Genomic DNA, 288358 nt, shown 5'->3' with positions numbered 1-288358 from the left:
AGTCCGGTCTGCCCATCGGATGGACTTCACGTATTAAGGGCATCACTCTGACCAGGCATCTGGGGGCTGCACTAAGCTACCAAAGGGGCACATGGCACCAGCTAAGACTGATGCACCGAGACACTGGCTTATTCTGTCAGGGGAAGAGAGAGAAAGGGAATTATTTCAACTGTGTATTGGCCGAATTAAACACCATTCGAACAGGCAGCCCAGAGATCTACAAATATGCTTGCTTTCCTAAATTCATCACAAGGTTTAAAATCTCTCAGTCAAGGGTGAGACGCAAATAGGGGTGGTCTGTTAACTCTGGGATCACATCTTATCCCAACCCCTATTTCAGAGCTGCCAGGTTGCTTTCTGGGCTGCAGCCTGGTTTTGTGGCCAGGCCTGAGGCCTTCCCTGGGAGAGCACCACCCAGGTCTGCTTGGAGAAAGTTCTAAGTTGTAAGTAACTGCCAACACCGGGGAGCCAGCACCCGAGGGGCCTGGGGCTGCAGGCGGCTGAGCAGTTCCGCCCTGAGGGAGCTGTTGGCAGATGCAGATGCCCCTAGGGTCAGAAGTTCCCCCTCCACATGACAGACCCCCTTCCAGTCCCCCGGACCTCCACAAACAGGAGCCAACCCGAGGATGCCAGCGGAAGAAGAAGGCCTGGCTCAGCTCATGGAACAGAAGGGTTCCATTCATTCCCAGACTTTGAGAAAGGTTTCTGGCATTAGAGGATTGACTCGGAAAGGAAAGGACTTGTTGGATTTCTTGCCTCCTATGTTGGTCCTGTGAACAGAGGAGGCCGGCTAAGTGGTGTTTGGGTCAGGGCCTCCTGGATGAGGACAGTGGGTCAGCAGCTGGTGAGGCCCGTCCGCAGTGCAGAAACCGGTCATGAGGACAAAGACGGTTGTTTCCACCCTGTGACGGATAGTGCCTCAAACAAAGTCAGTGAAAACAGCTACAAGCAAATGCAGACATTGACCCCCTGGGTTCTTTACATGATCCCCAAGAACCTCTAGACTGACCCGCTTCTCTGTCCCGAGTTCAAAATCCCAGCGTGGTCAGGGGAGGAGAGGGGAGGGGTGAGGATGGATTAAAACTGTCCCCTTGACAGACATGTATTCAGTCTCTTCCCTTCCCTGGAGAGCCTTAGTGACCAAAAGCCAATTGGGTCCCCCTTCCTCTCGCCCAACCAGAGCTCTCAGGGAATAAAAATAAGCTGAGTCCAATTCACTTTTAAATTACCTGGAGAAAAAAGGAGGAAAGACAAATGGCCTTTGACCCACTGCTCCTGGGAGACGCCAGGAGGGTGGCAAAGTCCCTGCAAAGTTGATTCCCCCCAAGACACGAGGACAAAGACGGGCTGCATTGTGCTGAGTAGCAGGGCAGGGCTATTTTTATCCCCTCCACATAATCTGATTTCCAGTTGGCATGTTTTCAGACAGAACTTTCCTATTAAAATGTGCCACAACTGTGACTGAAAGGAAAGCTTGTTGTGCTCAGAAAACTCTTTACAAAAGGCTCTCTTACCACGATGCCCGCGTGACTGTGTCCTGACTGCGCTTTTGAGGATCGATTTTTTCACTAATATCCAGCCTGACTGGACACATGTGGCCAGTGCTTTACGAGGGATGAGAAATTACTGCAGAGGAAGGATGGCGACAGAAAGATACCATCCCTGCCCTGCCTTTTTCTTCCCGGGCCAAGCAAGCACTCTGGATTTGGGACCTCGGACACAGCCCCCAAAACTCAAGGCTCTGACCACATACTTGAAAGAGGTTTAAAGAAAATGTTGGTGTTTGGATGAGGCCCAACTGGGCAAACAACTCTTGTTTCCTAACCTGGAGAACAAGCTTCCTGCTAAAAGGTACAGAGGGAAGGAGATTAACATAGTGATGAAGCAAAACGATGAAGTGAAACCAAATATGCGCTGATCTCATCGGAGGTCCCCAGCCTCAGCTCCTCTGGGCCAGAGGAGAGTGCACCCCCCAGCCAGGTAACCGCGCTGTGCACCAGGTACAGGTGAGAGGGCTGATGTCTGGGAGGGGAGCCCGGCTCCCAAGGTAGAAAGACTCACAGCGGTGCGGCTTCGTCTTTGCCTCTGTAAAAGCATCACTGCGCTCCATCTCTATTTTTAGAGCTCAGCATTTAAAAGGTCAAGTGCTTTCTAAAGTGTTTATTTTTCTCTCCGGTGTTTGTGCCCTGATTGAAGTGCCAGCCTTGTGTTACCTCCTAACCCTCACACCAAACTCGCTCTACTCCCCGCAGCTTACTTTTTACCTGAATTGCCAACAAAGTTTGAAATTAGCAGCGTTTGGGGTTTTGATTTTTTTTCTTAATCTGGCTCCAACCTTGACCCCTGGAACCACAAAACATGGTGGCCACTCAGGAAAAGTACAGTGCCTTCCCTGGGGCAGCGGTGGGCAGAGTGCACCCCCTGCCACGGAAGGTCTTCACAGATGGGTCCAAGTGCGCCCCACATGTATGCAACCTGACCCCCAAGGGTTCAGTCTCCCAGGCACACCTAAGTCCTTGCAGGAAGTTTGGAGCTGTGTCCAGGGGCCACCCTTGATTCCTGAGCCTGTCCACAGAGAGCTGTCGGGCCACATCTGTCCCGGCTACCACCTGTCACCTCTTGCCCTGGGCTTCTCCATCCATCACTCAGTGTCACAGAACTCTCTGAGCTCCTCCCAGGATCGCCCAAGGCATGGATGAAGCCCCCACTTAATTCCCCAAAGCACAGTGAATACGGGGCTGCAGGGTTCTGTGCAACCTCAGCCAGGGTGCCTAGGTGGCAGACGGAATCCCTACCCCAGGAGGGAAGCTGCAGCTGCTCTGCAGACCCCCTTCTCCTCTAGTCCAGAGGCTGTGCTTCGGGCCACCAGCCAGCAGTGTCCCGGTCCAGCCATCTCCCATAGAACTCCCTTTTTACCGGTCCACTATCCAGTGTCCAGGCCTCCCTTCCCTCCTGGGGCCTCATTTCTGGTGACAACACAGTCAGGGCAACTCCTCCGGGAGCGGGGCCGAGGCACTGTGGGATTCCCAGCACCACTCTGCAGGTCCAGATGATCCTGTCTGAGGATCTGGAGCTTGAGATTTCAGGGTTCCATGCCCACCAGGGCCCTCGGCCCCAAACCTCGAGGAGAAGGAGAAAAGAGAAACAGGGCAGAAATCTCCTCTAGCAAAGCCCTTGAATTCTTGGACCAGAAAGACAAAACACTTCTCCCAAAGGACAGAAACATGCTTCTCACCCTGAACACACAAAACCAGTGTGCACAGGGAAGTAGCATCTTTCAGGTCCAGTGGAAAATGTGTGTTTGGGTCATTTCCTCAACTCTCCAGAGCAAGGGCAAGATCCACCCTCCAAGACAAGCCCCAGATCTCTCCCTAGGATAAGGCAGGGCAGTTTCAAGTGGAAAATCATAGTAAACAAATAAAGCATGTGTCCTCACGTCCAGCCCTCGGGGATTGGAGATCCTGATGTCCGGCTCTTAGCAGGATGCACACGGTCTACTTTGTGTGTCCGCGTCTCCATCTGCGAAGCACCACAGTTCATCCGGCTCCCTCAACTCATGAGAAAATGCATCAAAAGGAGAAAAGAAAGGCAGCACAGCTAGAACCAGAACACAGAGTTCTTTAGTGGTTCTCACCATGGAGCCGTGTCCAAAATAAAAATAAATTGAAGCCGAGGTACATTCTCTTCCCCTGGAACATCCACTCCTTTTCCCCCTCAATCTCAGTGTCCCCTCCCCTCCTCTCTCCTCTGGGTGCTGCCTCTCTGCCCAGGCCCCTCTCCGCCTTCTGCCTGCACTTTGCTGCCCAGGGCCTGTTCCAGCCCAGCCTGGTGCTACCTGCCCTCTGTGCCGTCCAATCCCCTGCTGAGACCACAGGGCAGCTGTAGGTTGATGGGTGAGCTTTGGAGGTGACCATTACACTGTGGTGAGGGCCTCACATGAGACCACAAGATCCAACAAGGACATTCAACCAGCCCAGCACGCTTACTCCCCTTTCCTGCAGAGTTAGCTCTTCCACTCACCAAAGCTGACCTTTCCTTTGACACACACACACACCCACCCTCCCCCATAACTTCTTCGGGAAGAAAAAAAAGCAAGCAGGCAGTGACTCCCTTGCCACCTCTCCAGTCTCTGACCTGCTTGTTTTTGGATCTGCGGATTAAAGCCCTGCTCCTTGCCCAGAGCACACCTCCGCAGGTGCTGGACGCACCCCTCCACCTTCTCAGGAACTTCGCTTTTTTCCCAGAAACATTATTTTTCCCTCTCTACCAGATACTTCCAACAGCAAGAAAACATGTTCTAATACATCAGTCTTAAATGTTTTTCTTGACTACACATCCTCCTCCATCAATAGTCTCATTTCCCTGTTTCCCATCACAAATCGCAGAATGCTGTCTATAGATGCCATCTGCACTTTCTCTGCCTTCTAGTTTCTGCGGGGCCCCCTCCCACCTTATGCGTCCCCCTCCACCCCCTGGAATTGCTGGTCAAGTTCACTGAGAACCTCCCGTGACTTTCAGTTAGACAAAGACGGAGGCTGCTCTCTGAGTTGCCCCATCTCTCAGGAGCATTAGAGCCTGTCTTGACCCCAGGATAACATGCTCTCCTGTCCTCCTGCATCAGTCTTGTGCCCTCCTCCTCCTCGCCGCCCATCTTTCCAGGCTTTGTGTGGCTTCCCGTGAATGCCATCCAGGTCCTTGTCTTAAATGTCATCTAAGGCTCAACAACTCCAGACTCCAGCCTCTCCACTGAACACCATACACAAACTTAACTGCCTTCTTGATTTCCTTGAAGATCCAACCAGAGTCCCATACTTTGTGTGGCCAAAAGGAGTCTTAACTCTCCCCAAGCTTCCAAATGCTCCCTCCTAATTGTTCCATCTTGGTCAGTGGCTCAAGCACTCATCCTCAACCCAGCTCCTTCCCTCTCCCTCCACATAGACTCAAATCTCACATTGTTCTGTTGGTTCTACATTTTTATTTCAAAATGCACCTCACATCCACCCTCCACCCTGCCCAGGCCTCCATCATCTCCAGCCAGGCCTGTGGCAGCCTTCCCAGTATCTACTGCTTTTCCATCTCCAGTCCCATCTCCCTGCAGCACATGTTGCCAAGGTGGCGGGTCTTCCTGGGCTGCTGAGGTCTCTGCAGCTTCCATCTGGCTCTCCTGGATGCTCCCTCACTCAGTCAGGACCCTGCCTCTCAAAACCTAGCCACCACACTGTGAGCAGCCCAAGCCACATGGGGGTCCTCATGATGAAGTTCTGGTCCACCGTCCCACTCAGCCAGCCTTTGAGGCATCCCTGCCTGCAAGTCATTGGCACCACTCATTTTGAGGTGGTTCCTTAGGCAGCATTAAAAATTGGAACACTGCATCACACCCATAGAAACAGGAGGCGATCAAAAGGGGATATTCAGGTAATAAAATAGGGAAATTAAAAATATATACAGAAATGAAAAAGTCAATAGAGGATTGAAAGAATATGTGGAGCAACCCTCCCGGAAAGCAGACCAGAAGAGCAGATGTGGGAAACAACAGAGAACAGCTGAGACAGTGAGCAGGTCAGACCCAACAACCAAATGACAGGTAGTCCAGAAAGAAAACAGAGAAAACCCAGGGGAAGAAATTGTCAATGAACCGATTCAAGGAAATGTGTTCCCAGGCAGGCAGCGCCCACTGAAATCCCAGCACATGAGATAGAAGACACTCATAACTGGAGCAGGTCATGGGGAGATTACAGCACAGGGGAAGATCCTAAATGCTACCAGGGGCTTCTTGATACCACAGTGGAAGCTTGGTGACAAAGGAGCAATGCTTTTGAGGCTCTAGGGGGAAATTATTTTCAACCCAGAATATTACATGTAGCCAAACTATCGTTTTGAATGAAGACATTTTCAGATACAGTGATTTGCCAAATATATGGTTACCAAAGGGGAAAGGTGAGGTGGGGGGAGGGATAAAATAGGATTTTGAGAGTAACATATACATACTACTATATATAAAATAGATAAACAACAAGAACCTACTGTGTAGTACAGGGAACTATACTCAATATTTTGTAATAACCTATGTGGGAAAAGAATCTGATAAAGAATATATATACAGATACAGTGTTTTACTTCAAAGGGACTTTTCTCAAGAGCCTATTGAAGCAGGAACACCACAAAAATGAGAGGAAACCAACAAACGAGGAGAACATGACATCTAGGAAAGTGGGGATTTACCACAGGAGAGATGCAAACACAACCCCTAAACTGACAACAAAACAAGGCCATAGGATGACACGGGGCAACAGGTCTGGATGCTAACCAGGCCAGATGGAGCCACAGGAAGAAGAGGGTTTTCGAGAAACAGATGAGAGGGTTTGAACATAGTGAAAAAAATTACTAGCCTAGTGGAAAATTCAAAAATGAATGAACAATAAGCACATAGAAATTAAACAATTTTTAAAATAGAATGAGGCAATTATTTATTCCTGGGCAATTCAAAAGTTATACAAGGAAGGGAATGTAGTCATCGCATGCCACCTGTGAACAATAATTTACATAATTACAGTCATGTCAAAATACATGATTGATGCTGTCAGAATTATTTTGTCATTCTGTTAGGAGCTTAATCATCACTTTTCAAAGTAGTCGACCCATAGATAATATCTGAAACCCAAAAGTCAAGAAATAGTAGTATCAGAAATATGGAGAAATATAAGGGCAAATACCAACTGAAGCAGTAAAAAGAAAAAGGTTAACTCCGGGGAGTGAGGCTCAGGGATGGAGATGTGGACAGGAAACTGCTTTTCAAACTGGGGAAATTTTTAAACACAATTAAATTAACAATTGAAAAATGAGTCAGGGCATTATAGCAGGGAAGCCCCTGCATGGAGTTTTGAAGGAAGGAGACAAGCAAAATGAATTGGTAGATGGTAGGGCATAGGGAAATTGCATGTGGACCATATGTATTTGTTATATATTTGTTATCTTCCAAAAGCATTTCATCTCGTCAGTTCAGAAACATAGTTCTCAAACAGAGAGTGGTGACACTCCAGGGCTCCAGGGCTCTCCTATGGAATCTGAGAAGCCAGGCCAGCCTGTGGGGCTCTGAGCAGTTCTAGTGGTCACAGTAGAAAATGATGAGCTATATTTACCCAAAGTGGTCATGCCAACCATTTCCAAATGCCCACCCAGTCCCTAAGAGCTGCCAAGAATCCTGTACCCGCCTCACTCACATCTCTGCTCATTAACACTGGACCTAATCATTTACATCCGGTTACTTAGCTCTTCATGGTTAATTTCTAAAACATGATGATTCCATATCATTATAATATACAATCACATTTCATTTCTATTAACTGGCCAAGATACATGAACTATGTAATTTAGCAATCTAATACTAATACTTCTCATAAACTGAAAGACAACAGTATAACCTGCAATAACGTCACTCCTGAAAAACTTTGACCATCATCTTTTACAGACCCCTGTTTGTTCTGGAGTGATTTTATGTTTGCAGAAGAGTTGCAAAGATGGTACAGAGAGTTCCCGTGCACCCTTCACCCAGCTTTCCCTATTGGGAAAATCTCACATAACCATAATGCACTTGTCAAAACTAAGAGAGAAATAACTATTAACTAAACTCCAAACTTCATTCTGAGTTCATTAGTTATTTCCACTAATATTCTTTCTCTGTTCCAGGATGCAGTCGAGGATACCACTTTGCATTTGCAATCATCTCTTCCTAATTTTTAAATTTTTAGTTACAAAGCATCAAATGACTGGCTCTATCTTTAATTTTAGCAAGGATCTGGTAAACCTGTCATGCAGTAAAAACAAGACAGGGAAGTAAAATAGGAATGCTTTAAATATCTGAAAACAAATATTATTTATGGAGTTCTACCTACACATTCCTTCCCCAGACCCTGCAGGAGTTGGGAGAAATGGTGTGTTGCTTACCCCTCTGCTGCAGAAGGGTAAGCAACACATCTGTCACTTGTCCCTCATCTACCCCTGCACTAGTCAGGATTCTCCAGAGAAACAGAGCCACCCAGATGTGTGTACATAGAAAGAGAGAGGTTTATGATAAGGAATTGGCTCATGCAATTATGGAGACTAGAGAGTCCAAAATCTGCATGGTGGTCAGCAGACAGGAGACCCAAGGAAGAACCAATGCTGCAGTTAAAGTCCAAAGGCCATCTGCTGGCAGACTCCCTTCTTCCTTTGGGGAGTTCAGTCTTTTGTTCTAGTCAGTCCTTCAGCTGATTAGATGAGGCCCACCCACATTATGGAGGACAATCTGCTTTACCGGCAGTCCACCAACTTAAGTGTTAATCTCATCCAAAAAACACCTTCATAGAACATCCAGAATATACGAGCACATTGACCAAATTAGCATGTAAAATTAACCATCATAACCCCTTTCCCTCTTTTTCCCCTGTGGTGTCCCACAAAAGATTCTGGAAAAGTGGGCGTAAGTTTAACACTGGCCTGCAAGAATTGCCTGGTGAAAATGCACTGGTTTTCACTCTACATGGGAGAGTCCATATGCATGTAAATACAGCATCTTGCTATTTGTTTTGAGCAAGAAGTTCTGGGGATATAAGAACATGTGGAATAAAAATAGGGTTCTGTTGTGTGTTCTTCTAGAAAGAGATTTAAGAAGTGGCTCTGGCTCTGACCCTGGGGAATTCCCAGCAGCCTGCTTTGACAATCCCAGATCTATCACTGGTGGCAGGAAATTGAACAAAATTAAAAGTCTATAAACATACAGGACAGGCTTTTTTGGAAAAGCTAGTCCATTTCCAGGATAGCTTTCCAAAGGAAAGAACAGTGAACAGAAAATTAGACACTCGGTCATCACAGATCCCAGTGATCCTGTTAATGGGAAAGAAACACAAGTGCAGCCTGCCCGTGACGGTCAAACAGTGCAGAGGTACCGCTGGAGGAGACCCTCCGAGGCCACATCACCTGCCACCTGCCAAAGCAGGGGGCAAGTGCAGGAGGGAAGCGAGTTGTACGCTCAAGAAGAAGAATGAACCTAACATGATTTCCGCACAGAGGTAAACCTCCAAACTGATGAGGGCAATGGAACAGAAGCACAGGTGAACACAGAGCATCGCAACGTCAATTCAGGCAACCATGATCCACGCGGTTACCCATAGTGTCCTGGAACTTGATTTCTGGACCCAAAATCTACACTGAGATTCCTGACATAGTTCTTAAAATTCCCTCTTATTTCCAGTAAGTTTAATCCTAAAGCCAGAGAGTAGATACCCTTTGGATTTTGAAACATTTAGGAGGAGTATAAGCAGGAATTTGCAGAGCAGGTAAAAAAAAGAAAACGGGTAGAGCCAGCACTCTCCAGCATTTTTGTATAAGGGGACTGCTCCTAAGGAAGATTTAACCTCTGCCCCCGCCCCTGGTAGAAATGCCCTTTGAATTGGGCAGATGCAGATGTTCAGGTCTATTGCAAACATGCTGCAGAGGCTTTGAGGTTATACATGACTTTCAGGAGGATCCAATGGGTTGGAGAGAGATCAAGGTTGGTGGCCTTGCAGACCACCACTCATCACTGACCACAGGTGATGTCTGGGAAGACCCTGCTCCACCGAGGACTGACATTACTGTCACAGCCTGATCATTCTGAGGTTATTTCAGTAGCCACTCATTAAATGCCCCCCATAGAGATGCACTGTGTTGGATGGCAGTGCTCTGAAACAAGGTAGCTGCCCTACAAATGAAACCCTATGATATCATGATGGAGGGTACCTGACATTATGTGCAGATCAGATCAACAGAAGGAGTGAGTCCTAATGTAGACTATGGACTTGAGTTAATAGTAAGGTATCAACATTGGCTTATTGATGATAACAAATGGACCACACTAATGCAAGATATTAATAATAGGGGAAACTGGGTATGTGGAATCCTATATGCTATCTGAGCAATTATTCTGTAAATCTAAAATTCTGCTTAAAAGAATTAATTAATTAAAGAATCTGCTGATTACAAAAAAAAAAGAGGGAGGAAGAATACATATGTATACACAGAGCCCATGTGTAAACAGAATATTTCCAGAAAGTTTCTGGGTGGCTGGGAGCAGAGCTGGAAAAGAGACTTAATTATCCATCTTTTCATTCTTTTTGAATTGTGTTACCAAGTGCATGCATTACCTCTTCAGTAAGAAATATGATTTTAAAAATTTTTTTAAAGAAATAAAGGAGCTAAAATAAAACTGTCCTATTACTTAAGTAGAGGAAAAGTGCTGGGAAGACAGAGAAGCAGAAGCAGATGAAACTAACTGAAGAAACAGATAAGCCATGGACCCATACTTTAGAGGTGTCTGGTTGGTTTCTGTTTTTATTTTTGCCCAAATTTTGGTAGATTCCAGATGAAAGTGCAGATATCCGACCTCTGAGCAACAATACAGTGGTCATATTGTAACAACTGGGTCAAACAGGATCAGTGGCTGGAGCCACAGAGTGGCTACCCCTTTAGATGTAGCAATGGGGTCCAGTTTGCCACCTGTCTCCCCATTGTCTTATACTGAGTCTCTTCTCTCACCTACAGAAACTTTTGAGCCTCTGTAAGCATGCACATGTCCAGCCCCTGGAGGCGGCTGGTTCTGTTGGTCAACCAGCTCTTCCCTTGTCATGGAACCTGCCCATTCTGGTTAGGGAAGACCTCCCGCCATGCTGGATGGTGACCCAACAGGAGTGATACCAACAGAGGTAAAGCCCCTGTGCTGCTCCCAAGGCTTGACCCAACCCAGGGATTTCTAAACACACCTAAAAGATAAAAGATGAAAGAAAACTATTAACAAAGAACGCAGGTTAACAGCCCAGGGTTTGGGGTGGAAGCCAGGAGAGTCAAGGACTGATTATTGTGTTGTTGTTGTTGCTATCATTTTGTTTTTACAAGGAAAAATATCCTATATATCCATGCATGGAGCATTTTATTTTATGGCAACAAGGGGCCAAAGGTACCAGTTTTGCTCTTTAGCAGTTCCTTTAAATGTTATAAAACATGTCACCTTGTGGATTCATTAGCTGTTTCTTTTCCTCATCAGATTGAAATATAGCAAAGACTCTAATAATATTCTAAATTCCTGGCAAAGAGCTTCAGGTCCATCAGGAACAACTAAATGTCCTCTTCTCAAAGCCTCCTTGAAATGTCAAGTGCTCTTGTGACTTTATGGAAGTGGCACAAAAGTGACGTTTCAAGCTTTGAGGACTTATTTCACTCCCAAGTGAAGGATGCAGCCAGGCAAATGCTCTTTCACCTTGTTGTGCTTCCAGCTCTGTCTCGAGTTCTTTCTGAGTGTCACTGAGTATCTCTTTCTTAGGGTGCCTCTCTGTTTCTCTCCATTTAGTACAAGGAGTATATTCATTTAGCTTCCAATTTTACTAGTGGAACTGAATTTACTGCAGCCTGAGCCAGAGATGCTAAAGTTAGTCACAATGTTCAGTGGGATGCTTCTATGGTCCCACTGGCGTTGGGGTTTGGGGAAAGAAGACAGACCCAGTGAGGTGTACACGCCTCGCATGACAGCCTAAAGCCCTGGTGTCCATGAGAATCACCTGGGCTGTTTATTACATGGAAGGTGCCCTCCTAGATCTGTGGCATCAGATGATCTGGGTGTGGGAACCAGGAATATGCCATGATTCCAGGCAGGTGAGCCACCAACTACTGTTAGAGAAACACAAGCCCAGCAGAGAACTGGAATTATTCCACCCTGCAGCCTGTATCAAAGGAGTGGTGGGTCACCTGGGATGAGAGCTGGAAATCAAGGGCTTCTGCATTTCTGTTCCACCAAAGGTTCTGGAATCTATATGGCCATCTATGGCAGTCTGACATGGAAAATATCAAAAAAGTCAGAATATAGGACCATACGGAATTTGTTGCATTCACAATAATTACTTAGACTAGAAATGGGAAAGGATCTTGAGAGGCAGCATGTCCTTCATCCTCCCTGATGAGTTAACATGTGGAGATCACACACTGGAACTTCCCAGTTGTGACAGTACCAGCAGGGTCACTTCTGCAGCCACCTCCAGTCACCACATCTCTCTGGCTCCCTGCACAGCTGCCTACCACACACGGAAGCTGCCCAGTCTGCATGCCGGGAATGGTCCAGGGCCAATCCTCAGCCAAAGAAGGATGGGACTGGTAGACGAGTGCCCCAGCTTTCCTGTCCCTCGCTGGGGCCATCATGAGGCACTTTCATCAGGGCTCATCAGAGGGTCCCCATCACTGCAGCAGTCACCTAATCATTAATCCCATTAAGAAAGGCTTTTCCTTCTCCCTTTTCCCTTTCCTTCACTTGTGCTTCCAGGGGGTCACCACCCAAAGAACTTGTAACTGAGCAGGACCCTATGGGGCCTTCCTGGGACAGACCCCTCCTCCATATCGTCTGCTTTAGCTCCTCTCTGAAGTACCTAGATAACAGTATGTGATGCATATTTCCTGAGTTGTTTTACCACCAAATAGAAAAAAACAACTACTTGATGATCATGAGCACATAGCCCCAGACCTACTGGCACCTAAGGATTGATAATGTTAACCCCTGTGACACCTCACCATCAACCAATCAGAGAATTGTGCAGGAGCTGACTACATACCCTGGGATGCCCCTCCCTCAGCTGGCCTTGAAAAAGGCTTTGCTGAAACCCATGAGGGAGTTCAGGTGTTTTGAGCGCTAGCTGCCCTGTACTTCTTGTTTGGTGCATTGCAATAAACACTGAGCATTCCTCCACCACAACCCGAATGGCTTTACTGGGTGCGGCAAGCACAACCAAGTTGGGTTCAATCTTGTACCCAAGTTCTTATCTCAGATTCGGCTTGTGCAGAAAGCAAAATTTAAGCTTCTAGTTAAGGAAGATTCTTCATCCTCTGCTTCCTATGAATTTCTTGGTTGTGTTTTGTTTTTAAGAATTAAGGAGAGACAAGCAAATAAAAGTTATCACATGAGAATGGGCTAAATCCATGTGAACAGATAAATTTTAAAGTATTCCAAATATAGACTAGCAGAAAAACATACCAATAATAGGAAAGCAGATTCAGAGGGGTGGCAACTGGTTCTGACCCTATTGACTGTGAAGCTAAAATTCCAATTTTTAGTCTGCAAAAGTGACAGACCCAGCACAATTCAGAACAAAGAGATGATGTCTGAAATCAAAGAAGCAAAAAGAAATACACTTGATGCCAGTGCAGATAATATGGGGTAACCAATGATGTGCTCATGGCCATAGGAGCGAAGCATAATTTTGGTTATTAGGAATTATATTCTAGGTATAAAAATGTGATCGAGACAGTCATAGTTACACACTGAAAATCACACATTACTTAAATTTTACACTTCCTACAGATATTAGCTCAAGATGGATCACAAACTCAAATGCAAAACTTAAAACTATGAAACTTAGAAAAAAAGGTAGGAGAAAATCTTCAGGGTCTTGGACTAAGCAAATAGGTCTTAGCCATGACACCAAAAGTATCATCTGTGAAAGGAAAAAGTTGATGAGCTGGACTTCATCAAAATTAAAAATTTTACTCTACAAAATATCTTGCAGAGAGGATGAAAAGACAAGCTAGAGATTTGAGAAAAAATAGTTGCAAACCATCCATCCATCCATCTATCCAACTAAGGACTTGTATCTAGAATATATGAAGAGCTCTCAAAACTCCACGATAAAGAAAAACAATCCAGTTAGAAAATGGGTAAAAGATATGAGACATTTCACCAGAGAATATGCTGATGACAAATAAACACAAAAAAAGATGTTCAACATTATTAGCCATTATGGAAGTGCAAATTGAATCATGATTGCTTCATACCTATCAGAATGGCTAAAACAGAAAATAGTGATGACACCAAATGTTCGATAGGCTCAGAGAAACTGTATCCCTCATACATTGTTGGTGAGAATGAATGGAAAATGGCACAGCCGCCCTGGAAAACAGTTTGGCAGTTACATACAAAACTAAACATGAAATTAGCATACAACCCAGCAATTGTATACATGGGCATTTATCCCAGAGAAATGGAAACAGGTCCACAAAAAAACCTGTACACAAATATTCACAGCAGATTTATTTGTAATAATCAAAAACTGGAAATGACCCAAACGTCCATCAAGGGTGTATAGTTGAACTGTGGTCCATCCATACAGTTTACCACTCAGCAATAAACAGGAAGGAACTATTGATCCATGTAAGAACTTGGATGAATCTCCAGGAAATTATGCTGAATGAAAAAAGCCAATCCCAAAAGGTTACATACTGTATGATTCCATTTACATAATATTATTGAAATGACAAAATCATAGAGGTAGAGAACAGACTAGTGAATGCCAGGAGTTAAAAGGGTGGGGTGGGGAGGAAGGGAAGTGGGTGTGGCTATAAAAGGGCAACATGAGGGATCCAGGTGGTGATGGAAGTGTCCTGTATCTTTACTGCATCAACATCAACATCCCGGCTGTGATATTGTACTATAGGTTTGCAAGATGTTACCATTGGGGAAACGGGGTGAAAGGTATATGGGATCTCTCTGTATTATTTCTTACAGCTGCATGTGAATTTACAAAGTGAAAACAACTTCAAAGAGCAGAACAAAACACAAAGAAAGTGTCATGAATTGAAAGAATTCCAACATCATGTTCAAACATAAAGGCAAAATTTTACTGAATGTTAATACACATTAAGTAACAGGAGAAAAAAATTTTTTAATGATTTTAGAAGCCAGGGGTTCAGTGAATAATGGCTACTTAATAGTCACAAACATCATTTTTAAGTATTAGAAAGGTTTTAATATTCATCCGCAAAACGTAAAGAAACATTTTCAAAGCCTGGAACTGTTTCTACTATTGAGTTCTACATGGATCTCTTCATTCGCCACTACATGAGGAACTGAGCCAAAACCATCTCAAGCAATAAACGGTGCTCTGGTTGCCAAGAACATTACTAATTCACACTATTTAAGCCATTTCACCAATAGCTCTTGTTTTATAGCATCCCATAAAGTTTTGACCCATTCACACACTTGAGAGTTTGCAAGCCTCTTCCTTCCTCCTTTTGATATCACTTCAAAGTCTGTATCTGCTTGTCCCCTTTTTCCTTGTGAGTCCTTTAAGTGGATTTTCCATACTGTATCTCAAGGTTGTGACTGGCTGGATAAGTCTCCTGGTTAAGTCACAGCTGGCCAATGTAATCAATCGAAGCTCATCCCAGACTAACATGGCCAGTTACTTTAATAACCCTCTAGGACACACTAGACCACATGTCGGCAGTCTACAACTTAAATTCTTCCTTGTTCATCCAACCTGGGATGAACCAGGGATCTTTTCTTCTGATCTAGATATAGTGTTCTTTAAAATATTAGAAGAAGTGGCAAATTTCATGCCATTAACAAAGCATGCTAATACAACTGTAAGATATAATTTCTCATGTCCAGAAGTTTTAATAGTGGACAATTAAACAAATTTTGCATTTTTGTAGTTGGGTTTGATGACACATTGAGCATCAGAGGGACTTAGGTCCCTAGTAATAGTCATATATCCATATATATTAGTTACTATCTCACAGATTACCCCACAACTTAGCGACTGAAAGCAACAATAAACATGTATTACCTCACAGTTTTTGTGGATCAGGAATTCAGGAATGTCTTACCTAGGAGGTACTCTCTCAGGGTCCTTGATGTGGACCAAAGCCAATGCGCAAAGGCAGTCAGGCAGGAGGAATTCCCTCTTACTCAGGGGAGCTCAGTGATTTTTGTGATACTCAGGCCTTCAACTGATTGGATGAGGCTCACCCACATTAGGGAGGACAATCTGCTTTACCCAGTCTATGGATTCAAATGTAAATCTTGTCCAAAAACACCCTCACAGAAAACATCCAGAATCATGTTTGACCAAGTATCTGGGCACCCTATGGCACAGTTAAGTTAACGAATAAAATTAACCATCTCACCACTGTTTCTCTATTAATATGTTGACATTAATTATGACAATACTCTCCCCTCCTAAGTATCTTACTTGCCCACCCCCCGCCCACCCATCCATGGTAATGTATGAGTTCTCAAAGGCATCACTACCCTGCTCATGATCACCTCCGATGCTTTTCCTTCCCCTGTCTCCACACCTCAAGTTTCCTTCCCACCACCACCCACCCAAACATCCAGCCCTAACTCCTTGGTTTTGGTGAAATATTTAATATTGTAAATATTTTAAATAGCAGATTATCATTATGCTTTCTCTTCTGGAATGAATGTTCTGTCTCAAGAATCCTTAGTTAACATTCACATGCTCATTTTCCAGTGATTCATGGTTTTCACTTTGATGTCATATCGCTAGCGCAAGACATTGTTCACAAGGGCCCAGAACTCTTCATCTTCTCTAGCTTGATTCAAGAGTTTTCTCTATATTATCCTCAGATAATGTACATGGTTATATTTCCAAGGCCCTATATAGCCAAAATGACAATACTTCGTTATGGAATATGAATTCCATTTTTCTCAATATAATTTATTTGGATAATAGAGGCTTTTTCCTTAATTATTATCTTCTATCTTCCAATGTTTTTGATGCAACATCTAATGCTAAATTTATTATTTTTTTCTTATATATAACATGCTTTTTAATTTTTTTCTGAATGCTTATAGGTTTTCTTCACTTTATCAGGAAATTCTCTGGAATATGTTCAAAGACTTGTCTTGTTTTGTTCATTGGGCTTGAGACTCAGAGAGACCATTGACTATGCAAAGTCACATGTTTCTTCAGCAATGGGTGGTCTTCTTGCTCTAGCTCCTTAGTTACTACTTGTCAATCTGTCCCCTTTCTTCATTCCAGATTCCTACTATTTATGTTAGTCATCCTGGTTCAGGTGCCTCTTATCTCCTCACTCATAATTTCTCACTGGCTCTCTGTCTGGCTCTGTTTTGTGAGAGGTTCATTCCACTCCATCTTTCAAACCAGAGGTACATTCAGGACTCAGTAAAGGTGAACCTTTTTTGATTCATCTACTGAAGTCTTAAATCAGAATTCATGCATTTTATTTTCATAAAGTCCTCTTTTCAAAGAGATGATGTGACCTCGTCTCTTTGAAAGGTCTCCTGCTATTCTCACTAAAGTTCTCAAGTTATTCCATCAGTTCTGCCTCAAGATAAACCATTCATCTTCATTGACTTCCCTGACTTCCCTCTGGAGTCCTGAACCACCCCCCCAAGTGAATTGTTATTCCCTTTGCCCACTCAAAGTTGTCACATGCCTTCAGGTTAGGTGGTAGGGAGCCCCAGATCAGAGGTGGCCTTGCTGTTTTAACAGCCAGAAGGGGTTATGCTCCAAACTGGGATTGGAGAGAGGGCTTTTCAAGTGTAGGGAGACCACTCTCCCAGCAGCACATTTCAGCTCACAATTAAGACCCTTTGCCAAATTCAGGGCCAACCTATTCTGGTATCCCCTTGAAGGACCTCACGCATACAACCTTCCTCTCAGAGGGCCCCCTGGCTCTCCCTGGCTCCTCAGACTGCATAGGAAGTGGGACCCAGTTCCTGCTGACACCTCTGTCCTCCTGGCCCAGACTTCCCAGCAGGCCACCTCTGTTCCTGTTCCAACACACCTGCTAGCACATCTTTGGATCACAGTTCAGAGCTGTAGCAGTGAGGGGTGAGTTTAGTGTATGGATGGGGGTTGCAGCTGTAGGAACTTGGTGAAGGAGTGAACCAATGAACAAGCACTTTGGGATCACAGTATTTATTTATTTGAGAGGAAATGGACCACTATCTCTCTTTTTATAAGGTGCTTGTGCATTTACCAGGAGCGTGCATGGGACAGAAGGTGCAGCTTACACCTGAGTCAGGGCCATCTCAGAAGCAACTCCAGAGATCCCAACTGGCTTCGGAGAGTTGAGAAGGGCAGTGTATTGGTCAGCGCAGGCTGCTGTGACAAAAACAACAGACATTTATTTCTCATAGTTCTGGAGGCCGAAATCTGAGATCCCAGTGTCAGCAGGGCTGGTTCCCTCTGAGGTCTCTCTCCTTGGCTTGTAGACAGCTATCTTCTCCCTGTGTCTTCACATGGTCTTTGCTCTGTGTGTGTCTGGGTCCTAATAACCTCTTTTTATAAGGACACCAGGTAGCTTGGATTGGGGCCCACCCTAATGACCTCATTTTAACTTAATTCACACTTTGAAAGCTTTATCTCAAATATAGTCAATATTCTGAGATATTGAGGGTTAGGAATATGAATTTTGGAGGATACAACTCAGCCCATAACAGGTGGTTGCCTCCCTCTGTTCTCCACTCCCTTGGGTTCTGGAAAGACCTTCTAAAATCCTCCTTCCTTTATGTCTCACTCCAGGCACTTTATTGTTTTCCATTCATGGACCCAACCTCTCTGGTCTATGTTTCAGGATGTTCTACCGTCCTATATCCTTTGCTACCACCAAACAGTCACACCTGTAGCCTGGAGAGCCTTCCCCGACCTTGGGTCACTCTGTGATTGAAGGACCATCTGGGGCTGGTATCTGTCTCCACTGTTTCAGAGACTGATTAATCTTGTGCTTCCCATGTGATTCCAGGCTGTGGACCCTCTGACACGCAGGAACCTCAGGGCAGACCACCCACCCCGAGTGCCTGTTTCCCCCACAAATCTATGCTGACCACGGGGAACATCACAAGGAAATCCCCAACTCAAGCCAGATATGAGCTGCAGCATTATCAATATTCGTGCTGGCTGTATTCAGACAAGAGACTCTCAGGCAGACCCATGGACTAAACCACTTTCAGGCTGAAAACTCCAGCTTTGGATCAGCACCGGGATTCAGCATGGATGTTACTGCACCTGGGGCCACTTCATCAGAAACCCATTGCAAAGATGCCTTCATGACCAACAAGAGTAACTATAGACCAGGGCCTCCATCCCCAGCCAGAACTGCTGGCCACTTTCACTGAGGTTGGCAGACCGTTTCTGGAGGATCCAGAGAGCACTTGCTAGAGCTATCTAGTTCTTTAGAGGCAGTATAGGCTAGTATCGAAAACACACAATCTGGACTTTGCCTAGCTTTGAATGCTGACTCTCCCGGGTACTGGCTGTGTGACCTTGGGTACTTGAACTCTCTGGGCCTCAGTTTACTCTTTTGTGAAGTAGGAACAATAATAATACTTACCCTCTAAGGTAATTGGGAGGATTAAATGTAGCTATCTTTAGAAAGCATTTAAAGAGTGTCTAGTATGTAGTAAGTGTTCTACAAGTGTTTCCTGAAATTATTATTATGGTGCTTTTACCACCATTTAATACATACCTTGTGGAGTTGATCACTTGCCTCTAAACTATGCCCAGTCTTACGTTGCACTGTGGCCAATGCGGGCTGCCACTGCTGCTGTTTTAGCTGAACCACTCCTGGTGGAGGCCCTGACATCCAGTGATTCTCTTCTCTAACTCTGACGTGACCCCCATCCCACCAACTCTCCCCACTGCGTGCTTTGCTCAGGATGGAGTCTCACACACACAGCTGGACCTCTGCAGACACTCACAGACATGCCGACCAGCCCAGGTCTCCCCACTTTCCCAGGGAAGGGGGCACGGTACTCAAACAAATTGCAAGAATAGTATTTGAAGTGTCACTGAGAGGCTAGGGTGTGAAACAGAATGTTCCGATCTTACCTAGCTGAGGGTGTCCCATAGACTGGTCTGGAAGTACATCTCTAACATTTGTCAAGCTACCTGGAAACTGGTTTGAACAGTCAGTGTGTGTATTTAAGTTGATTTCATTCTAGACACTTCATTACGGCAGCTGATAATCTCTTTTTAAAGGAAGCTTTCCTCTGAGGATTTTTAAGACACCTTATATCCATTAAAAACTCCTCCTGCACTACACCCCAGTATGGTATTTGCACGTGCCTGTTTTCGTGTGCACCCTTGATGATGGCAGACAGAAATAGCAGAGAAGATTAAAATGCACATACATCTCTGGGATGGGGAGTCTTGATTTCTTCCTCCACCAAACTGTTATCTGGCAGCCAAGTCAGATTTAAGTCAGTTTCATTACGTCCCCCCATTTCTATAAGCAAATTAGAGAAATTAGACAGCCTCCACTCCGACCCCAGCCTGAGTGAGAGGGCAGACCCAGGCTGGCAGCCTCAGGCCAGGTCCATCCAGAGAGGCTGGTACATCCCAGAAAATCTCCCCAGTCCCACTGGCTTTCAACTTCACCTGCAACATTCAGAAAAATGGAGATCGAACCACGTGACTCTGTTTTGTGGCAAGAAATTACACCAACTAGGCCAAGTAAATAGAAGAGCCGAGGCACCCACACACTCCCAAGAATGACATGTGTGACCCAGACACCCTTAAAGAGCTAGGATGACAGAAAGAAACCTCACAATTCAGATGAAAAACCTGACAGTAGACAAGTTTAAAAGGCATTCTCTAATAATCCAGAATATGGGAGAGAAGGAGGGCCATTAAAATGCTCTCTGCTCCCTTGGATCATCTCAGCTGCTCTTTCCATAAGCAGAAAGAAAAGGTCTTTGAAAAGGCAATGATTTGCTTAGAAAACATTCATTTAAAATGTCTTGCAATTATTGACACTCTCATTAGATCTTGGCAGGAGCACAATATCGTGTCCCATGTGTGCCTGCCACGAGAAGAATCTCATTGGTTCGGAGGGAAAATAAAATGAAAGTCCAAGGGCACGATGCTTGAAATGCTGGTGATGGGAAGTTGACCGTCCCAGGATTAAGGAAGCTGGTATCTGTGTTGTCATCTACCTCCCAGCCCGCATCACCTCTCTCTCTCTTTCTCTCTCTCTCTCTCTCTCTCTCACACACACACACACACACACACACACACACACACACACACACTTGAGCTCAGCTGGGCAGCCATCCAAATGATTCATATTAAATTCTAGCTATATTCAGCACAAAAGTCATCTAACATCAGAGGATCAAAGTTACATCAACTAACAAGCACTGGGGAATTGATAAGCAGCTAAAATTAGGTCATTGCATAGCAGCGGCTTTTGATGGATGAAGTGAAATTTAGCCGCAGGTTTGCTATTTAAAGATCTGTTACAGCATCCTTTCCTGTAGCCACAATGAACATACAGCAAAGTATCAGGCCTCTGATGAAACATTTAATCATCACTGTTCGCTCCACTGTCTGTGGCAGAGATTTACACGTTCCTTAAGAGCATAGTCAGCTCTCAGCCTGGGCCGCATAAATGAATGCATTTTAATTCCCACATCCAGAGCTTAACAGAGGCTATTTCTTCCTTCTCGGAGTAAATTCTGTAAAGTTATTTTAATCACTGTTTAAAAAAAAAAAAAAGAAGGAAGAAACAACAGGTCCAAAATGGAGTCACTTGTGCTAAGACCCATGTCAGCAAACTGAGATTTAATACTTATGACTAAATGCAGTTTCAGCTTCTCCCAGGAATGTAACCTTTAACCAGTCAATCTGGGATTACCTGGTCAGCACTAGTGAGGTGACCTGCCCAACAGACCCCTTCTGTCCCCCATAGAAAGGTGACTTTGCCTGAAACAATCTACTCTTTGCTAGAAGTTTCCTCTTCCTGCCCCCTTCTACCTATAAAAACCTCATTTTGTTCAGGTCCTGAGAGCTCCTTTCTGTTCACTGAATGGGATGCTGCCTGATTCATGAATCATTGAATAAAGTCACTAAGATCTTTAAATTTCCTCAGTTGAATTTTTCTTTAACATCATTTTTAAAAGCATTCCATCCAACACTCCAAATCCTGACCCAGCTCAGTGTTTCAAAATTCTTCATCTACTTAAAACAAACACAACTCTTGATTGCCAAATGTATTTTTCAACTTGTCCCAGTTTCCTCATTTCTTTGTTTTTCTTTTTCCTTCCATTTTAGAAACATAAACCCTTCCAAAATGGCTCATTTCCCTCTCGTCTTTGGTTTGTTTCTATTTCTGGATGCATAGGATTGGGGATCCTGTTTAGTCAGATCTCAGTTAGCTGCGGCTGAGGCCCCAGCCTGTATGGCAGTCACTGGTTTTAGTTCTGCAACCCCAAGGCCACACCTGCAGCCAGAAGGGCCTCGGGTCAGTGTGTCCTCTCCAGGCAGCACTGGGTCAGGGGGCTGACTGCCCATCTAGCCCCTACCGTCCCCCAGGTCTAAGGGGGCTGTGAGAGAGCCAGGCACACCCAATACCACCAATGGCACCAAGGGATTGTTGATCCTCCCCAGGTACTGGACTCAAAGAGAAGGGCAGCAGTCGCAAACACATCTGAGAAAGGAGAGAGGCTTCTGTGGACAAAGGCAAGTGCAGGGGGGTAGACTGGGCCCCTTTGGAAAGGCCTGGAGGACAGGCCACCCTTGCCATAGGAGATAGGCTCCAGCCAGGCTTGGCAGGGCTCTGGCGGCTGCCCGGGCCCCAGGAGAGGCAGGGTATGGGGAAGGCTTGGGAAGGGAGCACACATCTGTGATGGCCCTGCAGTGGCCCATACAGCCAGAATTCCTTGGCACACTCAGGGAGGGGCTGCCCCTGGGATCCCTGGGCTGGAGGACAGAACTGGGAGCCATCAGAAAGCAGTGGTCAAGTAGGGGCCCTCCTGGACCCACCCCAGTCACCGCTTCCGCGGTTCCTCCCAAGAGGGACACCCAGGATTCTCAAGCCTGCCCCTCCTGTCTGATAACCAGTCACCACGGCAGTGATTATCTTGTCATCACAGAAATGTCACGATGCCTGGCAATGACTTTTCATAGGCTAATTCTACACCTTATGCTTCCCATTCTAGCCAAACTGTTGTGCTGGCTTTGTTGGGAAGATAAACTCAATCACTGGGAGGCTGTTCCCATTGTATTAACGGGGTTCTCTAAATGGAGTGGCTTCTGTAATCCTACAGGCATTCATCAGAGAGCCCACTGGAGGCGGCAGGAGCGGGGTGTGCCATCACCCCCAGTTTGCGGTTTCTTGTGATGTGGCGGGGATGGGGTGGAGCTGTAGGGCCCAGACAGTGTGGGGGAGCACTCTTGGGAGGCCGGGCTGACACGGGGTAGGGGTGGGGAGGTCATGGGGTTGGAGTGGGGAGGGCTTCCTCAAGGTCAAATGAGAGAAGCAACACAAAAGACTTGATTTCAACCTCAAAGTGGTTGTTCTTGTCTGTTTCCGCACTCTCCTTACAGAGCCACCCAGTGTGTCTGTCTTAGTTTGGGTTCTTCCAGGTAACATTCCAGGGCAGGCAGTGTATTTGGGGGTGGGGGTTATTCCCAGAGCACTGTGGGGTGTGAGGGGGACAGGAAGTGAGATGGGACAGAGAAGGCAGCAAGAATGTTGTCGTCACCGTGATAAGTGAGCCCAGGCCCACTCAGGACCCTGGGATGCCAGTGTGGAGCTCGAGGTGAGGTCCCTGGAGTGTGTGAAAGCTGCTCCCCTGGGCCACTGGTAGAGGCTGCTGGGTGCAGGAGGACCATTAACCTGCAGGCGTCCTGCCCTGCTGAACAGTCAGGCAAAGCGGCCCAAAGGCCAGAAACAGCCCAGCTGGGAGATGCAGGGATGGAGGATGGGAGTTAAGGGGCGTGCACATCCTGGTGGGAGTGGGGATATGAGAGGGTCATGCTGGCAGCACTGGCTACAACATCCAAGACTTCATTTTCAGGAATGTTATTTTTTTTTTATTTTTTATTTTTGGCCATGCCATGTGGCATGTGGGATCTTAGTTCCCTGACAAGGGATCGAACCCGGGCCCCCTGCGTTGGAAGTACATAGTCTTAACCACTGGACCACCAGAGATGTCCCCCAGGAGTGCTATTTTTAAGGCTTAGATTTGAACCCTGTGTCAGAAGAGATGGGAGCCAAAAACCTGATTAGAGTCAGGAGCTGTTTTCAGGGGTTAATTCAAAGGGACACTTCTATTCATGGTCACAATCCCAACCATATGTACCTTTACACATGGTAGGTGCTAAGATCACCCTGTGGGTGATGATGTGCCCTGGGTGGGTGCAGGCCCTTCAACCAGAGGGCCTATTTCCTGAGGCCAGTAAATTACACCCTATCAATTATACCAGGTGTCATTATTAATCACCTTTATCTATGTAATTTAGACTATTAGCCGACTGTATTTTCTGAAGAAGGCCACACCTGTAGGTACAACCATCCCACCAGCTCTTCTTACAATGTGACAATAGCCTCCTCTCAAGTGGTGTGGTCTATATTCCCTCCTATTACGGGTTGAACTGTGTTCCTCCAAAATTCATATGTTGAGGTCCTAACCCTCAGAACCTCAGAATGTAAACTTTTTTGGAGGTAGGGCCTTTAAAGGGGTGAGTAAGGTAAAATGAGGCCATTCGGTTGGGTCCTAATCCAATGTGGTCACTGGTGTCCTTATAAGAAGAGGAGATTAGGATACAGACATACAAAGAGGGAAGACCATGTAAGGACACAGGGAGAAGACAGCTATCTCCAAGCCAAGAAAAGAGGTCTCAGGAGAAACCAACCCTGCTCACACCTTGATCTTAGACTTCCAGGCTTCAGAACTGTGAGACAATTAATGTCTGTTGGTTAAGCCAAGCCACTCAGTCTGTGGTATTTGTTATGGTAGCCTGAGCCAATTACTACGTGTCCCCTTGAGCCTGGGCAGACTTTGTAACTGCCTGACCAACAGAATGCAGTGGAAGTGACACTGTGTGACTTCCGAAACTAGATCAGAAAAAAGCAGTAGGGCTTCCATCGGGCTTTCTGTCTCTCCTGGATGCTTGCTCTCAGAACTCAGCCACCACGCAGTGAGGGGGCCCCAGCTAGCCTACATGAGGAGACCACATGGGAAAGAACTGAGGCCCCAGATGGCAGCTGGCACCAACCATCAGACACGTGTGAATGAGGCTTCAGGTGATCCCAGACCCCAAGCTCAGAGTCATTCAGTTGAGGTCCCAGACAGAGTGGAACAGACACAAGCCGCACCTTCTGTGCCTTGTCTGAATTCCCACCCCACCAAATCCATGAGCATAGTAAAAGTTGTTTCACACCACTATATTATGGGCTCACTTGTTACATACTCAAGGTAACTGAAGCTGGCAAAAACAGGAGATACTGCAATTTTCATTTTGACAAAGAGAAAAATGAGATGAAGAGAAACTCAGATTCACATAGCTAGAAAATGGCAAAGTAACTTGGGTGAGTAATTTTGCTGTAAATGTAGAGTCATCAAGTGTGCATTTCAGGGAAGGAAACATGCTAAGCCATTGGGGCACAGAGATGGCCTTGAGGACACCCCTCCCTGCATGTGCCCCTAGGATGTCCACCTGCCATGAGCATTTTCCTCCAAAGGCTTTGTAAGTAAATCTGTTGCATAAATTCCTAAAGTGGCATATTTATTTAAAACTGTTAGATCATGCCACATCTCCCTGCAAAGAGATGGCAAGAATCAACATACCACTAACAGTGTCTGACTCCTGTGCCAGTTCAGTCTTGGCAACATTATTGGGTTTCTGATAATTGGAGAAGATTTTAGTCCTGTTATAATTACCTTTAAAACATTATATAATATACTTAAATGAGTATGGGTTGAATTATAATTTTGAAGCCTTATCATTTGTCCTCACGTTGTGAAAGGCAAGGAAAGCAGGATAATTATACCAGTTTCCTTTTCTTTCTCTCTCTCTCTCATCATCTCCAAATTCTTGCTAATTATATAATTATCTCTGAATGGTCATGCTAGAGCATTTGCATTCTGCTCCCACACACGTCCAGCTTGCCTGAATTCCATGCTCATGACCACTTCTTTGCTTCCAGCTTCTCAATTTGGTGGCTTGCTTGGGGTCCACCTCAAGCTCCTTGTCAGCAGGGCTCCTGGTGAGACATTTCCTGATTCCTTGTTTGCTTTCTCTTTTCTTACTTCTATCTAGTTGACACTCTTCATATCATCACCTCTTCCCTTCAGGTTTTTTTTCTTTGAGAGCTTGTTTCACAGTGGCCATATATTTTCTAGTCTTTGAATTTCATGGAGAAACATGGGTTGGCTATGTTCTTTGGCTTTTAACACAATTCTGTGTGTGTGTTCCTCACACATCTTTATCATCTCCTTCCATTTTCCACCCTTGCTCAGGTTCTTTGCTGGTTCTTTTTTGATCATTAACAGTCCTCATTTGTGGTGTCATTCATGGTAGACCATTGTATCAGTTGAAGCTGAGGAATGGCGTTGGGGAAGGGACCAGTGGAGTGAAGCTTGGATTTGGGTCTTTGTGCCAAACACCACACCCTGGGGGCTGTCTTTACTCAGGAAGAGCTGGGGTTACCAATTCAAAAGATGTAAAGCCCTGCACCCTTGGCCTGCCCATGGCAGGTTCTGCCCCTGCCTCTGGCTGAGCAACCTACCGTGCAGACAACATTTGCCTCTCTTTCTGTCAGTCATTCTAGAGTCTGATAACAAAGGAAGCCTGGAGTTGACCAATTGACTCAAAGAGTTGACCAGGAAGCAGGTGGAAATCCTTCTTCCAGTGGGGCGATCTGAGTAGACTACAAACACGCACTATATTTTCTTTCATACGTGCCACAAATGCTTTCCATGATTTTGTGTCATTCCTTCGCCTGTTGCTAGAATGGCTTTGCTGAATGCTCTCCTGGGGAAAATCACTTAATTGTTTCAATTTTGCCAATTATCTACTTAAGGGTCACTGTTTGCTTCCTATGATATAGCAGCTTAACTAATTAAAAAGATTAACCTTGGGTGGAAATATAGCCTGAATTTATGCAAATTATATGAAACAGTGACATGCATGGAGGGATAAAGGAGAGCCTAAGGGACTTCTGGTCTGTGGAAGGCTGACAGCTCTTGAAAGCAACCTCCAGAGCTATTCTACTGGGACCAACGCTAGCTAATGTCCAGGTCCAGGGCAGTGTTCTGGCTCTGATTTCATGTGACCACCCCCTGGGGCATCTGGAACCCCAAATGGATCACAGCAAGACCTCAGGGGTGGGGCCACTGCTGGAACTTTCAACAGCTCCCCAGGGGGATTCCAGCGAGTGAATGAAGCTGAGAACCCCTGAATTGGACCAGAGTATGTAGCCTTTGTTTGTACTTTTTCCTGAAGTGAATTTAGAAGCAAATTCAGTTAGAGTCAAACACACTTGTCCCCTTCCAATCACAGGTGTTAATAAATAGTAACAAATCAGAGGAGAAAAGAATCTTATTTGGGAAGAGTCCTTAAAAGCTTCCTTTTTCTCTGCAGCCTCAGTGGTCCTCAACCTCAGCTTCTTCTGGACTTACTCTCAGGGCATTAAGAAATATGCATGCCCAGGACCTTCCCCCAGAGGTCCCGATTTAAGAGGTTTAGATGTGGTCTGGACCTTCCCCAGGGACTCCTACTCCCCATCCCCCAACTTCCTCTTGACCCAAGTGTGCAGGGGCGCCTCCAGGTTCCAAGTTGGTTCTAATAGCCCCATGGTTCCTTGGGCTATTTAGGATGGTCAGAACCAAGTGCACACAAGGACTGTTCAAAATTCAAATGTATCCATTCATTCAAATAGTCACTGAGGTCTTACTACATGCCCTGTACCGTAAGCTAGTTGGGGCAGAGCTGTGGGCAACAAAGACAAGTTCCCTGCCCCCCAGTCCTTATTCTCTTCTCTTCTCTTCTATATGACTATATTATAGTGCTCCCTGTATTCCTATAAACAAAATAATTGAAAATGATAAGACAAGTTATGAGTGAAGCAGAGTGTTGGGCATGCTCATTGCTACTGGGGTGTCACAGCTTCTAAGCCCTCTCAATAGTCAGAGCTAGAAGATAAATATACATACACTCACATAAATACCTATTTTTATTTATCTATCTGTATACGTATTAAAAACCAAGAGTTAGTGCCAACATCTCCGATTCCCATCCAACACCCCCCGAGAGGCTTTCTTGCCTTGTAGTTGCAATTCCTCCAGGACAGCTCCCCTTACTTCACAGAGCTATCTCCAGCATCCTCTGGTGTAGTGACCCACTGTGCTGGGCTCACTTTCTGGGGTAACCTGACCCTGTCTCCTCCCATTTGGGTTTGTACCTGATCCACTTGGACACCTGTGCCAGCACCTCTCTTCAGTAGGGGCCTGTCCTGCAAGGTCAGTTTGAGAGCTCAGAGGAGCTAGGCTGCCCAAGCCCTTTGGATCTTCCTTTTTTTTCCATTGAGATTAAATATGCACAACATAAAATTCACCATTTTAACCATTTTAAAATGTACAATTCAGTGGGTTTTAGTCTATTTACAATGTCGGGCAACAATTACCACTATCTAATTTCAGAATCTTTTCATCACCCCAAAAGGAAACCCTCTACCCAGCAAGCAGCCTCTTTGGTCCTGCTGGTAGAGCACACACCTCGGGTGATCTCAGGTAGGCCCATGCACTCATATGATAGTATCTGCTGTTCTCAATGCCTGACCACATTCTCCAGGGACCACTTTCTAGACTATTTGGATTCCCCTATTTTGGATCCTTAGATCCTTCCCCTCTCTTTCCTCCTTATTCCACCCACACAGATGCCAATGCCGTGGTCTCTGGTTGTTGGTGGTTTACCACTGCCCACTTGTTTGGGGGACTCGTGAGGATACCTTGTCAGCTGGTTTTGTTGCCCATGTTGTCCATGGAATTTGGGGTTTGCTATCTGGTTGTTCTCTTTTGAGTGTGTGTTGGTGGGGGCTGGAGAAGAGTCCTGAAGAGAGCAGAGCCAGCCTCTAAGAATTGTTTGATGAATCACCTCTCTGAGTTTCCTACCACCCCTGAGCCACAGGGGTTTGGATTTCACCTGGCGCCTCTCCTGGGAAATGATTTAAGTCATTACGAAAAGGTCAAGTTGTTTTCAGAAAACTGTTTTAAGACGAGAAGGGAAGTATAATATGGCTTATGTTCCTAAAATGCTCAATTTTTAAATGCAATTTAATGCTACCTAGAACTTTAATCTATATGCAGCTATTCAGTCTCCAATGACCTGAATAAGTGTATGTATGTGTCTGTAGCTGAAATGCAGGGTTTGAGGGTTGAGTTTTAAGGCTGTTATTTATCAAATATTTTCTGTCACGAGTTCTTTCTTCCTTTGACCGTGCTAGCAGGCAGATCACATCCCATGTTTGTAAAAGGGTGTTTGTGTTTGAACGAGAGGCATCACACACTTGGTCCTAAGTCATAGACTAACACTGGGTGAGCACAGACTAGGGCTCAGGGCAGGAGCAAGCAGTTCCCTGCCTCTGCTGCTAGGACTACGAGATCACATAGAAAATGCAAGAACTAATGCTCCTCTTGTATTTAGTGTTTTGTCTTGTTTTGTTTTGTTAAGATTTCCCTGCTTCTCTTTCCTGGTGACACTGCATCTTACCTGCCCTTGGCCAGTCCTTCCATCAACCATTCTGGTGATGAGGTTTGCTAGCTCAGTTACATTATGCCACATTCCCAAAAGAGCTTTCTGAGTACAGATGGATTGGCTCTGAGCATCAGATTGTCAAGCCTCACGTCACCCTCAAATTCTCAGGTAACCTACATTCTTCCTGCATTTCTGAAACATTATTGGGCAAAGAGCTCAGAGCTCCATTTGTCACCAGGTACAAGCCTTTGCAAATGTGACAGCTCTAAAATTACATCAAGAGCTGGTCAAGGGGTCTGCCCACTGTACCCAAGCACAGACTAAACCAAGGATATCCGCACCTCAGAAAAGCTCCACTTAGAAACACAGGAGTAAGAACAATACAGAGAATGAGGTAAAGCACTCTCAAAAACAATGAGATATTTTACAGTAAAATATTTGTGGTGAATGAATATAAAGAGAAACCTATATCAGAGATTGAAGGGAACAGCTCAGAGAGGCAAATAGACAAGTCACTCCCCATTAGGATGCAAAGAGGTAGAGAAAGAATAGGGTTCGCCTGTGAAATCTTCTTGTGATTTCACAAAAATTTGCTGCCTGGACACATTTTGCCTGTTCATAGAAAATCAGAGATCTGAGCAGGCAACTATTTAGGGTATGGAATATACTGAAATCTACATCAGGATGGATGGATATGGACAGATGGATGGACTGATAGACAGGATGAGTGGATGGATGGATGGGGAGACAGATGGGTAGATGGATGGAAGGATTGTTTTGTGTTAAAACAGATATAGCAAAATGTTAACTGCACAATCTGAGTTGTAAGAATATTGGTGGTCCCTATACAATTCTTTTAACTTTTCTATATGTTTGAAAATTTTTATAATAAAATGTCAGAGAGAAAACCTGTGGCTGAGTGTCCCTCATGGGTTCGTTTCTTGACAGACCCAAGGACTCGTGAAAAAGTAAAACTCCTGAACCTCACCAGGCCCACATCTGAGTTTCTGGGAATGAGGCCTAGGAGACTGTATTTCCAAAGCTCTCCTGGGGGGTTCTTGTCAACCTGGGGTTTTAAAAGCACCATAGAGAAGTCACCTTGGGGAAAGTTCATCACAACGTAACCAGGCACAGCTCTACTTCTCGCCACATGAGCCCACAGCAACTGCATCGAACAGTGGCTGCAGGTCTGACACTCTGACCGCAAGGCTGGAATCCAGATCACCAGGCTCCAGAGCAGTAGAACCACTGTCATACTGTCTTAACTCCTGGGGGTATTTCTGGAGTCACTTCTCACATAAATGACTTGCTCTCACATCTTCATCTCAGGAATCAGGAAAGCCAGAATCAGATGCGGTTCCAACAGCATTCCCTGGAAAGGAAATGGGAAGGAGGCTGAGGGGGGAGCCAAGAACACCAGAGGGAAAATGAAGGGGGTGGTGCCCGCAAGCCACAGAAGGACGGGGTGGCAGGCCATGGGGGGCCTGCAGTGAGGCTAGCAGAGGAGGACATGGAGTCCTTGCAGGCCTCATCAATGACGGGACAGTGGTCCTGGTGGAGAAGGCCCACGGAAACACAGGCAGCTCTTGAGAGAAGTCCAACCGATGACCAAGGGAGGGAGAGGTGGCAGATGCAGGGATGTGCGGGGTCAAGGGAGGACACTTCAAGTTCAAGTTGCAAAGACACAAGTGGAATGGCAGCTGGGGTGGGGTTGGGTGAATCCCCAAGAGAGAGAATCATCAGCAGTGGAGAAGGTGGGAGATGTGGGGTCCAGAGATTAGGCAACGTGGGGACCATGGTGCAGACAGCAGGTCTGGGAAGTTGACACGAGGAGTTTCCCCCGTACGTGAACGTAGCCCTACATTCATGGTCTGTCTGCTCAGATCCCATGGGACACAGGTTCTGACCTCATGATTCTACAGATGTTGTGAGGAAGGCGGGATTCAGCCCCATGTTTGGAAGACTAGGGGGCTGAGGGGGTTAAGGATTTGGGCACAATCATGCAGCACTGACCAGGGGCAGCCCAGGTCTGACCCTGCCAGCCCCAAAGGCACGTCTGTGGGACTCATAGATGGACCATTGGACTTGACATGCAATCTTGCCATGTGGCAGCTGTGTGACTTTGGGTCGGTCACCTCAACTTCTCTGGGCCTCAGTTTCCTCCCCTGATAGGGTTAACAGGAAGAACCAACCAGAGGACACAAGCCTGTGTGCTTTCACTTCAACAAATATTGATTCATCCATTTCACTTCAACAAATAAGAACTGAGGGTCTCGAGGGCTGTGCCGAGTGTCTGGCATGGAGCCACCTATCCCACAAACCTAGACAGCCTGGTCCCTGCCATGAAGACTGTGGCTTAGAGGGGGAAAGACATGCACTCACAACCTGTGGTCCAATGAGGGCCAGTGGCCAAGGGCCACCCAGGGTGGTCCCAAGATCAGAAGGAACCAAATGATCCGCCTGAAGACGGGGGCGTTAGGAAAGGGATTCTTTCGGTTATCTATATCTACAACAAAGCACCCCAACACTTAGTGGTTTAACCTATGGGTTATTTATTTGTGATACCGATGATTGTTTTCTTATTCTCTCTCACTGTCCTGGAGTTTGATTGCAGTCAGCGCGGCAGTTCTTGGGCAGATGCAACCACTTGGTGGCTGAGTCTGGGCTCACCCAAGGATCCCTCAGGCACCCATCTGTGGTGAATGTGGGCTGTCAGCCGGTCTTCCTCTGGGGCGATTGCCTGGAGCACTGCACCTGGCCTCACCGTGTGCCCTGGGCTCCCTCAGAGCATGGTGGCTGGATTCCAAGAGCAAGCATCCCAAGAGACAAGAAGGAGATGCTACCTAACGTTTCATGCCCTCACCTCGGCAGCAACGTAGGTCATTTCCAGTGTCTCTACGTTTTGTCCAGTCATTAAGACCAGCCCAGATTCAAGGGGACAGACAGAGCCCACCACTCCAGAGAAGGAGTGTCCACACCATATAACAAAAAGAGCACTGGGATGGGAGGGGTGTGACAGCCATTCTTGGAAAACACAACCTCCCCCAGGGAGGGTGGCAGGGCAGGTGTTCCCTGAAGATGACCCTGGTCAGCATTGGAAGGATGAGTAGGTGTCTCCATGGAGAAGGAGCCACACCAGCCCGGTCAGGGCAGCTGAACAGCAGGTGTGTTGAGGAAGCTGACAGAGCCCAAAGGGCTGGGAGGGGAGGAGAGGAGACACATGTGGCCATGGACACTTTGCAAATGGAGGCAGTCAAGGCTCGCTGCACTGGAGCACATGTCATGTCTGCATGTCCATCTCCCTGGGGACATCGCTGGGACAGGACCCCAACACTCCAGCCCAGTCCACATGCAGCCACCTGCCACACGGGGCTTTGAGCGTTGAGAAGTGGCCACTCGGACCTGAGATGTGCTCTGAGGGTAATATGCATCCCGGATTTGGAACACTTAGTACAAAAAGGCATGTAAAATATTTCATGAATGATCTTTTATATCGATGACATGATAAAATGATAATAGTTTATATATATCGGGTTAAAAATAATATTTATTAAAATTAATTTCATTTGTTTCTTTTTTTAGCATGGCTACTAAAAAAATGGCTCATTTCTGTTGGGCAAAGCTGCTCAGTCATCAGAACACCAAGCTGTCACCTCCCTGTGCATTTGCTCATGGTGGTTCCCCTGCCCAGGCATCCCCCTCCCCACTCCCAGTCACTGCAAATCCTGCTTCCTTCCACGCTGCCTTCCAGAAGTCCTGCCAGGCTTCTCCCCAACGCCAAAATTGAGCCTTGCCAAGCTTTGTCTTCAGACCACCTTACTCCTGTTTGGGGCCTGATGGATCTCCTTAAATTGATCCCTGCCTCAGGTTTATATACAATAAGAACATTGTTTAATGGGCTAAAATGAAGTTAATAAGAACTCTGGTTTCCACTGGCCTCTTTCTCAGGAGAACTCAAATTCTGTGGCAACGATCAACACTGCAACAGATAAATACAGGGCTTCAGCAGAGCCTCCTGCACTCATAAACACTGGTAATTCAGGCCCTGGGCAGTGGTAAAGCAGCTGCACGCAGTACATTTCTTATTCCAAAGTCTTGGAAAATAAGAGGAAAACAGTTCAGAGAGAGAGTACCATCAACCTCTCAGCAGAGAGACCACAACTTGCCCGATTACCAGAATGAATACAAATTGTTGTCTCTCATACCTGCAACCTACAATTCCAACATCAAATGTGTAAGGACTTGCCCCATGATTTCTTTTCAAAATACATCCATCATCTGGAACCATATTTCTTTTCCTGGGTTGGTTTTCAACGGGGGAATGTACGTTTCTAGCACTGGTAGAAAGGGTTAGTTTTCTGATCCTTTCGTGGTCCACAGTGTTATTTTCCCCCTAATTAACATTTATGCAGACATTTCTCCTACTAGCTCTCAGCCTAGAAATGATTTATTTTTGGAAAGCTCAAAAATATATTCATTCAGACTTTTTCTCCCCCCTAGTAAGGAATGCAATAGAGGAGAAAGACAATTGGATGCCCTTGGCTCACTCAAAAACTTTAAGAATTTAAACCATCTCCACCAGGCATGGAAAGTGCTCGTTGATGAGGAGCGTGATAAGCAAGAAAAGATCTAAATACACAAAACATGTCCACAGAGGGCCCGAGGGGGCTGTATGACATATACATACAGACACTCAAACATAGACTTCAGCAAAAATAGATACTCTGTCCAAATACAGCTAGCCAATAAATATATGTGGGATCACAGCCACCACTATTTTGAAACTCATAATGGGCCTGCATCTAACAAGCAGTTCAGGTGGAGGTACGGGAGCCAGGGAAGACGGCTGGCTGTGACTCAGGAGCTGCTGGTGTTGCTGACAAAGAATCCCCCGGGCCGGTGCTAAGGGACTCGCATTACCTCATTCAGTCCCTGCCATTTCTGGGAGGTGAGAGTTATGACAGTTAGATTAGCAGCAGTGGCAGGACTGGGATCTAGACCTGTGTCATCCAGCCCTGAGCACGTGCTCTCACCATTGAGCAGACCTCCCCTCAAAAAAAAACAAAGGACATCATTCATTCATTCATTTATTCATTTGTTTTCTTTGCAAATATTCACTGACCACATGCTGGAAAAATTCCTTATTGGTCCCTGATTTAAAAAAATTAGTAACTGTGGACCCAATTTGTGGCTTCCTTGGAAGACAAAGTGTGTAGAGGAAGGTTCCTAACATGTAGTCAACACCCCACTTCCCTGCAGACACTGAGAACCCTCCCACCTCCTTTCCCTCTCTCTAGAACTGAGGAGCTACCTGGTCCAGGGAAAGATTATTCACTGTATGAACAGCAGCAGGGCATTGAGGTCACCAAGACAGGTTTCCACAAAGCACAACGCCAACTTTTCCTGCAGAGAATAACACCAAAGTGCCAAATCATTGAGCAGGAAAGTTAAGTACCAGCGGTAAAAACAAGAAGAAGAAGAAATGACATTGGCTGAAGATTCACTTTGTCAAGCTCCGGGCTGAGCACGGTTCATTTTCTGAACTTTACATCATAGGGACTATCATCTTTTCCCTGTGTTATGCTGAGGAAATTAGGGCTTTGAGAGTTAACACACAAGGTCTTTCAGATCGGGGTCCACACGCAGCATCAGGGCTGAATACGATTCTGTACCAGGCAGCTGGTCCAGGTGCCTCAGGGAAGAGGTCAAAGGATGCTGATGCCCCCGTACAACCTGAATCTTGGAATGGCCCCATTACTTCTCCCACAGGCAATGACCCACTTATTTCAATGCATATTCAATGCCTGAAATTTCACAATCAAAAAAAAGGGTAAAATCATCAGCCTATTAAGATTAATCTTAACAACGGGAATCCTAGAACACAACAATCAAAACTCATTTATGTTGTTTGCATGTGAGTATTATGTGTTTTCTCCTGCCTGCAGCCACTGCCTTCCCAGAAGTCCTAGCACAGGGCTTTGCCTGGAGAGAGCGGGAGTATTGACACCTCAGTACCTGCCCCCTTCCAGGAAACTGAGGGGTCACTTCTCACTGGTCCCGATTTTGAAAGAAGAGGATGGGGAGGGGTTAAGTCCTAAAGTGGTACCAAGAGAGACCATTTCTAAACATCATCTGCAGGTGATGTCCCTAATGGGGGTGGGACATCTTACCACTTGGGCAGTATCTACATGTATGAATCAAGAGGAACTTCTGCCCATGTAATAAGACTGTCTACAAAGCTTTGAGGACAGAGACAGGCAAGAAGGAAATGTGCAGCGGACATTAGCTGTGGCTATTACAGCATCCTTCAATCCCTCATCTGGGCAGGAAGTGAGCATGTACTGACTTGCCCAGTGGACCAGGCCCTGGGACTCAGGTCCAGAGGGGCTTGGGGGACCTGCCGGGTGCACACCACTTCCTGGAGATCCTGCTCCACTGGGAACTTTGCTCAAGGATTCACTGTGGGGCATGGATTCACTCTTAGCATAGAATGGACCCAGGCATCTCTGCCCAGTCCCGGGGGCTGCCCAGCACTGAACCTCTTGTGCCTTTGGGGGTCCTTTAGGACACCTTTGGAAGACATCCTCGGGGGAACCAAGGGGTAGAAGGACAGCTTTCTTCACCTGCAGGAGATTCAGGACTACAACTGAAACCACAGGAGAGAACTGAAGTCTGAGTTTTCTAGTAAGTCTGTTCTGTGCAACCCAACTTTTCATTCTGTACTTCACACCAGTTAGGGATTTCTTCTCAGAAAACAGGAGGTGAGGAAAGGGGGTAACACCCAATGAGCCCAGTCATCTTTACTGTGAGTTGGCCAGTCCCTTCCAAAGGGTGTAAAGAAGTGAGAGTGTGGTTTGCTGTGAGAATTCGAGAGGAAGGGAGGAACGTGTAAAGTACTGAGAAGACTTTTACTAAGAGTGTGATGGAGCGTCGAGCCTGGGGCAGCACGCAGAAACCCACGGCGAGAGGTGGCTTCCGGCTCCCTGAGGGCTGAGGCCAGGACACGGGTCCACTTGAAGCCGATTCCAGGCTGCAAATGGCCTCTCCTGGGATTCATGGGTCCAGAGAAGGGCCTTGCTCCCGGCATGTGTGAGAAGGGCAGGGATGGGGAGGTGTCACCTTCCAGAGGACGGAGGGCACTCCACCTTCCCAAAGACAGCCCTTGTTGGGGTCCTGCTTTGCGACTTGCCATTCTGTGACACTGGCCGCACATGGACACAGAGGTTTATGTTCCCCTCCCAGGAGGAAATGTGACTGTGGTGCTGCCTATCTGAAATCCATCTAAAGGGCTCAGTTCACATCAAAACACCCCAGACCCAAGACAAGAAGACAAGTCTTCGACCAATCTCACTTTCCTGTTCCTGAATCCACCTTCCTCCTATTCCGTGGCTGGAATGAGGGTAGTTTAGCCACTGCACTGAAGATCTCCGAAGGACCCAAGTGTCCTTCTCGCTCCTCAGGAGGCATGGGGATGCCCACGCCAGCCTCAGCTTCCTTTTAAAATGGCTAGTCCAAGTTACACGTGAGGGAGGGTGCCTCCCAAACTGCAAAACCCTGTGGAGAAACCAGGACCCTGGTCGGGGAGGGGAGTGCAAAACCCTCTCTACCCGAAGCTGGCAGCCCTGCAAGGGCTGTTGCTTCTAATTTAAATTCTCATTTCTTATTCTATTTTGAGATCCTCTCTGGGATTTTAGGAATGTTGAGACGTGCCAGTTGTAAAGCTCTGAGTACAGAACGGTCACGCTGGCTGGGGGCAGGCGCTCGCAAATGGAAACAAATCACTTGTCAGGAGCAGCCTTCAGGCTCAGCGGGTCTGGGAGGGACCCGCTGGTCGAAGAGATGGCCTGGATGCAGGCTGTGGAGAGAAAGAGGCTTTGAGGCTCCCTTGTAACTCTATAATGCAGAGGAAAGTCAGCCTTTACATGAGGTTAAGTTCCCGGGGAGTGATGGTAAACAGAACGGGCAACCCCTTAAGTGGAAATAAAGAGGTCTGGGTGTTGCCACAAAGCTACAAAATGAAGCTTAGCTCGGAGAAGTAGATTCCGTTTGGGAAAGAGCAAATTTGTCTGCGGGCTCAAGGGCAGCTTAAGAGGGCTCCTTTAACCAGGAAAGAAGGGAAGCAGGAGAGGAAAGGAGAAGGAGAGAGGGCGGTGGGGAGACTGAGTGATGGAGTACGGCCGAGCCGCGGGAGCAAAATGTCACCCTGAGATTTTACAGCATTCAACGTCTGCCCCCAGCACGACCTCTTGCAGCTCAGCGCTGCAGACGTCAATAGGAAAACACTCTGAACTTACTACTAAGGATTTTTCACACATTTAAAGATGTTTTGCATATTTTTTTCTAACCGCCCCCCCTCCGCCCCCCAGGCTCTGTAGTATGTTTCTGCATTGTTTGTAACCTCTTAGCTTGTGCAAAGAGCATTTCAAACTCTAGGGACCCTGACAGGCATTCCTTAGTTTGATTTTTGGCGGGGGGCGGTGGGGAAGTGGGGGGGCAAGAATCATCAAATGAAAACTGGATGGCGAAACAAAGAAAATACCATCTTGTGTTTTCTTGGTTTAAAAACAAGCAATAAAGGCTGATTTGATATGCTGACAAGGTTCCAGGTTTACTTGGTCAAAAACCAAACCAAAGAGAGGCGTGAACTGAAGTCACATCCGCTCTCCCGCTGCTGTGAGGTGACCCGCGTTATCAGCCTGGTCTCCCGCGTCTGCGTCTATCTCATCTTGCTGTTTGCTCCACAACTCTTGACAGGATGGAGATGATGGGAAAACTTTCACATCCACGAGGCCCACCAGAACTCCCTCGGGCTAGTAGAAAGCCGGTTTCTCTTCAAAAGCTTTGCATGTTGATGAGACAATGACTCAGGACAACGTGATTGGATTTAACTCGCTTAAAGATAAAGTTCCTGAAGAGTTTCAAATTGTAGTCTGGCATCCTCTACATATTAAAAGTTACTGATTTGTGTCTGTTCAGAGCTATGAATTTCCATGTCGCTACTCTTTTTTCTTTAGAGAGAAAGTTCTAAATATTTAAAGGCTAAAGTGACCAGGAAGTTCATAAATGCTCGATCAAAAATAATTTCATTCCATTCCAAAATTAGAAGCGGAGAAAATCAAGAGAATCAACACAAGTTGTTAAAATGAGTATTCAGGTTGGATCAAGTCTTTGTTTGTTTGTTTCAAATTTATTTTATTGATTCTTGATATGCCCTAAGTGGAGGTGACTCATATTTTTCCCCCCACCAGAGCTTAGGTGATAAAGTCATCCTGGAGGTGGGATGACTTTCTCAGAATTCCTCTCACCACAAGGGATGGTGAGGAAGGGTCTGGTCCTCTAGGTCTCTTCCGGATTGGAATGCAAACTGCCATTCTGGGAATGTTAATTGCGTGGCTGATAATTTCATTCTTTTGCTTGTGGAAGAAGCATTCAGGAAATGTGCCTCAGGCCTATTTAGTTTGTTGAAAAACTAAGAATGTCACATATAGGGTTTGGCCACCTACTTGGCACTAGGAACTTAATATAGCATTGTTATTTTTCTATGGAGTCAGAATGCTAAATTTGATCGCTGAATAGTTCTTGGATATGTTCCAGAAAGAAGCATCCGTATTCGATGCCCAGCAGCTCTCTAAAGGAACAACAAAAGTAGGATATTTTTCATTTTCTAGAAGGCATAGAATTTTGGCTAAGGGACTTTTTAAAAACAACTATTAATAGATTCTCACGCCCAAGATTTAAAAACATACTAGTGTCCTGAACAAATTTAAAAGGCACTGTGCCTGGCCCATCCCTCTGCTGATGGCGTTGGGCTGGGCATTGGCATATATAGATGCATTGGCTTTAAACGTAATGTTCCTCTTCATGCTTTCTTCACTTTGCCATATGTCTTGGTGTTCACTACATGTATGTACGTATCTTTTTCCTTAAGTGTGTGGAATACAATTTACTTAACATTTCTCCCGTTGATGAACATTTAGACTGTTTTCAATCCAATGGCCAAAAAAAAAAAAACCCAAACAAATTCTCATTTGAATTTGCAATTCTCTGAGACTAGGTATTTTTATATATGTTTATTAGCCACCTGTATTTCACTGTCTGTGAATCACCTATTTATCCTGTGTGTGTTTCTATTTCATTGTTTGCATTATTATATTATGGTTTCATAGGCACTCTTTATATATTCTGGATACTAATTCTTTGTTTACTAAATATTTTCTTCCTATCTGTCACTTGTCTTCTCCAAATGTTTCAGAACAGTTCTTCTGCACTTCCTTTTAAACATAAAGTTGAGATTCAGCTTGTCAATTTCAACCAAAAAAAAAAAAGAAACTTACTGGGATGGGAAGAACTAAAATCTTTATAATATTAATATGTCTTTTCCAAAGAATGGTATGCCTGACCAGGTATTCAAAATTTTTTATGTTCTTCTTTAAGGTTCAACTGTAGATTTCTGATAGATGGCCTCTAAGGGTTAAGCAAATATTTTCTATCAAGTTAATGAGGACTGTTTACTTAATTAAGAAAGAGTGTTAAATATTTTAAAATATTTTTTACATCCATTGAGAGAATATACGGTTTTCTCCATGTCCACTAAGGGGATAAATCATATCAATAGATTTTCTGATATTGAACCATCCTTACATTCCAGGTATACACCCTAATTTTTCATGATATTTAACTTCTTTAATACTCAATTAGAACCTGTGAACAAGTATTTTATTTAGGATTTTCACATATAGATTCATAAGTGAAGTGTATCTGTGAGGTTTCTTTTGTATTGTCTCTACAGTTTTAGATAAAGATTATACTAGCTTCCTACAATGAGTTGGGATGCGTTTCTCATTCTCCATTTACTGGAAAAATAAACATAAGATGGAGATTGTTCCTTGCAAGTTTGGTAAAACCCACATGTACCATCTGAGTCTGGGGCTTTTTTTTTTTTTTTGGCAAGAGGGTGTCTTAGTCCATTCAGACTGCTGTAACAAAATGCCACAGACTGGGTGGCTTAAAAACAACAGAAATTTATTTCTCACAGCTCTAGAGGCTGAAAGTCTGAGATCAGGGTGCCAGCGTGGTGAGGTGAGGGCTCTCTTCCAGGTCACAGTCTTCTCAGTGTATCCTCACATGGCAAAAGGGGTGAAAGAGCTCTGTGGATTTCTTTTATAAAGGCACTAACCCCATTTATGGGGCTCCACCTAATGACCTAATCACCTCCCAAAGGCCTGCCTACTAATACCATCATATTGAGCATTAGGATTCCAACACGAATCTTGGGAGGGCACAAACATTCAGACCTTAGCATGTGGTGCTTTTGAAAGGAGGTTCTCATAATAATCCAAGTAGTCTAGTAGGCTACTTTCTTTTATACGTTCTCCTGCTTCCATGATTTAAAGTGAATACTTACTACATGTCAGTAGTGTTTTTTTTTTCCCAAATTTGCTTATGACAAGTGTACCTGTTGCAATAATATTATTTAATTTAGTATTATATAAACCAATGGAAAAAGTGCAAAAAAAAGAGTTTTCATTTTTACGAAGAATAAATTAAAGCTTTAGGAGGACTAGATAGAGATGAACCACTAAGATAAATGGTTCAGATTTAAATGTGCTAATACAACTAGAAGTGATGGGTGGAGGCAGAAATACCAAACATCATATCCTTGCTACTCAAAGTGTGGTCCATGGACCAGTAGCAGCAGCGTCACCTGGAATCCCATTAAAAATGCTGACTCTCAGGCCCATTCCAGACATAACTGTCATGCTTGGCATTTGAACAAGATCCTGAAGAGATGCACAGATACGGTAAAGAAACTCTAATGTCAAAGGATTCCACAATCAGATTACATTCACTGTCTTAACATTCTTCCTCTGTATTTTAAAAATTGAAACTGGAAATTGTTGACAGTGAATTATAGGTGTGGTTTATGTAAGAAAGATGATGTCTATTTCCACTCAGCAGACCCATTTTCAAAGAAAAGGCTGTGACCCTACATTAAAAGATTGGTAAGTGAATATATGTTCTTATGTTTTCAATTAAAATAAAATATTTGTGGTTTGACAATGTTTAATGATTCCTCCCATTAGCACATTTTTTTCACTTAGCCAACTGACTACAGGTCTGGACTGTGATGGATAAAAGGGTTTCTACGATAATTTATGTCTTCTTAGATTATCGTGACTTTCATCTAGAGTTTCAAAAATGTTGGCATAGAGTTTTATTCAATTATAATCTTTTTCTTATGGATACTTTTCCATTTCTATTTATATGTATCTTGTTTTTGCTGTTTTGGGGTTTTTTAGTTGTTTGTTTTGTTTTTGTTTTTCCTTGTTCAGAGTGGCCAGAGATCTATTTAAATTATCTTTTATTTTCAAAGCACTATCTTTCATAGTTTTTTGTTTGACTTTATAATTCTTTTTCTGTCTCTCCTATTTTCTAATGCCAGGATTGAAACCTGGAAATTTTCCTCTGACAATTGCTTTGTCCGTATTCTTCAAGATGTGGTATTTTCATGGACATTCACTTCTAAATCCATAGCTTATAGATTTAGTTTTTATTTTCTCTTTATTTAAAGGGTATTTTTAAATCTAAAAAGAGAACCATTTTGCCAGTCTTTTGATTTCAATGCCTAATTTTTTTTTATTTTTTCTTTTTATCTTTAGCAGCTTGTTCAGATAATGTGGCCTATGTAACTTTTGTATTCTGGAATTTATTGAGATGTTCTTTGTGTTCTACTTTAACAACAATTTTTGTGAATGTTCCATTTGTGTTTGAAAAGAAGGTATGATCTCTATTGGCATAAAAGCAATGTGTCTGAGTGCGTAGATTTATATACAGAGCTAATCAAGCTTGTTAATAAGGCTGTTCCAATCTTCTATTTTTCTCTACCAGAGCAAACACAGTTAACTGTTCACCCAGCCATTACACTCCAACTCTATTTGCCCACATGCCCTGATTTTTTTTGGGGGGGGTGGATAATAATATGCCCAGGCTAGGAGATGAGTCATGACTAAGTCTAAGCTAGCATTCCTCAACAGAGGCTTTGCTGACATCTTTGCTCCTGCTTTGGATGCTAGTGTAAGAACATAAGTTCTAGAACAGTGGCAGACATTTTGTGGCCATCAGGCAACTTTACACATTATACAAGTCCCTTTGCTCACCACTCCTTGTATAGTGTTCATGTTTCTCTTGTGTTTATTTTTATTTGTTCTGGTGTATGTTTCTTTTTTAAAGAATCCCTCATAGATGGTTTATGGGTGGTCTATTTCCTGAGTCCTTGGTGCCTAACAATGTCTATTGTTTGCCTTCTGTTTCACATTATATTGACCTTGGGCATGAGCTCCCTAAACCCTCCTGCCCTCACAGCATCTTCTGTATTTGTTTTGCTTCAATTTTGTTTTTCCCTAGGATCTGATACTGTCTGCCCATATATGTCTTTCAGAATTATTCCAAAGCTCTCCTGCACTCATGGCACTCTTTTGTTTTCCTGTACTATTAAGAATCTGTTCTTTTAAAAATTTCTTTTTTATCATTTTGTGGGAATTGAGGCTGAAATGAGGGTAGATGTGTGAACTCAGTCAGTCATCATAATTCAGTATCAAAATTTTGTCACAGAAAAATCAATAATTCATTTTTTAGAAATTTGTAGGGAAATAATGGTCTCCAAATGATACCACCATTTGGGCTCAGGGATATACTGATGGCAGTTCTGTGTTGTTTTGGGTTTTTTTTCTCCCCCTCAGCTATGTTTTACATGCCTTGTTCTGTGGACTCTCTTCTGGTAACATCGAAAATGTATGCTTTCTTCTAAGCAGATCCTCAGCCTAAACAAAGGAGAAAAACACAAACACACATCACACCTGAGAATGGGCCAGGCTTGGTGCCTAGAAGCTCTTCAATACAGATTTGCACGGCAGTCCACTGGACAACCTGTCCCAATTCCCAGGCAATATTATCTTCAAGGAAAAATTTGATCTCACAGGTACATTCCAGGCAGCTCTTGTTCAAAGAAGAGACTATTTTGAAAGTAAATGATAGAGCTACCATGTAACTCAGGGGAGTGAGACCTGTTTCCTGGCTCTAAGCAGAAAGCCCCAGACTCTAAGGTCAGGGCTTAGAAGCAGCCTCACTAAGCAGGCTAGTGGCTCGGAGCCCACGTCCCCACTCCCTGTGTGACTCAGAGCACACCGTGGAGCCTCTCCAGACCTCGTGGCCATAACAGTGAGACGATGAAGTAGTAGTCTACTTCATGGAGCCACTGTGATGACTAAATTACACACACAGCACTCAGAGCTGTGACTGCAATCACTGCCTGTCCTTGTGACCAGCCTCAAATTTCAAGCTAAAGCCTAGAAGCTTCTACCTTCAGCATGTGCCAGGATCAATAGGAGCCCTTATGTCAATTTAAGTCTTAAAATGCAGCTGTTTACAGGTACACAAAACACACGTACACACTCCTAAAACTACATAACGGTATGTGTGTGTCCATGTCTTAGGTGTACCTATGCTTATATACAGGCATTTGTGCTTGTACATGTGTATGTTCATGTCATACATGTATATGTGCTCATATGTGTTTGTATGTGTGCATAGATGTGTGTACATGTATGCATATGTATGTAAACGTGTATAAGGGCATATATGTCTGTGCGTGTTTATGTACATTTGGAGGGAGTGTCTCCTTCCTACAGCCCAATCTATGTCTCATGAAGTTTCTTGCTTTACAATAATCACTATAACTCTTTGTCAAGTGTAGCTATGTTGATGCTCACTCGCAGTGTCCAAAGGGATGTTCCCGCTGTCTTTACCGGGTTTGCATTAGAATAAATATTACATTTGTGGGACTGTTTAGAATGTGCTTATCTCTCAAGAGACTCTGCAACACGATCTTGAAACACTTAAGTCTGACATATGTGTATCATATTTAAATAAAATACAGAGACAACTCCATTATGTGAATGACAGCAGGGGAATGGGAGGCACAGATGATCATTTCTTCTAAAAGAAAAACATTTATTCCTAAAATATTTGTGGATCAGTTTCCTAAATTGCTTTATAATTTATAGAGGACGTTGTCCTTTAAACGTCTTCCATAATATTAATGTCCTCCTAAAGCCATAATCAACTTTCTTTCCATCTATTTCATCAATTTTCCAAGTTGGCATGAGTTAGATACTCTCCCCTAAGCTCTTCCCTCTCCCCAAATTATTACAATTATGATCTAATATTCAGTGCTCTGTGTAATTGAAGAAGCTGAACATAGAAAGTCAGACAGAAATTTGAGTATTAGCTTTATCATCTATATAGTGACACAAGCTTTCTCAGCAAAGCAGGCATTATTTTAATTGTAAGTGCAACCCAGATCATCATACAAAGCAGGCAGGTGTATGTGAGATGTCATAGTCTTGTCACTATTTTAATGAAGCTGTCCACCTCCTGTGCATATGTATAACTCAATGCCAGTAGAAGGTATTGTCTTACTCTGTTTGGGCTGCTGTAACAAAACCCCGAAGACTGAGTGTTTATCGACAACAGAAATGTATTTCTCACAGTTCTGGAGGCTGGAAATCTCAGATCAGGCAGAGAGAAGCAAGCTCTCTCATGAGTCTTATAAGGGCAGTAATCCCATGGGGTGGGGGGAGCCCCACCCTCCCGAATGACCTCGGCTAATCCTAATTTTCTCCCAAAGGCCCCACCTCCCAATCATCTTTACATTGGGGGGGTACAGTTTCAATATGTGAATTTGGGGGACACAACCATTCAGCCCACAACAGGTTCTAGGTTCAAAGAGCAGAGTTCACTCAAGCCACCTCAAGTAGGTTTGGATGTATGACAACGTTAGTGGGATAGCTTCCAGAAGCAAGCTGCCTAACCTAGCCTGGCAAGGGAGCTGCTGACCCCTCTACAGTAAGAGCCAGAGCACACTGCCCCATCTGGAAGCCCTGACTAAGGCTGCCAGCTCCCAGACATGCTGCACTTGCCATTGTCTGCAGCTACAAGACAGACAGCACCCTGCCCATGACCCCAGGGAGCCAGTGCCAGATAAGGTGACCTTCACCAAGATTGCCACAGAAACCAAACTCTTCCCTGCTGGCCAGCAAAAATGGCAGCCCACTTCACTTCTGCTTCCAATGCTGTGAGAGAGCCTCTGGACCCCCAGGTGCATGGGCACCTAGGGAATGCAGGTGTTAGCCTCCTAGCCTCTGTCCTCCATGGGAGGATGGAGTGGAGGTCAATGTGGATCCATCCTACTCACCTTTGCTGAATTCTGGAAGCCACACAGAAGTGCTGCCCTCCAGGAGACCACCCATTCCTACGTGGATGCCACTGTAACTTCCAGGAGGGAGTGCTCAATCGAGAGAATCTAGAATCACGGTGCCCATGCACTAGCCGCTGGCCACATGCGACCATGTGCACCTAAATGGGGATGTGTTCCAGGTGTTACAATACACGCTGGACCCCAAAGACTTAGTACAAAACAAAGAATGTAAAACATCTAGTTAATAACATTTACATTGATTACGTGTTGAAATGATCATATTTACATGGTAACTGGGGTTAAATAAAATATATTCTTAAAATCAATTTTACATCTGTGGATGAGTGGATGAAGAAAATATAGTATATCTAGACAATGGAATATTAAAGAGAATTAAAGGGAATATCCCATTCCCTTTAAAAGGATGGGAGTTCTGGCACATGTTCCAACTTGGATGTACCTTGAGGACAATATGCTAATGAAAGAAGCCAGAAACAAAAGGACAAACACTGTATGATTCCACTTAGATGAGGCACCTGGAGTAGTCAAATTCATAGAGACAGAAAGTAGAATAGAGGTTAATAGTTAAAGAGGGGAAGATGAATGAGGTACAGAGTTTCAGTTGGGAAAGATGAAGAAAAGTTCTTCAGATGGATGGTGGTGTTGGTTGCACAACAGTGTGAATATTTAACAGCACAGAGCTATACATTTAAAAATGACTAAATGGTAAATTTTGTGTTATTTTTTTTACCACAACAAAAATAATCAATTTCACCTGTTTCTTTTTTTACTTGTATATTTTTTACTAGCATATTTATATATTTAAATTAAATTTTATATATTATTTACATATATATTAAGATTTTATAAATATTCTACTAGAACATTTAAAATTATCTATGTAGCTTGCTTATTTCCACTGGACAGCCTGGGCCATCCAGGCTAAGACATCCAGCACACGTTTCCTTAATCAAATGACCAAGGTTAACATCACCAATAATAACACATGGTGACATCATGTACCCCTGACACGCTGCCCAGAGGACAAGATATCACCTTTCTAACGAATCATAAGGAAACATCACACAAATCGAAACTGAAGGACATCCTACAAAATAACTGGCCAGTGCTCTTCAAAAGTGTCAGGGCATGAAAGACAAGGAAACACTGAGGAACCGTCGCAGATTGGAGGGAATGAAGGAGAAAGAGCTAAATGCAATGTGGGGAATGAGAAGATCTGAATAGTCTGTAGTTTAGTTCACAGCACTGTGCCATGTTCTTTCTTAATCTTGATCATGGTTATGTAAGATGTTAACATTCGAAGAAACTGGGTAAAGAATATACAGTTACCCTGAACTATTTTTGCTACATTTCTGTAAGTCTGAAATTATATCAAATTTTAAAAGTTAATACAAATAAAGTCACCCATGTCAGATGCATTCAGGTAAGCTCTCTCCTTACCTGCACAAAGCCTGAATCTTCATTCTCTCCATCCCCTCCTCACACCCCAGGCTTCCTGGGGAATCCAGCCCAAGGCACTGAACTGAGACTTTTTCTTTGTTTGAGGGGTGCATAGAGAGGTTGTTACTGGATTATGTTCAGTGATAAAAGTAGTGTGTGTTTATTGTTAACAAGTCAAAGAAAGAGCATGAATAAGGGAAATGGCAACAAATAATTCATTTCCCCCAACACTTCATTCCCACCCCAGAGGCAACCAGGTAGCAACTGGCTGGCAGCATGTCTGCCTGTCTCCACGCTCATCAAACAAGGGTACACACATTTCTGTGGTTTTCTTTCCTACCTTTACAAAGGGATAAAATCATCTCATAAGTGTTACTCTGAAACTTGCTTTTTTTACTTAACAGTTCATCACAGGTATTTCTTAGAGATATATAATTGGACCTAATATTTAAAGAGCTACATAATATTCCAACATTCTATATTATGATTGTACTATAGTTTCGTCAGCCATTTTCCTATTGATGGATTCATATTATTTCCAATTTTTTTGCCACGTAAACAGTAACTATAGCCTTATCTATTGGTACTCTTCTTTTTGAAGAATAGGCTCTGAAAGAAAGGGCTGGCTAAGACAAAGGACATAAACATTTTTTCTTTAAAATTTATCTTTTACTGAGGTAACATTGGTTTATAACATTATATAAGTTTCATGTGTACCACATTATATTTCTACTTCTGTAAACTCTACACCGTACACACCACGAAAAATTTATTTTCCATCTATCACCACACAGTTGATCCCCTTTACCCATTTCACCTACCACCCCACCCCTTCCCCTCTGGTAACCACTTCTCTGTTCTCCTATCTACATGCTTGTCATCTATTTTGTTTGTCGGTTTGTTTGTTTTCTATATTCTACAAATGAGTGAAATCATACAGTGTATGTCTTTCTCTGTCTGACTTATTTCACTTAGCATAATACCCTCAAGGTCCATCCAAGTTGTTACAAGTGCCAAGATTTCATCTTTTTATGGCTTAATAGTATTCCACTATATATATATATATATATATATATATATATATATATATATATATATATATATATATATATATATAGTATCTATCAATATCTGTCTATTTTTCTCACACCTTTTTTATCCATTCATTCATCAATGAGCACTTAGGATGTTTTCACATCTTGGGTGTTGTAAATAATACCATGATGAACATGGGGTGCATATACCTTTTCAGATTAGTGTTTTCATATTTTTTGGGTAAACACCCAAAAGTGGGATAGTGGCATCATAGGTAGTTCTATTCTTAATTTTTTGAGGAAACTTCATACTCTTTTCCACAGTCATTGCACCAATTTACATTCCCACCAAGAGTGTATGAGGGTTCCCTTTTCTCTCCATCCTCACCAACACTTGTTATTTCTTGCCTTTTTGATAATAGCCATTCTAACAGGTGTGAGGTGATATCTCAGTGTGGTTTTCATTTTCATTTTCCTAATAATTAGTGATGTTGAACATCTTTTTCATGGGCTTGTTGTTCATCTGTACATCTTCTTTGGGAAAATGTCTATTCAGCCCTTCTACCTACTTTTTAATCTGCTTGTTTGTTTATTTATTGTAGAGTTGTATGAGTTTTTATATATTTTAGATATTAACCCCTTCTTGGAAATATCATTTGCAAATATACTCTCCCATTTGGTAAGTTGACTTTTTGTTCTGTTGATGGTTTCCTTTGCTGTGAAGAATCTTTTTAATTTGATGTAGTCCCATTTGTTTATTTTTGCTTTTTTTTCCCTTGCCTGAGGACACATATTCTAAAAGATGTTGCTAAGATCGATGTCAAAGAACATACTGCCTATGTTTTCTTCTAGAAGCTTTATGATTTCAGGCCTTACATTCAAGCCCTTAATGTAAAATTTGAGTTGATTTTTGTGTACAGTGTGAGATAGTGGTCTATTTTTTTACATGTGGCTGTCTAGTTTTCCCAACATTTATTGAGACTACCCTTTCACCATTGTATATTCTTTGCCTCTTTGTCCATATATGCATGGGTTTATTTCTGGGTTCTCAATTCTGTTCTGTTGATCTATGTATCTGTTTTTCTGCCAATACCATGTTGTTTTGAATACTATGGCTTTGTAATATAGTTTGAGATCAAGGAGTGTGATACCTCCAGGTTTGTTGTTTTTTTTTCTCAGGATTGCTTTGACTATTCTGGGTCTTCTGTGATTCTGTATAAATTTTAGAATTTTTTGTTCTATTTTTCTGAAAAATGTCTTTGACATTTTGATAGGGATTGTATCTCATCTTTATCTGTTTTCTCTCACTGCCTTGTTCTGAGTACAGCCAAGGAGTCTGGAGCTAAGAGTGGTGTTTGTGCACCAGTTTGTGACTATAGGATTCTAACAGAAACCTTGTTAGAAATGCACAGAAAATGAACTAAAACCAACCCTGAGAATGAGTATCAGAAAGGTATCTCCTCTGATTGAAAAACAAAATGCACAAAGAATGGATAAAAAAGATGTGGTATATATATATATATATATATATATATATATATATATATATATATATATAGTGGAATATTACTCAACCATTAAAAAAGAATGAAATAATGCTGTTTGCAGCAACATGGATGGACTTAGAGATGATCATACTAAGTGAAGTCAGACACAGAAAGACAAATACCATATGATATCACTTTTAAGTGGAATCTAAAAAAAATACAAATGAACGTATTTACAAAACAGAAATAGACTCACAGACATAGAAAACAAACTTATGGTTACCAAAGGAGATGGTGGGGTGGTTGGGTAGGAGAGATAAATTAGGAATTTGGGATTAACATATACACACTACTATATATAAAATGGGTAAATAACAAGGATCTACTGTACAGCACAGAGAACTATACTCAATATCTTGTAATAACCTATAATGGAAAAGAATATGAAAAAGAATATATAAATAATATATATATATATATATATACACACACACATATATATATCTGAATCACTTTGCTGTACACTTGAAACTAACAAAACTTTGTAAATTAACTATACTTCAATTTTAAACTATTGATATGAAGACAAAAAGCAAATAAAAAAGAAAGAAAAACAAAATGCATAGACTTCAGAACATGGATTTTAGTGACATTGATTTGGTGGCTCAGACGACCTTTTTGGACTCCTACTTGCTTTTGGATAATTAATTTTATTCCTAAGTGAATCCTGGGTGAGTAAATCATTTACTCTTTGCTTAAAGAGTACTGGTTCATTGCCATATCTTTGAAGTTCTAAAATTACTTGTAAAGTTTATATTTATTCCTTTTTTCAGAAGACCTTTTCCTGGACCCCTCTAACACTTTTCCAGATGCATCTCTTTCTGGCCCTCCATTAATTGTCAGCAGATCCCAGCTATTTTTTTCAAGGGCTAGGTTTTTTTTTCCTATATGTCTACTTATTTTTTTATTCAAAAATTACCAAGCGCTGGAAAATCACGTGGGGGTAGGAGGGAAGCATCATTATGTTAACCACGATTTTCAATTTTCTTTTCTGAATTTTTCTCAATTTTAATTTTTTTAATGAGCATTGATTGTTTATATGATAAAAAAGTAATAGAAATAATGCTCTGGTCATGGCTCCCAGGGTCAGTTTTAATTTTGATTCCTGTATAGTGTAAATATTTGGCGTTTGCTCATATATCACTCCTCTAAAGTGTTCAGATCTTCGTTTATTCCAGACTCTAGGGAGCTTTAAGAAATGGAGCAGAGCTTAGTTGACAGTAGGACAAGTTACGCAGCAGGGTTGCCACTCAGAGCAGGAAGCAAGCAAGTACTGAATTGAGTCCCACTCTGCTCTGTGTCCGCTGAAACACAGACAGAAACTGTGGACCAACAGTTTTGAGAAGATATGTACATGCTGACGTGTGAAGGGCAAAGGAGAAGATACATGAAACGTGCTTATGGAGAAATTCAGTGCCCTTATTAAGGTAACACACTGAGCCTCTGATCAAGTACACCTGGAAGCTGTCTTAAAAGATGCTGAGAAAATGCTCTCACACTGGAAATGGGCTTTCTTCTGATACCCTAGGTCTGGAGCTGAGCTAATGATCATGGTCTCCATTCCTGGCATTACACAGGCCAATTATTTACCTGTTGACTCTCAATCCTTTCCATCCTCTGTGCTCGCCTCTGTAGCTAAAGGGATGGAAGTCTGCAGACGACCTGCCCTGGACACCTGCCAGCTGGCTTCCTGATGAACCGTTGGTGGGAGATCAAAAGGAAAGGGGAAACAAAAGGCCCTTTTGTTCTGCTCCTGGCAAAACTTTTATATGGGTTGAATAGTGTCCCCCTCAAAATTCATGTCCACCCAGAACCTGTGAATATGACCTTATTTGGAAATAGGGTCTTCAGATGTAATCAAGTTAAGATGAGGTCATGCTCAACTAGGGTGGGTCGTAAATCCACTATGACTGGTGTCCTTATATGAAGAGGGAAATTTGGACATAGAACCACAGAGAGACACCATGTGACTATGGAGACACAGATTGGAGTGATGCCAAGGATTGCCGGCAACAACCACAGGCTGGAAGAGGCAAGGAAGGATCCTTCCCTAGAGCCTTCAGAGGGTGCATGGCCCTGCCGACAGCTTGATTTCTGACTTCTGGCCTCCAGAACTGTGGGAGAAGAAATGTCTGAAGTTTTAAGTCACCCTGTTTGTGGTACTTTGTTCTGGCAGCCTCGGGAAACTCAGCCTCTCACAGCAGCATGGCTCAAAGCAGGACTCCAGCCGTAACTACGGGTGGCTGCACTCAACAGCGCTGGGAAGGTTTCAACAGCAGCTGCTGGACTGTAGGCCCTTGGGCACCTGAGCAATAGTGGTAGAGGTTCAAGACAGCCTGTAGCCCATCAGTGACCAGCGCAGCAGGGGGGTCTTGGGGACACCCTTCCTTACAGGTGATAACTGAAGTTCAAACAGCTAAGCAAGTCAGCAAGAGCCTCCAGGTAGGTAGAGCAGAAGTGTGATGTAAAGTCCACACTCTCACCACCTTGCCATGCTGCCTCTAAAAACACCGGATGCAAATGTAGTCTCACCCACAGTATAGACCTCCAACAGTCACTCACATCTCAGAAACCCTTGGTGTAGCTAAAAGGTTAGTACATGCTTGTTACCATTTAGTCAGTCAACAATTGATGGAGCATTTATGAAGTGACAGACATTTTGCTAGATGCTTGGGCCATAAAGATGAATCATTTCAGTTTCTGCTTTTGAGATGCTCATGGGTGAATTTAGTTAGTAATTGCAGGTACTATGCTAGCCCCTAGGATCAAACCAAGCAGGTAGGGATCAATGCTGGTCATCAAGTATATCCCCAGCTCTTACTCTGGAGCACATGCTAGGATGGCACTTCTTGATCCCTCCTGACCACTCTCCTTGGCGATGGCAGCATTGAAACAGTAGCCGTCCCATCAGCCTAGGTGACCAAGTGGCTGGTCACAATGAACAAAGTTCCCCATTAACCTATGGTAGACATGCAGCATGAGCCATCTGAAGTGACTAAGACTTTGGGGCTACTTGTCACCGTAACATAACCAGAGTATTTGACAGGCCCAACAAGTGAGATCAGTATCTGCTTTTTAGAGGCTTATGGCCTGTGAAGGAAAATGTACTCCTTTATTCAACGGGAGTCAGTAGACATTGCAGTCACTGGCATAGAAGTCTGCTGGAGAGAATGGGATAGCATTTCAGGATCAGTCAGGAAACTTCTAGAGGAAGGTCCCACTCAGTGGAGCTGAAGAAGAGGCAGACACATGAACCACCAACTGCAATACAAGGTGATGGGTGCCAGAACAGAAGGACAGGCAGAGGGCTGTACTGCCACAGATGGAGCGTGACGCTGTCCGAGGGGCAAGGAAAAGTCTCCTGGGGACCAGCGTTGGAACTGGGTCTCAACAAGCAAGCCATGAAGTTGAGGCAAAGGGGAAAGGACACTGCACTGTGCCTTTTAACTGAAATCTCTCCACTGTCTAGCATGGCGCCTGTAACGTAGAAAGTGCTCACTAAAGTTTTGCTGGCTGAACACATGGATGGAGTGTAGGCAGATTTCAGAGAGAAGAGAGACGTGTGTGAAGAGTTGGGGCCAAGAATGTGTGTGGCTGTTCAGGGAAAGAGCGAGCTTCATCTACAGACCTCTCAAACTCAGACCATTCTTTAGTGTGTTCTGGGCACCACCCAGGAGTCAGGAGGTGAGGTTATTTCCTCCTTGACCCTCACCCTCCCTCTGATCAGTGTGGGCACTCCAGAGAAGCAGAGCTAATAGGAGATCTATATCTGCGTCTATATCGGCATCTATTTCTATATCATCTATATCTATATATAGATATAGAGAGCCATATAGAGACATACATATATATATATATATGTATGTATGTTTGTATGTATATGTATGTAAAGAGATTTATTTCAAAGAATGAGTTCACAGGCTCCTGATGGCTGGCAACTCTTCATTCTGTAGGGCAGGCCAGAGGCTGGGAACTCAGGCAGGAGCTGACACTGCAGTCTTGAAACAGAATTTCTTCTTCTTTGGGAAACCTCAGTTTTTACGGCCTTCACTGGATTGGATGAGGCACACCCACATATCAAGGGCAATCTCCTTAAAGTCAACTGACGGTTGATGCCAACTGCATCTACGCAATACCTCCACAGCAGAACCTAGATTGGTATTTGATTGAACAGATGGTACTTTAGCCAAGTTGACACAGGAAACTACCCACACACCCTCCAGACCATTTCTCCTGCTTCCTCCCTAAAACCCCGGCTCCTTGGACAACCACGCCACCCCTTCCCTTGCTGCCCACACGTGACTAATGCCTCCTCGGCCGTTCATAGCAAGACTTCTGCTCCTGGCTCACTACCCTCCTCTCCATGCATGCTCTCGCCATTATCCTCAGATGGGCCACAGTGGTGCTGGTTGAGTCACCCAGGTGCCAGTTGAGTCAGCTGTCCAGTCCACAGTCGCCTGTTTCCAGTCTCCTTCCCCCACCACAGAGGAGACCATGGAATCAGACTAAACTTTTTGTTCCTGGACGCTTCCCATCAGCTATTTATCAGTGCACATATACAAGCCACAGGTGGTGAGCTAAGATATCCTAGGATCTCTAACTTGATCAGCCTCAAAAGCCTAACCACTCACACTTCAGAAGCCAAACCAACAATAAACACGGTCCCAATACAATGACTACACTCCTGAACCGCCTAAACCCCAAAAGGGGAACTCTTGGGATATGCCTGAGCTTATACTATTATGAAATGGAATCCTAACAAAATATTTATCTTTGGAGAACTTAGTTTGGGTATTTGCCTCTGGGGTGAGACTCACCAGGCTAAACCCTGAATCCACCACAGGATGAATATTTTTGGCAAAAAATTTAGAGTTGATTTTCAGGCCCTTGCCCATTTGGAGGGCTGGGACACAAGTCAGTAGGTAAGTTATTCTCTCATTTTATAGGAGCCAAAATATCCAGCATTAATAGACACAGCTGTATACAGCTGGATCTAGATCTACTTATATCCAGTCATCCATCCACCCATCTTCCATCCATCCATCCATCTATGCACAAACATGTCCTCTGGCTCCAGTGCTGTCTTACTTGCTTGCCAATAAAAATAAGGTCTTCATATTTTACCTTGTTGACACACCACATAAAAATTATCTTCTACTCAGCAATACAAATAAAACCCCACACTTGCCCTAAGCCTTGAGGCAGTCCCCACCCCTCAAACTCAGAATTGTTAGAGGTATCTGAAAGCCTTTCTGTCACTCTTCCCAGTCCAGACTTGTTTGGCCCAACTCAGAGGAAGACTGGGGCCCTAAATCACCTCCAGAAGACACCAGCTGCTCATCTCTCCCCACTCCAGAGGCTTTGGCAGCACCTTGCTGCTGTCGCAGAGCCAGCCCTGCTTTTCAAAATACACAGAAAGGCAGGTTCTTGAGTCACATATCTCCACAGACCACAGCCAAGTGCAAAGTAGTGTTTCACTTCTGCTGCAAGTTCTGCTGCTGTAGATCACGCATGTGCTGGGTACTGGACGCACAGTATAGGCCCCCCGACAGTTTCCAGTGTATGGAACCAAATGTCTATTATGTTCTGAGAAGTAAACGCTTTGGGGGTCAACGTGACAGCGCGCAGTTAGGAGTGTGACTGAAGACGGGCACTCCCGGCAGAGAGAACAGTGCAGGCAAAGACCTGGCAGAAATAGCAGCAGCATGATTTCAGGCTGGTGGGAGAGGCCAAGCATGGCAGGCCCGGCGTGAGGGACAGAAAGGAGAGGCTGTCAGCAGGCCAGGCCAGGCCAGCCTAACACATTAGGACCCTGAGGCCTCTGAAGGTTTCCAGTCCTAGGAGCAGCAGGCCTTCTTTTGCATTTTATTTTCCCCCCAACATTTTATTGTTATATAATTTCAAATATACAGAAAAGTTGAAAAATAGTACCCAGAGACTATGCGAGCATAGATTCAATAACTGCTTACATTTTCCTGCATCTATTTTTGTGGGCATTGGGGGTGGGGGGGGTATCTGTTTGTTTGTTTGTTTACTGAGTCATTTGCAAGTAAGCAGCAGACGTCGTGGCCATTTACCTCTTTTTTTAAATCTATTTTATTAAAGTACAATTGATTTACAATGCTGTGTTAATTTCTGCTGTACAGCAAATTGATTCAGTTATACATATATATGCATTCTTTTTCATATTCTTTTCCATTATGGTTTATCACAGGATGTTGAATATAGTTTCCTGTGCTATACAATAGGACCTTGTTGTCTATCCATTCTATATGTAATAGTTTGCATCTGCTAATCCCAAACTCCCAGGCCATCCCTTCCTCACCCCCACCCCCCAACCTTGGCAGCCATAAGTCTGTTCTTTATTCATGACCATTTACTTTAAACGCCTAACACGTGTCACAGAAGAATAAGGACCTTCTCCCACCTTAGCACTCCCCGCTAACATTATGCTGCCCAGTCCATGTTCAAACTTCCCCAGCTGTCCTCAGAACGGGCTTTAGTGTTAAAGAGATGTGTTTCCAGGATGCCATCTAAGTTCACCCGCTGCCTTTGGAGGTCGAGACTCCCTCGCAATCTAGAACCACACTCTTGTCCTAATACATTGACTTCCTGAAGAGTCCAGGTCACTGGAACATTGAAGGATGCACCACATTCTGTCCCACATTCTGGATATTTCTCATCATTTTCCCGTGGTGCCATTCGGTTTGTTTCTTTATTCTTTGTATTTCTTATAAACTGAAAGTTAGTCTGGAGCCTTCATGAGATTCAAATTAAACATTTTTGTCCAGACCACTTCATAGACGACACCGGAGCCTTTGTGTCACTTCATTCCAGAGGCACACAATGCTGGTGCCCCTCAGTGATGCTAACTTGATCAGATGGGCAAAGAGAGGCCCCAAGACCCCTGTGCAGTCGAGGAGCGTGCCCTTGTAAGTTACAGCAGTCATGGTTGTGATTCTTTGGCACTGAGTGACCATCTGATCCACCGCGTCACTTTCACAAATGGTACAAGCACCCACTGACAAACCAGACTTGCCTTGAGGATGAGAATTCTGCAGCGTGGCTGGAGGATGAGATGGGGGGGGCAAGGAAGCCAGTGTGGCAGCCCGGCATCCTCCCCCAGAGATATGATGTTGGTCCAGGCTGGGGTGGGGCTGGGCAGAGAGAAGAGGATGCATTCCATGAGGGACACCAAAGAGGTGAAAGAATGAGATCTGGTGAGGGCTCAGTGGAGATGGAGAGATCTAGGTTTGGGTGCGAGCAACTTGATGGATATTGTGGACTTCTTGCCAAGTGGGAGAAGGCAGGAGGGGAAACAGGATGGCCAGAAAGAGGTGGCGCTCAGATGCAGACCCCTGTGGGGCATCCAAGGGACATGCGTGAGGCTGCTGGACGCATGGGGCTGGCCTCCCGAGAAAGGCGGGACTGGGGGACTCCGGGGACTCAGCCCACTGGCCAGGATGAGCAGGGCCAAAAGCGGAGCTGGGAAGGGGAAGACAGCCCAGGAGGAAGCCCTGAGCACAACATGGAAGGAGAGGGTCAGAAGTCCAAGCTCGCCCATTCTAGGAACTAGGGGGAGAGCACCCGGGAGAGAGAAGATATCAGAGAAAATGAGAGAAGAGAGCATCTCAAGGTACACAAAGCTGTAACACTATCTCCTTTAGAAACAGATATTTTGATACAATACGATAGAGATGATGATGGAGAAAGCAGAAAATGTTAAGGCAAAAAACTTACCATTAGGCAGTCTATTGTTTTTAATTTACTTCATTTGTCCCCAGTTTTATTGAGATATAATTGACATACATCACTGTAGAAGTTTAAGATGTACAACATAATGTTTTGGCTTACATATATTGTGAAATGATTACCATAATAAATTTATTTAGTATCCATCACCTCATAAAGGTACAAGAAAAAGAAAAAAAAAGGAAAAAAATGTTTTGTCCTTGTGATAAGAACACTCAGGATCTACTCTTTTTTTTTTTTTTACTTTATTTATTTATTTATTTTTGGCTGTGTTGGGTCTTCGTTTCCGTGCGAGGGCTTTCTCTAGTTGCGGCGAGCGGGGGCCACTCTTCATCGCGGTGCGCGGGCCTCTCACTATCGCGGCCTCTCTTGTTGCGGAGCACTGGCTCCAGACGCGCAGGCTCAGTAATTGTGGCTCACGGGCCCAGTTGCTCCGCGGCATGTGGGATCCTCCCAGACCAGGGCTCGAACCCGTGTCCCCTGCATTTGCAGGTAGACTCTCAACCACTGCGCCACCAGGGAAGCCCAGGATCTACTCTTTTAACTACTTTCCTACATATCACACAGCAGTGTTAGCTATATTCATTATGTTGTGCATTACATCCCTAGTGCTTATCTTATAACTAGAAGTTTGTACCTTTCCACCATCTTTCTTCAGTTCTCTCTCCCCCTACCCTCTGCTTCTGGTAACCACAGATCTGATTTCTTTTTCTGAGTTTGGGGTTTTGGGGCTTTTTTTCTTTTAGATTTCACATATAAGTGAAATCATACAGTATTTGTCTTTCTCTGTCTGACTTATTTCACTTAGCATAATGCTTTCAAGGTCCATCCATGTTGTTGCATATGGCAAGATTTCTTTTTTTATGACTGATTAATATTCCATTGTATATATATATATATATATATATATATATATATATATATATACCACAACTTCTCTATCCATTCATCCACTGATGGACATTTAGGTTGTTTCCACATCTTGGCTATTGTAAATAATGCTGCTGTGAACGTGGGGGTGCAGATATCTTAAGTTACTGTTTTTGTTTCCTTTGGATATATTCCCAGAAGTGGAATTGCTGGATCATATAGTAGTTCTATTTTTAATTTTCTGAGGTCCCTCCATACTCTTTTCCACAGTGGCTGCACCGATTTACAACCCCACCAACAGTGCACAAGGGTTCCCTTTTCTCCACATCCTCACCAGCATTTGTTATCTCTTGTCTTTCTAATCATGGCCATTCTAACAAACAAGAGGTGTTATCTCATTGTGGTTTTGATTTGCATTTCCGTAATGACTAGTGAAAATGTCTGTTCAGTTCATTTGCCCATTTTTTTTAAAGTCAATCACAGCCCACAACTTAATTTCATGGCCCATTAGTGGATCCCAAATCCACATTTTGAAAAACACCACTGTGATAAGTCCCCAGACCATCAGTAAAGTCAGTTTCCCTCCTGAAGCTCTCCCATGAACACCACCCTCCCACTTGGGTAAATCTGAAGAAACAGGTTGAGTCCTCTGGGTGGGTCAGGTGGGCACAGGGAGGAAAGATGCAGAAAATGAGAGACCATAAGAGGGGGTGCCCACAGGGGTGGGAGGGCGATCCAGGAAAGGGGGCGTGTCCAGGCTGACCCCCTAGGTCTCGGGACCCTTTCGTGCTGTTGTTTCACCTGAGATCACCAGTCATCCTATTATCGCGTTCACCAGTGTTCCCCAAGTATGGCAAGCCCCTTCTCCGAGTCACCCTGAGAGCCTGTCCTCACTCCAAGTCCTGGAGTTGGACAGCAGGGACCCTCCCGTCCACTAGAGCTCGACTCCCTTCTCTACCTCCACCTGGCTCAGCCATCTGCCCAAACCTCCTTAGATAAAAAGCAAAACAGGAGTTCATGTACTCCCTAACCCCGGGCAAATGGGCCTTCTTACCATATTTTTTAGCTACAAGGAAGGTATAATGGCTCCTTTGCAAGACAAAGGTGATCCTTCTGCCTTTCTGGTTGGTTGGTTGGTTGGTTTTTAAAAAGGCTTGCTGTTGATCTATAAGAAAGCTTTGGGAAATTAAGAGCAGCATGGAATTTAGATGCTGGCCTGATCTTTAATGCATCACACACACACACACACACACACACACACACACACACACTACATGGAAATGACAGCCAGCAACTTGGGAACCACTTCAGAAACTCTTCTGTGAGGCACAAAGTGCTCACCAGGCAAGAGATGAATCGTTAAGCATCAGAAATGATCACTTAGGATTTTCAGTTATACTTTCTTGCGTTCCATGAAGGTAAATGTGTTTTAATAAGTTCACGTGTGAATGTACTCATGGGGCATCCAGGATGTTTCAGTAAAATACCTAGGATCTGCCTTTCCTTTTTTTCCTTCTCTTTCTCTCTCTCTCTCTTTTTCTCCTTTGTGCTAGTGTTCTTTCAGGAAGGAGCATTTGATCCAACTAGGAGAACTAGGGAGGACTTCCTGGAGGAAGGGGCATTTAGGTTGGGATTTGGAGAATCATCTGCAAATGTGGGAAGTGACTGGAGGCTTGGACTAAACTTGGGAAAGCAGAAGGGTCCAGGCTCCTTGAGGAATACTGAAGAGTCCAGGGCAGCAGCAGCGTGCACTAGAAGGGTGGGAAGGCAAGTAAAGTGGGGATACAGAGGGCCTGGAGCACCAACCTCAGATGGAGCCTATGTTCAGGTGGTGAGGAGCAGTTAGGGATTTATCCAAAAGGGAGCGACATGATCCAGTATGTTATAAAACCAAGCACATAGATGGCCCTGCAGTGAGGGTGGGGGGACAGCTGGAGGCTAGTCACGTGAGGCTTGGGAAACAGTGCAGGCAAGAGTCAGGGGCCTCCCCCACGAGCCTAGAGACACTTAGCCCTCTAACAGCTGCTCCTTGGACACCTTATTATCCACACGCTAGCCCGGGGCACTGAGTAACAGAGGTGAACCAGGAGGAGGCAGAACACAAGCGAGGTCCATCTGGACCCCCAACAAAATGCGATTGTCAGGGCGGCCCAGATGGCTGCAATCTCTGAGCGTTAACTGTCACCTAGGGTTTCTATTTCCCGTATCCAAGTACAAAAGTAATCAGCTAGAGGAAGGGGCAGAGATGATAGCATTCTCACCATGAAACTGGGTGATCTAAGGTTCTTCCACTTGGTAGTGTAGCGCTTAACAGTCATCAAGCCCTGGAGTTTTCATTCTAGTAACTCACAGTAAGCAACACACACCACAGGCTTAGAGAATGGTCATTCAACAGGTGACTTCTGTTCCTTGGTTTAAATGTGAGGCTTGCACATACCAATGTTTCTTTACAATCAGTCACCAAGGGGGACCCTTGCATCTCCCTGCCCCTGGGGAAGTGTGCCCCCAGGGATGCCCAGGGACCCTGCCCCCTGCAGTAACCACCCCCCCCATGAAGGCGGGCTGTGCCAGAGCCCGGCCCAGGCCAAAGAAGTTTCATCGGTGTCTTCTTTCGTGTTCTCAGGAGTCCTGGGTGACCGTGTAAGAGAGGAGGCAGCAAACTACGGCCCCCGCTAAAACTGCCCCCCAACGTGTTTTTGTAAATAAGGTTTTATTGTAACAAAGCCATGCCCATGCATTTATGCATTGTCTGTAGCTGCTTCTGCTACAGAGTACTGATGACAGAGGCCATGTGTCCACAAGACCTAAAATATTTACTATCTGGCCCTCTACAGAAAATTTGCCAAACCTTGATTTAAGAAGTCCACCTGGGACTTCGCTGGTGGCACAGTGGTTAAGAATCTACCTGCCAATGCAGGGGACACAGGTTCAATCCCTGGTCCAGGAAGATCCCACATGCCACGGAGCAACTAAGCCTGTGCACCACAACTACTGAAGTCCACGCGCCTAGAGCCCATGTTCCACAACAAGAGAAGCCACCGCAATAAGAAGCCCGCGCACCGCAACGAAGAGTAGCCCCCGCTCGCTGCAACTAGAGAAAGCCCATGTGCAGCAATGAAGGCCCAATGCAGCCAAAAATAAATTTTATAAAAAAGTCCACTTACCCACTGGAGAGACCCCACGGAGGGGCCCTGAGGCCACAAGGAGAAAGAGAGGCCCAGCTGTCACATGTCCCTGTCATGTGATTTGCCAGGTGATTTGGCCATGAGCTGCCAGCACAGAGGTCCCAAGGGAGGTGGCAGGAGGACCTTGCGGCTGGCCCCGGCCAACTCTCGGGGCTAGTTTAATAGAATGGTGGATTTAAGACATCGAGTTTGGGGTGATTTGTTATACAGAAATAGATAACTGAGATCTGCTCCCCACTTTCTCCAAAAATTGTTGGGCTGTGACCATGAAGATGGAACAAAAAGACAGAGTACCACCAAGATCAGACATGAAACCACGGCTGAATTAGTTCCTGAAGCTGCCCTATAGCAAAATGTAACTGACTGCAGAGCTTTTCTGGAGAAATAACATCACTCATCATGAAACCAGCTACCAAACCACAGACTTCTGCTTCCTTCACCTCGGACGTCACCTCTACTTTCGGCAACAGTTTGACCACATTTGAGTTTGTGGGTTTTTGCCTTTTAAATGAATCTTACCCTTACGAAGGCAACGAGCACCGGAATGGTCCCCCAGGAAAGGAAGGTCTCACCCGTCTAATGCGTACTGTCCACACATGTGTTCTTTTAGACACAGAGGCTCCTTGTGCTGAATTCTAGTGTCTTTTTAAAGAGGCAAGTCTGTCATTTCAAAATAACTCGAGCTTTAAAGAGATGAGGCACACTGTGAATCCAGCCATGATTTTCATGATTTGCTCATCGAAAATCCATCCGTTATATTTGTTTTCCAGGGAAAGTGAACATCAGAACTCATTCTGTTTGTCACATTTCCTCAACTGCATCTTGAGAGGAGGCTCAGTGCCCTCTTTTCCCTTCTACGGGATTAACGGCAGGGTCGTGGTGGATGGCGCTGGAAACTCCCCTGTAGAGGCCGTAGTCAGTGCAGCTGCCTCCCAGACAAGCAGATGGAGGAGGGAGAGGCAGAAGGCCCCCAAAGATGTCTGCAAATGAGTTGCACTGCATAGTGAAAAGGAACCTGTAGAGGTGAGTATGGTTATAGACTTTAAGAGGGATTAGATCAGATAAGAGATTGTCCTGGGTTATCCAAGCAGGCCCAGTCTAATCACATGCACCCTTAAAAGCAGAGAATCCGCTCTGGCTGGAGGCAAGAAGAGATGTGGCTGAAGGTGGCTTCAGAGAGATGGGACGCATGGAAGGACTTGGTTTGAAGATGCAGGTGACAACATGAAGAAGCAGGCGACAGGCCTTCAGGCACTGAGACAGGTTCCAGCCTGCAGTGGACAAGGAAGACCGGGGCTGGGCTGGGGGCTCCCAGGAGTACTTTCCCCCAAGCAAGGCTCAGTCAGCTTTACTTTGGGGAAGTGAAGTCTCAGTACCCCTTCATCAGGCTGAAGAAAACCTTCACTCTTGGAACATTCTCCTCTCCTTCCAAGGAAATCCAACCTATCCCTGTGACTGCAAGCACCATTGCTTCTGGCTCTCATGAACCGGCCTCGAAGGAATGAGTTAGTTCTTTTCAGAAAAAAAAAAAGAGTGCCAAACTTCCCTCTCGCTGCTGCACACCCACCCACTGAAGCCTTTGCTGCCCATGTTCACCTGCTCACCAAGGTGTTCCCTCTTCTAGAAGTTTCCATCCTACATTGTGTATAAATGTCTCAGCTTTCAGTCAGCAGGCGGTGGCCATGCCATCACTTGAGGGAATCAGCCCTTTTCTGTGGCCCGGGGGTGCCGTTGCCGGAACAACCAAGAAGGACCCCAGAATGACTCAGGTCTCACCTGTGCTTCTCCAACCCCACCGAGGGCATCCAGATCCCTCTACACTTCTCAACCTGTTGCCTTTGTCCCCTTCCACTCCCTGGCTGCCCGCACACCCAGCTGCCCCTACCGGCCCCCTCCAGCCCTGTGCCAGGGCCTCTATCCTTACGATGCCTCTCCATTCCTCCCTCCTCCCCACCGTAGCCCCAGGAACCAGGCAGAGCAGGCAGGAGATGGAGTGAAGGCAGCAAGTGGTCCAGGGAGGCCGGCTCGGTATTTCATCTATCACAGGGGAATCTCCTCTCCCGATGCTGAGTGCTCTGCCCCCCTAACCAGCAGGCACGAAGCTTCCCTAACAGCTGTTCCCCATTTTTTTTTTTATCTTTATTGGAGTATAATTGCTTTACAATGGTGTGTTAGTTTCTGCTTTATAACAAAGTGAATCAGCTATACATATACATATGTCCCCATATCTCTTCCCTCTTGCATCTCCCTCCCTCCCACCCTCCCTATCCCACCCCTCTAGGTGGTCACAAAGCCCCGAGCTGATCTCCCTGTGCTATGCGGCTGCTTCCCACTAGCTATCTATTTTACGTTTGGTAGTGTATATATGTCCATGCCACTCTCTCACTTTGTCACAGTTCCCCAGTCTTGTGTCTGAAAACATTTACCCAGGCCTCGCCCAGTCCTGCCCTGAGCTCCAAGTTGTAGGTGCATTACTTCTAATCCTTACAGTGGCCAAGTAAGGGGTTCCTGAGTCCCCTAGTAGGAAACTGAGGCAGGAGGGGACGAGGGGGATGGAGGAAACAGAGTTCGTTATTTGCTGGAGCCACACAGCTGATGGATGCAGTTAACACTGGGTTTTACCGTGGTAAAACATGCTATTATTTTACTTAAAAGTATGTGCTCATTAAAAAAAAAGTTAATTCCTGTAATAAAGTAGTCATGAGAAAGAACAATTAACCACCTAAAATTGTAGTACCTCAAAATGCATCCAGTCCAAGAAGGTCTGTTGGGCAGATGCCTGCAGGGCTGTGTGCCAGCCAGCGAACCTTGGCTCCGTACCACCCCCGACGCCAGGGCACCTGGCAGACCCGGCTCTGGTCCTCCCGGCTGCCCCGCTCTTCCCACCGCAGGAGAGCCGGGCCAGGACCACCTGATGCTGCAGCAGCCCAGGGGCCCGGCAGGGAGGGGCGTCCAGTAGGAACCAGGGGAGGAGGGAAGCCTGGACATCAGAAGGGCCTCCAACCTCCCTGGGTGACAAAGTGTTGTCTGTATGAGAGCTGGGAGAGAACAGAGCCTGGGGTCTGCCCTGTCTTGGGGGTCTCAGCCAGACAAGCCTTGAAAGACACCAGTCATGTGGTGGAGGCGCCCATGCCCTGCTGCACCATCGCTGCATGCCCAGCAAGGCCCGTCTTCAGGCTGCGGTCATCAAGTCTGCAAGGGCACAAGTGGCCCCAGCCCCGGGACTTGCCCGTCACGGTTACCCACAGACTAAAGGGGACAGAGGGGTCCTCCTGGCACCAGCCCCACAGTCTGAAGCAGAGGGAAGAGAGGAGAGGTGTCGTGACCGGCCCTGACAGCTGGAGGCGGGGCCTCCCCCTCCCCACTTCGGGCAGGTCAGCCACGTTCCACATTGCACCTTCCAGAAGTTTCACCAAAAGTGTGGAGAACCCAGAGAGGAGTGGATCTCATACCTCTGGTGGGAGGGGAACCTTGTTGGTTGGGTGAGGAAACCAACAGTGGGCTTCAAGCAGCGTGAGTCTTGAGTCAAGAGCAAATTGCTTGATGACTCCACCTAGGCCATATAGCAGGAGTTCTTAGCTGTGAAATTCAGAGCAAAAAGGGTCAGTGCAGGCTGACGTCTTCACCCTCCACTGCACATTCACCCCACACGGAGACCCTAAAATTCTCTATGCCCAGTCCTGGTCCCAGACCATGAAGTCAGAAGCTCTGCAGCAGGGACGGGTTTCATAATTTTAAAACGTCCCCTGGAGATTTTAAGATGCACTGAAGCTGAAGAACAACTTAAGAGTGATGAGTTTCAAATGTTACATGCCTACGCCTCCCTCAGGATCTTGTTAAATGCAGATTCTGAACCCAGGGCCTAGGGGCTACTGAGCTTCTGCATTTCTAAATTTATTTATTATTTACTTATTATTTATTTTTTTTGGCTGTGTTGGGTCTTCGTTTCTGTGCGAGGGCTTTCTCCAGTTGCGGCAAGCGGGGGCCACTCTTCATCGCGGTGCGCGGGTCTCTCTCTATCGCGGCCTCTCTTGTTGCGGAGCACAGGCTCCGGACGCACAGGCTCAGTAGTTGTGGCTCACGGGCCTAGTTGCTCCGCGGGATGTGGGATCTTCCCAGACCAGGGCTCGAACCCATGTCCCCTGCATTGGCAGGCAGATTCTCAACCACTGCTCCACCAGGGAAGCCCCTGAGCTTCTGCATTTCTAACCAGCTCCCCAGGCATAGCTGCTGCTGCTGGTCTGTGGACCACACTTTAAGTAGCAGGAAAACAGAACCATAATTCTCAGTCTCGTCTTGTCTTTTTTTTTTTTTCACTCCATGCCTCCCACGGATTAACATAAAAATCTCATGTCTTCCTTTAATGAGATTTAAAACTGGCACAGGAAATAAGTGTTACACCCAAACCAAGTCTCAGTACGTGAGGATAAAGCCCTGCTATGTTTGCACATCACACCTCTGTGGCCCGCCAGGGGAGGTCCCCCCACACCCAGGATCTGGGGAAAGAGCCTGGTGCAAAAACAACACGGAGGCTCCAGCAGCTGGGTGGCCCAAAGCCCACGTACCCTTGTGGGGCCTTGCTCCCCCCTCATCAAACAAGAGAGCAGCCAGGTGACCTTGAAGGGCCTTTCCAATGTGACTGGGACTTTTGATCTTAAATCATCTTTTAATATTTTCCATCACATGGCCAAAGGATCTTTGGCCTCCTCTGTGACTTCCAGGAAAGAGGCAGGCCTCCAGGGGTACTTTGTACAGGGGGCACCATGCCAGGGGACTTTCCTGACAAGAATAGGATCAGGTACAGCCGGGTCGGAGACCATGCCATAGAGACCAGAAGTATCAACGGCCCAGACCAGGGTCGGAAACTCTACTGTTAAGAGCCAGATGGTAAATATTTCAGGCTTTGCCAGCCTTAAGCTTTTCGTGAAAGAGGCAAAGGGGGCTTCCCTGGTGGCGCAGTGGTGAAGAATCCGCCTGCCAATGCAGGAGACACGGGTTCGAGCCCTGGTCCGGGAAGATCCGACATGCCGCGGAGCAACTAAGCCCGTGGGCCACAACTACTGAGCCTGCGCTCTAGACTCCAAGAGCCACAGCTACTGAGCCCACGTGCCACAACTACTGAAGCCCGTGAGCCTAGAGCCCGTGCTCTGCAACAAGAGAAGCCACTGCAATGAAGAGTAGCCCAGGCTCGCCGCAACTAGAGAAAAGCCCGCACGCAGAAACGAAGACCCAATGCAGCCAAAAATAAATAAATAAATTTATTAAAAAAAAAAAAAAAAGAAAAAAGAAAGAGGCACAGGAAGAGCCATAGACAATGTGTAACAAATGGGTCTGGTCATGTCCTAATAAAACTTTATTCAAACAACCAGCAGTGGGCAGATTTGTCCCACAAGCTGTAGTTTGCCAACCCCTGGCCCAGAGCAGTGCTTCTCAAACTTTCATGGCTGCAGATCACCCAGGGATCTTGCTAAAATGAAGATTCTGAGCCAGCAGGTACACGTGCAGTGCTGTCCAGTAGAAATACCATGTGAGTCACATGTGTAATTTAAATTTTCCTGGTGACAATATTTTTTTAAGTTAAAAGAAAAAGGTGAAATTCATATTAACAGGATATTTTATTTACCCTAACATGCCCCATGTATTATTTTTCCCTTGTGTGGCATGAGCCACATTTCAAGTGCCCACTAGCCAAGTGTGACCGGAGGCTGGGGTCACGGATGGCAGAGTTCAGTGCAAGGCCTGAGAATCTGCATTTATGACAGGCTCCCAGGTAATGTTTTTGTTGGTTCCTAAGAGCACCATCTTCTACCTGGGCAGCCTTGACACAATTTTCTGCAGAAGATTTGGCAAACTGTGTACCTATTCTAAAATGCTTGAAGTCATATCTTAAGGAATATCCAGCTCCAAGTTTATTGATACTATCATTGTATGTTATTATCAAGTAGTGTTTCTCAGATGCTCTCACCTGTTGGTTTTAGATAAAGGCCAGTTAAACAGAGGCCCTGGCTTCGCTGCATCCTACAGAGGAGAAGCTGTGCATTGACAGAGAATGCAGAAGACAAAGATTATGATCATCTGTGTGGCAGACCCTATACCAGGTTCTTTACATCATGTATTTGCCAGGATTCTCCAGAGAAACAGAACCCACAGGAGACAGGTAGATAGATGATAGATAGATGATAGATAGATAGTTAGATAGATAGATAGATAGATAGATAGATAGATAGATAGATATAGATAGATAGAGAGGTATGATTTATTATGAGGGATTGGCTCACGTGATTATGAAGGCTGAGAAGTCCCCCATTCTGCTGTCTGCATGCTGGAAACCCAGGAAAGCCGGTGGTGTTCTTCTGAGAACCCGAGGGCCAGTGGTGTAAGCTCCAGGGTGAAGGCAGGAGATTGATGTCACAGCTCAAGCAGGCAGGCAGAGAGAGGGACAAATTCTCCCTTCCTCCACTTTTCGTTCTAGCCAGCCCTTCAACTGATTAGATGAGGCCCACCACACTGGGGAAGGCAATCTGCTTTACTCCGTCTACCAATTCAAATGCTAATCTCATCTGGAAACCACCCCACAGACACACCCAGAATCATATTTACCAAATATCTGGGCACCTGGTGACCCAGTGAAGTTGACACATAAAATTAGCCACCACTCATGGTTATCTCAATGAGGTTCACAGCTCTGTGAGGGAACGCTATGAATATCATGGAGGAGAAAACTGATCTCAAGTTTAAGAAGCTGCAGCTGACAACAGGCAAAGCTATGCCTGGGATCTGTTTCCATTCCGGGGTCATACCCAAGGGGTGGTGTTCATGTGCAATTTTTAGGTGTGAACACACAGAGGTTGTTATTTCAACAATTTTAATAATATATCTCCAGCTTGGCTATCTCCATCATATCAAACTTAAGATATCTCACAGATAGCATAGGAAAAGCTGAGGTTTATTTCAAGAGTTTGTTTAAAAGTTATTTTCCAAAAAAATGTTAACTGATGCAACCCTGTGGCAAAATGTGTAAAAATGACACTCAGAAAAAAGACAGAAAGAGCCAATAGAGGCTGGTGTCCCCAAACAACCAGTGAATGTTCCTTGGTCATTTCAGCCTTTTAGAGCCTTGCTCTAAAGACCATAGTCAGTACCCCCAGATTCACATGCTACTGTCTGCCGAGAGCCCTCCCTGATTTTCACTCTGGCATTTCAAATTTGCCCATCCCAGAGGAAATTCTAGGAGCCTCTGTTCTCCCGTCTCGAGGAACAATCTGCCCACACCCTAACCCTAACCCGGTTTCTCAAACCAGAAGCCAGTGGCCTTCCTGGACCTCACCTTCCTCCCTGCACCCCCGCCTCCAAGTCTCTTCCTGCTGCCTCCGACAGGAAGCCCCCTCCATGGGCCCTCCTCACCCCAGCCACCCCGCCACTCCTGTCCTCATCCAGGTTCTCAGAGAATTCCTTATGGGAGGATCTAAGTCATATACTGCCTGCCCATCACACCCAGGGTAAGGGTGTGTCCTGCGCCCTGCCTCCCTCCCTGATGGCATCTAGCCTCACCCCCACTGGGGTCACCTGACTTCCAGGTCACTCCCTGGCATCGCCCTTGCACATTTGTCACCTGTGTGTTCGCCAGTGAATCCCAATTAATGTGCTGTCTTGCCTCCCTCAGGGAGGCTCCCCCGCCCCCAGCTGAGCTCTGCACCACCCCTTCCCCCCATCACTGTTTTGCTGCTGCCCTTTAACCCCTCTCAGAGTCCGTAATCACCTTAATTACAGACTTAATTATTAATGTATGTCCTCCCTTTGTGTCTCCCACCAGAATGTTAGTGTCAGGGGTGCAGACCACGCTGCATCTCAGGCTCCGCCCAGCCCAGCCTGGAGAGGGGCGAGTGCTCAACGAATATCTGGGGACAAATTCAGGTATCCAGAGTAGGAGTGAACAAACAGAGACCCAAAGCCTGAAGCAACAGTGAAGGGTGGATCCATCCCATCCCAACCAACTCATAAAGTCAGTGATCCTGCTTTGAAAAGCTAGAAAACCATTTGGCAAGGTTTTATCCATAGGGATTTTGACACAAAGAAAAATATCTGACAGTCTCTGGCAGTAGCCAGAGTTCTGCTCGAGGCAAGAGGCCTGAGAAATAGTGAGTATTTCTATACTGCCCACCCAGTGAATAACCTGTGACATCCCAGGTTCCCTGTGCCTCGGATCTAGAATACCCCTGTCCCCAGCACACACCTTCCTGAGGAGGCCTGTCCCCCAGCGCCTGGCCATGCTCGGCCCATTCTCCTCTCACCGGATTCCTCCCAAACTCAGTCCAGGCCTTACACTACACTGTGTCTGCAGGAGCCCAGGGCACATCCTCACACGTGAGCCTTTTACATCCTGCCCTCCCTGGACATGCCCTCTCTGCCCGCTCAAAGCCACTGTTCAGGGCTCTGCAAGGTCTCCTTACAAGGTCAGGAGCAGGGCTACCCGAGGTTCCCCAGGTTCCTCAGCAGGTCCTGAGATGAGGGCCCATGTAAGAGATTAATGAGGCAGGGCTCCCAGGAGAGACTATGACAGGAAGACAGAGCATAGCATAGACAAAGAACCAAGCTGGGGGAAATTGGGCCAGTCCCCAGGGAATGGGGGAGTTTTCAGCCTGACCCTTGGAGACCCAGAGTAGAAGTGGCACCCCACAAGCCAAGGGCATGGGCCAGGGAGGGGTAGACATGGAGACCGCAACTCCTGGGCCCTTCCAACAAAACATCTCCAGCAGCCCAAGGGCAATTCAAGAACAGCTCAAGGACAACCTCCCCCAGGAAGTGCTAGCCAGGAAAGCAAAAGCACACAAAAGCCCAGAGCGAGGAGCAGAAACAGTAATGCAACCCAAGGGACCCTGACTGGAGCATCCACGGTCAAGAATTTCCCAGGACCCTCAGCACAGCAGTAACTCCATCATTCAGGGACCAGAGGAGTCTGGTCATGGCCTCTGCACTCTGACCCACACTCACATCCCAGGAGCTGGCGGCTCATCCACCTCCATGAATATGTCTCTGTGAGGACCAACATCTAAGCCTGCGCCCTGCCCCTCAGTCCATCACCCCTCTGATGTCGATGTCACGCTCCAGAGAACTCAGTTTCTCATCATCAAATATCTTTATCTCAGCAGAGGAATCAAAACCTCTCCTCCTGGCAAAATGCTCCATAGAAAATATCAGTCTTGCATTGATGTCACCCAGGGAGATGACCACGTGAGATGTGGTCGGTGCTGTCCTTCTGGACAGGGGCGGAACAGAAAGCCGCCCTCTCCCAGGGTTTGGGGGACCCAGACGCCCCCCAAAACCGGAGGGTGCTGCGCTGGGCTGAACCTCCCCACGCCCTCCGCTCTGCCAGGCAGCCTCTCTGTCCCTCCCGTCACTGTTTAACGTTGTTCATTTACTTCTCTGCCCTTGGGGTCCCTTCCTTCCCTATCTGCAGCTGGACTATGGGTCTCAGGTTGCCAAGGGGAGCCCAGGGCAGGAGGACAGCAGGCGTAGCCGGCAGGGGGACAGGCATGGGCCTCCCACCCGCCTCCCAACACCAGCACACCAACAACTCTGCAATCTGTGAACCCCAGAGTTTCGGGCCCAGGCATCTGGGGGCCCCGATTCTCAGGGGCCTGCAATTATTCGGTATTAAAAAAAACCAGAAGAGACGCTGCAAGCCCTGGGATGGATGTCACACTGTGGTTTCAGGGGAGGAGGTGATGGCGGGCACATGGGGCCAGGTTCCCACCCTGCAGAGGCACCCAGTGGGCTCCCTGCAGCCTAAGGAGCCTGACGAGGGGTGCGTGTTGGGAGCACCGTAACCCTTGAGGGTTGACTGAAGGAACGAACATGTTTCTAAGTGAGAAAAGTGGAGGAAAGGGGACAAATGGATGGCTCCCTCTGAATGTGACTCAAAGATCTGGAAGCCTTTGCCTGTCCCCCACCGACCCAGGATTCGTGGGACCCATGGAGAATGTCACCAGGCACTGGGCTGGTCATCGGGGGCTGCAACGTCCTGCCTGGACAGACTTCTCAAGCTCGGGTGACTGCCTGAGAGCAAGGCCTACACCACACACCTCCTCTGTCAGCAGGAATTAGAAGACACACCCCGCCAAAAACCCTTGTTTAAAAATTGGGTTTCTTGCCATCCTTAATTGTGCTGGTAAACGGCTCTCTGAGAAAGGAAGGGGGAAGAAACGATTTGATTCCCGGCGTTTGCAGATTTCCTTGGGGTAAATGTTGACACCTTGGCTCATCTGGAGCTCCCCCGTCTCCGGAGCACGATGGCTCTGTGCATTAGGAAAGATCTCTGTCGTGGGCGTTACTGATTCATCCTCACCTCACTCAGGACAACTCGAGTTTCACAAACATTTACTGGATGTTAAAGAATTCTTTGTGGTTGATTTCCTCAAATACAGGAAGCTGACTTTTCTCAGCAGTGAACTTCACTTACCAACCTGCCCAGGGAAATCATCTTGGCAAATGAGAACTTAATGTCACCCATCACTCTGCACAGCCGGCGGCTTATTCTCTACTCAGGCAAAAAGAAGGTTTCCTTTACTCTCTCTCCCAGTTACTAATCCTCCATAAACGGTCATTTGGCATCCAAGCTGTGGAGGATTCAGATCAAAGACAACTCCGTGTCTTCAAAACAGTACGGTTCTGGGAAGGACACTGGCGTAGTGCTTACTGACTCTCGGCTGAGAACAGAGGTTGCCCTGGGTTTCTTGTCTCTGTGTCCCATCAGAAGGACAGCACATGTGCCACCTCTACCTGCTAGAGTCCCTGTGAGATTTTAAACAGCCTAACCTGAGAGAAAGTTCACGTGTTAGCCACGAGGCTCTACACCTCGTACCTACTGATTTTCTACTGTCAGGTGGAAATAGAGGGAAATTCAGAACTATTTGTTGATGCTGTTGGTGACAAAAATCAAAGAATAAAAAATACGAACTGCTATTAATTGAGTAGTTGCCCTATGTCGGGCACCATGCTATGGGCTTTATATATAACATTACACTTTTAACCTGCATAAACCCCTGCAGACCCCCATTTACAGACGTGACCACAGAGGCTCTGTGAGGTGACGTGTATGGGCCGAGGTGGCTCAGAACAGAGCCGCCTGTAGCCCCTAGCTTGGCTTTTGCCTGTGAGGCCCCACAGCCCTCGCTGACAGAGCAGAGGGGCCAGGAGAGCGTTCTTCTCATTTGACTCCAGTATTCCGTCAGCTCTAGTGTCTATCCCACCTTCTCCCCTCCCCCACTCCAAATACCCTTTCCTTCGGGATTCCTGGAGGTTATCCCTGGGGCTGCCCCAGCTCACCAGCAGACCCGGGAGCTGACTCTTTTTTTTTTTTTTTTTTAACATCTTTATTAGAATATAATTGCTTTACAATGGTGTGTTAGTTTCTGCTTTATAACAAAGTGAATCAGCTATACATATACATATGTCCCCATATCTCTCCCTCTTGCATCTCCCTCCCTCCCACCCTCCCTATCCCACCCCTCTAGGTGGTCACAAAGCCCCGAGCTGATCTCCCTGTGCTATGCGGCTGCTTCCCACTAGCTGTTTTACATTTGGTAGTGTATATATGTCCATGCCACTCTCTCACTTTGTCCCAGCTTACCCTTCCCCCTCCCCGTATCCTCAAGTCCATTCTCTAGTGAGTCTGTGTCTTTATTCCCGTCTCGCCCCTAGGTTCTTCATGACCTTTTTTTTTTTTTTTAGATTCCATATGTATATGTTAGCATACGGTATTTGTTTTTCTCTTTCTGACTCACTTCACTCTGTATGACAGTCTCTAGGTCCATCCACCTCACTACAAATAACTCAGTTTTGTTTCTTTTTATGGCTGAGTAATATTCCATTGTATATGTGTGCCACATCTTCTTTATCCATTCATCTGTCGTTGGACCTAAGTGCTCATTGACCGGGAGCTGACTCTTGTTTCTTCAGCCCTTCCTCCCCTCCCGCCTTCCTACTGCTTAAGGAGAAATAAATGTGTGATCTGCTTCCCTTTCTGTCTTGCACCTCTTACTCTTCTGCCCGGCCCTGTGTCTCTCTCTCCAACAGTGACGACAGGGGCCTCCCCAGCCACTTCCTGTAGCTCAGGCTAGCCGCCCAGAGCAGCCTGTCGCCTCGGACCTCTGTTTCTGGAAGCTGTGGTGTTTCCAGGGTGGGATTTCCCCTTCTGATTGAATCACCTCCAAGTCCTTCCTTCCGTCGCAGACATCTGGCAGTGCAGGTATCTTGGGTGACCCCAAAAACCATCTCAGCCTATAAAAACGGGAAAAGACTCAGCAAACGGGCCATGCCTGGCAGTGGGCACCAGACTTCCCACAAGTCCTCCTCCCTGCAACCAGGTCCCCCAAGAGAGGTCCGTCACACAAAGGCCAGTCTCCAGCAGCACTCGTGTTGTGAGAGGCCTGTGCTGGAGGACAGTCCAGGCTGAGTTCCCACTCACCTCCCATCATGTGTGGGCACCACAGAAGAGAGAACAGGACACAGCCTGTCAGCATTTGGAAGGGAGGGCAGAACCCACGCTCTCAAACCACAGCCCTGTTCTAGGAGCCGAGCGGTATATTTAGCAAAGCAGGATGTTTGTGGGTAAATCAACATTTTGCTGTAAATAAAATTCTGCAAACTAGGGAGTTTAAGCTGAGGATGGCAGAGACTTATTTTACCACATTCTCCTAAAACAAGCTCAATGTGACCCTTGTTTCAGAGATGCCCTTCACGCTGAGGGCTTGGGTGAATTTTGGGTACCGTCACGGGCTTGAACCAGAGCTTGGAGACCTTGGAGAAGCTTCTCCCTGGGTAGACCAGCAGGCCAACGCTGTTCCTCCTCGCATCCGTGTGGGGTGCCCCCACTGGCCCACCTGGACTCCAGCGTCCTGGCTGAAGTCTTTTGGTGACAGGCTGCCACTCCAGGACGTCCATTAATGGGGTTCACAAGTCCTTGGAATCAAGAGCTCCTATAGCTGGCTGACCCCATGCTTTGGGGCTGACCAGTGAATGACTCTGCATTTACTTCAAGCCTTGTTACATACACAATAAATACACATCACATGTAAGGTGCTTCTGTGTGTCTCCCACTGTGCCTTTCCCCCGATTTTGCTAAACTGTATTCTGACTCATTCCATCAGCCAACAAACATGTGTGAGCAGGTGCCGGGCACTGTGTTTGGATACAGCCCTGAGGGAGATGGCCCACAAGCTGGAGGGGATCCTCAGTGGAGAGACGATTGTGATGATCAGGGCATGTGGTCCCATGTGCGAGAGGAAACGTGGCCACACGTTCTTTGCTGCTCTCACCACTGAGAGGTGGGGTCCAAGTACCCTCCCCTTGAATCTGGACTGGCTTGTATGACTCGTTTGACTAATAGAAATGAGATATATGTAACCTATGGACATTCTAGACTAGGCAAGAAAAAGCTTTGAGGCTTCTGCCTGTGTCTCTCAGAACACTTATCTCAAGACACCCCCTCCTAGAATCCAAGCACCATGTGTGAGGAAGCTCCAGCCATGGAGAGAGGCCAGCTGTGGGTTCTCCAGTCAAAGCCTGGCCTGAATTTCCAGCCGCCAGCCAGCAATGTGAGGGTACCCTCATGCGTGGCTGGCTCAGTTGATTCTTCAGGTGGCTGTAGCCCCAGATGACATCTGCTACATCTCCATGGGAGAAGCCAAGTGAAAGCACCCAGCCCAGCCCTTCCCAAAGTCCTGACCCAAGGAATTGGGAGCAAAATAAAATGGTTGTTTTAAGCCACCCAATCAGGAGTGCTTTTGTGCTGCAACAGATGACCGAAGTATCATGGAAGCAAATATCAGGGGCACCTCACTGGGAGACTGGGAGAGGAAATTCCAGGAGGGCTTCCTGGAGGAAGTAGTATCTCAGGTGGTGAGATGGGAGTGGTTTCTCAGTTTCTCAGGAAGAGAAAACAGTGCCATTGAAGGGTCAGAGGTGAGAGGGGGTTCCATTTCCCTAGGGATGTGTAGTCTACAGGAGGAGAGAGGAGAAACGTTGAAGATATTAGCAGAGATGAGCTTATACCAGAGATGCTCTGACTCACAGCCGTTGGAATTCCCCACTGGGCTGACCACAGCACACATCTGAAAGAGCCACCCGTGCCATCCCCGTGCCCTCTATGAGGACCACTGAAGAAAATATGTGAAGGCCTGGGAGCTGTGGGACTGCTTGTCTCTGGCTAGCAGAGACCACAGCTATCAGCAGCAGCAGCTGGTGACATGTCCCACATGCTTTTCTGAGGTGCTCCTCAGATACACACAACCGGGGCTGGGGGACATTGAATTCCCCTGAGAAGGAATTCTCACAGGAGCTGGAACACACAGGGCCCACTCCATTGGACAGGACGCAGCACACAAGGTGCAGGTGCTGCTCAGGTGTCATGACTGAGACTTAGATCCTAAAGAAGGTTCAGAAGCCAAGAGGAAAAATAACTAGAATGAAAAGTCTCTTGTATAAGAGCCCAGGGATTCAGACCCAGCTGCCAGAGTAGCACCACCATTGGGTGGGTGGGTGGGGGTCTAGGTTCCAGACTTGGCCAACAAAGGTGATAATTGGGGGTTTAGAATCCATAAGAGCCATATTCTGCAACTTGGGGGCAACTGCTTCTCAAATTTTAATAAGTACCACCTCACCAAGGGATCCAACTGAAGTGTAGATCCTGCATCCGGAGGCCTGAGGTGCAGCCCTGGATTCTGAGTTCCTAACAAGCTCTCAGGTGATGTCTGTCCTGCTGCTGGTCCAGGAGCCACACTTTGAGCAGCAAGAATTTAGAGGCACTCTCCCAAGAAGATAGACCATAATTTACCAGCACGCTAGCAACAGCTTAGAAAATGGACCTTGTCCACAACCAAAAAAAAAAAAAAAAAAAAATAGAATCACTTTCATTATTCCATGAAACAGCAATAAAACTGGGAACAAATTTATTTATCAAATGGTTTATTACTGTGATTGGGTTATCATTGCTGTGTATTCGGGTTCTATTACTGCATAACAACTAACCATGAACTTAGCAGCTTCAGACCGCACCCATTTATTACCTCTCAGCTCTGTGGGTCAGAAGTCCAGACGGGCTGGTGATCATCTCTGCTTATTGCCTCTTGAGGGCAAGGGCGCAGTCAAGGCTCTTACCTGGGGGCCCTGGGAGGGGTCATTGCCACGGTCATCCATTCCTCGCAGCTGCAGGACTGAACACCCTGCTTTCTTGCCGGGTGTCAGCAGAACTGCTCTCAGCAGCTAGAACCCATGCCCAGGTCCTTGTCCCCCGTTGTGTCATCTCAAAGCCCCCAACAGGGAACCTCCCTCGCATCAAATGTCTTCAACTGCACCCCCTCCCCAGTGACCAGCCAGAGAAAACTCTCTGCTCTTAAAGGCTCTCCGATTAGTTGAGTCCCACCCAGATAATCTCTCTATTTTCAGGTAAATTGATGAGTAACTTTACCTGCAAATTCCCTTTTTCTATGTAAAGGACCATAACCCCAGGAATGACATCAGGAGGCTCAAGTCCTGGAACCATCCTAGAATTCTGCAGCACAAACTGGAAATGGTGCCTCCAGAAAAAACTGCCCAACAGTAATGCAAAAGCAAAGGAAAGTGGGCAATGTTTCATCACCTGATCAGAAAAGACCCAGAGACCAATTTCCCACTCAACAAAGAGAAGCCAACAAAAGGTAGGTCCTCTTACTTTAGCAATGCAAACCAAAAGCCCAAGGTCAATTTGCATGATCCTTTGAATGTACTGGCAACTTTCCCTGAGACGCCAACTGAACACTTAAAGAGATGTAGCTTTCATATCCTTTCCTGATTAATTGGTTTGTACCAATCTGAGCAAATCCAATGGAGGAAACCTGATTCAAAAGAAAATAAGTTTTCTTTACAGAAAAAAAAAAATAAATCTGTTGAAAACTTGTAGGAATTATCCTTGATCTAAAACACTACTCAGCGTAGTTCATTTCTGACAGTTAACAAGGACTTTTTCTTTTTTTAATCAAGGTATGAAATTTACATATTAAAGTGAGTGAAATACACTGGTCTCAGGTTCCACCCCTGTGGATCTGTGTGTACATAACCATGCCGCCACCACCCAGCTTTTCCAGGGTTCTTGTTCTCCGTTCCAGTACTCGGTCACCCCCCACCTGAGGCGGAGCTGCTTTTTCAAAACTTGATTGAGGGTATGATTTATTTCCAATAAACTGCACCCATTTCAAGCTTACAATCTGAGGAATTTTGACACATACCGTCTCAGAACCATAGCTGCAGTCTGATACAGGACATTCTCAGCATCCCCTGAAGAGTCCTCAGGCTTCTCTGAAGCCCCTCCCTTCACCCTTGGCTTCAGGCCACCACTGATCTGAGTTGTGTCACTACAGATTAATTTGCAAATTAAAATCTGTATATCAAAGGAATCATAAAGTATGTACGATCTGGCTTTTCCCACTCAGCAATAATGAGTTTGAGATTCACTCATGTTGCATCAGTAGTTCATTCCTGTCTTTTTTTTGTTTTTTTAACATCTTTATTAGAGTATAATTGCTTTACAATGGTGTGTCAGTTTCTGCTTTATAACAAAGTGAATCAGTTATACATATACATATGTTCCCATATCTCTTCCCTCTTGCATCTCCCTCCCTCCCACCCTCCCTATCCCACCCCTCTAGGTGGTCACAAAGCACTGAGCTGATCTCCCTGTGCTATGAGGCTGCTTCCCACTAGCTATTTTACGTTTGGTAGTGTATATATGTCCATGTCACTCTCTCACTTTTTCCCAGCTTACCCTTCCCCCTCCCCGTGTCCTCAAGTCCATTCTCTAGTAGGTCTGCATCTTTATTCCCGTCTTGCCCTTAGGTTCTTCTGACCATTTTCTTTTTTTTTTTTTTTTTTTAGATTCCATATATATGTGCTAGCATTTGGTATTTGTTTTTCTCTTTCTGACTTACTTCACTCTGTATGACAGTCTCTAGGTCCATCCACCGCACTACAAATAACTCAGTTTTGTTTCTTTTTATGGCTGAGTAATATTCCATTGTATATATGTGCCACATCTTCTTTATCCATTCATCTGTTGATGGACACTTAGGTTGCTTCCATGTCCTGGCTATTGTAAATAGAGCTGCGATGAACATTTTGGTACATGACTCTTCCTTTCTATTGCTGAGTAGTTTCCCATTAGATGCATATACACGCATACTTGTTTTACTACTCTTCACTTGATTGCACTTCTCAGACATGTTTCTTACAAATTGAAGATTTGTGGCAACCCTGCATCCAGCAAGTCGATCTGCACCATTTTTCCAAAAGTATTTGCTCTCTTCGTGTGTGTCTGCATCACACTTTGATAATTCTTGTAATATTTCAAACTTTTTCATTATTACTGTATTTGTTATGGTAACTGTGATCAGTGACCTTTGATGTTACTATTATAACTTTTTTGGTTTGTATTTTTAAATTAAGGTATGCACATTGTTTTTTGAGACATAATTCTATTGCATGCTTAATAGACTTCAGTATAGAATAAACATAACTTTTATATGCACTGGGAAACCAAAAAATTCACATGACTCCCTTTATGGTGATAATTGCTTTATCAATCTGGAATCAAACCCACAGTATCTCCGAGGTGGGTCTGTAATACAGAGTGATGATCCGTTCAGCTGTGGATAGGCTACTGTGAATGAAGCTGCTAGGAACATTCACATACAGGTCTTTGTGAGGACATATGTTTTCATTTACATTGGGCAAATATCTAGAAGTGGAAAAACTGGGTCATCTGACAGGTGTATTAAGAAACTGTTAGCAATGTTGGCACCACTTTACATTCCTACTAAGACTGTCTTAATTTTAGCTGTCTTAGTGGGAGTGTAGTGGTATCTCACTGTAGTTTTGTTTGCATTTCCCAGACACTTGATGTTGAACATCTTTTTGTGCATTTATCAGCCTTTTATATGTCATCTTTGAAGAAGTGTCTGTTCAAATCTTTTTCCCATTTATAATTGTATTGTTTTCCCTTTTAGTATTGAGGTTTATATTCTATTTGTAAAATATGTTTACAAGTCATGTATCAGATATAGGCCTTGCTAATATTTCCTCCTATTCTGGGACTAGCATCTTCATTTTCTTACTGGTGTCTTTCAAAGACCAGAAGTTTTAAATTTTGATAAATCCTGTTTATGATTTTTTTAATGGTTTATGATTTTTTTATGTTCTATGTAAAAGTATTTGCTTACTCAAGGTCTCAAAGATTTTCTCCCAGGAGTTTTATGTCTATGATCATTTCAAGTTCATTTCATGTATGGAACAAGGGTAGATGAGGGGTTTTTCCCCCAAAGATATCCAATTGTTAAAAAAACTGTCTTTTCCCTATTTAATTGAGTGGGCATCTTTGTTAAAAATCAACTGACGCTCTGTGTGTGGGTCCCTGTTATGTCCAGTTTATGGACCGGTCCATCCTGGCTGCAACACCGCACCACTTGCTTACAGCAGCTTTGTAGGAAGTTGAAACTCAGGTACTACCTATCTTCCAACTTTTAAAAAATTGCTTTCACCATTCTAGGTCCCCTGTATTTTCAAGCAAATTTTAGAATTAACTTCTCAATTTCTACACAAAACCCTTCTGCAATTTTGATTGGAATCACATTGAAGCTATAGATCAACTTGAGAAGAACTGATGTCTTGGCACTGCTGAGACTTCCAATCCATGAACATGGTACATCTCTCCATGAATTCAGGTCTTTTTAAAAGTCCCTCTCAGCAATGTTCTGTAGCTTTCTGTGAACAGGACCTGTGCATCTTTTTTTAAATGAATTTTAAGTATTCTATTTGGTATTATAAATGGAATTTTTAAATAAATATAATTTCCAGTTGCTTGCTGCGAATATATACATAGGCAATTAATTTTTTATATTAACCTGTATCCTGCAACTAATATGAGTGGTTTTGTAGATTCCTTGAGACTTTCTATGTAAACAGTCATGCCATGTTCAAATAGAGAGCTTTATTTCTTCCCCACCAATTTGTCTTTCACATCTTCTTGTTTTACTGCCATAGCTAGGTTCTCAGTGCAACACTGACCACAAGTGATGAGAGAGAACGTACTTCCTTATCTTGTTCCTGATCTTAGAAAGTATTCAGTATTTCGACAGTACAGACAGTATTAACTCTAGGTTAACTCTAGGTTTTTCAGAGATGCCCCTTATCAGATGAAAGAAGTCCCTTTCTCTGCTTAGTTTGCTGGAGAAAGAAACAATCATAGTAAGAGATTTTACCATTACTTTCTCAGCAATTTATTAATCAATTAGAAAAAATATCAGTAGATACTGAGAGGAGCTGAACATCATCATTTGCCTTAACCTAATTTCTATTTATATATCATTAGATAGTCTTTTCGAGTGACATAGAAAATTACACATAATGCAAATCTCAAAAAATTTAAAAGACCTGAAAATTTATGAAGCAGTTTCTCTGACTGCAAAGAAATTAAATTAGAAATCAATAACAATAAGATAAACAAGGAAAACTCCAATATTTAGAAATTAAACTACCCACTTCTCAATCATGCATGTTTCAAAAAAAGAAATCAGAAATAATTTAGAAAATATTTCAAACTGAGTGATATAGTGAAAATACAACATATCAAAATGTATGGCATACAGTTCAAGCAGTGGTTAGAGGAAAATTTACAGCTTTAAATACTTATGTTAGAGAAGAGGAAATGTCCACCTCAAGAGGCTAAAAAAAGAAGAGCAAAGTAAACCCAAAGTAAGTGGAAGGAAAGAAGTAATAAAGAGCAGAAATCAACAAAATAGGAAACAATGCCAAGAAATTGTAAAGCTAAATCCTGGTATTTTAAAAACAACAAAATAGATAAACCCTTAACTAGACCAATTAAAAAATCATAACAGGACACAAATCATTAATATCAAGAATGAAAGACTGGTTATCACTTTAGATATTACAATAGATATTCGAAAGATAATAAGTCAATTTTGTGAACAACTCTGTGCTAATCACTTTGGCAACTGAATGAAATGGGCAAATTCCTTGAAAAATACAACTTACCAAAATTTACACAAGATAAAGGAGAAAATGGGAATAGCCCTATATTTACTCATGAAATTGAGTTTCATCATAAACCTTCCCACCAAGGAAACTCCAGACCCACACAGTTTCATAAGTGAAGCCTGTCAAATATTCAAAGAAGTAACAACATCAATTGTGCACAAACTCTTTCAGGAAATAGAGGGGGAGGGAACACACCCTGACGTGTTTTCTGAGACAAGCATGACATCAGGACCAAAACATAACAAAATATTACCCCCACAAAAAGGACCACTTTTTAAAGCACTAAAGTTAACAAGCTAACACTCTCATGAGATCTCAAAGTCGAAGTCAGCTCCATTGCAACAGAAATGACTAATTCAAGCCAATGAGAACCAACTTCAACTCCCATCATAATATTAAACTACATTCCATGATGTCTTTCAAGAGCTTGCCATATTTGGTAATAAAACATTGTTTTAAAAGAAAAGAAAAATGAACTCTGGTCAAAGAAACACAGACAAGCAAATTACTGGTTTAGCAGAAACCCCAATATAGTAACTAGAACCCTGGAAAAGCTATGTGTGTTGGGAAGGGATTTGTAAAAGAATGATATAGAAAAATCCAGGAGGAAAATGGGCTTATGCTCCTTGTAACTGGCATGTGCTGGAGAACTTTATAAATGTGTAAGTGTGAATTCTTTGAAGAAAGCATTGTAGTTTCTATTTTGACAGATGTTCTTGTGGTTTCCCCTATGTAGCTAAGTGACCTTCCTGCTCAGAAGATCTGTGATAATGAGAAATGAGAACTTCTTTAACTAGTTATTAAAGGCCAGCGTGTTACCTAGAGGATAAAACTCAGTTCAACAAGTGACTGACCAAGTGAATATCCTCAGGGACCACAAGATACCCAGGAGTCAACATGGCCAAGCGTCCTCTCACAGAATAATTTCATTAGGAGTCCCCAGAGAGGGAGACACACAACAGCTATAGGAAATCAATGGTAACCACATTTCCCGATTGAAAATTCAGAGTCTATGGTCTGACAGAAGACTTTGTGGCTGACAGCTTCACAGCACCGGTGGTTTATAAGAACAATAAAAAGCTTGTTCACGAACACGCACAGAGAATCTGGGGTGTGGGGCTGCCAGCGCCATCCCAGTGTGGTCTGTGGCCCGAGGCCCACTTGCAAACTGCTCTTCCTGCTCCGTGACTAGATCACTGAAAGCAGAGAGTGAGGGTTTAGAACTTTTACAGCAATTTGACACTGCGGCATCATCCAATGTGTGCCCATTTTATAGTAATTCATGCTTATTGCCTCTTACAAAAGTACTAGTCCAAGAGAGATTGGGGAACAACCAAAGAGATCCGGTCCTTCACCAAAGATTGCGTGTGATGCACTGCCCTAGAAGAGCAGCCAGGAAGTGAGATTTTACCGCCGTCAGTTCTGGAGGGAGTTGCAGGTAATTAGCTACTGATGAAGGTAGTTCTGCTGACACTCAAAGTGTCATACTTCCCCGTTGATGTTTAAAATAGACATGAATGGGGAATTCCCTGGTGGTCCAGTGGTTAGGACTGCCGTGCATTCACTGCCGAGGGCATGGGTTCAATCCCTGTTCAGGTAGCTAAGATCCAGCAGGCCACAGAGTGCAACCAAAATAAATAAATAAATTTAAAAATAAACTAGACACGAATGAATGCAAGATTGTCTCTCTGCTGATCTGTTCACACCCTTCACCTTCCCCTGTGTTTCCTGAGAGAAAAGTGGGGCTGGCAGCTCAGTCTCTGTGCCCAGAAATGCCAGGTCCGCGATGTGCCTGGCAGCTTGACCTGTGTGTGAGATCATTCCTGGAGTGATGACAAAGTGGGAGAAGGATTCTGGCCCAAGATGAGGAACAAGGGCATTCCCGCAATTCCAGGGCTGGGGAGTTGTTTGTTTCCGAGCAGAAGCCCCACTAACCATTCCTGAGCGTTTGCTGGGCTGGGAGCGGTGTCCTCAGCGGGATGCTGAGAGCACAGAGGCTTGGCTGGCCTCAAATCTTACAAGAGTGCTTGAAACTCCTTTGTTTTTCTGAGTCAGCCCCAAGCTTCACTTCAATGTGGTTACTTCCAGAAGCAAACTGGAAATAACGTGGCACTTTCTTCTTTTGCATCCTCCACGGTGATTGTGTACGAGCCCCGTGTCCTAGAATCCTATCCCCACTGGTGATCCGTTTAATTTTCTATGTCCCAGAGGTTTTATTTTACAAAGTTAACAGTCTGCAACCTGTTTACGCTGCTCTGAAACAGGCCGACCCCACTTTCCTTCACATTTTCAAGGACAATGAAAAAACCCAGTGAGCTTCAGTGTAATACTTGATTTCATGATAAACCCATCTTTGGGCTCATCAAGTTTGCCTGCAGAAGGTGTGTTTGCCAGGAAACAAGCCAAGTATTGTTTCTGTGGTTTGGTAGGGGGAATTTCTGAGCTGGGTGAATTTGGGAAACGGGGGAACAGAGTTCAGGCCATGAGTGGGTCCAGCTGCATAAGAAAGGGTGCTGAGGAGAGGTCTGGGGCTCGGAGAGGCAATGCAGCAGCCAGCAGAGGTGTGGGTAGCTGCTGGGGCCTGGCCAGAGACTCTGGACACTACACACGTGCTCCTCGGGAAGGCCCTGGCTGCATGGCTCTGGCCCCCATTCCCATCAGCCCCGGGCTAAACACCCCCAGAGGAAGGGAAAGCTGAGCCATTCAGGGTGTGAAGTGGGCAGAGGAGTGGAGGCGGCCAGCTAACGTTGGCCTGTGTCCCTGGGGACCCACACCTGCCTCATGCCCCACCTGACGCTTGGGGTTTGCCTGTTACCCCTCCCTCACCCCACTGGGCATCTCGGACCTGCCAGGGTTCTCAGGGTGGTGCACGGCCACACCGTGGGGCCGTTTCGGGAGAGGCAGGCAAGTTCCTCCTGCTCCCCATGGCAGAGGGCCAGAGGTCAGGTCAGTCCACAGGCGACCTTGTTTGTGACAAACTGGGAGTTGCTGGGCGTGGCCCAAGGCTTACCGTTGTCTAAGAGCAATCAGGGATTGGACCAGAGCTGCTCAAAATCAACATTATTTGTGTAAAGTTCTGCAGACAAAGTGAGCTGCCAAGTGGAAGATGGGCTATCTCTTGCAGTCTCTGGGGGGTCTTGGACCCCCTCACCACTGTGCCATCTGAGAACAACTGTGCATTCCCCTGCACAGGGGTGACTCTGTCCCTCACCCTGACCCCCGGCAGCTGGCCCGCTCACCACGCACCTGGTAAGACTTCAGCAGTGCAGGTGCAGGGTGGGAGGGGGCACTGCGGGGGTGACAGAGACATGGGTTTGTTTAGACGTGGTCCTCATAGAGCTTAGAAGGGGAAATCCATCACTACAGGTGGTCACAGCATGGGGGGTGGAGTAAGAAGCCTCAAACCAGCGGGTGGGCGTCATGGGCTGCGCCCCAACGGCTTGCTGAGGATCCACGTGGCCAGATTCCCAAGGATCCAGGGTCAGGCTGGTGAGTTTTATCCTCCCAACGTCTGTCCCATTTGGTCCCTCTTTCCAGTCATACCGCCGCCCCCAAGTTCACTGTCACCTGTTAGGCGTTCCTCCTCCAGTCTCTCTGGCCCTGGACTCCCCACGGCCCCCGGCCATGCTTGCCCACTCTGCACGATCAGGTGGGAACAGTCAAGGTCTACACGTCCCACCACTCTGCGCTGCAGCCAGCCCTGCATCCCTCACTCCGGCCACCCTGGCTGGTATATAGTTCCCCTCAAGGACCCACACCCTCTGCAGAGCGGCCGACACCGCAGAACTAACCGGTGCAGATCTGGCCAGGTCAGCAGTGGGTCAGCTTGACTCTCAGCAAGGAGTGGGCCATGGGTGGTGTGTGCTGCCCTCTTTGCCTGGAAGCCCCCTCCCACCGTCCCTGCCCAGAGAATCAGCACATGTCCATCCAAGGGGTTCCCACCTATGGTCAGCTGAATAGCCCCCAAAGATATCCATGTCGTAAGCCTGGGACCTGTGAATGTCACCTCATATGGCAAAAGGGACTTTGCTGATGTGATTAGGGATTATGGGGTGGGCCCAATGTAATCACAGGAGTTCTTACTGGGGGGATACTGATGGCAAAAAAGAAGATGGTGTGATGATGGGACCAGAGACCGGAGTGATGTGTTTTGAAAATGGAGGAAGGAGCCAAGAGCCAAGGAACACAGGCAGCTTCTAGAAGCTGAAAAAAACAAGGAAATGCATTCCTCCCCAGAGCCTCCAGAAGGAACCAGCCTTGCAGACACCTTGGCTTCAGCCCAGTGAAACTGATTTCAGGCTTCCGGCCTCTAGAGCAGTAAGATGATAAAACTGTGGTGTTTTAAGCACCAAATTTGTAACTGTCAGTAACAGTGGCCCCGGAAACTAACACACTGCCCATCCCCATCCTCAGAAGGCCTGCCGGCTCCTACAAGCTGGGCATTTCCCCCAGGACCTCCTGGCACCTGTGCGGAGCACGTGTGTGGACCCCCCTTCCAGCACAGGCTCCGTGAGAGGAGGGTGAGGTCTTCTGCCACCCACATGTCAGTGGCCCCATGGCTCCCCACAGGCCACAGTGACCGCTGCAGTACTGGGCTTTGCAGACCCCTGTGACCTGGTTCCCTGTTCAGGGCGAGGCCCTGAAGATGTGGGGGACTGAACCTCAACCACACGGTTCAGCAACAGCTGCCACCTGGAGGCATGGACCCACCAGTGACCGACCGGCTGGCCTGGTGACAACTGCCACCTGTTTGGCCATGGCTGCTCTGGTCAGAGGGAAAGTCCTCGGCCAAGGACAAGCCACTGAAGTCCCTTCCTGGGGTATTTCAACTGGGAGCTGAGGGCGCAGAGCCAGCCCTCACAGACTCGTGTAGGAGACAGGCCAGGGGCCCGGCCCAGACCCAGGGCTGGTCCCTGCAGGCCTCCAGGTGCCCCTGCAGCCTGGCTTGCCCTCGCCAGACTCAGCAAGTCCCAAGACGCTGGCTTTGTGTGTACAGATTCAAAGCAGCACGCCTGATGAGTAGGTGCACGATCACACACTTCCTCCTTGGAGCTTCTCTCAGAGAAAGGCAGGAGGGGCGGGCCCGCACCCAGGGGCTGGGCTTCGTTCTCTCACCCGGCTAGAGAAGAGCTCCGGTGCACTGAGGAGCCATTGGTCCATCATGCCTTATGGCCTTCAGGGCATCCGGAGGGGAGGCCCATCTGCCCACCAGCCCACCTGTCCTCCCTCACAGCCCAGGGGTGGAGGTGGGGGGCATGAAGCAAGTTGGGGACCCCAGCCCAAGGCATCATGGGCTCCAGCCTAGACCAGCCACCTCCTGCCTTGGGGCCCTGATCTCAGTTCCCACTTGATCTAGGATCGACCATAAATTCCACACAGCAGGGTTTTTAAAAAGTTTGTTTACTGATGTAATCTAAAAGCCCAAATACATCATGACCTTCACACAGATAGGGGCTCAGTAACCAGTTTTTGAATGAATGACTTAATGCATAATGATTTGGTTTGTAGGATGAGCACTTCAAAAATATTACAATTGGAAACAACGTTAAGGTTCCAAATTTAGAACTCTTCTTTACCAAAATGTGCTAATTTGGCAAGTCGTTCGTTGATTGTCTGTACATGTTTCTTTTTGTTTCTTTGTAGAAAAAGGGATCAGCGAGCTATAAAACAAACTGTGAAGGCCAAAGAATATATTGACATTGTTCAGAATGGTGTTTGCACGTTGCACAAGACAAATGAGAGGCCGTCACACAAATAATAATCACAGAAATGCAAATTAGAACAAGGATAGTGCATTTCTCAATGACTGGGCTGGCAGAGTGTAGGGCCGTGTCCACTTCCATCGGGAGGTGGAGAGAGAGGCCCCCGCTGTCAGTGGGAATGCAGACTGACGCAAATCTTGGTGAGCAGCAGTTAAAATTGTATATCCCCAACCCAGGCCAAGCCTTGCAGCAGTACGTGTGTGGCAACGAAACCTCCGAACAACCGCATGTCCACCAGGAGAAGAGTGGCAGCCCCAGAGGAAGGCGGACGTTGCCAACTGGGAAAAATGTTCATGATTATTGTGAGGCGAAAAACAGAGCAAGCTGCAGGCCTGCACGGAGATTATGATGCTATTATTTGTGGGAAAAAGTGTGTGTGTGTGTGTGTGTCCACAGGTATGTATGTGAGTGTCCATGTAGGTGTGCGTGAGTGTGCATGTGTGTGTGTAATTGTGCACGTGTGTTTGTCACACGTGTGTGCATGTGTCTGCTTTTTTAAGCATAGGGTGCAGTCAGAAATAATCATGATCTTGATCATAGTTAACTGAATTCCACCCTGTGCCAGGCACTGTTCTGAACACTTTACACATATTCATGCATTTAATCCTCCTAACAATCCTACAAGGGGGTTACAATGGTTACCTCCACTTTACAGATCAGGAAACTGAGGCAGGGGATAGCCACGTGACCTACCTAAGGTCCCACGGCCCGAAGGTGGCAAATCTGAACCCAGGTGACCCGGTTCCAAAACCCAGACCAGAATCCCTTTGTTCTGCTTCCAAGCCCAAAATCTGAAAGGCAGGGCAGATTACGGAACATTTTAAGTAGTGGGATGTTTTTCACTTTTCTTTTTTGTATTTTTAAAGTATTTTAGATTTAAAGCTATTCCTTTAAAAAAGGAAAGGAGTGACAAATTTTCCTTCAGGGTAAAACAGTGCTGTGGGATTTCTCCTCCTCCGCCTGAGATGATGTAAGTGAGCTTGATGGAGAAACACAGGTAATATCATGCAGTTATGCAATCAGGTGTACATTTCACATGAATTACAATGCACCTGGAGACACTGATGAAATCCAGGATGCCTAGAGCTGTCAAATGCGGTTTTTTTAAAAAAGGAATACACCAGCCCACACCCTGACTTCACAACCTATAATTAATTAGGGAAAGAAAGAGAGATCTGTCTGGTTTCGTGACTTCAACTTTCCACCTCAGATATAAAGTTCTAAGAATATCATTTGACTTTGCTCCTCGCTGCCTTTTCTTCTCACTCTCTCTAACTTTTTGATTTCTATTTTCAGTGCTGCTACCAAAATGAGAATGCAAATATATATTCTGCATAATTCATAAGCTGTACTATGAATGTTCAAGTGCTACTACTTGTGTCACAGCCACAAACGTAAGCACAAGTGCGTGCAGACAGCTGCTCTGTCTCTCGCTCCCGAGCCAGCCAATAGTGCCTGGAGTTAAACCCAGAACGTTTGTCCGCAATTCTGGTCTCAAATTCAACGTTTACTTAATTAACTAGAGAAGGCTAAGCTGTTCATCTCATGTGCTGAAAAATTATGAAGCACTTTTCTAGGGAGCCTGGCTCCTTTGCTGGTGGAAAACACAGGAATTCTCCCACTACGCTGGTACTCCGTATCCTGTACCCCTTCCCATTCCCAGTACCAGTACCGTTTTGTCTGCAGTTAGGTTTTTAAAAAATACTCATTGATTGAAATCCTAGCACATGTTCATTCACTAAATCAATGACTGCTATTTGTGGCTGGACCAGCACAATACCTTGCATCCTACCACCAGAGACCCTTGTCTAAGCAGCTTGGGTGGGCTCAGGCACGTGGATTTTAAAAACCTCCCAGGAGGCTGCTGTATGCAGTCGGGGTTGGGAGCTTCCACACAAAGGGCTCTGTGAACAAACCCTGTCCTCAGAACCTGGCCTCTGCAAGGCTGTTTCCTCTGCCCTGAGCTCTGGCCCTTCCTCCAGGCAGCCAGCGGCCTCTCTGGACTGGGTGGGAGCCCTGGAATGCCCTCCCATAGCGCTTGGTCCAGGGGAACAGCTTCTCGTGTTACCAGCAGCCACCCGAGACCCTCGGGGAGGACCTGCCTCTATTCAGGGAAGCCCCTAGATGCACCCAGAGAAAAAGAGGGCACTGCTGGGGAAGGGGTGATGGGTAATGCACCTTTAGGCAATAAACAGGCCAAACTACCCTGCCCAGAAAATGAGGGGCCCGTGGGAGGGGGAGTAAAAAGGACAAAGACTCAGTCCCACAGAGACCGAGAGCCCTGGTGGCCGTGTGGTCTCACAACCTTTAAGGACCAGGATGTCCACAGGTGTCCCTGGTTCTATGACATCAACTGCCACTCCAGATGCTCTGGGGCTGTTGTGCTCTCTGGGGGGCACCCTCGAGTCCAGGAGGATGAGGGATACAGCGTGGGTGGTGCCCCCCTGCAGCTGTGCAGAGAGGCAGCCCTGCTACAGCCTCAAGGCACACACCTGAGCAAGGTCACTGTGCACACCTGTGGGGCTGGGGGTGGGCAGGTGTCCTGGTAGGATGTGTGTCCGTACAGACTGAAACATTTCAGGGGAATTGGGGTCCAGAACGATTTCAGAGATTTGCATAACCTGGGGGGCAGGATCTGGCCTTCTTCACAGTGTGGGGTGTGGGCTGCGTTGTTTCTAGATTTCAAGGGAACGAGAGGCACCACGGATGTGTGGCCATGCCCACCAAGCACACACTGCACGCACCCCACACGCAAGCTCCCTAGGACAGGGTGGACACAGGGGACCACCATGAATACCAGCTGAGGACCAAAGGGGGTCACGGCAATGAAAATAGCTGCTGTTCAGGGAATACTGACCAATACTGGCACATGCCGCTCTTTGTCCAAACGTGACATCATTGCATCCCTGCTCTGGCCCACAGGCCTAGAGCCACTTCCTCTCCCCTTGAAACTGGACCAGCCTGGCTATTGCTTTGACCACAGGCTACAGTAGAAGTGACCTTCTGAGATTTTGCATCCAGTCCTTGAGATGGTTTGAGCATCTACTTTCTCCCAAGTAGAGACGGAGCACTGTGTTACCAGGAGGTCCAGGCTGGACACACGATTGACCAGAGGCCCCGAGGAGAGGCTCTGGAGACGGGACACCCTCCAGGACATGCCAGCAGGTGGAATTCCCAGCTGAACGTAGCCCCGGGTGCCACCCCAGCCGATGCCACCGGAGAAGAGCCACCCCGCTGAGCCCTGTCCAAACCCTGATCCACAGAATTGCAAGAAATAAAAGTTGTGTTGTGCTGAGCACCAGATTTGGGGATGGCTTGTTTCCTGGCAATAACTGAACCACACGCAGGCACCTCTGTACTACAGGGGCTCTGCTGACCCCGAGTGCCCAGAACACAGACACGCATGTCCCTTGAGGAGGCTTGCAATGTGGAAGTGTCCTGGGTGACATTCTCGAGAGCCCTGCAGGTGAGCGAGATGGCAGCGCAGGGGTGACCTTCAGGGGCAATGGCTGTCTCACCTTCAAGATTAAATGACAGAAAACAGATTTTGACTCTTAATAGGACTGGTTGAAGCTTGAAAAAAAGAAAAATACTGCTAAACTCCTTAAACTCTGGGGGGGAAAGAGAAAAATCCCAAGTGCTTTATTTTAGATATACTATTTTTAAAATCCCACAACAAAAAGCAAGCCCCCAAAAGGGATTCATAAAACCATTTAAAATATGGAATTAGCTGCTCTCCTAAATGTACACAGCAGCCTGGTTTCTATGAAGCCAGCCTGGGCCACAGCAAAGGGTCTCATCCTGTGACCTCGGGGTTGTTCACCACTTGCCAGGGCACAGAGCTCACTTTTCTGTCTCCCAGGCATCCTGGACATTCTCGAAGCCGCTGTCTCAGCACAGTCACCTGGAAGGGCTGAAGGTTTAGGCACCGAGGCCGTCAATGGCTTTCGGGCAGGAGGCTACCTTGGGCCACATCACAGGTGGACTTCTCCACTGACAGAAGGAAGTGGCCTTGCGCTCAGCAAGCCAGGTGGAGGGGTTCCCTGCCCCTTTGCCTCAAGCCTCTGTCTGGCCCAGCAACTTTATATACATGTACTTAACGTCCGCAAAGCCTGAGTGTCTCCAAAGAAAAGCCATTTCTTCCGTTCGGAGGCAGGGCTTTCTGTGAGTAAGAGTTTGAAATGAATATAGGAGCAGCCTTGTCCCCCCTCCAACAGAGAAATCATACTTGAAGGACTAGAGTTCCATCGATGAAGTGAGAAATGAGAAAACACAGCTTCTCTGGTCGAGCAGATGACCCGGGGTCACGGTCAGTGTCCCATCTCGGAAGCGCTAGGTCGAGCCAGATGCTGGGACTTTATTCACGGAATGATCTCCAGCAGCCTGAGGTAATGTGTCCTCACCCCACCAAGGTGAAGAGCCGTGAGGGACCAGGCAGGTATGCCCTGGTCTGGACGTGCACCTGTTCTCTGATTACCTGGACCCCAGACCCATTTTCTGTCCTGCTTTGTGTCCCCAGAGGCTGTCCCACGGGAGTCTTGTGCTTTTGTGCCCCCCGGCAGGCTGTGTCAGTAAGTGGCATGAGCAGGAGATTGGAGGGCCAAACACGGCATTCTAAGGGGCCCTTTGACCACGGAAGAGTCACAGCTGTGCTAAACCCTCAGCGTCCTCTGCCCTTTCCTCCTCGGGCTAGGAAGGGAGTGGGAGTAGTTGTGGGCCCCCCAGAAACCCACCGGGGGCCAGGAAGCTCCCAGGAGGGGAGATCTCATCTCACCCTGAAATGGTGCACACTTTGAATTCCTCAACCCAGCTTGGGATTGACTGGGCGGAGACAGAGGGGCATCTCTAACAATGTGCTGGTTTTCCAGTGCAGTGCTCTGAGGGGCTTATGACGACACCTCTGCGGAAGGCTTGTTGGGGGGTTCTTAACAGCACCTTACCAGCAGCGTTTACTGCCACTAGCAGAAGAAACTCTCCCGGAGGATACGAGAGGGAAATGGGTGCGCCCAGGAACGGTGGACCCAGTTAAGTCATCACTCTAGTCAAACCCAATAGACACACATTTCAACCTCGCCAGGTTTCAGGAAATACAGAACCTTTTAGGAAAACAAAAATAAAATAAAACTGCCTGACCAATCAAGAACATAGAAATGGAAAAGCCATGATATGAAATGAATGATGATGACATCGAATTAATGTCCATTTAGAACTAGAGCTGAGAACCATAGGATTTATGGTTACAGAAATGAAAGTGAATCTTTAAAACTGGGAGGAAAACTAATTCAAAGTGCCCCGAGCCTCCTGCTTTTCTGGGCTCTTCTTGGCTAATTACAGTAAAGTACGCATGTTGTGGTGAGCAGAATAGCGGCTCACCCGGTACCTGCTCTAATCTCGGGAAGATGTCTGTGCCCTAATCTACGGAACCTGTAAATACATTAGGTTACATGGTAAAGGGGGTAGGGTAGCAGATGAAATGAAGGAAATTAAGATGAAGGATGCTAATCAACTGACCTTAAAATAGGGAGATTTTCCTGGACAGCCTGGGTGTGTCCAACTTGGTCACAGGTCCCAGCTGTGGGTGAGGAGGACAGGAGAGACCACAGGTGCAGGAAAAGAACTTGACCTGCTGTTGCTACTCTGCAGAGGTGGGTGAGGATCTGAGCCCAGGAGTGCAGGCGGCCGCCAGCAGCTCGAAAGGCAATGAAGCCATCCTCCCCTGGAGCCTCCAGGCAGAATAGCCATACTGACACTATGATCTCGGCTCCGGGAGACCCATGTCAGCCTTTGGAACCACCAAACTGTAATATAACAAATGTGTGTTGTCTGAAGCCACCAAGTTTGTGATGATTTGTTACAGCAGCAATAGAAAACTAATACAACTGCAAAAAAATTGGAAAAGGTATATGTATCGTTACGTGAAAACTGGATTATATTGTGCCAACTGAACTGTAACTGGTTTTTTCAACGTAACAGCACACAGTAAACATTTTTCTCTGACTATTATATACATACTTCTACAACACGATCTTCAGTACAGGGAGTGCAAGTGCTAGAATGGATTTGTCCCATCTTCCTATTGCTGAGGGTTATTTCAGAGGTTAACATTCTGGGCGCACATCCTTGATTAGTTTCTCAGGGCGAATCCCCAGGACTTCAATTGCTTTGCCAAAGAACAGGAACTTCTTTTCTAAATGTGCGGCTTTAGATAGCGAACATCATTGCTATGCAACCACTCCTTGAGCCCTGGATCCTCGCTGACACAGGGTGGTGACCATAGACTTACAGGACTTTTTAGGGGGCTCAGCGAGATGGTTTCTTCTGAGAGGTCCTCCTCCCATGCCTCCTCGCTTCATTGCCAGATACTTTCTCTTGGGGATCCCATTGCTGGGGGCACAGCTGGGTGAGCTGGGGTGCAGAGCTCTCTGGACCCTAGGAAGCAGCCCAAGGGTAAGACAGTCATTCTTCCAAGGTTTAAAGGCCATTAAGTTTCATTCATCTGTTCCACTTAATTTTTGAAGTACTTCATCCTTTCTATTCCTTTTAAGACTTCATTCCCTTTCCAGACAATGCATTTGGGCCCCAGACTTGTCACTAGCACCCTTTCAAATTATTTTGAAATACTCAAAACTTTTGATTCTCCAGTGTGCTTTTGGCCAGAAGAAAGTGCTGTAAGAATTGTCATGCAGGGTCAGAAACACACACGCAAGTTCACCATGGTCTTTCTTAGAGTCCCCTGCTAAAAGCCGGGGAGTGCACCCTTTAGGGCCCTCGGGAACCTGGAGCCTCTGGTTGGCAAATGGACTGATGCCCCCTTTGAAAAAGTGTGCGCACAGTGGAGAGGTGGGGCAGGCGCGAGGGCTTCCGTCCCAGCTCAGCCTTTGGGGAAAGTGCTAGTGGGAGTCTAGCCTCCTCCCTTAGCACACACAGGCTACATTAATTCATGAGCTATTGAGATCATTTCATCAAACAGAAACCGGCTGGGCAGTTTCCCAGAGCCTCCAACACTGTCCTGGCCTGACCGTCCCCTGCACCCTCTCTGACAGCCTGATGGAGCCAGGCGGGAGGTTCTTCGAGCCCCGGCAGTCCTCTGACACTGGCCTGCCCAGCCTTGCTCTCCCCATGCCCTCCCGCCCCTGGAGAATCACGCTCATCTTCCTTTTTCTCCTCTGATACGTCACCATGCCCGTCCCAAGAGCAAGCACTCTTTTCCTCAGCACAGTGTGTGTGTGCGTGCGTGTGTGTGTGTGTGTGTATATGTAGAGTGTGTGTTTGTGGTGCGTGTGTGTTTGGTGTGTGTATGTGTGGTGTTTGTGTATGAGGGGGTATGTGTGTGTTTGTGGTGTGTGCGGGGGGGATTGTGTACCCATGTGCGTACCTGTGTGTCGGGCACGTGTGAGGTGAGAACTGCGAGCTGTTTCCCTTATTTCGAGAAAGCACGTGCAGGTTAAAATACAGTGAAGACTGAGCGGAGAAAGTTTCTAAGCAGCAGAACCCCAAATCCTATTGGTGAGTAGTCTGGATTTGGGGGGAAACCGTTTAAAAAACTGCTTGGCATTGGGAAGGGCGTGCTCAGTGAGCAGAGGCCGAGAGGGCTTCCTGGGGGTGCCCATTCCCTTCCTGCGCTGGCAGAGCCTGCTCCCCAGCTGGGTACCACTCCCTGGGGACCACGGCGAGCGCTCAGCGGGGAGGCACAGCCCCAAGAGCCTGCACTTGCTCGGGCCTAGACCGAGTCTGGGGGCCACCAGCACAACTCTCCTCCAGGAGAGGTGCCGTTTCCAGCTTCATTTTATTTCTCAGACTCAAGCCAGTCTCTCCCAGGATGAGCAAGGGCTCCATCCACCCCCTGACTTCTCTAGGCTTTACATCACCCTGTTAGCATGGGAGTCATTTCACAGACAACAATGCTACACAGGGGCGTGGAGAGCCTCTACAAGTCTGGCGCACATCGCCCGCCAGGCAAGACAGCACCGGGTACTTTGTGAGGGAGGCTGAGCTCTTGGCCTATCCCCTCAAAGTCCAGTGCTCCGGCCGTTTCTCCCTAAGTCACGACAGGCATCAGGCCTCCCCGGCCGGGACCTCATCTCCACCTCATCTCCAAGCCCAGTGTCTTCACTGAGGGGGGCGACTGCTCCCTGCATCAGGCTTCAAGGGTTCTGGCTGACCTCGAGATCCTGCAACCAGCCCCTCCAGGGGCGCAGCGCTGGTCCCCATCCTCAGGCCGCATTTCTCAGAGGGGCAGAAGCCTGCCCCCAGCTTCAAGCGAGGAGCAGCAGTCATCAGCTTGAGAGTCTCCAGAACAACAGATGGTAATTTGTTGACACTGAGAGATTTAAGGGGACTCAATCGCAGTCCTACTGAAAAGCTTTCTCTAAAATAAGAAAGCACACAGATTCCTCAATGCACAGAAATTGCTGACAGCTTTGTTTTCAACCCAGCAGGAGTAAAAAGAAGCTGACAACTTATTTTTGCAGGTTATACTCATTCAAGTCTATTTTTAGATCTTTTTCCTAAGTAAGTGCACCAGAATAGCATTCAGTTTGAAAAATCACCATCTGTTCCGAGCAGTAAGCCCCGTCTCATGGGGTCTGGGGTGGGCATGCCTGGCTGATCAGGGCCGTCCCTGCGGACAAGAACAAAGGGTATTTTTTGTCCCCAGAGTGGTGCGGAGAGAGCGCCCTGGCAAGAGTCACTGGCAGTCGGCATCGTAAATGTCCATCAAACAACCCCAATCTATTTTATTTATAAATTGAGCACCACAAAAAAATGCCCTCGGCTTTTAAAAAGAAGTTCAAATAATCCTTTGTATTTAAATAGATTTCTTACGAAAAGACCATCCAACCTTATCTTGGTTGTTAAGATAAAAATTAACCTATGGAAAAAGAGCCAACGCTCGATGCTATAAAAGGCCCCTCCCCCGCCTAATTTTCCGGTTTAGGAGAGCCGTTCCCTGCCTCTCTAGCCGAGTTCTTTCTCGAAGCCCCACTTGGGAGTGACTCACGCTTTTCTGTGGAAATGCAGTTGGTGCATGCAATAACATCACGACAGTGGGAATCTGACATATGAGTAACGGGCTCTGGAAACAGTACTGGCATGTGGCGCGTCCAGGGAGGGCCAGGGTGACAGCAGGCAGTCCCCAGGCCCACAGGCTTGACCAGGCCGGCTGGGCTCTGGCTATTTTTAGCCTCCACTGGACTTAGCTCACTCCACCCTCTGGAATAACCTAGATCTAAATGCCATTTTTCTCCTACAAGCCAGAAGACATCTGCAAGGAAGGCTGTAGATTTAGGTGGTCAGTACAGGCGTGGAAGGCGTGACAACAAAGATGATAAACCCATCCCAGCGAGCCCACCCCATGGGTTCGGGGACCCCGTGGTCATCATGCAGTGGCTCCTGCGGTTTCTCAGCAGGACTGCCCATGTGCCCAGCACTGGGGGTGCTGTCTGTCTGCACAGAGACCCCGAGACCCGCACAGAGCACAGAGAGGAAGCCCCCTTGTTGGTCATTATTTTTGGCCTCTCTGAACGTTTTCGAAAATAAATACTGAAAGGAAGTCATGCTTGCTCACATGCACTCCCTTTCTCTCTCTCTCTCTCTCTCTCTCTCCAAATACGAGTCCTTCTTGGGGAAACCAGTACTCAAAATCCTAAGTGCAGTAGTTATGACATAGGATTTCCTAACCCGCAGTGGAGTTCAACTGAAACTTAAGCACAACAAGTTGCCTCTTATCAGCACCTTGTTCCAGGAAGCAGCTCTGTCCTTGTTACCGCCCTCTCCAGAGCCGCCGGGCACGTAGGCAGCATCAGGCAGCCCGGGGACCTGCTTCTTGCACCTTTGCACTGGCTCCGGGATGACTCCTAAGTCAATGTTTACCCACCCTCTTGGCTTTCAATGAAGCCAGAGTGTGGGAGGTCGCGTGGACTGGAGCCTCTCCGAAGCTCGACTGGTGGACAAATGCGTCCCCTTAGCAATGAAGCTAAAACTAGAACAGGCCAGGCTCCTCAGCTGAAGTGGAAAGAAAGGACCATGAGAGTAGGGCTGTAGCCTGAATTTCACACAGCTCAGGTCCCGTCTGCATTAAGACACCTGCCTGTCACTGCCGTCCTGTGAAGCCAAGAGAACAAGGTTATTGTACCACCTGCTCTTCGCAGAGAAGGGAATCAGGGCTTTGGAGGAGAGTGTATGGGCAGTGGGGAGGCTGCTGGATTCCTGCTTCACCTCCTTCTCCCTTTTCTCATGAGAACATGTGGCTGCACTGCAAGCTAGCTAATCTTACATCCCTTCTAAATGTCTCATCAAACATGCAGGCACTGTGTACATTGTTCACGAGAAAGAAAACCAAGCATTCTCTTCTTTAGAAGTTTTATTTACAGAACAGGACGTGTGATTTATTTATCTCTCTCTGTCTCTCTCTCTCTCTCTTTTTTAAATTGAAATATAGTTGACTCACAATGTTGTGTTAGTTTCAGGTGAACAGCAAAGTGATTCAGTTATACATTTATATATATCTGTTCTTTTTCAGATTCTTTTCCCTTATAGAGTATTACAAAATATTGAGTATAATTCCCTGTGCTATACAATAGGTCCTTGTTGGTTATCTATTTTATATATAGTAGTATGTGTATGTTAGGACGTGTTATTTAGAAAAAGTCCACTGGTGTTGCCTAGTCATCTTGCAGCAGAAAATTGTAGAACTGCTCCAAGTGCAATAAAAAAACCGGGGCTCCTGTGTTTCTGAGTGTGGACATCATCATATTTTGAGGAGCCCTACATGAAAGTAACTGGACATTTATCATCCTCTTAGAAAACAAATAAAATGACGAATAACAAATGTGGATTAAGTGGTGACTTAAGATGAACCAACTTAAGATGAACCAGCACTTTGTTAAACACAGCAACTCTTAAAACACTGGGGAAGCATTGGCATATCTGTGCCAAGCATATTTACCCAGTTGGTGGCAACATGGATTTGTAGACCCTCGTAATAACCAAGTGGTTTCCTGGGTGTTTGACCACAGTGCAAGTGCAGAGGTGAAGAAAAAAATGCATTAATAATTGGAGACATAGTCACAGGGACCTGCCCAATGATACACCACATGGCCGTCTGCTGTCATTAAAACCAAGTGTGGTGGGAGTCTCCTGCATTGTCTCCCCGACTCCAAGCATGGAGTTCTAATGAGGGCTGTCAATTACAGGACCTCACCGCTGCCCCAGGGCCCAAGTCCTTCCCAAAATATCTTCCCAAAATATGGAGGTAAGATCACCCTCCACTTTTGTAGAAAGGCTGGAAAGATGCAAGCTGGGGACCACCAGGGGCACGTCCTCCCCTGCATGGAGAACCAGTTGGTAGGGGAGAGGGAGAGACCAGAAAAGACTGAGACTACTGGTCTAGTTGTCGCAGAAGCTGTCTGGTCAGCAGATTCTCTTTTCCTATCTAGTTTAGTTCAAGTTGGGTTTGTTTTTCTTGACACCAAAAGAGTTCTGACACAGGCCTGGGTGTCTTATCCCGACTGAGCCCCCTTTGTCACCTGACCCCCTTCCCTGCCAGTGGATTGTGTTCTTTAGCTACCTGGCTAATTTAGGTCCTTGCTGACAGGGCCACACGCTGGAGGTCGTTAGTAACCATCACCCTCTCCCAAGCGTTTGATATGCTGTTGGTCTAAAGCAGATGTCGTTAGGCTGAGGTCTAGAGAGAGCAGAATCCCCAAGCACACAGCTTAGGAGGCAAAGTCCTTAGATTCCACCCAGTTCAAGTCCCAAAGTAGTCATTTGACCAGGATCATGTTATCAGTTATTGGATAATGGACTGCCTCCCCTGCATTCAATCTATGAAAAGCCAGATGCAGTTTCCAGGGGTCTACCCCCAGCCCATGACAACCTCCAGGACGCTCTGCAACAGCACTGACAAAAGTGAATCAGTGAGGGATAAAGACGCCCACGAAGTTCTCTCCAATCATCCTTCAGGAGAAAAGCCTATCAGCAGGAACCTGGTGGGAAGATTGCCTAAGGGGCTTAATCTACTGTCAGGGAAGGGGGTCAGAAAATGGATGTCTGAGACCTGCCAGCCCTGTTATGTCCCCCCTGTGACATAGATATTGTGGGGATAGAGAGCTCAGTGTGCTTTGTCCCCATTTGTAAATGGGTTCCCTCCCTCACTGGATACAGTGTGCTGAGGGGGCTGAACAGTATGGAGGCCACAGGCTACCTGGTTCTGTGCAGCCAAACCTGACCTCGAGAGCAATGGATGTGACCTAGAGGTATGGGGTTAGAGCTGGGCGCAGCTGCTGGGCAGAACCTGGGGTTGCTCTTAGCAAGACACCAGCGTTTGTGGACATACAAGTAGGAATGTTTAACATAAGTTGTAGACGTAAAGGAGAAAATGCTTTAAGGCAAGTTGTGGATTGACAAGGAGGAAATGCTTTAAGGTGATTTGGGGGCATCATGGTGAATGGATGACCAGTTGGGTCAAGGTTGGCCCTCGGTGGCTGCTGTGACTTTTCAGGCCAGACAGCAGCCCTCCCTTCTGTTGGAGAGGTCCCCCTCCCCCACTCATAATGCGCACTTCTGTGGCCATAGAGAGGACATGTGATCTGTGAGGCCCAGCAGAGGCCACTCCTGGGAGATTTTGAGTTGGAACTGAGCAAGGAGGGTTCCCCTTCCTCCCTGGTGGTAAGGTCGGCAGCCTGGAGCTGAAGTCAGGCCCAGAGGATGAAGCCACATGCCAGAGGACACTTGATGAGAAATGGAGAGTGTCCCTGCAGCTCTGAGACCCTGGCTCCCCTGTCCTGTCCACGCTGAGAGCCACGAAGCTCCCTTGTGCCTAAGCAACTTCGGTTGATTTTCTGCCACTCACATCAAAGAGTCCTAATATACCAAGCATGTCATACTGTACTCAACCAATCTTTAACAAAATGAAAAATTTTAATTTACCATTTTATTCATATGAAATCAATAACAACCATCACAGTAACTCTCCATCATGCATGGGGATATAAGAGGCATAGCTTTGTGGCCCAAAAATGTTGAATAAAAGCAACTGTATATTCATACTACTATATGTAAAATAGATAATCAACAAGGACCTACTGTATAGCACAGGGAACTCTACTCAGTACTCTGTAATAACCTATATGGGAAAATAATCTGAAAAAGAATAAATATGTGTATATGTATAACTGAATCACTTTGCTGTACACCTGAAACTAACACAACATTGTCAATCAAATACACTCCAATATAAAAAATAAAGAAAAATAAAAGTGACCTTATGTTCAATATTGAGCTCACAAGATGGAGCACTATAAAATAGATCTTTTTCCACAGCAAACTAGAATACATAAAGTTAAAATTAAAATATGGTAGACGAGCATTCACACATGAACCAGTCTCACGAAACCCCCAATCCAAACAAAAATCCCTTATAGGTTTCTCTGTTTTACTCAGTGGCTTTAAAGCAGTTGTTAATCATGAGCCCATTAAGGAGCCAAAACACATTTGGTTATTTCTGAAGCACATGATCTTGAAGCTCTGTTAGAATCTTCCATAGTTGTATGATGAGAGTTATGTCACAAAGTTAATCATTCCCAGGATGCTTGCATTCGGGGTAATGAAAAACTTCTTGTGCAAGCGGCCATGAATCAGTGAGCATCACATTGCATAATGGGCTCTGAATCATGTGTCAGGGGATCCGAGCCCACGGCTGCACAACGCAGGCCAGGGTTTGTGCCTCTTATTGACATTTTCTGAAGCAGAACTGGAACCACGTGATGCAGGCTTCCTGCCAACCGTCACTTATTGCCAATAATTAAGTCGGATGATATGGAGAAATAGCGCTTCAGTTCCTTCAGAGTTCTAAAAAGAAGACTCTTTGAAGTCCCTGGTTTCTAGCACAGTGTTGTGGCTGGCTGGGATGTGTTACATTTGATCATTGTAAAAACTACCCAATAAAATGAAAATCAAATATTTTGCTCAAATAGTTCCTGGCATTTGTGTTAGAAACAATAGACATAGCCCCACCATAAAATTATTTTATACGTAAGAAAAGTAAAAGGTCGAAGATGCCAGGAGCCAAAGACATACCAGTAATACATCAAATCTCAATCCATCATGTCTGATGTTCTTGAGAAATACTGTTAGCGAGAAACTATTACTTAATCTTGCCAGTATTATCCAAAGAGAACACTTGCGAAATACTCAAGACAAATAAGCTGTAATTACTACATGAATAAAGAGTCTGTGTAGCCTAAACAGTTTTTGTAACATCAGCGCAGACTCTAGTGGAGCACACCAGTAATTAGCCATGTTAACAACATTGGCCAATGTATTTGAGGAGCTCTGAGAGTTAACAGTGCCAGTGGCGGTGTGTGGACTCTGCGAAACGACCTGTTGTTCTCAACAACACCGTAACTGAAAAATTCTTCTGAAACTTAACCGAGGGCCAATTATGCATTCTAGGAACCAACTAGACTATATCTGGCCCCCTGGCCTATATTAGAAATAGTCAATCATCAAATTTAATCTTGATTATTTTCATTTTACTTTTTTCTTTTCAAGAAAAGAACTCTTGGATTCCATCACTAGCAAACTCTTACTGTATTTGAAATCCTGCCCAAGATCTCTGACAAGTTCAAATTAATAAACTGTTTTGTCATCATGGTCTTCATGTCCAACAATGGAACATGAATTTAACAGCATGGAAGAAAAGTTTATACTTCTCCTAAAACATAAAACACTTATAAATGCTAGGACTCAGTAATTAACTTCTGATTTTTACTCCTTCAATTCTGCATTTATGTATTGATTTGCTTTGATCTATGGCTTTCAGTTTAGCCACTGGTAGTTGAATGAACACAAATCCTCCACAGACCAAGCCAACCTTATGACTAGGCAGGGGCAGCCTCAGCTGGAGCAGCAAATTTCTGTTTCCTGGGTCCATCCTCAGAGAACACATTTAAAAGACAACACAGGGCTTCCCTGGTGGCGCAGTGGTTGAGAATCTGCCTGCCAATGCAGGGGACACGGGTTCGAGCCCTGGTCTGGGAAGATCCCACATGCCACGGAGCAACTAGGTCCGTGAGCCACAACTACTGAGCCTGCGCGTCTGGAGCCTGTGCTCTGCAACAAAGGAGGCCGCAATAGTGAGAGGCCCACGCACTGCAATGAAGAGTGGCCTCCACTTGCCCCAACTAGAGAAAGCCCTCGCACAGAAACGAAGACCCAACACAGCCAAAAATAAATAAATAAATGAATAAATTAAAAAAAAAAAGAAGACAACACAGCAGTAAAGCCTACTGTTTTTTGACTAAAAATAAACTTTACATTTTGACTGAAAATATTTGGGGCTGTAATAATAAATTTTATATTAATAATAATTATTAATATATTATTTATATTAACAATTAATGATCTATATATATATATTTTTGGCTACACTGTGCAGCTTGTGGGATCTCAGTTCCCCAACCAGGGATTGAACCCAGGCTACAGCAGTGAAAGCTCAGAATCCTAACCACTAGGTCACCAGGGAACTCCCTGGTGGAATAATAATAATAAATATTATATTAATAATAATGATTAATATATTATTAATATTAATAATTAATGATCAAGATATTATCATTGTTCTATTATTACTGTTATTCAACAAACATCAGTTTATTCAATAGACATCAGTTCTGATGTACCAGAAGTCAGAAAGCTACTCTGAATACCTTATTTATCAATAACATCCCATGGTACACATGGTTGCATTACAATCAGCTGGGCAAGTGTCATCAGTGGGAATGGTGCAAGGAGAATCTCCAAAAATCTGCTCCTCTATGTAAGCAATAATTATCAAAATCAACTTTTACAGAACCCTGGAATTCAACCAAAAGCTTGCAACAATCTAAGGAGCATTTATTCAAGAAAAATGACTGAATCTCAATAGGAACATCAAGCTCTGTGGTTTTTAAATTGCTGTATATCCAGCCTCCTTTCCAAACTCCTTGTACAGCTTGAAATCCAACGGCCTCAAAGTCAGTGTAGCCATGACCAGACTACCACCATGACAGAGATCCCCACAGCTCTATTCCTAGGAATTTGTCGTTATCCGACCTGTCTGGCAGCTCCTTGGAGAATCAACTAGTGGGAAAACCCCATTCAAATCAAAGGTCTTGCCTTTATCTGACCTGACTCAGAGCTCCCTCATTGTGAACAGATTTGTCTGTAGAGTATTTGTGGAAAACAACCATTGACAATTGTTTAGCATCCAAATTGTCTGAGGCAGTGATTACAATTGGCATAAATAAGAAGCTGACCAAAACACTGAAAAGGAGAAAATGGGGAATGAGATGTCCACAGGGGCTATGAAAAGCTCTAACATATTCCTAGGAATCTAGAAGGCAATATGCATGTGCAGGGCTGTATGTACACTCAGGAGAGACCTGAGAAGGCCCTAACTCTTACCTCTGGTTGACCTTGAGGCTCTGAACAAATAGGAAGTGAAGACTAAACCAGGGTTGCCAATTCCCTGACAAAGCATTGATGACATGCCCCAACATGCACACAGAGCCCTTCTGCAAGAGCTGGAGACTTATCGGTTCAAGGAATTTAAAGGAATATCAGTCCAGCTAATAGCTGACCACTGAACTAACCAAGCAGAGATTTCAGTGACCACACATAACAAAGAATACATTATTATTTCAGGCAAATCTATAAATAAACAAATAACAACAATAATGGACAGCAACTATAAATGCGGGAAGGGGATGCAAGGATCTGATTTTCAGAGTTGGACATTATATTATTTTAAATGTCCATAATTCAACAAGATATTATGACATGCAAAGAAATAAGAAAGTGTGACCAATACAAGGAAAAGAAGCAATAAATAGGAACTGTCTCTGAAAAAGCCAAGACTCTGAGCTTACTAGAAAAGATTTTAAATCAGCTCTTTTAAATATGTTCAAAGAACGAAAGTATGAGAACAATGTCTCACCAGACAAGGACACTAAATAAAGAGATATTGTAAAAAGGGAACTAAAGAACCATTCTAAAGCCAAAAATATAGACTGAAACAAAAAATTCCCTACACAGTCTCAAGAGCAGTTTTGACACAGCAGAGGAATCAGTAAGCTTGAAAACATATCAATAGAAATCATCAAATTTGAAAAGTAGAGAGAGAAAGATCAAAGAAAAATGAACAGACCCTCAAAGACCTGTGGGATATCATCAAATGTACTAATATATGTATAATGGGAGTTCCAGAAGGAGAGGACAGAAAGGAGTAGAAAGAATATTTAAAGAGATAATGACCAAAAACTTCTCAAATTTGACAAAAGACATGAACCACACATCCAAAAAGCTCAACGAAATCTAGTCAGGATCAACTCAAAGAGATCCACACCGAAACACATTATAATGTGTGCCAAAGCCAGAGAATCCTGAAAGTAGCAGGAGAGAAGGAACTTGTCATTTACAAGGGGTTCTCAATAAGATTAACAGCTAATTTCTCATCAGAAACCATAAAGGCCAAAAGGCAGTGGCATGACATATTCAAAGTGCTGGAAAAAAAGAGACTGTCAACCAATAACCCTATGTCTAACAAAATTACACTTCAAAAATGAAGGAAAAATTAAGATATTCCAAGACAAACAAAAACATAAAGAATTTGTCACTAGCAGAACTTTCTTAAAATAAATATTATAAAGGGAGGCCTTCTGGTTGAAATGAAAGGACACTAGAGAGTAATTCAAATCCACATGAAAAAAATGAGGTGTACTGATAAAGTTAATTACATACATAAAAGACAGTAGAAATGTATTTTTCATCTGCAACTTTTTCCCTCCAATTGGAATTCAAAGACAACTGCATAAATTAATCATTATAAAGCTATTCTCACAGATTTATAATGCATAAAGATTTAATTTATATGATAATAATAGCACAGAGGGAGGGAAGGGTACAAAGCTACATTAGAGCAAAGTTTTTATGTACTATTGGAATTAAGTTGGTATCAATCCAAAATAGATTTATAAGTTAAGATGGTAATTGTACTTCCCCAAAAAACCATTAAGAAAACAAGTCCAAAGATATATACAGCAAATGAAATGACCAGGGAATTAAAATGATACACTAGAAAATATCTGTTAAACACAAAGAAGTAAGAGAGAAAAGAGAGACATGATATGTAGAAAACAAATAGCAAAATGGCAGATGTAAATACTACCTTATCAATAATTATATTAAATGTAAATGGTTAAACTCCATCAAAAGGCAGAAGGAGCAGAATGAATTAAAATAACATAATCCAACTTTGTGCTGTCTACAAGAGACATGCTTTAGAGTCAAAGATGTAAGTAGGTTGAAAGCAAAATGATAGGAAAAATATGCCACGCAAAGAACAACCAAAAGAAAGTTGGAGTGTCTACACTAATATCAGACAAACCAGATTTTAAGATAAAAACAGTTACTATAGATAAAAAAGCACATCTTATTATGATAAAAGTGTTAATCCATCAAGAAGACATAATAATTATAAATATATATGCATAACAGCAGAGTCCAAAATAAATGAAGAAAAACTAACAGAATTGAAGGGAGAAATACACAATTCAACAATAATAGTTGCAGATGTGAATACCTCAAGGGAGGTATTGACATCTGACAGGAGGGGGAGGAAGAGAGGAGGAAGAAGGGAACACTTTCACACTTTCTAAATCATTCTATGAAGCCAGTATTATGCTGACATCCAAATCAGTCAAAGTCAAAGACATCACAAGAAAAGAAAACTACACAATAATATTCCTTATTAACATAGACCCCAAAATCCTGAACAAAATACTAGCAAGCCACATCCAGCAACATAAAAAAAGAAAAAAAAAAAAAGGAGTATACACCATGACCAAGCAATTTATCCCAGGAATGCAAGGTTGGTTTAACATCTGAAAATAAGTCAATGTAATAACCATATCAATAGAATAAAAAACAGCAACCACATGATCAAATGAATAGATGATGGCATAAGGAGAGACAATGAAATAGAATTGAGAGTTTAGAAATAAACCCTTACATTACGGTTAACTTATTTTTGGCAAGATTACCAAGATAATACAATGGAGGAAAGAACAGTCTTTTCAACAAGAGTGTTGGGACAACTGGATATCAATATACAAAAAAGGAAGTTGGGTCTTACATGGTATACAAAAATTAACCAACGTGGATCAAAAATCTAAATGTAAAAGCTAAAACTATAAAACTCTTAGACAAAAACGTAGATCTTCACCACCTTGTATTGGCAATGGTTTCTTAGATATGATACCACAAGCACAGACAAAAGGAAAAATTGATAAACCAAACTTCATCAAAATTTAAAACTTTGAAATGGTCAAAGGACACCATCAAGAAAGTGAAAAGGCAACCCACAGAAGAAAGACTTACTTACAAATCACATATCCAATAAGGGCCTTATATCCAGAATATATAAAGAACACTTACAACTCAATAATAAAATGACACATACCCCAATTAAATATGGGCAAAGGGTTTGAATGGACATTTCTCCAAAGAAGATATATAAATGGCTAACAAACACATGAAAAGATGTTCAATATCATTAGTCCCTAGGGAAATGCAAATCAAAAGCACAATGAGATACTACTTCACACCCACTAGGATGGCTATAAACAAAAAGAAGGCCGATAACAAGTGTTGGTGGAATGTAGAGAAATTAAAACCCTCGTATATGCTGGTAGGATTGTAAAATCGTGCAGCCACTCTGGAAACCAGTTTTGTAGTTCCTCAAAAAGTTAAACATAAAAAAAGAAAAAAAAAAGTTAAACATAAAGTTGTTTTATGCCCTAGTAATTCCACTTCTAGGTATATATACCCAAGAGAAATGATAACATATATCCCTACAAGTAGTTGTACAGATAGTTTCATAACAGCATTATTTATAATAGCCCAAAAGTGGAAGCAACCCAAATGTTCATCAATTGATGAATGGATAAAAAAAATGTGGTATATACATAGAGTGGAATATTTTCAGCCATAAGGAGAAATGAAGTACTGATACATGTTACACCATGGATCTGCTTTGAAAATATTATGCTGAGTGAAAAAAGCAAGACAAAAAAGGCTATATATTGTATAATTCTATTTATATGAAATATTTAAAGTAGGCAAATCCAGAGATAGAAAGTAGATTAGCGATTGCTAGGGGCTGGGGGGAGGGGCAATCAGGGTTGACTGGTAATGGGTACAGGGCTTCTTTTTGGCGTGATGAAAATATCTACAGTTAGATAGTGGTCATGGTTGTACAACTCTGTGAATATGCTAAAACCACTGACTTGTACACTAGAAAGGGTGACTTTTATTGTATGTGAATTATAGCTCAAAAAAAAAAAAATTTACCAAGGTGGCTTTTATCTCAATAGCAATTTTAGGGCTCCAAACACAGAATCAATTCAGAAGTTATGGAATGGAGTCCCAAAATATGTCTTGAGGGTACTTTTTCCAGGTGCCAGCAGCTTTGAGAATCCCTGCCCTCAGGTTAATGAATAGACAAGATGAGGTCTTTTTTTTCTTATAGATGTGGCCTCCCTCCATTCTGCATCCGCCGACGGTCACGGCCAGGTAGGACTGGTCCAGGCCAGGACTTGGCTGACTCCTTTCCCTGGTTCTCTTAACCACCACACTCCTCCTCACATTCACTTTCTAAGACTAGCTTATCCTGGGGTAGATTAAAAATGTCAGGTCTGTCGAGTTTTTCAGGAAATTCAACATACATTTTCAGATCTACACAGGTGAACTTTTTTTTATTTTTAATATGCACATAGCGAATGAGAGCTCACGCACTCTACCTGAACTCAGGAGTACCAGGCCTGCGGATGGTCAGTCTTTTTAGAAGAGTGGTTGCACAATCACAAGCCACATACACATTCCCACAAAGACCAGAGCAAAAGAAAGTACCTTTCCTGTTATGTGCAGACCTCTGTTTGTGTTCTGCAAGCATCTCATAGAGTCACTGACAGGTAATACGAATAAATATACCAATCACACCTTTCCAATAATTACAATTTCTTTCCACCAAGTCAGATGTGGGCTGTCATTTCCTGTGTTTTGTGGCACATCACACATTTCTTGTATTTTTAAAGCACTCAAATTAGGGCCACTCTTGAGCAAGTTCTAGGCTTCGTAAAAAGTCTGTTTCAGAGCAGTGTTAATAGACGACTCAAAAGAAATGTTACTCAATGTAGGAGAGGCTGTGAGGAGTTGGAACTTTTCTCGGTTGCCAAACTGCTCTTCACTTTCTGTAAACTGCACAAAGGATTCATTTAACACGCTTCGGAGGCTGAAAGTGAAAGTGACTCAGACTATTTTCAGAAAGGTCAAGAAGCACATTTGCCCATCTTCCAATTCCTCTGAAACCTTGGCCTGTGAACATCACAACTAAAAGAACACAGTTCCCTCCTGAGCTGTCACTCAGCGCCGCGGTGATTTTACTCTTTCTCTCAGAAGAGTTCAGGCCCCACTCTGTGAAATGGGTTCACGAGAGACTGTTTGGAGAACATCTGACAGGCAGTCTTTGGAAATGCATTAGGACCGAAACTTGGCAGTGAGATGCGGTGGGCGGATGGTGCAGGCAGCCCACCTTGTTCCTGGCCTGGTCACGGCTCACCTGCCGCAGGGACTGCATCCTCCAGCATCTCCTCTGTCACAGGGAGGCCACCAGGCAGCCGTGTGAAAGCCAACAGGGTGATGAGAAAACGGGCAATCCTTCCTTCCCAGCCCTCAAAATTGGTACTCTAAACATGGCATTCAGGCCTAAGGGTAATTTTTCTTAAAATATTAAAAGAACTACTGCTTAAACTATGGATTATCCCAAGGACCAGAGTTGTTATTAACCACAGCCCCACTTAGGCAGATTACTGCTTTCTGTGCTTCTTTATGACCCAGCCCAACAAGCGAGCTGCCTCTGCAGCCATGTATTTCCCACCTATTCAGCCCGTGTGGGAGCTGAAGGGGTGCCATCTGGATCACTTCAGGGACAGAGATGAGTTAGAGGAACTGTCCTCTGTCCCACCCCCTTGCCCACTTTCTGCTTCAACCTCAGTGTCAGGGAGCTGCTCCTGGGCCTGGGAGAGTGGAAGCAGCTTCCCCTACTGACCAGAGCCCTCATCTCTGTTTGTGGACAGACGCAGAGCAGAGCGGAAGAGGGGTTTTGGGAGTGGGGGGCCTGTGTGCCTTCCTCTGGTCCCTGGCAGCCTCGAAGTTTCCAGTTTCACACTGTGGTTCTAAAAAAGCCAGCCACCAGGTTTCCCCTGACCTCTTGTCTCCTGAGTGAACGCCCAGGTTCCTGAACACGGCCCCGAACTGGACGTGGTTGTGAGACCCACCTCCCTGTCCCAACAGTTCTCTTCTGAAACATGAAACAAGTAAAATATCACCACCACTTCTGTAGAAGGCAACCTTACTGATTCCAAAGCCCTTTTGCCTGGACACATCCAGTCTGTCTTTGCAGTTATCACAAATGACTACGATTCCTTCACAGATGAAGAAACAGGTTCAGAGGGAGGAGATGCTTTACCTGGTCTCATCACTGGTTTCAGAAGAGTTGAAACTTGGGCAAAGAATGCCTGTGTGACTAGAGAGAAGTCCGAGCGCTGCAACTAGAGAGAAACCCAAACAGACCCCCAGCTGACCTCGCATTGTAACGAAAAAGGATCCTGCGTGCTTCAACAAAGATCCCGTGTGCCGCGATGAAGACCCAATGCAGCCAAAAAATATAACGAAAAGAAAAAAAGAACTCCTGTGTGCTTTCCAGAAAAGCACAGAGGGAATCTACAGCCACCGGAAACTGTGACACTGAGAAGTGAATACAAGACTCTAGGTGAGCTTGACCGGTGCAGAATAGAGCAAGATGCACATTATGCTTCCCCAAAAGAAGCATGAGGTGCTCTTCACCCACACATGCTTCCTTTCTGATGGGTATCCCTATCAAACACGAGTCCTCAGACTCACTGCTCACAGCTGCCAAGATGGGCTCTGTATTCTCCAGGTGTCGTGATGAACGTCGGGGCTCTGAATTCAGAATGCCTGACACAAATCCAACTCTGGCCTCAGCTTCTTAAGCTAGAAAATGACAAACCCATTTCCTAAGGTTTTTGAGTATTGGATGTGAACATGCAGGCAAAGGGCTCGGTTTAAAGGAGACGCTGAGCAGGCATCGCTGTAACTGTCACACTGCCTGCCCATCGTCAGATCATTCGATACGCACACTATCTCTTGCCAAGTCATGAGAAAACTAGAACCAATCTGGGCAAAGGTTGACATACACATGTATCGGTAGCCTTTGGCTGTGTTGTTCAGCTGTTTTCAGGCTTAAGAGTAATGACAGGTCAACAGCTCCAGGTTCAATTCCTGACTCCACCACCCACCTGTAATCAGGCTATGCTCCAGCCTCCTGCTCTAGATCCCAGGAATAACCAGTGCCTCTTCTTTCCTGGATGCTATGAAGAGTAAATACAATAGCGCATGGAAACACCTGGAAGTATTTAGGGCTTCATAAATGGTAGTCATTATTATCATAACAATACCCGGCCCTAATTCTCTCATCGTATTCACATTAGTACCTTCAATGATATTGTCAAAATGTCCCCTTGAGCAAAACACATAATACTGTGTTTTCTATACTTTTAAGATGGGACTGACATGCTGGTGGCTATGAGCTCACTTTGCTGGTCCCAGGGAATTGTCAGCTCACTGAGGAAGGGCTATATTCCTACCTTGCCTCCTTTAAGCTGGTGTGCGGACGACTGTCATGAGGGCTGGCCCTGACCACTCGAGAGGTGCATGTCTTGGTCTGTCCTTGGGGTCTGTCCTTTATTCTCTCTGTCAGGTGCCCAGCTGGCTCACACTGCCCTGAGGATTGGTTTGAGAACTATGGCACACCAAATTGTGCCTATCCCTCTGAGGGGTAACTGAATTTTGGGAGGTTCCCAAAGAAAAGGCATTTGAAACAGTGAGTTTTTAGGGCTTGAGACCCACAAATATTTTGAGCAGGGTGTTTGATCCCCCTATCTGCCAAAATACCCCCAACCACAATCTGTAGCGTCTCATCTCTGCAGAAGAGTGGCTCTCATTTTACCAACATATTACCAAGTAACTTTAAAATGCTCTGTTTTTTCTTTTGTGACACACGTACACATTCTTTTCAAATATAAGAAAATTTTGACTGTCTTTTGATAAAGCCCAATAAATGCTGACATACACTATTTAACTAGGTAAGTAGACAAATAATAACGGCAGGATTAACTATTTAAGAAGTCTGCCTGCCTGCCAGGATTTTTGGTCCCCAAATCAGAGCAAATGTAGGGCCTCACTTAACCAGAAGAGGGAGTTAGGGTTAAGTGAGGAAAAGGGTCAGTGGGTAGCCAGCTATGAGTCCACATGAAAATTAAGCATTTTCTGTAGTGTGGTTTACACGAAATGACACCCCACTTCTCCAGTCCATGTCCAGAGCGCTCTTGTAAGTATCGTCAGAAAAGTAACACTGTGTGACACGCAAAATTTCTTGACAGCCAGAGGGGGGAAAAAAAAAGACAGGAAAACCATGTCTATTTTTTATCGAAAACAACACAAAGTTGAAATGACCCTTTAAATCACAGAAAATGAATCACAGGAAATCTGAGTCTTCTTTTGGCCGTGACTACAAGTCTTCTCTTGACTCAGAATCTCTGTCACTTGGAGACCTCTTTTTCTTTCAGAGATAAGTTATAAATTAACCAGCACTACATTACCTCAAGACTAGTAGGTCTCCTGCTCTGAGATAACGTGAAATGTTTTTCCCCTGAACTGTTAAGTGTGCCCGGTTAATCCTCCTCCCTCTTGGTCGCCTTTAATTCATCTGAACATATGGATACATCCACTGTGTTACCAGCTTGCATCATGTGGTTTCAGTGTAAGAACTTGAAAACACTCCAAGCCCTGGAGGAAAACAAAAGGAGCTTCTGGCCCACGTGCTAATGCAGGCACTCCCTCAGGGACGAGCACGCCCCCCCAGCACCCAGCCACTGGGCTTCAACCCATGGGGAGTGTTAGGACCACCCTCCAGCAAGACTGCCCTGCTGAAGAGAAAAGCAAGGGAAAGGCAAACATCTATACAGACAGCTGCGCAGACACGTTGAAGTGACTACAGGATGATGTCTTTGCTTTCAGATACACTCCATTGACTTAATCACTCCAGGGACTTAATCAGAACTTGTTAGGAAATTAAATGGCGTTCAATCAGCAGCAGACTGCGAATCCAAGTTAGGAGAGACAAGTCACTCAACACACTCAATATTTTTCCCCATGAACATAATTATTTCCTACTCAGTTAGAATGGAAGTGGCATTTGCACATGTCACGGACAGAGCCAAGGGGTCCTGAAACGTCTGAAGGATCATGAAAACTAGGACCAGCACTTTATTTGCAAATTATCCTGCAGGAAATGAATGGTACAAGTTTATCAGCAAAGTGTACACACCACCAGATACAATCACCACAGAGCCGAATGTAAATTTTAACAAGCGCCTTTCATATGATGGCGATCAGCTGAGCAAACATCATAGTCTGCACAGAGTCAGCAGCAAAGGTGACAAAGAGCACAGCGCTTGCTGTAGTACAAGGACGCACACAGTAAGCAGGCCTGCCCCCTGGCAGGGTGCCCATCAGCTGAGGTTAAGTCCACGCTTATCTCTTTCAAGGATTTTAGAATTGAGATTGAGAGTTCAATTTCTCAAATTAAAAAACAAAAGTTTCGGTGATTTAAAAAATTCCAAGTCTATATGCTTTAAAAGAGCAAGGAAGCTGTGGTGCGGAGCATGGGAATGCATGAAACAGGCAGTCACCCACGTGTCGAACTTGACTTCACTGCAATGAAGCACAGCTGCAGTGTTCGGGGACAGTGGGGGACCCCTGGAGCTGGCAAGTAACAGGCGCGGGTCCTGGAAAAGGGGGGTTTCTCCAGCACTGCTGGACTCAGCCCTGGATGCAGCCTCAATAGGCAGTGTGGTCTGATCAAACGAACACAAAATAAAGCTAGCCCAAATCCGTTCAGGGAGCTGTACTGTTCCGCTCCCTTTTGCACACTTAATTCTACAGCTGACTATTTCCCACACACTTCCTATCTGTCCCCCAGGCAAGCCTATATAAACTCACACACCCCTGGAGCTCCCCCATTTCTAGTTGCTTATCTGGCCAGGGGTAGAAGGGCATGATGTTTGTTAGAACGGGGAGAGAGGGGTGCTGTGTTCACCTCCTTTCCTTACTGAAATCAGCTGCAAATAGCTGGGGAGAAGGAAGCAGAAAGCAGGCTCTACTTCACCCTTAATCCAGGACCAAGTCACTTCTAAGGGCCAACCTTGGCGGCACCATTTTATTTCTGGGTTAGGCCAGGGGGCCAGGCCACTTGCTAGGAGGGCTTAGAGGTACAACAGTTCCAGGCCTCCAGTTGGCCTCCACAAGGCCTTTGGTCCCAGTCTCTGACTGGATTAATTCTCCACCATCCATACTGTATTCTAAGACTGACTACGTAAAGAGGTCACCTGACAGAATCAGCAATGGAAAGGTGGTTTCTTCTAAAATCCAACATGCAATGATTTATTCAATACAAAAAGAATGGGGTAAGAGAAAAATTTCCACGTTTTCTTTTCACGAATTTTACTTATATTTGATAATTTTCACTCAGAATTCTATCAGCTCCTTTTTCAGTATGAGATGTATGTGTGCGGGTGCATGTGTACAATCCCTTGGAAACTTTATTTGGTATAACTTCACATTTTTGGTACAAAGAAATAATTTTATTTTCATACTGTAGCACAGGAGACATACAATCAATATTTTTTCCTAGCGTGTGCAATATATAAATTATTCACATTAAAAAAATTAAGAACAGAAAGCCTCATATGCAGGAGGTATTTAAAAATGTATACCTAATTTTGAATTGGCGTTTTTGACAGTATACACTATTAGCTTTATAAATCTGAATGAAAATGATGATACACATTTGAACAAGTACACATAGGGGTCCACTCCAGATACTTAATTCAGTATGTGGATAACTCGCTCTTCACTTTGGTCTCTGGGATTCCAGATGCTGAGGCATACGTGAATCTGAAAGATACTTCCAGAAGTATATTTATTACACTGGCATTTTAAAGATTTCTCTTTCTTCTACTCTCCTTTATAACGAGGGGTCCTTTTCTCTTTAAAAGCAAGAAGACCTTCAAGTCTGTCTTTCGTTGGAATGGTCTAAGAGAAGCAAAACATTGTTATCTATGCCAAAAAATAAAGACAACTGTGAAAGTTTAATGAGCTTTAATTAAGGAAACTAATTAGAAGACAATCTAAAATTTTGAAATCATTTGAACAATTTAAATTATGTGACCAAATTTATCATTCTAACTCTAAGATGTTTTTTTTCCCATTTCAAATATACTTCAATAAAATTGACTTTATTTTTTTTAGACAATTTTAGGTCTACCAAAAAACTGAGCAGAAAGTTCAGAGTTCCCATATACTCCCTCAAGCCCCCCCACTGTTTCCCCTATTATTAACATCCTGCATTAATGTGATACATTTGTTACAACTAATGAGCCAATATTAACACAATATTATTAACTAGTCCATAGTGTATATTAGGGATATTCCATGGGTTTTGACAAATGCATAATGTCACGTATCCACCATTACAGTATCACAGAGGATAGTTTCACTGCCCTCAACATCCCTAATGTGCCGCCTAGTCATCCCTTATCCCCCACCCCAGTGTCTTTTCCAGAACGTCATATAGTTGGAATCATACAGTATGCAGGCTTTTAAGACTGAAATCCTTCACTTAGCAATATTTATTTAAGGTTCCTTCCTGTCTCTTCCTGGTAGGATAGCTCATTTCCTTTCATTGCTGAATAACACCCCACTTATACATGTACTACAGTTTATCCATTTACCTACTGAAGGACATCTTGGTTGTTTGCAAGTTTTGCAATTAGGAATAAAGCTGCTGTAAACACCGGTGTGTAGGCTTTTGAGTGGACCTAAGTTTTCAACTCATTTGGGTAAATACGTAACAACATGATTGCTAGATCATGTGGTAAGACTATGTAAGAAATGGCCAAACTGCGGTATCTTGTTTTTATTTGCATTTCTTAATGACATATGGTGTGGAGCATATTTACCTATGATTATTTGCCATCTGTACATCTACTTTGGTGAGGTATCTCTTCAGACCTTATACCCAGTTTTTAATGGGTTATTTTCTTACTGTTGAGTTTTAAAAACTCTTTGTATGTCTTGGATACATGTCCTTTATCAGATATATGTTTTGCAAAGATATTTTTCCCAGTCTGTGGCTTGTCTTTTCATTCTCTTCACAGTGTCTTTTGCAGAGTAGAAGTTAATCTTAATAAAGTCAAACATCAATTTTTTCTTTCATGAATTACACTTATGGTGTTGTATCTAAAAAGCCATTGCCAAACTCAAGGTCACCTAGAATTTCTACTATATTATCTTCAAGATGTTTTATAGTTTTTCATTTTACATGTAGGTCTATGGCACATTTTGAGTTAATTTTTGTGAAGGGTGTAAGGTCAGTGTCTAGATTTTTTTTTTTTTTTTGTAGTTGAATGTCCAGATGCTTCAGTACTATTCCTTTTTAAGACTATCTTTTCTTCATTGAATTGCCTTTCCTCTTTTGTCAAAGATCAGTTGACTATATTTGTATGAATCTACTTCTGGGCTCCCTATTCTGTTCCATTGATCTATGTGTCTTTTCTTTTGCTAGTACCACACTATTTTGATTATTGTAGCTTAATTATAAGTCTTGAAGTCAAGTAGTGTCATTCCTCCAACCTTGTTCTTTAATAGTGTGTTGGCTAATCTGGGTCTTTGGACTTTCCATATAAACTTTAGAACTGGTTTGCCAATATTAAGAAAATAACTTTCTGGAATTTTTATTGGGATTGCATTGAATCTATGATCAAGTTGGGAAGAAGTGACATCTTAATAATACTGAGTCTTACTATCCATGAATATGGGATATCTATTTGTTTAAATTGTGATTTCTTTCACCAGAGTTCCCTCTTTAGCCTGTTGATGTGATGAATTATATTAACTGATTTTTTAGTGTTGAACAAGCCTTGCATATCTGGGGAAAAATCTCACTTGGTTGTGGCATGTAATTCCTTTTATATATTGTTGGATGTAGCTTGCTAATATTTCATTGAGGATTTCTATATCTATGTTGATGAGAGATAATGGTTTATAGTTTTCCTTTCTTGTAATGTCTTTAGTTTTGTTATCAGTCTAATACCGTCCTCATGGAATGAGTTAGGAAGTATTCCTTCTGCTTCTATTTTCTGGAAAAGATTGTAGATAATTGGTGTAATTTCTTCCTTAAATGTTTGGTAGAATTCACCAGTGAAACCATCTGCGCCTGGTGCTTCCTATTTCGGAAGTTTGTTAATTATTGATTTAATCTCTATAACAAACATAGGACTATTCATATTAGCTGTTTCTCCTTGGATGGATTTTGGTATATTTTGTCTTTCAAGGAATTGGTCCATTTCATCTAGGTTATCAGATTTGTGGGCATATATAGTTCACAGTATTCCTTTATCCTTTCAATGTCCATAAGATCAGTAGTAATAACCTTTCTTGCATTTCTGATATAATTTTTGTCTTCCTTTTTCATTGATTATCCTGACTAGAAGTCTGTCAATTTTATAGATCTTTACAAAGAACCAACTTTTGATTTTGTTTTCTATCTATTGTTTCCCCTTTTTCAATTTCACTGATTTCTGCTCTAAAGTATTATTTGTATTCTTCTGATTTGGGATTTAATTTGATCTTCTTTTTCCACTTTTGAAAGGTGGAAAGTTATTATTGATTTTAGATCTTTCTTCTTTTCTAATATACATATTTAATGCTATAAATTTCTCTCTAAACATTGTTTTTCATATATTCCCACAAATTTTGATAAGTTGTATTTTCGTTTTGATTTAGTTCAAAATATATTTTAATTCCTCTTGAGACTTTCTCTTTGACAAATGTTATTTAGAAGTACACTGCTTAACCTTATTAAAAAGATTACATCTCACCATTAATAGGTGGGGTTCCATCTATCTTTCTGTTATTGACTTCTAGTTTAATTCCATTGTGGTCTGATGGAATACTTTGTATGATTCCTGTTACATTTGATAAGGTGTGGCCAAATATGCTTTTAAAATTTTTCTTCAGACTCTGAGGTTGTCCATTTGTAAGAGGTTTGTAATTTAGTTCATTCATGGTATGTGCTCATCAATGACAGGTGGTAATTTATATATACAGACCAGGCGGAGAGTAACACTCTAGCTATTGCTCCTAATTCATGATACTGCCATGCTTAAATGGGAGCTGACACAGTTTCCAATTCTCAGAAAAGGTAGAACAAAACTCTTGTGCTACTTTAGATGCCTTAGAACAAGCATCTAAAGTATCTTTCATTTAAAAAAGGATGGAAGAAAGGAAGGGAGGAAGGAAGATTTGTTCCTCTATAAAAAGCCCTATTAATTTGTGTACAAAAAAGAAAACTGTATATATAATAATTGAACTAGTGAACTTTCAGTGGGTAGGAGGAAAGGCTCAGAACATCAGGAAAAGCCAATGAGTCTCAAATACTGATGTTTCCTGGAGGCACGTGCTCACAGCTGCCTTCCTCACACCTCTCTACACTGGAGTGAGGGTTCAAGACCACACCCAGAAAACACAACATGAGCCAGAGAGACAGCTACAGCACAATGGTACTAACTTAACTATTCTAAGCATTTTCTAAATTACATAGACAGGAGCCATTAGTATGTGGAACAGAATCAGTCGTAAGAGCTGGTAACAGTCAAACAGCAGAAACAAATAATTTCAACCCAGCTGTATGATTTTGTAATAGTGTATATATATCATGGTTCAGTGATATATAATTTAGTTGACTTATACAGAAGGTAAGGGGTATCTGCATTGAATTCGTGGTTGTATTACATACCTGAGCATAACAAGCTTCTTCTATGGCTAATCCTGTTATTAAATCGACCTGAGGATAAAAATATAATTCATTTCAGCAAGAATTACTTTTTAAAATATGGTATACTCAATACAAATATAAATTCAAACTTAATAACCTTATTCCAAAAGAACAGAATTCTTTGATGTAATACAGCAAATCAGAAGTATGACCAGCACGAGAAACTCTGGAACCAGGTTGCCTGGGTTCAAATTCTGACTCTATCATATGGGAGCTGTGTAACTTTAGTTACCCAGGTTATTTAACCTCTCTTGTCTCAGAGAGGTGCATCTGAACAAGGAGCTAATTACAGTTATCTACCAAATGGGGTTATTGTGAGGATCAAATCAGTTAATCTAGGTGAAGTCTTTATAAACTACATAAGCTATACATTGGGTTGGCACATAGTTAGGGTCATATAAGGTTTTTGCTATTAGCATTGTTACTATTTCTTTTTTTAGAGATTTTTTTTTTTAATTAATTCATTTTATTTATTTTATTTTTGGCTGTGTTGAGCCTTCGTTGCTGCGCGTGGGCTTTCTCTAGCTGTTTAGGGTCATATAAGGTTTTTGCTATTAGCATTGTTACTATTTTTTTTTTTTTAGAGAATTTTTTTCTAATTAATTCATTTTATTTATTTTATTTTTGGCTGTGTTGAGCCTTCGTTGCTGCGCGTGGGCTTTCTCTAGCTGTGGCAAGCGGGGGCTACTCTTCGTTGTGGCGCATGCGCTTCTCATTGCGATGGCTTCTCTTGTTGCGGAGCACGGGCTCTAGGCGCATGGGCTTCAGTAGTTGTGGCACGTAGGCTTAGTAGTTGTGGCTCGCGGGCTCTAGAGCGCAGGCTCAGTAGTTGTGGCGCACGGGCTTAGTTGCTCCACGGCATGTGGGATGTTCCTGGACCAGGGCTCGAACCCGTGTTCCCTGCATTGGTAGGCGGATTCTTAACCTCTGCACCACCAGGGAAGTTCCAGCATTGTTACTATTATGTAAGAATTTTTAAAAACCAAATACTTTGTAAATTTTTAAAAATGTATTTATTACTAACATATTTAACCTCTTTTTACTGCTGTGAAGGCCAGGAAAATATAGTGGCCTCTGGGTCTGCAAGGAAGAAATATCTTTCTTCAAAATTCCTGTAATTAATTATCCAAAATACAACTGCTGTAATGAAAAGCCCAATGTAAATGGGTACCTGCATTGCTCCCCTGCCCTGCTTACTTCTCCCCTGTCCTGGGGCCTCCACTCCTTTGGAGCTCTCTCTCCAGAGTAACCCCAGGGCCCCCTGCAGGGTTTATGTGTGTCTCACTGCAGAAAGCACATCAAGAAGTTAAAGAGGGTCTCCATCTTTAGGAGGAGCTTTGAGCCAGGAAGTTCTCCTTAGAACATTTTTTTATAATATGATACTGGTGCTGAGAATACACAGAATGCCCTTTTCTTTTGGTTTTCTATGAACTACTAGCCAATAAATCTCTTAACTCAATGGCATAAATAATAAGCATGTCATACGCTGCAGGGCATCAGTGAAATTACTGAATTCTGTGATTATGATACTGAAGCAACAACAGATACAAGCAGAATGCAATCACTGATGTAGCTAAAAAGAACCTCAGTAGCTTTCAGTAATCATAGCAGTGAAACAGCTATATTTTAGAATATTAAAAAATAATGGTTCATTTAAGTTAAATCTCCACTACCTATTCCAACAAGAAACTCAAACTTAAGGCACTTACCTCCATTCCTTGATTAATTGCTAATTTTGCCACTCTCATTGCAACAGGTCCCTAAAATTCAAATTAAAGAAACATATTTTAATTATTTATGCAAATCATGTTGTACATCTCAGTCAAATTCAGAAATTCCCTTTGCTGGATCCATGGCATAGAGGCAACAATGGCTGTAAGACAGTTGATGGAAAATGTATTTTAGGAGCCTTGCAAGGCCTTAATTAAACAGCAATTGTAACAATCTATTGCACCAGCATGTTATGCAGATTTCACAGCATGCTGTGGCACAGTAAACTATATGCTTGGAGGTCAGCAGGTGGTATGTGTCCAGTAGAGGGCTTTTCATTGTTCAGCAAATTTCCCTACAAGTTAAGTAGGAAAACGAAAAGGAGATAAAGTGTTTGGCACAATAACACACCCATTAGTGGTTCGACAGAGCCCTGGGCTGGTGATGAGGCTGACACTATTGATTAACATGGGATTCAGATATCATCTGTTTCAGGCAGTGGAGCTGTATCTTTCTTCCCTGGGCATCAATAACTAACCACGATGATGATGTATTAGTAAAGATGCGTCCTCCAGGCAGTGCTCCCACATCACACAAAAGCTTCAAGTCCAAATAAGTCCTTCAGGATGTGTGAGGGTCATAGAGGAAAGAATTAGGAGTCCTCTGTGAGAAGGGACACATAACTTTGTCTTAGAAACCATAATCCTCCAGATGGAATTTAATTTATTTGATCACATTTTAAATTCCTGAAAATTGTTTATTGGGTGATGAATTAGAATTCAATGGCGTGTTTTAAAGCATCTTTTGAATTAAAATGCAAGAGGCTCTAAATAACAGGCACAACAAAGGACTCCAATAAGTGAATGGATAAATGTAGGATGGCATGAAAAATGCCATTTTTCGGTTGTCTACTTTAACCTATCTAAATTCTCTTCCTAAATCACATGCTGAAAAATCTTTTTCAGAGACTGCAATTTTCCGAGGCTTAGGCAAGTATCTCAGTTAGAATCCTTCCAGATGTGATGTGTATGTATGTTACACATACTAGTTTTTTTTTTTTCTTTCAAGATCATCAATTCATTTTTTTTTTAACAGAGTGCTCCTCTCCACAGGAAACTTATCCATTCACTTTTTAAAATTTTATTTATTTATTTATTTATGGCTGTGTTGGGTCTTCGTTTCTGTGCGAGGGCTTTCTCTAGTTGTGGCAAGCGGGGGGCACTCTTCATCGCGGTGCACGGGCCTCTCACTATCGCGGCCTCTCTTGTTGCGGAGCACAGGCTCCAGACGCGCAGGCTCAGTAATTGTGGCTCACAGGCCTAGCTGCTCCGCGGCATGTGGGATCTTCCCAGACCAGGGCTCGAACCCGTGTCCCCTGCATTGGCAGGAAGATTCTCAACCACTGCGCCACCAGGGAAGCCCCTCCATTCACTTTTATTACCAGTTGACCCAGACAAGTGCTAGTCAAACTTGCATATGCACACAACTCCCCAAGCCCCTGGTTGAAATGGAGATGCAGATTCAGGGGTGTGGCATGCGCCGGGGATTCTGCACGTCTAACATGTTCCCCGCGGACGCCTGGACTGCTAGACCACAGACCACACTTTGGGCAGCAAGGTTTATAAAACTGGAGAAACAGGAAAGTGAAAATGCTATTAGATGTAACGCTTAATTAGCTTCTCTTTTGAAATATAAAACCAGTGCCTCTTCTTTATATACAAACTTTTTTCCTAAGATAGAAAAATGGAAGTAACATATAATACAGAAATCACCTAGAAATACTAATTTTATAGAAGCTTTCTAATTATTAAGAAGACTAATCATTTTGTAACAAGGTCTGTAAAAATGAAGATTATTCCACCTCAAATTCTGTTTTGTAACTTTTGTATACAGTTTCACAGTTACACATTTTCCAAAGTCATTTGACATCTCCCTTCACCTGGGGAAAAATTAATTTCAGCAATTAATGTTCTCAGAGGCGTGTCCTTCAGATGAAAGAGACGATGAGTTCAGCCTGGTTTACCACGTGGTAGGGTGCAGCCAGATGTCAGGTTGGAGGTGGGGAGAAGGGGGCTCTCGGGCGGGGTGAGCTGTGGGCAGTGATGGCATTAACAGCACTGCAGTCTCAGGAGAAAAAGCCAGTTCCCAGGAGTGAGATAAGGAACCTGAACCACAGAGGGGCCAGGGGGCTAATGAGCCACCTGGGCAGAGCTCTGGAACAGGGAGCTGAATCCTCCCATCCAAGGATCAGGAGAGGCTGTGCATCTCAGAACTCGGGAGCTGTTTTGTTTTCTTAAACTAGTAAAAGTCTTTTCTACTTGCTCTCTCTCCATCAATTCAGAGTATAAGACTCTGTTACCTCATATGGGGAATAAACTATATAAGGTCCCTGCCCTGGAAGAGCTTATAGCTCATAACTTAACTGAGAAGGACTGAAGTAGCATCAACAGCAGGCAGTGTGGTTTTAGAAACCAACTCAAATGAGAGGAGCCGTCTGACAGCTCTCAGGGGACAGGTGCATCACAGCAGGCCTGGGCGTTGTCTTACAACAAAGAACTCCAAGGATGCCTCCTGAAACTGGATGCGAAACTCCAGACAAATGTGGAGGGTGCATGCATTTTTCTAGAGAGAGATTTCCCAAAAGGACCCATGGCCTTTGGTTACAAATACTGTTTGAGTTAGAGAGGAAGTAATTTTGACTCCAGAAAGTTATAAAACTTTACACGCCATTAGGAATAAAGACAAGTCACTAACTGTTTACATAGCAAAAATCCTTTAATCCATGATTTCAGAAGAAAGGAATATTTGAAAAATACTCCTAAAAGAGTGAGAGAACCAAGAAACCCTTAATACAGGTCCCTCGATGCGCTGTTATTAATATTACTCATGAGGATTATGATCTGTGAGTAAATGTGCAGTGAGTCCCAGGTTTGAAGTGTAATTGTGAGGAAGCATACTGTGCACAAAGGAGTTAAAACCATGCCTACATCACCATAAAAACAAACACAATAAGACACACAACTGGTGCTGTTCAAGCAGGTTATCTCAGGTTATGGGATCTCAATGAAAGCTCACTTGGCATAATTGACTCTGGGCTCCTTACTTGTGTTTCAGTTTGGGGGCAATCCAGTGTGACAGCCCATCCGTCACTGTTTCTCTTCATGTGTACAGTTCAGGTCAGAAGGGCTAGCTGGCGAACAACTTAAGTTGCTGGGAAGTTCTGTCCCACGTGATAAACATGTATGTGATATATTATCAACGTATGGCTACAGTAGGGGCCTCAGATTATCTTCAAATCTTAATTTTAATTCTGAAGGCTCTTAATATTAATCTAGTCAATTTGTTATAAAGTTATCTAAAAAGAGTAACAAAAGGAAATGCAATTAAAATACCTGAGGTAAAAACTCTCTTGCTAGGTCCAAGGCCTTTCTATAGGCAGCGTCCCCCTCCTGGTTCTGTTCCAGAACATGGCTGATCAAGCCCACTGCTTTGGCTGCTTGGCCATCGAGCACACGTGCAGAGAAGATGAGCTCTTTGGCCAGGGACATCCCAATGGCACGCGGCAGTCGCTGCGTGCCCCCTGCGGAGGGGATGAGACAGAAAATGCAGGCAGTGATTTGACACCCTTTCCTTTTAACATTTCAATGTTTCATTTCTTCCTTTATAAAAACAAACCAGGGCCAGAAGTTTATATGTCAAAATGAGTAACTGGAAAACTACTTCAAGACAGAATCTAATTTCTGAATTAGTTTATAAAATTATTAATACCCCAAAAGCACTTAAGAACCTTACATCATTAAGTGATCCTGACACTGACCATTACTTGCACCATGGCTGGTGTGTTCCTGAATCCAATCCACAATCATTACCACGTCAGGAACCACAGGGTGCACCGCAGTTGCGGGGCTCAGGGGCTGGTTGGGGAAGGAGTTTTCTCTCCCTCAGCCGGTTCACCAGAGGAATGACAGGTCCATCAAGCTTGGCATTTCCTTTTCAGTTTAGATAAAACATCAAATTCTGAGCAATTCAACTCATGTGCTTTTGAAGACTCATTTACAGTAAATGAACCGTAAACTAATTTTAATTTAACGAAAATAAAAACAGATAATTACTCATGAAAATAGGCTTCGTCCCGGGGTTTTATTTTTCAGTGCAAGTACTAATCATCCCCTGATGCATTAATCCATTAGATCCATCTATCTGCTCACCCCAATATCTTTGAGAGAAGAGACTGGGATCTCAATAAACAGAAAGCTGGACAAAAGCAGGTAATATTCTCACTGGGAGCTTCAATTTCTACCAATAAGAATATGAAAACAGCTGCAAATCCTAAATCTTATCTTGTAAGTCTTATCCTTAAAGTGGCGGCTGGACTGCCCAGGAGGCCAAGGAAAGGCTGACTGCGAAGGTTCAGAGGACAAAAAGCAAACTGATGGCCAAACATCTGAACAAGCTCACTGTGTTTCTCTGGCCCATAAAGTTTAAACTTTTTTTTCTGCACTAGTTACCAACATTTATAAACTGGGTGGGTGATTTCATATAAAAGCTAACTTGTACCTGGAAGTTAACTGTAGCTGCACCTTTTAGATGCAATGCACTCGAGTCTGCCACAGCCTCCACCACTTCCTGCTACTCCAGTACTACAGACTGAGAAGTTTTGATTTTCTTTAAGCAACATTAAAAGGCAGGCAAAATATACTCTTATTCACATCTCAACCAAAAGTGGTGGGGAGACAAGTTTCAAGAAAGCATATTTCCCTTCAGTAATTAAGTATATTCCTACATGTTTAACAAACAAAGCACGCCAGCATTGGAAGAACATAGCTTAGGATGCTATTATTAAGCAACCATGTTGAGAATGATGACCATGTTTTGAAAACATAGGTGATTAAAAAAAAAAAAGAAACAAAAATAAACCTCAAAAGGACTGACATTTTCAGTAGGGATTGTTTTTGAACATTAAATGAGTACTGCTTCTGTAAATTGCAGTTACTTATTGCTCACACAGCCCAAGCAGTTCTAGATGGTAAGTTTAAAGGTATTTTACACAACGTGGCAACAAACGCGTGTGAAAAAATGAAGCACCAACAAATTTAAATCTAACTGTAAACAATGATATTGCTCAGTGTAGTAAAGATAGGTCTGAAAACTTACGGAACAAGCTATATGGAAAAGAAAAGTTATTTACAGTGTTTCCAATGGCAGCTGATTAGAACAGAGATATAAATAATACAACCCAGATAGCTATATTTACTCATGGAGCTGATGAGGATTTTCATGAGACTAAAGTACTTACGGATATAGTATTCATGATAAGCACACGTTAGGAAATGATTCTCTGTTGTGTTCTGTGAAAAGTTTAATGTAGATTGGTCAAAATTAACAAATGTGACCCTCAACAGTCATTGTTAGTGCTGGACTTTTTATTCAAGGGAAACTCAATATTTTGCAAGTCCACTTAAGCCCATTCATCATATTATTTTGTTTATGGCATGATTCTCTCCAGGAATAAAGATTTTATAAATATTTAACAAAGGAACAGTCATGAAACTAACACCATGAAACAGAGCTGAATGGCACTGAACTCTAAGCTTTGATGGATGAAACGGATGCAAACCTAACTGTCTGCTGCAGGGCACGATGTGAGTGTGAGAGGCCTGGTGCTGAAGAGACCTTTCTGTTCTGCTGAAAACACTGCATCATAGGATCCAAGGAAAAATCCTCAGCTTGGCGCATCAACTAACACTGCATCCAAGATTTGGTTTTTTTGGTTGACATCACAAGCTATCTACTCTAGGAACCTCATGTAAGTGCAATCATAGTATTTGTCCTTCTGTATGATGGACAGAAGGTATGTGTCAGAACTTCTTTCCTTTGTAAGGCTGAATAATACTCCGTTATATGAATATGTTTTGTTTATTCATTAATCTATTGAGGAACACTTGGGCTGCTTCCATCTTTGGCTATGAGGAATAATACTGCTATGAATACGTGTACACAAATATCTCTTCAAGACCCTGCTTTCAATCCTTTTGAGTAGATACCCAGAAGTGGAATTGCTGGAACATACAGTAAATGCATGTTTAATTTTTTTGAGAAAGAGCCACACTGTTTTCCATAGCAGTTTCACCATTTTATACTCCCACCAATAGGGCACAAGTGTTCTAACTTCTCCACATTCTTACCAACACTTGTTACTTTTTGTTTTTTGATGGTAGCCATCCTGATGGGTGTGAAGTGGAATCTCATTGTGGTTTCTGATTTGCATTTCCCTAACAACTAGTGATGCTGAGCATCTTTTCATGTGCTTATTGGCCATTTGTATATCTTCTTTTTAATTGGGTTGTTCTGCTGTGGTTGAGTTGAAGGAGTTCTTTATATATTCTGGATACCAATTCCTTATCAGATACATGACTTGCAAATATTTTCTCACAATTCATGGGTTACTTTTTCACTGTTGACAGTATCCTTTGAGGCATGCAAGTTTTTAATTTTGATGAAATCCAGTTTATCTAGTTTTTCTTTTGCTGCCTTTGCTTTTGGTGTCATGGCCAAGAAATAATTGCCAAATCTAACGTCATAAGTTTTTCCACTGTTTTCTTCTAAGTTTTGTACTTTCAACTCTTACATTAAGATATCTGATCCATTTCGAGGTAATTTTTGTATATAGTATAAGGTAAGGGTCCAACTTCACTCTCTTGTGGGCAGAAATCCAGTTTCCCTAACACTACTTGTCAAAAGGGGCATTCTTAAATAGTTACACAAATATGTGACTTAATTTGCTCATTCTTACCAAAACTTCATTTTTAGGAAAACTGTTTGGTAAGAAATTATCTGGCTCACTTTCATATGCTGCATTCAGTTTGCAGAAATCAAAGACTGATAGTTTGAACTATATTTTTACTTTATGGAATTAAAGGTAACTGACCCTTCAATAGCTCCAGGTATATAATTTCAACCTTTATAAAAATGATATGACCTGTTCAGTTTGCCTTTGTCAATTAATACTGATAGTGTGAGCAACGAGCCGTACAAATGGAAGTTACTGAACTGCAGTGCAATACGACACAAAAAACTAAATATGATCGATGTGGAATCTCAGACTTCTACAACCATCTCAGGAATAGTTACTCCAAACAGAAAATAATTTTATGCCAACATTCTAGTCCAGTTTGGAAGTACTTCTGTTTATGAACAGCTATTTTCTATTATGAAATAAAGCAATTAGCTCATTAGGGAAGCAAGGTTCACTATAGCATTGCATCCTGCAACCCGAGAGACAAGATGTGCCACTGAGACCTGGTGTGGAAGAAAAGGCATCAGATATTTTAAGTTCCAAATACAAAAAGAAGTACTAGAGAGAATTTATTTCAATTCTTCTTTTATTAATTCTGAATACTAAATTCCAATATTAGCTTAGAGTTAGGTAAAAGTGAAGACAGTGTGTTGTATTTCTGTCGGTTGATTTTCTTACACCAGGCTTGCTTCTGTAGATCACACAACCTGCTTAGTTCCAATAGGGATTTGAGTTCAGGATCACTAAAGTGCCATCTCTAGATACAGTCTTGATGACTGGAGAAATTAAACAGTAGAACTAAAAATAGGGTTGTCCCTAGTGGAATTAAAATCATTCCACTCTGACAGCCGCCCTAATGTATTCAAAATCACACAGGTCTGAGACTCTATTCAAACTTACACTACTGTCCATCCCAAGAGCTTCCAGCACGGAGCCCTGACTCCTAGTTGGGCCCTGCTCTGAGACTCACAGAGTTTTGGTAACTTGCCCAAAGTCACAAAGTTAGGTTGTAGAAATAGGATCCAAACCTACCTCTGCCTGATTCTTATCTACTATGTGGTAAGACAGTAAAGAGCAACTTATGAAATAAGCTTGTAAGCTGCTTGATAAAAGGTAAGGTATATGTAAGTAGGTACATAATATAAGTAGGCATATACATATATCAAATGTATCCAGAAAGTTGTCTCTGTGGGATCAGCTGATAGATAATGATCAGTTTTTATTCATTTTGCCTGGTTGTATTTCAAAAATGTTCTGCAACAGTAATATGACACTGTAATAGGAATAAAAGTGCTACACTATTTTTGAAGAGCACAGTACAAGGAGACAAAGAGCCAACCACTGGGTAAAAGTCTCCCAGGCCACTTCCTGCCTGTGTTCCCAGGAAGTTCTCCAGGACCTGGGAAGCCTCAGCTCTCCTGAGTTGTTGCAATGTTAACACGAAGGGACCATGGTATCCGGAGGTCATACATTCCCGTGACACTCCTGCAGGTACCCCACGGTACTACCAAATACGAGGAGAAGTATGAACGGAAGCTGAATCAGCTGTATTTCTGTCAGTTTCCACAATAACTCACAAGGCTCCTGCTAAAATACAAGTAATTTAACCCTTTCCAGGGGCAGTAAATTCAGAGCATGTTTTGCTTCCACAAAAAAACAACTACTGTTGAGTCACTTCATCATCTACCAGAAAAAGGCATTCTGTGGTGTCCCAGGAATCCTCATGAAGATCCATCAGAGTAATAAGCAGAAACAGCGTGCCAAAGCCACATTACTGTTATGAAAAGGAAGCATCTTGGACACTGACCCTGCCCTTTCTAATGTGGGAATGCTCAGAAAATGCCAGTTGTTTTCTAAGGCTTTTTGCTTTGGCTCTGTCATCAAGGAGATTCTGATTCGGTGGGCTCTGTTGACCCACTGCTATAAAACATGAGGTAGGAGATGATTCATTTTTAATTAGGCAACAGAATTTACATAACCAAGTGAATATGCGCCATTTCAGAACAGTCACCCCAAATGCTGTATACTTGTTATTCAGGACCATTTTGGAATTCCTCTTTTGGAACTCATTTCCAAAATGACACATTTATTCACTCATTCAAGTAGTTACTGCAGCTTCCTGTTCTGGGCAGACGGATACAGCTGTGAACTAAACAAACCCCTGCTCCCAGGAGCTGACATTCCTGTGGGGAAGCCCACAATAAGCAAATAAATACATACTGTTAGTTGGAGAGTAAGAGTAGAGTGTATCAGGGTGTGGGGTGTACACAGCTTAGACAGGATGGCCAAGGAGGGGCTCGGAGGAGGTAACACTAGAGCCAAGAGCAAAAGGAACCAAGGAGTGGATACTGCACAGGTCTTGTGGATACTGCACAGGTCTTGTGGGGACCATGTCTGACTCACAGAGCAGCACAGGGAGACCAGAATGGCTGGAGCAGGTCCAGATCCCATAGGTCCCCTGGGCCTGGAAGGACCTACGGACTACTGTGAGGACGACAGAAAGCCACGGGGCATCTGAGAGCGTCTTCTGAAAACAGTGGTGTAGGAACATCAATCACTAGTGAAGATTTGGGTTTGAGGACAAGCTATGGTCATTATGAGCCAAGAAGATGGAGGAGGTAGGTAGATGTTCTACTACTTGTGGCAGGGCTCCAACAGGCTCAAAGAGAAATTGCAGAACAACTACTCACATGCTTTCGATGTCTGTCATGTTTCAGCTGCCCAACACCCACTGACCCCATTAAAATCCTGGTCTTGCTTTTGGAGAACACTCCCCAACATACACCCCGCTGTATTCAGCCTGGGACAGTAAAGAATCCCTCCAGTGGAGACCAAGATCCTCCTTCTCTCTGCCCTGGAATAGCAGGGCAGGCATCCGAGTCACGTTTGATCCACTGGATGTTACTTCTCAGGACTAGGAGTCCTGAATGGGTGATCTTGTAACATGGAGATTTTCTAAGCTTACAGGCAATGCAGGGGCAGTGATGTGCCAACCTGATGATTCTTGTATTGTGTTCTTGCAATGGTGCAGACTGTGTGTTTCCAGGGCTCCTAAGGTCTAGTTTGGGCTCTAAGCCTTATTCTCTAGCCAGCTATTGATTCTTGGAACCTTGCTATAAATTTCCTCTTCATGTAGGGTAGCCAAAGTCAATTTGTACTGTGTGCTTTCCAATATCATGAATGATACAGTGACATACTAGGAGTTTTGTTTTTCTCTCTCTTTCAAAAATAGTTAGATGAAGCTGGATGGGAGTTTATTTGTTCTACTTTTCCCAGATAAAATCCATTTGTTCAACCTCTTAATTTATTGGTCAAGTGACCTAGTATGTGCCAGACGCTGTCTCAGGTGCTGAACAAACAGTAGTGAACCAGATAGGCCGTCCTAGACCTTACAAAGCGTACATCTCAGATAAAGAAAGGGAAGAACAAGAGCAATAAACAAGCACATGGACAAGAGAGAACTGAGGTTGTGGTGAGTGTTACGAAGAGAATTTAAGGCAGGGAAAAAGGTTCTGAGATAATCATAAGACGACTCATTTAGATTGGGTGGTTGGGGAGGCCCACGTCTAAATGCTAACAGGCCAGCGACATGAAGATCAGACAGAATGCCCAGTGATGAGATCAGCCATGCAAGGGCCCTAAGGGGAAGCCAAGCGTAGCACTGAGGAAGAGAAGGAGGCCACTGTAGCTATGGGGAGAAGGCTGTGAGGGAAGTGGCAGAAGTGAAGTTGGACAAGCAGGGTTCAGATCACACAGACACAGTGTAGTTTTACATCTTACTCTATGTGTTATGTAAAGACACTGGAGGGTTTTGAGTGGAAAGTGACATAATTCGATTTGTGTTTTAAAAGATCCTTTGTCAGGCTGGCAGAGAACAGATTGTAGGGGCAAGATCAAAGTGGGGTGCCCAGTTGGAGACTACCGCTGTCCTCCGAGTGAGGTATGATAGCAGCTTGGACTGAACTAGGGCAGCATAGGCAGGGAGAGCAGGAGGGATGTGGGGTGAGTGTCCAAAACTGCCAGTAAAATGGATGTAGGGAGAAAAGGAAATCAATCTAATGCCTACATTTCTGGTTAGAGTGTAATTAGTAAGCAGTGCTGTTTACTGACACTGGAAAAAGGAGGCAGCAGGGGTGCACTCTGGCCATGTTAAGGGTGGGGTGTCTTTTAGATACATAAATGGAGCAGTCGAGCATGTGACTGGACATGCAGTCTAATGTTCATTAATAATCACTATCATACAGATGGCGTTCAAAGCCAGGGGCCTGGATGTGATCACCTAGGGAGACTATTTAGATAGAATTGCGCAGAGGAGGAGTCAGCAAGACGCTGAGAAGTGCCCACTGACGTGAGTGAGGCAGCAGAAACGCAGGAGGAAGGTGTGCTCAGCTGGACACCTACCCCACCACTACTCCCCCAGCCTTCTTCCAGTGAAGTCAAGTCTGTAGGTGTCTTCTAGGAAAGACTTTCCTCACTGAAATAAAGACTCCCAGGAATAAACAGGCCTTCTCCCAGGAGGCTTCCATGTCTACATGTGACACTTGGAGCAATGACAGCCACATTGTGACCATAATGGAAGCCAGCAAGGGCAGAATAGTCAAACTAAAGATGGCACAGCAGAAAGACGTCACTAAGCTGCTGAACTTACCAATCCTGAGACTGCCCTATGCTGTGACTTCTTGTGATATTACACTGTATTTTCTTATTGTTTAGGCCTCCTGAAATACAGTTTCCTGTTATCTGTACCAAAAATGTCTGCAAGTGTAGATGGATTAAGGAAAGAGATCTGAACACACATTTTGGAGAGTAGAAAGCAAACACACTAGGGAAGTAATGGCAAGACTGCTGGGCAAAACTAATTACACACTGGAGATTTGTGGCCATGAGATGATTAGCATGGTTTTTTCTAGAAACTCCTAGCCATTTGGGGGCAGGCACAGAGCAGGCATGTAAGCTGGAGCTTCACGAGACAAATACAAGAAAAGACGAGGAGCTGCGCAATAGCAATAGCTGACATGTATTGTGCAGACACTATGTAATAACACCTGGTCAACTGTCTTAAGCACTTCATAGGTATTTAATTAGCTCATTTAATCCTTATAATTCCCCTATGAGGTGGGTGCAAAGGTAGTTAAGGTCATTTGTAAGTAAGTCGTGCCACAAAAGACCATGAAATCTAAATTCGATGAGGAGAGGAAGGACTTGGCTGAGAGTGAAAATGTCCATGGACGTGATGATTCGATGAGGTCCAAAAAGAACTGGAAAGTTAGGATGTTGCAGAGTGACATGCAGGAATCTAGATTCAGAATGGAGCTATTACTGATGGCGCTGAAATCTAGGGTACAACCATGAGAGTACTGGGTTAAGATAGATGGTAGGAGGTGAGTTAAGAGATAAGTTGGGTCGTGACAGGAGGAATAGTGAGAGTCACTGCTGCCATCTGATGAGCATGGACGTCAACAACAGCGTGCTGATGACGGAGCAAGCAGACCTTCAAATGCCTGGGGTTTGTTCACGTACAAATCTAATTCTCTTTTTGGTACTCAAATTTGGGAAGCAGGTAGCTCTGAACCACTGTCTGAAGCCACAGACAAACTAACAGGGGATGAAAACACTCAAAATGGTGTCTGTCATATCTTTTGCATGTGATCTATCGATAATACAAAAATGAGTTTGTAACTACAGTCTTTAAGTAGTTGATTCTTTCCCTTTATTTATTAATTTTCAAAATCAAAAGGCAGTTCCCTAGCATCCTCCAAAGGTGACCAAGAAATTTTTAATCTTTGAAACTACCACAAAACTGACAACTTTTAACATAGTTGAAGTATTAGACTCCACTGCAGTTTTTATCTTTATTGATGCTCAAACTACCCCATCTTTGGTCAGTGGGAACTTGCTTAGATTGGCTCTAGGGTCCTACTGACATGACCTTAATAGTCTTTGATAACTTGTTACCTGGTATCACAAGAATGTTCTAAGCTCAACTTGAGCATCTCCTCCCCAGACCTTGAATCAGTCAACTCTCCCAGAGCCCTGATTCCTTTCAGTGGAGCTGCATTTAAAAATTTAACACTTCTACTCATATCGTGACCAAGCTTACCTAAAATAGCCATGATTTCATATGCATGTTCTGTATATTCTTTTAATGATTTTGCATTGAGTTTCAAGATTCTGCTTCTTCAAACAAATGAGCATCAAGGAAGAGCATTAACAAATGAACACGGGAGTGAGTTCTCTGGTAGTCGGGAATTCGCTATGTAATGCTAACAGATCTTTAAACTTTTCACTGTCCACTTTATTAAAGCCAGCCTCTTTAAAAAGAGCTTTAATTTTATTACTTTGATTTAACCACTTCCTTGATACCATTAGAAGTCAACCACAAAACCTGGGGGCCAGTTTTCTCAAGGCTGCACTTCTTGCAGAGTGTTTGCCATCGCATAGGGAATAAAACTGGGGCTCTATTATAATGGAAAAATGAAAGTGGGTGCTACCTCAAGTGGTAAAACTGTTTTAATCGTGTAACAAAATGTTTTCATCTCTATGTATTATTTAGACAGAATGAAAATATATTTGAAATATCATATTCCTTTTAAAAAAATTTCCATCATTTTAATCTATCATTTTGAGAAGGCATCAAGAACCATCGCTCCCCCCACCCCCCCCAGGCAAGGTAATCCTCTCCTGGGATTATAGCACTTTTATTAAAATAAACTTAAAGTAGCAACCTCTATATCAGCAGTGGCTTAAACACAGAAAGGCTGTTTTTGTCAGAGAAGACAAGAAAGGAAAACTATCTGGTCTCCTCCCACTCCTCTGTATTCCCTGCTGGCAACAATCTGGGACTGCCACCCTTCTCCTCCCAGACCAAAGTCCTAAACTGATTAAGCCAAGTACAGATGCTACTTTCCTTTTGTATATTTACATGTATTTAAATAATTTAAAGCAAGCTTTGACATTTCACAATCAATTATAATGTAATATGTAAATAACTGAACGTAATTTATAGTTTTGGATTATAAATTATGTTTTAGTAATATGTACAAGGTAGAAAATTCCAAGTTTTTTTGTTTTTGTCTCTGGGTTTCCTTTTAGCCTTTGTATTTCCCTCCTCTTATGAATTCATGGAGAAGGAAGCCATGCTAATAAAGGGGGATGCTTACAACAAATACTTCAAGTTGGAAAGTTACATAGATACTGCATTCAGGGCATCTTGTTGATACAATCAGCAGTGATCTCTGACTCTTACTTCTTAAGTAAATATCGCTTTTGATTATTTCTAAATCCCCTCTCATAAATAGGAAGTTCCACTTAAGGTTATATTTTCCTTGAATTGTGGAGGAAACATTACAGTAAAATGTTAACTTTGGATTAAAATGCCTGTTTCAACTGATTACTGTGGAACTCTGTCAGAGGGCTTTAGGCAAGAGCTTTCTTGACAGATCTGGGCAGGATGCTTACAAAACTGACTTCCTCTCACTTTTACTAAGAAAGAGAAGTGTGCTATGTGAACAAACATGGCATGATTACTGGTCTCATAATAGATCATGTCACAATCATAAAAAAGCATAAAAATATCTATTCTTCAATTTGTGACCAATGTTTAAAGTGTTGTAATACTTTGTTTCCTGAGGCTTTTTACTTTTTACCATGTTGCAAAACAATGAGAGAACACACACACACACACACACACACACACACCAATGAGAGAACACACACACACACACACACACACCAATGAGAGAACACACACACACACACACACACACACACAGAGAAAACGAACAAGACAGGAATAAATGAGAAGGAAAACCTGACTGGCTAAACCCCAGCAGAACCTACCTAAAATACATCGGTTTGAGCTCTGCTTGGCTTATGCTAAAGGAGCACTTAGCAAAATCTTAAAAACTTCTTAAGAACTGGGGCACAGAAAGAAAAATTGTACATCAAACATTTTTTTTTTTTCCAGAGCAAATTAAGCTGACTAGCAACAAATTAAAGCCTTTGCGATATAGCTTTCATTAATATTTATTCTAGAAAGTTTTCTTGACTATTATCCCATTTACTGTTAGAGAAACAGATTAAGAACAAAACTTTATTTTTAAATGTTTACATATACTTTTTACATCAAGTATCTGAAGCATTATTATATACTTTTTAACTTCCAAAGAATATATTGTTATATACTGCATGAAACAAAGTGCCTTACTTTTTAAAATGACTTGTCCATTTTGGGCCACCCAATGTCCACCAACAGCGCTGCATGCTCCTCTGCCGCTCTCTGCAGCTGCGGGGGTTCTGAACTCAGGTCCCCTGGTGGCTCCAAGGGGGTTGCTGGAGGCTTCCTTTACAGGAACCTCTCTCCCAGCCCGGCATAGACAAGGGGTAGGCAAACGACTTAAGTCAGGCCAATCAAACTATCTCTTGCAACTTGGATCACGAATGGAGCAATGGAAGAATGGAGGAAATGGTTGGGTTCATCAGCTCAAGCAAAGGCTTCCAGGCAAGCTTATCTAAAGTTGTGCTGCCAGATATAACTTTCTGTGATGATTCTGGGCTGTCCAACATGGGAGTCACTAGCCACATGTGGCTACTGAGCACCTGAAACGTGACTAGCTTCAATTTTAAGTTTTAATTTTAGTTCATTTTAATCAATTGAAATTTAAATAGCACGTGTGGTCAGCAGCCACAGTACTGGATAGCCCAAGCATAGAGTTTCCTGCCCTTCAGCTTCTCCTGAGCTCATTTTTGGTTGCAATATTTGTTTCTGTTGCAAAACCAAAGAAACTTTGATACAATCTACGGTTCATTGCAACATGTACAGAGTCTTAGTGAAGCAGCTGAGGTGCAAGGTCTGCAGACTTCCCCACAGCTCACCTTTCCCGCAGGAAGAGAAGAGGCAGCACATGGCTAGTGAAAGACGTGTGTTCTAGAGTCTAGGTAACCTGTCATGCCAAAAAGAGCCAGAAACCAAATGATTCATCTGTTCTTACAATACTGCTGAGCCGTATGCAAGAAAAGTGGGTATCACAAATGAGATTGTAACAGAGATATTGCTAACAGCCTTCAACATAAACCTATCCTAGGCTTGATTAAAGTTAAATATAGTAATTGCTCAGAGAAAATAAAACTAAAAGAAAGAAGTGATCCAATGAACTCTTCCGTATTTTGATTTCCATCTCGTGGCATACATTTATTAGACAATTTACTATTGCCACAGTAACAGAAATTTCCTACCTATAGTAAAAATTTTGTGCCATAATATGCCACTTATGCATGACTGTTCTATATGTAACATATTTTCCATTTTATCCCTAGTTATTTATATAAGTATGCTTTACATATTATATATGATAAATATATCATATTTGGTTTAGCCATAATAGTTATTTACAAGTATATCACAAGGATTATGACTAGGCTGGTTATCTCCTCCCTCTTGAGATTACTTATAAATATATGTATATAATCGTGGTGTCAAATGAATATAAATACATATACATATATGTATATGTATATATGTGACAGCCTTAAAGAAAATTCTTGATGAACTTTCTTTAATACAGTGATATTTACTAAAAATACAATGTTTCACGTTTACCTCAGTGGATGAATCATGTAATATAAATTAAATCAAGTATAAATGAAATCAAATTTAACAGCTTGATATCTCTCAAACACAAAACAAACCAATTACGCAGTAACGTTCCCTAACCCAAATGGATGGTGACCATGGTAAAGCATAAACCAGGTAGTCTGCATTTAAGAAGAAACAGTTTCATCATCTCTAACGATTAAATATGGACTGTATTAGTTATTTCATGTGCATTGCAAGTCACCTCAAAACTCAGTGGCTTAAAACTACAAACATTTACTCTTTCTATGGGCTAGGACTGGCTCTGGGTTCCTCGTGAGGCCGCAGTCCTCTGTTTCCAGGCTCATTCACGTGGCTGTTGGCAGATTCCCTTGGTTCCCTCTACATGAGCCGCTCCACAGGGCTACCTTTTGACAAGGCAGGTGGCTCCGCCCAAAGTGAGTACTTCAAGAGAGAGAATGCACAAGATAGAAGCCACAGACTTCTAATAACCTACCTGAGAGGTGATTTCCCACCTCTTTTGCCATATTCTATTAGACAGAAGGGAGTCGAAGTGCCCAGCCTTCACGAGGAGAGGAATCACACACAGCATGAACATTTAGAGGCTGCCTACCACAAGGTCTAAGATTGATTAAGCAACACACACTGTAAAAAGGTCATCTTTGCTTCCGCCCATCTTTCCTTTACCAAAAAGCAGTTTTTTTCCCAGAGCACATTCAGACTATTTCCCAAAACTTTAAAGTCATCTTTCATTATTTCAAAATCAAGGAGATGAAGAGAACATGTTAACCATTATCTTGAAAAAATAATGGGGGGGGGAGGAGTAAGGAGAGTATAAAATGGAAGATGTTCCTCCTGTAAACCTCACTCCATTAAAAACACAGTCTCTGCCAACTACGATCAGCAAAGAAAGTGACACCCACATATCAAAGGTATTTCTAGACTTTCTAAAATGCACTGATTTAACTGATCAGCAAAAAGAGTGGACACTCTGTACTTCATAAAAATTGGACCCTGACATTTTCATTAAATGGGGGGGGGGGAATCTAATAAATGGCTTAAGATCTTCAATATCCAGATGTTTTCTCTCTGGATAACAGGAAACTTCTGGACAAGTAAAGAAAAGTAGAAACTTATTGATAAAAGAAACAATATGTATAAATATTTGACTAAATGACTAAACAACGGAGTGAACATGAAGATCTGAATACTTTTGATTTTTCTTCTCAAAAGCAGGTCACATGATAAACATTTGAAGATTCTGGCACAGCAGCACCATTATTTACTGAGAATTTACTATGTACTATGTAATTTAACAAATTATTTCTTATAATTTTTGCAAGAATCCTATGAGGCCACTACTATTACTATTCTTATTTGATAAATCAGGAAATCAGAGGATCAGAGAGGTAAAGTAACCAGCGGGTGTGAGTGAACTCGGTATGTCTGATTCTGCAGCCCACCTGCTTTTCCTAATGGCAAGCTACCTCCCCCCAGAAGAGGCCAGATGCACAGCTCCTCAAATAGTTATCCTCTGGTAATGCAAGGCCTTGGTGGGAGTTAGTTAGCATAACAAGATAACTCGATAACTGGAACAAAAGGAAAAATGAACCCACTGGGTCTGGTATCAGAAGCAATGAACAATGGCAGAAAGCTTCAAATCAAAAGCACCACACAGTGGTCAATTCCCAGTGGGAAAATGCTGCTGAAGAGAAACCAATTACAACACAAGGCCCACAGGATGGAAGGCACACACACTTCTGCCATCCTTCCATTTTGGTGGCAGATCTTCCTCCCCCTCACTCTCTGCTCTCTGATACTGGCCTGTCTCTACTTTATCCTATGTTTTTTAGGGCTAGTGTTATATAGGAAAAGGCCAGAGGCATAAAAGATGTGGAACTGACCACAAGGCACAAACCCTGAGATGAAGGTGCCTCGGCCAGTGTGGCCATGCCTCCCCACCCTGGCCCTTTCTGAGGTCTCCTGTAGGGAACAGCCCACTTTTTTTTTTTTTTAAACTGAACAGAAAAACAGCATAATGAGCAAAATAAATTAAAAAAAGAAAAAAGATATTTCACAGTGGCTAAAACTATAATGACGAACTAACTAGCATTATTCCTCACTGGGAGAACCATGAAACATTTTGTGAAATGACAGTGTAAGATTTTATTATTTAGAGAACTAGTCAACAACTGTTTCATATTAAGAAAGTGGGATGAACCATTCTTCAGAGCATATCCAAGCAAGATGAAGCAACTCTAACTTACTGGAAACAAATTATTTTTACAAAATATATCCAACATCTAGTCAGTTTTTCATAATTCTAAGTCATGTCGCAAGAAAAACAGAAAACCTGTAAAAAAAATAAATAACCTTCTCCCCACACCCGAAACAAAATAAAACAAACATATGCTACAAAACAACGAAAATCCCTCCCTAAATGAGGGACAGAAACCACCCACAACATATTATAATAACAGATACGTATTCACTCACGTCTATTGCTTTTTCATGTCCAGTAGGCTAATTTACAATTATCTGATATGTACTTTTTAAATGGTCACTATATAGGATCAATAGAACATCAATTAAAATAACAAATCTGTCATAATAAAATACTGGGGAACCCCCCAAACATTGGCCACCTGTAGACTTCTTGGTTACCCATCTTGCTCGTAGTTACTCAGCTTTTTCATAAATGAACAAAAACCTCAGCTGCAGTTTTAATAAACATGTTTTTTACATATTAAGAGTTTCATATTTCAAACTACACTAAGGCACCACTGGGTGTAAAATATATGTGAAATTAATTTGTCTAAAGGCTGACACTCCTTTCCTTCTTACCTGCATCTCACGACTAACTTCTTATGTGCACTGTTGAGTATGTGGGCAAATGACCAGGATGAGACAGGTTGGCCACTGCCCTTTACTCTTTCTGGCATGTCCTGATTACACGCCCACACATGGGAGGCTCCAGAGGCAACCTCTGTCCCCTCCCTGTTCCAGGAGAACATTTGAAGGGAACTTTCAGACAAAACAGGTATTAACTGTTGCCATCCCAGCAAGAACAATAAAAGTTCTGTCACAACCACTCTACAATACGTGGCTTATGTCAACAATGGATTGACAAAGGTGTTGTTCTGAAAAACTAAGTTTGAGATACAAATATTAAAATTAAGCCATACTGTCAGTATTTTAAATGAAGAACTCTATACACACTGGAGACATAATATGCATTGATTACAAATTGATATACATTGCAGATTTTTCTAGGGTAGATATTTGGCTAGCTCAGAGCTAATTCCTCAACTCTCTTTAAAAAGCAACAAAAATAGCTGAAAACCAGTGAGGGAGGGAATGAGAAGTGGGGACGGAAAGACCAATGAGAGAGAGCAAGTGGCACAGTCACCGAAAAGCAGAGGCCAGGCAATGCACACTATAGATTTCAAGTATGGCCGCAGCATGGTGGGACTCTGAACAAATCTCAACATAGAAGCCATGTGGGCAATGACGGCGAATGGACAAAACCTTGTGTCAATACTACCACAAACCCCTTTCCCATTTGAAGAAAAAGCACCCCAAGAAAATTTTAAAAATCTAATCAGCACTTTTTGAGGGACAGGGTTCTTCTTCTCATCAGGCTGTCCTACAGAATAGGGAGAGAGCCATTTTGGTTTTTATCTGATAAGAGGAAAGCTGGAGAAAGAAGGCAGAAGTTATCATGCTCATCTAACCATTAATCACCTTCAACAATTAGCAAGGATTTAGTAAAAAGGAAGGCAAAAGTGAAAATAAGATCACAGAGATCAGGATAACTGAGTAGGGAAAGTGCCGAAGTGAGAAATCTATGAGATAGCAATTTCAGGTTTACCGGCTATCCAGAAGTAGAGTGTTCCCATGAGACCTCTCATAAACCAAAATGGCTTCATAAGGCAAAGAAGCAGTTACCTTAGGACGCATTATGCTAACCGATGCACAAAATCAATCGAGATAAAGCACAGATGCCCACAGACAGAGCTGACAGCCATGGCAGCTTGATGCTGCGATGCGGAGGGAGGTTCCTGAGGAAGGAGCTTGGCGGGGCCACTCTCGCTGCTCGGGGTACGCGCCACCTCGGTCACGGCTGCTGCAAAACAAACCCTGAGCGCTATTTTCATTTTTCACCTTTTTTCATAAAAGTGAAAACACTCTTCAGATTTCTTTTGGTGAGCGAAAACAGGTACTAATGTAGGTCTTTCATAAAAGTGAAGTGGCATAAATGGAACTTTCAAAAAGTGGGGTATACCTGTACTTGGAGTTGACACCTGCTCAGAGCAGCAAACTCTGGTGTTAAGTGACTTACAGGTATTACCTCATTTAATCCTTCCAACCTCCTTATGAAGTCGGACTATCATTATCCTCCATGTAGGCAGGATAACAGAGGCCCCAAGTCAGGGCTAGTAATGCAGGAGTCAGAAAGTAAGCCTGGGCAGCTGTTCCACCTACAACCCTCTCACTCCATGTTATCTCAGGAGTCACCCTGGATCTCCAGCCCTGTCCGCCAAACACACACATGTGCACATGTGTGGTTTTTACCCATCCTCTCTATCTCAAGCTGGAAAGAGAGTACACACAGGGTCTGGGGGTGGAGAATGGGGACAGGAGCAGAGCTCGTGTACACCGGGGACCTGCTGTCCTAAGATTCCAAGGCCCCTGTCTCTAGCTGGGGAACAAAGGGTGTATCTCATGGGAAACAGTATGGCCCTGAGTAGGTGGAGGGAGCCCTGGGAAAGGACTTTTATAAAGCTGCATAATGGACTGCCTCCAGGCCCTGGTGGGTGATTCCCCTCCCCTCATCTTCTCCTTTCATTCTCTGAGATGAAAGGAAAAAACAAGCAATACTCAGCCCTCAACCCGCAGTTCACTCACTGTGTAACAGAACAACAATCCTGATAGAGACTCATGATAAAAAAAACATGTGGAGATGAAAAAGACATGGCATTCTAACAATACAAAAATATACCAGCATCCTCACTGCCCAGAGGAAACCAAACAAGCCACCTGTGGAAGACAGCAAAAGCGCACAGCATGCTTAAAGACACAGTCTTTAAGGAAGCCCGATGCAAGAACTAAAGGAAAGTTTAGATAATTTAGAGAAGACATGAAATCAACAGACGAGACTCAAAGAGTGATGATAAATCAAGAGACTGGAAATGAAAAGTGAGATTGCAGAGCTAAGAAAAATACTGAGGAACAAATTAACATTATTACAGAACTAACAAATGCATTAGAAATAGCATCATAAAAGAATCAAGGCTAAAGACATATAGCTAAAGGCAAAATACTTGCAAAAAAGGTAGTATATGCACAAGAAGAAGTTAGAAGCTAAACAAATAAACATAGACAAATAAAATAATGTCTAAACAAATAGACACTATATAACAAAGAAAAATGCTGTTCCTAACACAACATAAGACAACGAGGCTATGGATGAAAAGCCACATGATGATGGCAAAACAGAAAGCTGGAACAAGTGTGGGAACCTCAAAGTCATCCATAAACAGCTGAACAATGCCACCAACCGCCTCCCCCAAACTTCTTACATGAAAACACCTAAGCCCTCATTTAAACCAGGTTCTCTATCACCTGACTCCTCCTCTCAGCCCTCCCCACTCCTTCAGCCTCCTCACACTGTTCTTCCTTTCCATGCGGCTACTCTTCCCATTGCCAGAACCCTTCAGACACATTCTTGCCAGGATCCTTAATCTTATTGTAAATCTTCTCCTTAATCTTGCCATTCCCTTAATCTTTCACTGTATCCAACTGGCAACTCTCAACTGTGCTCTAAGCCACCCTTTTACCTTCTCTGATTCTGCATCTGAACAGTACCACACCCTGCATGGCATCATGAGATCTACGGAATGGTACTCAGAGTTCAGTCCCCAGTGCCAGGGAACAACCCTGGTCAAGGGAAGTCCTGGTGGGCAGCTAACTCTCTTGTTCCTGTACAGATGGACCCACATGGCACCGCTCCCTTACCCCGCCTCAGCACAGGCAAGCATCTCTCATCTCTTCCCTCTGGTCACACACACCCCACGAAGGATCTCCTCCCTCCCTCTTGGTCACACACACACACACATGCAGGCAATACCTCAATTCCCGGCTTCTCCATCTCCTGCCCCTTTCCTCATCCACCGACACCACTGGTCTCAGAAGAAGGAAGTACTCCTTCACCAGTCTAAAAGGAATCCCTCTATTTCCTCCAGGATCGGAGACCTAGGGTCACCATACTGTAATTATTCTCTCTGTATTATCGACCCCTCCTGCTTACCGTGTCTTCTTTCTCTGACAGTAAGCATGGTCCCTTCATTTCCACAGATAAAAGATTCGCTAAAACACTGTCCTTCAAGTTACAGGAAACCTGACAAACACTTCAAACATAATGGCACAAATCAACATTTCAAGAATGATTTTTGCTTGTCTACCTGACAGCAATATCACACGTTTTGCTTTAAGTAAGCTAATTTACTAAAAACTAAATTCATGTGTTTTAACTGTTGATTTTAATATATGATCTGTCATGATAACAAGACACATGAAGTATCTCAGGTTGAAAAAAAAGCACCTGTTTCAGGGACAGGAAAATGTTGGCTAAAAAAAAAAAAAAATTTTTTTTTTTTTAAATTAGATTTCTCAAATAATTCTGAAAAGTTTTCCCTCAAAACAAAGAAGTATACCAACAATTAACTCTGGATTAAAAGCAAGAATGGTGTAAAAGAAATGTTTAATAAGGGGTGTCCAAGTAAAAGAAGTGAAGTAAAAGAACTTCGGCTGCTATCCTGAGGGTCTGAGTCCAAGTGCCACACCTTCCCCACCTACCCCCTCTGCCCTCCACCCCAGGCAGGGCCAGTCCTGTGACCTACATTGGCCAGTGGTGCAGAAAGCAGGGGATTCACGAGCACCTGCAGGTCTCCGCCTACACTCAGAACATGCTGGAACCAGCCAGCCTGCGGAGGATGGAAGACGGAGGATGGAAGACGAAGGATGGAGGGGAAAGACTGAGTCACCCTAGTCATCCCAGGGGGTCCATCCTGGACCAAATAAGTGGGCTAGCTACCAGGCATGTGGGAGGGCCTGCAGGACCAGACGTGCCCAAGTCTCCCAACCTAAATCTCTCGTGCGCATGGGCACATGAGCTATAAATAAATGGTTATTGTTCTGAGCCACTTACTTTCCGAGTGGATTGTTACACAGCATTATTGTGGCAAAAGACAGCTGGAACACAGACAAAATCTCTTGGAGGAACAATCGCTAGATATAAAGAGAGGCACAACTGTATTTAATTTTTCTGAAACATACTAAGAATATAGAGAGTAAATCCACAGTAAGCAAGGGAAGTTTTGATCCATCCTATCAGAAGCCAATAGATGAAGAAGACAAAACACTGGTAAGGACATAGACAGAGTCCCGATCTTCACTGCCACTTGCTTTGAACACTTTAGTCTTACTGGGACACAGTCACCATTAGCAGCTGAGACAGAGACTGCATGGCCTGCAAGGCTTGACGAATTTACCACCTGGTCCTTCACAGAAAAAGTCTCTCCACCCGTGATATACATTATTGGAAAAAATACAAATAACAAGTTTGATCCAAAGAACACTGCACCCCATTTATTACTTTCCAATGTAGAGGCAATATGTATGAAAACTAACTGTATGCTAGGTCACAGAGAAAATCTTAAAAAATACAAAGTAATTCATACTAGACAGTCTGTATTCTTTCAAAGATCAGATAGCAAACAAAAATAGCCTCCAAAGTCATCTACAAAGCATACAGATACATTAAATGACAGGTAAGTATAATAAATAAGACAGTTAAAAGCCATATAAAACTTCTAAACAACTGACTTATGTATGAGAAAGTACCTAACATGGTGATATCTCAATCCTTCTAAAATTTATCAATAAATTTAATAAAAAACAAATTTAAAAAGTATAACAGGTTGACTATAGCTGTGAGATAGGAACTAGGTTATTTGGATCAGATAATTTTCCCAAGAAAAACAAACACACAAAAATGTTAGGTTTCCGGTTTAAAAAAAAAAAAAAAAAGACTATCAAGTTAAAAGCAGTGGAGAGCCAAAAGAACAGCAATGAACTTTCAGGCCATTTTAGGGATGAAAACCAGGAATCACAGAAGTGAGCAGAATACAGGAGCCCCCAAGTCATGTATGTCTCAGGTAACTTACAGCTATTACAATTCAGGCTCTGGTTCCAAGGTTCCAGAGCCACAGGGATGGAGAAGAAGAGAAGTCAGGGCTCAGAGCCTGAACAAGGAGGCTAGAGGAGACCCACTCACTACAGAGGTGGGACTTCAGAGGGCACTGTTCCAAGGGGAAGGTAAACCAGATCTCTATCCTTATAACCACCAAGGACTGCATAAAAGGCTGCCTTGGTGCTGAACAGAGCAAGAGAGGGAGGGGAAAAAGAAAGAGAGAAAAACTCCCTGCCACTGTGTAGTTCTGTATACCAGTGCCACAGAACTTGGATACTTGTGTACCCTGAAGAACTGAATGTGATCTGAGGGATCTAAGTGGCATTGTCCTAGGGCAAATGGCAGAACAGATGCAAACCTCTGGGAGGAGGGGGGGACAGGGAGACACACATTCACTCTCCATCAGAGAGCCTGTGAGTAATTTTTCAAGGGGAATGGTCAGCAAGCAGTCTAAAATATTCAGACACAGAAAGAAAAAGATACAAATAAGAACCAATAGAAACAATAAACGGAGTAAAAAGACTCACACACACTTCAGAATCTGAATGATCAGATACATACTTTAAAGCAACTACGTTTATCATGTGTAAATAAATGACAAACTTGAACATATTCTTAGGGAACAGAAAACTAGAAAAAGTGACATGGCAGATTTAAAAATGAACCAAACAGAATTTCTAGAAAGCGAAAACTTAGTAACCAAAATGAAAAACTTGACAGATATATTTGGCAGCAGACAGAACGCAGCAAAACAAAGCATAAATAAACTAGAAAATGGATCTGAAGAATTATCCAAAATGCAGCATAAAGAGAAGAAAGAAAAACAGTGATTAGGTCTAACATAAATTTGATCAGAGTATAAGAAGAAAGGAAAGAAGGAATAGGCAGAGACAATGTTTCAAGAGATAATGGCTGGGTATTTCCAAAACACTGAAGGATACCAATTCGCAGCAAGAGTGCCAGTGAATTAGAAGCAAGATAAATAAAATGAAAATCCACACCTTAATAAATAAAATGGAACTCCAGGAAGCCAGACATGAAGAAAAAAATTGTTAAAACAGCTAGGCAAAAAAAAAAAAAAAAAAAAAAGGTAGATTATCTTCAAAGGAACAAAAGCTAGACCAGAGCCAACTTCTCTGGTACGGTAGGAGCCAAAAGAGAGTGGGATATCTTCACTGTGCTGAAAGAAAATAAATGCCAACCTAGAAGCCTATACTCCATGAACATATTCTTCAAGAATGAAGGCAAAAACATGAGAAGAAAGATAAAACTGCATTTATTTCTCTCAACATGTATCAGGTTAAATTCCAAACAGATTGAGACCTAGAAGTAAAAAATGAAGCCAACTAAGGGCTAAAAAAATAGTTTGAATTATTAATAACCTGAGGCTATATCTCAATATCTATAGGTAATAAAAACATTACTGAGTTAAAAAAAAAGAACTTCATAAGGAAAAAAAGAAAAGAGAAAAATCCTAAGGAAAGTTAAGAGACAAATGGCAAAAAGGGAAAAATAATATTTTCAATTAGAAAAAAAATCACAGCTAAAGAGCTAATTCTTAATATATAATTCTTAATAAAAATCGAGACTGATAATTTAATAAAGGAAAAAGGCAAAAGTTAGACAATTGAAAATTCAAATGGCCTGAAGGAAACCAGAATATACTGCTCCAAAATATGTCTCTTTGACATAAGGATTATTCTGAGCTGAAGGCAACTGAGGAACAGCAGACATAAGAAAGATCTAAAAATAAAGCATACGTTTTTCTTTTGCAAAGGAAATGTACATTTATAAAGGAAATTTCCATTTGTAAAGATGTCTCCCTCTCCAGTACCAGGAAAAGGAGGACAACCTTTAACAACGCTTACCAGTGGAGAAGGCACAGACTTAGATATGCATTATGAACCTGACCAAACACCCCAGTTTACCATGCCTTTCCTGGTCACTTTCCATAACCTACCCCCACCCCCCACCAGAAACCCCAATCCCCTTTTCCTTTTTCTAGGAAATAAAATGAAAATCCACACCTTAAGAAATAAAATGGAACTCCAGGAAGCCAGACATGAAGAAAAAAATTGTTAAAACAACTAGGCAAAAAAAAAAAAAGTACCATCTTCAGGCTATGATGGTACATATGTCCCCAAATTCAAACTGCCTCTCTGAGTTACTCATCACTGAGTTTCTCCTACATGTATGCGTGCTGCACATGTTAATAAACTGTTTATTATTAATTATTAGAACTGTTTATTATTATTAATCTGTCTTTTGTTAATTTCCAGGACCCTAGCCAGAGAACCTAGAGGGTAGAAAAGTGTTTCTCCTCCCCCACAGGCCCTTAAATATGTGAAAACTACCAACCCTGCTTATAAAGAGAAATGCAAGTTACACAACCTCAAAATGCCCTACCTCACCTGTCTGACTGGCAAATATCCCAAAGACCAACAATTCCGTTAGTGAGGGGGGCTGCTATCCTGCGAACTGTTATAACCCCGATGACAGGAAGGTTTGGCAATATCTATGAGTAGCTACCCTTCGCCCCAGCTACTATCTCACTTCTAGGATTTTACTCAAAGACAGTCTAATAAAAATGTGAAATGGCATGACATATGCATGAGGTTTTTCATTGTGACATTATTTGTAATTACAAAAGAACAAAAACAAGCTAAATGTTTATCAATAAGGCATAGGCTGAATGGACTACAGTACACATACACAATGGAGGGGAAAACAGGAAGACATCAATGCAGCTGTAAAAATAACTGTTAGATATATATATTAATATATATATATATATATAAACTGCTATCATGTCTTACCATATGGGTCATATGGTAGGTGTATACTTAACCTTTTAAGAAAATGCCAAACTGTTTTCTAAATTGACTGTACCAGTTTTTTACATTCCTATGTGTGGTGTATGAGAGTTCCAGATGCTCCTCAACCTTGTCAACACTTGGTATAGTTAGTCATTTTAATTTTAGCCATTCTACTAGGTATTTAATGGTGTCCCATTATGGTTTTAATTTGCATTTCCCTTATGACTTTGAACATCTCTTCATGTGCTTATTTGCCATTCATACATCTTCTTTGGTGAAGAGCCTTCTCAAATAACTTTTTTTAAATTAGGGTGTTTTGTTTTCTCACTATTGAGTTCTGAGAGTTTTTTACATATTTTAGATACAGGTCCTTTATCAGATATATGATTTACACATATTTTCTCCCAGTCTGGGACTGGATTATCTATGCTATTAACAGTGTCTTTTGACAACCGATACTCTTCATTTTGATCAAGTCTAATATTTCTTTTTTTTCTCGTATGGATTGTGCCTTTGGTAACTTCCCTAAGAAATCTTAGCTATCTAACCAAGAGCATAAACCTTCTTTTCCTAAATTTGTTGTTGAAGTTTTATATTTTTAGTTTTCATATTTTGGTCTATGATCCATTTTGAGTTCATTTTTATATATGGCAAGAGATATGGATTGGAGTTAATTTTTTGCATATGGACAACCAATAGTTGAAAAAACATTCTTTCCCTCAATGAACTGCCTTTATACCAAGCCTTATTTTTAAAGATTTAAATTTGTATTATTTATTATTTTTGTCTTTAAGGGGCCTACTGAGAATGTCTCAAATACATATCTCCTTCCTAAAAATGTGTAGAAATATAGTAATATAAGAAAGAAAAACTAGGGCTTCCCTGGTGGCGCAGTGGTTGAGAATCCGCCTGCCAATGCAGGGCACACGGGTTCGAGCCCTGGTCTGGGAAGATCCCGCATGCCACGGAGCAGCTGGGCCCGTGAGCCACAGCTACTGAGCCTGTGCGTCTGGAGCCTGTGCTCCGCAACAAGAGAGGCCGCGATAGTGAGAGGCCCGTGCACCGCGATGAAGAGTGGCCCCCGCTTGCCACAACTGGAGAAAGCCCTCGCACAGAAACGAAGACCCAACACAGCCATAAATAAATAAATAAATAAATAAATTTATTAAAATAAAAAAAAAAAAAGAAAGAAAAACTAAAAGCATAAATTCTTAACAATGTTGGATTTTTGACAAAGGACACCCTAGCCTAAAAGCTATAATACAAAGGACACCTGTGAGAGTTGGGAACTGCTCCAGAGGTAGGAGATATGTAGCCTAGGACACCGTCAGCACTACGGGTTAGGACACAGGAATTTCAAGAGCTGCCAGGTAAGCCTTACATTCTGATCGCCTCTCACTTACACAATACTAGTTATTGTCTTCATTGCTTCACATTAAAATGTAGCTATACACTTGTACACACATGTTATAATTAGCAGGCTAGAATGGCATTTTTTTGCTCATGGTCAATAGTGTAACAAAGCTCTATGTCTGTAGTGGAGAGCTCCGTGTAACTGATGAAAGAGAGAAAAATGGAAATAAGAACACAATACTTCTGAACACAGGCCTAGAGTTCTGTAAGAGCTCTGGTGGCTCTGGGAAGACTAAAGCCACAGTGGCTCTGAGACACAACTAAGGAAACAATATCTCACAAACCATCATGTCAATCCCCCTTTTCCTGTTACCTTACCCCTGAGGCTATTCTTTCAGCTGATTACACAAAAGCTGTTTGTTCAGTAGATTTTTTTCCCTAGCAGTAACATAAAATCAGCAATGTAACAAATATATTAATATATACTTAATGCTCAAATATCTTTTATATCTTTGCTCATGATTATGAATGTGACAGATAAAAGTATACTTAATGACCATGTTCAAAATATGTTTATCAACCACTCTTTTTCTTAATTTTAAACAAGAAAGTTATTTAAATTAAAAAAAAAAAATCAGGGGTTCCTTGGGAGTTGCAGTCCCCACTCACCTCTTCTCTCAAAAAGTGGGGAAATAAAAATATTGTCTCCCTGAGAAGGTAGGCAATACATGGCCACCCCACCACGCGGTGACCCAGGGCGCCCTTCAAAATTCAACCTCCCCAATGCGCCCCACCCCCTCCTCAGGACTGGCCTATCTCAGCCTGTCATGGTGTACAGGTTTTCTCACTCCTCTGCAAAATTGTTTTAATACCACAATCATATCAAAGCATCCTACAAAGGGACATAAAGGTTACTGTATCACTTAGCGAACATTTATTAAGTTTTTAAAGTTCTTTCTCTTCCAGGTCTGGTGTAAGGGTCAGAAACAACAGGAGAACTTTCTCCTCACTGTTTCCACACACAGATGCAGTCGAATCTCCTGACAACCACCCCCCGCTCTCCCCCACTCCCCTCTCTTCGCCCCGAGCTGCCAGATGCCTGACCCATGCTTAAAGAGTATGTGATTTTAAATCACTAAAAATCTAAAAGAAAATGTTGATAGCCTATTCATTATGCTTTTTTCTCTCTGGAAAACAGTATCTGTAACTTAAATCTCATTAAACAGGATACAATTTCAAGTTTCCAATATCTAATGAATCACTGATTTTCTCCTCGATGGCAGACTGACAGTCACCCCCTAAGACAAGCCTAACAGACTATGGACTGACTGTGGACTGAGATGTGCTGACACGCCACCCAAGAGCTCTTTGTTTCCGTCAACTCAGAAGGGGGTACAGATTTCAGTTCTAGAGGACCCCTAGTATGATATGTCGGCATGCCCCTCTGGGTGAAGGCCAAGCTGTGTCTCATAAAAAGAAGAAATCACTAGTAAACGAAATGATGATTTTCCTCAGTATATGGAGAAGCTGTGAGCCCATCAACGTGTCTGCAATGACCCAAGCGAGAGGGCACGGTCCTGGGGTCTGGGGACAGGGGCTTGCAGGGTCCCCGAAGGGATGGCGTTTTACTTTAGTGAACCTCAGTTTCGTCATCTTTTAGGGGAAGAAGATGGATGACCCTGCTGCTGTAAATATTCTTCAAGATCAAACACATCGGCTCCTGGCCAGTCGCCCTAAGTGGAGCAGTGGTGTTCCAAGGCCCCACAGCAACAGGAAGGGCCTCGCGAAGTTTGGGGTGCACCAACACACGTCTAAGTGCTGGGCTCTCGGCCAAAACATGAAAATGAGTTCTTCTCTTCTAATTCCATCTCCAGTACAGAACTTTCTCCTCCTCTCATAGGTCCTTCTGTAATGCAGAGGCTGCCAAGGTGTCATGCTTTTTCGAGCGTGAATACTCATAGATTTACTCATGTTGGATCTTTACTACTTACAAAGTAGCTGGGTTTCTGAGAGGAGTCACTGGAGAATGGGAAATACAAGTCAGTCACTGGCTGATCGTGTATTCACTATAAAAGCCAGAAGCTGTGGTTTCCACTGATATAAGCTCCCAATGAGCCTGTAAAACAAAAAGGAAAAGGGAGCCAAATGTCGACTGCAGGCTAAGATCGAGTCAACTTTCCCTGCGTTTCTGCTCCTCCTCAATGTTCGACCTCATTCCCTGATAATCCACAGCCCCCGCATACATTCCATTCAGTAAATCTTTTGATAAATTCTTATACTGCTCAAGCAAAGAATATTTCACACTGCCCCGCTAAGTGCCATGATTATGCAACTGTAACTGGTAAGGGGTTATATAAATATTGTCACTATTCCAGTTCCTTCAAAGTCCTCTGTGCTCTTAAATGGTTCTCTGATGGCTAGGGGCTATTTCCCTATCTCTTCTGTGTCTCTGATGGCCACAAAGACTGGGCAGCTGTCCTCGCTGAATTCCAGCTCCGATGGGCTGCAGGAGCACAAAGGACAGAGGACACCTGGGTTACCAAGGAGGTCACATACTGGAAATGAAAAGCAAAGGAATACTTGAAGTCAACATTATTAGGAATAAGATACCACTGGATATGGATGTAATACATGTTTTGACTAAATTGGAACAAAGGTATAAAACCCTAAAGGCAAAGAAATAAAGCCATTAATATTGACCTTTTAATATGGAGGTAGCAAAACAATCTTTTAATTTTCACATTTTTACTACAGGGCTATACTTTAATCACATATGGTATAGATGAATATTTAATGAGAACAGTCAAACTTTTTGTTTCTATACCAGTTTTTATTACTAGTGGTTTTTTGTTATTTATTTATTTTTTTTACTTTAAATCCACTGTACGATTTATAATTTTTAAAAGTATACCAGGGTCTATTACTCTTCAGAAAATAATTCATCATACAATTCCTTAAACAAGGTCCTTTTCATTGCTTGAAATTATTAAGTTTACAAAGACTACAACAGACCTTCAGAAATACAGAATGAAAAGCAAGCCTGTACTGAATGAACATTTCAACCTCAGATTACATGTAAGTGATTTCTTCTCCAAGAGAAATTTGGAAAACTGAATTTGGCAGGCACCATTCTCATGTTCCACAGAATGCACACGTTAGGGCTCTCCACATGGTATAATGTGAAATGAGCAAACTACAACTCTCAGAATTTATCAGATATTCTGATTTCAGATATTCATACTTATCAATAAATCATGACTTACATCTCCTAAAAACTAAGTCTGTAAATAATATCTTCCTCTGTATTATGTTAAGTTTATAAACACATTTCACAGAACATCTGTCAAAGCAGAAATAAATTATGGGGTATGATCAAAGATGCAGTAAGAAAGAAATCTGTGAGATTGTTATTAACGGGATGGAGATGGCCCTGTATGCCTTATCGCAGCGCCTCCTCACCCACAACAGGCATCTCTCTGCTTCAGTTGAACTAGATTCTTGTCAAGTATGGTGAGGAGCTGGCTTTCGGGACTTCGTGGCTCTTCTGTGATCCTAAATCTTGGTGCTGGAGAGCCAAGGAGGACTGCAGGCAGCAGGTAGCTTTGCAAGCTGCTTACTAAAGCAGCTTCCTTATCCCCATGCGGGCTGCGAGTGAATGAACACTCAGAACCTCTTTTCTGACCAGCCCATCGAGGTTATCTAAATACATCACTATACACTGGATAATCTTTGTATTCCTTAAAGTTAAGTAAGACAAGTAATTCTCCTGCATAGAAATCACATTTTAATGGTATTAAATAAAGCATAATTCAAAGAAACAAACTATAAATATGTAAAAAAAAATAGCGTAAGAAAGTCAAGAAGCTAAAGAGTGAAAAGAATTACATTTCAAACTAATTAAAATGGAAATAAAACTAATGTCCTTTTTGGTATTCTTAAAGATCCATATACAAATAAATTAGTGGGAAGGAGGTAACAAAAGAAATGTGGTTTGCCTTAAGTGCACAGGTCAATAGTAGAAACCAGACAAGAAAAAAGTGCAGAAGTGTGAAGAAGGTAATCTCTGGATGGTGTGCACACACTTATTCTGTTTACCTTAATTTCCTAGATTTTGCGATTTGGAGCTAAAATTATTAGGTACTCTAATCAGGGAGCAGGGAAAATCTTCCGGGAGGAGGGGGCAAAGGGGCTGCGCTGAGATGGGGAGCAAGGAGGGAGGTCATCCGCCTGTAGCTCAACTCAAGGCCCTCCCAACAACAGGTGAGGTCTCACATGGGGCACAGATATGGGATGGGAAGGGCAAAACTGAGAAGCAAAATTCAAGTCTTCAGTGCCAGGATGAGTTTCTGCTTCCTTTGATTAAGCAATGTGAGGTACTGAAGGTTTTGGAGTAAAATTAATCTGCCAAACATCATATGGACATAAACATACCGAAGAGAGGCTAGAATCCCAGAGACTAATTACAAAATGCTGGATTAGCTCAGGCGGCAGGTAATGGAAATCTGAATTAACAGAGTGACAGCAGAAACAAAAATGAATTAAAAGATGGTTAATCTAAAATAGAAAACTGTTCAAGTATCTCTTCAGTTAATACAAAAAGTAAAGACCTGTCTATATTGATGACCATTTATGTGCTGTCAATGCAGTATGTTTCCACTGTGAAGATTATTTCCTGAATATCGGAGAACTTCTCTTAACTAACAACAATCCTACATGTTGGAGTGAGGTAATCAATACATTTACTAGGATCAAATATCCTTAATTTGCTATGTGACCCTGGAGAAGGTTCTAAGATTCAGTTTCCAAATCTATGATATAGGAGTAATTTACCTCTTAGGCTTGATGGAGAAATACGAGACAATGGGATAATGCCTATCCCATTTGTAGATGCCACAAATGGACCTGGAATCTAGCACAAACTCAAAGGTCAACTAAATCTGATGTTTATAGCCTGCAAACCGTAATGTCTCAAACTGTCACACAAAACTTGCAGTGAGATTTTAAGTTTAGGCTTATAAAGAGTTTATATATTCCAAAAGTTCCCATTTGGGCCAAAGGTTTGGAATTTTAGACTTCTGACAGTCTTATAAATTCACTAAATGTATAAACTAATATGTATACATTTCTCAGTATCAGAGCAAACTAATTAAATGTTGTCATGCTATTAACTCTCAGAATAGTAAATACAGTCACAGTTAAACCCAGCATAAGAAGTTTCATGGTGGAAAACACCTAAGAGTGATAATACAAAATCCTGAGCATATCTTTTGTTATGATTAAAAAAAAATTAGTACCTTCAATTTAATTGGCCCGAAAGAGTAGTTTTTCCAAGAAGGTATGAATTATACTGACATCATGTATTTCATCTAGTTCTACAGTTTACTTGCCTTTAATTTGCTGCCCAAATGTGTAATATGAGTGATGGCAGCACTACAAAAGAATGTAGTTTTTAAAAGAAAAAGCTTTACACAGCTGCTTGTAATAAAATAACAAAACCGCGCAGCAAGGGCTGATTAGATAAAGATAAATATAGTAACACATGCATAAGTCTGAAATAGATCTGAGAAAAATTGTTACAGAGGACATTTCCATGACTATCCTGACAAGCAATTTTTAATGATTAAATATGCCTATGCATGTATATGTACATGTTTTGTATCTAAAAGCTATTTATAATGCTCCCTTACAGAATCATAAAGTAGAATTTCTTATTTTAAACTATCAAATGCTAACTTGATACACGGTGAAGTTATCATTTAGAAATAACCTTTATTATTTAAAATCAAAAGTATAATGTGACAACTTAGAAAATGACCTTTTTTAATTTCCAAAAACAAGCTAACTGCTCATGAATTAAAGCACTATAAATTATGCAGCTCTATTTAAAAAATAAATGAAAGACAAGTTCTAAGATCTGGCATTTTATCTGCTGTTTTACAGAAACTAAATATAATTCAATTTAAGTAATGTCATATAAACATTGTATTTCACTTTCATCTTATTTTAGGAACAATAAGGAATGATCATTTGTAATATATGGAAGTATTTGAAATTGCTTTTGGCTAGTCTATTAAATCAGTTAGTGAGGCTTAAACTGTAAAACAAATATACATCTACCCAGATTGCAGCAATTAAGCTTATGATTTATTTAGTGGCATAAAATAACACTTCATAAAATCCATCCTAAAATAACATTTGCTAATAAAACTATGACCAAGATTATTCTGAAATTCTACACTTCTTATAATGAGATGACAAGTGGGACTTCTATTGCTGCCCCTCCCCACTTCTGTTCCCTGACCATGTATGCGTGAGTCTATTTCTGGAATTTCTATTCTGTATGTCTGTTCTCATACCAGTATCATGCTGTCTTGATTTCTTTATAGTAAGTCTTGAAATCAGGCAGTGTAATTCAGCCAACTTTGTTCTTTGCCTTTCCATATAAATTTTAGAATCACCTTGCCATTTTATTTAAAAAAAAAAAAAAAAAAAAGCTGCCAGGATTTTAGCTAAGATTGACCTAAGTGTATAGATCAATTTGGGGAGAAGCGACATCATAACAATACTGCATCTTCTGATACATGAACATGTTATGTCTCTCCATTTACTCCAGTCTTCTTTCATTTCTCTCTACCATGTTTGATAGTTTTGAGTGTACAGATCTTACATATACTTTGTTAAATTTATTCCTAAATACTTCATGTTTTTTGATGCTACTATAAATGGGAGTGATTTTTAAATTTCATTTCGCAATTGTTCATTGCTAGTATACAGCACAATTGATGTTTATATGTTGATCTTATATTCAGTGACTCTGCTCAATTCGATTACTAGTTCTAATAATGTTTTTGGTAAACTTCTTAGGATTCTCTCTGAACACAATCATATGGCACCTCTGAATAGAGAGTTCTTCTTTCCAATCTGTATGCCTTTTATTTCTTCTTCTTTTCTTACTGTACTGGCTAGAACTTATACGTACAATGTTGAATAGAAGTGATGAGACTGGACATTCTTGCCTTGTTTTCATTATTTGTGGGAAGGGGTTCAGCTTCTCATCATTGAATATGTTAGCTATAGGTATTTTACAAAGGCCTTTTTTCAGAATGAGGAAGTACACTGCTATTCTAATTTACAAAGAGTTTTTTTTTTAAATAATGAATCAATATTGAATTCTATCAAATGCTTTTTCTGCAAATATTGAGATGATCACAGAATTTTTCTTTTATTCTGTTAATATGAGGAATTGTATTGTATTATAAATTGGATTAAATTCCACTTAGTTACATTATCTTTTCTAAATTAAAAAAAAATTTAATTAATGTTTATTGACTACTGACTGAGGACTGGATCCATGTAGAACAGTCCATGTCACTTAGTTCAATATAATGTTATGCAATTTAATCAGGGTGGGTAAGTGATGGAGCTACAGTTCATACAACAAAAAAGTGGCAGAGCAGGGTGGAGAGGAGGTCTTCAAGCTCCTGTAGCATTACATCAGAGTTGCTCAAGTCAGAGTCATATCTCCCTACTCCCGCACCTTTCCCCCAGGCTCTTGGCATTTCAGACACAGGAAAGCAAAAGATAGAACAAATACAACCATAGATTCCTGACTCAGAGAAGCAGAAGTCCTTCTTCCCAGCATTCGCAGTAACATTCCTGAATGGAACATCCATCAGGGGCTTCTGTAACAGGCAGTTTACCTCCTATACCCAACTTACCTTTTTATTTATTATTGGGTTTAATGTGCTCAAATTTTGTTAAGAATTTTTAAGTCTGTGTTACTATACATAGAAAAAGACGCCACCAGAAAACTACTAGAGCTAATCAATGAATCTGGTAAAGTTGCAGGATACAAAATTAATACACAGAAATCTCTTGCATTCCTATACACTAACAATGAAAGATCAGAAAGAGAAATTAAGGAAACAATCCCATTCACCACTGCAACAAAAAGAATAGAATAAACCTACCTAAGGAGGCAAAAGACCCATATGCAGAAAAATATAAGACACTGATGAAAGAAATCAAAGATGACACAAACACATGGAGAGATACACCATGTTCTTGGATTGGAAGAATCAATATTGTGAAAATGACTGTACTACCTAAAGCAATCTACAGATTCAATACAATCCCTATCAAATTACCAATGGCATTTTTCACAGAATTATAACAAAAAATTTTACTATCTGTATGGAAAAACAAAAGACCCCGAATAAACAAAGCAATCTTAAGAAAGAAAAACGGAGCTGGAGGAATCAGGCTCCCTGACTTCAGACTATACTACAAAGCTACAGTAATCAAGACAGTATGGTACTGGAACAAAAACAGAAATATAGATCAATGGAACAGTACAGAAAGCCCAGAGATAAACCCATGAACATAAGGTCAGCTAATCTATGACAAAGAAGGCATGAATATACAATGGAGAAACGACAGTCTCTTAAATAAGTGGTGCTGGGAAAACTGGACAGCTACATGCAGAAGAATGAAATTAGAACACTCCCTAACACCACACACAAAAATAAACTCAAAATGGATTAAAGACCTAAATGTAAGGCCGGACACTATAAAACTCTTAGAGGAAAACATAGGCAGAACATTCTTTGGCAGAAATCACAGCAAGATCTTTTTTGACCCACCTCCTAGAGAAATGGAAATAAAAACAAAAATAAACAACTGGGACCTAATGAAACTTAAAAGCTTTTGCACGCAAAGGAAACCATAAACAAAACGAAAAGACAACCCTCAGAATAGGAGAAAATATTTGCAAATGAAGCAACTGACAAGGGATTAATCTCCAAAATATACAAACAGCTCATGCAGCTCAATATCAAAAAAACAACCCAATTAAAAAATGGGCAGAAGACCTAAATAGACATTTCTCCAAAGAAGACATACAGATGGACAAGAAACACATGAAAAGCTGCTCAATATCACTAATTATTAGAGAAATGCAAATCAAAACTACAAAGAGGTGTCACCTCACAGCAGTTAGAATGGGCATCATCAAAAAATCTACAAACAATAAATGCTGGATAGGGTGTGGAGAAAAGGGAACCCTCCTACACTGTTGGTGGGAATGTAAATTGATACAGCCACTATGGAGAATGGTATGGAGGTTCCTTAAAAAACTAAAAATAGAACTACCATATGACCCAGCAATCCCACTCCTGGGCATATACCTGGAGAAAACCATAATTCCTAAAGATACATGCACCCCAATGTTCACTGCAGCACTATTTCTCATAGCCAGGACATGGAAGCAACCTAAATGTCCATCAACAGAGGAATGGATGAAGAAGATATGGTACATATATACAGTAGAATATTACTCAGCCATAAAAAGGAACGAAGTTGGGTCATTTGTAGAGACATGGATGGATCTAGAGACTGTCATACAGAGTGAAGTAAGTCAAAAAAACAAGTATCGTATAATATCGCTTATATGTGGAATCTAGAAAAATGATACAGATGAACATATTTGCAAAACAGAAATAGAGACACATAGAGAACAAACGTAGGGATACCAAGGGGAAGGGGGGGTAGAATGAATTGGGAGATTGGGATTGACATATATACACTACTCTGTATAAAACAGATAACTAATGAGAACCTACTGTATAGCACAGGGAATTCTACTCAGTGCTCTGTGGTGACCTAAATGGGAAGGAAATCTAAAAAAGAGGGGATATATATATATACGTATAGCTGTTTCATTTTGCCGTACAGAAGAAACACAACACTGTAAAGCAACTATACTCCAATAAAAATTAAATAAAAAAAAAGAATTTTATGTCTGTTTTCATGAGGGGTACTAGTCTATAGATCCCTTTCAATACCTTTGTTTGGTTTGGCAGGAAAGTAATGAGGGCCTCATAAAATGACTTGGGACCTGTTCTCTCCTTCTCTATTTTCTGAAAGAACTTAGGTAGGATTGGTAATCATTCTTCCACAAATGGTCGATAGATTTCACCAGTGAAGCCATCATGCCCAGAGTTTTCTTTCTGGAAAAAATTTTCATTACAAATTCAATTTCTTTAAAAAAAAAGTAGAGGTATTCAGATTTTCTATTTCTTCTAGTGTTAGTTTTGGTGTGTTTCCTGGTATAAAGTTGTTTATAATATTCTCTTATAATCCTTTAATATCTGTAGGATTTGTAGGGATGACCTATCTTTTAATCCTGATATTGGTAATTTGTGTCTTCCTTTTTTTGTTTCTTTGTTTCTTGATTATCAGATTAGCTAGCAGTGTTACTGGCTTTTGGTTTTACTGATTTTTCTCTGTTGTTTGCACAAAGTCTTTTTCACTAATTTCCTCTCTTTATTAGAAGTAGAAGTTCAGTTCACTGATTCTAGATCTTTCTTTTTGCTTTCTAATATAAGCTTTTAAAACTGTATTTTCTCTCCAAGCATTGCTTTAGCTACATCTCACAAAATTTAATGTTGTTTTCATTTTCTTTAAGTTCAAAATATTTTCTGATTTTCTCTTGTGATTTCTTCTTTGACACATGGATTTACTTCGTATTCTTTTAATTTCCAAGTATGTAGAGGCTTTTCTCATATTTTTCAGTTACTGATTTCTAATATAACTCTGTTGAGGTCAGAAAATATAGCCTGCATTATTTCAAGCCTTTAAAATTTATTTTATGGTCCACCTTTCTGTCTATTTTGATGAATATTCCATGTACAACTTTAAAAAAGGATGTGAATTTTATAATTGTTGGGTGGAGTACTCTGAAAAGATCAATTAGACCAAGCTGTTTCATAGCATAGTTCAAGTTTTCTATATACTCACTGATTTTCTTTCCATTTGCTTCATTAATTATGGAATCTCCAGCAAAAAATAGTGGGTTTCTTTACTCTCCTTTCTGTTTTGAGTATTTCCGCTTCCATTATTTTGAAGTTCTGTTATTATAAAATGTCCCTCTTTGTCACTAGTAAGATTTTTTAATCTGCCAACTATTAATATAGCTATTCCAGCTTTCTTATCTATTGCTAGCATATATCTTCCTCCATTCTTTTAGTTTTAACCTATCTGTATCTTTATAGTTAAAGCATGGTTCTTATAAACAGCATATAATTGAATCTTACTTTTTTAACCAATCTGTTTTTAATGACATTATAAAGAAAATTTTACATTTAATATAAGTATCAATATGGTTAGGTTTAAATTTACCACCTTGATATTTGCTTTCTATTTTTCTCATCTGACCTTTATTACCTGGTCTTATCTTCAAGATTGAGCATTTTAGTATTCCATTCTATCTTTAGTACTAGTTTATTAACATTTAATTTTTTTTAATTTTAATTTTAATTTTTTTAATTTTTAAATTTTTTTTTAAGTGGGTGGTAGCCTTTCTCAAGTAGGGTTTTGTGAGAGAACAAAGCTAACAGGAAGTTAGCTTTGAATGAGTGTTTTTAAATGTCCCAATGACAGTACACTGCTCTTAGATGCAGAGGATAGAGGTTAATTCATTATGTACAATACACTTTTCTCTGCCCTTCCACAACTCACCTTGGGTCAGCTATACTTTTTCTTTAACGAAATCAAGACTGTAATCATTCGTATCTTGAAGTAAACAGTAACCAAACCTTCTTTACCACAGATTGGTTCTAAAAGTTGAAAATCAACAACCAGCACCTACATTGTGATGTATAAATATTATTTAATGTCAGGCCAAGAGGTCAGCTAAAATTACACTTCATTCTTTATAAATCCAATGTCATGATCTCCTGACCACGCCAAGAAATTTAAAAAATTCTAGTTTTAAAATTAAATAGACCCATTTTTCTCACTGATTGCTTAAAAGCATGGCCTTTCCTCCCATATTTAGGCCACAAGAGGAGTTTTCCCTGGGGTTTCTAATTGTTTTCTTTCTGGGAGGGTTGATTTGGTGGGGGCAGGAGGAGGGGGGCAGTGACAGAGGTTATCCCCAAGCTATCAATCCTTGCTTTCCCTCATGTGTCTTATACTCCTCTAATTTGGAATGGTTGTTGTCTGGGCCTATTTTATTGCCATTATTTGTGGATTTGCTTTGATGCCCAATTCCTCTATTTCCTGAAGGCCAAGTTATTTCTTAATAAGGGTACTTGGGAAGCTAATTTTTCTAGTCCTTGTACATCTGAAAATGTCTTTATTCTGCTGTTACAACTGAATGGTAGTTTGTCAGGTACAGAATTTGGGATTAAAAGTGTGTTTGCCTTTGGATTTTGTCGGCAATAGTTACAGCATCCAGTGTTGAAACTGATAAAACATTGTTGATGTGAGTTTGACACTTCTTCATACTTGGACAATCTGTTTTCCTTCCTCTCTGAAAATTTTTACAATCCTCTCTTAATCCTTGAAGCACTGAAACTTCACAAATATATATCCATGGGTGACTTGTTTTCATTAATTGTGCTGGCTCTCAATGGGTCCTTTTAATTTAAAGACGTGTCTTTTCTGCCTCTGGGATTATATTCCCTTCCTTTTTTGATAATTTCCTCCCCTCTTTTTCCTTTTTTCTTACTTCTATTAAGCCAAATGTCAAACCTCAAAGATTAATTTCCCATGCATCTCTTCTTACATTTTTTTGGTCTTTGCTCTACATTTTGGAAGATTACTTCAACTTTATTTCTTAGATTTTCATTTCAGCAATCCTTTTTAGAAATAAATACATAAATCTAATAGCCCTTTCTTGTAATATCACTGCTTCTGTATTAGCCGCTTCCTTAAGGCTCCATTTTTTTTTCCTTTCAAATTTTCCTCATAAACCCAATGACCCCTTGGTTGTCTGTTCACTTAAGATGGAAATACAGGAAGATGGGAACTGCTCTCCTCTTCTCTGTCAGTTGGTCTATTTTTTTCTTTTAGAAAGGCTTCTTCACTAATTGGAAATTCTAACTCTGTGCTTAACCAGGATAGGCAGGTTTTACTTGATGTGAACAGAAAAGAACCTGACTGCTGATCAGAAAACCCCCCAAAATAAGTAGAGCTTTACTGTGGTAAAATCCTTATCAGAAGTCTTAGTTTTCTGAATTTAGTTTCATATCTGAAGCAGAATCAGTTTTTGCCTGTTTTGCCTAATAGTACATGCCAGCTGTTTGTGTGTGTGCACACGCGTGTGAACGTGTGCACGTGAGCGTGTGCACTGTGCATTGGGAGAGTGGGGCAGGGGACTAATCTGTACTACAATTTAACAAACAGCCCTTCAACTGTATGCTGTTTCTGGAAATCTCATATCTAAGTTACAACCTCTGAAACAGCTGCTGACTCTCAGCCCCTCTGGGATTCGCTTAGAAAGACTGCCTTCCACTTCTTTGGAGGCACCCCTGTAGTACATCTAGGTTAGAGTTTTTCAATCTGTCTCATCTCCTACATTACAAAAAAGTTGTTAAAATCTCTTGTTTGTTGATGACCCCTCTCTCTTTGCTTTGCTATTTATTGGTTAATGATTAAGCGTTTTTTTCTCTTTTACAGTCTGTGCTTTCATTTTGATGAGGCCTTAAAACGGGCAGATGGCAAATGATAGTGCTCAGTGCCTAGTCTACCTTCTTGACCAGAGGGCTTAAACATTTTTAAGCTTATGTGGAAAGTTATACTCACATACAAAAGTAGAGAGACCAGCATAATGAAATGCCATGCACTGATGACTAACTTTCAAGGATATTTTAAGCAAGCAAAATTTGATCATTTACAGCTTCTATAATAATAAATTCTGTTGAGCAAAGTCCTCTGTGACTGGCCTATATGGATAAGAATTACACAATATCTAAAAACCATTTTGAAGAATGAGTTTGTCATATAATTTGATCTTGTAATCAGGGCAAGAGTTCCTTACAATATCTGCTACACGGGATTTCACAGAATAATTGCCCAGAAGGGGACATAGGCCCCACAGAGTCAATCCTCTTCTTTTTCCTTTTTTAATAAATTTATTTACTTATTTATTTTTGGCTGTGTTGGGTCGTTGTTGCTGCACGCGGGCTTTCTCTAGTTGCGGCGAGTGGGGGCTACTCTTTGTTGCGGTGCACGGGCTTCTCACTGTGGTGGCTTCTCTTGTTGCGGAGCAAGGACTTCAGTAGTTGTGGCGTGCGGGCTCTAGAGTGCAGGCTCAGTAGTTGTGGCGCACGGGCTTAGTTGCTCCGCGGCATGTGGGATCTTCCCGGACCAGGGCTTGAACCCGTGTCCCCTGCACTGGCAGGAGTATTCTTAACCATTGCACCACCAGGGAAGCCCCAATCCTCTTCTTTAACAAGTAAGAGGAGCCCAAGAGTTGGGTATGTGTGCTATGTCTGGGGACATGCAAGTCACAGGCTGGGGCAACCCCATCTTGCCCACCAATTAATAGAACAGGAAGGACCCCCTCCCTCTTTTTAACATCTTATTCATAGGTAACTTAAAAGGTGTATCTAGTTTCATATATTGTATAGGCTAAACTGCAAACTTTACATAAAACTGTAAAATAAAATGAGATTTTAGAGAAACTATGAGCATGTGACAGACTGTTTGGGAGCCCTGAGTGCATGTGTTCCCTTTTAGGTCCACTTTGGTGGGAAGTTTTAGAAGCCCAAAGCTAGTCAGGAGTAAAACCAGCTCTCCAGCATCACGACGCAGGTCTCTTTAGTATCAGTCCAGATAGCAGAAAAGGAAGTGTCCCCCTAACCCACTGCTGTATCACTAAGACCCAGAGTTAGCAATGCATGTGCTAGAAAGGTACCCCAGCTTCCAACTGTAAAACTCCATGGAACAACTAGCATTTGCATGGCACTTCGCAGTGTACAAAGCAAAGGTTAAGAAGGTAACAAATATAATAAACCATACAACAGCTTTGTAATAGAGATTTATCATCACTCTCATTCACAAAGAAAGAAAAGCTCAGAGATTTAAGTAACCTGCCGTAATTAATAACCTGCCACACAATTAGTAAATGGCTTAACCCAGTCTCCTTTAACTCTAAACCTTCACAATGTAGAACATAGCCTCTTTCCCTTGACTGTTCACCTGCTCCCTTTTCGTGGTGTCTGGTTCTTGTTTAATGGCTGTAACAGCCAAGTAGAATAATCTGAGGTTTTCAGATGTATATTTTCAGTTGCCTGCATTTTTTATTCCTTTGGCCCTCATCTACTTGCCCCACACAGTCCTCCACAAGTGGAAAGCGGATGTGAAGCTTCTGCTAGGAGCACGCACCCTCCTCCCTTGGTTGTGGCTTCAACTGAAGTGACCAGCACCTTCAACTGCCATGTCCCATTCCTGCTCTCAGTGGTTCAAGGGAGGCCGAGTCTCACATGGGTGATATTTGGTCACCCCTTCTCTGGTGCAGTGGGTACTCCAGGCAGGCAAGATAGAGGAGTGATAAAAGAAATCACATCCCCCTTCGTAGTCTCTTTTCCCTACTCTATAAATGCTTCCCTCCCCTAAGGCTACTACCACCTGCTCCATACTAGTTCTCAGAAGACAGACAATAGTGTGGTTTGGCTGGTTCTGGCCCTCCACCCACAAATATCACATTCCTGCCCGAACCCCTATTCCTGGACTCACAAGTCTGTCCCACTAACTGCCAGCTTTAGCTACGAAAGCTCTGGTCACCAAACATCAACTCCAGATGACTCTGAGGATGCCCTCCAGGAAGGTAAAATGAAGACGAAAAGTCCATGGAGTCAACCTCCTCTTGACAACATTACCATTGAAAGTTTACTCACAGAACACTGTTTTCTTTTATACTTGAAAGCACAAAGTACTTCATCCAAACTTTGGATTAAATTAGGCTTCAACACTATACCATGGGCCTCCTCATCCCATGTAACATTTCTACAAAAAGAACATCCCCTGGGTTAAAGTCATTCCAACATAACTCACTCTTGTGTCAGGAAGGGGACAAAATGTAAAGTGTGTGCAAAACCTCTGAATATGCAAAGAACAGTACACTTACACTGAGAAAAAAATGACACTCCATATACATATTTTTTAAAACCCCAAGCTTCTATTTTTATGCTAATATACCAGTTGCAAGTATTTCGGTTTTCTTTTGAAAGCTGGGATAACTTTCTAGCATATGCATTGCTAAATCTAGGTCTTTTGAGGTAAATCCATACATACTCAGTTGTGATGAGTCTATATTCAAAACTATTGTACATAATACATCTAAGCATAGAGAAGAGAAGCATATATTTAATAAACAAGAGTACAAAACAAGATGCTGGTCTGACTACCCTTTCACCAGGTTTATCCTATTAAGGTGATATGATTCAGATAATTAACCCTTTCCAAATGCTGAGAAACGTCCCTCCTAAGAGATGGATTAGCTACAGAAATGCTTAACTGTACAGAAGACCAAATGCAAAAGGATGTGACAGAGTCAGAGAGTGATCTAATACAAAAACCATGTAGTGACAGATCTAAATATAAATGCTCAAATCTTCCGTTTCACTAGTTCACAGTGACTGCAAAAAATTCAATTTCTTTTCAATACATAATTCATCCAGCAATATTTTAATTTTTATAGAAAACAAATGTCTTCAATGATAAAAGTATATTTTATTCTATATGAGTGAATTTGAAAATGTAATGCTTCAAGTTTAGCCATCTTCTAACCCTGAAACTGTCGCTTTAAAATTACAAGAGAGAAAATGAAGTACTTATTTCGCTTATCTTTTTTAAAAACTTACATTATATAAAAATCAGTTGAGGAAACATTTTATTTCGGCTGCCCTTTTACGACATACACCATCCAGTAACTAACTGGCTTTAAACACTAGGGCACTGGGTAACATTCCTACAATTTTAAATACAATTCAGCAAACAGAAAAATACTGCCAAATACCTTTATAGCCTGCTATCCAGACCTGTGCAAACCATGTCTTCAAACACTAACTAAAAACAGACAAAAAGTGATCACCTGGCAGGGTCTACAGGGCAAGTGTTAGGACTGTCTCTGAGCAATGGAGTCTGAAACTGCCACCAACTGTATAATATGAGAGAGCAGGACACGTTTACTAAAATTAAAGTATCACTTTAGACTTGAAAAGGATATGCTTCTTTAGCCAATTAAAATTCTGGTGAAGGTGATAAGGAACTAAAATTGACTCTGATTAGCATAAGGAAAAGGGGATTTCCGGAAGGCTCTCAAGGGAGGCTCTGAAAGATAACAGGCAGACACCAGCCAAGACCAACTGGCAATGCCACAGTCAGGGTCATGCTGCGGGAGCTCCACCTCCCGCTGGAGGGTCCCGTGGGAGAGAACCCACGCTGCAGGAGCTCAAGGTTCCCTGCCCAAGAGAGAGCGGGGGGGGGGGGGGGGGGGGACTCTGGCTCCCTCCCTAGTGGGAACAGGCCCAGTGAGCTCTTCATGGAAACTGGAGTGTTTTCAGAAAGGAGAATGGATGCTAGGCAGCCAAAAAGCAACAACAGTCTACTACAGATCATCAACAGTCTAGCAATACTGTAATATTTCTCAGTGATATCGGATGAATTTAAGCCATATTCGCATGGTTATGGCTCTCGGAGGACTCACGCTAAATGTTCCCTACAGGGCAATAAAGGAATAAACACCTTCTGTTTGGGCTCTACATAGAATTTTTGTTCAATTCAGATTATGATCAATGTAAATAAAGAATCAACCTGTGCCAGACCCTAGTGAGGCCTATCTGTTGCCATATATGGCACCTGTCAAATCAAACACTGTAGCTATTCACCAGGAAAATATACTTGTCATTTCCAAATCAATTCGCAAACTATTCATCACTTTGATATAGAAAATAGGTGTGCCTCAACACTTTTCAAAAGACCTAAACTTTATGAAGCTTAAATGTTAGTATTTATAGAAAACTCAATTGAAGGTTGCTACCTTCCAACTAAAAAGGATAAAAAAGAAAGTAAAAGTAAACATTCTAACATGATGATCAAACTACCTGAGTTAAAAAATATTAATGTATAAATTGGATTTCATATATCTAGAAAAAGTTAAATATTAATAGTTCAAAAAGGGTAGATACATAAATCTTTATTAGAAAAATGTTTCAAAACACTTCTTTAAAATAATAATATTTATAAGTTCCCCTTCTCTAAATACCCAGTATTATGAAATTTGGAAACACCACTTCATAGAGTACTTAGAATTTAACTGAAAGGACTTCTGTTTGTTTGTTTGTTGGAAATGATGCAAAAAATAAGTCGGAAGTTACAGCAGCATTCATCCAAACTCAATCATGAAATACTTTACAACAAATTAAATACCAAAAAGGATGCTTCCAAATGGTGGCTGTGTTATGTGCATTTGCTCAGAGACAATTAATGCATGCAGCTGGTGCTAACCTTCAGTAAGTTTCAATCAAAGCTTGACAGCTACCAGTTATATTTCACACAGGGTAATTATAGCAAATGGCATTTAGGCTTAATGTTCTGCCATTTCTTCTTCTTTCCGGAATGTAATCAACAAGATATTAAGATTGCTTCTGCTTAGCTTTTCTTTAATCTTCACACTGACAAAAATAAATATTCAATCGTAAGGCATTTAGTGAAAGTATAGGTGGGGAAAAAGACCTGACATTCAGTAGAATTTTTCCTATGACAATCACTTCAACAAATGATATATTTATAGTTTTTCTGCATAATTAAATATATTAGTCCTTCCATAATGAAATACATCTTCACTATGCTTCTCATTTTCTGCAATGCCCAGACTTTTCAACATATATTGTACTAGCATATAAGCAGCAGTGTGAAATACTTCTGTATGTTCACTAAGAAAAAACCACAGCAGCTCCTCTGGAGGTTATGCTATTCTAAAACCCCGTGCTCCTACACATTCTTTGTGTGTGGTAGGACAGCTAAAAAGACACTAGGATGATGAGCATATGGTCTAGATTTAATAGAACAGGTGCTTAAATTTTTATAGTAAAGTATTTCAAATGCTAACTCATATCTGAATGTACTTTTAAAACAATATTCTACAAAAAACTGCATATATATATTCAATCTCATTACACATATACTTGCTGAAATGAATTTAGGCTGCTCTTTTAAAATTCTGCCTATCTGCTATCTGTGCATCTGCCATAACTGCCCTGGACCAACCAGCACATCTCAAGAATCAAAGTGGTCCAGAAGCTATGAGTGCTCTGAGTGAGTCTTGCTCTTTCCTGGGCCTCCAAATTGTTCCACCAGAAATGGAGCTGGGGTGCCAGCACTCTCCCTACCTCTGTTGGTAAGACCAACCAGGACATCTCATTGTAATGGCCTTTTGGTTCAGAGCGCCTTCTCTCCTCTCTTGCTTAATTTTGTCATCACATTTATCACCATCTACATAACTACACATTCTATTTATTCAACAGTCTCCTCAAATGTAAACTCCATGAAGGCAGGGGTTTGGTCTCTTTTACTTACTGCTATATTTTTTCAGCCACTACGAACACCTGGGACATAATAAGCACTCAATAAAATACCAAAAAGATAAATAAATGAATACGTCTCACAGACCTATAAACCAAAAAGAATACTTACTGGAAAAATCAGGTCAGACATACTAGGCATAGAATATATTCTGAAGAAAAAAGAGAACAAAATTCTGAGTACATTAACAGTTGCACTTGATCATCAACTATACCTCACTGATGTGGAGGCAGATGGATAGAATAACGGTAAACAGTATCAGTCAGACTTCTTAGCTGTTGGCAATGTAAATGAACTTTGGCTGATTTGCACACAATAGAAATTTACTGAAAGCTTTCTGGACCACTCCAAGAATTACCAAGAACGCTAAAGAACTATGTTTAATAAACAGAACCAAGAGTCACCGTGAGCCAGGATGGCAGCCCCAGCCCACGCCAGAGAGGCTTGCAACTAGTAAGGACACTGTCTCCCGGGACTTGGACAAAGCCCCCACCACTGCCGAAAGGAAACCTTCACTGTCCCTACCTCTGAAGGTCAAGTTTCAACTTCAAACTCCTCGGCAGAAACCTCTGCTAGCAGGGACCCACAGACTTCGAAAGAGGGGTTCGTACGCTGGGAAGGCCAAAAAAAACAGATAAAAAGGTACATTAAAATAGTGGTGTAAAACAAACTTCACTTGGTATAAATACCAAAGGAGAAAGTTCTCTGGAACGCATGTATCTCCTAATATCTGTGTTAAAAAGGACTCTACTATACTTGTGTGAACATGTTAGTGAGGTGGCTGTTCATTAACACTGTGTGTGACAATAGTTTAAAACGAATATGCTAAACTTCACATATTTGGACAATTTAGATTTCTGCAATATCAACTGGCATTAGAAATGTTACACTTACTTAAAAGTGCACAAAATAAAGGCACCAAACTCAAGTATTTTAAATCCTCTACATCCCTATAACTCAACTGAAATGTTTTTTTTAAGGCATCAAAAATAACATGCATGTGTGTACGTTCATGAGGCAAATCAGCAAAAAATAATTGCACAGTGACCCAAATAACAGGGACTGGGAGGGGCTGACTGCTCTAGTTACAGAGCAACCACTGACTCATGAAAATTCAGTTGTTTGCATTTTAAAAGGGTCTTAGCTCTTTGACTAACACTCTGGTTTTTTTCTGCAGCTTTATTTTGTGCAGCCACAAAATTTTTAAAAACTCCTGAATCTTAATCTACTTTCTCTTCTCTCTTCTCAGAGGTGTGAAAGGGCTGGCCAGGTATGCTTGAGTTTTAGAAAGACAATCTGTTCCTTTCTTCTTCAGCCTCCTTAGGCTCAAATGTTAGGCATTTGAAGCCCCTCTCACGGTCTGCTATTCAGAGCAGGGAAACAGTTTTTACAAGCTCCCTGGAATCTGAAGAATCTGTCCCCAAAGTGCACTGAAACATGCCTCGTTAAAAACAAACTACAATAAGGAAAGCAACAGAAGCCAAAAACAAATGTACTAAACACACTGTTAACCAGCAGAAACGCATCCAAACGCATCCAAAAAACATATAAACATAATTTCTGGGTATACTGTCTAGAAATAAAACATTCAAAGAAAACCAATTTATTTCATTCAAGGAATATTTACTAAGCACCTATCATTCCACAAACACTGGGCTAGATAGCTGTTGCTGACACAAGTCAACAAAATCGACCAGTTCCTTCCCTGGTAGCAGTCGGTGCTGAAGATGCATGGAGTGCATAATCAAACCAGCAAAGAGATATAACTTGTTAAATTAAGTAAACAAGGAGCCCATCAGACTAGGTGGCTGTAAACGCCTTGGTAGCCTATGTAAGCAAACCAAAATCTAAGCCGTAAGTGCCTCAAAGTTACAAAATCAAAACGCTAAGAACAACTAATCACAAAAAGCCAACTAGGCTTCCAGCTATAGAGCCAATCAATAATTTCCTTCCTTTGCTTCCACCTTTTCTCTATAAAAGTCTCTCCCTAACCTCCTGTTGGTGGAGCACTCCTAACCACTTCTGGTTTGGTGCTGCCCAATTCAAATTGATTTCTGCTCAAATAGACTCTTAAAATTTTAATATGCCTCAGTTTATCTTTTAAAAATTACAAACTGGAAGAGGACAGGATATTATAAAGTTCTTATTTCAATACCTAATGATGTGATTGTATACAGGTTATATAAAAACATTCAAATCCTTTCAGATTTTATAACTTATTTTTCACTGAATTCTCAAAGTTGTGAAATATATGAATAAAAAATTAACAAAACTTTTATAATTGCAAAGTGTATGAAAACGAAGGGAGAATGAAGTAAATATCAGACTGGCAACTCTTTATGTTTCTGAAAAATAAAGAACTTAAACTCATATTAAATAAATCTATGTAAATTAACAATAAGATGAAAGTGGACTTTAAATAATGCAGAGAAGAAAAACATCTACTAAACAAATAATGAAACCGAAGCACAGAAAATACCCTAAATCTGCAAACTTCCTTACCAAGCTTTACCCTTTAATTCTACAGTTTGGAAAAGCTCCTGCTCAATTAAGCTAGGCTATATAGAAAATCCTACTGGAATACATTTCCTGAGCAGGTCAAATGATGCTATTCCCAAGACTTGCCCTCTTGGCAGAATTAAAGTGAAGCAGGTACCCCTCCCTAACCACACGGAAGAGAGTGACAATATATCCGGCAAGGAAGGGGCAGGGGTAGCAAGAGAAAAAAGGACGTTTATAAACACAAACACATTAAAAGGATACTGATGATAATGAATGTATTGCATGCTCATTATCTACCAGAACTCTTTTAATGCATGTCCATTTACTGCTTTCATCCCCACAATGCTGTTATAAAATACTCATGACTATTATCACACTTTATGGATTAGGAGATGAAAGCACAGAGAGGCAAGCCATAAACCTACTCCAGAGTCCACACTCAGTGAGGTTTTCCTCAATCTCTTTCTCAGACACTGAACTGATACATAACTGACTTCAAAGTAGCTCATTTGAAATTTCAGAACCTACAGATAATTAATTTTAGAGGAGTCCTATGGTTACCCCTTATTTTTCAAGTACTTGCTCCTGGCCAGTGAATGGAACAGGGAACTTCCCGAATCGTGTTTAAAGTTGGTCAAAGTAAAACAGAATTCAAAAATACATATATTAGATGAGTTTTCTCAACCCCTGGAGCCAGCAAATCCTACCATGGCATCAGGGAAAAGTTTGTTTAATAAATAGCTCCTTGCTTTTCATAAGATATCAACTACTTCAACAAGCCAAACCTTCAAGCTGAACAGAAACCCCATAATTTATCACCTAACAGGGTGACTATGACCATTTCCAGATACTTCCTCTGCCTCTGAAATGCTCATGACCAAGTGTAGCTATAAACAGGTCAAGAAATAAATTAATTCCAGGGCACTGGAAATTATGTTCATGAAATGAAAAGTGGCCTTGCTGACATTGCATCACTATTTCTAGACAGTGCACTTCAACATCAAATAAATATCACATCATGGAGATGTGCCAAAAGCCAGTGACCTAGTTTCATTAGGGTGGGAAAGGAATAGCAATCTGTCCTTTGAGACTAGTACCAAAATAGCTTCCTTAAAGCACAGCTTCATGCTTTTTAAAAGTTTTAAATAATCTTTTCATGCAAGGGCAAAAATAATAGCCAGAGCCAGTATCAAATATGAATTTCCTTTACGTACCCCCATAAGTTAATGCTAGCTCTCATAATGTTATCAATATTTTCAAAGCTTGGAAAAAATTAAGGATCAGAAAAATTAAGTAATAAGTTGTTTCAACATCTAATAATTGCCTAATATAGGCAATCATACCACACCAGTAGACTAAGATTATTTTTGAGAAACTCCATCAAGATAATTGGCTGACTTTGCCAATGCCACACCCAAAGAAAAATGCAAGTAATAAAACACAGAACTTTTTTAAAAGAAGTATCTTTGTATTATACGTATTTAAAAATATAAAGAAATACTGAACTTAGGCACAGTACCATAGAAACAAAATCTGGCACAATATACATATAAAAATGAAGAACAATTACTTTAAGAAGAGCTGGGCACGAAACGAGTCTGAAAGACGCTGGGCCTATGAAACCTATTTACTATGGGATTTTCTTCCTGAAATAAAGAATGAGTTAGGGGTTCATAGTATCACAACCAGGTAAAACAGAATTCAATGTGAAAACATTTAATGGGAAAATAGGGGTATGTCATACTGAAGAAGTGGTATAAACCATAATGAAGATACATATGACCTCTTTAGGCACCAAAAAACATGGAACTGAAATATATATAATACAGTTGACCCTTGAATAACACAGGTTTGAATTGTATGGGTCCACTTACATGAGGATTTTTTTTCAATAAATGTGTAATACAGTATTACACGATCCGTGGTTGGTTGACTCTCTGGATACGGAACTGTGGATATGGAGGGCCAACTATAAAGTTATACACAGATTTCTGACTGCATGGGGGGTTGGCACCCCTAACCCCTGAGCAGTTCAAGGGTCAAGTGTTCAAGAAAATCTGAGAAAAAAAACAAGAAACTGACAGAAATACAATAGCAGTGGATACATTAACATACCTCTCTCCAATCTGACAGACAAAATACAGAAAAACTAGAAAAGAATGTAATTAATAAATATATTGCATAAAACTATGTCTAAACCCTACAATCAAAAAGGATACTTTCTTTTCAAAGGCCATGGAATATATTTACAAATACTGGCCAATGCAATTGTTATATACAAAATGAAACTGTAATCACTTCCTAAAAGTAGTACTAGAGAAAACATTATCTGAATATGTTATAATGAAACTAGAAATTGTTAATAGAAAACACCAAAAATAACTTGGAAACTAAAACAAAAACAAAAACAAAAAAACACACAAGCAAACAAAAACCCTACTCTTAAAGAATAAAATACAAATCTAGAAAATAATATAAGTGCTATATGAAAATGAATGTTAAACAGCTAAAATTAGCTTTAAAATACAAACATTTTCATCACTAAAAATGAAGATAAACCAACCAAATTTTTAAGTTAAAAAAGAGCAATGAAAGCACTGAGACAAAGAAAAGGTAGAATTATCACAAAAGCAGGAAGTCATAAATCAGAAAAGAAAAAAACAGTAAAAGGGGGGAAAAAAACCCATAAACCTAAAAGCTGGTTCTTTCTGTGGAAAAACAAATCATGAAAAACAGAAGAGAACAAAAATACAAATTAAGGAATTAATAAGGGCAAACACCCAAATATGAAAGAAAATTAAAAGAATTATAAGAACACATGATATACAAGTCTATGTCAGTATATCTGAAAATCTGGGTAACTATATTTCCCAAGAATTGTCAATTATTAAAAGGGAATTTTAAAATCTCAAAATATATCAGGACACAGAAGTAAATTAATACAAAATTTCAAGGGTATTATTTAATTCCAGTATTATTTCAAGTATACCAGAAAGCAGAAAATTAATAAGGCTTCCAAATCATTTTTAAGATGCTATAATATTTAACTGCTACCAAAATCTCACAAGGTAACATATAAAACAAAACTTCAAACTAATCTCTTCTATAAAAATGGATGCAAAAAGTACCATTTCAATATAGGTATATACAATCCAGAAGAATCATTAAGCATGAAAGAATAATATACCATTACCAGAGTAGTTCATTCTAAGAAAACTAGAATCTCTCTATAATAAAAAATCTATCTAAATAATTCAGGTATCAAAAAATTCAACACTATCAATATGTCAAGATATTTCTTTCCTTCATAGGATTATGGATACATATCTCAGTTAAAGCCAGGAGAATGCTTTATAGTGAAACACCAGAAGTTTCTCTGTACTAGTTATAAATAAGACAAGAAGGAGCGATTATCTAAAATATACCATTAAATCAAAAATAGCAAGTCACAGAACAAAATGTATAATATGATCATATTTTTAGGGGAAAAAAATCTACGCAGATCTGTATTAATACGTTGGTAGATGCACTTTTAAAAGTCTGAAATGACAGGCAACAAACCATTAATAATAATTACTTATTGGGACTAATAGTTCCCTATTGTTTTCATCAAAATTATGTGACATGAGACAACATAAGCAATTGCTTTTAAGAAATCTGTCAACTGCTAAAAGATTAATTCAACTCTGAAACTGCCCCAAACTGCTTCCCATTATTATTTTTATCTCTAATCATACATTATTAGTGATTATATGTTTTCCTTTTAAAAAAATAGCAATATTACTTTTGTGTTCAAATGTTCTAGGAGTTAAATTTTAAAGTAATACCATTACTTTCTTATTGACTGAGGTTATACCACCTCTCACAGAAGACTTCCCCAAAGGGACATGGGCTCTGGGGATGGGGTAGTTCAAGATTTCTCCACTGGAGGAGGCATGGTGGAAGGAGTAGGTGATTTTCTATGGTGAGATATCAGGAAAGAGACAGCAGAAGGTAGAAGGGGAAGAAAGAGTAGGAAAAGAACAAACCTGGCTGCTGGCAATTGGCTACACGTAATAGGATCAACAAAAGGGATGCCACTAAAGGTTGCCATAAATAGTGATCAAAAGGGTCAAAAGGGTATATTCACAAAGTGCCACGGTAAAATGAAAAAAAAAAAAAAAAAGCGCAAAGTGAGACATGTGATTGTAAAAACACATCCTAGTTTAGCAGTGTAATCCTACATGCAAAAAGCTTATTTAATAGCAGCCAATTTTACAAACAAAGATAAGAAATCTGAATGTTAACAGGATGTTTTTCAGTTCAACCACAATCATGACAGATGATGCACATCTCCGAGTAACAAATAACTATAAACATTGGTGAATCTGTTTCAAAGGAAAGGTGGTCCTTTCAAATACCCATGCCAAAATGCCTTTTAGGACTGGTACTCTTAAGTTTGATTTCATCTTTGTGGGTAATAGATCCTGGAAGTAGTTTGGGGAGATTTCAGTGAATGGAAAAATAACAACAATCATTCTGGGTGTATAGAACTTTTCTGATAATGCTTTCAGTCGTTCGACCAAAATAATGCAAATGAGTTCTAGTTCAAGATGACAACACAGGAGGATCCTGAAACCACCCCTTCCCATAGACACACCAAATCTACAGCTAAATAAGAAACAATGTTCTCTAATAGACAGCCCAAAACTACCCGAGCAATGAATTCCTCCACATTGGGCAAATTAGGAAACAACCCACATTGAAACAGGTAGAGGAGGCTGAGGCACAATCTCACCATTAACCCTACCCCCAGTGCGGTGACACACAATCCGGAGGGAACTCAAAAATCCAAGCTTCTCCCTGAGGAGCAAAGTGTTAGAATCCCACATCAGGCACACCAACTTTTAAGCCCTGCACCTGAGAAATGAAACACCAAAATATCTAGCTTTGAAAGTCAACAGGCTCATATCAACGAGAGTGACAGCTACAGCAAACTGAGAAGCAGTTCTGATCTCGCACAGACTCACCCGGCTGCCCCCTACCAAAGCCAGCACAGAAGCAGCTGCCTGAAAAGTGCCCACTCTTTCTGTGAAGGAGGCCGATTTAAGGAACAAGCATCTAATTCGATACACATCTAGGGGCCTACTGAAATACTATCTAAAGACAGCTGAGACCACTGAGCGCCATCTTTGCACTCTCCCTCTGCCTCACTCCAAGTCACCAGAATCTCCTAAAAATGAGTTTGTATACACAAATCTGGCACCCTGACTTTTGCTGCTCAGGAGATACCCCTTGATCACTAGGCTCTGGAGGCCAAAGGAGCTTATATTCACGGGTCCCACGAGACTATAACAAATAGAGAAAGAGTTTTTAACCAGCTATACACCCCACGGCACAATGGAGAGGTAGCTGAATAAAAGGCCTAGTATTTCTGTGAAAGAAGCCAATTAGCTTACCTTCATAGCTGGGCCCCGAGGGCCAGCTTCTAATTAACACACATCAAAGGGCCTACTACAATCTTCTCTAGAGACAAGGAAGCTGCATACCTTCCCACCCTCCATCTGCCCTGCCCCAGGTAGCTGTTGTCTCTGAGAAGGAACCTTGTGCACACATCCGTCACCCCAGCTTTTGTAGCTGCTGCCTAGAGGACATATCCCTTGATAGTCTGGATGTGCTGACCAGCTGGTCTTGTGTTAACAGTTGAAAAGGACAGCAGCAAACAAAGAAACATTTCTTAACTGGCTTTCACCAAAGGGTCAGTGTAGAGGGAACAAACAGAAATGCCCATCTCCCAGTCTTCCCCCGAAAGAAGTATGTTTGCATACCTTAAAAGCTGCTGCCTAAGGGTCTGGCTTCCAATCAGCCTGAATCCAGACGCTGAGGTCCTCCCCTCTGAGGCACAGACAGGTCCTGGCACACCCTCGACTACTGACAGCCACATGCTTGCACAAAACCAAAGGTTTGACAGACAATAAAGAGCTAGGGCAGGGCTGAACAATAAGGTTCATCTCCAAGACTGGGAGAGTTAGCTGTTTTATCTAATGCACAAAAACTAACACAGAGAATCAAGGAAAATAAAGAAACATAGGAATATATTCCCAAAAAAAGGCCAAGGTAAAACCTCAGAAAAAAAACCTTAACAAAACAAAGACAAGTGATTTATATGAAAAAGAGTTCAAAATAACAGTCATAAAAATGCTCACTGAGGACAGGAAAAGAATGCATGAACAAAAAGGAATTCCCACAGAGAGACAGAAAATGTAAGACAGTGCAAACAAAAGTGACAAAGTTAAAGAATACAATAACTGGACTGAAAAGTACAATACAGGGGTTCAACAACAGGCTAGATGAAGTAGAAAAAAGAATCAGGGAACTCACAGACAAGACAGTGGAACTCATCCAATCAAAGCAACAAAAAAAAGAATGAAAAAGAGTGAAGCTTAAGAGACTTATGGGACAACATTAAGTGTACTGATATTCCCATTATAGGGGTCCCAGAAGAAGAAGAGAATGAAAAAAGGGCAGAAAACTTGTTTGAAAAAATAATGGCTAAAAACGTCCCTAACCTAGAGGATAAAAAAGACATCAAGGTCCAGGAAGCCCAGAGAATTCTGATAAAGATAAACCAAGAAAGACTCACACTAAGACACATTATAATTAAAGTGGCAAAAGTTAAAAAGACCTTTTTAGGAGTCTCTTTAGAGAATCTCAAAAGCAGCAAAAGAAAAACAACTTGCTACATACAAAGGAACCCCCATTAAGACCCTGAGCAGATTTTGTAGTATGCAAATAAGGCTATCTTGAGTACAGCTGGACAACAGGAAAGTAACATGCTGCTCACAAAATGAATAATCTGGTTTCTTAAAATACCAAGTTACTAGTTATTAAAAAAAAAAAAAAGAAAAAAAACAAAAATGAGAACGATAGACATCAATCTGAGGTCAGTCAAAATCGCTGATTAATTCAATCCCATTACTTATACAATTTGGATATATAAAGCAATAAGGTGAATTTTAATGAAGAAAAGCATGCAGTACAAGTAAACAAAATACTCCTGTAATAGTTAATCTCTAATTTACTTTGTGTAACCAATCTTTGAAGTTAATTTCATTCTATCTCCTCCAGGAGCAGTACAATGGGCCCTCCAAATCCACAGATTCATCCAACCTTCTCCAACCAAAAGTATTCAGAAAAAACAAATTCCAGAAAGTTCCAAAGAGCAAGACTTGAATTTGCCTCATGCTGCCAACTATAGTCATCCCTTGGTATGCAGGAGGTATTGGTTCCAGGAGCTCTCACATACACCAAAATCTGCAGATGCTCAAGTTCCTTATATAAAATGGCATAGTACAATGAATACAGTTGGCCCTCTGTATCCATGGGTTTCACATCCTCGGATTCATCCAACTTCGGGCAGAAATTTCCATACATAGTTGTTGAATCCATGGATGTAAAACCCACAAATACAGAGGGCCAACTGTATATTTATTGAAAAATATCTGCATATAAGTGGACCCGTGCAGTTCAAATCCATATTATTCAAGGGCCAACTGTCTTTACATAGCCCTTACATTGTATTTATAACTATTTACTTAGCATTTGCATTGTATTAGATATTATAAGTAATCTAGAGACGATTTAAAATATATGGAAGGATGTGCATAGGTTATATGCAAATACTACACCATTTTATAAGGTGTACTATGCCATTTTGAGCATCCATGGATTTTGGTATCCGCAGGGGGTTCTGGAACCAATCCCCCTTGATACCAAGGGACAACTATAATTTACACATTTAGTAATACTCGATGGATGACTACCGGACCTGTGGTCTCAAACTGTGGGAATGAGAGAGACAGTCTCTGGCTTCATGAAGCTTCAAAGATTTGTACCGTTTTATATTTTACATTTACATTTAAATTTATGATTTTGAGTTCATTTTGTACAAACTGTGAGATTTAGGTTGAAGTGTTTTTTTTTTTTCTCTTTTCTTTTGCATATGGATATCCAACTTTTCCACCACCATACTTTCTCCACTGAACTGCTTGTGTGAATTATCAATTATCAACCAGCCATACTTGCACAGGTCTATTTCTGGATTCTGTTGTGTTCCACAGATCAAAGTGTCTATCTTTTCCCCAATACCACACTGGGTCTGCAGGCCATAAATTCTCTTAGTTTTCCTTAATCTGAGAATATCCTTACTTCACCTTCATTCCTAAAGGACACTTTATCTTGATACAGAATTCTGGGTTGACAGTTCTTTCCTTTTAGCAATTTAGAAATGCCATTCCACTTATTTCTGGAATCCATTGTTTCTGATAAGGAATCTAATCACTCAAATCATTGTTTTCCTATAAATAATGTTATTTTCCTCTGGCTTTAATTATCATTATTATTAGTAGTAGTATTTGGTCTTTAGTTTTAAGCATTTTGATTATGACCTGTCTGGTCCTGGATTTCTCTGGGCTTATCTTGTTTGGGTTCACTCAGTTTCTTAAACCCTTAGTTTATGTCTTTCACCAAATTTGTGAAATCTTCAGCCACTATTTCTTCAAATATTTTTTTTCTGAACCACACTCTTTCTCCTTTCCTTCTGAGACTCTTGTGACACAAATATTAAACATTTCAGTATTGTCCTATGGGTCCCTGAGGTTCAGTTCATTTATTCAGGTTTTTTGTTTGTTTGTTTCTCTGTTACTTAGATTGAGTAACTCCTGTTCATTAATCGTAAAGTTCACTCACTCTTTCTTCTGTTGTCTCTATTCTGAAACTTTCTATATTTGAATTTGTTCATGTGGGTAAGGTCTAAAATTTTGAAGTCCCAATATCATGTGCTGGCTAACACCTAGGGATATCAGGTGAACCACAAATGGCCTGACTACAAGTTCTCCTCCCAACTTTGCTCCAATGAACTAAGTCCCCTAGACAAACAACCTTCCTCTCATCAGGAAGACTAGGCATGGTTCCTACTTATTTCCGGGGAGAGGGCTCCAGGTTCCTGCCAGATTGTGAAATTATTCAAACAAAACCAATCACATCCTCCCTAAGGAACCAGGGGGCACACCACCCTCTCATCACTACAAAGCCTGCCTCCCACACTCTGTTTTTTCACTGTTCCCAAGCACAACCTCCATGTGGTCCTGTGTGCCATGTGGTGGCTTCCCCTGAGCTGTGAGTACATGTGACTAAGAAACTGCTATCAGTCACATCTGTCTAGTGTCAGGCATCATGTCATGTGATTGGCCATCCCCAGAGTCCCCAGTGATCTTTCCATGTTTGTTTACGACTATACACCCAGTGTCTACACCAGTGCATGGGTCAACAAGTATTTGCAAATTAAGTGAATAAATATACCTGGAACCCAGCGTGTGAGCAAAGGGGGCAGCAATAGGAGAGGTTAGAGAAGTGCTGGGGACCCACGTTACATGCCTTATAAACTGAGGCTTACAGCTGACAGAATCCACACTATTTTCTCAAACTCACAATTCCCAGTTTCAACTGCTTTATTCATGTTTGATTCCAACAACTTTATAATAGAGCAGTTATGATACTTGTACACATGTTTAATCTCTCCTACCAGATTTTAGATGGGCATTTTAAAGGAACACTGCTGAGTCATCTATATCTATACCTGTATCTACATCTATTGATATATCTATCTGTTTCCTCTACAACAACTAACAATACGTCCTGTCGACAAATAACTTCCAAAACCCCCTAATTAGAAAAAAGTAAAGTGGTCACCGAATACATTTTAAAAGTACAAAGAAATGAGACTGCACAATGTATGAGGTGTGTTCGTAAATGTACTAGACTTCAGAGAGCAGAACGAGTGCTGGCCTTTACAGGTCACTTAGGAATCAGTCCATTAAATCCAGCAGTGCTATCCATTGCTCACAACACTGGTAAATGTTTGACATTATATAAGCCTCTTAAGAAAAGCAGTCTTATTTTTATTGTTATACTTTTCTTCTTCCTGAAATAGTATGACCTTATTAATCAGATTTGGCACCGAAAGGTCTCTTGCTATTTATGAAAATCAAATTCACCCTCACAGGATCAAGATGAGTCACTGCTGAAGATATTCAAAAGAATAAGCTCAGATTCTGATGTATGTTCTAGGAAGATTTCAACAAAAGTTATAAACAAAACTTTCCAAAATGACAACTGTGTTCAGGACAACACACACACTGGATTTAAAAATCTGTCATTACTTCATAGATGCACCTTAAAATAGAGTTCCTGGACACCATGCCAAGAGACTGCCTTATTGCTAAACACAGCCTACAGTGAGACATGCAGTGATGCCCCAAACCCCTCACCCTGGGGAGGAGAAAAAGACAAGCCTGGGGACTCTCATTCTGGTCCTGTGAAACCTGAGTGCTCTCATTTCCTTCCTTCCTTTTTTTTTTTTCATAAAAAACTCATTTTTCTTTCTTCCTTTCTTTTTTAATTTGGGAAATAGTCAATACCAATGATAATTATTAAAGATTCTTTTCCTGAAAACTTTCCAAGAAGAGAATACTAAAAGTATACCCACAGTTAGTCACCACCTTAACCAAGTGATCAAAGTTATTGTCACCCAAAATGGGACAACCTAACTTTAAGTGCCATCAAATGAAAAGAAAAGAAAATATAGAGCATGGCCCATTTAGCATTCTTGACAAAATTTTTTTTATCATAAACCTAAACGTGAGGAAATAACTCAGTCAAATCCAGAATGAGCAAACTTAAATAATTTGCTTGACTTCTTTTAAAAAAGATTAGTGTTAAAAAAAAAAAAAACAAAAAGAGATGGAAAACTTACTGAGATTAAAACAACAAACAAACAAGGTTGCAATGTGTGGCATTTAAATGAATCCTGAATTGGAAAAGCAAAACAAAAAGACCACTAAAACAACATTTTGAACCTGAGGTAATCCGAATATTAATAATAATGTTAATATGTTAGGTGTTATAACAGTGTTGTGGTTATATGAGTCCTTTCTTATTCTTATGAAAAGCATACTGAAATATTTAAAGGTTCACCTTGTTATTTTGAAATGGTTTGGCAAGAACACAATGGATGTGCATATGAGAGAGGGAGGTGGAGAGTGGAAGGAGAGGGGCATGGGGGGGGGGGGACAGATCTTGGCAAAGGGTATAAAGAGTTTCCTTTTACTGCCTTTCACATTTCCTAAAGTTTGAATATTTCCGAAATAAAAAGCTAGAGAGAATGAAAGAGAACCACAGAGCAATGGAAATACTAGACATCTTGTCCGCAGTGATGTATACCCAAGCAAGAAGCCTTAACAGTTTTCTTAGATATAATAAGGTTTCTTGACATATACCCCAAATCCTCTAGTAGAAGATGTAAGAAACAGAGGCCAGGAATAAAAGAATCTGCCACCATTTTCTGTGCAAACTTCCAGAAATTTCCTAAACTGTCAAATAACAGAATTCTAATCCTCTGAACTTGTTTTACTGCATTCTTATAAATGTGTTAAAGGGTGGTATTGTTTGGGGAGCTATTTCCAAAAGAGAATTTTATTTTCTAGTACTGGAGCATTCTCTCAGTTGGGAAGAAGATAGGAAGTTTAGCTGTTTTCTTAAAGGTGAAAATAATAAAGAACAGAGTAGGGCTATTTAGTGTATAAAAATCCTTAATATAATTTAAGAATATTACAGGAAGATCCTAGGGTAACAATATTAAGGATTTTTAAACTGGCTTTAAATCATTAACATCGTATTTTATAATATCTGTCTATACTTAAATATATATATATATATTACAAATAAAAGCACTGGTTTAAGTATATGACAGTCAATTACATTCCATTTTTATTATATCTGATATAATACAACTTAAAGAAGTTCAATTTGGCTTTAGTATGTTTCCACCTTCCTTCACATCTTACTTTTCATTAACTATGTAATTTTAATGATCAAGTAAAAACTGAAATTTAGAACACTAATCTAAAACTTGCATTATAGTAATGGTCCATTAATATGCTCATTAGGACTATTACTATATCTGCAAAACAATCGCTTTATAATTTAACTTGTTTTATTTTAAGAAAATTTACAAAATATACCTTAAAAATAATCACATTGTTATTCAGACTCAAGTTCAAGTAAAAAAAAAAAAAAAAAGAAAGAAAGAAAACTAAATGCCAGGTTTTGATTACAGTTTCCCAGTAAACTGTTATCACAAAAGTGCAGAAGTGATAATAATATGACAACTAAGAGCATCAGGTTAACTCTTTTGTGGCTGATCAAACATACAGTAAATCCAAGTGGGGAGATAGTTTCACTTGGATTAACATATGGAACCATGAGCCTGTAATAACTTAGAAGAGCATTCTTTGTTAGACTTATTTTCATATGTCTTCTAGACTGGATGGAGTTCACACATTTTCCCCCAAAATATTTATTTCATCCATAGTATTAAAAAGGAAAGCAAAGCATTATTTCTTTCCACAATACTCTCCCTGTATTTGAATTCTCCCCACTTACATTCTACCCATCTTCTATTCGCAACCACCCTTGTCTGAAACAGATGAAAGGCTGGGACCACTGACAGTGAAGAAAGGCTCACTGATGAGGGTCACGAGCACCTGCCTGCTCAATGAGCATCTACGACAGGAAGCAAGTTAGGCACCACCAGGAAGGGAGAAAAAAATTCAGTGTAGTCTACTACGTCTATTATAGTAAGCTCTTTATAACACTTAACCGCAATGTTTACAGTCAAAAAAAAAAAAAAAAAGGACATCTCAGAGATCATTTTAGACATAGCAAATTCACCAATTTAAAAACAGTTTTAAGAAAAAAATTAGCAGTATTTTCATATGAGGATCACCTAAGACAGCAGTCCCCAACCTTTTTGGCACCAGGGACTGGTTTTGTGGAAGACAATTTTTCCATGGACCAGGGTGAGGTGGGGGGATGGTTTCAGGATGATTCAAGTACATTACATCTATTGTGCACTTTATTTCTATTATTATTACATTGTAATATATAATGAAATAATTATACAACTCACCATAATGCAGAATCAGTGGGAGCCCTGAGCCTGTTTTCCTGCTACTAGATGGTCCCATCTGGGGGTGATGGGTGACAGGGACGCCCAAAATGTGTTGCCTATGCCCAATCTACTCCGTAATCTCTTTTTGGTTGCTGTCACCGCAGAAAACCCTGCTTCACAAAGATAGGTTGTTGGAAATGGAAGCAGGGTTTTCCGTGTTTTTGTGGCAATCTCAGGATATTCCGCCTTGACTTTAATCCAGAATGTATGGAGATTTGAAGTTGTCTCAAACATACTTTTGAGGCCACCGTCATTTGTGAACTCAAGCAGTTGATCCTCTTCTAGCACGCACAAAGTCGATTCACCTGGCTTGTTCACAAATGGGTTGCAGATCTATTCCTTCCCAGTTCGGGGGTCTTCTGTGGTTGGGAAGTAATGCTCAAACTCTTCTGAAAGGTGAGATAGGTGATCACGCACCAGCTGGGAGAAAGAAGGCCCTGGCTCAGTCTCTTCCAAAATCTCTGCTAATGTATGAAACACGTCAAAAATTCCAATGTGCACTCGTCGCCCCCATAACTCCAGTTCGGCTTTGAATGCAGCCACTTTATCTGCCGACTTGAACACCGTTGTCGTTCTCCCCTGAAGTGACAGAGTGAGTTCGTTGAGCAGGTTGAATATGTCACACAAGTAAGCAAGTTTTGCGACCCATTCTGTGTCACTGAAATGTGCTGCCAGTGGTGACTGTTTTCCTAAAAGAAATCTCTGGAGTGGCTCTCGTAACTCAGAAAATCTGGCCAGTGATCTCCCTTCAGAAAGCCATCTCACTTCTGTGTATAAGAGAAGACGTGTGTGCTCTGCGCCCATCTCCTCACAGAGCTGCTTGAACAGACGTGAGTTAAGGGCACGTACTTTAATGTGGTTGATAATTTTAATCACATCCTGCAAAACACTGTTAACTTCAGGTGACATTTTTTGGCTAGCCAGCATTTCTCTATGGATGACACAGTGCGTAGACTCACATTCAGAAGCGACCTCTTTGACCCGAGTAGAGTAGTGAAACCAGAAAGCCGTCCAGTCATGGCAGCCACTCTGTCCGTGCATATACCAACACAAAATGACCAATTCAGTTTTCCTGATATGTAATCATTCAAAGACATAGTTCTGCAGCTGCGGTGTTGGTTGGCAACAAAAGTGCACATAACATATCCTCATGCACATCCTCCTGAAAAATATATTGCATAAAAACAAGCATTGTTGCCTTGTTGTCAACATCAGTAGACTCGTCAACCTGGATTGCGTACCACGGTGACTCATTAATCCTCTCTAACTATTGTGCCTCAGTATCCTCTGCTATTTCATCAATTCATCTAGTTATGGTGCTAGCCGAAAGAGGAACATGTGCCACCTTCTGAACTGCAGCCTCTCCTAAAAGTTCACGACAAATGTCCTTAGCAGCAGGCAGGATCAACTCTTCACCAATAGTAAAGGGCCTCTTAGCTTTAGCAATGCAGTTAGCCACTAAGAATGATGCTCTCAGAGCAGACACATTTGATGAAGTTGCGGCCTTCAATAATTGCTTCTGTCCTTCGTGTTCACATTTTTTTTTCTTTTGAAAAATTCCAAAGGCTTGTCTTTTGATGCAGGGTGCTTGGTCTCCATGTGGCGAAGCAGTTTTGAAGGTTTCATGGCTTTGCTGGATAGCCAGTCACCACATATTATACAAAGCGGGCTTGGAGAATGTGAATCACCTGTTGCAATGAACCCATAATTTAAGTAGGACTCTTGGTATTTTCTTTTAAATGCAGCTTTCTTTTTGTTGGCAGTCTTAAGAGTCTTCTGCTGTCTCATTAGGTTTCTCCCCCTTTTCAAAGCAGCTCTCCAGTGATGTTTGTTTTTTACTCATTTTGGCTAGGGTTAGCTTGTGGGCTTACGTGTGACTGAGACAAGTGCGCAGTGTGGGAAAGAGGCGCAGACGGAAGTGGTAAATAAAATAATGGGCGGGCCACACACAGACTAAAATAAGTATCGGATTCGACTTCAAGCCTGCCACCAGATACAGCTGAAGTACATCAACTCACTTGCACTATAAAGCCTGCTACCATATGCAGCTTAATTGTCACTTGCCACTCATTGATTCATTGATAGGGTTTTGATATAAGTCTGCAAGCAACTGATTTATTATGGTCTCTGTGCAGTCAGACCTCTCTGCTAATGATAATCTGTATTTGCAGCCACTCCCCAGTGCTAGCATCACCACCTCAGCTCCACCTCACATCATCAGGCATTAGATTCTCATAAGAAGTGTACAACCTAGATCCCTCACATGCGCAGTTCACAGAAGGGTCTGCACTCCTATGAGAATCTAATGCCGTCGCTGAGGCGGTATGCGAGCAATGGGGAGTGGCTGTAAACACAGATGAAGCTTCGCTCGGTTGCCCCGCTGTGCACCTCCTGCTGTATGGCCTGGTTCCTAACAGGCCATGGACCAGTGACGGTTCATGGCCCGGGGGTTGAGGACCCCTGATCTAAGAGAAAGGGGAGGAGAGAAATGAAATTGGAGAAAATATCTGCGGATTAAAAAACTTCTTCTATGCATAGGACAGAAGAGGATTTTCTCCATAAAATTTTCAGAAATAGCTTCTTTAGATATACTTAAAAAAAAAAATCCTTACTTAAAACAAACTGTTCTGCTATTATTAAAAACAACAACAACAACCAAAAAAACAGGCTTTACTTGGGGTATTTTAATAGCCATAATGCTAATATAAGACTGAAGCAAAAATTGTGCATGTACCTCTTATTATCTAAATGTGAGTATGATATGAGCCTTATACAAAATTAGATTCATTTTCAATAAAAAATTCAGTACTACATAATTACATGCACTATGAGCTATAAACTTGAAAGCTTCATTATATTAAAGGAGCAACTAATATTCCTTCAGACTCACTTAGAAAAAAAGGGAAGAAAACAAAAAGACACAAAACTATCCTTTATAAACAAATGGAAAATGTTAAAGCATTCTAAGTTTTATAACAAATAAATTTGTTAAGGACCCCAGAGAACTTAAGTACACTGGGAAGAAAATGCTAATTTCTAGACCTAATATGACACAGGCAGCTCCCAAGGGAAGACAGAAGGAGCTAAAGCTACCACCTTCATTTCTTAGTATAATCAATTAAGCTTTTTGCATCTAATCAAACCCAACTATACTCTCACACAACAGTATTATCTTCTGGTGGTTTTAATACAAAACATTTCATATCCGGGACTTGGTAAATATTCAAATTATCAAGTTCATTTTTTCCTTCCATCCCCTATCTCTGCCACCTACTAATTCCCTTTCCAAAAAAATTACTTAAACATTAAAAACCACTGTATTAGTTTCCTATGGCTGCTGTAACAAAATTACCAAACTTGGTGGCTTACAACAACAGAAATGTATTCTCTCATAGTTCTGGAGGCCAGAAGTCCAAAATTAAGATGTTGGCAGGGTTGGTTCCTCCTGGAGGCTCTGAGGAAGAATCCCCTAGCTTCTGATGGCTGCCAGCAATCCTTTTTCTTCCTTGACTTGCAAATGCATCTCTCCAATCTCTGCTGTCTTTGTCTTCACAAGACCTTCTTCTCTTTGTTTTTTCTTTTTTGAATCTTCCCCTCTTCTTATAAAGATACTTGTCATTGAATCTGAGGTTCATTCAGATAATCCAGGATGATCTCATCTCAAGATCCTTAGTTAATTACATCTGCAAAGATCCCTTTTCCAAATAAGGTCACATTCATAGGTTCCAGATTGACATATCTCTCAGGGGGCCCACCATTCAATTACAGTCACTATCTTTCTAGGCTCAGTCATATCCTAATTATGAATAAATGCTTACTTCTTTAAAAGAATTTCAGAAACATGTCATATCATCCTTTTTCTAAACCTTGTATTATTTCACATATTTTTATCTGATAATTCTTTTCAGTTGGGTCTATTTTCTTATAAATCCTTTTAGCGTTTTCATGAGTCACTGTGAAAAAGACTGGCATGGTAAAACAGGTAGACAGTAAATGCTTTTACCTACAAGAATATTATTTTTGCAGATTACCAAAGTAGAAAACTCAGTGAGTCTTATATATTGATCTGGGAAGTCTTCAGTTTCACTGAATTATGTTTTAATCTCTACCTATACACCTTAACCAGGACAAATATTCTTATAATGATAAGGTTAAACATATAATTTTAACTTAGGTACAAAGGAAGTGTTCGAACACTGCCTTTAATTTTTACATTATTACTGTTATTTCATTCATAAACTAGTAAGTTATCAATGTGCACATCCTCAGGTGAAGTCAACTTTTTGAAAGAACGACTTCACAGAATGGGAATGTCTCCAAATTCTCTGCATCAGACGAAAGAACAAAAATTTCACTTTTATCTGGTGATGCAGATTTCATTATCAGTGGTGGAAAGGTACTTTCTTAAATGAGTCTTCCAACAGAAGCTGCTCACCTTTTTTGTAGTAACAGAAGAAACAACACCTCCTCAGCTCCAAATTCAGGCTACCCACCGACCCTAACCTTTGTCCAGCTGCAGAGAAACACAAGTAAGCTGGCACGAAGCCTGGGAAGCCCTGCCCCCTCCTCCACTGGGGTCTGACTGTGTGTATAAAGCTCTTTGAGGGCGCAAACATTTACATACTCACGTAAAAGTTTCAAAATATCGGTGTTATCCTTCTAGAATAATGTGACTGATGCAATAATTTTAAAGTTCAGAAATCTAACAGAAAAGCACAGGACACAGCACAAAAAGAGAGCAACAGGCAACACGTCTGCAATCTTCACAGCTACAGAAGCTAAAGAATGCATTTTGAATAAGGACTCTGCTACAGAAGCAAACAACACAGTCTTTTTACCCAAAATGTTGCCTTTTCAACTAACATCTTTTTGCCCTATGCTCTGTTTTGAGGAACAAATCAAGATGGGCATGAACAATTCATACCTCCACCAGGAATAATTGCCAACTTTGTTTCAACCAGGCCCATTTTTGCAGAAGAAGCTAAAAAGGAAAGAAGAAAATTAAGTAACATCCACATCATCAAATTCAAATATGATGACCTGAAAAAGTTAGGAAAATAAGCTACAAATATTCTGTTTACTAATTAAATTTGTGTCACAAATCTTTTTAAAAATCACTTCAGAAGGCATTCAGTTATGGAAATAAGTAAACATTCTAAATGATATATAGTAAGAGATTCACACGACATTTTCTGTTAAAAACTGCTTGGCAGAGAATTAATTTTTGATGCAGAAAGACCAGGGTTGTGACTACATAATTTGACCTGATACTGCCAAGTCATGTTTGAAGGCTTAGATCTCATTAATTATTCAGGATGAGGAGAGAGGCTGTGTCTGACAAGTATGAATTCTTTAGCTGCCTGAACAGTCCTCCAGATCAAACAGCTTAATATATCATATCAGATATGGCAACTTTTCAAGACCAAATCTCTAGTTACTTCTGACAAATGGCTTTGCTGTTCTGACAGCTGGACAGGGTTCCTCTTTCCGTGTTTGTTTTCACGGCTACTTTAAAACATCTTAATTATTTCTTTATTTGCATATCCAAATGTACTTGGACTACTTCCCATATCCTGATTCCCAGAACTTGCATTCTTTCAGAAATGGATTGCGTGTAACTTGGCTTTTCAGTTTAAAACCCAATCATCTCAGTCAAGAAAACAGAGATCTAACATAAAGTGAAAAGGGGGAAAGGTACACATGGATTAGCAACTGTAAATTCCAAGAGCCAGTTACCATAAAATTAGTAAAAACATAATTATATTGACTCTACATTTAACAGGCAGCTCCATCAGAAGAGACAGTGGGAACCAGGGGAAGAACCGTGACCAATATTTGCTGCCCACTTCGCCCAGCCCTTGATCCCAGAGCCCCTGTATGTCACCCCTGTAAGGGACAAGGAAACAGACAGCACTGTGACCATGCAGAAGAGAGTGCTGAGGACAGCACTGGCAGCATGCAGTACGCTGGCAGGATAACAGAAGTGAGAGCCGTGAGGCCAGACTGCCTGGGTTCAAATCCAGCTCGTCATGGATCTGGGTCTTGTTTCTTCACCTGTCTCTGCACTAGCTTCCTCAAGCACCACAATATGTACCTATCTCACAGGGCTGTTAGGCAGATTAAGTGAGCTAATATGTGTCAAGTATTAGCTGAACACCAAGTCAATACTCAGCACATGGTTAGCACTAATTGTTTCCTTCATTATTTTCATAAACACTTCATCCAGTCTTCAGAAAACCATGCAGGAAGAAAGTGAGCCTCAAAGAGACTAAGTTATTACTACTATAGCTAACAATAATTATGTGCTTGGACTAGTCATATGCTGTACACGAACTCATTTAATCTTCACAACAGTAACCGTCATTTCCCCCATTTCAGAGGAGGAGACTGATCTAAAAAGGGCAGGACCTAAGATCCAAATTCAGTTCTGTCTGACCCAATTCCTGTTCTCCTTTCCTCCTGCTAAGACTGAACAAGATACTGTAAAAGACTGTTTTCTTAACTGGGAATTTTAAATACTTCATTAAGCCAACAGGTGATTTCTTCTACATGTTCTATTCAACAACAGGAAAAAAATAAAATATTTGGAACGATCTGAAGAGTAAGCACAAACCTCATTTTTAAAAAGTTATGTTTTTATATAGGATTAATTCTCACCTGCTACTCTTATATCACATGCTAAAGCCAGTTCAAGTCCACCACCTAAAGCGAGTCCATCTATTGCTGCAATGGTTGGCACTGGAAGATTAGCTGAAATAGAAAGAAAGATTTAATGCTTCTTCAGTAAGAGTGTTACCTTACTATGCAATTTATTTTACATTTTTTTCTGTGGATATAATTTTAAATGGAATATCATCTATAGACTTTTGTATCCCTTTTACTTTTAACTAAATAAGCATTTCATTCTTCGTTATTCTAGAAAATGTAATGATAGTACAGGGTTTCATCACATAAATATGCAGTAATATCTTTAAATCTTACCATATTATTGAAATACATTCATAAATATTTTCTGTTGAATTAACAGAATCACAGTTCTGATTCTGTAATCTTCAAGCCTGAAGTCTTTTATGAGATGTTCTGGTTCACACAAATTTCAAGTTTGAATAACTTAGGTATAATGCAAAATTCATGACCCTTTATAGGTTACCTTGGTGCTCAGAATGATAGAGCCTCATTCAAAGAAGTCATACATCTACTCAAACAAGACAGAAGCAGTCCAAGTGGTTGCTGGGCGTCAACCCGCTAGTTCTACCATTTGGCAATGGGTATGATGAACAGTAGCTAGAAAGTGATCTGGCTCTATCAAATACCACGCACTTCAGATGGAAGAGACACTGAGAACCTGCCCAAAAGCATGACTGGGAAGGGGTCAGCCAATCACAAAACTCAAAGCCAGATTTTCTTTAGTCCATAGACACTATTATTTTAATGAAACTTTTGTAAATATACAGATTTCATTTTTTATAAGTAGTTCAAAAACTAACTGGTTGGGACTTCCCTGGCGGTCCAGTGGTTAAGACTCTGCTTCCACTGCAGGGGGCACAGGTTTGGTCCCTGGTCCGGGAACTAAGATCCCATGTGCTGCAAGGTGTGGCCAAAAAGTTAAAAAAAAAAAAAAAAAAAAAGAATATTTAAAAAAAAAACAAAAAAACAAAAAAAACCTAACTGGTTAATTATTCTGTGAAGCAGAATCCTTTCTGTAAATTTTATTTTGACTATGGGAATGTGAAGTTAGGCTGAACAACCTTAACATATGAATAAAATGTGGATATTAAAAAGGTACCATCTCCTAATTTGTTCTCACCACAAAAAAGAAATAATAATTGTGTGACATGATGGAGGTGTTAGCTAATGCTACAGTGGTAATCATATTACAATATATAAATACATCAAATCAACACATTCACCTTAAACTTACACAAGTTATATGCCAATTATATATCAATTTAAAATAAATAAATATATAAAATAAAAATGAATAAATAAAAATAAAATTTAAAAATACCATCCCTGGAAGTCTCTCTTCCATAGGTATTCTGATATGTGAAATTCCTCAGATAGAGAGCTTTATTCAAATTTGTTGAAGTACACTGAGTTTTCTTCATACATGAAGAAATTTATCAAATTTATTCTAAGAGCAAAGTTGAAATGGCTGGGATAGAGCACATATAGATGCTGCCACCTGAGGCAAAAGCACTACTGATAGAGCAGGGATGAACGGGGCTTTGGAACAGGGCATGTTTCACTATTTGTACCTGTCTGAGCATTTTGGGGGGAGGTGGAAGCTTGAAAGGACAGGACAAATTCAAAGGTGCTCCACACAATGTGCTTTACAGCACACCTGGTAAAAAAATGAATAGACAGCTATGTCAGTGTTTACAGTCAGGAAATGAGTTTAATGAAAAAATAAAATCTACTTATTTTATCTGACAAAAAAGAAAAATTAATAAAGTAATATAATGGCAAATTAATCCGACTGGCTCCCAAGGTCACCTCAAGCCACTACAAGTACAATGGAATTACTGTTACACAGCTCCCAATCCTCCTTCCTTTCTACAAAGCTAGCTATAGAAATTGTCATATTTCTATACTCCTTCAATCTGCTACCTCCCCATTCTCAAGTCTCTCCCATCAAAATCTTTCCCTAGGCCTCACTACGGCCTTGGCTCACCTCCATCTAAGATAAGCGTCCAGAGGGAACAGAGTAAACGCGTTTCATCACTCCCACTCATCTCCACCTCACAGCTCTAGTCCCACTCATCTCACCGAGACCGTTCTTGCTCCGCTTACCAGTGACGCCGTGATACTGCCCCATAACCAGTGGGCACCAGTCCCTATTAAACTCGTTGCCTCTGAAGATCAGAGACATAAATCCTGAACACTCCTCCTCCTTGAATTCCTCTCTTCATTTGCCTTCTGGGTGCCTCCCCCTCATTTTTCCTGCCTTTCTTTCTGCCTCTGGTTATATCTCAGCCTTCTTCCCCTCTCAATAGAAGCTCTGCCCAGTAGGTCTCTTTCCTATCCTTAACTTTTACCATCTGTAATACCAATGATATACAAATCACCACTTCAAACCCAAACTTCTCTCTAAACTGTATCTCTACAGCTACCTGCCTGTTGGACATCTCTACTTAAATACTTTATCATGTTCAAATCAACTTCCTGTCAATCCTTCTTCTAGATTCTATTTCACATTCACCAAGCATCTCCATTCACCAAGTTACTCAACACAGACACCAGAAGTCATCCCAGATGTCCTCTTTTCCAATGATCTTACATCTAATTGTTTTCTAAGTCCTGTCTAACAGGTCACAATTTGGCAAATCTCCCTCCCTTTTATACAGCCAAAGTTCTGGGCCCCCTCATTTCACACCAGCAGGAGATCTCTAATTGACCTCCTTCACCTGCAATGTGCCCCTTCCAATGCATCTTCCATATTTCTTGCAGGATAATCTTTCTAAAGTGCAAACAGGGTCATGCTCTTCCCCTACTTAAAACAGTACAATGATTTATTCCACATTCAGGGTAAAAATTGTGAAAATTTTATCATGGCACAGGAGGCACCTGATGAACTAAGTCTGCCCACCTGCCCAACCCCTTCTCCAACCTCACACACCTACTCTGTGTTCCAGCCCCAAACTACTTGAAGCACCTTCAGAAGTCATTCGCATCCAAACCTGTGTACAAGCTGACCTCTGCCTGGAACGCCTAGCTAGTCCCTAATTATCTTTCAAGGCAATGCTCAAAAGCCCCTTGTTTTACGCTTCCATGGCACTCTGTACACACTTTTCCAGAAGAGCATTCACACCACCTTACTGTCCATTCAGGAGTAAAGATTAACATCACATCAATGCTGCTCAGTAACATCCTTCTTACCACTCTGGAACAAACCGCAAGATTTTTCATTGCCTCTTCTAACTCCATTAATTCTGGTATTCTCTCTACTTTTCTTCTTGTTATTAACTTCTTTCATTTAATACTTTAATGGAACAACATGAATATATGCAGCCCTATGGAGCTACAGAAAAGAAAAACTGCAGAGTTCCTAAGATGGAGAGAGCAACAGGAAGAGAGTGGGGCATTCTCTCCTTCCTGTGTGAAAATGCTGGTCAACAGTGAGTGTCTTCAGAACTCACTAAATATCTGCTGGAAGCTGACGTGTCAGAAAACAAATTAACAAAAATGAGTTTAAAGGGCTTCCAAAATCAAACCCAGGCCTGAAATATGTGTACCACCAAGTTCCACTTTCTGAAAATTTCAACTCATGGTAAATAGGAGTTATTTCATATTCCTTAGATTTTTTTCCCCTAAAAATAGGAACAAATTGATGTGATATATATGGAAAGGAATTTTTCTTCACATCAAACTGTGCATTGAAAATGTAGACTAAATAGAAGGGTAAAAGGAATAAAATGACTGTAAATTACAAAAGAAATACTCTATCACTTCATAATCTCTAAAGCATAATGGAAAGAACACAGGAAAAATTCCTGGTCATCTGTAATGTTCTTAATACTGCAACACAAAGGCAACAATTGCCTCAAAAAGACATAAGGCTTTGCTCTACATTTTTATTAGTTAATATTCTCAAATAAATATTACACTTAAAAATCACACTTAGCCAATAGAAAGTTAAAAAGCACCATTTTTTCAGAAGTATAAAATGTCACTAAAAGAAAAAAAGTAAAAACACAAATGAAGTTGATTAATGAATATATACCCTTTCCCTTCATTGTGAGAAGTCTATAACAAACATTACTTTGATAAAATAAAATGATGGGGGAAGGGGCATGTTCAACAGACAGGTTTCAGGTTCTACATGACTTGAAGTATGAGGATGGGGTTTATATAATGCAGTGGTAGGAAAGGAGAAGAAATAAACAAATACAAACATGCTGACCTGGGAGATGGGGGCATTGGTGGGAAAGGGCTAAAATGAATCATCTCATGCTAAAGTTTTTCTTAATTCTGAAGTTAGAGAATATAATACTTTTCTGCTATATGTTTTACTTTCTGGAAGTAAAGAAAATTATTTTTAAATGTGACAGTTAAGAACTTAAGATATTTTCTCAAGGAGATAAAAGTTCTTAACATTGCAACTTATATAAAAATATATAATAAAAATGACAAGAAATGTGGGGTCCTTATATTACAAAGAACACGGAAAATAGGGTATTAATACTCTCAAATCATTAAATAGGTAGACTACTTGGTACTTTTGAATATTAACATAAATTAGCATTCTGTAAAGCTGACTATAAAATTTTTCCTACTAACATAATTATTTAAATAGAACTGAATTAGCATTCAATGAGTAATTAAATTTCAATCATTTTATAATATTATAAGTCCTGAAGTTCTATATAAACCTAATTTTTCCCTGAAAGATGTTTTTCTTGTAAACTTTTTTCAGGAAAATATAAGTGACCTCAAAGTACATGCTAGTTTCATAGTTACCTAATATGCTTGTTTTTATACATAGTATTTCTTCTACTTGGGAGCACTTAATAATCTTAGAGAAAACTCAATAAAACAAACATCTGAAAGGCAGATTATCAGTTTCAAAGAACCGAGAAATATCAAATTGGCAGTTGTATCAGAGTGCGACTGAATGAAACGGGAACCGCCACGAGCAGTGGCTATTCCCAACAGCAATAGGAAGAAATGATGACTCAATGTGTTATGTAACCAACAGGATTAGATACTATTTTGAGTTTAGCACCAGGAAATGAGCCAGGTATGACAAAGAAGATAATAATCCTTTGAATTCTCCTAAAAATATAATTAAAGCAAACAATTAAAGTTTTGCTATTTTAAGAGAAAATAAATGAGCTACAAGGCAGGCCCTGTCTACTCCAGAGTCTGCAGGACACCCTCTGCGAGCACAACTGGAGTCAGAGGCCACGAACGTGGGGGAAAGGCAAGTGAGGGGCTCCTTTCAGCTCTGAGATAAATACAGTACATAATGTAGGTTTTCAGATGTTTCTAGAAAAACATAAACAATGCGATTATTAAGGGACTGCTAGTGTCAGTCATGAGTTTTAAATTTGGTTTTGCTTGAAGAATAGTGTTCTTATAGAAAACACAGAATTAAATATTTCAAAACAAATGCCCATCTAGTAATACCAGAAGTCTGACTTTATTGAAATCATTCAAGGAGAATAGAAATAAAATCAAGGTTAACTGAAAGTTATAATAAATTCCAAATTATCCTTAATTTCAGCTAAAACTTTATCTTCAGGTTAAGTTGCCATCATCAAGTTTCAAAGGAACCACAAAAAAACAAAACAAAACCACTCCTGCCCAAAGCCTGCACGCTGGCTGCACACTGGCTCTTCGGAGGTCCAGCCGGGGCCGCTGAGAAAGAAACAGGCCTGACGAGACGCCAACAAACACACTCACCTCATCACACCAGGGGCTGGAGGCCCACAAATGGGAGCCACCCTTCCCAGGACTCAGAAAAGTGACCACTGTGCAATCTGAGAAAAGCTGCCTGATTTTTCTAAGCCTACCACTTACGCGCCTGCCTTCCTATCTTTCTACGTAGCTACCTATGGATCTAGCAAAATAGTAGAAAGTGCTTATTATGTCTGGCCACTCTCTTAAGCACCTCAGAAGTATTATTTAAACCTCCCACCAGCCTTATGACATCAGAACTATTACTGGGTTGAGGAGTTGCTGTTAGTTGCCCAGCAGAGCCACAGCTGGAGCACAGGTGGTCTGGCTCCAGGCTCTCCCCTGTACCCATTATTGCCTATCACCAGTTCTTAGAGCCCAGACCCAGAGTCCCTGAGGAAGGACCCAGCATTGTTAGCCATCCTTTCCAAAGGACGTGCAACCATGTACCTGAGGAAAGGGAAATGCTGAGATTCCTAAGAAACTCTGACAAGCACACTGGTTCTGTGCTCTTCTAACTCTTGGAAACCTAGAGCAACACCACAGTTCAGTGGATCCAACTGTGGAAACCTCAGCAACCAGATGCAAGGCACCAGTCAGTTGACTATAACAGAGTTCTGACTTGAGTTTTCCCTGGGAACCCCCAACCCAGACTGTCCCCAGTATATGACTATATAGGTTATTAAAGTAGAAAGAGCCAACACCTGAGCAGCCCCTTCCTACCAAAATTCCAAAACAAATAAAGCCTCCCTAGGGGACATGCAGAGAGCGGATGCTGCTGAGGTTAAATCCCCACGTGCTGCCACTCAACAGCCTTGTCTGGGAGATTATAGTAAGTGTAACTGAGTAATGACTTCCACTGTCAACTACTTCAGATGGAATAGAGCTCCTGGCACTTCAAATGCTGCTTGACAGGGCAAATGTAGTTATTTTGTTGCTAATAAAATATAACACTAGAAGTAGTTTACTTTTTGACCTGTAGGAAAAAAAGAGCGTTATTGCCTTGCTTCGTTACCTCTCAGGGTCTATATCCTTGCTCTTCAGAGTGGGGCTGTGGACCAGCAGCGTTAGCATCGCATGGAAGCTTGTTAAAAATGAAGAATGCCAGGTCCCACCTAGACCTACTAAAGCCAGGATTTGCATTTTAAAAGAAGATTCCCAGGCAAAGCTCTGGATACCTCCCTTAATCCCCAGAGAACCTGACAATCTCATCAATCCACAAAACTGACAGAAAGAAGCAGTAAGGGCCTTAATTCTTTGCGTCAGAGTAGTAAAGGTAAAGATGGTCAAGATTTACATACAAATATTTGTAGCAGCTTTATGTGTAACTGCCCCAAACTGGACACAAACCTAATGTCAGCATGTGGTACATCCATACGAGGGAACACTACTCAACAATAAAAGTGAACCAAATACTGATCCATGATGAACACGGATGAATCTCAAAAAGAAAGTATGCTGACTAAAAGACAACATACAAAATTAATGCATACTGTGTTCCATTTATAAAAAATTCTCAAAAGTGGAAACTAGTCTCTAGTGTTACGAAGCAGTTCAGCAGTTTTCTGAGGACAGGTGCAGGGCAGGGAGGGGAAGAAGAAGAAAAGGATTACCAAGGGCCATAAGGAAACTTCTGGGGGTGATGGATATGTTTACCATCTTGATTATGGTTATGTTTTCACAGGTCGCAGTTACCACACTGTACACTTCAAAGTTGCAATTTATTGTATGTCAATTATACTTCAATAAACCTGTTTTTAAAAAGTGTATGACTTGATTAATACAAAAATGATAAACAAAAGAAAGTACACTAGTTCCCTGATCTTTTATAAATGAGAGATATAATTTAAAATTGATAAATCAAGTAATACAGATATGATTCAATTTAGAAGTATAAAGAAAACAGTAAGAAAATATGATTGGATAAGAGAAAGGTGGGAGGAAAGAATTTAAAACTGGAAATATGCCAATTCCATCACTGCTCATAGTAAGAAGTCAACAGAACTTCCTAAAGGAACAGAGGACCAAGTACACTACATAAAGTTCTAATAATAAAGATAACCAGGTGACACAAAAATACAACCCTTTCCCATTATTAGAATAAACCTATAAACAGAACCATGAAAACACACAGCATATTTAAGACTTTTTTTTTAATGTAAAATCACCAAAATCGGAAGGCATAGGAAATCATAATGACAGACCTAACACCAAACGTATCAATTCAGTTAAGAAGCTATAACCATCAAGTAAGAAAACGACTCCAACTGGATCACAAAACGAAACCCAGCTAACAAGCAGAACAGAGAAACATCTAAAACAAAACAGAAAATAATATTTTAAAAATATGAAAGATGTCAAATACACAGTCAAATACAAAGAAAACATCTCATAACCTTAATAATTAAGGGCAACACTGGGGTAAACATTAAATAAACAAACAAACAAAGGTACTTATTAAGGCTTAATAAAGCAAAAATCCACAATAAGGATGTTGCAGTGATAAAATAGCTATACACCAAATAACACAGCATCCACAAAGCAAAAACACAATAAATTCAAGACAGTACAAATGTCACAGCCATTCTCTGACCAATATGCAATAAGTAAACTAGAAAATAACAACAAAACTGCTAGCTAATTATAGACAAACACATACGGGTGGCCTGGAGGCACATTTTCTTCCCCACTTTAATAACCTAGCAGAGAGCTGGCTCAACGTGTGAGGATCAGTTTGGCAGGAGTGCAGGCTCCAGCCACCTGCCTCCAGAGGTACTGTCTAACAAAGCCACTCACCTTCCCAACTGGAAAGTGTCCGTGTAAATGGTCATACAGATGTTCTCTTCTTCCCTGACATACTAAATATATACAGCATTACAGAGGTGGGTTCTACTCTCCTATAACTTCTGCCCCCAAATTTCTTCTACCCTAACAAATTATTTTTTATCTAAATGGCTAATGCAAAAATGAATAAATGGGCATATTCTTGGCTCAACTACTCCCTCCTTCTTCCTTCTTTTGGAAATGCACCTGGCCTCCAAGAACACAGGTTCTCCTCCATTCTACGTGAAAAGTGCCCTGTGAGTTATGCGACACTGCATCTGGGCCAACTGCTGTGGGAGGTGGCCAGAGCTTCAGTGTAGCTCTGACTGGGGTAAGCTGGTCTAACGCTGGAGATCCAAATGAGCAAATCTCGTCAACAGATCTAAAGCCACAACCTTCAACTGAACAGTAATGAAGTAATAAAGATCATATCAGTAATAAAGACAACATTTTGCCTTTTATTCTACTTTTTATTTTATTTTTCAATTTATTCCAAACCTCAGAGAAAAGGATGATTTCTATTTATTAAGTCTCCCTCAGATACCCTAGTAATATGTATAATGATATTTTCTGCATTGTTGTTTATAATAGTAAAAAACTAAAAACTACATATAAACCCATCAATAAAGGAATAATTATATACATTATGGTATATCCATAGCAAACAATACCAGGAAGTCATTTTTTAAATTGCAGTGATAAAAATCCACATTGAAGAAAACTAGATTCTAAACTATTCCCAGAAATAATTTTTCAAATACAGTGTCTACCACACAGCCAAAGAATAACCAAGGAAACAAGATACAGTAAGAACCAGTAGAAAAAAACAATTAAGAAGAAAAAGATCCATGTAAAATTGAGATCCAAAATCACCAAACACTGATTGTCAAAGACATAAAGCCAAGCAGGAAACTGTAAACTATAAAAAGTGACAAAACAGATTTCTTAAAGAATGAAAAAGTATTTTAAAATGAAATAAAATAACTCAATGTTTATAACAAATCAGGTGCAGCTTACAAGAAAACTAGTGAGCTGGTAGATGGGTGACAAGAAACTATTCAGAGAGATAAGGAAAACCAAACAGATGGAAAATACAGAGATAAAGGATATAGTAAGAAGGTCTAATATATGTCTAATTGGCAGAAGATAAATGAAATAAACATCCATCTGAATGAGTTTAAAATAAAGCAGTGGTTTATATCTACTAATCCCAAACTCCCAATTTATCCCTCCCCCACCCGCTTTCCCCTTTGGTAACCATAAGTTTGTTTTCTATGTCCGTAAGAATAAGAATACACACACACACACACACACACACACACACACACACACACACGTGTATATATTAACATATAACTGAATCACTTTGCTGTACACCAAAAACTAACACAACATTGTAAATCAACTATACTTCAATTAAAAAAAAAATAAAATAAAATAAAGCAGCAAATTAAACCTGAATAAAAAAGAAAGGAATTAATAAAAACCAGAATAGGGATTAATAAAACAGAAACAATAGAGAACAAAGCCCAATACAGATTTTTTTTAATGTATAATGAAACTGAAAAGCGTCTGGAGAGACTGATCAAAAAAAAAAGAAAAGACATGAATTACCAATATCAGGAATGAAAAGGGGACATCATTGTTGGTTCTTCTGATATTTAACAGATAAAAGAATATTATGGATGACTTTAAACCAATGCATTTGAAAATCTAAATGAAATTGATAAATTCCTAGAAAACTATAAATTTCCAAAAATAAAATTTAAAAACCTGTTTATGTGGTTCTTTTCATATATACATATATGTTTGTACATAATCTATATATCAATGTATGCATGCAAATATATATTCAAGTAAAAGCCAGGAAAAGGCCCCAAAATATACATATTAAATTAGCATATTAGCAGTAATTACTTATGTGGAGAGAAAAGGAGTGAGGGAAAGCTGCTGAAAAGAGTTTTAAATTTTTACATTAAACACATACTCAGATATTGCCTGTGGAATTAAAAGCTAACAACCATGAAAAAGAAAAAAAAAATTTTAATGATTATTTTTGGGGGGCTTGTCAAATTCTAGAATATTCTAGGGTAATATTTTAGAGTAAGTGACAGAGCTTGGTTGATAAGCCCATTACTCCTGCTATCGTTAGGAAAACACCGTAATTTTCACAAAACTGTCCAGTCATAATGTAATTAACACCCAATGAAAGTCAGCAAAGGCAATAAAATTCCAAAAAGAGAAGAAAAACCATCAGTTGCAAACTGTGATGTGTAACTACTCTATTCTAGATTACAAATCAATAAATAGGGGATGTTAACAACTCATAAGGGAAAACAACTGATTCTTAGATACCTGTGTCAGTTTTCCATCATTCTTGGCAAGAGGATAAAGGAAACTAAAATTGAGATCTATAAGTTACTACTTGGAAAACTAATAAAGGTAGCTAACTAGAGTATTTCATTAATCAATCTTTCACATACCATAATTCAGTACTTCCAATTTCTAATTTATAATAACATCAAATTGGGGGGGGAGAGTAAAATATAAACTGGATTGCATCCAATTTAAATTAGTTACTGATTTTTAAACAGTTCAACCCGCTGACCAACAAACAATTCTGCAAACTTTGAAAATGTTCTTTACTTATCAATTCTTAACACACTACATCTAAAATAAAAATCAAATAATCATTTAGGCAATAGCAAAGAAAATATAACAAGTGCATAATCTCTCAAATTGTATTATAACAGTCACTGTGGTAATAATTAAGTATTTTCAGAATCAGCTTTATTTCAGATAAAGTAAAACAAAAAAGAAAAAGCTCTGCATTCTATAATGGTGAACACTTAAACTGCAGGAAAAAAAAAAAACCCTCTGGATTTTTCGTGAATAAGTATCAGATGCCTCTAAATCAAATGGAAAGCTTAAAACGGATATACCTAGAATTTATGAAAGCTCTTTTGTATTCATTACTCAAGAATCTCTAAACCCTGGGAATTCCCTGGTGGCGCAGTAGCTAAGACTCCGCACTCCCAATGCATAGGGCCGGGGTTCGATTCCTGGCCAGGGAGCTGGATCCCACATGCATGCCGCAACTAAGAGTTCGCATGCCGCAACTAAGAGTTCACATGCCACAGCTGAGGAGACCGCCTGCTGCAACTAAGACCTAACACAGCTAAATAAATAAATATATTTTTTAAAAGATCCATTTGCTTTAAAAAAGAATCTCTAAATCCTAAAATGGGATACTAGAAAGAGTTTTAGGTGGATTTATAGCTTTACAAGCACATTTCTTAGTTTAACGTTTTATTATAATGACTAAATGCATGAAGTGACAAATACAACACTTTAAACTTTGGCAAAAAATTATTCATACTTTATTCATATTCAAAAACTCTGAATTTACACCAGAGATTATTATTAAACCATGATAAATTAGCATCAGAGACTAATATTAAGCCACGATAAATCAGATATTATGCTTCACAGAAAGGTATATATATATATATTTTTTTTTTTTTGAGGAAAACTTTTCCAAATACTCTCATTTGTAGTTTACTTACAAGAAATCAAATTATGGGAAGTATTTTCCATAACCAGGATAAGTTCCGATAACTAGTTTTTTCTAAATGGATTTATAACCAAAAAGCCCAGCAAGTCAAATTAGGGTGCCTCCCAAAATTGCTTTGGGAGCTTTGCTAAGCGATGGAGCTTTTTCATCATTTGCCAGCCAAATAAGCAGCTGCCCATAGTAGCCTCAACACTTGTTTCCAAAAGGGTACATGGTTAAAGTCACCAGTAACGACCATGTTGCAAAATCCAAGTCAATTCTTTAGCATTCACCTTACCTGACCTATCAGCATCTTTTGATCGATCAGTCTTTATGAAAGACTTTCTTCCGTTGGGTTTTCAGAATACTGTTTTCTTCCTACCTCCCTACCCTGGCTGATCCTTCTCAGTCTCCTTTATGGTTCTTCTTTTTCATCCCAGACTTGACACATTATAATGTCTCAGGTTTGGCAGACTTCTTTCCTCTCTACAGTAACTTTCTAGGTGCCTCATCCATTATCAAGTCTTCACATAGCACCAACATTCTGATGACTCCAAAATTTACATCTCAAGCCTGGACTACTTGCCTAAACTCCAAGCTCCTATCTTGTTGCCTCCTTGACATCTGCACTTGGATGTCTACTAAGCATCAACTAACTTCACATTCCAAACTTGAACTCCTAAGCTACACCTCCAACTCTAAACCAGCAAAGGGGCAGCTATCCTAATTTACGAATCACAATAACTAATCAAACTGCTCCGTCCATGTTCCTTCTATCATCCTCAGTCACATCCTGGAAGCAACATGAACTCGGATAGAAGAGAGAGAATCGAACTCAGGCCAGTACAGGCATAATTCTTTGAATTTTAGGTACAGGTAGACAGAAAGGTATTCCAGGAGAGAATCCAATCTGAAGATGAGAGGAGAGCAGTACAGCTTGGGTCATCTGTCTACACCAATGGAATCCCAGTTAATTTACTCTTTCAACTGGGGATCTACTGTGCCAGTTACTATGCTAGATACCAGGTACAGGTGGAGGAAAAAACCCACTATGCTCTCACAACAGAGAGGAGATAGCAAAAGTACCATACAGTAGAGCGAGGACTAGAATCCACATCTTCTGAGATTTACACATGGTATGCCTCAATAAACATACATCAAAACAATTCATAGAAACTCACTGAATTTGGGGAATGTACACAATTTAACTTTTCTACAACAAAATAAACATCTATGGCAATGTCTCTGAGAAAATGTTATGCTGAGCTGATATTCTTACATAAGAAAAACTTTATATTATGAAATAGAATGTAACTTCTAGTTTACGATAAAGATGACAGAAAGAAAGACAGATCATGTAGTTACCAAAACATTAAATACTCTCTTGTACAAAGCTAGCTAGGCTGGGACAGGCAAAGAGTTTGATTCCAATAACAAACCCCTGCAGAAAGGCAGCAAAGATAAAAGTCTGACAGAAGTGTGTTTCCACTATATTGTGGTGGGTTTTTCTTTATTTTTTAATTATGAGTGACTTGTTTTGTATTGCTTTGAGCCTTTCAATTCTAAAATTCAAGTGAAGTGTGTCTCAATTCTAAAATTCAAAATCATGCCAACAAAAGTAAAATAAATGAGAAGCACTACTTGAGATGAGGTTTATCCCATAAAATTTACATAAGATTTTTTCATACAAAATTTTTCTCTTCTGTTGTACAAAAATATTTTCTATGTATTTGACCCAGAGAGACAGTTTTTTCTAATAGAAAAATGCATAAGAACAGGAGATTTTTCAATCACATGAAGAAAGGCTAATCAGAGAATGTGAAAACTTTCAAAATTAAATTATTTCCTTTTATAAAACTTTACAGTATAACAAAATCTTAAGGAAAAAAAGATGTTTGTTAGACAGATGAATTTTGTGATCCAGCCTTTTAACATAATTACCTGTACTTCAATGCAAATTCAGCTCTGCATTTACATAGCTAAATTAAAGCTTCTGCAATTTTATTTCATCAGAAAAAAAAGGAAAAGGAAGCCAGAAATGCCTGGCATTTTAAAGAATTACTGTGGAAGATCATTTACAAAAATATCATCCACATCACACTAGATTCTACAATTTAAAATTCTGGTGAAAACCTATTTTAAATATTTCTTTTTTATTAGATAGCAACTCCTTGAGGCCTCAACTTGAGAGAACTGGGCCTGCCCCCTCAGAGTTTCTACTTCACAAAGAATTCTAAAAATGTTTTCTAGCTCTTCATGAAATACCATCTAATTACAGAAAGACTAGTCATAAGTAGATAAACACCTCTGCTCTAGAACAGCATATTCTATACTGTTAATTTGCACAATGGAGGTCCCAGTAGTGAGGAACCCACATCATGCACCTGGAGGAGGGATGGTAAGTTCAGGAACAACAGCCGTTATTAGACTGGGATCATCTCATGTTTGCGCATCCATGCTGACTTGCTGATGCCTAATATTTCAAAATAGTCAGTTAACCGCTTTCAACCTACACATCCCATACCTGAAGGGGGGCAGTGAGGACTTCTAACAATGAGAATTTCTTTAGAATAAAACATCTCAAAAACAGCCATAAGAGTTTTTTTTTTTTTTTTTCCTTTGAAAAGAGCAAAAGACCTAAACTTTGTTCTAGGATTTTTGAGTTACTTTTTAAGAAGACGCTTTCTAAGAAGCTAGGAAAAGTAAAGTAAGGAATTCAGTGACTCAAAATACAGAACTTCTTTCTGACCTCTATTTTAATAAAATAGCTTTCAAATGAGTCTAGTACCTCTAAGTTCCTTATAGACTCTCTTTTATTAAAAACAAGCACAGCATAATAGTCACTATGGCCAAGAATAAACTCCATTCACCCTTCAGGCCACAGAGAAAGATACTCTAAATGTGGAAAAGGACAATAAAATGAAACAAAAGGGGAAAGTGGTATCAAACAGGTAGGATATATTCTGATTTGTACTATTACTGATACTGCTACAATGACCAATTTCAAGATAACGTATGGTTGTTGAAAACCAGCTCACAAAATTCCTGAAAATTTAACAATCCTCGAGTCCATATGAACAGGCGCCAGCACATGTACATATAAAACAGCCCCAAGAGTACAATGCAGGATCCTCCTCCGCCAGCATCCATTAACATCCACCAGACAAACCACTTCCTCCCATGGAAAAAATAGCCCCAGGAAGCCCTCCTCTAGGAGAACTATAGCATAAGGACCAAGAAGAAAGCTGGAGGCCTATGTGCAAATCTGGTCCATAAACCAATTTTGTTTGACATTCAAAGGGTTTCTTCTCAAGAAAAACCTTAAAACTAGGAGATATTTTCTAAAAATCTAGAATTCTGGCTTCTCTTGAAAATAAACAAGAAAAAAGAATATAAGAAAAAATGCAGAAAATTATTCAAGAAATAACGTAAGAAAGGTTTGCAGAACTCAAGATATATGAAGCTACTAAAAACATTGATCTAATTTGACAAATATAAAGAATATCTGTAGCATGTATATCTAATGAAGCATAATTATAACAAACTCCCTTAAAATCACCGAAGTAAGAAACAGGTCAGAACTAATACCCTATCTGCCCAGGTGTTCTTCACCTATTCTTCCACCTGCCTTCTCAAACCCAAAGGTAATCACCGAAGTCTGTGTTTATCATTCTCATATTTTTCCTCTGTGTGTGCATGCATATGTATGTGATTTCATTGCATTTACACATCTCTAAACTATACACTGTTTTGCATTGCTTTTAGTTTTACAAAAAATTACGTTGTTTTAATTCAATATTTGTCAAAGATTTATCTTTGCTGTTATATGTGTAAGTTATTTATTTGCAAGGCTGTCCATGTCCAATTGTACAAATATACCAAAACATCTATCCATTCTTCTGTCATGGAAATTTGTTTGTTTTTAGCTTTTTACTATGAACAATATTGCTACTATAAACAGTATTTTTCTTATATCCTGGTATAAGTAGTTTCCCTGGACACATGTGCAAAATGCCTATAGAATAGTGCTATTTCAAACGCTAAGTAGCAAACCACTCAACAGAAGACCAAAATCAGGAAGTTTTAAAAATAAAATAGGATAGTATCAAAATGCAATGCACAAAGAAAGGTAATTATTTCATGAATCTTTGATACCCACCCACCCCTATGTGTTTACTGGACCAAACTGTAAGTATATTTGTTATTATCTGCCTAGTAAAAACAGTCTTAAAGTCACCCTTCTAGGTAAATACCCCATAAAAATGTGAACTATTGAGCCTTGTGGGATGTGGATGCTCAACTTTGTAAGATAACTCCAAATTTTGCCTAAACAGTTACACCAATTTATACTCCCACTGAAAGTGTATAAAACTTCCCGTTGATCCACTTCCCCGCTAACTTTGGTAATGTCAGACATAAGAATTTTTGGCTAATCTGGTAAATACAAAATAGCATCCCACTGTGGTATGAATTTGCATTTCTATGATTGCATATGAGGTTGATCATCCTTCCATATGTTTACTTCCCATTTCCCTTTCCTCTTGTGTGAAACATTTTTCTGTCTTATTGATTTCCCGGCTGCATGTATGTATGCACGTGTTGATCCATGTCTGCGTGTAGATATACACGAATCCTTTGGCAGCTATGTGTTTCAAGTCTTTCCTCCCAGTTCGTGGCTTTTCTTTCTCCTTTCTTCACAGTGCCTTTTAATGAACGGATGTTCTTAATTTCGTAGAACTTATCAACCTTTCCTTCTGTATTTTGTGTTTAAGAAATTTTTCACTCCATCAAGATCATATAAGTTTGTTTTACCTCATAAATGTAGTCAAATCTTTGCCGTCCCCCAGTGATCTCAATGCCTTCTCTCTCCTTATCAGTTCCCCTACTTCTGTGGGTCTGTTTTGGGTTCTATATTCCGCTCCATTGGTCAATTTGTCTATCCCAAAGCTAGTAATATACCATCTTAATTTCCATATCTTTAAAATAAGTCTTGAGTACTAATAAGGCAAGGACCCTCATTTTCTTCTTCTTTAGAAATGTTCGGCTATTTTGGGGCCTCTTTATGCTCATCAAGTTCCTCACAAAATTAATGTACTTTTAAGTTAAATCTGTACATTGAATCATTTGTGAGAATCATCTTTTAGATACTGAATCTTCCTATTCAAGAAGATAATGTCTCTATTTAATTTTTTAAATGTCTTACAATAATGTTTCATAATCTTTGCATACAACCTGCATATGTTTCTAGATTCATTTTTGTTCCTACTGTCAATAGTATCTTTTTCTGACTGATATCTTTTGTCTGTGGCTGTTGGAAAAAATTGATTATTTTTTAATAATTTTTAATTAATTTAATTTAAATTTAATTTTAATTTAATTTTTAAATATTTTTTAAAATTACTTTTTAATATGGATCTTAGATTCAGCCATCTTGCGACACTCGTTATTTCTAATAATTTGTGGATCCTTTTAGATTTTCAATAGAGACAATCACTTGAGAAAGACAGTGTTATATTTCTTCTTTTTCAGTCATTATTTTATTTCTATTTCCTGCCTTTCCACACATGCCAGGATTTTCAGGACAATGTTGAACAGAGGTGGTGATTGCAGGCCTCCTGCCTTTTTCCTGATTTTAGGAGACCACTTTTACATTTTACTAAGAAATACCAGGCTAAGAAAGCTCCCTTCTATTCCTAGTTTACCTTTAGCTTTATCTATGATAGATTTGACATCGCTCATTCTTTTTATCAATCTATTGAGAAAAACATATGACTTTAATGTGATATCTTTGTCTGGTTTTGGTATCAAGGTGATGCTGGCTTCGTAGAATGAGTTCAGAAGCATTCCTTCCTTTGCAAATAATTTGGAATTGTTCACAAAGAGTAGGTGCTAGTGCTTTTCTAAATGTTTGGTAGAATTCACCTGTGAAGTTGTCTAGTCCTGGACTATAGTTTGTTGGGAGTTTTTTTTATTATGGATTCAATATCATTACTGGTAACTAGTCTGTTGATATTTCCTATTTCTTCCTGGTTCAATGTTGGGAGATTGTACATTTATAGGAATTTTTCCATTTCTTCTAGGTTGTCCATTTTATTGGTGAAAAACTGTTCATAGTAATCTCTTATGATCCTTTGTATCTCTGTGGTGTCAGTTATAAATTCACCTTTTTCATTTCTGACTTTATTGATTTGGCCCCTCTTTTCTTTTCTTGATGAGTCTGGCTAAAGGTTTATCAATTTTGTTTATCTATATCTTTTGACTTACATGTAAAGTAATTATTGATGGGTAAGTAATTGCCATTTTTTAAATTGTGTTTGGGTTGTTTTTGTAGTTGTTTTTTGTTCTTTTTTTACTCTCTTCCCTTGTGATTTGATGATTATCTTTAGTGTTATACTTGGATTCCTTTCTTGTTTTGTGTGTGTGTATCTATTATAAATTTTTGGTTTGTGGTTACCATGAGGTTTATGTATACCATTATATATGTATTAAGTAATTTATTTTAAGCTGCTCACCTCTTAAGTTCAAATGCATTTTAACAACCCTGCATTTCCATCCACCCCAATATTTACTGTTTTGACATCATATTTTACATCTTTTTGTTTTATGTATTCCTTTACTACTTATTGTGGATGTAGGTAATTTTACTACTTTCATCTGTTAACTTTCCTACTAGTTTTGTATTTGGTTGATTTACTACCTTTACTATATAGTTGCCTTTACCAATGATATTTTTTTCTTTCATAATTTTCATATTTCTAGTTGTGACCTTTTCTTTTTCTTTTTTTTTTAATTTATTTTGAGGTGTGTTTATTATCCTTTGGACAAGTAAGCAGAACGTCCAACTGACCAAGATTCAAGGAGGGATGGTCAGAGCTGGCTTTAGAGGAAGACAGTGAGTCATATATGGAAATTTAACAAGGATCTAAGGAGGTTCCCTGGAGTGACAATGTTCATGGATCAATGAATATACAGGCCTGCTGGTCGGGTCTATTTTAGAAAAGTAAATTTGTTTTCTTGTAGGTAAATTCCAAAACCAGCTAATGTGGTCTCCAGGATCGAGAGGATATTATTAGAATCCCAGACAATGCTAAATCAGCAACCCCTTTCCCTTACTAATCTATCTAAAAACAAAAAAAAAGTACTGCCCCAAACCCTCTCCTCATGTTTTCATTTTTCCCAGTGTCTTTCCAGGATGAACCCTGACAGATAGTTGAACAACTGCCCTTTGGACGGTGGCTGCAGAGAGCTGAGCAAAGGGTCTTGGAATTCTGAAATACAGATCAGATGACATTCTTATAACTTAATTATCTTGAATTCTCTAACATTCTTTTATCTGTTGACATTATCATATTAAAATTTTATCATGTCTGAAATGTTTATTCTTGCAGTGAAAATCACTCCAGGTTACAATTTTTCCCCTTCTCAAATATACTGTTATTTCTCTAGATGGTTGTTTTTATTCCATCATCCATCATGATAAAAACTAGATAGCTAGTGGGAAGCAGCCACATAGCACAGGGAGATCAGCTCGGTGCTTTGTGTCCACCTAGAGGGGTGGGATAGGGAGGGTAGGAGGGAGACGCAAGAGGGAGGAGATATGGGGATATATGTATACGTATAGCTGATTCACTTTGTTATACAGCAGAAACTAACACACCCTTGTAAGCAATTATACTCCAATAAAGATGTTAAAAAAAAATGGTCTTTTCTTTTTCGCTTAGAGAAATCTCTTTAACGTTTCTTGTGAAGTTGGTTTGGTAGTGCTAAAAGCTTTTCTTGTCTGTAAAAGTTTTGACCTCTACATCAAATCTGAATGAAAGCCTTGTGGGTAGAGTATTTTAGGTTGTAGGTTTTTCCCTTGCATCACTTTAAGTATATCATGCCACTACTTTCTGCTCTGCAGGGTTTCTGCTGAAGTCAACTGATAATCTTATGGAAGTTCCCTTTTAGGTAACTTGTTACTCTTCCTTGCTGCTTTTAATATTCTCTATTCTCTCTTTAGCTTTAGTTTTTGCTATTTTAATTATACAATGAATTGTATCTTGGTGTGGTCCTTTTTTGGGTTGATGCTGTTTGGGGCTCTCTGTGCTTCCTGGGCCTGGGGATGTCTGTTTCCTTTCCCAGGTTAGGGAGGTTTTCAGCTATTATGTCTTCAAATACGTTCTCTTCCCCTTTCTCTCTTCTCCTTCTGGGACCCCTATAATGCAAATGTTAGTATGCTTGATGCTGTCCTACAAGCCTCTTAAACTGGCCTCATTTCTTTTTATTCTATTTTTCTTTTTCTTCAGCTTCACTGATTTCCACTACTCCATCTTCTAGCTAATTTGTTCCTCTGTATCATCTAATCTACTGCTGATTCCTTCTAGTGTATTTCTTCTTTCAGTTATTGCATTCTTAACCTCTGTTTAGTCATTTTATATTTTATAACTCTTTGTTAAAAACTTCTACCTTTTCACTCTGTTCATCCAATCTTCCCCTGATTTCTTTGCTATGTATCAATATTTGGTAGTTTGGTTACATTTCCTGACCTTGGAGAACTGCCCTTTAGTAGGAAATGGCCTATCTGTTCCAGCAGCACACTCCTATCTGGTCACCAGAGCTGTATGCTCTAGGGGTGCCCCTTATGGAGACTGCATGGGCCCTTCTGTTATAGCAAGCTGACCACTATGAATGGTCTGGCAGGTGTGGCTGACCCCCAGTTCTGTTGGTTGCCAGGTCCTGCCTTATGTAGAGGCTGTCGGCTGCTGCTGGGTAGGGCTGGGTCACAAGGCAGCTGGCTGTGGATCCCCAAGGGGTCCCGAGGCTAGTGTTGGCTCACTGGTGGGCAGAGCCAGGTTTCGGTGTGGGCGGTTACAGGGCCTGGGTCCCTGGATCTAATGTTGATCTGCTGGTGGGTGGCGCCAGTTCTTGACACACCTGGCTACAGGGCCCAGGGTGTCCCAAAGATGATGTCATCCTGTTCGTGAGTGGGGCTGGATCCTAGGGAGGCCTCCTGAGGGGTCCAAGGTGTCTTGGAGCTGGTGTTGGCTTGCTGGTGGGCAGGACCAGTACCAGGGCCTAGGGCGGGATGGGGTGTGAGGTGCACCAGGGCAGGTCCTGCAAACAAGTTGGTGAAGTCAGTCTGGGGCTAGTGCCAGCCCACTGGTGGGCAAAGCCAGGTCCCAGAGTCTCTGGCTGCAGGGTCCTGGAGGTCCTGGAGTTGGTGTATCAACCTGCTGGTGGGCAGGGCTGGGGCCCAAGGTGACCTGGGGCTGGTGCCTGCCCACTGGCTGGTGATGTTGGTCTAGGGTTAGTGCTGGCCAACTGGTGTGTACAGCCAAGTCCTAGGGTCTCTAGCTGCAGGGCCCTCAGGTGGGGGCACTAGTGCCGGCTTACTACTGTGCAGGGCTTGGTCCTGGGCCCTCTGGTGGACAGGGCCGGCTCCCAGGATGGCTGTGGTCTCAGGGAGTCTTAAGGCAGCTGGCATGCTGGTGGGTGTGGCTGTGTCCAGCCCAGCTAGTTGCTTTGCCTGAGGCATCCCAGTACTGGCTGTGAAAGGCTGGTGGGTGGGGCCAGGTCCTGGAGCTAATAAGCTAAAGGGAGAATTCCAAAATGGTGCTTGCCAGCATCAGTGTCCTAATGGTAGAATGAGTTCCCAGAAATCTCTACCACCAGCGTCTATGTCCCCAGAGTGAGCTGCAGTTGTCTCCTGCCTCTCCAGGAGGCTCTCCAAGATCAGCAGTTGCGTCTGAATCACACTCTTCTCAAACTACTGCTTCTGCCTTAGGTCCTGGAGGATGCAAGATTGTGTGTGTATCCCTTAAGAGTGGAGTCTATTTCCCACAGCCCTCTGGCTCTCCCAAAAGTAAGCACTGCTGGCCTTCAAAGCCAAACATTCTGGGGACTTGTCTTCCCAGTGTAGGATGGCTGTACACCAGAAACTAACACAACATTGTAAATATATATATATATATTCTTTTTCATATTCTTATCCATTATGGTTTATTACAGGGTATTGAATAAAACTCCCTGTGCTATACAGTAGGGCCTTGTTGTTTATCTATTTTACAAACAACAGTTTGTATCTGCTAATCCCAACCTCCTAATTTATGCCTCCCACTCCCTTCCCCTTTGGTAACCGTAAGTTTCTCTTGCATGTCTGTGAGTCTGTTTTGTAAGTAAGTTCATTTGTATCATATTTTAGATTCCACATATAAGTGATATCATATGATATTTGTCTTTCTCTTTCTGACTTACTTCACTTAGTTTGATAATACCTAGGTCCATCCATGTTGCTGTAGACTGCATTATGAAATTTAATGAAGATTTTAGGGTCCAGCACATGATACCTTTTTATAAATGTTTCACATGTTCATGAGAAGCATACATACGCTCTAATTTGGGGTTAAGAGTATATTAAACCAAACTTGATACTCAGGTTGTTCAAATCTTTATTTTTAAGCTTTGTCTTTTGACCTCATTGATAAGTTGGGAGAGATGGGTTGAAATTATCCACAATGATGGAGGATTTGACAATTTCTCCTATATACATCCAGTATAGCTTTATTTGTACATTTTGAGATCTTTGTTTTCAGGTGCATACAAGTTCAGTATGACATCTCCTAAAAAATTTAAACTTTTATCATATGCAGTGACTATATTACTAATAATCCTTTTTGTCGCAAAGTATGTATCTACATATCTCTTTCCTTTGGTTAGTCATCTCCTGGTATAAAAAGAACTATACCAGATGTGGCTATTATTAACAATACGCAGCCTATTTATGTTTTTTAATCAGATCTAAACATCTATGTCTTTCAACAGCAAGTTTAATCAACTGACATTAATGGTAATTACTTATTTCAACATCTTACTATTTAATTTGTCCTAAGGTTATGCTTCTTTTTATATCTTTTATGGATCTGATGAACTTTCTTTTGGTTTTTGTTTTGTTTTGTTGTTCTTACTACTCCCTTCACCCTCCAACTCATCTGTAAGCTTTATGCTCCGTTTCCATGAAGAATATCTTAGGACCCCTATCAAAGGATACATAGGCCTTAAAACCTTTAATCTCTGAAAAGCAAAAACCAATGAAAAGCCCTGAGCCAAGCGTGAAGCAATGTATCCAAATTAGAACTGAAAGTCAGTAGATTTTTTTAAATATATAAATTAAAAAAGTGGAAGACTAGAATTAATTCTAAAAAATAGAAAAAATAAAAAAGATAGAAGACATCTGAGATGGATGGATAGATGGATGGCAGTGAGGGAGGGAGGAAGAGAGAGAGGGAGGGCAGGTGAGAGGGAGAAAGGAAAGAAATCAGGCCGTGTGTCTGCTTCAGTACAACCTGTGAGCTAATATGGTTTTTCTATCTTTAAACAGGTAGAAAAAAAATCTATTTAAAATACTATTTCATAAACTATAAAAATTATATGGAATTCAAATTTCACTGTGCATGAAATTTTATTGTAACAGAAAAACACACATTTGTTTACACATTGTGGCTGCTTGAGCACTGTATGTCAAAGTTGAGTAGCTGGTACAAGACAAGGATGTCTCCTGTCACTAGTCCTTTTCAACATCATACTAGAGGTCCTTACTAATGCAATTAGACAAGAAAAGGAAATAAAAGGTAATACAGACTGGGAAGGAAGACATTAAACTGGCTTTGTTTGCAAAAGATATTTTCATGCATGATGTGCAGAAACCTGAAAGAATTAACAAAAACATTCCTGGAACAAATAAGCAATTATACCAAGGTTGCAGGACACAGGGTAAATATACAAAAGTCAATCATTCTTTTATATACCAACAACAAACAAGTGGAATTTGAAATTAAAGACACAATATCACTTACACTAAGACCCCAAATAATGAAATACTTAAGATATAAATCTAACAAAATATGTACAAGATCTATATGAGGAAATTAAACTAATGCTTGAAATCAAGGAAGAACTAAATAGAGAGAAGATATTCTGTGTTCATGGATAGGAAAACTCGATATTGTCAAGATGCAGATGCTTCCCAATTTAATTTATGCAATGCAATTCTCAATCAAAAGCACATCAAGTTATTTTGTGGATATTCACAAACTGATTCTAAAATTTATATGGAGAGGCAAAAGAGCCAGAATAACCAACACAATATTGAAAAAGAACAAAATTGGAGGACTGACAGCAACCAATGTCAAGAGTCACTATAAAGTTACAGTAATTGAAGACAGTGCGGTTACTGGCAAAAGAATAGACAGATAAATAAAGGAACAGAACACAGAGCCCAGAAACAGATCCCATAAATACAGTCAAGTGATCTTTGACAAAGGAATAAAGGTAATATAATGGAACACTGACAGTCTTTTCAACAAACAGTGCTGAAACAACTGGACATCCAGAGGCAAAAACATGAATCTAGCCACAGACCTACACCCCACAATAATTAACTTAAAATGGATCACAGATCTAACTGTAAAGCACAAAACCATCAAACCCCTATAAGATAACATAGGAGAAAACCTAGAAACCTTGGGTATGACAATGACGCTTTAAATACAGCACCAAAGGCACAATCTATGAAAGAAATAATGGATGTATGACCCTATTAAAATAAAAAACTTCTGCACTACAAAAGATAATGTCAAGAGAATGAGAAGACAAGCAACAGATTAGGACAAAGTATTTGCAAAAGACACATCTGATAAAGGAATATTATCTAAAATATACAAAGAACTCTTAAAACTCAACAATAAGAAAACAATCCAATTAAAAACTGAGCCAAAGACCTTAATAAACACCTCACCAAAGAATATATACAGATGGTAAATAAGCCTATGAAAAGACACTCCACATCATATGTCATCACAGAAATGCAAATTAAATCAACTAAGATCTACCACTACACACCTATTAGAATAGCCAAAATCTGGAACACTGACAGCACCAAATGCTGGCAAGGATGTACAGCAACAGAAACTCATTTACTGCCAGTAGGAAGGCAAAATGGTACAGCCACTTAGGAAGACAGTTTGGCAAATTCCTATAAAACTAAACAGACTCTTACCACATGATCCAGCAATCATGCTCCTTGGTAGTTACCCAAAGGAGTTGAAAGCACGTCCACTCAAAAATCTGCACACAGATGTATACAGCAGCTTTATTCATAGTCGCCAACACCTGGAAGTAACCAAGGTGTCCTTCAGTAGGTATATGGAGAAACTGTGATACATCTATACAGTGGAATATTTTTCAGCAATAAAAAGAAATGAGCTATCAAGGCATAAAACGACATAGAGAAAACTTTAATGCAGCTCACTAAGTGAAAGAAGCCAATCTGAAAAAGCTACATATTACATGATTCCAGCTATATGATGGAAAAATATGGAGACAGTAAAACATGGTTGCCAGAGAGGGCAGAAGGGATGGATAGGCCAAGCACAGAGGATTTTTAGGGCAGTGAAAACACTCTGCAAAACACTATAATGATGGGTACATGTCATTTTACATTTGTTCAAACCCATGGAATGTAAAACACCAAGAGTGAACCCTAACATAAACTATGGACTTGGGTAATTATAATGTGTCAACATACGTTCATCAATTGTAACCAATGTGCCACTCTGGTATGAGATATTAATAATGGGGGGGGGAGACTATGCATATTGTGGTGGCAGGGGATATATGAGAAATCTCTTTACCCACCCCTCAATTTTGATGTGAACCTAAAACTGCTCCTGAAAAATAAAGTCTTTAAAAAAAAGAAAAGTTGAGTTACTGCAACAGAGACCATAATAGCCCTGCAAAGCCTAAAATAACTGCTATCTGTCCCTTTAAGAAAAAGTTTCCTAGCCCCTGGTTTAATGTACTACACAAACAGATTTGATCACGACAGTTTTTACCTGCCCTTCAAAATCTCACTAAGCCACCACCAAAGACATCTTAAAAATTTTATGTCCACTGTAATGCTGTAGTGAAAAGTATCATTACCTAATATTGGAGAACTCATGGAAGAGGAAAAAGAGTACTGGATCAGGATCCAGAACAGAAACAGTACAGCTTCAACCACTGAAAAGAAAAATCCACTACAAAAAAAGTAGTTCTTCATTTAAAAAGCATCAGAAAAATTCCAATTTCAGATTCAATAAAATAGAAAGAGGCTGGGAACAAACATCAACGTAATGTTTAACTGAACCAGTCTTAGCCATTCATCCCAGCATATATAGAGAGTTACAGACAGCATCAACTTTTCCTTCCAAGATCAAGTTCTCTGACCAACATGGAAACCAAATCCATGCTCAGCCTCAGAAGACATCTATCTTACCATGTGGTTGAAGCTGGAGAGAGAAGCAGAGGAGAGCCTTCAATAACATTGGCAGAGGATAAACAAAAGTTATGAAGGTGACAAGAAACATTCTAGAAATCAAAACACATATATTTTTTAAAAACTTAGCTCTAAAAAAAAAAAAGGAAACAACAATAACAAAACCACACAAGACCCCAAAAGATGCCACATGGTCAAATTCTAATCTTTCAGATAACAGATGATTTCCCTGTATAGTACAGAAAAAGATGAAAAACTTCATTCTATGAAGGTTGTATAAACATGATACCAAACCAGAAAGGGTAACACAAAAAACAAAATTAGAAGATTCCCATCTCATTTATGTTTATATCAAAATATATAAAATTAAATCCAGCAGTATACATTAAAAACCACCATAACCACGAACCACAATGACCAGGTAGTGTTTATTCTAGTAATACAAGGCCAGTGCAGCATCAGTAAGTCTATTAATACAATTCAGTATAATAAAATCTGAGACAAATTTTAATATATACCATCCTGACACATAACAAAAAGGCAGTTGACAAACTTTAACCCTTATTCTCGATTAGAAAAGAATAACAAACTCCTAAACAAGTTGAAATAGAAGAAAACTCCCTGAACTTGATATTTACTGGCAAAATATTAAAAGCATTCATTAAACTCAAATAAAGGATGAACATGATCTCTTCAACAACTGAATACTGTACCAAGAACCTTAGCCAATGTGAGAATATATGAAAAATATGTTAAGATTAAAATGTTGGAAAAAGAAGAGATAAAAATTGCATTTTTTATGTGTAATGAACTTTTTTTGCTTTCTGGAAAACACAAGAAAATTAATTGAGAGAAAACAATCACCTATACAAGTACAAGCACATAAAATTTACCACATTTCCTACAGACCTACAACAATAACCAGACTTCAACAGAAATACGGGGAAAAGATCCCATTCAAAGGAATAAATGCTATAAAATAGCTAGGGATAAATCGGAGGGGGAAAAAAGATACAAGACAAAGTTTACAAGAAGAAAACTTTCTTGATGAACATTAAAACATGAATGACCACCCCCCCAAAATGAGAGCCATGCATATCATGGATGGAAAGATTTAGTATCATAAAAATGTCAATTCTTTATAAACAAGATTTATAGAAATTCCAATCACAGTCTCAAGAGAGTATTTTTCTTCTTCACTTCAAAATTAATAATTCTAAATTCATTTGGAAGAATTGATGTGTGAGAATTAGCAAAGAAAATCTTCAAGGAAAAAAGAAAAATAACAATGACAGGAACTTAGTACCCTCTAGATATTAAAGCTCCTAGAATTGAATTAGGGTGGAACATTAAGAGGCAATACCTGTAATACATTTAACAACAAAAGATTAATACAAAATTGGCTTTAGGTAAATAGTTATTAAATACTGCTATAGAAAAGAGGATAAAGAATGTGAAAAGGCAATTTACAGGAGGGGAAAGGCAAGTCTAATCTGAAAAGATATACTAGCATTTGAGAAAGTGAAAATTAAAATGCTAAGATTATTTTTTTCCTTAACTCTGGCAAACTTAAAAAATAGCAACATTAAATGCTATAAAACTATAAGGAAACAGGTACTGTCATGTGATTGACAGGAATATAAATTATTACCATCTTTTTGCAACATAATCTGGTAGGATTTATTAAAATGTAAAATGAACACATGATACTTAGAACTGCAATACCATGTTTAGGAATCTATCTTATAAATATACATACTAATGTTCTAAAAGACTTTGTACAAAGATAATCACTGCTTTATTATAAATAACAAAAATAGCAAAAAAACCCACAAAAACAAAAGTCCAAAACAACAAAAACATCCTAAGCGTTCATTAATGAAGAAATAATTTAAAATTTTGGATAAGGCTATGCTATGGATTACTATGTAGTAATGTATTAAAAAGTATTAATAATAAATTGATATGGACTGAAATAAAAACATTACACAGAAATTTATAATTCTAAGGAGATAGTATCCCATTTATGTAAAAAACAAAAAAATTCCCTATCTATAAATATGTCTGTGTATGCAATTATTTAAGAAATATAAATACTTATGTCAAAGGCTTATGCCAAATTATTCTTTGTTTTCTAATAATTAACTCTATATGCCATGTCATCATAAATAGGAGGCATCTTTAATTATAAAAAAATTTTTCACAACTTTTCAAATTAAATATATTACATGCTGTTTTACAACCAGCTATAGGTCATGATTATCTAACTATATAAATATTTTAGCCAAAGCTTATACATAAAGACAGTGTGCAACTTTTAAAATATGACATTTAAGGTCACCTTCAGCATGCTAAAAGGAGAATTTAATTGTGCTTACCGATTTCATTAATCACTGCTCTTATTTTGGAGACAAAAGGACCAACTTCACTGGAATTCATTTTGACTCTTTCCTTAAGGTCAGCACCTGCAAAGTATTTTATTTACAAATATAAACTAGTTATAAACAAAATTTTAAGGCAACAAACTGAACATTTACTTAAGATTCATATATAACTTGAAGAGAGACTAGATTTATCTATCAAAGGAATTACAGTATCTAAATTTTCCTTCCCAAAGACCAGCACCAGATTGAATAAAATATTTGTTTGTTCATGTATCTACCATGTGCTTAAAGTAATGCTTCTCAAACTTCATGGTCTCAGAACCCCTTTATACTCTTAGAGAAGGAGGCATTGTTAAGATTATATATATTTACCAATAGTTATTCTATTAGAAAATGAAACAACAAAATTTTTAAAATATTTATTTATTCATTGAATAATACAAATAAACCCATTCCTGTTAACATAAATGATTACAGACTGATGCCACTTTCTTGGTTCTTGAAAAGATGCTGGCAGTTCTATCCACCACTGCTTCTGTCCCATCAGTGCAAATGCCAACCCAGTGAAAAGGGCAAATCACACCTTCCTGCTATGAAAATCATTGTGACTTCATGGATGCCCACCTTGGTGACTGCAGATCACATTTGAGAATCACTGGCTTGAAAGTATATGCAAATTGACAATTTCATAATTACGAGTTTATCACAGAATCATAACTTTGGAACAGATAAAAATAAACATAAGGAATTCCTTAAGGGATTGTTTACTCTGTGGCTCAACAAAGACATTCTTTTTAATAAAATTAAACTCACTGAGAAAAGGTAGGTCCCCATTAAAATAAACAAACAAATAAAAAACAAAGTAAAATTACAGCATAGATGGTATATACTCAGCTACTTATTCTCTTATTAGCCCATTATAAATTGATCATGACTAGACGTAACATCAAGTAGCAGCTGATGCTGAGCCCATATACTTCCTGTGGAAGTGAGAACTGCAGTTGACAAAACACATATCCTACAACCCATCAGTTCTTAGGTATATATACCCTAGAAAATCTCTCAAATATATGCCCAAGGAAATACATACAACATTCAATGCAACATGTATAAAAATAGCAAAAAAAATGGAAAAAACCTAAATCCACCAAAAGGATTAATAATAAAACTGGGACACATTTATACAACAAAATGTTATATGCGCAGCATGAAAATGAAGGAATTAGAGTATAAATATGGATAAATCTAATGATGTTGAAGGATTTATAATTATATAAATAAATACAATATATATTTATCATTATATATAATTACTGAAAGATACACAGGATAATAACCATTTAAATAAATTTTTAAAAGAAGAATGCTATGTAGGGATATAAAACATACATGGAAATGATAAATTCCAAATTCAATTGGTGGTGACCTCTGTGGGGGAGGGAGAGAGATGTGATTGGCAATAGACACAAAGAACTTCAATCTTATTTGTAATACTGTGTTGCTTAAGTGGTGGGTACTCAATATGGTAGGTAGTCATGATTTTTGGATGTCTGATATATGTCTTCATAATTAATTTTTTCCATGAAGAATTAAAATTTAGCATGGAAGAAAAATGTTAGTAGTGTCAAAAGAATTCTAAACTAGTAGGATGTATTTGTTAAAGAAATAATGGTTCAACTCACTGTCATTTAACATTAAGAATATAATTTTAAATTGAGAATATAAAATGTTGCCTAGTGCATGTTAGCTAATACATATTGGTTAATAAAAGTAGCTAAATGTAGTGTGGTATGAGGGAAGGGAATAGACGAAAGAGGAGCCAAAGCAATGAAGAAGTGAAAGCTGATGGGACAGATAGGGACGCTGGATGAGGTGGTCCTGAAGGAGCGCCTGTAACTGCATCATGGGATCCATCACATCTTCCGGCCTCAGGGCACCATTAGGGTACCCTCTAACACACTAACTAGAGCTCCGATGGGGGGTCTTTACCAACATTCTGCCCCTGTGACCACACAGCAGGCTTTGAAAACCACACTCAGGTTAAAGAGACTAGGCTGCTGGAAGCCATGCCAGGACCTAAAGGGAATCAAGGTTTGCTCTTAACACGTGTGGCCCATTAACTGCACACTAGTCCCAGCAGAGAAGTGTAGAAGATGTGTCTCGTTATGGAATGCAGCTTTATCCACACAATGGTATGAGACAGAAAATGAGTATCTTTAAAGTGAAGAAAGAAAATAACTGCCAATCTAGAATTCCAAACAAATCAAACCTATCCTTCAAAATGATGGTGAAATAAAGACATTTTACACACCCACTCACAGACACACACATCCACAAACAACAATTTGTCCCCGGCAGACCCACGCGAAAAGAAACACTACAGGGAATTCTTCAAGCAGATTATGAGAGTAGAGTTTTAAATCTTATTTTATACTCCTTACAAGTGATATGTCTTAAAATACAAGGGTACAGACTGGTTAAAGTAAAAGGGTAAAAAACTTGCAAACACTAAGCAAAAGAAAACTTGTAAAATTATCTTCATCTCTGACAAAAGAGAAGTAAGACAAGAAACATCACTCAAGCTAGAGGGTTATTTTATAATAATAAATATGATGATCCATTAAAAAAGCCATAAGAATTCTAAATTGGCATACATAAAAAAGACAGCCCCAAAATAAATAAAGCAAAAACTAACAGAACTAAAATGAAAAACTGCCAGGTCTATAACCATAGTGGATTTTAGCAGACCTTTCACAGTAACTGATAAAGCAAGCACTCAAATATCCTTTCAAATATTCCTATCAAGAAGTAAAAAATAGGAAAAAATTAATCCCAAAGTAGAAACTGGAGCAAAAAAAACTTTTAAATAGAAAACAAATGTGCGAGAGAAAAATCAAAATAGTTGGTTCTTTGAAAAAAAACTAAAATAAATGATAGACCTTTTAGCAAGACTCATCATAGATAATCAGAGAAGGCACAAGTCCCAATCGAGAATGAAAAGGAGGGTAATACTAAGGATTTTACAGACAATAAAACAATATTATTAAAAATTTTGGCCCAATGGATTTGAAAAACGATAGGAAAAGAACAAATTCCTAGGAAAACACAACTTATTAAAACTGACAAAGAAATAGAAAATCTGAAAACACAAATACATATTAAAGAAATTGAATATGTAATTAAAAACTTTCCTACAAAGAAAACTGCATGCCCATATGGCTCCAATAGTAAATTCTTCCAAACATATAATGAAAAACATTTACCATCAATCTTAAAAATGCTTACATGGAGAACAGCAAAACAAAAACTTGAAAAGAACATTGTAAGAAAAAAACATGACAGGCCAATTTTTCTCATAAATAAAGTCTCAAAAAATCCTAAACAAAGTATCAGTGTATCATACTTAGTAGTACCATAAATAAAATATATCAAGACCAATTTATACTCAGTCCAAGATTTAAGACTGGACTTAAATTTTTAACATTAAATTTTTTAATTTATGAAATTTTTAATTTACGTAATTGAGAAAGGTGAAAATCATATAAATTTTCAGTAGGTTGCAGAAAAGTAGTTGATAAAATTCAACACTCATTCTTTAACATCTTCACTGAGGTATAATTTACATAAAATAAAATTCAGTCATTTAAAATACACAATTCAATATTTTTTAAGTAAATTTACAGAGTTGTACAACCATCACCACAACCCAGTTTTAGAACATTTCCATTATCACAAAAAAGATCCCTAACACCCATATGCAGTCACTCCCTGTTCTCACCTCTAGCCCCAAACTAATCTACTGATATCTTCCTATAATTTTGCCTTTTCTGAACATTTCATATAAATAAACTCATATAATATATGGTCTTCTGTTTCTTTCTTTCACATAGCGTAGTGTTTTTCAGGTTCATCCATGATATAAAGATGCATCAGTACTTTTTATCTTTTTATTACCAAATAGTATTTCATTGTAGGGACAGACATTTTGTTTATCCATTCATTGGCTGATGGACATTTGGGTTGTTTCTACTTTTTTGGCTATTATGAAAAATACTACCATGAACGTCTGCATACAAGTCTTTGTGTAAAGAAATTTTTTCACTTGTCTTGGATAGAGTGGAATTGCTGGGCTATATTGTAAGTTTCTATTTAACTTAAAAAAGGAAAGAAGAAAAAAAACCTGCCACTGTTTTCCATAGTGGCTGCACCACTTTACATTCCTATCAGCAATGCCTAAGGGTCTCTGTTGTCCTACAAGGTCACCAACACTAGTCTGCCCTTTTATCATAGCCATTTTAGTGGACATGAAGTGGTATTTATTATGGTTTTAAATTTGCATTTCCCTAATGACTAATGAGGTTAGCATCTTTTCAAGGTGCTTATTAGCCATTCATACAGTTTCTTGAGTGAAATGTCTATTCAAATCTTTTGCTCATTTTTTTGATGGATAAGTTATTTTATTCTTACTGGGTTGTAAGAGTTATATCTTGGATACAAGTCCTTTTTCAGAAATACGATTCACAATCTTTTCTCCCTATCTGTGGCTGATCTTTTGATGATTCTTGATGGTTTTTTGAAGTTTAATTTTAATGAAGTCCAATTTATCAATTTTTCTCTTTTATTACTTGTACTTTTGGTGTCCTCTCTAATTAACACTCATTATTAATTAAAAATTCATAGCAAAGAAAAGAATCTTTTTGATTTTATAAAGAGTAATTACAAAATACCTATAGCTAACACCACCTTTAATGGTCAATTACTTCCTCGCAGAGATCAAGAATGAGACAAGTATTCTTTATCACTTCTACAGATGGGAACAGATGTACTAGTTTGTGTAATAAGAAAAATTTTTTAATTACAAGGAACAGAAAGAAAAAAATAAAACTTCCATCATTAGCAGATGACTTAATTATACATGAAGAATATCCAAAAGAATTTACAAATCATAAAAATAAGTGAATTTAGTAAGGTTGCTGGATATAGGTTCAATATAAAAAAATCAACTTTCTATGTACTAGCAAAAGAAATTTGTGAAGTTTTAAAAAGATACCATTTATATTAACATTCAAAAATCAAAGAGCCAAGGAATAAATCTAATAAAAGTTGTATAAAATCTTGACACAAAAACCTACAAAATCTAAATTAAAGAAGTCCTAAATAAATGGAGGAATATATCATTTCATGTTAGAAGATTCCATACTAAAAGATGTAAATTCTCTCCAAATTAATAGATTCGATGTGGTTCCAATCAAAATCCCAATGCTTTTTTAGAAATTGACAAAGTGGATATGCAAAGGCCCAATAATAGTCAAGATAATCTTGAAGAAGAAAAAGCTGGAGAATTTATATTAAAATAAGATGTATTATAAAACTACAGTAATTAAGAAAACGTGACACTGGCTCAAAGATAGAGAAACAGAGCAATGGAACAGAATAGCAAGTCCAGAAAAGACCTGCTTGATTTATGACAAAGATGGCACTGCTGCAACATTCCAATAAATGGGGCTGGGACCACTGAAGGTTCATATGGGGAAATACAATTCTTGACCCTTCGTATCATATACACAAACAAATCAGTTAATGGTGCATTACAGCCTAAATTTGAAAGGTAAAACAAATAACTTCTAAATGAAAATATCCAGATATCTTCAAGATTTTGGTATAGACAAAGATTTTTAAAAGGGTTTTCCAACACTTTTAAAAGGAAAACACTAGAGTTCTTTAAAATTAAAAACTTCTGTTCATTAAAGGACATCACTAAGCGAGTGAATATACAAGTAAAAGAGTGGGAAATGGTATCTTAAATACATCTGTTCTGTGCATGTAAAGAACTATAAATCAGGAAGAAAAATATAAATAACCCAAATATAAAATATAGGCAAAAGATTCATACAGATAATTCACAGAAGAGAATATAACATTGGCTAAAAAGAGATGAAAAGGAATACAACATGACTAATCATCAAGGAAACACCGATTACAAACACAGTTTTATAAGCAGTACAGTGCTAAAGTGTTGGTGAAGGTATAGAGCAATGAGAACTCTGATTTAATGCTGCTGGGAGTAAAATTGGTAAAAAAAAAAATCACTTTGGAAAGCAATTCCACCCCAAGTATACACACCCAACAGAAACACATGATATGTACACTAAAGGACACGTATAAGCATATTCACAGAAGCATTATTCAGAATAGCTGAAACCAGCAATAACCCAAACATTCATCAACAGCAAAATGAATAAACTGTGAAATATTCCCACAAATATGAATATACTATTCCTAGATGAACAGTACATACTGAATCCCACAAACGTGTTGAGAAGAAGTCAACCTTAAAAGATACATGCTGGATAATTCCAGTTACATAAAGTTTGAAAACAGGCAAAATTAGTATTTGGTAATAAAAATCAGAAAAACCTCCACTATCTTTTGGGTGAGAGATGGTTAACGATAGGAAGAAGCATAAGGGATGAATTATGGTGTGCTGGTAATGGCAGTGTTCATTTCTTAATTTGGGTGGTGACTGCACAGGTCAGTTCATTTTGCAGAAATTTATTACTTACAGTTTGTGCAATTTTCCCTATGTACATTATAATTCAATTTAAAAATTTACGTTAAAAAAAAAATTCCTTCTGCAGCCAATCAGGCCTCTTTTCTCTGTGGAGGCCTGGTGTGCAATGGCTGCAAAAAGCAGCCTCTCACACACCACTGTAAAAAAAAAAGATAACTAAGGCACTAAAAAAAAAAAAAAAAAAAAAGCAGCTTCCCTGGTAGTGCATGCAGCCTGTTGCTTGTATGGGGTTGCCCTTAAGGACCTTCGAGACAGCCCTTACCAGTGGACATTCATGTCTGGCATCATGCTGTCCCCAGTCTAGGCTCCAGACAGGTATGCAGGGTGCCTTTGGAAAGCCCCAGCACACAGTGGCCAGGGTCCACACTGGCCAAGTCATCACATCCATCTGCACCAAACTGCAGAACAAGGAGCAAGTGATTAAGGCCCCACACAGGGCCAAGTTCAAGTTTCTGGGCCCCAGAAGATCCACATCTCCAAGAAGTAGATGAATCTGAAGACATGGTGGCAGAAAAGTGGATCATCCTGGATGACTATGGGTCAAATACATCCCTAATCGTGGGCCCCCTGGACAAATGGCAGACCCTGCACTCATGAAAGCCGTGGTGCTTTCCCTTCCTTACTCACACCCACCAATAAATCCAACTTTCCTGCCCAAAACACAAATGAAAAAAAATGACAAAAAAAAATCCTGACTCCATACACATTACCTGCTCCAGCTATCGCCAATTTCTCTCCTCTTTTTTTTTTAAAGCCAAACTCCTCAAAAGGGCTGCTCTTTCTGTCTCCCACCCTCTCCTCTTACGCTATGTCTCTAAACGAGGGGGACAAAAAGATACTAAAAAATAAATATAATAAATAACCAAGATAAAAAGTGATAAATGTTTGGGAGTAAAAATAACAGGAAAGTGTGAATCTAGAATGCAGAGGGAAGTAAAGTTGTGAACCACATTACAATATTAAATAGTATGATCACACTGGTCTTACTGAGAAAGTATAATAAAATTCAGTAAGATCTCTGTAGTCCATATATTCCTGATAATTTAATATTTGGGTCTAAGTTACATATTTTTAATTATTTGTATTGCTTTTGCAGTATCTACTGCAAACTCTTTTCAACTAAATATGTAGTGATCAGAAACGTAATACCCCAAGTAGACAATGCATGGAGTTAATATATTATTTAACAATTCTGAGAGAATATAGTTCATTTAAATATTGCCCACTAAAATGGTCCTCTCCTAAAATACTTGGACTTTTTTTTATAAATTCCTTCTTTTGAATATGCTTTAGGATTACTATGTAGTAAATTTCTACCTATTTATCTTTGTCACGGACTAGTCCAGTGAGCAGAAAAGTTATGGAAAACAATGATAATATTCTTTGTTGTACATTGCAGGATACCTAGCTTCCTTGGCCCCCAATAACCAAATGAGAGTAAAGCCCCTCAGTCATTGTGACAAGCAAAAATGTCCCCCTAAATTCTAATATCTTCCCCAATGAGTGTTGCCATCCCCCTTGAGCTAATGCTCAAGAGCTAATGCTCCAAGTCAGTGGTCTTCAACATTTTTTGTTCCCATTACAGCTGAAAAGAATTTTGAAAAACGATGCACTCCCTTGAACAGTTTTATATTGACATCTAAAATTTTTCATAATTTAAATAGTTGCAAGGATTGCAGTACACTATAAACACTGGCAGCTTAAAATACAACTGATATATACCACTGTCAATGCATCCAGTGCAATCTACATACCACAGTGACTTGACTCTCAACATAATTCATGTCTGAAACAAGAAACAAATCCTTGCTTAACGATAAGAAATACTACATCATTTATTTTCTTTATGAACAACTTTATGAAGTGTTGTATTTCTACAACACTTTGCTGCTATTTTTTTCTGATGCAATCAGCTTTTATGCTTAAAGTTTTTCTTTTGACCACTGTCATATTTCTTTGCAACAAAACATATATATTGTTTAAACTGAATTAATTTTTATTAAATTCCCTGTAACCATGAAGCACTAAGTTTAGAAGTTTTCCTCTGGACTGACTTTTCATTACAAGTATTATTAGCATAAAAGTGATTGAAGCATAAATATATTACAAATCTGATAACAACTAGATATTAAAAGTAAACTTTTCTGGGAAATGTATCTCAATGAGATAGATAAGACTACCTTCCCTCCTTCTATTATTTCATATATCTATGCATGAAAATCATTTATTGCTAGAATACTTCAGCAATGTCACCCAATTCTTTCAACTCCTTTAGACCCAGCTCTTGAAAAATCACATAGTAATCAAGAAGCATTTAACAATTCCATAAAAACTTTACTGTCCTTAAATTATGCTGAAAGCAATGAACTGGAAACTGCCAGAGTAAGAATAGGATCCTAGTTGAAATTCTCAACATTAGTATTTTAAAATACCCCTTTTATAGCAATTCAGAGCTTTCTTCCTCCCTGGGTCAAGGAAGCAAAAAAAGGCAAAATCAGGATTGACTACTGTAAAGTGCAAGAAGAGCAACTATGAAAGAGAAGATGGTAAAGAGTAACTTAACTTGCAGATCAGCCTGAAAAGTTCTACAAAAAAGTACATACAAGTTATCAGCTAGGTCCCTTTTAAATAATCTGTATCTCCTGAATGACTAGAGGAGAACCCAACCTCAGTCTGGGGGATAACTGCTTTAAGTCTTTTCCTTCGGAGTGCAGGTGCTGGGTCATGTGAAGTGAAAATGATCTTTAAAAGTTAATACCAAATTGTTTTTCCAAAGTAATTCCACCTCCATACGTTATCACCAGCAGTGCATTGCTCCACATCATTACCAGTGCCTGGTATTGCCACACTTAGTAAGTTCTGCTCATCTAACGGGTGAGAAATGGTAGCTTTAAGCTGCATTTTTCTTAGTAGTAAAAGATGAAATGTCTCAGTTTTGTAGAACATTACTGTGCAGTGAACAAAGTCATCATTTCAGAATTGTTCCAGTTTATGTACATGTACTATCAATCCAAAGCACCCTGGTCTTTTTTGCTCCCGCTCCACATAGGCTTTCATCTCCTCCATCCAACCAAAACATCAGGTCAAGATAAGCCAGGATTTCCAGGTGGCTCAATCTGCATCTTAACCTCCAAAAAGCACCAGATGGAACAGATGCTCCCTGTGTCCTGGGGAGGTGTCTATCTAAAACCAGAAGATGTGTCTGTTCTCCTCTCCTGTACTGCTCTTGTATGGTGGTTGTATCAGGGTTATTCTAGCCTCAGAAAAGCAGCTGAGAAAGGGTCTTTCTTTTTTTAACTTATCAAAGAATATATGTGAGACTGGAATTATCTGTTCCATGAAATGTCTGGATAGAATGTTCCTCTGCAGTCATGGAGACCACGTGTTTTCATTGTTACGGGACTAGTCAGGTTTTCGATTTCTTAAGTCAGTTTTGGTTAAGTTTTATTTTCTAATAATTTACCTATTCCACTTAAAATTTCAAATTCACTGACATCAGTTATTCTTAATATTATCTTACCAGATTAATCTCTGTGAAGTTTATACCTATGAGATCCTTTTTCAATCTGAATATTGTTTAGTTATTCCCTCACCCTTGATAAATCTTGTCAGAAATTTGACTATTTGACTTTTGAAGAACCAACTTTGGACTTTATTATCCTATTACTTACTGTTTATTTTTCCAAGTCATAAGTTTATGTTCATCTTCAGTTCTTTCCTTCTACCCTATCTGGGTTTATTCTGTAGTCACTTTTGTCATTTTAAAAAATTGGATTCTTAGTTTATTCATCTTGAGCATTTATTCTTTCTTAAAGTACAATCTAAACTATATTACACAACTTTTAAAGTATTTTGTTAGAATTTAATTCTGAATATGCTCTAATTTCCATTAAGATTCCTTTGTTGAGCTGTAAGTTATTTAGAAGTTATTTTAAATTCCCCACTGTAGGGGACTTTTTCTAATTACCTTTTGTAAATGACTTGTATCTTAACTGCCTGTAGTCACAGAATTCAGCCTTTGAAATCTGTGCAGGTTTTACAGCCAAGCAGATGGTTAATTTTCATGAATATTCCATGTGTGCTTAAAAGAGATGCACAGTCATCAACTGCTGAGGGCAATGATCCACACAGGTACATTACCTTAACCCTCAGTAGGCCAGGAAAAATAATCAACACCCTTTATCAGCTGGGCTGATAGACTCTTTGTATTAATATTTTATTTAATATTTAGGTCATTTTATAAATAATTTACAGAAAAATAAAAGGACGATAAAAAATCAAATTAGTTGGAAATTTCAGTCAAAATTTAAATACATAAAATCTATATATTTTTATATTTTCCTGGTATGTGCACATATGTGTATTATACATATACATACCTACAAATGCATAGTGTATGCATATATACACTCACATACTTACATATATCACACACACATACACACATGAACACATATGAAAAGGGTTATATCATTTGAATGAAACTGGTCATCAACTGACACACATGAACCTGGGACATATGGTTTTATAAAATCTGATTCCAGATTTCAAATATAGCTCCACTAAATGATCATTACTTCTGCTTCTTCTTGAACTTGCATTGTAGAAATGCTGTGCTTTTGAAAATTTGGATGGCTCATAAACTTGTTGAGGACAGCCATATTCATTGTTCCCTGATTGTAAATATTCATTTTTAGATTTATAAACATCCATCAGAATGATCAATGGTTTGTTTTCTTTTCTATACCATATAGTCCCTTCCTGTCACCTCTGTATACACACCTGCCTTCAACACTCTTCAATTACAAGCTGTATCAAGTAAATGCTCATGTACATCATCATATGAAATGCAAGAATATGTCACATATCCTTTTGGAAAAACTGAATAGCCCAACTTCTTGTCACAAAATACACAAAATACTGCGTGGTGAAGTCCTTCCTACCTAATGACTAATTGGATGCAAATTCCATACTTCCTTTATAGAAACCACAGAAATATACTGCTCACTCATCAGTTCTTGAGTTCAAGAAAATTCATCTAGGATACTGTCATCTGATGACTCACAGTCTAAGATTTCACTCATACGATCAAGTTCACCATCATGATTAGGGCCTACAGTCTGCTGTCTCTTTTGACCATTATTTTACCCATCTAATAACTGTGAAATGTCTTCCTCTGTCAACTTTTCTACTCTTGTACCATTATGTGTAGAAAATGAAAAATTCTAAATTCTCAACTGTGTTCAGTGATAACGAAAAGAATGACTACAAAGATGGTACCTCCAGACTTCAGTTATATTTTCTTAAAATATGTGCAACTCTTGAGGCAATGCAAAAAAAAAAAAAAGATAATGCAATAGCAATGATTTGACCTCTACCACATCTTTCTAGACAATTCCGTCTTTCTTCCATTTTCTTATTTTAGTTTTTCTTAGCATAGTTGGGAATAATTAAAGAGTAATGATAAAAATCATTCCTAGGATGATGAAATTACCAATATAAAGATACAGTGATATGAGATAAGAACCCACAGCATCTTAGATTCATAAAAAGTTCCAATGAACCCATACAGTAACTGCAAGAGAAAAGGAGTTTTAATTTTCTTTTTTAAAGTAAATTTTCTGTTCTTCAGAAGACCTCTAAGAAAGAATCAAAGTCATAAAACATCAATCCATACAAGCAAAACTGTTCAAAAAAGAAACTAGTCAAATCTGGGTCCAGGGGACTCTGACGATATAAGGGTTAAGTTTACTAACTGACGTATTCAAATTTCCTATAGACCTACTTTTTCCTTGTTTAATCTATCATCAACTAAGAAAAGTGCTAAAAATTCCCATTATGGTGGTGGATTTGTCCATTTTTCCTCAGGGTGATATCAATTTTTGCACTATATATTTTGAGGCTGTTTCTAACAGCAAAAAAGCTGGGAACCATCATATCTACAAGGGAAATTGAATCTTTTATGATTATGTAGTGACCTTCTTTATCTCTAATAATTACTATCTCTAATAAAAATTTGTTTTAAAGTCTATTTCATTTGATATCAATATAGTTATACCAGCTTTTTTTTAGTCAGCATTAGACTGGTATATCTTTTTCTACTCTTCAACTTTCAATGTCCTTATGCTTTAGGTGTTTCTTATAAGCAGCTTAGTGATAACTTTTCTTAAGCCAGCCATTGCTTGTCTTCTAATTCAAGAATTTAGTACACTTACATTCACTATGATAAGTAATAAATTTGAATTTATTTCTACAATTGCATTTTAGGATATTTAGCCCATTAGTTCTTTTTTTTCTCCCTCCATCTCCCTCCCTATTTTTTAACCATCTCCTGGATTGACTGTTTTACTTGTTCTTATTTCATTTATTCAGAAGTTTAAATACCACCTGTGTACCAATGATGTCAAAAATTTTACCTCAAGCCCAGACCTCTACCCTGAACTAACTACAGACTCCTAAATTCAGCTGCCTATTAGACATATCCAGTTGAATGTCTAATATGCATCTTATAAATACAATAATGCTCCCCTCCCCCAACTATTAAATTTCCTCCCCAGAATAAATATGCTCCTCTTGCATTCTTCCACTCCTCAGTTAATGGTAACCCCATCCTTCCAATGTTCCAATCAAAATAGAGTCAACCTTGATTCTTCTCCCTCATACCCCTTCCTTTTCATCAGTAAATCCATGTCTCCACCTTCAAAATACATGTAGAATCCAACAATTTTTCACCACCTCCACTACTACACTGGTCCAAGTATGATCATAACTGCAGGGGATCAAAGACAGAAGTTCTGGAACAGTCTATTCTCAACACACAGCCAGAGCAAGCCTTTTAAAACTTAGTCTTTTCAGGTCACTCCTTAGCTTAAAACACCCCAGATTCTCTTTTCACTCAAAGTATAAGTGAAAATTCTATGTCACTTGGACTCCTACTACTTCTGTGACATCACCTCCTAGAACTCATCTTGTCCACTCGGCTCCAGAGACACTAACCTTCTTGCTCTCCCATTATCTTGCAACGTATGATGTTGCCTCCAGGCTCCGTTCTTGCTTACCTCTCTGCCTAAAACACTCTTCCCCAGGTATCCACAAGGGAAGTTCACTTCTTCCAGTGAACTTCTTCAGGACTAGTTCACTTCTTCCAGGACTCTACTTATTTATCTCCTTCTCAGAGAGGTCTTCCCTCTTCACCATATATGGAACAGCAATCCTCCATGCCAGCCACAAGAACTCATTTTTCTTGTCCAGTTTTATCTGGATTCAGAGCATTCATCTGACACAGTACACATTTACGTTAATTTTTTTTTCACTGCCTCCCCTACCCCCATGCCTATGGAGGCTCCACAAGAGCAGGTGATTTCTGTCTTACTTACTGCTGTATTCCCAGATCCTAGAATAGTACCTAGCCCGTGACAGGCTCTCCTCCAAGAAATCTGATAAATAAATGAATAAATGAAAGAAATCCATGTGTTTTCTTTATAGCTGGACCCTAATGAAGACAGTTTATAGTAGAAATTTTAAAACTCATGAATATTGGCTGTTTACTTAGCATCTACCGCCCTCCTCCTACTTCCTAAAGGTGGCCTTATTTTTGTTCTGCTGTCTGCCTCTACCGCCCCCCCCCCCGACATTGCATGTACTTTGAAAGAAGTTAAATCCATTCCCATAGCAAATCAGCACAGTTTCTTCCCCTGAGAAGTCAAATCAAGATCAATCTGAGGGTTCCAGCTTGGATTTGGGCAAAAGTGTTCTCTTCTCTTCATTTCAACATGGTCATACATGGATAGGAGGCCCTGAACTACTGAAGCTTCAGGCTACCAAACTGGATGAAGGTGGCATATAGAAGACAGTGAAGCCAAAGGAATTTCATAACAGCCCAGAATCACTGAATTAGAGCAATCCTAACTACCTTGTAGTTTAAGTCAACTTGAATCAATTTTTCTGTAACCTGAAGCTGAGAGATTCCCATCTGATGCTTATTAGCTACTAGATGATATATTACAAATGATAACAAATGGGTCAGATTCACTCTACATCTGTTCTCAAGGAATGGGATCTTGATTGGTGAGGGTATTGGTTAGCCCTAATTATTACAGGGAATTTCCAGCCAAGGTTTAGCATGGGAGAGAACCAAATAAGGTTCAGGAACATAATCTTCTTGTTATGACTACCTTCATAGCTTCTAAAACTTTAATAGCTACACTAAATTCTCAAGTACTTTTAGCTTAGATTTCTTCATCCTGGATCTGAAACCACGTTTTATCCAATTAAACATAAAATTTCAATCTATAAAAAGTTACAGGGACTTACAGTTTCTGGTTCCACGTACAAGGAGCTTGGAAGTTGTCACTCTGTCCTAACAACAAGTAAAAAGCTGAATAGACTGAATCAACAACTCTTCTAGGATCTGAAAGAGAGGTGAGGAGGACACAGGGCAAACCACTGCTCCCAAGACTGAAGAAACAAACAGGCAGATACAGAGAATCACAACATACCAGAGCAGAGACTCAGGAGCAGTGGAAACCAGTGCCAGGGTCAGAAAACCTGAACTGTAATTGATGAACTGCTGGAGGCTCAGTAGGAACAACTCTGAGGGTTAAAAACTCTAGGGGTACCCCACAGTTTTCTGAGATTTACCTCCAAGAACCTAACCAGCTTCTCAAAATAAATACTGGTGAAAAATCCCCTCCTCCTTCTGACAGAGGAAGGGGCAAAGGAATCATTTTGAAATACCAGAGCACTCCATTCTTAACAAGGCCTGCCTTCAGGGAAAACTGATAAACCAAAGCCTAACTGACCTGGAGGAAGGGAAATATCAAACTCTAGCCCACTCTAGTCATCCAGTCCCACCTAAGGGGGCAAAAAAACCCTGAGAAACACTTGTGAAGTTCACAGTTCAGAGGCATAGGCTCACTAAAAGCCTGAGAACTAATCATAGCACAATAGAACACTTCCCCTCCCCGCAGCACCTTACCACATTACTAAAGGCCTATTCACAGCCTTTACCCAATACATCATGTCAGGCTATCAAGAAAATATTAAAAGGCATACCAAATCACAAAAACACGATTTAAAGAGACAGACCAAGCACCAGAACCATACGTAGCAGACATGTTGGAATTATAAACCAGGAATTTGAAACAAATTGTTAAGGGTTATAATGAATAAAGCAGACAACATGCAAGGGCTCCAATTAATAGAGCAGACAGCATGCAAGAACAGATGGGCAATGCAAGCAGAGATGGAAACCCTAAGAAAGAAACAAAAAAGAGATGCTAGAGATCAAAAACTTTGTAAAAGAAATGAACACTGGCTTTGATGATCTTCTCAGTAGACAGGACAGAGCTGAGGAAGCAATCTCTGAGCTTGAGGATGTCACAATAGATTCCAAAGCTGAAAAAGGGAACAAAGACTGAAAAACAAAAAACAAAAACAAAAACACCAACATCAAAGGACTGAGGGACAACTACAAAAGGTATAATCTGGAACAATTATGACTGAGAATTCCCCCAGATTTATGTCAGACACCAAACCACAGATCCAGAAAGCTCAGCGAAAACCAGGCAGAGAACACCAAGAACACCAATGCAAAAACCAAGCAACCAACAAATTAAAAAAAAAAACACCTAGGCATATTTTCAAACTACCAAAAAGTCAAACATAAATTCTGAAAGAAGCCAGAGGAAAAATACATCTTACCTATAAAAGAACAAAGATAAGAATTACATCTGACATCTCCTCAGAAACCATGCAAGCAAGGAGTGGAGTGAAATATTTAAAGTGTTGAGAGAAAAAGAATACCAAACCTAGAATTCTGTACCTGTGAAATTATCCTTCAAAAGCGAAGGAGAAATAAAAACTTTATCAGAGGGGCTTCCCTGGTGGCACAGTGGTTAAGAATCTGCCTGCCAATGCAGGGGACACAGGTTCGAGCCCTGGTCCAGGAAGATCCCACATGCCACGGAGCAACTAAGCCCGTGCGCCACAACTACTAAGCCTGCGCTTCTCTAGAGCCCGTGAGCCACAACTACTGAGCCCGCGCGCCTAGAGCCAGTGCTCTGCAACAAAAGAAGCCACTGCAATGAGAAGCCCACGCACCACAACGAAGAGTAGCCCCCACTTGCTGCAACTAGAGAAAGCCCACATGCAGCAACGAAGACCCAATGCAGCCAAAAATAAAATTAAATAAATAAATTTATAAAAAAAAAACTTTATCAGATAAACAAAAACTGAGGAAATATGTTGCCAACAGACCTGCCTTGCAAGAAATATTAAAAAAAAAAAAAAAAAAGTTCTTTAGAGGGAAGGAAAATTATAGTCAGAAACTTGTATCTACATAAAGAAAGTGCATCAAAGAAGAATAAGTGAAGGTAAAATAAAAACTTTTACTTTTCTTATTCTTAATTGACCTAACAGGGAACAATGTGTTCAAAATAATAATAGTATTTGATTATGTTTACCTATGGATATATCTTACATATATATGTGTATGTGTGCCTATATATGTATAAACATATATAAGAGAAACAATTAATAGCTACTACACAGGATGGAAGGGAAGAATTAGGATTATTTTGTTATTATAATGTATCACACTACCCATAAAGCAGTATTATTTGAAAGTGGACTAGATTAACCATAAATGTATATTGCAAACTCTAGAGCAACAATAAAAAAAAAAGTAAAAAAAGGAAATATAACTGACATGCTAAGAAATGAGAGAAAATGGAATTACATAAAATGCTCAATGCCTTTTGAAAACCACAAAAGGCAAAAAAGAGAAGAAGAAATAAAAAGGAACAAAGAACAAGGGCAACAAATAGAAAACAGTAACTAATGTGGTAGATATTAATTCAACTATATCAATGATCACTCTGAATATCAATGTCTAAATGCAGCAATAAAAAGACAGAGATTGTCAGAGCTGATAAAAAAAAAACACTGAACTACATATGACTACAAGAAATCCACTTTAAATATAAACACACATATAAATTGATAGAGAAAAACATACCATGCTAACACTAATCGAAAGCAAGAATAGCTATATTAATTTCAGACACATATACTTCAAAGCCAAGAAAGCTATCAGCAATAAAGAAGGACATTACATAATGATAAAGGGGTCAAATCTCCAAGAACACATCCCAATCCTTAACACATATAACAACCAAGCATCAAACTACGTGAGGCAAAAACTGATAGAACTGCAAGGAAAAACAGAAGAATCCATTATCATAATTAAAATTTCAATATATCTCTATCAGAAATGGACAGATCCAGTAAGCAGAGAACCAGTACAGACGTAATTGAACTCAACAACACCATCAATCAACTGGATATAACTGACATTTATAGCCTACTTCATCCAACAACAGCAGGATACACATTCTTCTGAAGCTCACATGGAACATTCACCAAGACAGGCCCCATTTGGGGCCATAAAGCACACCTTAACAAATTTTAAAGAAAAGAAATCATACAATGTCTACTCTCAGTCCACAAGAGAATTCAACAAGAAATCAAGAACAGAAAAATAACCGGAAAATCCCAAAACACTCAGAGATTAAACAACACACTTCTAAATAATACAAGTCAAAGAAGAAATCTCAAGCACTATAGAATTTTTAAAAATATTTCATTCAATAAAAATGAATAAATAAATAAAAGAAATCTCAAGAGAAATTTTAAAATATTTTGAAGTAAATGAAAATGAAAACACAATTTATCGAAATCTGTGGTATACAGAAAAAGCAGTGCTTAGAGGAAAATTTATACACCACTGAATGCATATGTTATGAAAGAATATCTAAAATCAATACACTAGAAAAAGAGCAAATCAAATCCAAAGTAAGCAGAAGAAAGAAATAATAATAAAACAGAAATTATGAAATTGAAAACAAAAAACAACAGAGAAAATCAACAACAACAAAAAAAGCTGGTTCCTTAAGATCAATATAATAAATAAGCTTCTAGCCATACTTATGAAGGAAAAAGGAAAGAGGACACAAATGATTTTTAGTATCAGAAATGAAAGAGGTGACACTGCTACAGATCCCACAGATGTTAAAAGAATAACAAAAAAGAATACTATGAACAATTCTATGCCCACACATTTGATAAGCTATATGAAATGAACCAATTCCTTTAAAGATGCAAACTGCCCAAACTCACACAAGAAGAAACAGATAATCTGAATGTGACTATGTCTATTTAAAAAATTGAATCAATAAATAACCTTCCAAAACAGAAAGCACCAGGTCCAGAAGGGTTCAGTGGTAAATTTCTACCAAAAATTTTAGGAAGAAATTACAGTTGACCCTTGAACAACACAGAGGTTAATCTGTGTATAATTTATAGTCAGCCCTCTGGACCCACAGTTCCTATGCATCCATGGATTCAACCAACCACGGACCACATAGGGCTTTACTATTTACTACTGAAAAATATCTGTGTATAAGTGGATCTGTACAGTTCAAATCCGTGTTGTTCAAGGGTTAACTGTATTCCAATTTTCTACAATCTCTTTCACAGTACAGAAGCATAAGGAATACTTCCTAACTCATTCTATGAGACCAGCAACACCTTAATACCAAAACCAGAAGGACATTACAAGAAAACTACAAACCCGTATCTCTCATGAACACAGATGCAAACATCCTCAACAAAGTATTAGCAAATTGAAACCAACAGTGTATAAAAAGAATTAAACAACACAACTAAGTGGGATTTATCCCAGGTATACTAGGCTGCTCAGCACTCAAAAATCAATTAAAAGAATCTATTATATCAGCAGACTTAAAAAAAAAATTACATGATCATATTAATAAATGCAAGAAAAGCATTTGACAAAATTTAATACCCATTCATGATACCCAATCTCAATAAACTAGGAATACAAGGGAACTTCCTCAACTTGATAAAGAATATTTATTAAACACCTACAGCTAACATCATAATTAAAGATGAGACACTAGAAGCTTCTGCACTACGATCAGGTAAAAGGCACTCCTTTTCAATGTCATACTGGAAGTCCTTATTAATGCAATAAGGCAGGAAAAGGAAATAAAAGGTAATACAGACTGGGAAGGAAGACATAAAACTGTCATTGTTCAGATGATACGATTGTCTACTACGGAGAAAATCCAAAATAATCAACAAAAAAATTCCTGGAACTAATAAGCAATTATACCAAGGTTGCAGAATTCAGGGTTAATATATAAAAATCAACTGCTTTTCTATAATCAACAATAAACAGGTGAAATTTGAAATTAAAAATGCTTACATCAGCATCTCAAAAAATGAAACACTTAGATATAAATCCAAGAAAATATGTACAAGATCCACACAAGGAAAACTACAAAACTTATGAAAAAAAATCAAAGAAGAAGTAAATAAGCGGAGAGATAGTCCACGTTCATGGATAGGACGACTCAGTATGGTTAAGATGTCAGTTCTCCCCAATTTGATCTATAAATTCAATGTACAGATATGACATCAAAGGCACAATCCTTGAAAGAAATAATGGATAAGCTGGACTTCATCAAAACGAAAAATTTATGCTATGCAAAAAACAAAGTCAAGAGAATGAGAAGACAAGCAACAGACTGCGACAAACTGTTTGCAAAAGACACATCTGATAAAGGAATATTATCTAAAATATACAAAGAACTCTTAAAACTCAACAATAAGAAAAAACAATTCATTTAAAAACTGAGCCAAAAACCTTGACACCTCACCAAAGAAGATATGTACATGGTAAATAAGCCTATGACAAGATGCTCCACATATATGTCATCATAGAAATGCAAATTAAAACAACAGAGATACCACTACACACTCATTAGAATAGCCAAAATCTGGAACACTGACAACACCAAATGCTGGCGAGGATGTAGAGCAACAGAAATTCTTTCATTGCCAGTAGGAAGGCAAAATGGTACAGCCACTTTGGAAGACAGTTTGGCAAATTCTTATAAAACTAAACAGACTCTCATCATACGGTCCAGCAATCGTGCTCCTTGGCAGTTACCCAAAGGAGTTGAAAACTATGTCCACTTAAAAATCTGCACACAGTTGTGTACAGTAGCTTTATTCACAATCACCAACACTTGGAAGCAACCCAGGTGTCCTTCAGTAGGTAAATGGATAAACAAATTGTGATACGTCTATACAGTGGAATATTATTCAGCAATAAAAAGAAATGAGCTATCAAGGCATGAAACGACATGAAGAAAATGTCAATGAATAGTACTAAGTGAAAGAAGACAATCTGAAAAAGCTGCATACTGTATGATAACAGCTATAGGACACTCTGGGAAAGGTAAAAGCATGAAGACAGTAGAAAGATCAGCAGTTGTGAGGGTGAAGGGGATGAATAGGCAGAGCACAGAGGACTTTTAGGGCAGTGAAAATACTATGTATGATACTATAATGGTGGATACATTTCATTTTACATCTGTCTAAGCCCATAGAATGCACAACACCAAGAGTGAACCCTTGTGTAAAGTTACTCACTTGTAACCATGTAGGTTAATCAGTTGTAACAAATGTACCATTCAGGTGGAGGATGTTGCTAATGAGAGAGGCTATTCATAAGTGGAGGCAGGGGGTATACTGGAAATCTCTGTACTTTCCCCTCAATTTTGCTGTGAACCCAAAACTGCTCTAAAAAAATATTTAGTTTTTTAAAATCTATATAGCAAATTTTCCTCAAAGTCATTTATAGCAACTCCCCATTTAAAGAAAAGGATTTTATCAGAATTCAAGGCTCTAATAAACAGGGCTTCATTCTTCCTCACAGCGAAGTGTCCTTTCACCAACCAAAACCCAAAACCTCCATTCTGCCCAGCATCCCAGGACCCCTGGCTTGCTTGAAGACTTCTTTTTTTTTTTTTTTTTTTTTTTTCCTAAGCTGCGCTGCATGGCATGTGGGATCTTAGCTCCCCCACCAGGGATGGAACCCACGCCCCCTACAGTGGAAGCACGGCATCTTAACCACTGGACCACCAGGGAAGTCCTTGAAGGCTTCTCTTCTAAAGTCATGTCACTTCTCCCTCTCAACAGGATCAGGATCAGTTTCATCAGCAAGCAAACTGGGAGAGTATCTCCATCTTGAGAAAGTCTCATTAACCCACTTCTAGCTATCATGACACTTCTACGAACTAATATGTAATGATTTCTAGGATATATTGTTAACTGAAAAAAAGTAAAGTGCAAAAGAGTACGTATAGAATCCTACTTGTACAAGAATGGAAACAGGTAAACAAGTACATCCTTAATTTTGCAACAAGAAACATATGATGGATAAACTAGAAACTAATGAGATTCATTAACACCCTCAAAGGTGGGAATCGGAAGGGATTAGAGGGAGGAAGTGAGTAGTGACACTTCCATGAATAGTTTTGACTTTTGAAATTGTTTTGATACTTCACATACTCAAACAAGAGTGAGGAAATCTAATTTTACTTCATATGAATCAAACATAATTAACTGAAGGGGAAATAACATAAATAACTTTTCAACACAGTATTTTTACTCTATACCCTCAGTCTAAAGACATAAATACTCTATCAAACTCTAGTTAGAAAGTGTGTTTATCACAGTGGTATGGATCAGCAATTTTGAAACTATTTTCTGCACTACAAGAGGACTGAGCAAATGACTAAATATACTGCATATAATACATATACAGAATGGGAGGGAATGAGAATGAATCCTGTGGTGAACTGGAAATGGAGTTATCAGTATGAACTCATGGCTTTCAATATATAAATACAGACCTTGACATAAGTATGTGTGTATATATATATATAAAATCTAATTTATTTATCTACATATTTCTTAGCTCTGCCCAGTAAAAGGGCCAAGAAGCAGACACCCAAGGAACAATGAGCATGTTTAGGCCCAGATGTTGGTTCTTAAATAGCATTCCCCATTAGAGGAACTGGAGACTTCCATTTCTGACTATGGTGGAGTGAGTGGTACTGGACTACTAGCCCTTCTTCGTTCAATATATATGAAATATCTTTCAGATGTTGATCAACAGGTAGTGACAGACTGATCTGAGAGCCCACTGACTGTTCCAGCTTTCTTTCTGAAGGCACTTTACAGGCTGGGGTGCAAGGCAGGGAGATCTAAACAGAACAACACTGGTCTTGCTGATACACGGACATGAGAGGGCAGGGGAGGCTGGGTGGCTGGAATTTGCAGGACAGGGAACCAGAGAGGAGAGAGCCTCTCACAGAGAGAGCTCTAATAATCTGTATGGGGTTCCCTTAAGCTTTAAGCTGAGGCAATTATCATTTCATAGGTAATTATCAAAGAAAGAACATCAACAGGGAGCTGTGGTCTGAACAACTCCTGATGTTCACGTATGACCAGCAAGAAGCAAGAAAATGTACAGAACACCCCAGGCATTTAGTAAAGACATCAGAAACTTTAAAAACAAGCCTTAAAAGGGTCAAGCAGATCCTCCAGGAGAATAACTGCCTGCTGGAACAAAACAACACTTTAAGAAAGACACCCAGTAAGGGCTGTCCTATCTGTAGAAAAACAAAACCAATTTACAGAGGTATTTCATAGAATTCAAGAGAAGAGAATGACCAGAGGTTTACAGTTAGGAAGAGATAACAAGTCGATAATAGTATTACAGATATTTAAAATGAATAAATTATATTGTTACTTAATGTGTTAATCATGTTGGCTTTATTTTTATTTTAGAGAATGTGAAAATACTGACTACCTCCATCTCTCAAATCTTATTTTGCCCCCCAAAGTCCTAAGTTATTCAAATGGAAATTCTAATCAGGAGGTTTCCAGGAACCCTAAACCTCAAAATAATCCTAACTGGTCGTAGCCTTCGAATCTAGCATTCATCCAAATGATGATATCAGTGAAAAAAATATTTGTACAACTGTGAGTTGCAGAGTTGTCTGCAGGATCGTTCATCGATCGCACAAGAGAAAAAGGCACTTTTAAAGTATGTTAAGAGACACAACACAGCTTCCACAGGTCAGGCATCTTAACATCTTCCTGTGGAGCTCAACAGAACTCAGCCTGGCTTCTCCAGCTGCAGGTGAGGGGCCAGGTCTCAGGAAATGGACTCAGCCAAGCAGAGGAGAAAAAGGAATCGAGTCTGGACCAGGGGTAAGAATAGTACAGCCTGCAGACCACTCTGCACCCAGTTGTTACTTGGCTCTCAAGCTAAAAACAGTCTACTTTTTTCTAAAGCACTGTAAAAAAAATTTTTTTAATCTTTTTAAATAAAGTATGGCAAAGACTGTAAGAGGTCCACAAAGCCTAAAATATCTGGCCCTTTACTGAAAAAGTTTCCCTAACCCTAGTCTAGGCTAACTCTGGCTCCCAAGGGACCCTCTCAGAAAGCAAACTGTGCTGCTAAATATCAATTGCCAGAAGCAGACTGATAAAAATTCAGTTTTCTTTCTAATATTTCCAGCTCTGCCTTTCTAGCTGCTGATGCTCTACCGAACCTGACCCAGGGTCACGGGCTAATTTTATACTCCCCTGGCCCCTCCCCTGTAGAAGAGGGGCCTTCTACACTGAGGACCTCTTGTGGCCTTCAGTGCCTTCCAATGCCCCCTCCCCACCAAAGGCTGCATGACCTAACTGGGCAGGCCTGGAGAGGGGACAAAGGGAGAACAGCCAAGGCCAGCTGCCTCTTTATCCTATAAGCCACCTGTATACGTACTGAATCCAAAAATAAGCTTGTTTTATTTAATCTTTGCCAATGTTACTTTCTCAACAACCAAAATTTTTCAATTCTTCATCCCATGAACTATTTGTCAATGGAGTAGGCACTCTTCTGCTAATGGGCACCTGCCCCAATTCCAGGGAATGAGCTTATCTGCAGAAGAAGCAGATTGATAACAAACAAGTAAAAAATAAATTCAGGAACTAAGAAGTACAAAGATGAGGCTAAAATAGGAAAATGTAACAGAGAGTGAGAAGTAAGGAGGGCTGTTTTGGTTAAAATGACAAGGTAACAACTGTCTATGGAGATGACATTTGAGCAGAGACCAAGCAAAGGGAACACTGAGTAGTCTGCGAGGAGAATGAGCGTTGTCTAACAGAGAACAAGGGCTGCAGGACCAAGTGGGATGGACAAGGGCAAGAAAGGTGAGAGATGAAGCAGGAGAAGGTGAGGCAGCCAGAGCAGCAAGACCTTATACATTTAGTATCAGTTTCCCTACAAATAACTACAAACTTAGTGGAATTATCCTACAGTTCTAGGTCAGAAGTCTAAAATGGGTTGGCAGGGCTGTATTCCTGAGGCTCTAGAGAATGAGTTTCCTTGCCTTTCCCTGCTTCCAGAAGCTGTCCACATTCCTTGGCTCAGGGCTTCTTCCCTGCAAACTTCTTCCCATTCTCATTTCTCTTCTCAAATTCTAATCCTCCTGCCTCTCCCTTATTCAGAACCTGTCTTTATATTGGCCCTACTAGATAATCCAGGATAACCTCTTCAAGATCTTTTATTTATTCATACCTGTGATGTCCCTTTTGCATTGTAAGATCACATATACACAGGTTTCAGGGATTAGGACATGGACATCTTTGGGAGTCACTATTCAGCCCATCACACTTTATTTCTGAGAATTATTTGAAGTAGGGGAATGAAGTGATTATTTTTTAGATTACTTGGGCTGCACTGTGGGGAATGTACTATATACAGTGGGGCAAGAAGGGAAGCAGAGAGATAAGTCAGCAGGTTATTACTAACATATACTTCCTGTTTCTTAAAAAGAAAATAATATCTACAGAACATAAAATATTATTTCAGTAGTATTTTTTAAAATGGAAATAAGGTCAGAAATGAATTAGCAACAACCAATAATTATTAGTTCCACAAAAAGGCCATGAGTACTCTGAGTCATTTTTAATGGCATCTCTGGCATGCTGAAATGAAGAAATTAAAATTATAATACTAAAAGTTTGTATTAGGAAAGAAGAACTAAAATCAATGATCTATCCACCTTACAAAGCTATAAAATGAGAAGTAAATTTAACCCAAAGAAAATAGAGGAAAGAAAATAATAAAGAAATTAATGAAATAGAAAACAGAAAAGAAAAAAAAAAAAAATCAATGAAACCAAAGCCAGTTCTTTGAAAGGATCAAGAAAAACAATAAATGTTTTGACAGAACTTTTAAGAAAAAAGACACAAATTATAAATATCAAAAATGAAAAAGGGGGCTTCCCTGGTGGCACAGTGGTTGAGAATCTGCCTGCCAATGCAGGGGACACGGGTTCGAGCCCTGGTCTGGGAAGACCCCACATGCCACGGAGCAACTGGGCCCCTGAGCCACAACTACTGAGCCTGCACGTCTGGAGCCTGTGCTCCGCAACAAGAGAGGCCATGATAGTGAGAGGCCCGCGCACCACGATGAAGAGTGGCCCCTGCTCGCCGCAACTAGAGAAAGCCCTCGCACAGAAACGAAGACCCAACACAGCCAAAAATAAATAAATAAATTTTTAAAAAAAAGAAAAAGGAACCATCACTATATTTAGATTCAACAGACATTAAAAGGATAATAAGTGAAGATTATGAACAACTTCATGCCAATAAATTTGGAAACTTGGATAAAACAGATGATTTCCTTAAAAGACATAATTTATCAAAACTTAAAAAGAAATGGATCACTTGAATAGTCCTATATTTACTAAAGAAATTAAATTCATAGTTAAAAATCTTCCCACAAAGAAAACTCCTAGACCAGATGGTTTTGTTGGTGCTTTTTACCAAACAAAGAAATAATACCAATTCTACACAAGTTCTTCCAGCAAAATAGAAGAAACAAAATTGCAACATTTTCCAATTCATTTTATGAGACCAGCAATACCTTGACACCAAAAACAGACACAAACATTGCAAGAAAAGAAAGCTACAAACAAATTTCCCTTATGAGCAAAGTTGCAAAATTCCTCAACAAAATATTGGCAAACCAACTCTGGCAATATATAAAAACAATAATACATCATGATCAAGAAGGGTGCATTCCAGGAATACAAGGTTGTTTCATATTTGAAGATCAATCAATTCACCATATTAAAAGACTGAAAAACGATATGATCATCTTAATAAAAGCAAAAACAAAAAAAGATTTGATAAAATTCAACACCAATTCATGATTTAAAAAACAAACAAAAAAAAACCCTCACAAAATTGGGAATAGAAACTTTTTCACCCTAGTAAAGTACATAAGTGAAAAAACTACAGCTAAATTATACTTAGTGGTGAAAGACTAAATGCCTTCCCCCTAACATTCTCACCACTTTTATTCAACACTGTAATAAAGGTTCTAACTGATGTAATAAGATAAGAATAAAACAAAAGGCCAACATAATGGAAAGGAAAAAGTAAAACTGTCTTTTTATTTGCATATGACTTCAATATCTACATAGAAAACCCCAAGGAATCTACAAAAAAAATTCCTAGAACTAAAAAGTGAGTTTAATATGGTTGCAGGATACAGTCAACATATAAATATCAATTGTATTTCCATAGCCTGGCAATAAAATTCAGGAGTCTAAATTAAGAAAGGTCACTTTACAGTATCATCAAAAATATGTAATATTTAGGAATAAATTTAGCCAAGCATGTTCAAGACTGTACACAGTAATTGAGACAGTGAAGAGCACAGAGAGCCTGGGTATAACTCAAACATATATGGTCAACTGATTTTTTTAGAAAGGTCCTAAGATAATTCAATGGATGAAAAGTTAGTCTTCAATAAATGGTGCTGAAAGAATTGGATATACTTTATAATATATAATAAAAATATATTTGGTCTTTGTCATGAGATCCTGGCACAGAGCTCTTAAAACGCTTGGAATTTCCTGAGTGATAGAAGTATTTTTTATTTTTATTCATACTGAGTCCCTCTCAAACATACCTGAGCTTATGTTAATGAGATAACTGCTAGAGGGCCCCTTAATAGTTTTAGGATGGAGGCTGGTCACGAAAAGGACCAAGCCATGATTAGAGGTTGGAACTTTTATCCCTACCCCTCAGTCTCTGGGGAGGGTAGAGGAACCAGAGATTGAGTTCAATCACTAATGGCCAATGATTTAATCAACTGTGGCTATGTAATGAAACCTACATAAAACCCATTAACAATTGGGTTCAAGAAGCTTCCAGACTGTTGAACACATGTTTGGGAGGGTGTCATGTCCAAGAGGGCATGGAAGCTCCTTAACCCCCTCCAGCCCAATCTTGCCCTATGCATTCTACCATTTTGGATGTTCCTGAGTTGTAGCCTTTATAATAAACCAGTAATAGTAAATAAAGCACTTCCCTGAGGTCTATGAGTCAGTCTAGCAAATCCTATTCCTGACACTAAATGCGGGGGGCGGGGGGGAGTCCCCTACGCCAATTCACCAATTCTCTGACAACAACTGGATGTCCAACAATTCACTTCAATTCCGATGCTAACGCCCTAAATTAGCATAGACCCTACAGGTTAAAGGCTCAGTCCCATGAGACTTCTTTCACTTTAGATGCCAGTTAATAAGTCCCAGAGATCACCCATACTTCTGACCAACCAGCTATAAATTCAAGAGTTCCCCACAAACCCCTCATCAGATTCAATAATTCATTAGAATAACTCACAAAACTTAAGAAATCACTTTACTTACATTTACCAGTTTATTATTAAAATACAACTCAGGAACAGCCAAATGGAAGAGATACATGGCACAAGGTAGGGGGGAGGAGGGACACAAAGGTTTCACCCTCCCAACACTTCCATGCATTCACCAACTTGGTAATTCCCCCAAACCCCATTGTTTATAGGTTTCTATGGAGTTTTCACTCTATAGGCACAATTGATTAAATCATTGGCCAGTGGTGATTGAACTCATCTTTGGCCCCTCTACTTTCTCGAAGTTGGAGGACTGGGGCTGAAAGTTCTAACCCTCTAATCCCATGATTGATTTTTCTGTCAACCAGCCCCATCTTAAGGTTATCTAAGGCTCCTGCTTTGAACCATCTCATTCACTTGCAAAAGATACTCCTATCATGCCAGAGAAATTCCCAGGATTTTAGGAGCTCTGTGCCAGACACCCAAGGCAAAAATCAAATACATATTTTATTATACCACATTACCTAAATCCACACCTTGCAACAAAAATTAACTAAGAATGCACCATAGGTTTAAATATAAAACGTAAAAACTAAAAACGTTCTGAAAGAAAACACAGTGTGAGAAAGTCTTTGTGACTTGGGTGTAGGACAAGATTTCTTAGGTCACAAAACAGAAACAAACCATAAAAGAAAACAAATTGAGTAAATTGGACTTCAACTGAAAAACTTTTGTTCTTCAAAACAAACTGTTACAAAAAAGACAAGCCAAAGAGTAGAAAAAAATACTTAAAAAACATGTATCAGCAAAAGGTCTTGTATTAAGAATATATCAGAAACTCTATAACTAATAAAACTTTTACTTCTATTAAAACATGGGCAAAAGATCTGAATAAACACTCTCCAAAAAAGATAAACAGGTGACAATAAAGCACCAGAAAAGATGCTCAAAATCATTACTCATTAGAGAAATGATGTCTAAAACCACAATGATATACTGAATATAACTACATACCCACTAGGTTGTTTAAGATTAAAAACTGACAATATCAAGTGTTGACAAGGATGTGGAACACCTGGAAGGCTCATACATTGCTGGCAGGAATGCAAAACGGCTAGAAAACAGTAGGAGTTTCTTACAAAACAAAATGTACAGTTATTATAAAACCCAATAATTCCACTCTTAAGTATTTATCCAAGAGAAATGAAAATATGTTCACAAAATGGCTTATATGTGACTGTTCATGGAAGCAATATTTATAAAAGCCAAAATACTGGAAAAACCCAGATGACCATTAACAGCTAAACAGATAACAAATTGTGGTATATCTATGCAATGGACTCCTCAGCATGTAAAATGAATACTGAGCAATATAATGAAAATCATACTCAGCATATAAAATGAGTATATAAAATGAATACTGAGCAATATAATGAAAATCATACTCAGCAATAAAGTGAAACTACTGACACATATATCATGGGTGAATCTCAAAGCATTATGCTAAGTGAAGGAAGCCAGATACAGAAGGCCACCTATAGAATGATTCCATATGTGGGACATTCTAGAAGAGGAAAAACTATGGTAAGAGCAACGAGATCAGTGTTTTAAGCGGGTCAGAATAGGGGAAAAGACCGACTACAAATGGGCATAAGAAAGATTTTTTACAGCACCACCTACCAGCAGGCTGGTACGAGCCCTAGGACAACCTGGCCCTGAAACCAGGTGCCCCAGAACCCAACCCCACCCATGAGGCAGAGACTGGCAGCCAACCAGGCCAGAGGCCCGCACCACCTACCAGCACAGTAGTTAGCCCTGCCACATAGGGAGCATCCCTAGAACATACAGCTCTGGTGACCAGAAGGGAGTGTGCTGCTGGACCCCACAGGACATTGCCTACATAAAGCTACTTATCCAAGATCAGGAAATGTAACCAACCCACCTAATACACAGAAATAAAAATAGAGAACTGAGAAACACGAGGCAACAAAGGAATATGTTTCAAAGAAACAAATTAAAATGCCAGAAGAATTAAGAAGAGTGGAGATAAGCAAACTATCTGATAAAGAGTTCAAGATAGATCATAAAGCTGTTCAGTGAACTGAGGAGAATAGATGTAAAGAAATTTACTGTCACTGTTTGCAGATGACATGATACTATATATAGAAAGTCCTAAAGACACCACCAAAAAACTATTAGAACTCATCAGTGAATTCAATAAAGTTTCAGGGTACAAAATGAATATACTGAAATCTGTTACCTTTCTATAAACTAACAACAAACTATCAGAAAGAGAAGTTAAGAAAACAATCCCATGTACAACTGCATCAAAAATATCTAGGAATAAATCTAAACAAGGAGGTAAAAGACCTATACTCGGAAAACTGTAAGAAATTGAAGACAACACCAACAAATGGAAAGATATACTGTGCTAATGGATTTGAAGACTATTGTTACAATGACCATACTACCGAAGGCAATCTACAGATACAGTGCAATCCCTATCAAAATCCCCATGGCATTTGAACTAGAACAAATAATTCTAAAATTTGTATGGAAACACAAAAGACCCCAAACAGCCAAAACAACCTTCAGAAAGAAGAACAGAGCTAGAGGTATCACAGGCTCTGATTTCAAACTATATTACAAAGCTACAGTAATCAAAACAATATGGTGCCTGCACAAAAACACATACACAGGTTAATGGAACAAAACAGAGAGCACGGAAATGAACCCACACTTTTATTAGCAATTAATCTACAACAAAGGAGGAAAGAATACAAGATGTAGGAATAAATGGTGTTAGGAAAACTGGACAGCTAATGCAAAAGAATCAAACTGGACTACATTCTCACACCACATATAAAAATAAACACAAAATGAATTAAAGACTTAAATATAAGACCTGAAACCATAAAACTAGAAGAAAACATAGGTGGTATGCTCTTTGACATTGGTCTTAGCAATATTTTTTTGGATATGTCTCCTCAGGTAAAGGAAACAAAAGCAAATATAAACAAGTGATACTACATCAAACTAAAAAGCTTTTGCACAGTGAAGGAAACTATCAACAAAACGAAAAGACCAACTACTGAATGGGAAAATATATTTGCAAAGGATATATCTGATAATGGGTTAATATCCAAAATATACAAAGAACTCATACAACTCAGCATCAAAAACACAAACACTCTGATTAAAAAATGGGCAGAGAACCTGAATAGACATTTTTCCAAAAAGATATACAGATGGCCAACAGATCCATGAAATCATTAATGATTAAGGAAACATAAATCAAAACCACATTGAGATATTACCTCACACCTGTCAGAATGGCTATTATTTTTAAAAAAAACAAAAAAACAAATAACAAGTGTTGGTGAGAATGTGGAGAAAAGGGAACCCTTGTGCACTGTTGGTGAGAATATAAATTCATGCAACCACTATGAAAAACAGTATGGACGTTCCTCAAAAAACTAAAAACAGAACTATCATACCATCCAGCAATTTCACTACTTGGTATCCTTCCAAAGAAAACAAAAACACTAATTCAAAAAGATATATGCACCCATATGTTCATTGCAGTATAATTTACAACAGCCAAGATACGGAGGCAACCTAAGTGTCCACTGATAAATGAATGGATAAAGAAAATGTGATACATATACCTATATGTTCAGCAGAGTATTACTCAGCCATGAAAAAGAATGAAATCTTGCCATTTGCAAGAACATGGATAGACCTAGAGGGCATTATGCTAAGTGAAATAAGTTAGATAAAGAAAGACAAATACTGCATGATTTCACTTATATGTAGAATCTATAAAACAAATAAACAAACATAACCAAACAAAAACAGAGTCATAGATAGAAAACAAACAAGTGGTTGCCAAAGTGGACGAGGGTAGGGAGATGAATGAAATAGGTGAGGGAGATTAAGAGGTATAAACTTCCAGTTACAAAATAAATGAGTCACAGGGATGAAATGTACACCATGGGGAATATAGTCAATAATATTTAATAACTGGTAACTAGACTTATCATGGTGATCATTTTGTATATAGATGGAATGAATCACTATGTTGTGCACCTGGACCTAACATAGTATTATAGGTCAATTATACTTCAATTAAAAACAAAAAAAGAAAGCTTTTTAAGGGATAAACATGTTCTATATCACAACTGTCATCATGGTTTAAACATGTCAAAACTAATCAATTACATATGTACTAAAACTGGTACATTTTACTGCAAGTAATTCATACCTCTATAACACAGATTTTTTTTTTATTTCCAAGAAAAGAACCCTATGCTAAACTAATACAAATTTGTGGATTATCTATCCTTTCAGTTTACTTATCAAACTCTCTAAGGGACTAACATTCAAATACACAAATGTAACTTAACCTAAGATTCTGAAACAATACTGACTAGATAACTTTGTTTGTCAGAGGCCTCCATATATCTAACCATGTCATGACATCTACATCCATTTGAACAATACAACATTCAATAAAGCACACTGACAATTTTAGTGAGAAGTTTTTAGTCAGAACATAATTTACTAGAACTCAAAAGCAGAAGCAAAAGTACCTTTACTTTTTAAAAAACCCACACTAGTATAATTCAGTGAAACGTTCAATTTAGAGTTCTACACACAGGAATCAATTACCAAGAATTGTTTATACTCTATTTCAGGAATTTCAAGAGAAAAAATCCTCCGTCTCAGTAATTTCTCATAAAATTTTCATGATAAAAACAATACATATCTACTTTGCTACTTAGTGTTAGAACACTGAAAGAACAAAAATAAACAGATGATTAGGATTAAACGTTTACATACAATGCAGTAGCCTAGTCAAAAGGTCTTTTTCATAATTTCATTATAGGTTATATATTAAAATTTTGACTCCAAAATATTTTGAAATAGCAAAATTATTTCAGTTTTTCTGTGTGTGTGTGTTTGTGTGTATGTAAAGAACAAGATAAAATTTTTAAATGAATAAAAAAATAATTTCTAGAGTATTCAGGGCAGACAGCACACATTCAGGCCAATCTCTAATATAATCTATGTAGTCAGTGCTTCACAATGAGCTTTGACTATCAAAATGATATTTCTCAGCATTCTAAGAGAAGTATAGGTAAGCCAAAAACCCAGAAGCAATGTTCGAACCCACAAGAAAGAAAACGTAACATCGATTCCCAACCTGGAGTCATGCCTAGGGTATGGCATGGTATCTGAAAGCATATATGTATAGAAAACTTCATCTACAGTCATGATAACTATGATACAAATTTTTCTGTATCTAGATTATCATTGTGGTTAGTAAAAGAAAATTCATTTAAATACATTACTGTAACCAGAGTGGCATTTTGACATTACACATCTTCTCAATCAACATAGGACCACTACAATGTGTAAGTGCATGAAATTTTAAGAACTTAAAAAGGATACCTCATACCCCAAAAGATTAAAAATCACTGGTATTCATGACCCAGCAATCCCACTATTGGGCATATACCCAGAGAAAACCATAATTCAAAAAGACACATGCACCCCAATGTTCACTGCAGCACTATTTACAATAGCCAGATCATGGAAGCAAGCTAAATGCCCACTGACCGACGAATGGATAAAGAAGATGTGGTACATATGTACAATGGAATATTACTCAGCCATAAAAAGGAATGAAATTGGGTCATTTGTAGAGACATGGATGGATCTAGAGACTCTCATACAGAGTGAAGTAAGTCAGAAAGAGAGAAACAAATATCGTATATTAATGCATATATGTGGAACCTAGAAAAATGGTACAGATGAACCAGTTTGCAGGGCAGAAATTGAGACACAGATGTAGAGAACAAACGTATGGACACCAAGGGGGGAAAGCGGCAGGGGTGGGGGGGTGGGGAGGGGGGCGGTGTGATGAATTGGGTGATTGGGATTGACATGTATACACTGATGTGTATAAAATTGATGACTAATAAGAACCTGCTGCATAAAAAAAAAAAGAAACTGACATCTATGTTGATAAAAGAAAACAAATGTCAAAAGAAAAAAAAATTAGAATTTTTATACTACTATTTTTATAGGCTATAATAAGTTTAAATATTCGTTTTAAGTATGTAAAGAGGTTCTGTGTATCTAAACATACAATACACTTAATGTGTACATATTAATAAAGACAGACATACTACACTGCCTGTTTCAAATGTATGTAAGAAAACCTTTCAGAGAAATTTGAAAGAATGGTTTTATTTATATACTCTAAGTTACTAAAATGATTTGCCCCAATTTTTCTATAATTCAAACTTTTATTTTTGGACAAAATACGGTAAAAAATCTTATGTTAAAACATAGGAAAAAATTATCCTGATCATGCAAAAGCACACAGAACAAAGAAAATAGATTTGATAAGCCCTTGGAAAAAACTATTCAAGGCTAACTTGTTAATCTGGTAAAGCATTTGGTATATTACCTAGTATGTCCCCAAAAAGGTAACCTATAAAAGATAGTTGTAAACTGTGCTAAAGCATTAAAGCCTTTTCCAAAGAACATCGGTAATGTGGAGACACAAAACCAATGGGCAGCAAAGGAATAGGTAAAACAAAAAGAATTCTACCAGTCATTATAGTGTTATAATTACAAAACCCATTACCAACAGAAAGACAGTAATGCTAGTTATAATCAACTCTTCTTTCTGAAGCGTCATTCTGCCACTATCACTATCACTCCTCAAACATTCACATAATTGGGCCTTCCTTAAAAGCTCCCAAACTACTCAACGTCTTCCCAATAAGCCCCTCAGCAGCCCTCAGAGGACCTGAGTGCAGTGACCTCAGAGCCACTGGTCACGAAGTTAGACTCAGTCACTCAGTCACCTGATCCTAAGGTCACAGATACAAGAATTCTAATTCTCTCAGTGTAAGTTTTTCATATTGTTTAAGAAAAAATGTTTAAATATATGGAAAGCCCTTATAAAAACTATTCACAGCTATAATTTATTGACTACTGCACTGTGCTTATGTACATTGTCACATCAAGCCTCCAACAATCCTACCAGGAGGATAGTGTTACTCGAGTTGGACAGATGTAAAAGCAGAAGATTGTACTGCAAATTGTCATCACCCAGGCAGTTTAGCATAATAATCCTACTCTCTTTGACTGCCAAACAAGTTAAAACTAATCCTTTTACGTATGATACACTATATCAAAAGCTAAAATATAACTCACTTACACTGAATGTTCCTAAATACCATAAAACTTTGCAATATCTTAAGGGGGAAGCTATGGAGTTGGAAGCTTGGAAAACCTGAGGACCTTTAACAATGAAACTGAAGAACATCAGCCTCAACGAAGACACTAAAAACATTCTGTCTAGAAATACTCCTCCAAGTCCCAGCATTGCTCTGGGTATACTCTAAATGCTCAAAAAATACTTGTTGAATGAATAAAATACTGTATGTTGTTCCCTCAAATGTCTGATTATCTCAAATGGATTATCCCATTTATATTTTTACTGAAAAAAAAACTTTTTTACGCCTCAATGCCTGCCTTCATTTACTTATTAGTAAATTATAATGATCCTGTATGTTGTCAGTATTTTTTATCTTTTATCATTTAACCATCTACATTTTTGACTAACTGAAACAGATTCATTCAATCTCATGACTTAGAAATATTTGCAAATATGGAAAATGCAAGACAACTTAATCTTTGGCTTTTGGTAACACAGTACAAGCAGAAAAAACATTTCGCTGCTGTAGATACCAATTTAAAAGTACAATTCGTGGACACATACTTGAGTGGGCACTACTACAAACAAGAAAGCATGTGTCTATATGTAACATTCCATACTGGGGTAGCTACTGCTAGTCAATTAAAGCATTTTTTTCATACAAAGCACACTTGGGAGCAGGAGACGTGATTCTTCCTGCACAGCTCATCTTTCATAAATATTATTCATGTACTACAAACATATATTTTAATGGCTCAAATTATTGTTCAACTTCCAAAACAACTTTTCCACACGCTGCAAAGGTTTCTTTCTAATACTGACAAAGCATTTTTTTTTCTTGTAAAACAGTAAAAAAAAACAAAAAGGAATTGTTGCTAATGGAATTCAAACCACGGAACACTTTATAATGGAAAATAGGCTACTACTAAGGAAAAATTAGACTCGTTTTAAAATTTTAATCTATTTACATACCAGCACAGAATATGCCTGGGACTTCACTTCTGACTATTATGGTCCGTACTTTCTTATCAGATTTTAAAGCATCCACAGCTTTTGAAAGCTAAACAGAAACAGGGAGGGTAAGAAGGAAAAGGGGGAAAAAATCATTTTCAGATTGATATCAACACTGTATCTTAATATTAGAAGCAAATAGTTTAATCTTTACACTCACCATTTTTATAAGATTTGTACTCAATGAATTTTTGGCATAAGCTCTGTTTATTCCAAGCACCACAATTCCTAGTTAAGGGGAAAAAAAAAAAAGTCATTTGAGTTAGTGACGTATTCAGGGTACAGACTCCCGTATACACAGCTAGTTGACTTGGGACTTAGGAATCTAACACCACCTTGAGGTTCACTTCAAGAGCTTTATCCTAATTTTCATGTTTACCTTCCTTTTCAAGCATAATTTTGAAGAAGTGGTATATATATTTATAAAATCAATCTGATGCCTAATATTCACTTTTCTACAGCCTTTTAGAGAAGAACTTTATAACAGCATGTTCCCTTCAACTCCTCTCTCCTTAAACACCACCAAGGTAATCTGCCACATTTTACTAAATTTTACATCATTAAATCAGACTAACTAGTTGAAGGCCACGCTTACTGGTGAAAATTCTAAATTACAGAATACTATTTAAAATATAGTTTTTCATCTTCAATATAAACAGAAGTAAACAATAGCTAACAATTCCTTCTCACAGGCAAGCATTGTGGGATCAGCTTTTTTGCTAGTACACCAGCTGTTAATACTCTTTTTGTCCTACTACATAGCTTTCAGTATTTTCATCCTAGGTTTCTCTCCTGGCTCTGTCCCATGTACTTAACCTGAAGTCACCTCCACTTAGAATTCCAACAAGCAATTCAACCTGAATCTACAGGAAGTTCATTCTTTCTCCTACAAAGCCCAGCTCTCCCTCCTAACTTCCCTAATCTTATCAGAGAGCATCATCTAAATCCAGCCTCCCATTCCAATTGCTGTAGTCGGATCAATTTTCTAAAACCAATTCCATGCATAGAATCCACCCCCTGTTTAAAATCCTTTAATTATTTCTTATTTCCAAAATACCCGAGTTCAAAGACCTTAATTTGATATTCAAAGTCCTCTAAAACGTGTACCCGACCTTCTTGTCCCCCAAGGAAGCTCAAATTTTCCTTGTATAACAAAAATGCCTTCCACCAGATGGGGCAAGGTTGTGGGGGGGGGGGGGAGTGGGGAGGGGCGGATTGAGGTGGGGAGGGAGAGGGGGTTGAGGCGGAGAGGGAAAGGGGTAATCCTTATTTGTAATTGGGTTAAACCAAAGACAACAAAATGTGCTCATGCCTTCTCTATGCAAGAAACTGCACAAACCCATTTTTCAACGAACTTAGGCTCACAGCAGAATAAATTTACAAGAATTCCCAATGATCTCAGTAAGGAGAAAATCATGAAGGAGAACTGGTTTCTAGGGCAGGCTCTGCATTAAACAGCTGAATGACCTTGGGTAGGTCCCGATACTAATGACAACAGCTACCACTAATTGAGTCCTTTATTATGTGCCGAACACTGTTCCCAGCGCTTTACATTTATTGACTTACGTAATCCCCGAAGCAACCTAAGAGGTAGGTACTGTTTTTATCCTTGTGGAACAGATAAAATAATTGGGACTTGAGGAGGTTAAGTAACTACCTTCAGCTAGTAAATAGCAATCTAACTCCACACTTGAAGGAAAAATGAGAATGTGCTACACTGTTCATGCTTTAGTTTCCTCAGAAGAAAACCAAGTGGTTAAGACTAGATATTAATTCATTCAAATGTACTGAGTACACATTATGGTGCTCAGCCCTCAAGGAACTATAGTCTAAAAAGGAAAGACAAACATCAATAAAAAAAATCATAGAAATATACAATTCAAAATGCTTTACATGCTCTGAACGGTGCTACAGTAATTTGTAACCAGAATTGATATGGTCTGGGGGCAAACAGGGATAGTCAGGGAAAGCTTATCCAAGACAGTGCTATCTGAGTTGAGATTGGGAAGATGAGTATTGGGGGAGACGGGGGTGCTGGATTACAGGCAGGAACAACATAGGAGAAATCATAAAATAGTCATGCCAGAAGGAGGAGAAGAGTACCCAATGACAGGAGAGGTCAGCAGCAGCCAGATATTGTCATTACAGGCCCTGTTAAAAAATAAGGAGTAACCACTGAGAGAGTTTTAAGTATTGTATAAACACACATATACAACCAGTGGGGAGGATTCGTTTCTATATTTGGAGACCATGCCAAAGTGTACAGGGCTAGACACTTCCAGGCACAAGCTGCAGTCCAGTCAACAGATAATAGGTTTGGCTGAGGTTAGCTGAGTTAGAAGTAGAAGGAAGTGAAAGGACTCAAGAGCTATTCAAGAGGTAAATGTAAAATGAGTTAATGATTGACTGGATTGAGGACTGAATGCATTGAAAGGAGGTATTAGGAGTGTCTAATAAAGTTTTAGCTTCAGCAATTGGATGAAAAGAAGATGACATTCAATGAGACAGAGAACCATAAAAAACACCAAGGTGAGGGTGCCGGGGGATAAGGTTCATGAGTTCAGTTTTGAATTAAAGTGAATCTGAAGTGCCTTTGAGACACCCAAGCTGGTTATCAACTCTAAGGGTACAGGCTAAGAATGCAGGCTCTGAGGTCGGACTGCTGGGACTGAAATCCCAGTCTGCCACTAGCTATGTGACACTGGACAGTCACTTAACCTCTCCGACCCTCAGTTTCTTACCCTGTTAAGTGAAGATACTAATAGTTCCAAACTCTGTGGGACGGTTGTGAGGATCATATGGTAAGACATATGTAAAGCTTTCAACATAAGCATTTAATTATTATCGTCCCTTCTGCAAACACTTTGATGCAATAATTAAAGTGTTACCATAATGAATAGATGCTAGATAGGATACTGTTGACATTATTACTAAATTGTAAAGTGCCATCAAAATGCTTCTACCATAGTTAATTCCAGTGGTTTTGGTCCCATGTTTGAGGCCTGATGTTTTGAGCACTTCTACCTCAAACAGTTGGAAATCAGCTCTGTAATTTAAAACGAATCATCCTGTGCCTAACAACTGTCCCACCAAATGTATCAGTAAGTTACTGATACCCCAAAATGGAATAAAACCTTACTTTATTCTGCAGGGCCTATTGTTTTCATTTTGTAACTGCCCCACTTTATTTCACAATTAACAGCTTCTCAATAACTCAGTTATCATGCATCCTCATCACATAGCCTAGCCAAAACAAGTTTGCTAGGTTATTAAGGTTATTAAATTCCTATTTCAGACTTTTCCTGTCTTTTGACAAAATATCATAAAATTCTTGGTGAATCTTCAACAAGTTCATATTACAGCATCAACCCTGCTCTACAGAGCTCACAAAACTGAAAGATGAACAAAGTGACTCAGCTGGGACTTAAAAAAATATATATATATGAATACACTTTGCTCATACAAAATTGAGGTGATACACCCCAAGTGAAAGTCCTCCTTCCCTGGACCCATTCCATTCTCCTCCCCAGAGGTAGCCATAGTAATCTGCTGATATGTAACCTTCCACAAAATATATTTACATACAGAAATAGAGTTGGGACTATAGTTTTGCTTATTGTTGCTATTTTACACAAATGGGACCACAGAGTATTTTCTGTTGACGCTGTTCTACGTAAATAGTTTCATACATATTTCCTTTATTTACTTAATTTGGCCTTAAAGATCTTTCTACATCAAGACATTCCTTTTAATTCATAATATTCTGTGAAATGAATTTCCATTATTTCGTTTCCTTTTCATGAGCATTTTCCTAAAATACTGCAATGCTGCAATCAACATTCTTGAAGATTTCTTTTCTGTACAATAAATATTTCTCTGACAGCTATCAAGAAGTGGAATTTCTAGGTCCAACAGAATGTGTATTCTTAAATTTTAACAGATAACTCTCAAAAAAACAGATACTGTCCAGCCAAATCACCAGTACCTATTTATTCACAGTAGCACATCTTAATAGAGCTCCAATTATATGTATTACCTGCAAAACGACACTTCCTTGCCCACATATTTTAATATTTATATTATCACTAATTCTCAAAAAATATACAAAATCAATCTGAAATTAAGATCACTTCTAATATATTTTTAAACTACCTCTACATTGTACTAAGACACAACTGTACCAACAAATTAGTCTTACATTATACACATTAACTTATCTATAAAGAAATACAGAAGTTAGGACACTGGAACTCAGCTCCTTCAGGCCATTTAGAACTTTCTGTGGCAATTCTGTGTACCACTTGGTATGGAACCACCAGACTTTGTTAGACAAGATGTATGAGATACACTAGCATAGTATCTATTACACTGGAACACACAAAACTCATAACTTTACACACAGATACATATGCTCTTTTCGAGTACAAGGTTTTTGCCCTAAAATTAGACGAATTATAATAAATTCTGTTTTACATGGTACCCATCAAACAAAGAAAAAAAAATTATGTTAAGTCTAATTACATTCACTGCATTTTCAAGTATATTACTGGTAAGAGAGAACTTCCGTTTGACTTGGTGTCAATGAGAACTGAATCTTACAATTTACTCTGTCACCACCCTCTCCCACATCCCAGCAGAGAATTATTTTGACTCAAAATAAATAAATAAATAAGGCACGGCTCATTTGTGAGAATACCACTTCCACTCAGTTGAAAATTTACCTTGGCATATTATCCTTTCTTCAGTTCAGGCTATTGTCTCAGTCTCTTATCATATACAAATAAGTTTGGTCTGTTATTACTAACCCAATACTAGGTTTTATTATAATATCCCCTTATACCACCTGTTTTTTATTTTCCGCTACTTACTTTGTGAAACGGCTTCTAGTCTTCTTACTTCTCTTAAATCCTAACTTATTTATATTTTAATGATCACAGCAGGAAAATTATATATTTAAATAAGTTATTTTGCCATAAATTACCTTCCTTTTGTTTTATTAAAGATTTTTTAAATTATGTGTGTGAGCTGCTTACATTATCTATACATTTCATCTCAGGTCAGTAAGGGGACCTCATTAAACATGTTATTGAGAATCACTGGTCTACCACTCAACACTGAATATTATAAATCTCTGACAATATATGGGAAAATAACATCATTATGTATCAAGTTTCACCTAATCTTACGAACCAAAGTTGAGTTAACTAAGTTTAATAATCATTTGTCATTTGTTTTCTGAATTAACTGTTCTTATTGTTTGCCTATCTTATCAAACTTGTCTTTTGCATTTCAATTAATAAATTTTTAGATTACAGACATTAGTTCATTATTTATAAAACAGATCTTTTCCCTATCACTCACTTTTAAAATTCAACTTGTTTATGGTATTTTTTTGCACCACAGTTTTAACTTTTTATATAGTATATTATTGCCTTTGCAACTTTCGGGCTTAGTATCTTCCTTAAAAAGGGTTTACAATGAAAACACACGTCCACACAAATACACCAAAATGATCAGAGCAGCATTATCCAAAATACTCAAAAGGTGGATACAACCCAAATATCCATCAGCTGATGAATAGATAAACAAAATGTAGTATATCCACGCAGTGTAATATTTGGCCTAAAAAAAACAACGAAGTATCAATACACGTACAACATGGATGAACCCTGAAAACATGCTGAGTAAAAGAAGCCAGTCACAAGGGAGCACATACCTTATAATTCCATTTACATGAAATGTTGAGAGGAGACAAATCAGACGGGACAAAAAAGGTCGATTAGTGGTTGTCTAGGACTGGTAGAGATGGAGGGATTGAGCAGCGACAGCTAAAAAGTGTTAAGTTTCTTTTCGGAGCAATGAAAATGTTCAATAATTGATTGTGGTGATAGATGCACAACTCTGTAAATATACTAAAAGCCATTAAAATTTACATTTCAATAGGAGAATTTTAAGGTATATGAATTATATCTCAATAAAGCTATTTTTTCAAAAAAATTTTTTAAAAAAACATGGCAACATTCACTTAGACCTAGAAATAGAGCCAAATTACCAGAGAACCATGGAGTGAGGATGAGGGCAAAAGAGAAGGTACACATTTGTGGTAGAGTGTGAAAGGGGGCCAAACCCTTACCCTCCATTGCAAAAAGTCAATAGATAGGTAATACCTAAATTTGAAAATTACATAAGTAGAAATACATGTATGTTATTTCAAATGAAATAACATATACCCCAAAGAATCAGCCAAAGGGTTTTAAATAACTGCTTCTGGAGTATGGGAAATGGGGTGGAGGAAGGCACTGCTAGTTCTCAAAACAAACCATGTTAAATATTGGTCACAATACTAACTGTATAGGTAATTAAGAAAAAGGAAAACTAAACCAATTAAAACAAAATCAAGGATCTCTCTACCCTAATGTTTTGAAACAATTCTCTAATACTTTCTCCTAACATTGATTACTTTCATTTCTGCTGTTCTCAACTCCGCAGGTGTCTTATTTTCTCTAAAATGCATAAACATTTTTGGCTAGCACCATTCATAAAATAGTACCCTATTTTCTTTCTGATTTCAAAAATCAAACAACTGTATACTAAATAACTATAAAAATCACTCTCTGGACTCTCTACTCTGTTTTACTGTCAATTTCTTGGTCCACTCTTATTCTAATGTTCTGCTACTTTAATTATTATAACAATATTGTATGTTTTGTTATCTAATGTACAGTAAGCACCACATCTACCAGCTATTATTTTTCAAAATGTCTTAAATATTCTTAAACACAACTCTTTTCAATGAAATTTAAAATACACTGTTAGGATATTTGTTGTTTAATATTTAGGAAACTGACATATTTAAAGTATTAACTCTTTCCCTTTATAACATGGTGCAATGCTCCAAGTTTTCAGGTCTTGGTTTTTTCCTCAATAAAAACTTGAGACTTTTTCAACTTGCACATCTTCAAAGGCTATCTGTTGCCCCTTGTGAATGCTTTTATTTCTATATCAGTTATATTTTCTAATCACAAATTGAGAGTACGTGGAAAGTTTCGTGCTATTTTATATGAACTTTTTCTGGCAAATTTATGAAATATTAATAGACTTAACAAGTGGTTCTCTTCAATTTTCTAAGACAACAATCATTATCTAGAAATATTGGCAGTTACATTTTCTGCTCCAATGTTAATTTCTCATTTCCTTCTCTTGCTGTTTTACTTTAGCTAGGACTTCAAGTCCAACATAATATTAGCAAAAATAATAAGTTCCCTTATTTTATCAATGTCTTTAATGAAAATGTTTCTAAGTATTTCACCATTTAGCATAATGTTTGCTATGCATTTCTAATAGCTTTTTTTCAAGTTGGGGAAATGTACTTCTACGTTCAAACTTTCATTTTAAAAAGATCACTCAGGCCACAGTGCAGAAAACAGATTAGAAACAAGCAAGAATATACTAGAATATACTAGACCAATTTCCCTTATGCATACAGATGTAAAAATCCTCAACAAAATACTAGCAAGCCAAATCTAGCAGCCATGACCAAGAGGGACTTATCCCAGGAATGCAAGGCTGGTTCAGCACAAAAAATCAATCAAAGTAATACATCAAACGAACGGAATAAAAGAAAACATTTGAAAGCTACATGATCATCTCAACTGATGCAGAAGAAACACTGGACAAAATCCAACATGCTTTAAATGATTTTTTTTTAAAATAATAATTTAAAAACCGAAACAAACTAGTAACAGAAGGAAACTTCTTCAACCTAATAATGGGCATTTATAGAAAACCCACAACTAACATCATACTTAACGTTAAAAGACTGAAAGTCTTCTCCTTAGGATAAATAACTAGATAAGGATGTCTGTTTTCACCACTTCTATTCAATGTTGTACTGGAAGTTCTAGCCAGGGTAATTAGGCAAGAAAAAGAAATAAAAGGCATCCAGATAGGAAAAAAAAAAGAAGTAAAACAATTTCCATTCACAAATAACATGATCTTATACACAGAAAATCCCAATGAATCCACCAAAAACTATTAGAGCTAATAAATGAACTCAATAAAGTTGCATGATACAATATCAATATATAAAAATCAGTTATATTTCTATAACTATCAATAAACATTTCAAAAATGAGATTAGGAAAACAATTCAATTTGTAATAACACCAAAAAAAGACAATACTTAGGAATAAACTTAATCAAGAAAGTTCAAGACTGTACACTGAAAACTATAAAACACCACTGAAAGAAATTAAGGAAGACCTAAGTAAATAAAAATTTATGATCAATTGGTTTTTTTTTTTTTTTTTAGATCAACAGCTTTATTGAAAAACGAAAGCAGAGCCCCCCTTCCCCCGCGGTCATGGCGTCGTCAGCCTCAGGTTCTGAGCATCCAGGTATCCTGCAGCCAGAGAATACCGATCAATTGGTTTTTGACAAGGATACCAAGACCATTCAACGGTGCAAGACTTTTCAACAAATAGTGGTGGGACATCTAGACACTCAGCCACAAAGGAATGGAGTTGGACCCTTTCCTCGCACCACATACAAAAATTATCTCAAAATGGATCTAAGAGCTAAAACTATAACACTCTTAGAAGGAAGCAAAGGTATAAATCTTCATGATCCTGGATTAGGCAACAGTGTCCTAAATACGACAACAAAAGGACAAGCAACAAAAGAAAAAACAGATAAACCAGACTTCCTCAAAATTACCAAGGAAGTGAAAAAACAAGCCACAGAAAATATCTGCAAATCATACATCTGATATGGGGTTTATATTCAGATTATATACAGAATTCTTACTATTCACAACAAAAAGACAACCCAACTGAAAAACAGGCAAAGGAGTTGAATAGATATTTCTCCAAAGAAGATACATAAATGAAATGAGGCTCAACATAATTTGTTATTAGAGGAATGCAAATCAAAACCACAATGAGGTGTCACTTCATACCCAATAAGATGGCTGTAATTTAAAAAAGGAAACAAACAAGCATTGACAAGGTGTGGAGACACAGGAGCTCTCATACATACTCTCATATTCTCATACAGTTTGGTGGTTCCTCCAAACACTAAACATAAAATTACCATATGACCCAATGATTCTACTCCTAGATACCTATCCAAAAGAATGAAAACCTATGCTCAAACAAATAATCGTACACAAGTATTTAGCAGCATTACTCATAATATCTAAAAAGTAAAAATACAAAATGTGCTATATCCAGTCAATGGAATATTATTCAGCCATAAAAAGGAATGAAGTGCTGATGCATGCTATAACACAGACGAACTCTGAAAACATTAGGCTGAAAGAACCCAGACACAAAAAGCCACATATTGTATGTTTCTACTTCTGTGAAATACCTAGTATAGGCAAACCTGTAAAGACAGAAAGGAAATTAGTGGTTTCTGGAAACTGGGGGGAGGGGGAATGTGGAGGAACTGACTAAAGAGTATGGGCTTGTTCTGAAAGTAATAAAAGTGTTCTGGAATTAAGACAGTGATGATGGCTGTACAACATGGTGAATAACCTAAAAACTACTGAATGTACACTTTGAAAAATTAAAACGGTAAACTTTGTATTATGTGAATTTCACCTACAGTTACAAAAAAGAAAAAAAAAAGTATAGTGGGGGATACCAAACAAGAGGCTACTGCAGAGATCCAGATGAGAGATGACAGCACACAGGCTTCATGCTGTGGAGTGCTTCTAGAGATATACTGAAAGCAGTACCAACATAACTATTATCAATAATATTATAAACCCTATTTATATTCAATCTATAGATACAGCAGTGGACAACTGTAAGAGAACAAAATGTAACTATCATAAACTTTGATGATATAAAGTTACACATGACAGAAATTGTATAGTTAGAAGATGAAAGATATAGAACAGCAAACATTTTCTGACCTTACACCAAAAAAGTCCAGATACTGTCTATAAAAATAATTATAAAGGTAACACAAACCAGAAAGTGAATAAAATTATCATTCACAGCAAAGACTCAAAATATAAGTTTAAAGTCTTTACTTTTGATGAACCGGTTTGAAAGTGAAGAGATGACACCCTTCCACAGTGTTTTTTGTTTGTTTGTTTGTTTTATTTTACCATGAGCATATATTGTTACTTTAGAATTCTGTAGACCTCAATAATTTAACTATTTTTACTAACAAATCACTTGTAATACACAAAGAACTGAAAACCACTGACAGAATACTTTTGATAAACCATATATAATTCAGGTTCCTTAAAATACTACAAAAGTAGTAAGAACCTACAATAAAAACATAATGAACTAACCCAGAACTCCATCACATGAACAAAAAGAGATATGCAATTTTTATAATACCCAAATTTTAGAAACAACTTGGAAAATCATTAACAGATGATGATTGTAAACCTAGAAAACCCAAAACAATCAAATAAAAAACTACTGCAACAAAAGAGCATTATTTAAAAGACATGAAATTAAATATCCAGATACAATAGCCTTCATATACAAGGAAGAAAAGAGAGAGAGGGAGGGAGGAGGAGGGGGGGGAGGGAGGAAGAAAGGCAAACACACAGAAGATATATTGAAAGAAATCATCTCATTTTTATGAACAACCAGACAGGAGACAGGATGACCTGGGGTACACTTAACATAAATGTGCAAACCCTACTGGTGGGCACTTCTGAAACTCCCCTTAAAAAAAAAACAAAATAGAATTGCAAAAATGGAAACACATACCGTGTTTTTAGGTGGAAAAAAGCAGTATCATAAATATTTCCCTAATTTTAAATCCAACACAATGTCAATAAAAATACCAACAAGCCTTTTTCTGAAACTATACATGGAGATTCCAAAACTCATGTGGAAAAATAACCATGCAGGAAGAACCAAGGAAAAAAAAAAAAAAAAGAAAGAGCAAAGGTGAAGGAGGGAATACCTAGCCCTACCACACACTAAAACACAACACAGCTTTAATCATAAAATAATGTAGAAGTGTAACATCTACAGAGACCATAAAACAGAACAGAAAGACCAGATGGAAATTTAGCTCATGATAAAAATGGCCCTTCAAATCAGTGGGGTAAAGATGAATAAGTGGTGTTGGGACAACTGGATACCCATTTGGAAAAAGATAAAGGGCCTGTATCTCACACGGCCATGATAATTCCTTTATTTTTACATTGGTGGTTTCAAAAATGGTGATTTTCTATCATTCCTACTATTTTTCTATAAAAACATCTTCTTCCCTACCCCACCATCTTGAGTAATCACCATGGCTTCATGGATTCTTTATTCAAGGTGCTATAATCCATTATCACTGTACTTTTTAATGTTCAAAGTCCTTGTAAGGTTATATCCTGACATGTTCCTTTTAGTATTTAACATGTTTCTATGTCCTTCTGACATGTTCCTTTTAGTATTTGAACACTTCCTTGTTTTTTGACTCACAAAGATATTCCAGGCTCACCTTTCACTTTCCCTGCTCCAGACCTAAAATCAGACATTTCTCCAAAGAGCTCTGGCTTCTTTCAGTGGGGGAACAGTCTTTAGAAACCAAAATCTGGACATTAGATATGTTCACTGCTACTGTGGTATCATTCCTTTTAGACTGTTTCAATGGTCAGAATAGGAAATAAATATAAACACGTACACATACAATATACTTATGGTTTTTGTAAGTTTGTCCTGATAACTCTAATTCAAATCCAAGGTAACAGGTTTCTTCCTCACCTTCCCCCATTCCATATTTGTACTTTCTCTCTCCTACCATAATGAAAAGTCTGTTTCCCAAGAACAACATTTTTTTCATTTACTCTATCCTACAATAAAAAGAAAACATATTCAGAATTATTAAGCCCGACTACTGCTAACAACAGACTACTAAGTAAATTTCAAGATTCTTTTAGACTCATAACTAATTGATCTAAATGATAACAACTTATTCAAAACAATAATGCCAACCATGTATGGGGTGACTGTAGCTTACAGAAAAGGGTAATAAATGACAGCAATGTTATAAGGAATGGGAGGAAAGAAATAGGAATACGCATTTATACCGTTACCACCATGAAGCAGTATAGTGTTATTAAAAAGTGGGCGTGGATTAGTTGTAAATATATATTGCAAACAACAGGGTAACCGACAACAGTTACAAATACATAATAATCCAACTATTTAAATAATCACTTTAAGTATGAATGGTCTAAAGTACACTAATTAAAAGACAGATACTGTCAGGGTGGATTAAAAACAAAACCCAACTATAAGTTGTGTACAGAAAATCCACTTTAAATATAAAGACACAGACCGATTAAAAATGAACAGATGAAGAAAGATAAACCATGCTAACACTAATAAAACCTGGAGTAGCTACATTAATTTCAGAGACAGCAGATCTCAGAACAAGGAATAGTCTCAGGGAGAAAAAGGGGCATTACATAATGCTGGAGGGGTCATTTCTCCAACATAATAACCCATGCGTATCCACCTAACAATAGAGCATCAAATTGCACGATTTAAAAACTGATAGAATTACAAGGAGAAATAAACAAATCCACTAGCATAGTTGCAAATTTCAACTCATCTCTATCACTTATAGATCCAGTAGGCAGAAAATCAATTAAGAGTATAGCTTAACTGAACACCAACAAAAAATCAACTAAATCTAACTGAATACTAGATCTACTTGAATATAGAATACTGCATCCAACAACAGCAGACTACTCATTCTTCCCAAGGTCATACTGATATTCACCATGACAGACCACATTCTGGGCCAAAAACACACCTTAACAAATTTAAAATAGAAATCAGGGCTTCCCTGGTGGTGCAGTGGTTAAGAGTCCGCCTGCCAATGCAGGGGACATGGGTTCGAGCCCTGGTCCGGGAAGATCCCACATGCCGAGGAGCAATGAAGCCCGTGCGCCACAACTACTGAGCCTGTGTTCTAGAGCCCGCGAGCCACAAGTACGGACGCCTGCGTGCCTAGAGCCCGTGTTCCCCAACAAGAGAAGCCAACGCAATGAGAAGCCCACGCACCACAACGAAAAGTAGCCTCCGCTCTCCGCAACTAGAGAAAGCACGCACACAGCAAGGAAGACCCAACGCAGCCAAAAATAAATAAAATAAATAATTAAAAAAAAAAAAAAAAGAAATTATACTGAAGTATGCTCCTAGCTGACAATGGAAATAAACCTAGAAATCAATAACAGAAAGACAGCTGAAAAACCTCAAAATAGTTAGAGATTAAATAAGGTATTTAAGTAAAATATAAGTAAATGAAGAAATCTCAAGAGAGATTTAAAATACTTGTAACTATATGAAATTGAAAATACAACTTATCAAAATACATGTGACGCAGCAAAAGCAGTGCTTGGGGAAAACTTACAGCATTGAATGCACATATTAAGAAACGTCTACAATTGGTGATCTAAGCTTCCACCTTAAGAAACTAGAAAACAAACAACAAATTAAATTAAGTGGGAAGAAAAGTAAAAATCAGCAGAAATCAATGAAATTGAAAGTAGAAAAATCAGTAGAGAAAAATCAATCAAATCAAAAGTTAGTTCTTTATTAAAGAGATCAGTAAATTGATAAGCCTCTAGCCAGGCTAGTCATGAAAAAAAAGAGAGAAAACAAATTACTAATATCAGAAATGAAAGAGAATATCAATTACTAATATCAGAAATTCATCACTACTGAATCACACTGCTACCACAAGCATAATAAAGAAATATTATGAACGACTATATGCCAACAAATTTGCTGACATGAAATAAACCAATTCCTTGAAAGGCACAAGCTACCAGGACAAGAAATAGATAAGCTGAATAGGCTAAATCTATTGATATTAAAGAAACTGAATCAGTAATTAATAAGCTTCTAAATCAGAAAGCATCAGATGCAGATGGTTTCACCAGTGAATTCTACCAAAACATTCAAAGAAAAAAATGATGCAATTTCTCTACAATCTCTTCCAGAAAATAGAAGCAGAATGGGCACGTCCTAGCTCATTTTATGAAGTCAGCATTACCTGTATACCAAAACCAGACAAAGACATCACAAGACCGGAAAACTAAAGACCACTATTTCTCATAAACATAAATGCAAAAATCCTCAACAAAATGTTAGCAAATTAAATCCAGCAATGTATAAAAATAATTACATCCCAAAATCAAGTGGGATTTATTCCAGGTGTGAAAGACTGGTTCAATATTTGAAAATCAATTAACGTAATACATCATATCAATAGGCTCAACACGAAAAGTCATACAATCATCTCAATAGATGCAGAAAAAGAATTTGACAAAATTCAACCAGATAAAAACACTTAAACTATGAATAAACAGAGGCTTCTTCAACCTGATAAAGGACACCTACCAAAAAACCCATAGCTAACAACATACTTAATGGTGAAAGACTGAATGCCTTCCCCTCAGATCAGGAAAAAGACTAGGATGTCTGTTCTTGATACTTTTATTCTACACTGTACAGAGGGTCCAACGGGGGAGATTACAGAAGAGAAAGAAATAAAAGGCATCCAGATTGGAAAAGAATAAGTAAAATTTCTTCTGTGTGCAAATGACATGGATCCTGTATATAGAAAATATTAAGAAACCCACTAAAAAACTATGAAAAAAAATCATCAAGTTCATGAAAGTTGCATGATACAAGATCAACATACAAAAACAACTGTATTACTGTACGCTAGCAATGAACAATCTGAAAACAAAACTAAGAAAACAATTCCATTTACAATAGTATCCAAAAAGAATGAAAGAGCTAGAAATAAATTTAACAAAAATAGTGTTAAGACTTATACAATGAAAACTACAAAATACTGCTGAATGAAAAGATATTCCATGTTCATGGAATGTTAAATTTTACGTTGTTAAAAAGGCAATATTCCCCAAATTGATCTACCTATTCAATGCAATTCCTATCAAAATACCAGTTGACTTCCTTGAAAAAACTGAGAATTCTTTAGAAATTCTGGTATAAATTCTTCAGAAATGGTACCGACATAAAGACAGACATGTAGATAAATGGAATAGAACTGAAAGTACAGAAACAAACTCTATGTTTACAGTCAATTAATTTTCAACAAGGGTGCCAACACAATTCTGTGGTGAACAATAAGTCTCATCAATAGCACTGGTACACTGGATATCCAAAGCAAAAGAATGAAGGTGACCTCTTACCTCACACCATACACAAAAACTAACTCACAATCGATCACAGACACAAACGTGAAGAGCTAAAACCATAAAACTGTTGGAAGGAAACAGTTATAAATCTTTGTGATCCTGGGTTAGGCAACAGTTTTCTTAGATATGATCCAAAAGCTCAGCAACAAAAGAAACAAATAAATTGTACTACATCACAATTAAAAACCTAGGGTCTTCAAAATTAACAAGAATAAAAAGAATCCACAGGAGAAAATATATTCAAGTCATGTATCTGATTAGAGACTTGCATCCAGAATATATAAAGAACTCTTACAATTCAACAACAAAAAGACAAACAACCCAATTAAAAAGGATTTGAGAAGACATTTCTCTAAAGAAGAAATACACATGGCCAATAAGCACATGAAAAGATACTCAACATCTTTAACTATTAGGGAAGTCCAAATCAAAGCCACAATGAGATATCACTTCCCAACACACCCGATGGGTATAATCAAAAACCAAACAAGTACTGTTCATGATATGAAGAAATTAGAGCCCTTATACTTTGCTGGTGGGAATGTAAAATGCTGCAGCCACTTTGGAAAACTTTGGCAGTTCCTCAAAATGTTAATCATGAAAGTACAACTACCATATGATCCAGCAATTGCACTCCTAAGTGGAAATAAAGAAGGATGTCCATAAAAATTTATACATGAATGTTCTAAGCAGCATTGTTCACAAGATCCAGAAAGTGGAAATGATCCAAATGTACATCAATAATGAACAGACAAAAAAAATCCAAACAATGGAATACTACTCAGTCATAAAAACAAATGAAGTACTGATACATGCCACAACATAATAGAATCTTGAAAGCCAAATGCTAAGTGAAAGAAGCCATAAATAACCACATATGATTTCTTTATGTGAAATGTCCAAAGTAGAAAAATCTATTGAGACAGAAAGTAGATGATAAATGGGTCTTAGTCTGGGGGGAGAGGGAGTATTGAGAACGGGGAGACACTGCCAAAGAGAACAGGGTTTCTTTCTAGATTGATAAAAATGTTCTAAAATTGGATTGTGGTGATGGTTGCACAACTCTGTAAATATGCTAAAAACAACTGTACATTTTTAATTTTATATGTGAATTAATCTCAATAAAATTTTAAAATATATACATCTATCTAAATATATAGCTTTATTGAGACAGAATTCACATGCCATAAAATATATGGAATTAAAGAATGTATTCTTTAAAACATGAGGAAAATGTGAAAGGAATCAACCTGTTTTAAAAAAAAAAAAAAAAAAAGCATGTAGTAGGAAGATGAGCTAGCTGACCTCTGCAACAGGCCACCTGAGACATGATACAGGCTTGGACAAGAGCAGTGTTGGTAAAGAAGAACACGGATAAAAATGGAAAGACTACAAAGGCACTTGGGAAGACCTGATAATAAGCCAGATGTGAATGATGAGGTAGAAGCAGGCATTAAGAATCACTTGAATTATGCATTTGCTTGTTTGCTCTACTTCTACCAGAAGTTGGTATAAGGTTCACAAAAATGATCTTTAAAATGGGTCACAATTATGAGTAGAAGCCTGCAAGACTGGGAGAAGGTTGGTCGGGAGAAGGGAGAGGTCATTCCAGAAGGTGTGTGCAAAAGCACAGACACATAAGAGCAAGAAGAGGTAAAGCTTAGGCACAGCAGAAGGGAAACGGATGGCCTGTAAAGGCCTGCAGCTGTGAGGGCTTGTAGGCATTAGAGACCACTAGAGGTTTTTAACTGAGCAGAGATGTGATTCTTGCTTGGCCTTGAAAAAATAACCCCAGCACCAGTGCAAAGAACAAACTGGGAAGGAGAATGACTGGAGACCAGTTGACCTATAAAGGCAGCCACTGCAGGAAACCAGGAGAGACCTCTGTAAACCATGACCGGGACTGCTGCTCTAAAACCCTGAGTAGGCTGGACAACGATGCAAGAAATAACGACTAAAGAAAGCTGGTTGTCTAACTGTGCTTCCACAACAAATTACAAATATGGAACCCAGGCAACCAGTGAGTACCGATGTATTCTGCATTTACCCACCTCCACCAGCCTAAAGAGGCCTACAGGGCAGAGAGCAGTCTGGGGCTCCTCTGACCCAGTGGAGTTGTCATATTCCCTGCAGGCTGCTAAGAGCACCAAATTTTGGACTCGCCTCTAATAAGCAGAGGCACCAGGGAGATTCCTTCACCTGCACCAGCCTTGAACTCATGTTTTTCTTTGCACTGCTTATTGCTGGTTTGACAGTAAAGCAAAGCAAAGCAAAGCACATATAATGTTAGACAAAACTGAGTTGTCACCTTGCCAGTCCTGAAAGGAAGTGGATCAATTTTCTTAAGAACCCATATTCCCTAATAGCTGATTTTTACATTTCAAGTGACTGAAAACATTCTGAATTTATCAAATTGACTTATATTCTGATTTCTTTTCCTTGACCCATTTGAAACCTAACTGAAGGACTTTCCAGACATTTTGTAAAAATTTACTTTCAATGTGCATTCATTTAGGTCAAAAAAATACAGAATATGGTGCATATTACTAGCTGTACCTGCAATGCATTTGTATCTAATGTACTGCTGGTTCACCTAATGTAATTGAAATCCTGGCAAGACTAAGCTTACCCAAAAGATGGTAGCATTCATGGCTCTAATCACTCCAGTGCCAATCTACTTTCCAGCTGAATTTCTCAATATTCTGCCTGTCATGCCATACTACAACCACACTTGCTTTATGCCATTTCCCCAAAACATCACACATGTTCCCATGCCATGCCTTTCACGATGCTATTGTCTGTCTGAAATAATAAACAAATAAAAGAAATAACTCATCATACTCCAGAAGACCCCCTATGAGCTAGATCGATACTCAGTGGGCAATTTATATTACACTCTCGTCTAATCTCCACAGTAGCCATACAAAGTTGGTATTATTTTTCCTATTTTTACACAGAAGAAAATTGAAGCACAGAGAAGTTTGCCTAGGAACCCTCACTAATGTCACATTCCATTGCAAAGAATGCCTTGGACCCCTTTTCATCTGGCAAAACCCTAACTTAACCCTCAGAATCCCCTTCTGCAGTCTTCCAATCTCCCCAGATATAGCTGATCATATGCCCCTTGGGGGTATTACAGCCCTTTGCTCTCACCAAGCCTTTAAAGATAGCATAACCTTTTAATCACCACTATCTTCCTCGCTATACTGGGTGCTGCTTAAAGATAGCAATCATGACTTAACTCGTTTTGCACTTCTGCTTAACCGGATTATAGGTGCTCAATAACTGCATGTCAAAATTCAATGACTATTCTTCCGGCAAACTGCTATTTCCACCTTTCATGATCCATTTAACTTCTCCCAACAAGGCAAGTGAAAGGAATTGAGCTTTAACAGCAATCCCACCGACTGGCACACATCCTCTAACACAACCCATCCTCCCACTGTATTGTACTGCTAATGCATCTATCTCCTCCCAAGGAGGTAGCTCAAGGGCAAGATCAACATCATCCACAATTGTGTCCCCCAGGGCTTAGCAAGGGAATTGGAAGACCAAAAAAATGCTCAAAATTGTCTAGCTGAACTGAAATAGTCCACAAAACTAACTTTCTAAGATAAAATGGGCAAGGGGAATAATTGTTCCAGATGCACCGCTTTAAACTGAAGAAGACTCAGAATAATAAGGTGCATTCTCAAGGCAGCTTCCAAAACTCTCCGCCTGATAGCTGAGTTGACAGAAAGCAATCACAGAGCAAGAACAAAATCTGGAAGCAAATATCACACACCCGGTTTATTGACCTTGGCTCGTCTAGAGATGAGGACGTAAGCCGCATTTCTGTCTTCGGCGCCGAGTAGGGCCACTTTTACAGGTAAGCTGCTCCGTAGGGCACCTTTAGGCATGGAGAGCACTATATAGCTGCAATGCTTGGGTGGGGGAGGGGAAGGGCCCCCAAGCCTCTCGGCGGACACTGACGTCAGCCCGGACACTCGACCTTGCAACCCCTTCCTAGGACCGGCGGCCGCCCGCGTCGCGCCCCTCACCTCGGTTCTCCTCCTCCAGATACCGCACCCGCAGCTCGTCCTCCGTCTTCACCTCAGAGCTGTAGCCCCTCCGCCAGGCCGCCCCCCCGGCCGCGTGTGTCCAGCCCCGAGCCCAGATCGCCGGGTCGACCCGCGGGACCGTCCAGGAGCCAGACAGCCTCCACCCAGGGCCGAGCCGCGCACAGCAAGCGGCCACCAAGCGAGCGCGGCCGGCCTGCAAGGTGCCCAAGGCCCCGGGTGCCGCTGCCGCCGCCGCCGCCATGTTGACTGTTTACGGCGTGGGCCTGCGGCTGCTGCCCCGCCCCCGCCGCGCGCAGGCCAGCCCCCCGCACGCCGCAGGGCATGCCCAGGCCCCGCCCCCAGCACGCCCCCACACGGCCACTCCCCCAGAGCCTCCCTCTGGCGCCAGGCTCCGCCCCCGAATCCTCGCCCCGCCCAACACCGATGACTGAGCGTTCCAGGTTCCACTTTCTCAGGCCTCCCTTGCCTGACAGGAGGTGTAATGGCTTGTACAGCAAAGGCAGGGAGAAAGTAATTCTCCAAGGCTGTGGAATATTGTAGGGGGAACATATTCTATAAGAACTCCCCGGAGAGAGTCGCCTCCCTACACTCCCTGGGCCATGCCCTGGGGTCATGAGTTAGCTGCAAAGGTGAACTAAAATGTTTGGTCTCAGGTTTGGCTGACAGGGTAGCAGCTCTGCGTGGGGCTCCGGTCTACTCATATATATAAGGGCCAAGGGTTATCGGTTAAACATGCCTATAAACATACATGAGGCTTACCATACAGACTTCAGGAAGGGAGTGAGAACAGCCAATAAAAACAAGGGTCCTCAGCCCACCAACTCAAGCAGGTGGCACGGCCCGTCCTGGAGTCTAGTCCTAATCAGGAGCCACCATCTTAACAAAGAGGCTCAGCCAAACCTTGTGCTGAGGTGGGATTTAGAGCACAGAGGCCCTTCCCTCAACCAGAAACGCAGAATATCAACTTAGAGTGTAGGTGGCCATCAAAGCACACTGTATACAATTTTCTCCTACCTAGCTTTTATCAAATCTCAACGGAGAAAAGGCATGCTTGGGAATATTGTTTGAAAAACATGCTGCTATGAGAATATTCCCACTGCCACACAAATTTCTGCTGTTGTGCCCTGATTACATTTTTGAGTATTAAGGAAAACTTCCTCCAATGTTAGACACTCAGCTTTATCCAAAATGAAAAGAAAAAGCCAGTTGGGTTCCATTTCTGTGTCTCCTGTGAGAACGTTGTTGAGGGCATCTTTTATTCTATCTTCTGTAAAGTGCCACTTGTGAATTCTCTTGAAGTTGAAGACAAGGAAAAACTTTGCTTCCTCTTGTATCTTTCCCCTTTTCTTATAATCATGTTCACTTTTTCTGCTAAGAAACTCAGAATTCTATTTACAGTTCAACTACTGCAATAATTGCAATATTTATTTACTGTTTAAATATTTAATTATTAAATATTAATTTAATATTTTATTATTTAATCAATAGCTATTTAATTAAATATCTATTTAATTACTGTTCCCTTGTATTAGTTGCTAATTGTTTTGATATCTTTATGTTGGCTCATCAATAGATTGTAAATTCAAATAAAGGAGTTACAGAACACTTGACACAGTACTATTTGAAATAATATAACCTCAGAAAATACTTGTGATTGATTAGGACAACTGCAGAAGGCTAATCATAGATTATGTTATATTAGAAATCGGAGTAAGAAGGATGGCCTATGGTTTTGATGAGCCCAGAGCCAGTTGAGAAAACACCACTTAGGGACACTTGCTTCTTCCCTAAGAGTTGTGACTCTGGTCTTTATTGAAAGGAGTCATGCGGATATGACCATCTGTGAAGAAAATTGATTCTTGAAAGTTAGTGCAAGTAACAAATATCACCATGACTGTGACAACTTGTCAGGGGTGACAACTAATAGAGAATTGCCAAATATCAGGTCGGACATGGCTTTGGATCGTCTCTCCACAATTGCTTTGCTTTGAGACATCCATGAGTTATTTAAATACTCCATGCTTCCATTTCTTCATCTGCAAAATAGCTAGTATGATATCTATTTCACCTCACAAGTTCTTTAACTTCAATTTCTTCATCTATAGAATGGGAAGGATTATGCCCATTTTATAGGGTTGACAACATAAGTATGTGTGAAAATTAATATAAGGAAACCACAAGTAAAATAGGAGTCTGGAAGGCCTATGGAGGGAACCCTCACATCCTACCATTCATTGTCAATTACCCCAAGCAGGAAGAGGACAATTACCCCAACAGGAAGCTGGTCAGTTACTTACCCCAGGAAGTAACCTGCACTCCCAAACAGGAAGTACAACTACTTTACTACCACAGGGGAGGAAGGAAAACTTCCTTCTTGCCCAGCAACAAGCCCAACCAATAGAAAACACCATAGCTCAGCCAATGAGGAGCCAGTGTCACCTGAACTTTTACTTTACTGCAATGAAATTTTATTTTTTCTTTGCTGATAACTTCTTTTCCTTGTCCCACCCTCCTTACTATAAAAGCCTTCTTTGTTGTGTAACCTCTCCAAGTAGCTCTTGGTTTGCTAGATTTCATAAAGCCAATTAGATCTTCAAATTTACTCAGTTAAATTTTGTTTTTTAATACGTTATGCCCATTTTATAGGGTTGATGGCATAAGTATGTAAAGCACTTGACATCAAGAAATGGGAACAGAATAGATAATGTTAATGACCATTTATCAACTTCCTTTTTAATCCATTCCAGGCTTTAGATATGTTATTTAATGTCCAGAAAACTTCAAAGTTGGTATTATTATCTCAGTTTTGCAGATGAGGACACTGAGATTAAGTTACTTACCAAACCCTACAGCTAATAAGTCATGAAGCTGGAATTTGAACCCTGATATATCTGACCTCAGTCCCCATGTTCTTAATCACTGTTTTGCACAACCTCTCAATAAATCTTAAGGTGTCCAATAAAATTTAATTTCCTTTGGTTCCTTCTACTTTTCAGTAAAAGATGTGATCTGGGAACAATGAATATCAGTTGGGAGAGGAAGGTAGGGCTTGTGTTTGCGGAATTCTATTACTACTACAATTACTACCATTGGTTTACAGGATTTGGGATCTTTCCTCCAGCTACCTCTCAGCTAACAGTCTTTTTATTCTGCCACATCCTGACATTTTTCTAATGCTTACTTCTATGTAATATTAAACGTGTGCAATACAGGATGACCAACACTGAGCTCCTGGAATACAGCCAACCCCCAGTGGCAGGAGCCATTCCTCCTAGAACACAGCTCTGTGCACAGAACACATAGGAGGGCATAGGTGTCACCAGTAAAATGAAACACTTACCAACATGTGACCAACCACAAGTGGAGAGACAAAAATAGCTTAGCAAACACTAGGTGAGGAACAAAGCAAAACTTCTGGGCTTTTTCAAAACGAGGGTATATTTTTAAACTGTCTTACCTGAAACAATCAATGAGAAAGTGGTATATCAGAGTAAAGGCTGGACCACCCGTGAATATGACGGCTTAAATAAGAGAGAAGGTTAACCATCCAGACATGGTAAGATGGCTAGGCCATCTTCGACATGGGGCTTCACTTCTGGCTCTGGGTCTAGAGTGGCTGCTCCCTGCCACCAGCAAGACAGAAAAGATGAAGGGAGCACCCAATTCCATCAAGGCACCTGTTCCTTCTACTCACCTCCTGCAACCACACAGTCTCCACAGCAAAGGGGGCCCAAAAACATAACCTTGTGCTAGGCAGCCATAGACCCAACTACAATTCTATTACTATATAAAAGGGGGATTACAGATATTCAGGAGCACAATCTGCTACAGAGTCTTTTTTCTTTTCCTTTTTTTTTTGGCTGCATTGGGTCGTCATTGCTGTGTGTGGACTTTCTCTAGTTGTGGCAAGCGAGGGCTACTCTTCATTGTGGTGCGCGGGCTTCTCATTGCGGTGGCTTCTCTTGTTGCGGAGCACGGGCTCTAGGCACGCGGGCTTCAGTAGTTGTGGTGCATAGGCTCAGCAATTGTGGCTTGCAGGCTCTAGAGCGCAGGCTCAATAGTTGTGGCACACAGACTTAGTTGCTCCACGGCATGTGGGATCTTCCCGCACCAGGGATCGAACCCTGGCAGGCGGGGATCAAACCCTGCGCCACCAGGGAAGTCCCTGCTACAGAGTCTTTTCATTTTTCACTTTTAAACCAAAACTTTCATGAATCCTAAGGTAAAGATTCACAGCCCTAAAGTATGATAGGTTTCACAAGAAAGAGCTGGAACTACAAACTGAAGACTGTCTTTCCACATAAGCTATCTAGGAGCAATTGCTAATTATATGTTCAGAATTGAATGATAATATAAAAGACAAGTGTATGAAATTGTGTATACAATTACAGTCATGTTAAATCTATAAGGATCTACATATACAGTGACACATGGGAACAATTGTAATCCACGTGTTCTATGATATAAAACTATGAGAAACTGTGCACATTGACAATGATCAGAAAATGATAGAAATATATACATATAATTGTGTTCATGGTAAGATAGTTGTCTGTGTAATTTTCTATAAAGCTTTTTAAGTATTAAATAGGCATTTTAAATACTTGTAACTTTAATTTAAGGTACAAAGAATGGACAGGGTACATTTCAAGAAGGATGCAAAGTTTTACTCATGCTTAGTCCCAAAATAAAAATTAAAACAACAGCCTCCTGAATTTCTTTGGGTCTCTTTTTAATCCCCAGACTCTTGGAGGTTTTTAGTGAACCTCTCCCAAGGACATTGTCCCCAGAGAAAAAGTATGGCAGAGGACACCCTCTTTCATTCTGCCCTGAAGAGGTCTCCTTGACCAGACACCACACTCTATCCCCCACCAAGATTATGTAGGTCACATTTATAGGTGCCAACTACAACCATGTGTGCCTGTGAGTTCCTGAGACCTATGAGGCAGAGAGTAGGTGTTGCATAGACATGGAAACTGAGGGTTTAAATTACTGAGAGTTACATAGCTATATGTTACACAGCTGAGACTCAAACACTTGACTCCAGAAACTGAGTTCTTAATTATTACCTTGTATTATCTACTTTTCCCAAATAATCATCAGGGCTTTACCCTACCCATCCCTACCCCCATTCCCATCTGTGGGGAATTTGACCAATCCCTTCTTATCCTCTCATTTGGACATTTCACCCTCTGCATTAGATTCTGTGTGATCATGATTTCCCAGATATTGCCTCTTCCCCCTGCCAACCCCATAATTGTCAATGGCATATGCACTCATACACACAAACAGACATACACACAAGACTCTGAAGATACATGCCATCATTGTCTAGGGATGGGAGAGATGGGGACATTGGGGGGTGATAGCTAAAGAATATGTGGCTTCTTTTGGGGGTGATGAATATGTTCTAAAATAGTGGTGATGGTAGCACAACTCTGAGAATATACTAAAAACCATTGAATTGTACATTTTGAATGGGTGAATTGTATGTGAATTATATCTCAGTAAAAGACGGGGTAGATTAGGACTCCTTGAAGACATGGCTGATTCTATATCTGAGACAGAGAAAATACAAGGACAGTCCAGAATATCTTCTTGTGCCAGCAAACGATGAGTTCCTCAGAGATTGGTGGATCTCCATCAGTGAAAGGACACAGCTTGAAAGGAATCCCACCAGCCAAATCTGGGACAACTGCAGCATCAAAAGGAATAATGCCAGTAATGATACTAACATTTCAAATTTTTTTTAAGCCAATGAAAAACTAAGTAAATGGATGGCAGATGGCGGCTGCCAGTTTCTCACTCTTGGAGTGGGAGAATACAGATAAGCCAGGGGAGGTGCTAGAAAGATGTATGTGATAAGGGAATAGAGTTGGAGACATCAGTATAAACTCATATTTAGCTTAGTAAAGATACAGATGGTTACATATAGAAATATTTAGAAACGTTTATGTACATGGGTTAGTATACACACATATATTTCCTTGCTCTCTCAGCTGAGTGACTTAGAAGCAATGACATCCCAGTAGCAATGAGCACACTTAGTGCCCAGATCTTGGTTTCTAATACCATTCTTCAGCAAAAGTGGTCCCCGTTGAAATGGCTGATTCTAGGACTGGGATAGCATAGGAAATATACAAGATAAGCCTGAAGGATGTTGCCAATAGCCAAATCTGGATAGAAAGAAAGAAAGAGAGAGAGAGAGGAAGGAAGGAAGGAAAAAGGAAGGAAGGAAGAAAGGGGTATAGGATTATAACTCAAAGCATAAAATAAATATCCATGAATACTCACTGATATAAATAAATAAATAAGGAGAGAAGAGACATATCACCCAAGCAAAAGAATTTCAAATAATTTATGTACATACTCTGTCCTCGAGGAGGGAGAGCATTACTCTCCACTACTTAAGTGTTGGCTGCATGTAGTAACTTCCTTCCAAAAGGTACAGTATGGAAAGGGGAATAGAAAGACTAATTTTACAGTGGAGAAACCTGACAAACACCACCACAGCCAAGTGATCAAGGTTAACATAAACAGTGATAAGCCATGTTGATAGTATGCATTCTTGATATGATGTGATGAAAATGGCATCTTCCCTCCATGGTCTTCCTCCCAAAACCCATAACCACATTCTAATCATGACAAAAAATATCAGACAAATCCCAATTGAGGGACAATCTAGAAAATACCTAACCAATACTTCTTAAAACTGTCAAGATCATCAAAAATAAGTCTGAGAAACTGTCACAGCCAAGAGGAGCCTAAGGAGACCTGACAGCTAAATGTAGTGTGGGATTCTGTCTGGATCCTGCAACAGAAAATGAACATTAGGTAAAAATTAAGGGAATCCAAATAAAGTATAGACTTTAATTAAAAATAACATGTCAATGCAGGTTCATTGCTTGTAACAAATGTACCATACTAATGTAGGATGTGAATAATAGGAGAAACTGGGAGTAGGGTATATGGGAACTTTCTGTCCTATGTTCTCGATTTTTCTGTAAGTCTAAAACAGTTACAGAATTTTTTAAAAATTATTAAAACAAAATAGAAGATCGATGCCACAGTCCACCTGGACCCTAATTCAAAGCCAATGAGCCTGTGCTGCCCTGGACTGAGCTGGAAACCTGCCTTGGTCAACTGGTCATTGACGCTTCTGTAAGAACTCCATGCCTCTCAGCCAGCCTTCTATTCTAAGCACCCGTTTGCCTTACCCTGCCCCTCAGATCCTTTGAAATTCCCTTCCTCCATCAAGTTCCCCCAGACAAACCCAGGGAACATTTGAATAATGGTGCCTTCCCTACTGAGCCCTAAATCTCTGCTTGGCTATGAGCACGTCTAGGATGAGAATTGTCCATAAAATTCTAAGATTTGAAGGCCAACACCATTGTTCTTTACCTCTTTTAGCCCTCAAAGTTATAGTGTCTCTCTCTTACCTCTCAGCCAGGTAGAAAGGGTTCCCACTCTGTCAGAGTGTGACTGGAAAGCTGTGATTTAGCCCATCCTCTTCAGGTCTTGGGGTTCTTGTGCCTTGTTCCTTATACACTTTTCAAGTAGGTAGGAGTTTATTCTGTCTTCTACATCAGTAAAGGAGTCTAAAGAAGGTTTATTAGTCAGCTTGGGCTGCCATAGCAAATACCACAAACTGGGCTCGAAGTCCAAGATCAAGGTGTCAGCAGGTTTGGTCTCTCCAGAGGCCTCACTCCTTGGCTTACAGATGGTCATTTTCTAGCTGTGTCCACATACAACCTCTCCTTTGTGTGTATGCTTCCTTGGCGTCTCTGCCTCTTCTTCTAAGGACAGCAGTCTTATTGAATTAGGGCCCCACTTTTATTATGTTATTAATCTTAATTACCCCTTTAAAGGCCATATATCCAAGTACAGTTTCATTAGAGGTCAGGGCTTCAACATATGAATTTGGGGAGGCACAATAGAGTCTATACCAGAGACTCTTCTTCCTCAGTTCCCTGTAACCAGCTCTGCTGACCTACGTCCCCTTAACCCAGCTCCACACCAGCCTCCTGATTTTAAGCTGAAGATATTTGAGATTCAACAGATGCAGAAAGAAGCTTTCTAAGAACTTCCTTTATCTGACTAAGCAGGAGCTGCTGAGAAATGAGGCTGTCATAAATCCCCTCTTGGAGGTGGGTCTACTCCCAGGAGACAGACCAAGATAAACATACTGTAAATCCCTTCCTTGGGAAGTTTCACAGCCATGAAGAAGAAAAGACCACTCACACCTGCTTAAACCAACATTATCAAAAATGTTCTTATCTTTGGTTTGTTCTCCTTAAAGTCCATTTGTCTTTCTTAATGAAACTTTTTTGTTCTTCTCATAGAGGTCCCCTCCCTTTCCCCTTCTAAGTTAGGTCTAAAGCCTCTAACTTGAACCATTTAGGGAGCTAGCTACTTCTTTTGTTAGTTCCTGTATGCACACACATAGAAATAAACCTTTTTTCTCCTACTGATATGTCTTTTGCCAGTTTAATTTGCAGGGCCCCAGGCACTGAAGTAAGAGGATAGGGGGCAAGTTTTTCTTCTCAAACAGTGCCAGCAGCTCTCCCCTCTCGTCCTCAGAGCAAGCGCAAGAGGAGGACTCTGGCTTGTGAACCAATTTGTCAAAGGTCAGAAAACTAGTAAGCTGCAGAGTCCTGTGCAAATCAGCACAAGGAATTTTGTCATAATGTCCTACCTCTCTATTCAAGTTCTCTTCTTTCCCCAGGACACCTAGTTATCTTCATTAATGTCCTTGTCATATTTAGGCAGGTGGCAGTGATAGTGGAGGCGCTGATAGCTTAATACCTTCAAAGAATAGGTACTAGCTAAGCCCTGGCCATTGGGGCTTTCAACAGCTTCAGAGGAAAACAACGGATGACAGTGCAGTTCATCTATCTTTTTGATTAGTGGCTATCCAGAAACAAACAAACAAAAATTTAAAAAGCAACCAAACAGATACTACTTCGCAAGACTTTGTGATGCTGCTCTTTTTGCACTGTCGTATCAGGGTCATAATGGTTTCTTCGTGGACAGAGAGGCTGTAAGGCAAGTAATGTATATTCAGAGCCCTGTGTAGCACCTCTGGGTGTCCCAACATTTGTGAGGATAGCCATCAAGCTTTTCAGAGGCCAAGTCTCCAGTATGTTAGAAGAAGATTTTTCTACCCTCAGAAAGTGTTTTTGAATCACATTTGTTCTTGTTATTTTCATTATACTAATGATATCTGAATACAAGCTTGCTGTAAGAAGTGATCAAAGCAAACAGAGGTTTGTAGTAATGAACTCACAACTGATATATGTGTTTTGTTTTTTTAATCTGTTACTCTCATGACTGAAACCAAGGATCAGTACACCTTATTTTATAACTTTTAAAACATTTATATTTTCTCATCTGCCATACCGGGGTAAGAAGAGCCCGCCTTTCCAGGTGGCAAAGAATAAATGAGATAACTTACATAAAAGACCTGCATCATCGGCATTCAAAGTGCCTTTTCATCTCCCCCACAAAGATGCTGGTTACATGGTCAATGTGTAGATAGGGGTGGGGGCTACTTAAGGCAGTTTTGAAGGACGAAAAGGCTACTTTGCCCCCATGTCTCTTTTCTCATACCTGTCATTATGCCAGCACTATTCCTTAGATTTAAGGGACTGGATATTAGAATTGGACACACTGAGTTTAAATCCTGTTTTTAACACTTTAACTGTAAACATGTAACTGGGTGCGTATGTGGCAGGGGGGACACACCTTATTTTTCCTGATTGGGAAATGTTAACAGTTACAACGTCTGCCTCATAAAGTTCCTGGGGAGGACTAAATGGTATGACACCCGTGAGGTGCTTAGCACTGAGCGTGGTCCTTCTTTAATTACTAAATAAATATTAGTTATTATGATTAAGACACTGGCTGCCCTTGTTATAGCCATGCCATGGAACAGTAATATATTGTTAGTGAATAACACATTAGCTTGAATTATTTTATCAAATTAAGTAATTCACAGACACCTGGACTTGGAGATACTGGAATGGAACAAAGCTACACCCAGCAGAAGCACAGAACATACACTACTTTAAGTTAGAAGGCAAAACACAGGAAGTGGGCTTTTGGTTGGGTGGGGGTTGGGGGAGCACTCAAACAGGGGTGGACAGATGCCACAAGCAAAGCACACTTTTGTCTTAATTTTTAACTATAACCAGTTCGGCTGGTTGTCAGGATTTTGCTGCAGAGCAAGGAATCTATAGGGTTTATTATTCTCCTGCCCATGTAAGAAGGTGAATTATACCTTCAAATGTTATAAACAAAAGACAGATACTTAAGGTGTGTCTCTTGTAGACAGCAAATAGTTGAGTTTTGCTTTCTTAAAATCTACTGTAACAATCTCTGACATCAAGTAGAATGTTTGCTCCATTTATATATTTTTTTAAATTAATTTATTTTATTTATTTATTTTTGGCTGTGTTGGGTCTTTGTTGCTGCATGTGGCCTTTCTCTAGTTGTGGCGAGTGGGGGCTACTCTTCGTTGCGATGCATGGGCTTCTCATTGCGGTGGCTTCTCTTATTGCAGAGCGCGGGCTCTAGACACACGGGCTTCAGTAGTTGCAGCACGCAGGCTCAATAGTTGTGGCTCATGGGCCCTAGAGTGCAGGCTCAGTAGTTGTGGCACACGGACTTAGTTGCTCCTCGGCATGTGGGATCTTCCCGTACCAGGGCTCGAAACCATGTCACCTGCATTGGCAGGTGGATTCTTTTTGTGTGTGTGTGTGTGTGTGTGTGTGTGTGTGTGTGTTTTAGTTTTTATTAAGTATGGTACAGACTAGAGTATTGCATATATAGCATTGCTTATCAAACAATAGTAATGTATGTGACTAAGACATAATATAATTGTAAGGCTGTGTCAAATGTTCCATTCTTAATTTTGCATCTTACCACCACTTTCTTCTTAAAAACAATAAATTATGGTAACCTTTGGTCAACTTTTGATCCTATATTTTTGTCCTTGACAAACCTCACATTGTACATTACATCTGTGTCTGATTATTTTTCCCAAGGGGACTTACATTATTTTTATTGACAATCTGCATTGACTTCTAATTCTCCCATATTGTGAGGTTTAAGCCTATGCTTTGAATGATGTCATCTATTTGCAAGTTTAATTAGTATACTTTCAATGACATAGAAGCTACTTAGGAATATGTTAAACATCTGTGGGCATAAGCATGCATTCTGCACAATTTCACTCATTACTAAAAGACAGCGTGGAGGTGTTCCACCATCCTGTCAATTAATGCATTGCTTTCCTACCTTTGTGTTCTCCAAAGTCCAGGGATCAAAAGCAGATGCTCCTGGGTCTAGAAGTTTCTTTGGTATCTTTAGGTTATTTAATATGGGTTATTTTATAATTTCTGGTATTAGCCATTTATTATTCCATCATATCTCAGTTACATTAATTAAGTTGCTTCTTTTGTTTGTTTGTTTGTTTGTTTGTTTTCACACACACATGGTGTGTGTATGGTTTGATTTAGGCCTCCCATATGGCTACTTGTTTTCTGTTTGTTGCATCTGATTTTATTCCTCTGGTCTTGTTTTCCTGCCTTATTTTGACTAACTGAATTTCTTAGAATTCCATTTAAATTTCCCTATTGGCTTTTTAACTGTACTTCTTTTTCCCCCTGAACAGTTACCTATGGATTACAATATACATTCTTCATATAGTCTATTTAGAATTAATTTTGTACTGTTCCAAATAAAATGTTAAAAAAAATTGCAACTATATAGGTCTCTTTTTATCTTTACTCATCTTTTATGCTATAGTTGTCATATATATTACATCCATAACAAACACACAATACTTGTTACAATTTTTGCTTTATATAGCAATATGTATTTTAAAGAAATCAAGAGGAAAATAGTTTTTTATATTTTCCCCCATATTTATTATTTCTGGTACTCTTCATTCCATCCTGCAAATCAGAATTTCTACCTGGTATCATTTCCCTTTGACCTAAAGAACTTATTTGGCAATTCTTAAACTGTACATTTGTTAGTCATGAATACTTTCAGCTTTCCTTTATCTGAAAATGTCTTTATTTCAGCTTCATTTTTCAAGGATATTTTCACTGCATATAAAATTCTGGGTTGAGATTTTTTTTTTTTCCTTCAGCATTTTAAAAATGTAGTTCTTCTATCTTCTGGTCTTCATGTTTCTGATGAGAAACCCATTTTCTTTTGTTATTGTTCCCTGTACATAGTGTGTTATTTCTCTGACTGCTTTTAAGATTTTCTCTTTATCTTTTGCTTTTAGCAGTTTGATTATCATGCACCTAGGTTGGCTTTCTTTGTATTTATACTTGGGGTTCTCTGAGCAACTTGAATCTATAAATTTATGTCTTTCCATAATCTTTGAATGTTGGGCCATTTTTTACTTATATACTTCTCTCTGCCTCACTCTTTCTCTTTTTCTTGGATTCTAGCTACAAGTTTGTTAAACATTTTGGTGTTGTCTCCTAGTTCTAAAGTCTTGTGCCTCTGTTCTTTTTCTTTAATCTTTTTTTACTCTGTGTTTTAGATTTGATAGTTTCTATGGATTTACCTTCCAATTACTGACTTTTTCTTCTTTCCTTTCCAATCCGCTATTAAGCCCATCCAGTGAATTTTTTTAATTTCAGAATTGTATTTTTCAGTTCCATAATTTTCCATTTGGTTCTTTTGAGTAGTTTCTATTGCTGAGATTTCTTATTTGATCATTCATTTTGAACATATTTCCATTTAAAAATTTGAGCATTCTTTTGATAGCTGCTTTAAACTCATGGTCTGCTAATCAAAACATCTGGGTGGTCTTGAGGTCAATCTTCATTGTTTATATTTTCTCTTCTGCGGCAGTTCTCAAAGTATGGTTAGCAGACTCCTAAGGTTCCTAAGATGCTTTCTAGGGGTTTGAAAGGTCACAACTATTTTCCTAATGATACTAACATGTTATTTGCCTTCTTCAATACGTCAACATTTGCAATGATGGTACAAAAGCAGTTGTCAGTAAAACTCCTAACATTTTAGAATGAATCAAGGTAGTGGCCCCAAGCTGTACTAGTGGCTAGTTATTTAAGAATTCCCTTAATGAAGCCAGATGAACTATGACTTTCTTCAAATCTCAACCTTTAAATACATGTCTTTTTAATATTCTCTTTAACAAGATGTGAATCATGCATAAATCACTTTTGCTGCATAATGAAGCAGATCGAAAAAGTACTTGTGTGGTTGGTTGAGTTGTGAACAGAACTAGCTGATTCTTTCATGAAACACCATTTTTAGTTGAAAGGGCAATGAGTAGACACACTGGTTATTCAGAATTCAGTATTTTCTAAAATATGAATGAGAGTTTGTCACTTCAAGAAAATTGACAATATTTACTGCCCACAGTAAAATTTGAAATTTCAAGTGAAAATTGGAATTTTTAAAAATTTG

The 288358-nt window shown here is 40.4% G+C and overlaps 1 protein-coding gene and 1 long non-coding RNA gene across 11 annotated transcripts; both read right to left on the bottom strand.

Annotated features, from left to right (window-relative positions):
- Window positions 1-93154: 93154 nt before the first annotated feature.
- LOC309665167 lies at window positions 93155-102512 on the bottom strand. Its single transcript, XR_014266260.1, has 2 exons — window positions 95411-102512; window positions 93155-93677 (listed from the first exon to the last, which is right to left on the bottom strand). It is a non-coding gene; the product is annotated as an uncharacterized lncRNA (long non-coding RNA).
- A 9324-nt stretch (window positions 102513-111836) lies between these two features.
- Window positions 111837-275190, bottom strand: AUH (AU RNA binding methylglutaconyl-CoA hydratase). Of its 10 annotated transcripts, none has more exons than XM_082471331.1 (11): window positions 274883-275188; window positions 255795-255862; window positions 255596-255683; window positions 219209-219295; window positions 190420-190512; window positions 188687-188743; window positions 188198-188275; window positions 123423-123610; window positions 120030-120080; window positions 118282-118329; window positions 111837-114518 (listed from the first exon to the last, which is right to left on the bottom strand). In XM_082471331.1, the coding sequence occupies exons 1-11, from the start codon at window positions 275142-275144 to the stop codon at window positions 114441-114443; spliced, it is 1098 nt and encodes a 365-aa protein (XP_082327457.1). In that variant the 5' UTR covers window positions 275145-275188; the 3' UTR covers window positions 111837-114440. The 10 variants fall into 10 exon arrangements, with proteins under 10 accessions (XP_082327457.1, XP_082327460.1, XP_082327462.1 ...); XM_082471333.1 differs by having other exon boundaries at window positions 114436-114542; window positions 274883-275189; XM_082471334.1 differs by lacking the exon at window positions 188198-188275 and having other exon boundaries at window positions 274883-275186.
- Between the last annotated feature and the right edge of the window lie 13168 nt (window positions 275191-288358).

The sequence above is a fragment of the Balaenoptera physalus genome (assembly GCF_965194825.1).
Source record: "Balaenoptera physalus genome assembly, chromosome: 7".
Classification (NCBI taxonomy): domain Eukaryota; kingdom Metazoa; phylum Chordata; class Mammalia; order Artiodactyla; family Balaenopteridae; genus Balaenoptera; species Balaenoptera physalus.
The sequence above is the reverse complement of the archived record's forward strand: the minus strand, read 5'-3'. Positions and strand labels throughout refer to the sequence as shown.

Coding starts and splice junctions, on each gene's coding strand:
- AUH (XM_082471331.1), bottom strand. CDS start 275,144: ATGGCGGCGGCGGCGGCAGCGGCACCCGGGGCCTTGGGCACCTTGCAG. Junction 188,276..188,686: donor GGCAATTATTCCTGGTGGAG/GTATGAATTGTT, acceptor GTTTCTCTGCAG/CTGGACAAAGGTTAGGGTCG. Junction 123,611..188,197: donor CTTCTGTTACTACAAAAAAG/GTGAGCAGCTTC, acceptor TCCCCTCCGCAG/GGGGCACGCAGCGACTGCCG.